Source organism: Microcaecilia unicolor, chromosome 8, assembly GCF_901765095.1.
Source record: "Microcaecilia unicolor chromosome 8, aMicUni1.1, whole genome shotgun sequence".
Taxonomy (NCBI): Eukaryota; Metazoa; Chordata; class Amphibia; order Gymnophiona; family Siphonopidae; genus Microcaecilia; species Microcaecilia unicolor.
The window spans coordinates 183,158,497-183,446,854 of record NC_044038.1 but is presented as its reverse complement, the minus strand read 5'-3'; the positions used below and the strand labels follow the sequence as shown (position 1 = coordinate 183,446,854).

At 43.2% G+C, this 288,358-nt stretch overlaps 2 protein-coding genes across 3 annotated transcripts; both read right to left on the bottom strand.

The window, feature by feature from the left end:
• Positions 1 to 47,399: 47,399 nt before the first annotated feature.
• On the bottom strand, positions 47,400 to 176,845 carry CPLX2 (complexin 2). 2 transcript variants are annotated; one of them, XM_030212466.1, is made up of 5 exons: positions 176,804 to 176,845; positions 163,939 to 163,993; positions 86,995 to 87,108; positions 60,969 to 61,144; positions 47,400 to 47,597 (listed from the first exon to the last, which is right to left on the bottom strand). In XM_030212466.1, the coding sequence occupies exons 3-5, from the start codon at positions 87,023 to 87,025 to the stop codon at positions 47,400 to 47,402; spliced, it is 405 nt and encodes a 134-aa protein (XP_030068326.1). In that variant the 5' UTR covers positions 87,026 to 87,108; positions 163,939 to 163,993; positions 176,804 to 176,845. The 2 variants fall into 2 exon arrangements, with proteins under 2 accessions (XP_030068326.1, XP_030068325.1); XM_030212465.1 differs by lacking the exon at positions 176,804 to 176,845 and having other exon boundaries at positions 163,939 to 164,004.
• A 45,141-nt stretch (positions 176,846 to 221,986) lies between these two features.
• On the bottom strand, positions 221,987 to 286,122 carry HRH2 (histamine receptor H2). Its single transcript, XM_030212516.1, is given in 4 exon segments — positions 221,987 to 222,982; positions 239,423 to 240,307; positions 240,309 to 241,176; positions 285,892 to 286,122. Coding segments are annotated over 3 exon segments (1,317 nt in total). The 5' UTR covers positions 240,545 to 241,176; positions 285,892 to 286,122; the 3' UTR covers positions 221,987 to 222,786.
• Between the last annotated feature and the right edge of the window lie 2,236 nt (positions 286,123 to 288,358).

Sequence of the window (288,358 nt, the reverse complement as noted above, 5' to 3'; positions counted from 1 at the left end):
CGCGGTTCCAGCAGTCCTGCTGGCCGCCTGCAGCTGAGGGCTCAACCCTCGGTGAACGGCGGTCGCCGCGGGTGAAGATTCAGGGTGCTCGGCTGTCCTCTGGGGCCTTGCGGGGCCTTAGGGAACCTGAGAGCTCACCAACAGAAACAGAACAGGACAACTGCACTGTGTACCCCTCAGTGTTCTTGTTGCAGAGGTTGCTGCTAGGGTTTTGGGAATGTTTGAAAAAGTTGGGACAGGACTGGAGGATTATATTAACCCCTTTGCCACTAGAATGGACACATGGGTTTGTATACCTACGATCTCTCCTTAATGCTGGGGACTGGACACTGTGATTTGTTTATGGTTGGATTAGCAACTCAGCTGTGATAAACTTTACTATTCATAGTGACAGTAACAGTGAAGAATGCATTAACAGAGCAGTCACTAAAGCATGGTGTGATAGTTGGGAAGGAGGCTATAACCCTAAACAGCAGTACTGCATCAGAGCTACAAGAAACAGGAAGGTCATCATTGTGATGGCTTTGGGGCAGGTCAGCAACAGATATGAGAAGAGGACTGAGAAGTCAGATGAAAGATATTGGTGGGGTGGGGTGGGGTGGGGTGAGGGTGAGGGTGGGGGTGGGAGGGGAGTTGGTTCTGGGTTACATTTGGGAATTTTATGTGTACATTTACCAAAATGGAATAGAGGAGTAGCCTAATGGCTAGAGCAGCACAATGGGAACCAGAAAACACAGGTTCATATCCCACAGCAGCTCCTTATAACTGTGGGCAAGTCACTCAATCCTCTGTTGCCTGGGTTGCAAAATCTATGCTTCCACCTATCCAGCATAGATTTTGCAACCCACAAATCTTTTTTTTTTGTCTCTGGATTATCCTTCAATCTGTTTTCAATAAAAGAAAATCTTTATCAAGAGTATTTTGCAATGATCACAAAGTAAGCCCATTTATCACCTACATAAATATAATACACCAACCCAATGCCATGAACTAGTATTGGTGACACTGTGGAAGCTTGAGAAACACCACAAATAGAAAGCCTTCGGGATTCTAGATTTTAAATCTGCACACCCATTAGCCGATACCCATTCATTTTCCCAATGTGTGGCGGTAGAAAGCAACTCTTAAGTTTAGCTCTGATTAAGCTTCACAATGGAAAAAAGGACAGGTGAGGGGTGGGAGTGGAATGGGGTAGAAGACATATTGGAGAGACTCCAGAATAGTGTGATGAGTTCAATAAACTATTGATGGATAGTTGAATTAAAATCATTAATCACTTACAGACTTGCCATTTATTTACTTTTCACAGCCTGCAGGTCTGAGGTTGGAGGGCTGTGGGAGGGAGATTTGGTTGGTTCTCTTTGCTTTGACTTTGAGAGACCGTGAGCTTTTGCCAAGTTCATTCTTCATCATCTGCATAATGTGACCCTTATTAGGATCTGCACAGTGGCTGACAGCTTGTTATTAAATGTACATTCTGGAACCTTGCCAATGGCCACCACTAGAAACGAAGCATTGATGGCATTGATGGAACGGGGGAGGGTGATGGATGGGAGAAGATCAGTCACAGAAGGCTTCAAGGAAAAGGTGGTAAAGCCGCAAAATAGCAAATTGATTGACAGCCCTTTCTGCCTTGGTGGCATTCTTGGTAATATACACACACACTACTGTCTCTGGTTTTAAGAACTTGTGTGTTTGTAGGATTTTCTTGAGACATGAACATGGCTTCCAATCCTTGCCTGCATTACCTCTTGTCTGCAGTCTCTGGCTTTCTAACTATCCTGGAACACTGAGTGAGTATGATGAGATAGCGGACGAGCCCGAGGGAGTGATCTTTATTACTGTATCCAGCATGGAGGCACATCCTTTCTACTGCAGGAACATTGCTGTACCCTCAGCCCTGTATGTAAGCCTGGTGTTTGGGGGCTACTAGAATGGCCCAGACTGTACAAGCTACAGCTTTTCCATACAGACAGGCCTCAGAAATCTGACTGTACTTTCTCATACAGACAAGGAGAGAAAATTGAGTTTGAACTGAACATGGAGAGGTAGGTCAATATTCACCTGGGGTGGTGAGGGCTTTTTTTTTTTTTTACACTAGTCTCCATGGAGACTTTCCTTAATTGGAGTAATTCTTCATTTAAGGGCAAACTACCTTTCCATAAGCAGGAGCTGCTGGCAAATCTTCTCTCTTCATATTTTATTAAGAAAGTAAACTGAATGAATGCTGGGCAAGAACAAGCCAGTAGGTTCTCTGAACTTTCAAGGAGGGGATACAAAAGAAAAAGACTGGGAGGGGTGCTGGGAGGTCCCCTCCTCAACTGAGGAGAGGAAAGAACACTAAAGCCTCAGGTGGGCTTGATCCCCAGGAGCTTATCCTGCAGTCCATAAGGGAAGGGGATCCTATTCAAATTAACATAGATGTGATCCTGGGAACTCACCTGTAGAGCCCAGAAAGGAGTGAGTGAGAGGCGTGCCAGAAACTCTCCCTCCCCAAAACCCTTCATCTACTTGTTTATTTATTTATTTTATTTATTTGTTACATTTGTATCTCACATTTTCCCACCTATTTGCAGGCTCAATGTGGCTTACATAGTACCAGAGAGGCGTTTGCAGACTCCGGTGTGAACAAATACAAAGTGATGTTGTGGTAAGATAAAGTTCATACGGCACAGCCACATTAGGGCATCGTATAACGGAAGAGTTGTGTTATGTCCATTACATACTTTAGTTTTGTTGTGTTGCAGAGATCAGGCATTTATGTTGGACCGGTAGGGTATGCCTTTTTAAACAGGTTAGTTTTTAGTGTTTTCTGGAAGTTTAGGTGATCGTACATAGTTTTCAAGGCTTTTGGTAATGCGTTCCATAGTTGTGTGCTTATGTAGGAAAAACTGGATGCATAGGTTGATTTGCATTTGAGTCCTTTGCAGCTTGGGTAGTGCAGATTTAGGTACGTTCGTGTTGATTCGGATGTGTTTCTAGTTGGTAGGTCGATCAAGGCTTTCATGTATCCCGGGGCTTCACCGTAGATGATTTTGTGAACCAGAGTGCAGATTTTGAAAGCAATGCGTTCTTTGATTGGGAGCCAGTGTAGTTTTTCACGGAGGGGTTTTGTGCTTTCAAATCGCGTTTTTCTGAAGACAAGCCTAGCTGCCGTATTTTGAAGTTTCTTTAAGGTTTGTTCTTTACATCCCCCATAAATTCCATTGCAGTTTATGTAGCCCCAGATAAGACTGGGGGGTCCCTAAATTTGGTACCAGCACTTCTATTTGGCAGACTGACCCCTAGAGGTACACTGGATAAATGATATTGGTCTGCTTCTTTTAAGAGCAAGTTAGTTGTCCTTGGGGTTTGGTTTGTGTTACCCGCTTTGATTCCTGAGTGGATATAAGTAGGATATAAGTACCAGAATAGAATAGAAGGAGGGTAGAAGCTGGATGCAGGTGGGGGAGAGAAGGTGGGCAGAAGCTGGATGGAAAAGGGGAGAAGGAGGTCAGATAGTGCATGGAAAGTGGGAAGAGCATATGTGGTGTCAGTGGCTGAAACATGCCACCGATTCGTTCTGGAGCTCAGGCCTCAGTCAGTGGACCTCTTCAGCTGACAGGGCTCGGGCATTCCTGCTAGCAAAGGTAGGACTCAATACCATTGGTGATGGGGGTGGGGGGGGGAGGGGGAGACGAGAGGAAATGTGTAGCCTACAGGCACTATGACCTGAGAAAGTTTGGGAACCACTGCCCTAGAGTCTACAGAAATGATTTTTCCGGCTCTGCTTTATAATCATCCATTACCTAATTCAACCAATCACTTTTTCAGTCATTAGGAATCTTAATATCCAAGGTAACAGAATTCATTTTCTGTGCAATTTCCCAGTCTCCAGACATAATAAACCAATGTTTGCATAACTGAGCTGCAATCCTCTAATTTAATGGTGCTACCGCTGCCACGCTTTCTCTCTGACAGGAAGTCAAATTTCTGATTCCTTTGCTCAACATTTTGATTCTAAGTTTTCAGGGACTGGGGGCATGTTAACTCAGTGAAGAGACACTATTTTAGTTATTAAGGAAACACAAAAGAGCTGCAGAATCTTTGTAAAGAAACTCAGAGCATAAGAGCACTGGACCGGTTTGGATAACTTTTTAAAAGAAAAGTCCATAAGCCATTATTAAGATGGACTTGGGGAAAATCCTCTGCTTATTTCTAGGGTAAGCAGCATAAAGTGTATTGTACTATTTTGGGATCTTGACAGGTACTTGTGACTTGGATTGGACTGTCGGAAACAGGTTACTGGGCTTGATGGTCTTTTGGTCTGTCCCAGTATGGCAACACTTATGTTCGTATGTAAAACCGAGCAGTGCTGAAGGGTAGTACAGCTTATTACATCAGCTCACAGGTCTTTTCCTTCCTTCCACACACACAACAGCAGGGAAAATCTGCAAGGGGAGGACCATGTCCTGCAGAGCTGAGCAGACAAATCAGTTCTGCGCTTTCCAAGCGTGAAGAGAGGCAGATGTGTGTGCAGAGAATACAAAAGCAGCGCAGAGCCCTGAAGCCGCTTTCACCATGCAGGTGGCACAGGAGAGGCGCTGGGAGCTGTTTGTCAAAGCAAGCTCTCCTGTCACTGAGCGCCCACAGCTTCCAGCATTTAATGCTTCACAAATTACTTGTTATTTTGACATGTCAAACAAAAGCATTAAAGCATCCAAATAAGAACCTTTGATAGCTGTCAGCAGGTGGCAAGAAAGTACTATTTTGTACTGGTGAGGGAGTGGCAGGTACTATGCCATATCCTGCCCCTAGAGAACGTACAAATGCTTGGCACAGAAAAGCACTTCCTAATACCAGCTGCACTACAAGTCCCACAATGCCTTAGAAGGTGAGTTAAAGGCAGAAGTCGGCCTGTCTCTCATCTTTCCTTTCACCTGCTGGGGAGCAAATCACCTCCCATTATCTGCTCAGATCAGGGAAAGTAGAAAGAGAGCAGCTCAGATAGACCATTAAAATACAAATCCACCTCATAACAAATGAAATTATAAATTAATGCTGAAGAGGATTTCACTGGAAAACATTCCAATGTGGTATATATCATTCAGTGTAAGAAATGTAACGAAGGATGCTATATTGGAGAAACAGGCCAGATGCTTAAGACAAGATTCAATCTACACAGACATCACATGAAAATAGCTGGTGCCAGTCAGGCCCCCACCCCTGTGGGCCAACACTTCACTAGACCAGAACACTGCACCAGTGATTTCACAGTAAGAATACTGAAAGGTAATTTTAAAACAATACAGGAACGTAAGACCTTTGAAATAAGAATGATTGAATATTTTGACACCCAACAAACAGGACTTAATAAGGATCTGGGTTTTCTAACTCATTATAAAACATAAAGCTGTTATTCTCTGTTTATTTCTCTGTTTAGTACCCTCCTCTCACCTACCAACACCCATTCTGTTAGAATATCAATGAAATGCTTTGATGTCCCCATGCATACCCCCACCCTCCCACTCTGTCAGACAGTCAAAGTAATGCTTTGATGTTTCTCTCATATATACTATCTGCTACCTCATTTGCTTATTTCTGATCTGAGGAAGAAGGGCAACCTTCGAAAGCTAATCAAGAAATGTATTAAGTTATGTCCAATAAAAAAGGTATCAACTTATTTTCTTTTCCATGTTTTATTTTGTTTGATTTCTACTGGAAAACATTAATGAGTTCCAAGGACAGATTCATGACTTAGCCTTCCTTTGGTATCTGCTACCCAGCACTCTGCAGATGGAGGGTAATGGAATGGTTTAGCACAAAGGTCAGCTGTGGAATGGACATCTGAACTGAATGAGCTGGGGTGTTGCCAGGATGTGGCAGGGATAGGAGCTGACTCCATTGTCCCTCTCACATGTCCTTTCATATTGACTGTTGAGTAGTACAGCAGTTCTTGATAATATCAGGTCTCCTGTCATCAGAATCAGCACCGGTGCTGGAGGTCTCTTTCCCCTCCAGTATCAAGGTGGATATAAAGACCAGGTGCTGGTTTCTCTCTCTCTCCCTCCCAGAGCCAGTGTATCATCGCTCAAATGCAAGTATTTCCTGTTCTATGATTATCACATTGCAAACATATCTCCTGGATAGAGCCACTGCTTCTCTCCTCTGAAGGCAATGTTGGGAAACTGGTTCCCATTCTAAATGCACCTGGAAATCGGTGCAGGAATTGGGTAGGTTCTGTTACTCTTTCCTCACTCCTGTGCTTGTCATTCACAGAAGAAGAGGACAGATTGAGCCAGTCTGGATTTTACTTCAATTGAAAGCAATGCAAGTAAAACCCAGACTGCTTCATGGTGCAGTGGCCAGAGGAGCAAAAAGCCAGTGAGAAGACCACTTCCATGGGCTTAGTATTTATAGTCTTTCAGCTTCCCTCCAAAGGGGTGTTCTGTTCCTAACAGGTGACATTTGTATCCCCCTCTACACAATGATGGAAAGCATTGGAGTAATACAAGAGATACCGGATGAGCATTGCTCAGCCCTCTCTAAGGGTTCTCTTATAACATGTATAACTTAGACTTCTTTTCAAGGTAGAGAAGTTTCTAAGGGGCTCATTTTCAAAGCACAGATTTACAAAGTTCCAAAGGTTACTATGGAACTTGGTAACTCTAAGTGCTTTGAAAATGTGCCTCAATCTGTGGCAACAGTATCATATCCTGCTCTCTTAAAGAATGACCCTCTTAGTTTATTAAAGCACAAAATTTGTTGGAAGAAAATCAACAGTGTAGTTATATAGCAATATCCATGGTTCTAGAGTTGAAAGATGTACCATCCTTGAACAACTAAAGTGAGGTTTTCTAGGAGAGAAAGAGAGATCTGCAGAAAGGAGAGTTGCATGGGGTGTACACTTACTGTCCCCTGGAGTCAAACCCATTCAGAGCTTTGTACATGATCTCTCATTACAGAACAGATGAAAGGTCAAACTTGAATTGAGTGAGCTCCATGGAGATTAGCACTGCTGCTGCTTTGGCACATTTTCAGACTTGCTGAGCGGAAAAGAATCTCTCAGACCAGCAAATAGGGGATTTTTTTCACTCTGGTGAAAATTCAGTCTTCAGTCAATAAAGCAAACAAACAGCAAAGACTAAAGCCTGCATAAAAAGTTGAGAGCAAGCTGGTGTTCCAGGGGCAGCAGGATCGTGTGAACTGTCTTACATTTTCCCAAATGTCCTCCATGCCTAAGACGCTTAAGAACATTAGCCATACTGAGTCAGATCAATGGTCCATCTAGCCCAGTATCCTGCTTCCAGCAGTGGCCAATCCAGGTCACAAGTACCTGGCAGAAACCCAATTAATAGCAACGTTCCATGCAGAACCCCAAAGAGTAACAAGATTCTGGAATCCCAAAGATTAGCAACATTCCATTCTATCAATCCTAGGGCAAGCAGTGGCTTCCCCTGTGTCCATCTCGATAACAGACTAGCAGATCTAGTCTTGTGGAAATGCTTAATTTTGAGCCATAGTCCTGAACTCCTTTTCTGTTTATCCCCTATTCAGCAGCCTTAGCACAGCAGATTTTGTAGTCCTAGTACTGGTAGCAGACAAGGTCTTGAGTCAGTATGTGTCATGTGTGCATGGCTTTTTTTGAGGGGGTACTGAGTACCAGCACCTTTTCAATTGTCTGTTAAAATTGACCCATGGACCCAAAGTTTTAATGAAAGAGCTCAGGCTCTACACACCAATTCTGCCTTGTCATAGATTTTGTGACTGGTTGCAGGGGACCTGGCTATTGTGGGGTGGGTCCCTCAGTGATCACCCCACTCCTGAAGAGTGGCCTAGCATTTGAGTACCGGCACCTTTTGGTAGAATAAACGCACTGCATGTGTGTCACTTTGTAGATCAATGGAAAGCCACTAAGACTGAGCAGGTCACACCAGCTGCAAAGAGAACTGCTGGGGCTTTGAAGTGCAGGAGCTTTCACACAGCCATCCTGGCCTCCCTCACCCAATCTGTGTAGTTTCAGCCCAGGCTGATAGCTGTGTCCTCTCAGGCTCCAGCAGGCCTAAGAGATATTTAGAAAGGATGAAGATTGCTAATGACGTCTTCACTTTCTGATACACTTGGGTTAATTAAAAAGCCCACCTCACCAGCATGCTTCTCTCCACCCATCATAACCCTGACAGCACAGTTTCCTTCCAATCATCTGCTCTCCCAACGGCCTCCATCACAGCACTACTTGGCCTCTGCCTCTGTTCAATTTTCACTTCCCCTTAATAGAAGGTCACAAGCAATCAGTTCAGCCTGATTTGCCTGTTCACTCTCTGCCTCCTCCTTTCATCCTTCTGGTTTCTGGTGAGGTGGTTAGTGTTGTAAGGGGGGTTGGGAGGGGATAATGGAGGAATGCTGCTTCTGCTCTGTAATTAGCCATGACTGGGATTTAGTTCTGCTGTAACTCTCCAGTGTCAGCTCTCTGTAATCAAATTATCTATCAAAACTTACTCATTCCACAAAGCAAGTATTAAATAGCAAAAGGAAAACTGCCTCAAATATCTTGTCTTTATAGCACTTGAGTCTAGTAGGCTGTTGTGGGATCCAACATAATACCTATGGAAAAAAGAGCAGGATGTGTCATGTGTTCTTCCTTCCAGTTTACCAAGCTGCTCTGCCCCCATGTACCCTCAGTCCATGACCCGTGCTTGTTAAAGAGATGCCTTTACTTATAGAGTAAGATAATAAGTTGCCAGTCAGTTCTTGTGGCTCCCCTGGTAAATGGGAACGGCTTAAAACACAGGAGCGAGACAGGGAAATACAAACAAGCCGTGAAAGAGCTGCAGAGACAGATCCCTCTTAGTAAAATGGAGACCTCTATTTCTAGATCCCTATCACATTCCCTGCCTAATATTTTCTTGACAAATGGCTTTCTTGGTGATTGCTTTCCTATTGGTGGCATGGAGGAGTGGCCTAGTGGATAGAGCACCAGTCTTGCAATCCAGAGGTGGCCAGATCAAATCCCACTGCTGCTCCTTGTGATCTTGGGCAAGTCACTTAACCCTCAATTGCCTCAGGTACAAACTTAGATTGTGAGCCCTCCTGCAACAGAGAAACGTCCAGCGTACCTGAATGTAACTCACCTTGAGCTACTACTGAGAAAGGTGTGAGCAAAATCTACATAAATAAATATTAGGGAATAGATTTGGCTGCAAGTCAGACTGTGCACTGCAGGTCAGTTTGAGATCATCAGAGCTGCAGTCCATTAAGAAAGGAGGTATGGAGTCCTGGGGCTTAAATTTTAAGAGTTTCATTTTGTTTATTGACCACCTTTCAAAATGAAACAACGGGGCAGTATCTGAGGCCAAAAGTCAAGGTAGACTAAAACAGTTAAAACCCAGAGCTAAAAGGCCACTGAAAGAGAAGGAAAAGACACCATAAGGAGAGACTCAACACCCACACTCAATCCATCTCTGTATTACTGGGCAACCCATGCTCAACCCCCAGTAACTGTGCAGTTAGGCCCCTGGTAGCTTTCTGCATTGGCCCCTGAGGTTTCAAAATATTGTCATTTTAGTCTCCCCTACAGGTTTATATCTGAATATTTTCAAAACACCAAGCTGTTAAGAGGACAGAACTTTGATGGGGGAGGGGAAGGACATTACAGTTTGAGTTATGAGCCCATTATAAACCATAAAGCTGTATGTCTCTGTTGATCACCCTCCCCTCACCTATCCACACCCATCCTGTTAGAATATCAATGATATGCTTTGATGTCCCCATGCATACTTCCTACCCACCCCCCTCCTCCCACCCTGTCAGACTGTCATAGTAATGCTTGAATGTTTTCACTTATATACACTGTCAGCTAGCACATTTGCTTATTTCCGATCTGAGGAAGAAGGGCAACCTTCGAAAGCTAATCAAGAAATGTATTAAGTTATGTCCAATAAAAAAGGTATCATCTTATTTTCTTTTCCATGTTTTATTTTGTTTGATTTCTATTGATAGTTATGAGATAGAAAGAGAAGGCCCGAGCCCACTGGAAGCAGCACCAGTTGTCCCTCTGCAGTTCCTCAGGTTCAGAGAAGGAGTAAAGTGCATCCCAACTTCTTGCCCTCAACATTCAAAGCAATAGAAAGTGCAAACCAGGGAGATAAAATCAGAAAATTAGGAGATGATGTGATATGTCCCTCTGAGCCTCCTTCCCTCATCATTCACTTCCATGGGCTACACAGGCATCACCCCTTCAAACCTCACAAAACTGTGATTTGTTTGTTAGTTCACAGGCATTCATGGAAGAAATATTGCCAATGCAAGCATTGGCTTTACAGCTTTGGATAATGTTATCGGGCAGGCCTGGGGAGTAGGAGCAGCTGATGAGGAGATTTGAGTGCTCAGATTCACTCGCTAGCTGTCATTGTGCCAACGGGATATATGAGATGTCTTATAAAGGACTATTTTCTGTCCTGTACAGCACAGCAGCCATCGAACTTAAGACTGGACCAATTAGGATAAGCTAAGACAGCTTTATTTTGGTGACTATGGACCGATGTGGGTCTTGAGCCTAATTACACTCCTACTATTTCTCATGCTTTCTCTCTTCCCCAAGTTTTCTTTGCTGACAGATTTTCTGAGTTTTCTTATCACTGCTTCACTGTTTCATAATTAATTCCATTTTTTTCCCATTAGCTTTGCTGGCTGTGGATTCCAGATAAATACCATGATTTTCTGGCTCTGCCATGAGGGACTAACCCTCACTTTGCCCCTGGAACATTCAGCTAATTACTCTTCAACAGGAACGACAGAGGAATCATTGGGTTCCACGAGGCTCTTCAGTGCAGAGCTGTACTCACAAGATATGGATTTCTGTCTAAAGGCTTCCTTCTACTCATAGGAATGGAAGGCTGTGATGCCACCTGCTGGCACAGATGGTGGGGTGGGATCTCTGCCTCATGTGGTATCCCTCACACATCTTGTTGGAAATCCTGTGTGTCTGGGGATCTGATCAGCCTGAAAATGTCTTCTATTTGCATTTCTTTAGCATTCTAAGTGCTTCACATACAGTTACAAGTAGGTCACTGAAGCAACAGGAGCTAAAAAAAGAACCCGGAACCCCTTCTTCCTACTTACTTCCCATCACAGATAATTTTACCTGGACTCTGCTCTTTAGCCCATCTGATAGTCAGGAATGACATTCTCAGTAATAATTTTGCTTTTTGATGGGCTCTTAAATCTTATTCTTACGTCAAGATTTTCTGGAATTATTTATTTCCTTGAGCTAACTGAACATGTTGTTATTTTTTATGGCTTTTCTTCTTATCCTGTTTTTAAAATTATGTTTTGATTTGTTATGTAGTCCTACAAATGATGCACTGGTTTCTACCACACATTTTATAATCTGTCTTTTTAATCAGTTTGACAGCAGGTCTGTTGAAATTGTAAGCTTCTCCCATGAAATCAAAAACGTTGATCCCTGCCATTTGTGTTTCAATATCGGAGACAAGCTTCTAGTCAGAAGATATTGTGGTTGATGTATTTGGACAAATATATGATACAATCCTGGATTATATAGCAACATGAGTAATATAGTAAATGACGACAGGAAAAGAGCTGTATGGTCTTTTGACCCAGCAAAATGGCTGGAGTTGTACCTGCCGCTCTGTGCAGTTAACTCTGTGCCCTCTTTAAAGTGTGAAGGTCATTTAAGCTTCGCTTTGATTCCCTCCCTTTTAATATAGGGAACCTCTGTGTTTATCCCACATGTTTTTTCAATTCTGACACTACCTGGAATTTCTTCCCAGGAGAAACAAACACAAACATGGTTATGTTGGGTTTTAATGGTTATTTGTATAGAAATTATTTAGGTCTCTTTGGGTATGATTTTGATTACTAGTAAATACCTTTCATTTTCTTCACCTTCTCCACCTTCCTTTGGTTTGATCAGGATGATCCAGCTGGGAACAGGGTAACTTAAAACCATTATGGAAGGAAGAGCATAGAAACATAAGAACAGCATCCAGGGCCTGAAATTCAGCTGGCAGTGATCAGCATTTTCTTGACCACCACTTTTAAACCTGAAAATTCAATGCCATGTCCAAGCTTCAGTATTGAATTTCCAGGCAACCGCATAAAGACTTTTATGTGGTTCTATTTATGTGTTTATGAATATCAGCATTTAACTGGCCAAGAGCCAACTCTACTGCTGGAACACCCTCAAATAGCCAGTTTTCAGTTTGACACTAACCACTAATTTTCAGCAGCACTAATCGGTTAAATGCCACTGAAAATTAGTGGTTAGCTCCAGTGCGCTTCTTCTAGCAAAATAGGTGCTGGTACTCAAATGTCAGGCCACCCTTCAGGGATGAGGTGATCACTGAGGGACTCACCCCACAATAGCCAGGCCCCCTGCAACCAGTCACAGAATCTATGACAAGGCAGAATTGGTGTGTAGAGCCTGAGCTCTTTCATTAAAACTTGGGAACCATGGGCCAATTTCAGCACACAATTGAAAAGGTGCCGGTACTCAGTACCCCCAAGTACCCCCTCAAAAAAAGCCCTGGTTAGCTCTGAACAGGCAAATTTAACCAGGCAGGAGCCATTTCTGGCCGGTGAAATCGCTTTGAATATCGACCCAGCAGTCTCTGATAATGAGGGCAGAAACCTGGCAGATCCCAGAATGTAGATCTTTTTCCTGTTGTTCATTTCGAGGGATGAACAATGGCTGTCCTAAGCCTACCTGGCTAATAATTGTTTATGGACGTTTCCTCCAGGAACTTAACCAATCTTCTTTTGAATCCTACTGTATTGATCATCTTGACCACATCCTCTGGCAACAGATTTCACAGCTTGATTACTCTCTGCATGACGAGAAAACTTTCTACGATTTGCTTTCAATCTACTGGTAATTAGCTTCATGGAGTGTCCTCCTGGTTTTGTTCTGTTCCCTATTAAAACAAATTGTAGAAAGAAGCTGCAACAGGAGCCCAGAAGCCTCCACCTCAAGCAAGGTCAGAGTTTCCAGATAATGTAATCTCTACTAATAAGGCAAGAAAACCTGATACACACCAGTATAACATTCGAAATAAGATGTACTCAAGTGACTGAGCAGTGCTGAGGGGGAATAATTCAGAGACAAGAGGTACCATCTATCTACAGTCTTGAAAATACCACTTAGGCCTTATCATTCTTATTCCTCTGTAGAATTATTAATGGCCCTTTTGTTTTTGTCTGCACAGGGCCCAGAGGATGATTCACTGTTTTGTTGTCTGTGCTCTACTCATTTTTCACGTGTGCCAGTGTGATGCCTGCATGAGTTTTTGATGAATATCCTTTTTTTAAAATTAATTAATCAATTAATTAATTGATCATTCTTTCTCATTTCATATCCTTTGCTTCTCAAAAGCTCATTATGTCCTAACAAGTTTTCTGGTTAGCAGGCTTCATATCACCACTAACTGGATAACTCCATGGACCATCCTTGCGCCATCCAGATAGCGCAGGACAGTCTGCAATGACTTTCAGCATGAGCGATATCTGCATAATCACTGACTGGCCCTGGTGAGCAACACTTATCTGGTAACAAGTGCTGCTACTCTACTACTACGAACCATTTCTCGAGCGCTACAAGACGTACGCAATCTCGGATAAAGAGCTTTGAACATTAGGCTGCAAGTGCTTTATACCTCTGTCCCAGTTCTGTACAATTTTCCAGTCTCACAAAACCCTCACATTTTGAAAGACCCAAAAGTCAGAAAAGACTTTGATACTGTTGGCCAAAGTGTTGCAGGATTGTTTCTCTTAGAGAAATATCAAGAATCTAGAAGTCCAATCTACAGAATCTATGGAACTCAATGCAAACTGGAAGGTAACCATAAAAGCCATTTTCATGTATAAAACACTCATTTACAGACATACATGGGTTCTTAGATCATGCTTAAAAGTATGTGTGATGTAAGCTGGTGTGAACTTGTACAGTAAGCATGCTCAAGGCAGACTTTGGGTGGAACATGGATAGAGTGTGGGTGTATGGGTTTATGGATGTATGTTATATGAGTATATGGGTTTATGTATGTATATTATGAGTGGTTTATGGGTATATGAGTTTATGGGTGAATGTTATATGAGTGTATATTATATGGGCATATGTTATATGAGTGTGTGAATTTATAGGTGTATGTTATATAGGTGTATGTGTTTATGGGTATATGTTATATGGGTGTATAGGTTTATAGGTGTATATTATATGGCTTTATGGGTTTATAGGTATATGCTATATGGGTGTATGAGTTTATAGGTGTATGGTTTTGGGTGTATGCTATATGGGTGTATGGGTTTATGGATTTATATTATAGGTATATGGGTTTTTAGGTATATATTATGAGTGTATGGGTGTATGTTATGTTATATGAGTTTATGGGCATATGCTATATGAGTGTATAAGTTTATAGGTGTATGTGTTTATGGGTTTATGGGTATATGTGTGTTATGTTATATGGGTATATGAGTCTATCGGTATCTGTCATATTGGTATATAGGTTTATATTATATGGCTTTATAGGTATATATTATATGGGTGTATGGATTTTGGGTATATGCTATATGAGTGTATGGGTTTATGGATGTATGTTATAGGTCTATGGATTTTGTGGTGTATGAGTTTATGGGTATATAGGTTTATTGGTATATGTTTTATGGGTGTATGGGTTTATGGATGTACTACTACTACTATTTGACATTTCTAAAGCACTACTAGGGTTACGCAGCGCTGTACAATTTAACATAGAAGGACAGTCCCTGCTCAAGGAGCTTACAATCTAAAGGACAAATGTACAGTCAGTCAAATGGGGGCAGTCTAGATTTCCTGAAAGGTATAAAGGTTAGGTGCCGAAAGCAACATTGAAGAGGTGGGCTTTGAGCAAAGATTTGAAGATGGGTAGGGAGGGGGCTTGGCATAAGGGCTCAGGAAGTTTATTCCAAGCATAGGATGAGGCGAGGCAGAATGAGCGGAGCCTGGAGTTGGCGGTGGTGGAGAAGGGTACTGAGAGGAGGGATTTGTCCTGTGAGCGGAGGTTACGGGCGGGAACGTAAGGGGAAATGAGGGTAGAGAGGTAATGTTATAGGTGTACAGTGGTGGAAATAAGTATTTGATCCCTTGCTGATTTTGTAAGTTTGCCCACTGACAAAGACATGAGCAGCCCATAATTGAAGGGTAGGTTATTGGTAACAGTGAGAGATAGCACATCACAAATTAAATCCGGAAAATCACATTGTGGAAAGTATATGAATTTATTTGCATTCTGCAGAGGGAAATAAGTATTTGATCCCCCACCAACCAGTAAGAGATCTGGCCCCTACAGACCAGGTAGATGCTCCAAATCAACTCGTTACCTGCATGACAGACAGCTGTCGGCAATGGTCACCTGTATGAAAGACACCTGTCCACAGACTCAGTGAATCAGTCAGACTCTAACCTCTACAAAATGGCCAAGAGCAAGGAGCTGTCTAAGGATGTCAGGGACAAGATCATACACCTGCACAAGGCTGGAATGGGCTACAAAACCATCAGTAAGACGCTGGGCGAGAAGGAGACAACTGTTGGTGCCATAGTAAGAAAATGGAAGAAGTACAAAATGACTGTCAATCGACAAAGATCTGGGGCTCCACGCAAAATCTCACCTCGTGGGGTATCCTTGATCATGAGGAAGGTTAGAAATCAGCCTACAACTACAAGGGGGGAACTTGTCAATGATCTCAAGGCAGCTGGGACCACTGTCACCACGAAAACCATTGGTAACACATTACGACATAACGGATTGCAATCCTGCAGTGCCCGCAAGGTCCCCCTGCTCCGGAAGGCACATGTGACGGCCCGTCTGAAGTTTGCCAGTGAACACCTGGATGATGCCGAGAGTGATTGGGAGAAGGTGCTGTGGTCAGATGAGACAAAAATTGAGCTCTTTGGCATGAACTCAACTCGCCGTGTTTGGAGGAAGAGAAATGCTGCCTATGACCCAAAGAACACCGTCCCCACTGTCAAGCATGGAGGTGGAAATGTTATGTTTTGGGGGTGTTTCTCTGCTAAGGGCACAGGACTACTTCACCGCATCAATGGGAGAATGGATGGGGCCATGTACCGTACAATTCTGAGTGACAACCTCCTTCCCTCCGCCAGGGCCTTAAAAATGGGTCATGGCTGGGTCTTCCAGCACGACAATGACCCAAAACATACAGCCAAGGCAACAAAGGAGTGGCTCAGGAAGAAGCACATTAGGGTCATGGAGTGGCCTAGCCAGTCACCAGACCTTAATCCCATTGAAAACTTATGGAGGGAGCTGAAGCTGCGAGTTGCCAAGCGACAGCCCAGAACTCTTAATGATTTAGAGATGATCTGCAAAGAGGAGTGGACCAAAATTCCTCCTGACATGTGTGCAAACCTCATCATCAACTACAGAAGACGTCTGACCGCTGTGCTTGCCAACAAGGGTTTTGCCACCAAGTATTAGGTCTTGTTTGCCAGAGGGATTAAATACTTATTTCCCTCTGCAGAATGCAAATAAATTCATATACTTTCCACAATGTGATTTTCTGGATTTAATTTGTGATGTGCTATCTCTCACTGTTACCAATAACCTACCCTTCAATTATGGGCTGCTCATGTCTTTGTCAGTGGGCAAACTTACAAAATCAGCAAGGGATCAAATACTTATTTCCACCACTGTATGTGTTTTTGGGTATATGAGTTTATGGGTGTACAGGTTTATTGGTATATGTTTTATGGGTGTATGTTATATGGGTTTATGGGTATGTGGGTTTATGGGTAAATGTTATATGAGTTTATGGATATGTTATATGAATTTATAAATTTATGGGTGTATGTTATAAGCAGGGGTGTGCTGGTAAATTGTTAACAGGGGGCTCTCTCTCGCCAGCAAAGTAAAAGAGAATTCAGGAGGGGCCCAAGCCCACATTTTGGGATCCATTTGTTAAAGTATCCATGGAGAACCGGCTCCCAAAATTCTTAAAAACTTAACAAACGGCTCTCGAGAGCCTGTGAGAGCCTGCTCCAGCACACCACTGGTTATAAGGGTGTATGAGCCTACGTGTGTTTTAGAGTATATGAGTCTATGAGTCTATAGATGTATGTTATGTGGGGTATATAGGTTTATAGGTGTATATTATATGGCTGAATGGGTTTATAGGTATATATGAGTAGACTGGATGGACCGTACAGGTCTTTATCTGCCGCTGAGGCAGTGGGCAAAAGAAATTGATTAATTCTGAGAAATCATATTAAGTGTTAATTCTGCTTAAAAATCTGGTGTTTAAAAGTTTGGTTTAGTTCTGCAAGTGATGGAGGAATGTCATCTGGTTTAGATTATTTAGAAATTTTACGTTTGCCAGGCTAAAGGTTAGAAAGGTCAGTGAGAAATGAAACTCTGTCCCTTGTGATTGATGGATTGCTAAATGCTGGCACATCTGTATACTATTATGAATGAACAAAGCATGAGCCAGACATGCTGTAGTTTAAAAGATTAAGCTGAAATACTATTTAGAAGTTCTTGATATGTACAGTGGGGGAAATAAGTATTTGATCCCTTGCTGATTTTGTAAGTTTGCCCACTGACAAAGACATGAGCAGCCCATAATTGAAGGGTAGGTTATTGGTAACAGTGAGAGATAGCACATCACAAATTAAATCCGGAAAATCACATTGTGGAAAGTATATGAATTTATTTGCATTCTGCAGAGGGAAATAAGTATTTGATCCCCCACCAACCAGTAAGAGATCTGGCCCCTACAGACCAGGTAGATGCTCCAAATCAACTCGTTACCTGCATGACAGACAGCTGTCGGCAATGGTCACCTGTATGAAAGACACCTGTCCACAGACTCAGTGAATCAGTCAGACTCTAACCTCTACAAAATGGCCAAGAGCAAGGAGCTGTCTAAGGATGTCAGGGACAAGATCATACACCTGCACAAGGCTGGAATGGGCTACAAAACCATCAGTAAGACGCTGGGCGAGAAGGAGACAACTGTTGGTGCCATAGTAAGAAAATGGAAGAAGTACAAAATGACTGTCAATCGACAAAGATCTGGGGCTCCACGCAAAATCTCACCTCGTGGGGTATCCTTGATCATGAGGAAGGTTAGAAATCAGCCTACAACTACAAGGGGGGAACTTGTCAATGATCTCAAGGCAGCTGGGACCACTGTCACCACGAAAACCATTGGTAACACATTACGACATAACGGATTGCAATCCTGCAGTGCCCGCAAGGTCCCCCTGCTCCGGAAGGCACATGTGACGGCCCGTCTGAAGTTTGCCAGTGAACACCTGGATGATGCCGAGAGTGATTGGGAGAAGGTGCTGTAGTCAGATGAGACAAAAATTGAGCTCTTTGGCATGAACTCAACTCGCCGTGTTTGGAGGAAGAGAAATGCTGCCTATGACCCAAAGAACACCGTCCCCACTGTCAAGCATGGAGGTGGAAATGTTATGTTTTGGGGGTGTTTCTCTGCTAAGGGCACAGGACTACTTCACCGCATCAATGGGAGAATGGATGGGGCCATGTACCGTACAATTCTGAGTGACAACCTCCTTCCCTCCGCCAGGGCCTTAAAAATGGGTCGTGGCTGGGTCTTCCAGCACGACAATGACCCAAAACATACAGCCAAGGCAACAAAGGAGTGGCTCAGGAAGAAGCACATTAGGGTCATGGAGTGGCCTAGCCAGTCACCAGACCTTAATCCCATTGAAAACTTATGGAGGGAGCTGAAGCTGCGAGTTGCCAAGCGACAGCCCAGAACTCTTAATGATTTAGAGATGATCTGCAAAGAGGAGTGGACCAAAATTCCTCCTGACATGTGTGCAAACCTCATCATCAACTACAGAAGACGTCTGACCGCTGTGCTTGCCAACAAGGGTTTTGCCACCAAGTATTAGGTCTTGTTTGCCAGAGGGATTAAATACTTATTTCCCTCTGCAGAATGCAAATAAATTCATATACTTTCCACAATGTGATTTTCCGGATTTAATTTGTGATGTGCTATCTCTCACTGTTACCAATAACCTACCCTTCAATTATGGGCTGCTCATGTCTTTGTCAGTGGGCAAACTTACAAAATCAGCAAGGGATCAAATACTTATTTCCCCCACTGTAGATTTGTTATAAGGAATACTGATTCTGTGTATTTTAGAATATGTGTATTTTGTGTAGTTAATATGTGGAATACCTTTTTAAATCTAATGTTTGTTCAACTCTTTGCCTTACGTTCTGAGTAAGATTGTAGTGAAAAGGTCAGCATATGGTTTGACTTAGCTACAGTCCTAGCTGGTTCAGTGTATGAAGCTAAGAGGTCAGAGAAGTCAGCTCTCTTCTCCTTGATTGATTAGCTAAGTATAGGAATGGTCTTGAAAGTAATAACAAACTATAGCTGTATGCTATTAAGTAAGACTGGCCCTTGACCCCTTAATGAATGCCAGAGTCCAGTTAGCAGTTTAAGCTATGGCTGGGATTATGTGAATAATAATAAAATGTAAGAGATGGGAGCCACAATGTCTAGCATGAGAGGCTCCAGGTCATAGGTCAGTTTGAGAAATATCAAACCTATGTAACTGATATTTTTAAAGTAATGATTGGCTGAGGCAAGGTAACCAATCTATTCTTTACCATCTGGAGAGTAAGGGGGGCTAGAGGTTAGCACTGTATTTAAGTGGGAGCAGAAGCAGCTTACGTCAGAAAGAGAGCTGAAGGAACAGACAGAAGAAGGAGAGCTGAAGGAAGACAGCAGCAGAAGAGAAGCAGCTGAGACAGAAGCCATAACATCCAGAGAGCTGAGAGAGAGAGAAGAGAGCTAGAACTGATGTCCTGCTTTGTTTGCTGGCAAATAAAGAAGATTTCTCCCTCATTCTGGTGTGTGCTGCTTGACTCCTGAAGTACCACAGATTCTGCTAACAATAGGGGTAATTCATGCATCCATTCCTGCAACACCGCCATCTACTATGTTACTATATTACTATGTAAATCTGCTTTTACAATTTGAAGGGGCCTCACTCTCAAACACCCCCTCCTGAACCTAATCCCTAAGCAGCCAAGATCCAACTCCACAAATCCACATCAAGATCAATAAGTATCCCTCCAAGCTGTAAAGACCCTCACTCTGCCAGTGAAGACTCCCCTACTCCAGTTCCCATCCCTGGAACATATTGGGAGCTGCTGATGGGTGGTCCAGTGGAGAGCAGGAGCTGCATCATTTGCCCGGTTTCAAAATAATGCCTATGAGCCCTAGTGGTAGATGTGGTACTACCACTTGGAGTAAAGCTGCCAAATAAGGGTTATAGGTGTCATTTTAACTTGGGCATAAAACAGACCAGCAGCAACTGATTCCCACTGTACCACCATGGGTAGCTCCAAGTAGGTGCTGGTGGTGGGATTGGGGTTTAGGGGGTGTTCACTGATAAAGGAGGGTTCTGATTGACCTTTATTTGGATTTGTGGAATTCCTTATTGTTGATGATTTGGGTTCAGGGGTTCTTTATTGATGCTGTTGTGGGTTATAGGGGTAGAATTGACTGCTTCAGGGGATGGTTTTGGAAGTGGGGCTTACATGCTTTGGGGGTGGGTTTGGGGAGGTCTGGACCAGCACAGAAAGGGTCAGGGATTGAAGTGCATTGATGTTGGCAGCAGCAATTGTAAAAATGTTCTTTCATGCACATTTGGGGGAGGGGGTGCTGCACACTCTTTTTAAAATTGCCACTCCATGTGAACTCCTGCACATCCTTACAGTATTTTTCAAAAGGCTGTACTTTTGCAGAATACAAGGGAAATTGTGAATGCCATGACCTGGATGTCTCAATTCTCATCTCAAACTTCTTAATAAAATAGATGCCTTCCTGCCCTTTTAACCTAGGTGCCCTGTTATAGATTTATCCTCATATTGTTTTTTGTAAAATGTCAAGGATGTGACTCTTTTAATCAACCTCATTGTAACAAGTTTTAGATGCTTCTAGCAAAAATGATTTTTCTTAGATTAGTTCCTAGAGTAAAAAAAAGAAAATCTCCTGGTAATTCTAATGGAATTCACAGCACTTAATGTGCAACCAGTGATTTAAGATTACTAGATGTGCCTGTAGCATTTCAGAGGCTGATGGATGTTGTTTCTATTTTCCCCCACCCTCTGCTGCAGGGTCCCTTGAAGGAGGTAAGTTAAATCACATAGAAATTTTGAGTAAAAATACAGCATCAAAGAAGCCTCAGATATTCAGCCCCCTACCTTCCTTCATTTTTTGTTGTCTTTTAGCTACACTTCAAAACACAGCTTTTTGCTGTTAATTCAAGGTCTGCTATTATGTTTGTGAAATTACCTGGAACTCATGCAGACCCTGAAATGCCTATGAAATGATTGCTCTTTTCTTGTACCAGAAGAATTCTGAAAACAAAGGTTTTCATTTCTGCAACCTTTGCATGACCTCCTCAAAGCCTGAGATGTGAATTCTCACTGCTGAGTTTCTGTTTCTAGGACCTGCTGTTCTGGAAAGCTAGAATTAAAAAGAAGAGAAAGAAGGCAGAGACAGGAGATTGATAATTATATAAAAAGAAGCAAATTCAGTGGAAAAATGGAACAATAACAGAGAGAGAAAGAGACCACAACAAATGTCCCCCTGTTATAAGACAAGAGAGTGGATGTGGTCTGCTTCTATCACTGACTCACTGACCTCTGGTAAGTCTCTTCTCTGGTTATTTTACAAGCATTCACACAATGCCTTTAAATTCTGAAAGAGTTGTACCGGGGGGGGGGGGGGGGGTTAAAATGTGCCCCCTCACCTCGGGCTCTGGACCCCCCTCCCGCCGAAGTCTGGCTACGCCCCTGGTGGGGAGGGCAGAGAGAAGGAATGGTCTGGGCAGGACAATAATATAGATGTGTATTCCATATTTCATATCTGCAGTGGGAAATCTGGATGTTGGGATTTAGACCTGCTCCAAGACGTAACTAAGTGTTTGCTGTAGGAGCAGGTACTAACTCTCAACGTCACTGGCCCTTCAAAGGCAGTCTACCCCTTCCCCATCACATTCCTACCTCAATGCCAGCCTCCCTCCTTCTCACACAACATTCAACAACCGCACCCCTGTTATCACCAGACCCCTTTCCACAAACCCCCCTGATATCACTTGATCCCCAACAGTCTTACATACCACCCCATCACCCAACCCTAACGGCCTTTCATTACCTTCCCTCCTGACATCACCTGACCCCCAATAGGTTTCACCAGTCAACCCTTCTAGAAGGCCCCCACATGTGGGCATGAACTGGACATGTGGCTACCTTCCACAGAGATCTCCTCCCCCAAGGCCTGAAGGACCTTTAAAATAGGTGCTGGGCCACATAAATAAGTTAAATAGCATTGGTCCCAGCACAGATCCCTGTGGCACTCCACTATTCACCCTCCTCCATTGAGAGAAATTGCCATTTAACCCTAACTAGATTAATTTGTACCTGCTCTATCATTGCCTCTTTTCCTCTCCACTGATGAACATAGCCACTGGCCTGGCTTTCTTCTGAAGCTGCAGGAAGAGTCATAAGAAAAAGAGAACTGAGTCTGCTCCATTTGGTGTGTTGTCAGTAAATATGGGACATCATTAAGCATGGACACATGGGGCGCATGCCCCGATTCTATTAGTGAGTACTCTGAATCACTTCAGGCACTTCCTGCACCCCACAGAACTGTCTGGAGCCTGTGCACGGAGAGATCAGGGAGGGAAGGAGCAGAGCAGATAAACTGCAGCAATTTGTTTATCCCAGGACTCAGCTGAGAGCACAATGGTGCAGGAGAATGAAAACACACTGAAGAACTAGTTAGAAAGCTCCAGAAGCCTCGATTTCCTGATCATTTGCCATCTGCTAATGGCAAATCTCAGCAGAAAGAACCTTCTGCTTCCTGCTCCAGGAAACAGGAGAGGATGGGATGAGGAGGAAGTACAGAGCAATGTAACTCTCTGCTGTCCTGTCCTGTGTAGAGAGTGGGAGTGGAGAGGGTCGACTTGGAGCAGAAAGAAGCAGAACTGAAGGAGGAAAAGCTGCACTGCTCCCTGATCTGGCCTCTCCCCTCCTATGGGTGTAAAAAGCTAGTGAGAGCCATTGATAAACAACTGGAGCAGATCTTGGAGGAATCTGCTGTATCCCAGTGCAGTGTGTTTGTGTGTGTGGTTGGTGCAGAGTGTAAGGACTGGAGATTCTCTAGTTTTAAGGATTATTCTTAGCTTTTACAGCTTTCTTATTTTAAGCACCTTACAATGCTTCTGGTAAGGAGATAGTTTGGAGTTTCCGTGAATGAGAAGCACAATCCTACTAGGCGCATTTTTGACCAGGCATAAAATACATTTTTTTTGCATCATTCATTAAGTTGCTCATTACATTTTTTTGCAAGCACATGCTGAAATTTGTTTAAATGGTGGGGTAACCACGTTAGCCCACTTTATCCTATAGGTTAAAATGGTGGGGTAGCCATGTCAGTCCACTTTATCCTATAGGTTAAAATGGTGGAGTAGCCATGTCAGTCCACTTAATTCTGTAGGTTAAAATGGTGGGGTAGCCTCGTTAGTTCACATTACTCTGTAGGTTTAAAGCACAGAAAGGATTGTGGTTGTGTTAATATTTATTTCCTCTAGCTATACAAACCCTTCAGAAAGCATGCATCAAAGTGGTTTACAATTTAAAGCAGAGAATTTGGAAGGTTACCTTCCTAGTGCTACATGCTCCAAGCAGATCACTCATTGTCAGTGGAGAGTTAAAGAAAAGGAGGGGATCAGTCTGAGAGTGGTAATGGGGCTGGAGTACCATAGCTTGAATGTATGCAGAAGTGCTGCATTGTCCCGCTAAGAAAAGCAGATAATTTCTTAATTCTTGCCACTCTGATTGCAGTAATTGAAATGTTATTTTAATTTCATTGCATGAAGGACTGCACCCTTTCAGGCTATGATTTCCTATTATCCCTCATTCTCCCTCTCCTCTGCCTTCATCAGCACTGTAATTGCAGGTTCTGCATTCCCTCCCCCTGCCAGCCAATCAGTCCTTCTTCTTTTGTCTACCAGATGAATTGGACGCTGAGTGCTCAAAGTAATTTTGCTTTTTGTCCACCCAGCTGAGATGGGGTTTTTTTTTTTGTCAGTTTGCAGTTGAACAGAAAGCAATGACTGTGGATTCCAGTGGTCACAACCAGCAGGTATCTCATGCCAGAAGATTGTGCTCCTTCTCCGAGCTCCTTTCTTGCGTGAACTAAAAGATTCGGAGGATCTGAAGGCGATGAAACAGTGTGACAAGGTGGTGGCCTTAGCTAGAAGGTTGCTAGGTTGTATAGAGAGGGGTGTGACCAGCAGAAGAAAGGAGGTGTTGATGCCCCTGTATAAGTTGTTGGTGAGGCCCCACCTGGAGTATTGTGTTCAGTTTTGGAGGCTGTATCTTGCTAAGGATGTAAAAAGAATTGAAGCGGTGCAAAGAAAAGCTACAAAAATAGTATGGGATTTGCATTATAAGACTTATGAGGAGAGACTTGCTGACCTGAACATGTATACCCTGGAGGAAAGGAGAAACAGGGGTGATATGATGCAGACATTCAAATATTTGAAAGGTATTAATCCGCAAACGAACCTTTTCCGGAGATGGGAAGGTGGTAGAACTAGAGGACATGAAATGAGATTGAAGGGGGGCAGACTCAAGAAAAATGTCAGGAAGTACTTTTTCATGGAGAGAGTGGTGGATGCTTGGAATGCCCTCCCGCGGGAGGTGGTGGAGATGAAACCGGCAATGGAATTCAAAAATGCATGGGATAAACATAAAGGAATCCTGTTCAGAAGGAATGGTTCCTCAGAAGCTTAGCAGAGATTGGGCGGCACAGCCGGTGGTGGGAGACACGGCTAGTGCTGGGAAGACTTCTACGGTCGGTGCCCTGTGTCCTGAAAATGGCAGATACAAATCAAAGTCAGGTACACACATAAAGTAGCACATATGAGTTTATCTTGTTGGGCAGACTAGATGGACCGTACAGGTCTTTCTCTGTCGTCATCTACTATGTTCAGGGCTTTTTTTGAGGGGGTACTTGGGGGTACTGAGTACCGGCACCTTTTCCATTGTCTGCTAAAATTGACCCAAGGACCCCAAGTTTTAATGAAAGAGCTCAGGCTCTACGTACCAATTCTGCCTTGTCATAGATTCTGTGACTAGTTGCAGGGGGCCTGGCTTTTGTGGGGTGGGTCCCTTAGTGATAACCCCACCCCTGAAGAGGTGGCCTGGCATTTGAGTACCGGCACCTTTTTCACTAGAAAAACTGCACTGACTATGTTACTATGTTCATACGTCCGGATCTCTCAATAACTTGTATCTCATGAAGCGAAGAGATGAATTTATGTCATGCATGACAAGCTGAGCTGGCCATGACTTTCCTGCTCAAGAAACAGGAACTACAGGGTCAAAGGTGGAGTGATAGTAAAGTGTTCTAGATGACCTGGAGCCAATGGGTCACCTGCCGTGGACAGTACAGATGGCAGAAAGAAAACCATGCACCAAATACTTGGCTTTCTCCAGTTAGGCTAAGTGTGACAGAGGCCTCATAACCGGATAAAGCGATAAGCCCATGTTATTGCATCATCCAGCCTGTGAAAGAGTTTGCATTGGCGTCAGAGAACAGAAGAGAGAAAGGAATTATTTTCTCTGTTCTCATTGCTCACACTGCCTATGATAGGCAAAGAATCGATTTATGGAAACAGCATATAGAGTTGTAGCAACTACCCCCAAAAGTGTGAAAAGGTTCATCCTGGGTGACTTAATTCCTGACCATGAGGAAGAAAATGTATTGCTTCTTAATCTCCTTTTCCAAACCTTGGACTTCATTGAAATAAAAACATTGAAAAAGAAAGAGAAGAGAACATGGAACTGTTCCACATCTTGTACCTGATGCCTAAGATCCTTGTTCCTTATGTTCTGGAAAATACTGGACTCAGAGCCAGATGCACTAAAGTTGTCGGTAATTCCCGTTCCCTATCGATTCCATAGCAAATCGGTAGGGAACGGGAATGCATCAACGATAGGGAATGCAAATGAGCTACTCGTTGTAGCTCAGTTGCATTCACTATTTTCCTCGGTTGCCAGTCGGAGAATCAGGACATCCCTTTCGATTATGCACCTCTTCCTGGTCTCTTCAGCCAATCAAAGCGGATTTAGCTGGCTGTTGTCAGCGAAATGCGCTCTGATTGGCTGAAGAGACCAGGAAGAGGTGCATAATCGAAAGGGACGTCCTGATTCTCCGGCAACCAGGAAAATAGAAAAGTTTTGCTGTGGAGGGGTAAGTGGCGCGGCAAAGACAAAATAGAAGGGGGGAAAAAACGGCAGAGCGAAAAACGGCGAAAAAAAAGACGTCTCTCACAAGTGCAGGGAGAGTACTTACATAAAGGACGCCCCTCACATGCGCTCCCTGCTTTTTTTTTTTTCTTTTTTACCTTTTTTGGGGGGCCCTTTTCCTTTCCGATTCCCTCACAGGAGCCCTAACAAGAGGTGTAGACATCCCGTTAGGGTTCCTACGGTAAAGGAATCTGAAAAACGGTAGTGCATCTCATTATAATGGGCTACAACGGTAGTGCAGCTCTTTATAATAGCTTTTGAATAATTTGCATTCCGTTTTCGTTGCCTGCTACCGCGGCAGGGAAAATGCCCTTAGTGCATGCCCCCGGTAAACTACTTGCCTTTTAAACTGGCTGGAACCAGTTTAAAACGCAAGTTGTGGGCTCGTTAGGTTTAGTGCATCTGGCCCTCAGTTTGAAAGGTTCCCTGAGGAAGCTGATAGGGGTTGTCTGGTCCAGGTGCCTGCTTGACTCTTCCAGTCAGAGTTTGTCTATCACCTCTTTGATTAGATTTATTGAATTTTATATCCCTCTTCATGCCAGTTCATGGTGTCTTTTTCTAGCACTGTTACCTCCTTGGCTGGAAGACAGAGAAAGCCAAGGATTCATTACTAGGAGACCCCCCTCCACACTTTCCATTTCAACACTTTTCTCTTCATTAACTCTGGAACACATGGCAACTCATTTAATTACAAATTAAACAGATCAGAGGATTCTAATTATTTACTTTGTGCTCATAAAGAGACCTCAGCTCACAAGAAATCCCAGAGAAGGAAATTATCTGTTCTTTTTCTTTTCATTTTGAGCCAACACATTTTCTTTCCATCAGGATATTTGACAAACTGGCAGTGTCAAGGGGAAGAGAAAGAAAAGAACCGGCCTATGGGATCCCGGGCTCACGCTCCCAGCTTTGCCTAGGCTGCTTATGGAAAGGCTCCATGATGGCCTTCGCTAAACTAACAAGGGCCATGCTGGATCAGAAAAATGGTCCATTGAGTGTAGCAATCCTTCCTCCGACAGAGACTAATCTGGATTATCTGCAACTACCTGATGGATCCCAATAGGAAGTCCATTAGAGGTGTATGAGGGAACATTTTGGGGGTTATTTTTGTTTTTTGTTAATTAGGTTTGCCAACTAGATCCAGATTCGCCAGCTAGAGAGCAGAGGTAGTAGTGGGAGGGAAACAAGGGGTAGCAAAGGGAGGGGGCAGGAAAGAAGGGGAGGAGCAAGGGAGGAGGAGAGAGGAACTCGAACTGCACAGGAAGTCCTTTTGAGTGGCCTAGTGGTTAGGGTGGTGGACTTTGGTCCTGGGGAACTGAGTTCAATTCCCACTTCAGGCACAGGCAGCTCCTTGTGACTCTGGGCAAGTCACTTAACCCTCCATTGCTCCAGGTACAAATAAGTACCTGTATACAATATGTAAGCCGCATTGAGCCTGCCATGAGTGGGAAAGCACAAGGTACAAATGTAACAAAAAAAACAAAAACAACAACAAAAAAAAACATGGTTGATCCAGTCCTGGGCTTTCCCCATTGCTTGCAGGGACTTATGATTCTGATTTCCCCATTGGATTCCCTAAGAAAATCAAGGCCACAAGACCCTGCATGCATTAGGGTAAGACCAGGACAGGATCAACTCTGTTGGACGAATCTGAATCTAGTTGGCAACGCTATTGTTAATGTGCACTAAATAGTGAAATATAGAAACACAGAAAAATGAAAGTAGGTAAAGACCATATGGCCTATCCAGTCTATCCAAGCTCTCTTGAATTCAGATACTGTTTTCATCTCCACTACTCCCACTGGGAGGCCAATCCATGGATTCACCATCCTTTCTGTAAGAAGTATTTCCTCAAGTTACTTCTGATTCTATCCCCTTTCACCTTCATCCTATGCTTCTTCATTCCAGAGCTTCCTTTCAGTTGAAAGAGACTCGTCTCTTGCAGAAGTGTAGCCAGGTTGAAGGCACTGGGGGAGTGGAGAGTGGAGTTCTGATGGCGCTGATGCGTGTTTTAAACATGACAGATCGCATAAAAAGTAGGCACCGTCACCATCAGACGTCCATTTGGGGGAGCGGCCACTCCCCTGCTGCCCCCTAGCTATGCCATCGGCCTCCTGTGCATTTATGCCACATAGGTATTTAAATGTCTTGAAGGGGAGAGGTGAAGGGGAACCACCTCATGCCCACCTTAAACTATGCCAATGAATCTTGCACAGCAAGTTACCCGTTGTGTTGACTCTGCTGAGAGATTAGATGTAGGCACTGAGGTACATGCTGCTTTGTCTCAGTAGAAAGAAGTGATCGGTCACAATTTTTTACTTAAAGCATTGGCTAGAGTGAAGACATTACAGTGTTCCCTAGGATCCAGACCCTTCTTTTTCACTTACAGGTGCTAAATCTTTTATAACAGGCAGGTTATGTATGCTTGATAATGTGTCTCTGAGACTCTAACTGATAAGTTCTCCTATGCCTCTGAAAATATCAATCACATATCAAATATTGAAGAAAGGTAGGATTGATAGCCACAATTTCAATTGTTATTCTCCTTTTTCAAATCTGCTATGTTTGGGTAAAATATTGCAGAAGGTGGTGCTGGAATAGTTGTAACAAATATCAATAACTGTCTTTATATTCAATTTCCATTGCCATAAAAATGCTACAATCTAAACTGAAAATTCAGGCAATTCCAAATCATATACAAAATGGAGTCAATATTCAAAGCAATTTAACTGGGCAGGAGAGGCTGGCACAGGACTGTCTGCTAATATTCTGCGGCACTGAACTGAATATCAGATCTAGTCGTTAAAGCTGTAGCTGGCTTTTCTATGGGTGGTCCAGTCTGGGGGAGGGGCATTTATACAGTTAAATGCCAATTTAAGCAGAGAAATTGAAGCGCAGAAAACACAGCCCTATCTGTGTCCAGTTTCACTTAGACGGTTACGTGCTGGATATTGCAATTATCCACGGAAGGGATAGCCGACTGCATAAACCTGGATATTCAGTGGCTGTGCCCAGACATGGCCGGCATTGAATATCCAACATAATGGTAACTTGCTTTTGCCCCTTGTGGCTGAGGAAAATGGCTCCCGCCTGCTTAAATCACTTGGAGTATTGGCTGGATTATTTATAAAGGCTCTTCTCTCATAAAATGTCACCTCACAGCATAATCCCCCAAAACTCTAATGCATGTCCAATTTATATTTCCTATTCACCACTAATCAGGATGCACAAAAGTATTTGCCTCTTGATTTCAAAACCTTAAACTTCATGGGTTGTCCTCATAGCCAGTCATGAATGTGTTTCTGCTCTTTTTTCCCCAGATATTTAAAAATGTCTCCTCCTTGCAATAAAATCTCTTCTAGCATGTGAGACGTTTTTTAGCCAGAGCAATACTAATGGGACAGACGCTTCTGAGTATTTAAACTGCTGCTCAACATAGTAACATAGTAGATGACGGCAGAAAAAGACCTGCACAGTCCATCCAGTCTGCCCAACAAGATAAACTCATATGTGCTACTTTTTGTGTGTACCTTACCTTGATTTGTATCTGTCATTTTCATGGCACAGACCGTATAAGTCTGCCCAGCACTATCCCTGCCTCCCAACCACCGGCTCTGGCACAGACCGTATAAGTCTGCCCAGCACTATCCCCGCCTCCCAACCAGTCCCGCCTCCCACCACCTGCTCTGCCACCCAATCTTGGCTAAGCTTCTGAGGATCCATTCCCTCGGAACAGGATTCCTTTATGTTTATCCCATGCATGTTTGAATTCCGTTACCATTTTCCTCTCCACCACCTCCCGTGGGAGAGCATTCCAAGCATCCACCACTCTCCGTGAAAAAATACTTCCTGACATTTTTCTTGAGTCTGCCCCCCTTCAATCTCATATCATGCCCTCTAGTTCTACCACCTTCCCATCTCCGGAAAAGGTTCGTTTGCGGATTAATACCTTTCAGATATTTGAATGTCTGTATTATATCACCCGTTTCTCCTTTCCTCCAGGGTATACATGTTCAGGTCCGCAAGTCTCTCCTTATATGTCTTGTAATGCAAATCCCATACCATTCTCCTAGCTTTTCTTTGCACCACTTTAATTCTTTTTACATCCTTAGCAAGATACGGCCTCCAGAATTGAACACAATACTCCAGGTGTGGCCTCACCAACGACTTATACAGGAGCATTAAAACCTCTTTTCTTCTGCTGGTCACTCCCCTCTCTATACAGCCTAGCAACCTTCTACTTACAGCCACTGCCTTGTCACACTTCAGATCCTCAGATACTATCACCCCAAGATCCCTCTCCCCGTCGGTACCTATCAGACTATCACCCCAAAACTCTAATGCATGTCCAATTTATATTTCCTATTCACCACTAATCAGGATGCACAAAAGTATTTGCCTCTTGATTTCAAAACCTTAAACTTCATGGGTTGTCCTCATAGCCAGTCATGAATGTGTTTCTGCTCTTTTTTCCCCAGATATTTAAAAATGTCTCCTCCTTGCAATAAAATCTCTTCTAGCATGTGAGACGTTTTTCAGCCAGAGCAATACTAATGGGACAGACGCTTCTGAGTATTTAAACTGCTGCTCAACATAGTAACATAGTAGATGACGGCAGAAAAAGACCTGCACAGTCCATCCAGTCTGCCCAACAAGATAAACTCATATGTGCTACTTTTTGTGTGTACCTTACCTTGATTTGTATCTGTCATTTTCAGGGCACAGACCGTATAAGTCTGCCCAGCACTATCCCTGCCTCCCAACCACCGGCTCTGGCACAGACCGTATAAGTCTGCCCAGCACTATCCCCGCCTCCCAACCAGTCCCGCCTCCCACCACCTGCTCTGCCACCCAATCTTGGCTAAGCTTCTGAGGATCCATTCCCTCGGAACAGGATTCCTTTATGTTTATCCCATGCATGTTTGAATTCCGTTACCATTTTCCTCTCCACCACCTCCCGTGGGAGAGCATTCCAAGCATCCACCACTCTCCGTGAAAAAATACTTCCTGACATTTTTCTTGAGTCTGCCCCCCTTCAATCTCATATCATGCCCTCTAGTTCTACCACCTTCACATCTCCGGAAAAGGTTCGTTTGCGGATTAATACCTTTCAGATATTTGAATGTCTGTATTATATCACCCGTTTCTCCTTTCCTCCAGGGTATACATGTTCAGGTCCGCAAGTCTCTCCTTATATGTCTTGTAATGCAAATCCCATACCATTCTCCTAGCTTTTCTTTGCACCACTTTAATTCTTTTTACATCCTTAGCAAGATACGGCCTCCAGAATTGAACACAATACTCCAGGTGTGGCCTCACCAATGACTTATACAGGAGCATTAAAACCTCTTTTCTTCTGCTGGTCACTCCCCTCTCTATACAGCCTAGCAACCTTCTACTTACAGCCACTGCCTTGTCACACTTCAGATCCTCAGATACTATCACCCCAAGATCCCTCTCCCCGTCGGTACCTATCAGACTATCACCGCCTAACACATATGTCTCCTGTGGATTTCTACTCCCTAAGTGCATCACTTTGCATTTCTTTGCATTGAATTTTAATTGCCAAACCTTAGACCATTCTTCTAGCTTCTGCAGATCCTTTTTCATGTTTTCCACTCTCTCCCGGGTGTCCACTCTGTTACAAATCTTAGTATCATCTGCAAAAAGGCAAACTTTACTTTCTAACCCTTCAGCAATGTCACTCACAAATATATTGAACAGAATCGGTCCCAGCACCGATCCCTGAGGCACTCCACTACTCACCTTTCCCTCCTCCGAGCAAATTCCATTTACCACCACCCTCTGGCGTCTGTCCGTCAACCAGTTCCTAATCCAGTTCACCACTTGGGGTCCTACCTTCAGCCTGTCCAGTTTGTTCAAGAGCCTCCTGTGGGGAACCGTGTCAAAAGCTTTGCTGAAATCTAGGTAGATTACATCTATAGCACATCCCTGATTTAATTCTCCAGTCACCCAGTCAAAGAATTCAATGAGATTCGTTTGGCATGATTTACCTTTGGTAAAACCATGTTGTCTCGGATCTTGCAACTTATTGGCTTCCAGGAAATTCACTATCCTTTCCTTCAGCATCGCTTCCATTACTTTTCCAATAATTGAAGTGAGGCTTACCGGCCTGTAGTTTCCAGCTTCTTCCCTTATGCAACATGTCACTTATGAAATTATCCCCAGTGTCTATCCTTTATAGACCCATCTGGTTTTGGCACCAGGACAATCTGAGAACACCACTGATTCCTTGTTTATTCTCATTTATAGCACTTCCTGTAATTCCTTTTTAACTGCTCCCCATTTGTCTACAGGAATCCTGTAGTTACTCTGTAACCAGCAAGCCAGGGTATGTTATCATTTTATGCTGAGATGTCTGGTGCTTCCACTTTTTTGTAATTTTACTGACCCATATGGACACTGAGGTTCTCTCTGCTTTGCAATTTACAGATCTGGGGTATGGTGGATTCATTCTTCTATTTTTGCTGTGTTCTTGGGGCATCTTGCAAGCACTTGTACATGACACCTCCAATGTGCTGAGACATAGGTATTACATAATCAGTTAGAATGCTTTCTGCAATCTTTTGCTCTTCTAAGACCTTCCTAACAGCATCTAAAATTCTCCAGAGTCATGTGGGTTTAGGACTGGGCTGTAAGGACACAAATTCTTTGCACATAATGCTCACTGATCCCTGCTTTCCACAGATTCATGTTCGCTCCACTCCCGTGAAAATCCCCAAATAACAGTTCTCATTATTGAATCAAATCAGTGGGGTGGGGAAACCAAGGGATTACCCCTGAGGTGAACAGTCCCAAGTGGAGTAATCTTCAGGGAAGTAGTGGGGTAACATTGACAATCCCCATATACACAGGTTATTAGAATCCCCCTTGTCTATTAATTCCTCTCAGTTCAAGGTTTTGATTCTTGCGGAGTCTATTAAGGTCTCGTACATTTCATCATGTAGTTCCCTTATGTAACTGAGACTACATGAGAGAACTGCATGGCTAGAACACCCTTGTGGAGATGGGTATGTCACAGAGATTTAGCTAGTTTTATGGCAGATATCAAAGTTACCTTGGGATGTTGAGCTATGCTGTGCTATGGGTGACTTATATTCTGCAATATCTCCATTTGGATTCACTGTGGATTACAATCAAGGAAAAGAAGCACCATAGTCAGGGGGAATTATATTACAAAAAAAAGCAGAAAAACATAGCAGACAGAAATCATACCTAAATTAGCAGATAAAAAAAATCGTACCTAAATTAATCAATACCAATGGCAGAAAACATATAAACTTTCAGGCAGTTCCTAAATAAGAGATAAGGGAGCCCCCTCCTGATTTAGTGGGTGGGGCAGATAACATTGGCTGAGCAAACTGGAGCCAGCCAGATATTGGTAGGGATGTAGGTTAGAATATGGGAAAATAGCTGGGGGGGGGGGGAGGGAGTCAATATAGGGAGGGGCAAAAGAGGGACAAAGTATTGTTACTAGTTATTGTATTTGGATGGAATGTAAAGTGGCTATGTGGAACTCTGGGGAATTGGGAAATGGGGGATGGAGTGGTGGGTTTCTGGGATTGGAATGTTGGTTTTCTTTTGTTCAGGCAGGAAGGAGGCAGATCGAGGGAGGGAGTGGGTGGTAGAGTGTGGTTGGTGGGAGTGTGTTTGTCCCACCCTGCCCATCCCTTAGAAGGGTGGAAAGATAAAGTAGGTAGGGTGGTAGGAGTATGATGATTATAAAACTGGGTAAGAAAGTTAAGAGGAGGGGAGGTGAAAGGATGGGTGAGGTCACAGCTAAGTTGGCAGGAAAGAAGGGAATGAGACAGTATGAGGAGTTGTTTACATGTTCAATATCTTTGGCTCAGTGAAGACCTTATTAAGTTGTTTGCTCATGTACAGTATGTTACCACTATGAGTTTGTGGTGCATGCTCCTGCGACACCGCGGAGTAAGCCTTGGGGTATTTGAAATGTAAAATGTGACAGAGGGTGTGGCTAGTTCAATACCGACTAGCTGTGAGGAGTGGGTAAATTGAAAGTTAAATTTTGGTATTATATAAAAAGTTTAAATTTGTGTGATTTAAATAAAGTTGTGGCCAATGTTTTTGCCACATAACTGAAGTTGATTAAATTATTATATATACTGTTGATGTGTTATAAGAATGATGAAAGGTTGTGCGAGTGCTAATGTTATACAAAGTCAATCTTATAAAATTTGGCAGTCCATTCTAAACCATAGTGACTAAATATTTGGAAGAATTCAAATATTTTTTTTAGCTTAACTTCTCTGTACCTTGGAAATGATATAGTGAAAGGTGAGCCAAATGAAAGGACTTGCTAGATCATAGTAAAATACAATGATTTGTTGTTCCAACTGCGTTTTGGCCAGCAAGGAATTTAAAAATAAAACATACAATCTTAAAACGTATATGAGAGGATTTACCCCTGAAACTATTTCTCCTTTAAATAGAATTTATTGTATTTCTTATAAGACCAGGACCATGAGTGCAACCAGGAGCACAAGGATGTAGAGAAAAACTGGACTTAATCTTTCTGATTTATTAGAGCAATTTATTACAGAGCTATAAGAGCATTCTACTCTGATTATTTTTGTATTTGAGCAGGATTTAAATGCAGTATTAAAAGCATATTTTTGTTGCTCACAAGGTCAGGCTTTGTTAATAGACCCTGATCTAGAGAAATCAAGTTGGATGTGCACCAGGAAAAGAATTTTCAGTTGTGTTGCTCTGAACACATTGCTGTTTTGTCTTCATCTAGGTTGAAATATCTTCTATTTTGCCTCAAAAGGCCTGTTTATTTATTTAAATACTGCAGGATCAGTCGCTAGGGGTGGTTGGAGTTGTTTGAAGAATTCGAGGTGTTTAGTTTTATTGTGAATGTTACCTTTATTGGTATTTACTCTGTTATTGTTATGTATTGTAATGCAGTGTGTCCTCACCATTCCTTACACCCCAACACGCATTGTATGCTCATTAAATGATCTCCATTTCATTTTGCTAGGTCCCAAGTTAGCCAAACAAGAACAGGCCAGGCATTGAACTTTTTTCTTTCTAGCCCCGTCCCATTATTGATTTGCTGTGAACTCTCCCTATCCAAGTTCAAATCACTCATTAAAACATGATTGTTTTCTCAGGCATTTGACGTTCCCTCTGATGTTTCTTGATATTGATATTTGTGTCATAGCTTAAGTATCTTAGATGCTTGTCTCACTTTACGGCTTGCTAGTTCTTCTCTATCCTGCGTGATTGTGTTTTAACATCTTAGATATTGGCCTTGTTTTACGGCTTACCAGTTTTCTTCTGCATCTAGCATGATTGTCTTTTCTGTCCTATCACTGATTGTAGTTCCTTTCTTTCTTTTTTTTTTCTAGTCTCTGTATTTTACTTTGAATTACATACTGCCTTGTTCTGCCAGTAGGTATTGGGCGGTATAGCAAATATAAACCATAATCCCTCTTGAGCTGCTTTTATTTTTTAAAGAAAGCATGCCATCATGTCATCAAATGCAATAAAGAAATCAACCTACCTTTGTTGACTTTCTGTGGATGAGACAGCTGCACTTTTTTTTGTCCTGGTGGTTCTTTTTGCAGCTCTGTATATCCTGCATTAGCAGTAGGGTTGCTGAGGTGTCTGTAGCTCCTGCTGGGATAGGTGGAGGAGCTAATAAGGCTCAGGAACACATTACACCAATTTTACTGACCTTTGGAAGATTACATTACTAATGGGGCAGACACTTCTGAGTATTTAAACTGCTGCTCAACATGTCATTTATGAAATTATCCCCAGTGTCTATGCTGTATAGACCCATCTGGTTTTGGTACCAGGACAATCTGAGACCACCACTGATTCCTTGTTTATTCTCATTTGTAGCACTTCCTGTAATTCCTTTTTAACTGCTCCCCATTGTCTACAGGAATCCTGTAGTTACTCTGTAACCAGCAAGCCAGGGTATGTTATCATTTTATGCTGAGATGTCTGGTGCTTCCACTTTTTTGCAATTTTACTGACCCATATGGACACTGAGGTTTCTCTCTGCTTTGCAATTTCCAGATCTGGGGAATGGTGGCTTCATTCTTCTACTTTTACTGTGTTCTCTGGGCATCTTGCAAGCACTTGTACAAGACACCTCCAATGTGCTGAGACATAGGTATTACATAATCAGCTAGAATTCTTTCTGCAATCTTTTGCTCTTCTAAGACCTTCCTAACAACATCTAAAATTCTCCAGAGTCATGTGAGTTTAGGACTGGGCTGTAACGACACAAATTCTTTGCACATAATGCTCACTGATCCCTGCTTTCCACAGATTCATGTTCGCTCCACTCTCGTGAAAATCCCCAAATAACAGTTCTCATTATTGAATCAAATCAGTGGGGTGGGGAAACCAAGGGATTACCCCTGAGGTGAACAGTCCCAAGTGGAGTAATCTTCAGGGAAGTAGTGGGGTAACATTGACAATCCCCATATACACAGGTTATTAGAATCCCCCTTGTCTATTAATTCCTCTCAGTTCAAGGTTTTGATTCTTGCGGAGTCTACTAAGGTCTTGTACATTTCTTCATGTAGTTCCCTTATGTAACTGAGACTACATAAGAGAATTGCATGGCTAGAACACCCTTGTGGAGATGGGTATGTCACAGAGACTTAGCTAGTTCTATGGCAGATATCAAAGTTACCTTGGGATGTTGAGCTATGCTGTGCTATGGGTGATTTATATTCTGCAATATCTCCATTTGGATTCACTGTGGATTACAATCAAGGAAAAGAAGCACCATAGTCAGGGGGAATTATATTACAAAAAAAAGCAGAAAAACATAGCAGACAGAAATCATACCTAAATTAGCAGACAAAAAAAAAATCATACCTAAATTAATCAATACCAATGGCAGAAAACATATAAATTTTAAGGCAGTTCCTAAATAGGAGATAAGGGAGCCCCTCCCAATTTAGTGGGTGGGGCAGATAACATTGGCTGAGCAACCTGGAGCCAGCCAGATATTGGTAGGGATGTAGGTTAGAATATGGGAAAATAGCTGGGGGAGAGGGAGTCAATATAGGGAGGGGCAAAAGAGGGACAAAGTATTGTTACTAGTTATTGTGAGTATGGATGGAGTGTAAAGTGGCTATGTGGAAATCTGGGGAATTGGGAAATGGGGGGTGGAGTGGTGGGTTTCTGACCTTTGGAAGATTACATTGGTTTTTATAGGTCTTCATGGGTCCTGCTTATTTGCCCAAATTCCTGGTGCAGGATTCACCAGCAAGAACTCTTTGTTATTATCAGCCAGCCTGGCTTTCTACTTGTTCTCTTTCTTCAGCAAGATCAGCAGTTACCAGGGACACAGGGGCAATGGTATAACCAAGCGCTAGAAATGAAGCTCCAGATTTATGCATATGGAGAACTGTTCTATAACACACACATAAGTGGTTTTCTAGAATTCTAGTGTTAAGTCAGCAGAAACTGGGCTGCAGTTATGCACACCTACTTAAGCTGTGTCATCAGCTGACATAAACGTGCATCCAAATGTGTCTCTTTAGCAGGTAACCTAAGTTACACATGAAAATGTTGGAAATGGCCATACTCCGCCCATGAGCCTCCCCATTGCTTTGCCAAGTCATTAAACACTGATGCATGTGATGTCACGGTTATACACATAACTTACATGTGCACTCAGGGTTTAAATGCAGCTTTCAAGTGATCAAATGGGGGGGGGGGGGGTGTTGTTTTGATGTCTCAGGTCTTCCTTACACAATTTCCCGCCTCTTGACCTTTGCTACAACTCTTGTTAAGAACGTGAGAGCAGAGCTTTTTATTCAGTCTTTCCTCCATTAGTTGTAGAAGGAACTGCCTAATGCTGACTGTCCTATGTGCTATGGCGTGCCAGAAGTCTGACAGATGTTTGCTTGACATTTTTATTTAACCAGGGGTGATGAGATATGAGGATAATGATCGGTTGAGAAGCTGATCATCTGAATCCCCTCCTTTCAGATTCAATAGGTAGGGTCAGAGAGTAGAATGGATTGGCAGAATTGGAGAATTCCTCTTGTTCAAACAAGGGCTGCATGATGAAGATGTTGGGTTGATAGTAAGGTATCCATATTAACTATTGTTAAGTGATGATATTGTATGGACTTGTGTTATTGTAATTTGCTTTGTAGGTCATTAAATGTAAGAAATCAAATAAAACAGTAGATAATAAATTGTATCAGTCCTTTCAGACCTTACCAGACTTGGCAATGAAGTAGAATTTTAGTTCTGATGCCAATTTTGATGGTTCTGTGAATTCTTTCTGGAATCCCGGCAATACAAAACTGTTCATAACAAATAAAAAAACTACACAATCATAGCAAAAAATATATATCTGCACCAGTTGTTGAGAATTCTTTTTTTTTTTTTACTTTTTGTCTCTTAGCTTTAAAATGTTACAAACATCAGGAGAACAAGCAATGGCTTTTTAGTAAATACAAGATTTTTTTTTTTTTTTTACTATACACACTTTTTGTATCACTGTGTTGGGTTTTTAGACAATGATTCAGAATACAAGACAAATACAACTCTTTATTAAATTGTTTTTCTTTCAAGGACTAGTAAGATGGATGGTCACCATAGGTCTGAATGATACAAAGCTGTTGCCCTGTGCTGGAGAGGTTCCCCCATTCCCTGAAAGCTGATATCTTCATTGCAAGGTTGGTGATGCCTCAGTGCCGCCAGGATGGTTGGAAGGATCCTAAGGTTTCCCACACTATCTGTGATTGTAGAACTGTGTACACAGAACATTAGAGGCAACGTTTCATATTCCCCTTGTATCATACATGACTAAAGTTACAGAAACTTAAACCAAAGTAATATGAAATGAAGCACTGGGTACAGAGCTATAGTTTTCCAGTTTGCAAGGATGTATCTTCTTTGACATTGAGGTCAGGTGATTGAGCCTGACCTGTTCCCATTTTCACTTTCTTGTGGACCTGGAGAGTTTCAAACACAAACCCTTGGCATGTCTGTGCTGCCAGCTAAAATGTAGTCCTGTTTTATTGTGATGCACAGTTCATATTTGGAAAGAGCTCAGAGATGATCTTTATGATGGACCTAGTGCATAAAGAAGTTGAGGCCTCTCTACTACTGTCAAGATGCAGCTCTTGTCAATACAAAAAACAAAGTAGAACATCTTACCTACTCCCCCTTAGCCTACTATTTTGACTGGGCCATCACTACAGGTTATAGAGATCCAGTAGAAAAAGTAAAGGAAACCCAAAAGTGGACTTTCCTCTGTGAAGCCACTTTGGACTTACATAGCCCTTTGTCCCATATCCTTTCAACAGGCTACATGCACGCTGCGAGAAATAACACACGAGAATTACGCACGGTGCAAAGAAACCACAGCTAAGCTTCAGGGCTCAAAATCCCTTTGGCTATATTCATGTGTTTTGCACTAAAGGTCATGATGCACAGATACAAGGAAAGCATGTGATGTATTTGCCTCTATTAGTATATATAATTAATTTAATAAACTTCCCACAATCCTCTTTCCTTCATATCCTACTCCAGGCTCATCACTCAACATACAGTAGGTTTTCATTATAACATATAGTGACCATCCAGTTTGGTAATTCTAGACAAGTTTAGTTGATGGAATGGAACAATGTATGGAAGGAGAGGGCTCAAAGTGGACTTAGCCTGTTACAGAGACAACCATTGATAACAATTGTAAAACACAGAAACCGTGGTCAACAGAGTGGCTAAGAATCCCCAACACATACTGTATGAGCACACAGAAAAGATCCTTTATGGCATGAAACAGAATATCTAACCCACCCCTTTGTACACAGAGTTCACAATCTTTTATCTCTTCTGTTTTATCCTTCTTTTTCTAAAGTATTGCAGTCTAACTGATATGGCTTTAACTATTGAAAAAGGACAGGGTGTTAATGGAACAGATTTGCTCTCTTGACAAATGAAGAAATGGTGAAACATGAATCCATCAATTGTAGCATTCAATGTGTCTTTATGAAAATAGAAATGGTGAATTGATGGAACCAGATAGGAAAGAGCCAGGAGTTTCTCAACGCCAGAATGAGGGGAGGATTAATAAGAATGTGCTTTTAAATGTGGCACCAAGAACAGAACCGAGCAGAACTTTTCTAGGAAAAGAGAAGGTGCCACTTTCTGTTGTACTTTTATGTATATAGATGGAATGATCTTAATATTTTTGTTGTTCTAATGCTTTCCTTTTAATGAAAATGTCACCTTAGAAAAAAAAATTGGTGAACTACAGACTTAACCTGAAAATCCAGGGACACAGCTTTTCAATGAATATTGGGTTTCCATGTAGGCAGCAGTCATGAAGATTGTTTAGGATGTCTTAATATGATTCAAGGCAGAAGAGAAATTTTGTGGGCCAAAATGGTGTCACTACAGGGAGAGAAATAGTGTTTCTTTAAGAAACATTGCTGACAGTGAAATCATTTGTCTCAGAAGTTGACAACATGTCTTGGGCCTTGTTAGATTAGGACACATATGGATCCTCATTGCAGATCATCAGACTGCTGTCTCCAAAGAAAGTCCAAAACCTCATTAAAGAACATTCCTTCTGAATTTAAGGCCATGAGCAATGTTTCACTGATGCCAATACAGAAACTTCAAAGAGGTGTTTGAAAACAGCACATCTCTTCTGATTATGCAAGAATGCCATTGCTGAAGCAAAACTGGGAGATTTTGCCCAGAGTAGTATGGAGCAGAAAGATGATAGACTTGTATCTTCATCTCTTTACTAGTTTCATTTCTTTGTACAATGTGCTTGAATTCTCATTCTGAGAGTCTGAACAGCAAACACATAACAGAATAAAGGACAAACCTGAAAAAAGTCTATGGCTTTACCTCCTGCGGGATCAATGTCATCATTCCTTCTCATTGACCACCAAATGAGCCCCAGGCCACAGATTCTGAAGGATTGTGACAATGGGAATGACTTGGGAATGGAAAGGGGGGGGGGGGGGGGAGGAAGTGATCTGACAAGCAGCAGCAGTCCCCCCCTCCCCCACAGCTATTTGGGAAAATGTCTGATAGCTGACAGATGGGATTAGAAATACAATCCAGCTGCTCTCACCACCTGCTTGTGAGAAGAAGGTTTCAGGGTAGTAAACCTACATGAATCTAAAAAGTGAATCTGTATAGAACATTTGCTTCACTATGGGAACTCTACAGATGTTTGCACATCTCTGACTACTGAGAGTGAAACTGTGCAGATGTGTGTGTTCAGTGAACCAAGAAACAGAGCTTGGAGTGCAACAAGATGATCTGCTCTCTAGCTGTGATCTCGATATTAAATGGTGCTATCTGCATATCTAGGGCTTCTTCTTAGCAGCACATCTGGAGTTGTGGTGGTGGTGTCAATACCTTGTTGTGGGTTTAGGGAAACTAAGTAAAATATTTCCCTTTTTTCATTCAAAGGCTGTGAGGAAGTGTTGGTTCGGGGAGCCTGTCCAAATGCTTCTACCAGTCAGGAGACATTAGCTTTACTGCCGTGTGCTGAGAATCTTTCTACAAACTTGCAAAATAGCTGTGTTCATTTTTAAGTTGAAATCTTCAACATTGTAGAAATACTTAAGAAAGGTACGTATTGTGCTAAGGCAGGATTCCTGAGCACACACTACACAGAATCTGCTGCTTTCATGTAGTGACCTGCCAAATTATGGTGACCTGTAACAAAGCCTTGTCTGTTTTAAGCTTTGCTTAAAACAAGCTGACGTCTTATCAGACTGAACGATCCTGTTGCCATATCTGTAGTAAAATCTCTTTTGCTCAGGTGTAATACAGAAATTAGTGCCCTGAAGGGCAGGAGGCCAGTGTAGCTGCATTGGCAGTCACTTCAGGTGAGGAATACCTTGCTAGTATTTCTTGATGTGAGAAGTCCCTGGATTACCTCAGGCTTAGCTCAGGGCTGTATGATTCCCCTGAGGACCCAGCCTGCCTTGTCTGCTGAGCCCATCCACTCCATGTAATACACCTTCTCCTGGACCTCCTGGTTGTAGCACTTCTAAGCCTATCTGGATGGTGCTGTTCAGACTTTCTCTGCTTTGTACATTAAAGTTTGGCAAGGTTGATGCCAAAGTAATCTGCCTTATTCTTCACCATCTTGCCTTCAAAAACATCAGCAAATTCCTCACCAGCAGAGAAATACAAGAACCCAATACCTGAGATTTTCCAATGAAGCTGAATGACTTACATGCAGCAAAGGAATGAAAATCACTGAGGAAAATCACTTTGGTCTGGTCAAAAAAAAAAAAAAAAAGAGACAGAATCCAAAATACTCAAACACTGAAGCTATTTTAGGCTGAAAGAGAGGTGCAGCTGATTGGTTTAAATAGCTACAGAAAGAGGCCACTAACGCAACTTGGAAAAAAGAGAAATGTGGCAGGAAGGAAGTGGCTGGTGGCAGAGCAGGAGGGGCATTGAAGAGCTGGATTAGCAAAGACCCTACAATCAATGCAATGCTCTTCCTCATTGTTGGGACAGACAGAGCTAGTAGGTTCCAAAAAGTGTAAAAAGACAGGGCTCAGGATTCAAAGGCACTTATCTAGCTAGGAGTGATTCCTGCCCAGATAAGAGCTAAATATTTCCTCGGACTCTCTAGAATGCTGCTGGGTTGATCCGGGTAGCAGCGATATTCAGTGCCACCACCCAGACAGCAAGAAACCTGTCCAAGGTGCTACCTGCATAAGCAGCTGAATATCACCGCCATGAGGACAGCGCCACCTGCGTACCGCTCTATCGGAAGAGTCGGCAGCAGCCACTGTTGGGAAACTGCCGCTAAATACCAAGCAGTCAGGGTTTTAAAAGCAATGCTGACCGCTGTGGACTCAACATCAGGGAAACAGATTTTAAGCATGAATTAGGCGTTACAGTAATAGGAATTCAGAATAGAAACATTGTCAAAACGGTTGGTCCATTTTCAGTTGTGGTTGGTCCAAAGGACAGTAAGCTAGACACTGAAACTTCTTTTTGTCAGTCAGACAGACTTATTGGAATGTGTAAGACATTAAATCCTAGCGCTATCTCCTCATTTATCTCCCTGCTTCTCCTTTTCCATCTGGAGGAGGCTTTCCAAGATGCTGTGTCCCCTGACAATGTTCCTGCTTTATATACTAACAGCATAGTCACCTCAGTTTCCACTACAGACTGTGTGAGATCAGAACTGTACGGAAATTAATCTCCTCAAACTGTCATATATATATATATATATATAAAAAGATGCTGGTTTACTCACCCAATGACTTCAGGAAATTAGATGTGCTAAAGTCATCTTAGAATGAAGATAAAAGGCAGAGAAGCGGTTTATCCATTTATAACCTATGTTGCTTTTAAAAAGCACAGTGAAATTTGTTTATTCTTTTAAACTCTGTATATCTTTGTATGAAAAAAGCTTAAGAAGTGAGCATCTTAGATTGTACTGAGTTCTATGAAACCTCAATGAGCTCACAGCATCTCACAGGAATATGTAAGTGAAAGGTGATCTGAACCTGACAAAAGTCTGCAGCCTTTCTCAGTCTTCATCAGCTAATCTCCTCCTCACCTCCAACTGCCAGAACCTCCAGATGAAAGTCCTATGCAAGCATGGACCCTTTCTTGAGGCTCTGCAGTTCAGTTCTCCTTTATGCTGTGTGTTGGTTGGCGGCACACAAGGACAGAATTTAGGCTTTGTCATCAGAAGGTGCCCACACAAGACTTCTGAATCAGCTGCAAATAAAGCCAAACTATATGAAGTTTTGACCCTGCAGTTGGTACTAGTGATTCTAAGTCAGGGGTGGGCTAATGGTTCCACAGAGCTACATTATCGATGTCTGCTTGTTCCACGGACCTAGGAGCAGTGGTAGTGGAATTGGGGTCTTCCTCAGAGCTCTGATAGTTAGGGAACATGGGATGCCCCTTTTGGGAATCCTGCCAGAGAGCAAGGAGGGTCCTCCTCAGATTTCCTGTTGGTGAATTAGGGGGAGGGGGCTGTGCAAAAAAAGTTTGAAACCTAATGGCCAATATTAATTATGCAGAAAGAGAAAGGAAAGCTACAACTGCCAGAACCCTTATGATTTAGTAAATCAGGGTCCTGCTTTGCAAATGTAGAGGCTGTGGTAGCTATTAATGTGCTCTTCATTGTCAACACAGCACCTTAGTGGTTAATGCTGCTGATGAGCAATGGGGCAAAGAATGGGTGAGAGCTGTGCCTTACAGATAATATGGAGGAGGTAGTTACCAAGGCATTAGCTATTAACACCATCTCAACAGGTGTAGCAAACCTGCAATGCAGTTAATACCGAAGAAATGTCATTTTCACAAGTTAACTGAACGAGAAACTGCTGGAAAGATCCCCAACAGTTAACATAGAGGTTTTACAGTTAGCGCATATAAATCTTGGCATGGTAATAGCAAATTATGCTTTCATAAATAGGACCCCTAAAATATATGGTTAGCTCTCTCAGTACTTTATCCATAACTCACAGTGGTGGGTTGGGGAAAAAAATCTCTTCCTAGGGCTGCAACATCTGGCTTAGTGACCTGGGACTGACTACGCCTTGGTTTCCCTCTCCCCTCCGTTCACAGCTATATTGCAAAACTCCATTTGTGATGCAACCTGATTGGAAATATTCAGTTGTACTACTGCACTCACCACCGTGAGGCAGCACTCACTTGTTGCTGCCACCACCCTGCCACAGTAGCTCCTAGTGTAGCCTGTCTTTGGCTGTTGATGTCACACAACACTGGGCCCTTGCTGAGGATGTTGGCAGAACCAGGAATGGTCTTGGTGGGCTGCTAGGAATGCAAATTTGAAAACGATGAATGGGCCATTTTAGTCTGTGGATCCATAACTTGCCCACCCAAGTTCTAGACCAACAATAATATCACAAATAGAGGAAGTATGACAAGGATTCAAGAAGTATATGTGAGCCTCTGACTAGCAAAGTCCCAATGACCGACATCCAATGTTGTCTGTTGGCCATTCCCTTCAGGATGATTCATCCTAGTAAGGAATGTACTAGAACAGCATTCTCAGCTCCAGTCCTGGAGGGCCACAAACAGGGCTAGTCTTTAGGGTAACTCTACTGGACAAAACATATATATATGCAAAGCACATCTGATCAATATTCTGACAACCAGAGCTGTTTGCAATCTTCCCTGAGAACCTGTGAGTTCGGAGGAGATGGATGGCTGACTCAGAGCTCAGAACAGCTGCAGGACTTTTACTTTCTGCAAAAAATTAAGGCAGTGTAAAACTGGAGTCTGAATCATGGCACAAAATGAAAGCACAATTATAGAAGCACAAAGAATATTGATAATAACAATAAAAAAAAAAAGAATTGAGCAGTTGTTTCATAAGAACAATACCCAGCAGGAGGTTTCAGGGGTCAGTGCTTCAGGAGTCACCTGTGGAAAAAAGCCAGGGCCAGCCCACCCAAATCATCCCTTTCTCCACTGCTGAAGATCCCTTCGCATGGCTTACAGGAAAAAGAGGCACAATGTTCAGATGTGCTAGTCACAGAGTCTACCACAGGAAACCTCTTGTGATAGCGAAGGATCTCGGAGCCAGTCCGTGCATGCTGTCAATCTGCTGGGAAGAGGGGCAGGAGACATAATACTGTCAATTAGCATCTTCTGCCACTTATGAGGAGGAATGAGCCCAATGTTGCCCTGTAGTGCTGTGCCCTCCTGAACCCTAAAGAATGGTACATTCTGGCCTGCAGTTAGAGAGGCTCTTAGTACCTTATTTAGTTTCCTCCTATATCCCTTAGACAATGTTAACTGTTTAAAGATGAAATTTATAATGTAGAGAAATTTGAGCTTTTCTCATGCTGGAGGGAGCTGAGTTCAATAACCCAGGAATGGAGCAGTGTTAGAAGATGCAGCCTGGTGTCTCCCTGGGACAGAAGGTCATCACTTAAGTTTCAGTATTGGTTGGGTCACATTCATGCATCTATAACATCATGGGGTTAATGTGTCACTTCAGGATAAGAGAGGTTGGGTAGCAATTAAATAAGATCAAATGTGTATCAGACTGGTGGAGTGGTCTTCTAATGAGCAGCTGCTAGGCTCAGGCAGTGGAGATCAGTGCCTGCCTCTCTTCTGGACACATCTCATCTGAGGGGCCCTGTGAAATTAGGATGCAGATCCCAGTTCAGTTCTCAGGTAGTATATGCAAAGATTAAATTGCCAATCTAGCAACTACTCCCCTCTTGCTGCTTGGGGGTGGGGTGGGGAGGTGAGAACCCACTGACAGTCTGATTCCATCCATTATGTGTCTTGGGAGTACACTATTCAATCCCTATTAATCTCCCCGCAGTAGCAGTCTACCTCCACATATCCAGTATAACTTGCACAAGCCTGCCAGTACCAGGGCACACCAGTGCAACAGAGACCAACCCTTCTGACTGTTGACTTGCAGATTCTGATGAGAGAAAAAGGAATTACATTTTCCCTGAAACACATGGAACTTCTGGGAGTGACAAGCTAAGAGGGAGTCCTGTGAAAAGAGTGAGTGTACAGAGTAAAGGGATGTTGTACATCTGTACTAAAAGTAACAGCTGGCCATTGAGTGAGCAATGCTTTTGATATCTTTATCACAAACAATGCTAATTCTATTGTGTATGGGACCACCTTCTGGGATCTAGAAGTAGTGACATGGTTCTATCTTAGTGTGACTCCATGAGCTTTCTCCTTGTGTTTTAGAAAACAAAAACCTGTCTTTTGAGGAATTCATAATGGGATGGATTGTGGACTTGGTCATAGCTTTACTAGGTTAGTTTTATGGAAGCTTCATGGGAAATGACCCATGGCTTTTGGATATATGACAAGTGGCAAACTGGCTCCGAGATCCTTAGTGACTTAAATGAAAAAACTATCAGCTAAAGCAGGAATCTGGTGTTTTTTCCTCATTGTCCAGGGATGAGAGAGAGATTTCATTTTGTTTGCCTTCCAATGTAGCTGAAGAAACGGTTTGGGCAGCATGGTGTCATGGCACCCTGGCCTCCACTACTTTTTGAACATGTCCTGCAGGGGTCCTGGCAGGTACTTGAGGACGGTATCCAGAATGCTCTCCTCTTCTTCCTCCTCCTCATCGCCACAGCCAGCTGGGATGGCTTTCTTAGGACGGGTTAAGCTGCCTTCACAGGGCTGCTCCATGGCGGCTTTCTCCTCTGCCTCTCTCTCTTCTTTCTTCTTCAGTCCATACTACATCCATAAAGAACCAGAGATACAAATGTCACATGCGGAAAGATCATGTCACACTGTAGAGGATTCCAGCAGCAGGAGATTTGAGCAGGGTTCTAATCCCAGCTCTGCCAATGACTCTGTGTGACCCTGGGAAAACTCATTTTTTTTCTCCCTGTGTCTCAGCTTACTCAGTGCTCATGATATGTTTTGGCAAGTTCCCTTAAGATGGGGAATCTTATTATCAGATGCTTGTGCCTGGGAGCTGAGAATATAGTAGTGACTCAGCTTGGCCTCAACTGATGTGGGAACTTGGCTGCTTTACATGTTCCCATTACAGAGCTTCTGCTCTCTTCATCTGCTCTTCTTTTTCATCTAAAGGACATGTGATAACATTCTCTTTTTGGAGCTGGGAGAGCCTCCCCACCCCTGGCCACCAGCTCATCAGGGTAGCAGTTTCTCAATACTCCTTCAAAACTCCTGTGATTTAGCACTAGCTTCGAATACCACAGGAAATGTCAGACCACTTTCTGATGATCATCTATCTATGACCCGCTGAGTGAAAAGGTAGCAAAAATGGGGTATGTGACTTATTTATACCAGAAGATAGAGAGAGATATCAACTGCTTAATCCTGCAAAACTTCAGCCTCATTTATGGACAGAATATCAATAAAAAAGAAATTAACCCTAGAAATCACATAGCCCACTTTAGGTACCTACAGTTTTTAGGCTGTAGGACAAGAAAAACATCAAAGTTGTGAACAAATTGCATAGTTCCATTCTACTGACCCTGTAGTGCACAAAACTTTCAAAAATGAAAGTTGCTCCTCCAAACTCCTATAGCCTTTCTCTGGTATTTGTAACTCAATGTTTGGTACCTTCTCACTCAGCAAGTCATATATTTAATGTAATCTAGTGGTTAGTAAAGAGCTAAACAGCAGAGGTGGATGCTGCTGCTGGGGCTGATACAAGGGTATTAGGTATTCTCAGCAATTCCTCAGTCTTATTCCCTCTCCCCCAATGGTTGCACAAGTCACAGTAATGGCTCCGGTACACCATCCCCCTCTCCACCCTTGAGTTCCAGCATTGTCTCCTCTCTTCCCCACAAGTCCTAACAGCCCACTGTCTATCTCCCTTTTCCCCTCCTTTCTCCCTCAGCTCAAGCCAGTCAAGGAAGCTTTCTCTCTACCTCCTCAGGTTCAGCAGACCCTCTCTATCCATTCATACCGGGCAACCCTTCTTTCTAAACCCTCCCCCAGCCCCAGCAACATTCCCTTTCTCTCCCCTCTTTCTCCATTCTGAAGCACCAACAACACCCAGATTTCCCTCTCTCTCCCTTCCACTGCCCAGTACCAGCATCCTTCTCTAGTCTCTCTTCCCCTGCCCCAGTATTACTGGTACTTATTCATCTGGAACCCCACTCCCACTTCCTCTGGCACAATGATAGCAAGCTGCATTCCAGCTCTTGCTTCTCACCTGAGACTGGCAGTGGATCAAGCCACAGTGCTCCCTGTGCCATACAGCTCAGGTGGTCTCCAGAATTAGGTACCATGCACACAAGGTGTCACCTGCATCTGCATGCACTCAGGGCTAGATGCACTAAACCTTAACGACCCTCTAACAACCCTTTAACGAAGGAAATTCCTAACCGTTGCATGCATTAAAGGCCTTTTTCCAACGAAGCAAGCAGCTAACGAAAACGGAGTAACTACCATTGTAATGTGGGCGATTCGGGATGCACTAACAATACCGATGATTACACCGAATCATCTCCCCGCTGCCCCCTGTACCAGAAAAATCAAAGCTGGTATGTTTAAACATGAAAAGTGAGAAAAAAAAAATAAAAACACCACAAACACGTGGCTCCCCGCTGCATCACTGAAAAAATAAACATACCTTAAAAAAGGATCAGGAGGGGGCAAAGGTGCTCGTCAGAAGCGTCCTGTATGGACGGCCTTGCCCCCCCCCCCCCCCAGATCACCGCTGTTCCCTGCTTCCGCCCTTCACTAAATTAAAAACTGAAAATAAAAAGCTAAACTTTACACCGAATCATTTACCGCAACATATTTAACGTGTGGTCAGAGCAGTCATAAAGGCCTGAGCTGTCATCTCCCCGCTGCCCCCTGTACCAGAAAAATCAAAGCTGGTATGTTTAAACATGAAAAGTGAGAAAAAAAAATAAAAACACCACAAACACTGGCTCCCCGCTTTCCCCTGCATTACTAAAAAAAATAAACATACCTTAAAAAAGGATCGGGAGGGGGCAAAGGCGCTCGTCAGACAGCCTTGCCCCCCCCCCCCAGATCGCCGCTGTTCCCCGCTTCCGCCCTTCACTAAATTAAAAACTGAAAATAAAAAGCTGAACTTTAGCAGCGCCGGGCCCCCCTCCCTTCCTGTGTTGATCTTCTTCTTTTCCCAACACTGCTCCGCCTCCTGCCATCCTCCGCCCCTTGCTCCGCCCCCCCCCAAGTTCATCGCCGCCGTTCCCCCCCTCCAAAGGACCCCCCTCCGCCTTACCGGCCGTGCAGCGCCTCTCACCTTTGTGTGAAGGCGCTGCACGAGATGAAACAACGGATCGTCGCTCCCTTCTGCCTCCACCGACGTCTCTCTCCTTCTTCCTGTGCACGCCCTCCTCTGACGTAGGAAACTTACGTCAGAGGAGGGCGTGCACAGGAAGAAGGAGAGAGACGTCGGTGGAGGCAGAAGGGAGCAACGATCCGTTGTTTCATCTCGTGCAGCGGAGGGGGGTCCTTTGGAGGGGGGGAACGGCGGCGACGAACTCGGGGGGGCGGAGCAAGGGGCGGAGGATGGCGGGAGGCAGAGCAGTGTTGGGAAAAGAAGAAGATCAACACAGGAAGGGAGGGGGGCCCGGCGCTGCTAAAGTTCAGCTTTTTATTTTCAGTTTTTAATTTAGTGAAGGGCGGAAGCGGGGAACAGCGGCGATCTGGGGGGGGGCAAGGCTGTCTGACGAGCGCCTTTGCCCCCTCCCGATCCTTTTTTAAGGTATGTTTATTTTTTTTAGTAATGCAGGGGAAAGCGGGGAGCCAGTGTTTGTGGTGTTTTTATTTTTTTTTCTCACTTTTCATGTTTAAACATACCAGCTTTGATTTTTCTGGTACAGGGGGCAGCGGGGAGATGACAGCTCAGGCCTTTATGACTGCTCTGACCACACGTTAAATATGTTGCGGTAAATGATTCGGTGTAAAGTTTAGCTTTTTATTTTCAGTTTTTAATTTAGTGAAGGGCGGAAGCAGGGAACAGCGGTGATCTGGGGGGGGGGGGGGCAAGGCCGTCCATACAGGACGCTTCTGACGAGCACCTTTGCCCCCTCCTGATCCTTTTTTAAGGTATGTTTATTTTTTCAGTGATGCAGCGGGGAGCCACGTGTTTGTGGGGGTTTGTTGTTGTTGTTTTGACGGTTCGTGGCATGCGCAGAGCAGCCAGCATAACGCTTGGCTGCTCTGCGCATGATTTAAGGGCCGATTACCGACTAGAATTACGAATCATTGATACATTGTACTTTTTAAATCCGCACCGAACTTGTGTGACTTGTTTTTTTTTGTGCATTGTTCGTTTTTTAAAATTCGGTTCGGACTTTAACGTTTGTAATTTTATTTACGTATGGTTGATGCATCTGGGCCTCAGTCTGGAGCTTTAGTTCCAGCCACAGGACAGTGTCACACAGAAGGGATGTGGGAGATGGCTTACAGACATCCTGCACTGTTTGGACTACACTGTAGGGTGAGGAAGAGCCTGCTATAGTTAGTCATGAAATTCACCTAGTGCTTCCTTTGGCACTGAAGGCCACCCGCAGCTGCTGAAGAAATAATGTTGGTTAGTGCTTATTACCCAACAGGAGGTGGGAGAGTCTAATTCAAAGGTTGAGTTAAAGATGTGGCTTGAATGGCGAGGCCCCTGAAACTGTCTTTAATATATAGAAAAGATTAGAAATGGGGGGGGGGGGGGGGGGGTGTATCCCAGGAGGAAAACAACATGAAGCAACTCAGGACACACTGGTTTGAAAGGAGGAAAGTCACACCTGCTTTAGCACCAGTGAGGGACCTGGCTTGTATTACTGTCTTTCCTATAGAATATGAGAGGGTGCAGGGATTTAACTCAATCCTCAAAGAGGCCAAGGTAAGGCCACAAAGAAAGAAGAGTGACTGAACTGGAGGGGAGGCCGGCAGTAGTTAATCTAAGTTAAAGAGGTTGATGCACCAAACTGTGAAAAGATTTGCCTGGTAAACCATGCAAAAACACCCAAACTGCACAAAAATGCTGAATCCATGCACAACTCCACTTGTCAAAATATTGCCAGGAAGTTAAGTTTTATGCCCAGGCTGCTAAGATTCTGAATTAACAAGCAGTTGTGATGCATTATCATGCCAAGAAACATATTCTTTCTGAATAAAGAAATCCCAGGCTGCCAAGACCTCTTTTGGCTGGACTCATATTGGAAAATGTGAAATGGAACTGTTCTGTAAAAAAAGCAAAGTTTAACAGAAATGGGTCACTAGCCCACAGGTTAGCACATCAGATTCTGCATTAGGTACAATACAGTTTTAATGATAATCTACCTCATGTTTTGCTGTGAAACAATCCCATCAGTGTGAAATTCCCCATCCAGTCTCAGTGTGTTTTAATTTTGTGGGCTTGATATTTTTGTTGAAGCAAAGGAGAGGAAATCTATTCCCATCAACCCCTCTCTTCATGTGAAGCCACAATGGCATCAGCTGTTAAAAGAGCTAAGAGGACCCTTCATGTCACCAAAACCCCAGACAAAAAGCCAATTCCCATGGAAAGTTATTTTACCTTTATTAAAAAAAAACCCTCAAAAAACAAACCAAGGAATGAGATTTCATAGTTTGAAAGTGACTTTGAAACCTTCTCATCTGGGGAGGATTCAGCATGTTTCTGAGCTGACAGGATATGAGAGAATTGCTGCATGTGGTGAAGATAAATGCCTTGGAGAATTATTTAATAAATGGACCTGGCCCTGCAGATCTGAGGAGATATCTATTCTTCTTGGCAATATTAAAGATCTCAGATAGTTTCCTTGAGCCTCGGCAATGCTTTGATATAATAACACTTCTGTCACCTACCCCAAAGCTACAGGCCACATGTGGTTTACATACAGCAGAGTTTTCAGACCTGAAGTGAGCTCAGCTCGTGATATACACAGATATGAAGATCCTGTGGATCTGGAGAGGTGGACCCAGCACCTTCATTTCACCAAATTACAGATTCTGGTTTACTCTATGGAACCTGCAAGATGTAGAACATTTTCCTTGGGAAGGGCTATCTGAAAATGGCTACCCTTGACTGGCTAAAAGTAGAAGCAGAATCCCACAGAGTTAAAGGAAGGCACAGCAGGCTGTTTTTTTTTGGGGGGGGGGGAGGGAGAAGAGGAATTATATAAGAGAATATGTAAATTTTACCAGCATGCGCAGCCTTTCCCTTTTAAAATTGTACAAATTTCCTGGATGTAAAGTACCTTATATCTGGGAGGGTTGTTTTGAAAACTGATTATTTATTAACATTTCACTCTTATGCTGCCAGTGTAAAAGATGCTAAACAGGAGAAGTTGAGACATTTGTCTCAAAAGGCTGGTCACACATCTAGCCCAGTATCCTGTTTTCCAAACAGTGGCCAAGCCAGGTCACAAGTACTTGGCAGAAACCCAAATCGTGGCAACACTTCATACTTGGCCACTGTTGGAAAAGGGTACTGGTCTAGATGGACCATTGGGCTGACCCAGTATGGCTATTCTTATGTTCTTATGCACAAACTGAGGAATTCCTGTGAGACTCTTTGTATAGGGACTTGGCTAAACAACTGGACAACTAATAAATCGGAGAATAGAAGAAACTAACCCCTGACCCCAGTCTGGCAGTCAATGAGAGAGAGAGAGAGAGAAGAAAAGGGACAAAGACAATGTTAAAAAGCTTAGGAGAGAACTCACATCTAGAGTTTCAAGGCCCACAATCAGCTGTCCTCCACTTGTCTTATGCTAATCAGACCCTTCCCGGTTTCTAAAGACAAACTGAGGCCCAGATGCACTAAACTTTAACGACCCTTTAATGAAGAATTTTCGAATCGTGGCATGCATTAAAGGCCATTTTCCGACCATGGTAGCAGAAAATGAAAACGGAATGCAGATGAGCAAATTGTGTAGAAACCCCATTGAAACGAGATGCATCAAAGTTTTCCGACTACCCTTATGCAGGAAAACTGCCGGAAAGCTAGGGACAGGTCTGTACCTGTCGTTAGGGCTGTCCGACTAAAAACTGTAATGTAAAAAACAAAATAAAAAGCGAGGGGGCGAAAACGCGCGTCAGGGGCGTCTTTTATTGACGCCCGAGGTCACTGCTGCTCTCCGCTCCCCCTGCATCAATATAAAAGTGAAAAAAAAAGATTCGGGAGGGGGCAAAGGCGTTCGTCAGGAGTGTCCTTTATGGACGGCCTTGCCCCCCCCCCCCCGCCCGTGGTCGCCGCTGCTGCTCCCCGCTTCCTCCACCAGCATTAAATAAAAAAAACAAAAATCAAAGCTTTAAGAGCCCCGGCCCCCCTCCCTTCCTGTCTCTCAACTCTTTCTTTCTCCACACAACCCCACCTCCTGCCATCCTCTGGCGTCAGACGGGGGGAGGGCGGGCCCAGGTCAGGGAAGACGAAGGAGAGAGACGTCCTGAAGACTGCAGCGATGGTCTTCTTGCCCGTGCAGCGCCTTCATAGAGGTGAGAGGTGCTGCACGGGCCCGGTAATGTGGGGGGGGGGGGGGGGGGCGGAGGATGGCGGGGTTGTGTGGAGAAAGAAAGAGTTGAGACAGGAAGGGAGGGGGGCCGGGGCTCTTAAAGCTTTGATTTTTGTTTTTTTTATTTAATGCTGGCAGAGGAAGCGGGGAGCAGCAGCGACCACGGGCGGGGGAGGGGGTGGGGAGGTGGGCAAGGCCGTCCATACAGGATGCTCCTGACGAGCGCCTTTGCCCCCTCCCGATCCACGTGTTTGTGTTTTGTTTTGTTTTCTTTTTGGTTTTTTGACATTTGTGTCATGCGCAGAGCAGCCAGCATAACGCTTGGCTGCTCTGCGCAAGCTTTAGGAGCCGATTACCGACGGAGATTACACCAGTTTGATGAATTGTTCTTTACAATACCGTACTGAACATTTGCGACTTGTTTTTTTGGTGCATTGTTCGTTTTTTAAAATTCGGTAACGGCTTTTACGTTTTTGCTTTTTTTACGTTTGGTTGATGCATCTGGGCCTGAATGTCACCACTTCTCTGAGTTTTCTCGGTATCTGGGGCTGAGCCCTTAGTTGTCCTTGGTGGTGGAAGTATTTCTGTAAGTAGGTCTGTGAGGATTTCACTGTCATTTCTGGCCCCTGTATATTTTTTGGGACACATTGCAGTCCCCTTCTCCTGTATATATGGAGCAAATTTATTTATTTTACAATGTGTGCCTTCTGCTTTTCTTTCTTCTTGCAAATTGCATGCTGCCTAAAATCGTTGCATTTTAATCGCAAAACAAGATCAGAAGCTAACCTGGCCCTTAGACTGCTTGTAGCTGGGTATCTTTGAGTTCTTGCCAGCCTTCTGGAGGGAAACTGATTCATTTACAGCCTTCCTTGGAGCTGCTGTCACAGCTTTGCTGTCAGAATAGGAGGCGTGCTCTAGCATCACTGAGATGACCTTCCTGCAACCTTGAAATGATGCAATGTGACTGTGGTTTGATCTTCCATTAGACAGAAATCGTTGAGACCTGCCAAGGAGCTCTCAGGCTGTTAAATATCTGTCAGTCTGCAATTGTCACCACTTTGAGATGTTAAGATTCATAAGACATGCTCCTATCTGTCTCCTTCCTGGCACTTCTGTGGGCTCCTACCCCCTCACACAGCCCTCGGGCAAAGTTAGCTTCATGCTTAGTAATTATGCTCCTGAGATCCCAGGTATTCAAGTGAAACCACGGCAAAAGGCATCTCAAAATATGGTTCTATTACATTCTGACCCAGATTTTCTGTGGTATGTTGATATTCTGGTTTGAGGGCTCTTACCTGCTTCCTCTTCCTTGTGCATTCTCACAGATGTTCCAGGTGATACTTGTATTTTGGGTTTTCTGTTCCTGCTGGGCTGTGAGAGGAGACCTGAAATGCACCATTCCCTCCCCAAGCCCCCTCCCCCCCCGGAAGTACTGGCATAACAGAGAATGGCAGCGTTTATTGTAATAGGGGACCTAGTTAATAAGGCCTTTTCACCATTCTGGGGTGGATTCAAGAAATGGCGCCAAAAGTCAGGCACTTAAAAAGATGGGTACTAAGCACCAATTCTGTAACAGCAATTGTGTGTGAAATTGTTTTGTAGACTAGGGAGTAAGTTGGCATGGGTAAGGGTGTGAGTTGCCATGCATAAGAGTGTGAGTTGGCATGTGTAAAGGAGTGAATTTGCATGTGAAATATGTAAGCTGGCTTATGTAAGGGTGTATGTTGGCACGTGCAAGGATGTGAGTTGGCATGTGTAAAGGTGGTGGACAGTCAGCAAGGTTGTGTAGATGGAGCATCTTCTTCCCTAGCCTTAAACATTCTGAGTTGCTGTGACTGTGCCAGGGAGAGTGGCAGGGAATTTGTCAAGTGCCCAAGGAATTCTAAAATGTTGGCAGAGACCTGGCAATTGCAGGCACATATTATGCATAGACTACAGCCCTTGCAGTTTATCTTCTCATCATCTCATGGGGATCTCATGACTGAGGCTTCAGAACAGGTCTTCATCCATTAATAGCCCACTTCTCAAGACATTCTATTATTATGAGGCCTTGGAAGGCAGAAGGGAAATAGTGAGTAAAATATTTGCACGGGCACAATTTACCTCATGAACCACAAATCAGTGGAACCCATGATGCATTGGTGCTAAACAAGGGTGTTCTCTCTCTCTAGTGTAATTTGGAGGTTTTCCTAATAGAAGAACTCAATATCTATGATGGAACCAAATGTCACAACATTGGCTAAAATCAGCTCACATTCTGGAGTTTTATAGAGTTGTGTGTGGTCCTATTATGTATTTCAGGAGGGATCCATCCTATATTTCCATTTAGCTCTCATAAAACATCACAAACTGGTTGGCTTTTCTCACTGGGAAGTCTTCACACCAGTCTTATTTACTCTTTTCCTCTAAGTCTCATCAGTTAAACAACCTAAGTGGCTTCACTACCTCCTTCTATCTAGTTCTAAAGAATCAAGGACCCATTCTAATAACATCTCCCAACATTCCTTCCTTTATCCTGCTCTAATTAGGGAACAACCATTCATGGCCTGTAATAGTTTCTTTGATGTGTCCAGAATTATCTCACCATGCACATATCCAATGATGTGGTTTCTTTGCTCACCAAAATTCCAGAATATAGCTCTCCCTTGCAGACTGCAAATCTATCCTATTTCTTGTATGGGAAAGGACAGCTGGGAGGACCAGAGGAAGTACATGATTAACAAAAATAAAGCCACAGCTCAGATTCTCTGGAGGAAGAAGTAGGGTTCAGCAAGTAGTTATGGTAGAGAATCTTCCAGAAGGGTTTACTTCAGTGAGGTACATTTGCAGAACATGCTTGTTGATGCTTTGATATTTATTTCCATGTACACCCTGTTCATACATCTAAACCTATATGAAGCTCCCTGCTCAGCTGTAACCCTGGATTTTGGGGACCCTGGCAAGCCCTCCTGTTGCATTACACACCATAGAAATCATTGAACAGAATGGGAACCTCATCTGCATATCATGGCTCCCATTGTATTCAAATGATTCCTGCAGTGTCAAAATTGCCCCCAGCCACGATGTCTAAGAGATTTTGAACATTTTGCCACTGCTCTTGAATTCCGCTGTCCCACTTCTGATATAATATGGAGTCCCTAGACTCCATCTGAGGCTTCCAATTTCTCCAAAAAGATTGGAATTAAGTTCTTGGTTTTCACCTTTTCCAAATAAAACTCAGTTTTGCGACATGAAATTACCATGGAAAATCCATCGGAAAAAAATGGACTTCAAATTTAAATGAAAGTCCCTGCTTCTTCACACGTTCTGATAAAAGACTAAGAGTCGCCTTCGGTGTACCCACTCTCCTTTTCTATGGTGCTATTTTAGACTATTTCAGCTCCAGCTTCTCATTTATTTCCCCTTTCTCTCTATTTATCTGCTGCTCTCTCACATTTTGTTTTTCCCTCTGGCACTTCTGTTGAAAAGCTATTCCACGCATCCCAAATATTTTCTAATATTATTTCTAACTTTACCATGTTTTGGCTTTGTACAATGACCTTTTCTTGTTCCACAATGTCACTTTCATTCTTAAAATATGTTTTGGAGTCTTAATCATTTATCTTTTCTTCTCCCTCAGGCTATGCCAGTGTTTTCAGCCTCACTTCCTAGGGCTCAGGCAGCACTATTTTGGTAAGTCTTCTTTGTAAGCTGGACTGCCCCCACAGTTTGCCTATGTTCTGTGGAGATGTGCCTCAAAAACTGGACACAATACTTCAGATGAGGTCTCACATCCATTTTTCTACTGATTTTGCCTATCTTCGTGGCACCTGGTAGCCCTCTGGTTCTCTCCACTCTCCAGTCGTGATATTTTCCCACCATGAGATCACACTGAGAATCTCTTTTCTGTCTGATGCAAATAAATATCTCAGCTCCAGGGATGTCAACTGAACTTGATTTATTTTATTTCTTTAAAAACAATAAATGAAATGAAAAACCAACCAACCAACCAATGAAAAAAAAAAATAAACATGAAAAACTGACCGATTTGCTTGGGTTCCGCCCCACCCCCTCATCCCTGTCAACATTGCTTAAGTTTAATTATCCCTATGACCTCAGTGCCAGCCCCCACTTTTGAATCTCCTCCCCCACCTACCTTACCTCAACTGTGGGTTTAAAGGGGACAGGAGTGATTTCAAACTGATCCTTCCTAACTGATACTGTTAGTAAAAATGATGCTGATTAAGCTAATCCTGACATTACTTGTGTGAGTGATTCGGCTGTACAGCTTGGTAGCGCTGACCTCAGGTTGTCCAGTTTCATTCTGAAAAATATTAACAGCACGGCAGGAGCGACTGGGGTTTACTCCTGCTCCATGGGCTTCTGGTGACACAAGGATGGGATAAGGCACATTTGGTGGAATGAGGGGATATGGGTGTAATATGTTTTGGCAAGGAGAGGAAGAGAATGAGCCTGGCTAGGGCTGGTGGCAGCTTTTGTTCTTAAATGAAACAAAAATGATTGACATTTCAGAGTTTTTGTTTCATTTTAAAAAACAAAGGAAATTAAATGAGAGATTGTAATGCAAGGTCTTGCTTTGCCTCCATATCATGTGAATCTTTCTTAGGTTTCTGCACTCCCGGGGTAACTTCTATAACACTGCACCCCACCCTCACCCCTCTAAGACTCCTGCAGCAGGGAGGGAGGATGGGCGGAACAGGTCTGCCTTCTGGCCTTGATCAACCTTTTCTGTATTACTCTCTGCAGCTGCTCTGCTGTTCTGGTTTACTCTTTATATATTCTGGTTCAAAGTACTCACTGTGGTTTTTTCTCAAGACCCCTATGAGCGCACCTATGTTTGTATCTCATTAGCGCTGAGCATTAGGGAGTTGTTCTGGCATGCTGTTCCTGCGCTATTTCTCTGGCGCTGTTCAGTACAGCGTTGGAATTTTGAGCATCTGCCTATGAGTTTGTAAACTGCTGAAGGTGTAAATAGAGCCACACTTAGATGCTTTTATTTTTGATCCCTGATATCTGTTGTGATTATATCTACTCCTTTAATGTCTGCACAGTTTCCTCGGGAACATTCAAAAGAGCACCGAAGCAGTCACAACTTGTATAGTGACTGCTCTGCTAACAAGCTCCTTCATGGTGCTCTGCATCTTTCAATATCATTTATATTTCTTTGCAAAAGAAAAGAAAAACATGTCCTGCTCAGTGGATTGAAAGTACCAAATAAAATAATAGCATCAGAATGTCCCTCACTCTCCTCTAAGCCCATCTCCCCATTACTATTTGTATAAAACATATGCACACATGCGTAAAAGTCTCCGCAAGCTATAAACAGCCCCTGCACATTATCCCTTTCCTTCAGTTGTGGGAACAGGAAAAGGCAGAGCAGTGAAGCCTCAGCCTGATGCACACTGCGCCAGTCATGCCCTGTATTTACAGAAAGCTTAATGCAGATAAAATGAGGATTTTCAGTACATTCTCCGATAGCCAGTGCCACTTGTTGACAATTCTGGCACATGTTCCATTGGCCATATGGCTTCCCCAGGCTAAAGGTTTTGTGCCACTTGGAAGTTCACAGGAACATTCCTGGCATAGTCCAGGACAGCAGCACTGAGCAAGGTCACATTGGATTGAACACAAGAGAGACCAGGAGGAACCCCTAAAGGCACTGAAGGTTAGGGAAGGGGAGACAGATATAATTAGAAACCTCATATGTACGGGCATCAGCTTAAAATCCTTCTTTTAGTTGAAGTATAAGGAGGTATATTCTATACCTTGGTGCATCGATTTAGGTACTAATTTTCTAATGATACCTAGGTGTGCCTGTCATTGCACAATACTAGCGCAAACCTGCATTGGTGCACTATAACTTAGGCATGATCCTTTATGCCATGTCAATAGCAGGTGTAAATGGTCGTGTCCTTAATGGATAGTATTCTATAAGTTACACATCACTTGGTGCCACGCCCAAGGTCCACCCATGCTTATGCCCATCATGAAGTTATGCACTGTAGCAATTAAGTGCTACTTTACAGAATACATCCTAGTGCATTCATATGTGGAACCACCAATTAAAGGTGATGCGTAGCTCTAGGCATGACTTTATGGAATTGCCCCATAAACCCAATGGTCAGCAGCTAATAGTAACTATCTGAGGTCCTGATAATACAACTGATTCTTCAGGACCAGCCTCCGCTAACTCATGGACCATGTGCTTATATTTCAAATATGGATGATTTCTGTGAACAGCATTGTTTTTAATAAAGATTTTCAGTTGTCTTTAAATTGGTTATCTGCACTGTTTGGCTTTCTTTGAGTTTAATTTATACCGTACTCTACATCCCTTTAACACTGCCCCTCCAGTGCTTATATGGTAAAGTGAGCTGATGGCATTTGAAAGCACTGACCATTTGTTCAGCACCTTTCCTCACCCCCTCAAACATACATGGCTATTCCACAGCTCCAATACTGGAATATGATTGCTATCAGCTAAGCTGCTGTAGGGCCTCCCGGATTGTGTGCAAAGGAAGGATGGTGAGAGGGGACTTTGTGTGAGTTTCCTTGCAAGTTTCTTTACTTCTGTGTGATGCCCCACTGCTGTGTGTCCCCCATGGCCACATGTAAGATGAGGAAAAGGGGAGAAGGGTACCTTGTCCCGGATTTGCTGTCGCACTTTTTCTCTCTCAGCCTCCATCCGAGCGTGCTTGGCCTTTCTCTCTTCTTCCTGTTGCCTGAGAGCTTCCTGTCGTTCTTCTTCCTTTTTCTGGGCATCGGGGTCCTTCTCTTCCTCTCCACCCAGCATTTTGCCCATGTCTTTAGTGGCACCTGTTAGAATATAAATATGTCATAATATAGATGTGTTGTAAAGAGAGATGGGGGAACAGCTGTAACTGAGAAGAGCTCTTGTCCAATATGCACAGCCAAAAAATAATTTTCATTTTCAGACACACATATTGGACGTGTGCAAAGTGGCATTTGGCGCGCATAGGTCATTACCACCCAGTTACCACATGAGACTTTACTGCTAGGTCAATGGCTGGTGGTAAGGTTGCAGGCCCAAAACGGACAGACAGCAAGTTTGATTTTGCCACCCGTCCATTTTCGGCAAAACTTTTTAAAAAGACATTTTTGACAGGTGCGCTGAAAAATGATTCTGCGCGCGCCCAGGTCTACATCTGTAATATGGCAAAATGTTAAAATAGCAATTTTCAGGCATATACTTCTAGAAAAACGCCACTGGGGTACATTAGCATGACTGTGTGTAGGGGTTCAGCAAGGCAGGGCTGGCGTATAATGGGCTTATTTGAATGTTCTCAGCAGAGTGTATAGCAATCTTTGTGGTTTGCTAAACCTGCTCTCTAATTGCTTGGAGCAGAATGCCATCTTCTAGAAATCTGCAGCTGTCCTTTGTGATGGATTTAGAGATCACTGAATCCTGTTCCCTCCTTTTGCTTTGGTGGAGTGTCCGAATGTGAGAGAGTGCACTGGAGGAGTGTGCTGCACACAGAAATGCTTCCGTTATCATTTGGCAGAGGGACTCACTGAGCTCCTCCACCTCCTACTTATCATTTCTATAGCACAACTAGACGTACACAGCACTGTACACTAAACACGTATGAGACAGCCCCTACTCGACAGAGCTTACAATCTATTCAGGACAGACAAACAGGACGAATAAGGGATTAGGGAATTACTTATGGTAGGAATGATAACAGACATGGGTACTGAACAAGTGAATAGGAGTTAGGAGTTAAAAGCAGCTTCAAGAAGGTGGACTTTAAGACGGCCAGAGTTGGAGCTTGATGTACTGACTCAGGAAGTCTATTTCAGGCATATCGTGCAGCAAGATGTGGAGGGGCATAATTGAAAGGGGTGCCCAAATTTTCCTGAGGACGTCCTCACAGAACGTCCCGGCAAAGGGGCGGGGAAACCTGTATTAACGAAACAAGATGGGTGTCCATCTTTCGTTTCAATAATACGGTCGGGGACGTCAAAATCGCAAAATTTAGGTTGACCTTAGAGATGGTTGTCCTTAGAGATGGTCGTCCCCGATTTTCACCGTTAATGGAAACCGAGGACACCCATCTCAGAAATGACCAAATCCAAGCCAGCATTTGTAGTGCACTGGTCCCCCTGACATGCCAGGACACCAACCGGGCACCCTAGGGGGTACTGCAGTGGCCTTCAGAAATTGCTCCCAGGTGCATAGCTCCCTTACCTTGTGTGCTGAGCCTCCCAACCCTCCCAAAACCCACCCCCCACAACTGTACACCACTACCATAGCCCTAAGGGGTGAAGGGGGGCACCTAAATGTGGGTACAGTGGGTTTCTGGTGGGTTTTGAAGGGCTCACATTTACCATCACAAGTGTAACAGGTGTGTGGGGGGGGGGGGGGGGGCTGGGTCTGCCTGCCTGAAGTGCACTGCACCCACTAAAACTGCTCCAGGGACCTGCATACTGCTGTCATGGAGCTTGGTATGACATTTGAGGCTGGCAAAAAATATTTTAAAAGTTTTTTTAGGGTGGGAGGGGGTTGATGACCACTGGGGGAGTAAGGGGAGGTCATCCCCGATTCCCTCCGGTGGTCATCTGGTCAGTTCGGGCACCTTTTTGAGGCTTGGTCATAACAAAAAATGGACCAAGTAAAGTCGCTCATCAGGGACGCCCTTCTTTTTTCTATTATCGGTTGAGGATGCCCATGTGTTAGGCACACCCCAGTCCCACCTTCGCTACACTTCCGACATGCCCCCATGAACTTTGGTCATCCCCATGACGGAGAGCAGTTGAGGATGCCCAAAATCGGCTTTTGATTATGCCGATTTGGACGACCCTGGGAAAAGGACGCCCATCTCCCGATCTGTGTCGAAAGATGGGCACCCTTCTCTTTTGAAAATAAGCCTGAAAGGGAACTGAATCTGGAGTTGGCAGTGGAGGATAAGGATACAGATAAATTTACCTGATGAATGGAGTTCCTGAGGAGACGGGTAGAGAGAGATAAGAGTGGAGAGGTACTGAGGAGCTGCAGAGTGAATGCACGTGTAAGTCAATAAGAGGAGTTGAACTGTTTGTGGAAATGGATAGGGAGCCAATGAAGTGACTTGAGGAGAGGGCTAATATGAGCATAGTGACACTGGTGAAATATAAGTTGTGCAGCAGAATTTTGAACAGATTGAAGGGGAGAGAGATGGCTTAGTGGGAGACTTGTGAGAAGCACGTTGCAGTAGTCTAAGCGTTGAGGTGATATGTGTGGATAAGGGTTTCGGTAATGTGCTCAGAAAGGAAGGGATGAATTTTGGTGATATTATAGAGAAAGAAATGTCAGGTTTTAGCAGTCTCTTGGATATGTGCAGAGAAAGAGAGAGAGGAGTCAAAGATGACTCCAAGGTTACAAGCTCCTCACCCTGAAGCCTTGTCTGTTTGATTTAAAGGGCCCATACAGGATGGTCAATCTGCCCCAATTCTAAATGCCACAAAACATGCCACAGATCATGAGGATAACAAAAAAAAAAAAAAAAAGGCCAGGGTAGTCCAAAGATAAGTGCAAAACCTCTTCCAGTTAAGATATCTGCTTTACTGAAAGTCCACAGTAAAGTCATAAAACCATAGCTATACACCCATAAAGTGCATATATCCGTGAACTGTAAGATAAAAGTCTCAATTCATGACTTTGTGGTGGACATTCAATAAAGCAGATATCTTCACTAGAAGCATTTCTGAGCTTATTTTTGGACTACCCTGGTCTTTTTTTTAGGAATACCACATACAAATAAATGCAGCACTGGTGCAGTAATGAAATGTCCTCCAATAACTCTATAATCCTCATCTCCTTGTTCATGGAGGTCAGAGCTGTAACAAAAAAGCTGGGATGGATAGGGAGGATAGTAGTGTATAACAGAGATGAAGGAAGAAAAAATGGAAGAGCTTGACGGACATAAAATTAGAGAGGTGTGTTTGCTATTTCTCTACAGGAAGGGCAATAACAAAAGCATTTTCCTCAAGTTTAACACTGCTTTACCCCTGGAGTGGGCTTTCATTATTGCCTGCACTTAGTTACCTCTCCCCTCTCCAATCGGTTCAAAACTCTGCTGCCCGTCTCGTCTTCCGCCAGGGTCGCTTTACTCATACTATCCCTCTCCTCAAGTCGCTTCACTGGCTCCCTATCCGTTTTCGCATCCTGTTCAAACTTCTTCTACTAACCTATAAATGTACTCACTCTGCTGCTCCCCAGTATTTCTCCATGTTCGTCCTTCCCTACACCCCTTCCCGTGCACTCCGCTCCATGGATAAATCCTTCTTATCTGTTCCCTTCTCCACTACTGCCAACTCCAGACTTCGCGCCTTCTGTCTCGCTGCACCCTACGCCTGGAATAAACTTCCTGAGCCCCTACGTCTTGCCCCATCCTTGGCCACCTTTAAATCTAGACTGAAAGCCCACCTCTTTAACATTGCTTTTGACTCGTAACCACGTGCCTCCACCTACCCTCCTCTCCTCCTTCCTGTACACATTAATTGATTTGATTACTTTATTTTTTGTCTATTAGAGTGTAAGCTCTTTGAGCAGAGACTGTCTTTCTTCTATGTTTGTGCAGTGCTGCGCACGCCTTGTAGCGCTATAGAAATGCTAAATAGTAGTAGTAGTAGCCTGTATACAGGTCAAACTTGTACAGTTGGGAGGAGCTCAGTGATCTGCTCCTTGGTGTCAGATATACAACTTTGGTTATCAGGGGAGAGAGTGTCAGCTGACAGAGATAAGGAGGGGCAGTACTGTGTGTATTTTAGATAAAGAGTAAGAATGGGGGAATGATGTTTTGGCTGGGAGCTTATTTTTCACGTGTGTTATTGGTTGTTTTTTTTTTTTTTTTTAATTTGTAACCCACTTCAGATTAATTGGTGAAGGTCAAACTCAAATTCTGGAAAATAAATACCAGCTTTCTATAGAATACTCAGAGTAGAAATACAAGGTTAAAAATACAATACAATGTTTATAAAACAAACATAAGGTAATATAGAAAGATACAACTAAATCCACTTGTAATAAATATAGGGGTCTTATTCAGAATGGTTTAAGTAGGCAGGAGAGGGGCTTGTCTGCTTTAACCACATGGAGTGGGCTGTCCCTGTATTTTCAGCAGCATTTAACTGCACAGTGCCGCTAAAATTCTGGTGAAAGCACTGTGGTACTGTCTGGTTAGTACTGGAGTAGTCTGGGGGTGAAACTGGACTATATAGTTCCCACATACCTAACTGGACAGTAGGGCTGCATTAAAAAACCCCCCAGTCCTATCTTTGCCTGGTCAGGCACATGTGGAAACCCCATTTGTGATTAATAATATCAATATATGAGGTATATAATAAACAAATTATTTAACTGTATCACTGACCACAGCCAGCAGGGTCATGAAGTTAGGTATTTAGCTTAGTCCAGGCTACATGGCAACTTTGAAATCCAGAAAAAATAGTGGCATAATTTCAACTGGGTGAGATGGATAAAGACTGGCACTGAGTAGTGCTGGCTTCGTATCCCGTGCTCTGTTAGGCTCTCATGATCAAAAGCAAACTCCGGCGCTAGAGGCTATTAATGCCATACTAGCGTCGGAGTTTGCTGCCGACCCATGATCAGAGCCCTCGAGCGCCTGAAACAACGCACTCGAGGGCTCTTAGCGCAAGTAGCAAGCAAATGCATGCTAAACAGGGCTTCTAGCGCAATTAGCTTGCAAATGCATGCTAATCAGCGCTTAACGCATTCATCCCCAATGATCAGCGTCCAGCGCGCCAAAGATTGGGTTGCTGGCTGCGGCAAAATCAACGCCAGCTCCGAGCTGGCGTTAGATTTTGCGGATCATTGGGGAGGAATGGTGACCCCTGTCCAGCATGCAGTTGCATGCTGGCAGGCCCCCGTTCCCCCCAAAAGCAAATGCGATCAGGGGGCTGGAGGTCCGGTGGACCTCCGCCCCCCCCCCAATGATCCCACCCCCTCCATGTTCAGGGAGGGCTGGAGATCCGGTGGGTCTCAAGCCCCCCCGAAACCCCCAGAAATCGAGAAGTGGCCACCTCCGGCCAAAGGCTCTCCCACCCTCCCACCCAGCGAAGGGGGGGGGGCTGGAGGTTCGGTGGGTCTCCAGCCCCCCAAACCCCCAGAAACCATTGAGTGGCTGCCTTCGGCCAAAGGTTCTCCCACCCTCCCATCCATCGACTGGGGGGTTGGGGGGCTGGAGGTCTGGTGGATCTCCAGCCCACCCCAACTCCTCCCCCCCAGCATTCTACTTCGAATACCTGGTGGTCCGTGGTGACAACACCCCCTCTTGGCCTCCCTCCAGGCCCCCCTACCTTTCGTTGGAGGAGGGACGCAGCATGCCTGCCTCCCTTCTCTTCCAGTCCACGCTGATGCAAAATGGCGATGCCCAGCACCAGGATGCAATGGGCGGTGCTGGGCGTCACCATTTTGCATTCCTTCCATATGAGGGAAGGCTAAAGAAGTTAGGATTCTTCAGCTTGGAAAAGAGATGGCTGAGGAGGTATATGACTGAGGTGTATAAAATCCTGAGTGGTGTAGAAGGGGTAAAATTGAATTGATTTTTCACTCTTCAAAAAGTACAAAGACTAGGGGGACACTCAATGAAATTATATGGAAATACCTTTAAAACAAACAGGAGGGAATAGTTAAGCTCTGGAACCCTTTTGCCAGAGGATGTGATAACAGCATATCTAGTTAAAAAAAAAAAAAAAGATTTGGACAAGTTCCCTGGGGAAATGTCCACAGTGTATTATTGAGATAGACATGGGGGAAAGCCATTACTCGCCGTGGGATTGGTAGCATGGAATGTTACTACTAATTGGGTTTCTGCCAGGTACTAGGACCTGGATTGGCTACTATTGGAAGCAGGATACTGGGCCAGTTGGACCATTGGTTGATCCAGTATGGCTATTCTTATGTTCTTATAAAATTCAATTGTAAACCTCTGGGGACAGAAAAATACCTGAATGTAACTTGCCTTGAGCCAAATTAAATCAAATAATAAATATGTTCTGATTTGTGGAGGTAATGCTACAGGTTTTATAAATTGAAGAGTTATGTTTCTGACTTTGCAAATTGTTTTTTTTCCTTCTTTTTAGCCACCATGGGGGCTACCATGATACAAATTTCCAGTATAGTTTTGATTAAGTTGCGGAGGAAGGTAATTGGATGTGAGAATCCCATTCATTTTTGGGATAATTATAAAGGTTATAAGGAAATGATATTTTCAAATATGATAGGTTTCAGAAATGTTTAATGGTTTAGCTGTTCATGTATCATTGGATGTGCTTTCTATAAGTGCATATAAGTAGACATTCACATGACAGACCCTTAAGAAAGATTTTCGCAAGTCGCGATGGTGAAGAGAAAAGCCGTAGAAGGTCCAGAGGAATTTTGACAAGTTTGAATGTGGTAATGTATCTGCTATCCTCTGTGCTCTATTTATATGAAGCCTTCTATTCTACCTAAAGCTTTTTGAGTTATAATGCTTTTTGTCTGTCTACACAATAACAACAAACAGTGTTATGCCCATATAATATCTATATCTTGTTTCTATTTCTCTGTATATGCTCTCAAACAGATCATATTTATTTACATACAACAATAGTTGAAGTCTCTACACTAACTGCTTATTTCTTTTTCATAATAATAAGTACCCTTTCCTGGATTACGTATTTCACAAGAATGGGTATCCCTTAGAATTTACCCAATATTGAATTTCCCTAATTCTCTAAATTTTTCTGTTCATAATGCTTTTCTGTTTCTCAAGCAATGTATAAGAATTACTGGCAACAAATTTAAATACCACATGAGCAAGCTTCTCTATCTAATGTCATTCCAGATCAGTGTATCATCTGCTGTATACCTACTGGTCACTTGTGCAAGGGCCAGGCCTATGCTGATTTTACAGATATGCAGATACCTGTCAAAGTTAAAAGGTACCTGCTTGTCTGCATAGATGCTTTCTAAAAATTTTTAACAAAATAATAATAATAAATAGAAGCTTATCCTTGCATCAAAGAGATTATTCCTATATTTGGCAATTCCTGCAAAATTACTACAGACCATGGTTTTAATTTTTGATGAGTTCCTAAAGTCTTTTTATTCCTGTACTAAGTATTTCACATCATACTATTTGTATTTACAAACCTACTAGCAATGGCCTAGTTGAGCACTACAATGCCGCTTGCCTTGTTAGCTCTTCAAGCCACCCCATCTGCCTTTTTAAAGCTAATCCTGATAACAACTTGCCTGCCAATATTCTGTTTATTATCATTACTTTTTCTGTCTTCGATTTTCACAGGAAATCTCAGTCAGAAGAGGGGAGGGTAATGATAGCCCTTCCCCTGCCACCGGTTATCCAAAAGCTCTCAAAGTTGGAGATTTGGTTCACCGGAAGTACTACATCCCTATTTACATAGAACCCTTCCAAATTAGTCAAGTTGCAAGACCACACATCCTGGGTCCACCTAACAGACATCTGCATCTACAAGGTTCCTGATTCAGTCCCTTTCAAGCCATCCCCACCAGCTCAGCAGTTACCACTGGTTCTGCAGCCTTCGCCACCACTTCAAGTTGATGGACTAAAAGAACATTTTCCAAGCATCTGACAACTACAGACATTATCACCTTACCTAAACGGAACATTGCCCATCAAAGAGAGCCTACTACTGCACATGCCATCTTTCCAGTGGAACCGTGTGATGCAAGTCCACCTACCCACAAGAGGACACTGTACTCCACCAACTGTATTGGGACTTGTACTTCTATTATTCCTAATTTTGGTTCCAGGACTAATCTATTATACATTTGAAAAGACTCACAGGTTTTTTCAGTATACATAGTAATAATCACAAAAATCCATCCTAGGTACCCCAACAGTTGATTTACTCTGTTTTAATTGACACCCTATATCTAATCATGACTTGCCCTTTTTAATTCTATTATTCCTGACAATACCAATCATCATTTGTTTTGTTTTATTATTTTCTTTTGACTTTACATTCCATACTTTTTGCATTACACCTGCCTAGCTATTAAATGGCTGGTGCTCACTCTAATGAGCCTCTGAACGGTACCTGTCCCATTCACCCCCTAAATTGGGATCCTGGAATGGATGATGATCCTAACTGAGACCCTTTAACTAGATTAAATATTTTCTGTTACCCTATATTTGATACATGGACTACCAGATCTAATAGGTCCATGTTTGATAACTTTGAAATTTTTCAGGGATGTGGACAAATTAAAATTAACAGATTACACATCCAACAATCAGACCCTCTAACAGAGAACCTGTATATTTTTGGTATGCCACTTATAGCATTGATTAAAGTGGGTGGCATCCTTGGTTTTTCATCCTCTATTGTCACTATCAAGAGGGGTACTTGATTAATTTAAAGCCAGAAATCATTGTTATACTTACATTCCCAGTAATACTGACACTGATAGGTTCCATTATAAAGGCATTACAAAACCTTTTTGTCTTAGCAGACAAAATTAGCTACTAAATTAGGTGTTGATACTGTTGTCTGGTGCATTATTCCCTATGTTCAGAGGTTTGTTTTAAGCCTCCTTGTTACTACTCTCAGTACAAGACACACTACATTTCCACCATAAAAGTCTGTGTAGGACCACTGCTGTTTATTTTACTCTTATTGCCTGTAACGCAAGTGTACCTCTTTTATTAAGGAAGATATTTATTCTGCTTATGCTGTTTAATTGAACTATCATATGTTTCTTTCTAGTTTGTTATATTTTGCTAATTTGTATAGACAGGTTTAGATTGTTTTCTCTCTATTTTTTAACTGTTGTACCTTTCATCACTATACCTCAAATAGTAACTAAGCAGACTGTTTTCTACTGTTGATGATTTCTTACTCATCAAGTGAAAGTGAAGCAGATCAATTCATTTAACACATATTTGCTTCATATTCTGTATAAAGGAACAAGAAGATTATGTTCCTATGTATGTTCCAAAAACACTATAACTCAACAGTGCCTTCATATATGATCTAGATACATTACACCTAGCAGTAAGATAATTACAAAACTATTATCCTGCCCATAATTATAAGACTACTGCAGGTTAAGCAGCAGGCCCTTCATATATAATGTAGGCCTATAACACCCATAGCTTACTTGTAATTATAATGCTCATGTTTGCAGTAGTTATTCATTATTTGGCCAATATTAATCCTTTTTAAATGCTAAAATGAAATATTTGTTCCCTATTAACACCAGTTTTAGCTATATTTACACATTCAAAGTTTGACTAATGATAAACTTTGATTGAAAGTTTTCTTTCCCCCGCCTTCCAACATCAGCTTTGTAATCATGATATATTAATCAATCACAATCATATGCACTTGACCTTATTGATTCCATTGTATGGTACCTAGACTTAATTGACTTCACATGTTTCCAAGTCTAGCTCCGCCCTAGAGGGGTGGGTGTAAGATAGTTAGGCCCCTTGGTTATGATAAAAGGGGAAACCTAATGCTGCATTTCATCCAGCATATAATTATGTATCCACATACTGACTCTTGCTATGGCCTTGTCCCTTATTGTGCCAGAGCACCCATGTCACCTCAATCCTATACATTCCCCCCCACAGAACTCTAAGAGCCCTCTGGAAAGGACGGCCACACCCACTAGTAGTCATGTGTGCCAGCCCCCTCTGAGGGGCCTGGCAAGAGGGGAATGAAGAGTTATGCTAGCCCTTGCTCTCAGTAAAATAGAGGCCAATGGCTCATAATAAGAGCTAGGCTTCTTAAAATCAGAATCATCTCTGATACAAAAGAGAGCTAGCTTGTAAAAATCAGAGGTCACCTTTGACACAGTTACATTTCACTGTGGCAAGTGCTGAACTGGCAAGGGTGGGGGCAATCTACTCTATAAACAATCCTGAGATTGGCACCTGCAAGACGTCATAAGCACGAGTTGCTATGGTTACGTAGAGATAGTGCTGGGTCAGCTGCACCCCGGGTGAGAACATCCAAAGGGGGGGCTACAGGAAGGTTTGGGAATATGTGAAGTCATTCTGATCAACTGATAAGGACTAGGAGCCCAGTTGAGACAGCTGGGGTCCATTGAAATGAATAGGACCAAAATTGTATATAAGCAGCAGTTTGAGGAGTATTAGTTCAGTCGAGACGAGACGAGACGAGACGAGATGAGATGAGAAGAAGAAGGAGACGAGAGGAGAAGACGAACAGAGAAGGGAGACTCCAGAAGGCTAGAGAGAGAGGATGTGCCATGATATGCGGTTCCATTATGTGAATGCTTAACCTACCTGTATTACCATTGGTAAGATTGTAATAAACTATCTTATTATATCTACTACATACTGGGTTCCTTTCTAATTACAAGAGTCCATACTGCCTGACGGTGTAAGCCTGTCATGAGCAGATTCAAGGTTGGGAAAGCTAGATATTTGGAGGGCATATGTAACTTTGCCCAGAGAGAGATGAGACGGGCCACTGCTTCCGCTGCTTGATTAGCAAAGGCAGATTCGGAGAAAATAAACAAAATGGAAAAACCTTACTTTACACATGGAATATGGCTTTTATAAAATTATATGGTTATTTACATCTGCATAAATATAAAGAAAAAAACAGCATGTACCTATACACATAGGTACTCCCAGTGGTGTAATTGGGGCAGAGCAGGGACAGTGCTGTAATATACATATATTTCTTTTCTGACAAAGAAGACAAAGCAGTTGTCTTCTATTTCTCACTGTGACACTACCTGTTTTCAAAACATGTGTGCTGGCCTCATTGTTTAGAGCTCAGAACGCCCACCTTTAATAACATACATCTTTAATGATGCACAAAAATCAATACATTCCAGGCTCTGAAGATGGTGCTGGCAGAGTGACATGTGTTACATGTTGCCAGCTGGGGTTAATTAAAAATCTGTGGTGCAATGCTGGCCAAAAACAAAGCATCTGCAGGCTAGGAGTGGCTTTGCAGACCATAGTTTGCCCAACCCTGCTCTGGCAGCTAAGATTTAATGCAAAAATGGCAGGGTCATGCTTTTGGGCTGCAAAGAAAGATCATATCTGTAGTTATATAAAGGCAATGACAGAAGCAAGAACAATACATGGATGAATTAGAAAAGGAATTGCCAGCAGGTAAAAAGGAGGTGGTAGTGCCTCAATTGGAATATGTGTGTAATTCTAGAGACCACACCTTCAAAAGATATAAACAGGATGGAGTCAGTCCAGAGGGCAGCTACTAAACATCATAAACCGTGTGGAAACAGATTTAAATATGTATGCTTTGGATAAAAAGATGGTAAAAGGGATACATGATAAAGACATAAATGCACAAGAGGTGGGCCCCTTTCTAAAGGATGGAGGCTCTTGAGCAAGGAGTCATAGGATGAGAATGAGAGGGGTAGACTCACGAGTAATCTACAGAAATATTTCTTTATAAGAAGGGTTGTGGATGCATAGAACAGCCTCCCAGTGGAGGTGGTGGAGTTGAGGACAGTAGCAGAATTCAAAGCATGGGATAAGCATAGAGGATTTCTGAGGGTGAAGAAGAGAATATAAAGATGAGCAGTTGACGTAGATGGGCAAACTTCATAGGACATATGGTTTTATCTGCCATTATTTTCTACCTTGCAGTTCAGGGACATCTATCTTCCTGCAATAGAGCTTACCATGCCTCTTCTGCATCAACTGATGCCCTAGTGGCCCATGGTCTGTCCTTCATAGGTACATAAGTAATGCCATACTGGGAAAAGACCAAAGGCCCATCAAGCCCAGCATCCTGTACCCGACAGCGGCCAATCCAGGTCAAGGGCACCTGGCAGCTTCCCAAACGTACAAACATTCTATACATGTTATTCCTGAAATTGTGGATTTTTCCCAAGTCCATTTAGTAGCGGTCTATGGACTTGTCCTTTAAGAAACCGTCCAAACCCTATTTAAACTCTGCCAAGCTAACCACCTTCACCACGTTCTCTGGCAACGAATTCCAGAGTTTAATTACTTGTTGGGTGAAGAAAAGTTTTCTCCTATCTGTTTTAAATTTACTACACTGTAGTTTCATCGCATGCCCCCTAGTCCTAGTATTTTTGGAAAGCGTGAACAGACGCTTCATATCCACCTGTTCCACTCCACTCATTATTTTATATACCTCTATCATGTCTCCCCTCAGCCGTCTCTTCTCCAAGCTGAAAAGCCCTAGCCTCCTTAGTCTTTCTTCATAGGGAAGTCGTCCCATCCCCGCTATCATTTTCGTCGCCCTTCGCTGCACCTTTTCCAATTCCACTATATCTTTCTTGAGATGCGGCGACCAGAATTGGACATAATACTCAAGGTGCGGTCGCACCATGGAATGATACAACGGCATTATAACGTCCTCACACCTGTTTTCTATACCTTTCTGTCATGGCTACACAATACATTAGACATCTAATTCTATAAATTTGAATGTCCAAATGTAGGCTTAGCATGCAAATTTGTGTGTGCAATATATAAAATAGCATCAGTTGCACACATAACTTAATATAATTGGCTGTTAATTGGAGTTAATTGGCACTAATTAGAATTTGCACATGAAAGTGCCCTTAGTCACTATTCTAGAAGCTATGCATGCAAATTCTATTGCACACAACTTCTAGGGGGTGTGGATGTGGGAGGGGCATGAGTGGGTCAGGGCTGAACCTAGCAGTTAAACACAAAGCTTATAGAATACTAGCAGGCATATTTTCAAAGCACTTTGGGAGGCTAAGTTCCATAGGTTTCTATGGAACTTTGGAAGGCTAAGTGCTTTGAAAATATGCCTCTATTAGTGTCTAACTGCCAACAGTTACACCAGCCTTTGAGAGGACGTAAGTGCTTTCTCCTAAAGTTGGGTGCAAATCTGCTGACTTGTGCTATTATTTGATAACGGAATTACATGTGGAACTGCCATATAGAATTTGCACTTAGCATACATCATCCTAGCACAGCTCTTTCTTTCATCTCCCCTAGATGACGAGAGACACAGTGAGAGCAGTGGGACTCATACAGCTAGGGTCTGAGTGAGAAAACGTTGTTCATGATCTCTTACAAGTACCTGCACAAACTTCATTTCTCAGTCACCATAAATAGACCCAAGGTCATAAGAGATGTTAACCCTGTCTTAGCTTTTAATGCTGGGACTTCATAGACATAATTTTCTTATTTATAAGAACTAACGGGCCCACAAACATGTGGACAAAGGGGAGCCGGTTGATACTGTGTATCTGGATTTTCAAAAAGCGTTTGACAAGGTACCTCGTGAAAGGCTACACAGGAAATTGGAGGGTCATGGGATAGGAGGAAATGTCCTATTCTGGATTAAAAACTGGTTGAAGAATAGGAAACAGAGAGTGGGGTTAAATGGGCAGTATTCACAATGGAGAAGGGTAGTTAGTGGGGTTCCTCAGGGGTCTGTGCTAGGACCGCTGCTTTTTAATATATTTATAAATGATTTAGAGATGGGAGTAACTAGCGAGGTAATTAAATTTTCTGATGACACAAAGTTATTCAAAGTCGTTAACTCGCGACAGGATTTTGAAAAATTACAGAAGGACCTTACGAGACTGGGAGACTGGGCGGCTAAATGGCAGATGACGTTTAATGTGAGCAAGTGCAAGGTGCATGTGGGAAAAAAGAACCCGAATTATAGCTACATCATGCAAGGTTCCACGTTAGGAGTTATGGACCAAGAAAGGGATCTGGGTGTCGTCGTCGATAATACACTGAAACCTTCTGCTCAGTGTGCTGCTGCGGCTAGGAAAGCGAATAGAATGTTGGGTATTATTAGGAAAGGTATGGAAAACAGGTGTGAGGATGTTATAATGCCGTTGTATCGCTCCATGGTGCGACCGCATCTTGAGTATTGTGTTCAATTCTGGTTGCCGCATCTCAAGAAAAATATTGTAGAATTGGAAAAGGTGCAGCGAAGGGTGACGAAAATGATAGCGGGGATGGGACGACTTCCCTATGAAGAAAGACTAAGGAGGCTAGGGCTTTTCAGCTTGGAGAAGAGACGGATGAGGGGAGACATGAGGTATATAAAATAATGAGTGGAGTGGAACAGGTAGATGTGAAGTGTCTGTTCACGTTTTCCTAAAATACTAGGACTAGGGGGCATGCGAAGAAACTACAGTGTAGTAAATTTAAAACAAATCAGAGAAAAGTTTTTTTCACCCAACGCATAAGTAAACCCTGGAATTCGTTGCCGGAGAACGTGGTGAAGGTGGTTAGCTTGGCAGAGTTTCAAAAGGGGTTAGACGGTTTCCTAAAGGACAAATCCATAAACCACTACTAAACGGACCTGGGAAAAATCCACAATTCCAGGAATAACATGTATAGAATGTTTGTACGTTTGGGAAGCTCGCCAGATGCCTTGGCCTGGATTGGCCACTGTCATGGACAGGATGCTGGGCTCGATGGACCCTTGGTCCAGTGTGGCATTACTTATGTACTTATTTACTAAAAGGCAATAGAATCTTGGTTTAGAGTGCCTTAATGTGGGGCTTTCCCATGTCCTAAACCCAGATTCAATGCAGCAGTATTTAGGGCTTAAACATTTGTTTTTGCAGATCCCATGCTATTTTTTTCATTACTGCATTGAACTTGCAAAAAATTAATGTGGGATCACTTGCCACTTCGTTTTTGGAGAGTGCTAAATGCTCCCACGTTAACTTAGTGTTAGCCAGTTAACACACACTCTATCTAGTTAATGCTTCTGCGCTCATTCTCTGCCCTCTATAATATTTTAAAAATATAGTTAATGCAACACATTGCAAATGCTAACAAGCAAAATGCTGCAAAACGCTTGAATGCATTTTCTAGTAGCCTGTTTTTCAGACACTAAGCATGTTTCAGAAAAAATGAGTTGGAAACTGCCTGCTACGAACATAGAAAAAACTGCATTTCCTGGGTTTCTCCTTTCATTTTTTCTTCCCATCTTGAGACATGGGGAAGAGGGTAATACATGCTTGTTAGTAAGTAGGTGGGATCTGTGGGGTCAATATACAGCCATTGGTGGCAGATGTTTTTGCTCACCATGGACAGCGTTATTCCCAGATATTTAAATCCAGGACCTGTGCGGGTTCCAGCTTTGAATATCCAGTTATTTTTAAGCCAGTTTAAGTCAATATTCATCAGGAATCACTTTTTTGGGGTCCCATTTATGCAGTAAACCTAGCTTCTTAAGGGCTGGATATCAGCACCTAAGCGGCCAAGTGCTGACTCCACCCCAGAGTTCCCCCCAACATAGCCGGCTTTGAGTCTGGCGCTAACCACAATATTTAGCAGCACTAAGCCGGTTAAGTGCAGCTGAATATTAGTGGCTATCCCCGACCAAGCGATTTAAATGGTCAGCACTCAGCTAAATCACTTTGACTATCAGGCTCTGTGTCTGGTGTATCTGAGTAAGTAGGTGGAGTGTAGTGTGTGACAGTGTGTGAGTGGATGGAGTTGTAGTATGTTCCTCCACTCCTGTCCCCTTCTAGATTGTCTGTGGTTCTCTCCCCAGTCCCTTTCCCTCTCTCATATTGCTCCCTACCCATCCTACACATTATGGCTTCTTCCATTAGTAGCTTCTCCTCCACATGCCGCTCGCTGCCTCGGACACTTCTCTTTCAGCAGGCTAGACCTGGTCACCCACTTTGTGTGATGCATTCTTCCCAGCATCCCTGAGATTCAGCAGGTGGGATTTGGGCTTCTACTCAACACTATAGTCTCTGGTGCACTCAATACCAGCTCCAACACAGAGCACTGAAAGCACAAACAAAAAGCAGCAAAGTGGACGATGGATGGCAGAAGATTCTTTATTGGTCAAGCAAATGACTCATCATAGACCGTGTTTGTGTCAGGAGTCAAATGTTATCTGATCAAATGAAAGTGCAACATGTCCTGTTGAGTTTGGCGGGAGAATCACTTGGTGATTTTCATGTAAGCTTGTTGGAATCCACAGATACTATTTGATCAAACAAAGCCTCCATCTTGAATGCTGTATGATTCTGCACAAACAGTTCTCAAGTGTGTGGATTTTAGTGCCTTTCCACAGAGTGAGCGATACATTGCACTTTCATTTGATCAGATAACATTTGACTCTTGACATAGGCTTTTGGGCCAGAACACTGTCCTTATTGAGTCATTTGCTTGATCAATAAAGGATCTTCTTCCATCCATTGTACACTGCACTGCTTTTTGTTTGTGCTTTCCGTGTTGTGGGGAGTGCATGCCCCTTTTTGTGTGAGCTGCTTTCCAACACAGAGTACAACATAAGAGATGAATGCACATGAAAAGTGAAGGAACTCGAAATCGGGACTGACTCAAGCTGTCCTTCAAGATGATGCCTCATTTGATAATCATACTGTAAAGGTTCTCCACACATATTTGCAGCTTAATTGTGTAATCCAGTGCAGAGACCTCAACTTTCAGTTTCACTGGGACAGCATTATTACCTTAGTCCAGTTCACTGTTTGGGGCCATGGTTAGGCTGTGAAGTTTCATCACTTCCCAATGATGTGCTGTCCCTTACAATTTGGGTAAAAGTCCTACTGGTCCATGCTCTTGTTGGAATGTAATTGTATTTTACATGCATTGCCTGTCACCTATTATTTCTCTGTGATTACTCTGTGACCTCTGATGTGAATTACTTAGAGAGGTCACACTGCTATGCAACTTCCTGTGGGGGTTAGATGCAGCACATGCAGCACATGGAGCACATGGAGCTCATGATCTCTCCTAACCTGAGAGGATCTATGGTGGTGTGAGCATCCATTACCATCTAAGCACATGGAAGGAGCTGATAATACAAATGTATAGTAATATGTATATATAAGCCTGTCTGATTATAATCTAACTACAAACTGTGAGTAAACAGATGTTTTGTTACTTCAACTTTAAAGTGACTCAGCAGTGAATTATTCAGGGGTGAATGAGAGAGAGATGAAGAAAGAAATTAACATTTCTAAAGCTGAAGCTGTGTGTACTAAAATCTGCTAATTATTTACTACAAATAATCCAACAAAAGGGTTATGGGCCCAGGGTCCAGGAATTGAAAAGAAGAGAAATATTACCAGGCAGAAAAAAAAGGCCACATTTTTCTCTTAAGTTTTAAAGGAAAGATTCAGTCTGTCTCTCTCTCCCCCCACACAGCAGACAGAAGGCTAAGAAAATGGCTGAGGGAAGAAATTCACCATTGTTCTATTCTCTCAAGGTGCCTAAATTAACTGAGTTTAATTATCGGCAGTGGGAATTAAGATTCATATGTCTCCTTCGAGCAAAAAGATTAAATATATGCTTAGATCAAGACAGAACAGCTGAAAATATGGCTGAATGGGACAATGCAAACTATTATGTGAAGTGCATGCTTTTGGAAGCTCTCTCAGAGAAACAAGCCATATTAGTGGAGGGAAAAGATACACCAAAGGACATTTTATATAAACTGAGAACTATGTATGCAACTACATATGCAAAGCAGCAACCAATTTGGTTAGCAGAGTTGAATGAAACCAAATTAAGGGATAAAAGTAAATGTAATGATCACATTATGCATCTTATGTCTTCATTTCAAAAGCTAGAACTTTCAGGAATTCCCATGTGTGATGCATTGAAAAGAGCATTTCTTTTTACCTCACTATCAAAGAAGTTTGATGTTTTTAGGTCTGTAAATGAGGCCATTGAAGGGCAATCTTTTGAACAGGCAACATCAAAACTAAGGCAGGAATGCATAATAAATGATTCTGAGGAGATGTGTTCTCAAAGCAAGTCAGAGAGAAATGAAACAAATTTCTTGGCAAAGAACAGAGGAAGGCGGAGCTATGGGAAAACTCCACCCAAGGGCAAGCTGATTTGCTACTCATGTGGAAAGGAGGGACATGTATCTAAATGGTGTAAGGAAACACAAAACACTCCCTCTAGCTCACCTAAGCCAATGGAACTAAAGAATTTTCAAACCAGGAAATGTATGAAGGACAAAGATAAACACAAGGGCTTTCTAATGGCAGAAAAATCTTTGACTATGGTAAATAATAATTCAAATGAAAGTACTTGGATTTTGGATTCAGGGAGCACATGCCATTTAACCAATTGTAAGAATTTCTTTCAGGAAATGTGTCCAGAGGAAGGTATTCTTAAAACTGCAAACGCAGGGACTGCTAAGATCCAAGCAAAAGGTATTGGATTCTTAAAATGCAAAGTGTCTAATGAAGTTAAAGAAATTCCTGTAAGTGATGTCTTGTATATTCCCCAAGCAGTTTGCAATATGCTTAGTGTATCTACATTAGATAAGAAGGGATTTGCGATTCATTTTGAAAACAGTAAGTGCACAATCTCTAAAAATGATGAAGTGTATGCTGAAGCTTTTATGCATAATGATGTTTATAAACTGAGCATTTCAGGTGAAGCCTCACATATGGCGCAAGTAAGGAAGAATGATGGTAAATGTAGTCTGGAAATCTGGCATCGCCGCCTGGGACATCGTGATTCTAAGGTGATCCAGGATCTTTACAGTAAGCAACTGGCCACCGGCATTCAGATAAGTGCAGATGCTGGTAAAATTGAGAAATGCATAGACTGTGTTACTCAAAAAGGTGTGAGACCCTCATTTCCTGCATACACAGGAAATAGGAGTAATAAAGTGCTGGACTTAATACACAGTGACTTATGTGGACCGTTTAATATCCCATCATTGGGAAATAACAGATTTGTGCTAATATTCTTGGATGATTTCTCTAGATATTGTGTGGCCTATTTGCTGAAAGAGAAAAGTCAAGTCACAGACATGCTGAAGAAATACGTAGCCATGGTGAGCAATAAATTTGAAAGAAAACCAAAGGTTCTTCAGACCGACAATGGTGGTGAGTTCACTTCACAAAGCATGCGCACATTTCTAGAACAAGAAGGCATTCAACATATCACAACAGTAGCTTATACACCAGAACAAAATTCTGTTGCAGAGAGAAAATTTAGGTCACTTGTGGAAATGACCAGGTGTATGCTGTCAGATAGCAATCTCCCTAAAAGACTATGGGGGGAAGCCATTCTCACAGCAGTGTACCTACAAAACAGAATGCCAACTAAAGGCGCTGAGCGCACACCACATGAGACATGGCATGGTAGGAAGCCAAACCTGTCACACATAAGAACATTTGGAAGTACAGCATATGCTCATATACCAAAGCAAAGAAGGCATAAGCTGGATTCCACAACAGAAAGGGGCATTTTAGTTGGCTATGCTCCAGGACACAAAGGATATAGAATTTTGAATCTGAAAACTGGCATTGTTGGCATAAGACATGTTACATATTTTGATGAAAACAAAAGGGTTGATAAAGGCTGGATTATCCCAGATGAGCCTTATCATCCAGAATATGAAACTAGAACCATAATAGACATGCCAGTGTATATAAATGCCATACCAAGGCAGATGTCTGAAAGCAACTCACCTGTATCTAACGAGGAACAGGCAGAGGAAGCAGACACAGAAAGGATCATTGAAGAAGACAGTACAGTTGGAGAAGGGGAATCAATTGGAGAAGGACTCTCAGATTTAGAGGATGCGGAAAGGTCAGACCAACCTGTTGTCAGACGCTCATTCAGGGAAAACAAAGGTGTTCCACCCCTAAGACTGTCTTACCTAACAAAGTCAGCAGAAGCTCAAGAGCCCTTAACATGGGATGAGATTGAGAAAATGCCAGCAGAAGAAGCTGCTGAATGGCATAAAGCTGCACAAGAAGAAATTGATGCATTGGATAAAAATAATACTTGGATTCTTACAAAATTACCTCCTGGCAAGAAAGCTATAGGATGCAAATGGGTATTCAAGTTAAAAAGGAATGCACAAGGAAAAGTGGAAAGGTATAAAGCCAGATTAGTGGCAAAGGGATATCTTCAAAATTATGGAGAAGATTTTGATGAAGTGTTTGCACCTGTAGTGAAACACACGACAATCAGAACACTTCTGAGCATTGCAGTCTCAAAAGGCATGCAAGTCAACCACATTGATGTGAAAACAGCATTCCTTCATGGAGATATAACTGAAGACTTGTACATGGAACAACCAACAGGTTTCATAAATACAAAACAAAGACAGCTAGTGTGTAAATTAAACAAAGGTCTTTATGGATTAAAGCAAAGTGCAAAATGTTGGAATGAAAAATTGCATGAAATATTGACAAATTTAGGATTTAAGCAAGGTGAAGCAGATAAATGCTTGTACACTAGGTGCAGAAATGGACAATATGCATACATTTTAGCTTTTGTTGATGATCTGCTCATTGCAAGCAAAAGTGAGCAAGAGTACAAGGACATTGTAAAGTGTTTAAACCAGAATGTTGAGATAAAAGAACTTGGTAATGTGTCATACTATCTTGGTATAGAAATTGAGAAACAAAATGATGGTTCTTATCTTCTAAGCCAGAAGCAGAAAATAAATGAGCTTATTGAAAGTTTAGGTATGCAAGATGCCCAAGTTGTAAGCACTCCCATGATCACTGATTTTCTGAAGGATGAAACAGTAAGAGAACCTTTACCAGATAACATCCAATATAGATCAGCCATAGGTAAGCTTTTATATCTAGCTACCACATACAGGGCTGATATAGCAAATGCAGTAGGAATTTTGAGCAGAAGGGTCAGCTCACCTACCAAATCAGATTGGACTGCAGTTAAAAGGATGGTAAGGTATTTAAAGGGTACCATTGATTGTAAATTAAAGATTTCAGCCAATAGTAATCCAAAACTAATATGTTACTGTGATTCAGATTGGGCAGGGGATCATTCTGATTATAAATCCACAAGTGGATATGTGTTTATGTATGGAAATGTACACATTTCATGGGCCAGTCATAAACAAAGTATTGTGAGTTTGTCTTCTACAGAAGCTGAATATGTGGCTGTATCGGAAGCGTGCAGAGAACTGATGTGGATTGAAAAACTTATGCTGGATTTTGGTATAGCTGAAAAGAGACCAATCCAGATAATGGAAGATAATCAGAGCTGCATCCGACTGTCACAGAATGACAAGGTTCAGTCACGCACCAAGCACATCGCAACGAAATACCACAACGTGCGAGAGTTGGCAAAAGAAGGGGTCATCAGTCTACACTATTGTCACACCAGTGAGATGACAGCTGACATCATGACCAAACCATTACCCAGAGAACGTTTTGTGAATCTGCGTATAAAGCTTGGACTTTGTATGAATAAATAATTGCATGACAGTTATGCATGAGAAGGGGTTTGTTGGAATGTAATTGTATTTTACATGCATTGCCTGTCACCTATTATTTCTCTGTGATTACTCTGTGACCTCTGATGTGAATTACTTAGAGAGGTCACACTGCTATGCAACTTCCTGTGGGGGTTAGATGCAGCACATGCAGCACATGGAGCACATGGAGCTCATGATCTCTCCTAACCTGAGAGGATCTATGGTGGTGTGAGCATCCATTACCATCTAAGCACATGGAAGGAGCTGATAATACAAATGTATAGTAATATGTATATATAAGCCTGTCTGATTATAATCTAACTACAAACTGTGAGTAAACAGATGTTTTGTTACTTCAACTTTAAAGTGACTCAGCAGTGAATTATTCAGGGGTGAATGAGAGAGAGATGAAGAAAGAAATTAACATTTCTAAAGCTGAAGCTGTGTGTACTAAAATCTGCTAATTATTTACTACAAATAATCCAACAGCTCTGGCTATTCTCCCTTGATTGAGCTCGATCTAGTGACATCAGGGAATGTAAAGAAATGGTCCAAGTCTCCATAATAACAACTGGCCAGTTCCCTGCAGACCTTGCAAAGATCCTTGTGAATATCTTCTGGATGGAAGCCCTTGGTGATCCATTTAGATGTTTTTACAGAGACCTAGAAACAGCAGCAGAATCTGCTCACTCAGCATGTCCCCTCTCAGAGCAGTTTGCTGACAGAGCTTTGCAGGCTGTCCATCTGGCTGAGGATTAATAATTCATGAGAGGAAAGGCCCTCAATGCGTTTTGTGGTGGTATACTGTGGGGCTCAAGGGTGAAGCGCAGTGTTCCCTCCAAGGAGCAAACTGCTGCATGCAAAATGTTTTTCAAGTGAGCGCTGAAAATAGCCCGCCAGCCAAAAAGGGGGGGGGGGGGGGGTGTCCCCGAGCTATCTGCAGGACAGATTTAGTTTTAATTATTAAAAAAAAATTATTTCATATAATTTCAATGCTAGTAAAAAGAAAAGAGGGATCTAGAGACAGTAACGGTAAGGGAAATATACAGAGGGAAAGATTCAGAGACAAGCATAAAGAGTGAATGATGGAAAAAGAATGAGACAGAGAGACAGGCAGGGAGTCCTGTGCTTTCTCTCCTCCTTGTGTCTCTCCCTCTGCCTTCTCACCTGCAACTGCCTCTCTCTGAATGTTCAACATCTGATGCTCATAACATGATATCTGTTTTAGTGGCCCTTACCAGGAGAAAAAAAATCTCTGCACGACTATAACATTTTTTATTTTATTTATTTGTTACATTTGTATCCCACCTTTTCCCACTTATTAGTAGGCTCAAAGTGGCTTACATAGTTCTGGAGAGGTGGTTACAGACTCCGGTGTGAACAAATACAGTATAGGGGTACTAATGCAATGACAAATACAGTAAAGAAGTATCGGTAAACAGGTTGGGGTGATTCAGACAAAATGTTAGGGTGTGATCATGTGTCGGGGTTGAAAACTCTCCGTTTCCTCATTAAAATGTCATATTTCATTATTCGGTGTTTATGTCAGATACTGTGGGGTATGCCTTCTTGAATAGGTGAGGTTTTAGGTTTTTTAGGAATTCTAGATGATTATTCGTAGATTTCTGTGAACAAAGGTACAAATCTTGAAGGCGATATGTTCCTTGATTGGTAGCCAGTGTAGGTTTTCCTGGAGGGGCTTTGCGCTTTCAAATTTAGATTTTCCATAGATAAGCCTGGCTGCCGTATTCTGAGCAGTCTGTAGTTTCCTTAGGATTTGTTCCCTGCAACCCGCATATACTCCATTGCAGTAATCGACATGTATTAATACCATTGTTTGAATCATGTTGCGAAAAGTTTCCCTCGGGAAGAATTGTTTTATCCGTTTGAGTTTCCAATTTTCTTTGTAATGGCAGTAGCTCGGTTCTTTAGCATTAGGTTGCTGTCAATAATAATGCTGAGGATTTTCAGGTTATCTGAGATTGGAAGAGTGTGTTCCGGGGTATGTATGGCTGTGGGGTAGTTTGTAAAATGTTGAGATGAAAGAATAAGGCAGTGTGTTTTTTCTTTATTGAGTTTTAGTTTGAATGTCATAGCCCAGGGATCCATTAGGCTTAGGCTGTTTTTTATTATATTGGTGATTACTGAAAGGTTCGATTTGAAAGGTATGTATATTGTGACATCATCCACATACAGAAAAGGGTTAAGGCCTAGATTGAAAAGAGATTTGGCTAAGGGGGTCATCATTAGGTTGAAAAGCATGGGTGAGAGAGGTGATCCCTGAGGTACTCTGCAGTCGGTTTTCCAGGGTGGAGAGATGTTGGAGTTTGACTTTACTTGATATGATCTTGTGGTTAGGAACCCCTTGATCCATTTGAGTATATTCCCTCTGATTCCTATCCTGTTGAGTATACTTAGTAGTATATTGTGGTCTACCATATTGAATGCGCTAGACATGTTGAATTGAAGACATGTTCTAGGGTGTCCCTATAACCAGCATCTACAAATGACACACTGATTACTACTCTACCTATGAAAAGTTATTCCGTTATTGTACTTCCTCTGTGTATATCCATATGCTGCACAAGCATACATGTTTAAAAATATATTTTTAAACATGTCGGCTTGTGCAGCATATGGATATAAAATAAAATAAAATATGGATATTTATAAAAATGCTACCAGAAACAAAGAACAACATGATGGATGCAGCAGCTCATAGGTTTGTTTGCTTTGTTTTGAGTGTATGGGGATAATGGCTGCATGGGGGAGGGGAAACAGATTGGCCTAATTGGCTTCAGCTTTTTGGCATTATCCCGTCTTCTGTCTTTATCCAATCTCCTTGGGTTCCTGCAGCTGGCAGCGATTCACAGTCAGAGGCCATTTCCGTGGCTTTTCTTTTGCCGTGTCCCGCCCTCTCTACTGCAACTTTCAGGAAGTTGCAGTAGAGAGAGCGGGACGCAGCAGGAGGAAGGCTATGGAGATAGCCTCTTACTGTGAATCATTGCCAGCTGCAGGATCCTGTAAGTGAGACCTGCAGGGAGGAAGACAGGAAGGGAGGAAAGGATTTTTTACTTTGAGAACAAAACTTTTTACTGTTTCCGTAGGGCGGTAAAAAGTTTTGTTCCTGCATCCCCTTAAGTGAGCGAACATTGATCTTAAGTAAGCGACACTCCTGATTTGTATGAGCGATTGCTCATGTGCTCACCTTAGAGAGATCACTGGTGAAGGGTAATAAAAATCTTTTATACTCACACCATTAGCTATCGGCAGTTTTGAGGCACTATGAAACTGGATTATTGAAGAACCTGTGTTGGCCACTAGAAGAAAGCACAGTCTCCAAGTCTGAAATCCACATTCAGCTACTCTCCCTATCCCTTTCCATCTCTATCCCATAGTTCTGTGTGGTGGGTGGGAGCTCATTTCCTTTCCCTTTTGTTTAAGTGCTGAGCTATCCTCACCTACTGCTTTGCTTTCTTTGAAACAACCATTGATGGCTTTATACAGTGCTGCTGGGTTTCACCTCAGAGGGGCGCTGCTGAGCACAGTCATGTGCTGGCTCATACAGTGTCTACAATATGGTATTGTACTGGTTCACAGACTGGAGCAGGAGTGGGTGACCACGGTCGTCAAGGGGCACAATCCAGTTGGCTTTAAAGATTTCCACAATGAAATGCATGATATTGGTTTGCATGTACTGCTTCCATTGTATGCAAATAGATCTCATGCATATTCATTGTGGAAATCTTGCAAACCTGACTGGGTTGTGGCCTTTGAGGACTGAGGTTGCCCACCCCTATGATAGAGGTTTATAAAATGGTGTCTGGAAGTGTTTCCTGGATTGGTAGGTTCACATGTTTTTAAATACATAGGGAAAGGTTACTTATCCTTTCAGACAGTACTAAGACTATGGAACACTGAGAAAGAATTTCATTCCATGCATAATCAAGCAGTGGAATTTGTTGCTGGAAGATGTGGTCAGGTAATCCTGCACAGCTGGGCTTGACTTGGGAAAGCCACTGCTCATTTCCTGGGAATAAGCAGCAAGGAACTGATCTCTTATGCTTATGTACTTATGATCTGCTGGAAAGGTCCTGATGGGCCGCTGAACTTGGATTTTTGGTGTGAGCTGGCATGACACTACTTATGCTTTTATGCAGGAGCTGTAGAAAATGCATCTGTTGAGTATGGATCATATGGTCATTGTTTTGTGTCTTCACAGCTTTGTATCATTCTCATATTGGTACAATTAAAGCGATCTCAACCAGAACAGAATCCAGATTTCTTGAATAATTACTTTTGAATGATCTTTGAGCATAACAATACTGATCCCTCCCGCCCATCCTGATCCTGATGGAAGAGTTTTGAGAGTGCAGAACATTGGCTCAGAGGTTTAGCAGTAATGGGACAGAGCGTGCAATGGGAGGATGCATGGAAGATGTACTTACCCCCCAAAGCTTGTTTCATCACAAAATCCATTCTCTGGCCCTGGTTAGTGGTTGCTCCTCAATGAAGAGATTTACATTCAGTGACTGTGGTGGGGTCTGCAGAGCAGGGATCACCTAGAGAGTAACAAACAGAGACATCTTACAGCCTGCTTATGTCTAACAGCTGACATTCGGATTTCAGTTGGAAGAAATAACTCAGTCTGGATGTGAAGTTGAAGTGGGTTTTAATGACTTTCACAAGACACAGTGAACTCACTCACTACTCTGCTTTTACCGCCTCTTCCCACACAGCTCGGCAGATTGTGGGTAGGAGAAGCTTCTCCTCAGTTTTTCATTGCTGAGTTTGGTGCTTGTGGGTCTGTGTTTATTTCTGGCCTCAGGTGAAGAGAGACAGGATATTTCGAAAGGGCTGCTTAGCAATGTTGATCCTTTGGGGAAGAGAAAGGAACTCAACCAGCAAAGCACAGGTTTGCTATGTACAGCTAATGCCATAATCCCATTAGGGCGCACAGAGAGAACTGCCAAGTTACCCAGTTCCAAGAGGGAGACTTTTTATCCAGTCCTGGTTTTAAACTTACATCCCAAAGCAGTGTGGCATTTGTAGTCCCTGATCGACCCATTGAAATCCAGACTGCAGGTTCCAAAATTCAACAAGATGAAGTTGTCAGAAATAAAATCTCCCTCCTGGAACTGGGTAACTTGGAAGCTCTGCACAGAATTCATATAGATAGTGGCAGAATGAGATTCCAGCTGACCCCTACTTGAAACCCCTTGGAACGGATCAACCCAAATGCTGGTCTGTAAGAAGGAGAGACCAGGTGGGAAGCATGAACTCACAGCCTCACCTCGGGCAGCAGTCAGCATTATCCCCTGATCTGTTCTACGTTGGAGCAAAAGGTATGAGGCTCACAAGCTTTAGAACTATCACAGTCACCCCATTTGGTTTATTTGGATGTGTCTTATGCAGGTCAGGGATCTAATAGCTTGTTAGCAGGGTGAGAGAGGGCTTTGGCTGTACACTTAATGCAATCAAACTCTCCCTTATCAGCACTTAAAGGCTGACTGACAGATAATTTGTAGGCTCATTAGCATCTGTAGTTTTCTCTTCTTTGCTGTCTATAAATACTCTGTAACTAAGCGAAGAGAAACCCGCTGTATCAGCAGTGAAACATGGCAAGGTTTGGGTATGGATACATTCTCGCTCAGAAGGTTCACAGTGGCACAGAATCACCCAATTATAAATGCAGAGCTCCCAATTTACCCAGTTCTAGGAGGGAGACTTTAGGCCAGTCCTGGATTTCTGACAACCTAATCCTGTTTCACTATGAAACCTGCAGTCTGGATTCAATGGGTAGAGCCAAGGACTACAAATCCCACACTGCTTTGGGATGCAAGTTTATAACCAGCACTGGCCAAAAGGTCTCCCTCCTGGAACTGGGTAACTTGGCAGCTCTGTGAATGGGCAGAGTCAGGTGCAAGGACCTTAGCCCAGGCTCAGTAACAGATCTGGGGATTAAGTCTTCTGACCTCTAGAAATATTTCTGATTACTGCATGAAAAGCCAGTGTTTCATTTCAGAGGACAGTAATAAAGCAACGCCAAGACAATCTAGTTCTTGGAGACAATTTGGGATAGCCCAGAGCCGATAGTATCATTCCCTTGGGATGTCACTTTACTCCATGTCATAAGAATAGAGCTAAACCCTGTTGCATGCATGGGTTTGCCATTCTGATTGCCTCATTGAGTTTCTCAATAAACTCAAAACTAAAAATCTATGACTGCAGTATGGATTAGCCTGGTCTTTATGACATGGAATCAGGTGTCAACCTTATCCTCTAGCCCAGGGGTTCTCAACCCAGTCCTTGGGACACACCCAGACAATCAAGTTTTCAAGATACCCACAATGAATATACATGAGATAGATTTGCATATAATGGAGGCAATACATGCAAACCTATCTCACGCATATTCATTGTGGGTATCTTGGAAACCAGACTGGCTTGATGTGTCCTGAGAACTGGGTTCAGCACTCTTGCTCTAACCCAGTGATTCCCAAACCTGTCCTGAGGGAACCCCAGCCAGTCAGGTTTTCAGGATGTCCACAAGGAATATGCATGAGACAGATTTGCATACCAAGGAGGTAGTGTGTGCAAATCGCTCTCATGAGTATTCATTGTAGATATCCTGAAAGCTTGACTGGCTGGGGTTCCCCCAGGGCAGATTTGGGAATCACTGCTCTGTCCACATGAATCCAGTACAGAAAACAACCTGTAATGTCACTAGCAGTGAGACAACTTGTCCCAGGTTGACAATGGTTTAACTAAGTTCAGCTCATGTCTCTTCAGAAACTTCCCTGGTAGTGCAGAATCTGAAAGTACAGAAAACAACCTGTAATGTCACTAGCAGTGAGACAACTTGTCCCAGGTTGACAATGGTTTAACTAAGTTCAGCTCATGTCTCTTCAGAAACTTCCCTGGTAGTGCAGAATCTGAAAGGACAGTTGGAAAACAAAGGGAAGGGAAGATTATTTTTGGATTTAGTTCACACTTTTTAGTTGTAACTCAAAGCACAAATGTAACTCAAGTTACATTTCAAAGTCTGAACTAAAATGGAAAACTGGAGATCAGAAAAGTGTGGTTTATTTCTCAGATAACATTTTCTTTGTTTACAATATTTTAACCTCATTCCTTTTACATTCTAAGCAGCTCACAAAGCACACAGGAAATAACAGTCTGACAAACATGTACATAATTCACTGCTACTTCCTCTCACACAACATTGTATCACAATCATAAAAACGCTACTGTAAATAAAGCAGTTTTAACCTGTCTCTGAAGTGACAGAACACCTAGATCCAATGTAATTCTGACAGGGAGTTTGTTCCACAATCTTGGACCTAACACTGAAAATGCCTAGTGACATACTAATAATGCTTGAGCCATTTATTTAGAACTAGGAAAAAAGGCCTGTTTCTGACACAAATGAAATGGGCGCTAGCAAGGTTTTCCTCGGAGTGTGTGTGTTTTACAGAGTGAGTGTGTGATACAGAAAGAGTGAATGTGTGAGTGTGTGTGACAGCGCGAGAGTGAATGTGTGAGTGTGTGTGCCAGAGAGAGTGAGACTGTGTGTGTGTGTGTGTGTGTGAGTGTGTGAGAATGAGAGTGTGTGCCAGGGGCCCCCTCCCTCCAAGTTTCAGGGTCCGCCCGCGCCCCCTCCCTCCCAGTTCCAGGGTCCGTCCGCCCCCCCTCCAAGTTCCAGTGTCCGCTGTCCCTCCCTCCCACCCACCCACCCAGTTTCAGGGTCACCCCCTCCCTCCATCCCACTTTCTGGGTCTGCCTGGCCCCCCTCCAAGTTCCAGGGTCTGGCCACCCACCCTCCAAGTTGCAGGGGCCACCCACCCAGTTCCTGGGTCGTGGGCCGCCTACGCAGTTCCTGGGTCGTTGCCCCCCCCCTCTCCCTCCCTCCCAGTTCCAGGGTAGTTGCCCCCTCTCTTTCCCACCCCTCCCCTCCCCTCCAGCCACCCACCTGCAATGTTGTGAAGCTGACTCCGTGGCTTCATTGAGGTTAAGGGTTCGTAATTTTCGTCAGGTTCGTCGCTCTGTAACCATCTCTGTCGGCCCTGCCCTCGCGCCTCTGATAGGTCCGCCGCCCTTGACGTCAAAACATGATGATGTCGAGGGCGGCGGACCTATCAGAGGCATGAGGGCGGGGCTGAGAGAGATGGTTACAGAGTGACGAACCTAATGATCCTTACGAACTCTTCACTTGAAGCCACGGAGTCAGCTTCAGAACGTTGAAGGTGCCTTTTATTATAGTAGAGATTAGCAGCAAATGCAATAGAGATGGTTTGAGAGAGTGAGCAGATGGGCAATTCATCAAAAGAGCCCCTAAACAAGGTGAGAGAAGTCCACACAAAACTTTGAACATCAAGTACTGGCAACCAATGCAACTTACACCAGACTGGGATAATGTGCACATAGGGGGAAATTGTATAATGCCACTGCAAATTAGGCATTGATAAAATTCAGCATCAAATGCTATTTCTGGAAAGGGCATTCCAGGATGAATGCCCAATTCCATGCTTAACTTTGGGTGTGAGGTCTCATACCAGCTGAAACCTGGTGTAAATCCTGGTGGGCAAATTGAGTGCAGATCCCCGCTGGTCTGTATCACTGTGTACATTTTTCATGAATGCCCTGACCTGGTCATGCTCCTCCCACAGTCATGCCTCTTTTTGAGTTGTGCACAATCCAGTTCAGGAACCCACTGTTACAGAATAGCACAGTGCCCAAATTATAATTAATTCCAGTTAAGTGCCTGCTGAGTCCAATAATTAAATCATTGGAGCCCATTAACTAATTATTTTGGGCACCGATCTGGGATCCACACCTTTATAGAATCATAGCATATTGTAGGGTTCATGTGGTATTGTCAGAAAACCACCAAGTAATGTCACTGTCCAAACTACTGTACAAAATTCTTCAGTGTCCAGTAATCTCTTGAGGTGTCAAAGAAGCCATAATTTGCCAGTGCCATTTAAAGGTCAACTGTACTTCTAAATAATTTCCACTTTGACAGTGGGAAGTTGACAAAATCTCACATCAAGCATCTGAGGTGAAGCAGTCCAGTATGACATGTGCAAAATCAATAATTCTGTCTTTCATAAATTCAGAACCAAATTGTTTTCAGTCAACCAAGTCTTCTTGTCTGTACAACTAGCTATCACAAGTAAGGGTCAATCCTAAAAGGCAGAAATATCAAGACGTCATCAGCATAAATATGGACGTGCACCCAGTCAGACTGTATGAGTCTACAAATGTTTAGAACAGCCTTGGGCTTGGCTATACTTACACAAGAGGAAACATCATGTAATGTACAAAGTGATCTGCAGCATGGGGAGTGGATGCCGCTGACAGCCGGGACTGTGTGGTGGGTCACAGGCATAGAATTTAACAAATGCTGCTTTGGGACTTTTTCAGGATGCTGATAGATTTGCCTCCTGCTTAGACAACTGCAGCCTGCTCTTTCACAGTCTCCCTCTGAGCCATCTTTTTTTTTTTTACTACAATACATTCATAATTCAGCTGCACAATTTATCTTCCTTCAGCATGGCTATTTAATGTCGCTCCTCAAATCACTACACTGGCTCCACATCTGATTCTCTTCCTCACTTCACAGTAACTTTACTGCTTTCTAAACCTGATTTCTCTCATGCACTGTCAATGTGGATATCCTGAAAACTGGTCTGGCTGTAGGGTCTCTGTTCAATGGGCAAGTCTCTCTTATTTGTGCTTTTTTCCTCCATCATCAGCTCTCAGCTCTGTGCTTTCAACCTTGGTATGCAAATCTATCTCATAGTAACATAGTAAGTGAAGGCAGATAAAGACCTGAATGGCCCATCCAGTCTGCCCAACAGTCACATTCATTATCCATTCATGATTACATCAACAATAAATGTGATATTATATACTTTATCACGAGTCTTTCTTTGGCATTTCTGGGATGTGGACCGTAGAAGTCCACCTGGCTCTGTCCTTATGTTCCACCTACTGGAGTTGCCATCAAAGCCCACTCCAGCCTATCCAAATCTGTCTTGTCATTTGTGGAACTAAGACTGTAAAACTTTGCCCAGCACTGTCCTCGGTTCCAGCTACTGAAGTTGCCATTGAAGCTCTTTCCAGCGTAACCTAAACTCGATTGTTATATACAGACACAGACCTACGAAGTCTGCCTGACATCTGCCTTTAGTTCTTTACAGTTGGAGTAGCCGTCCAAGTGTCACTCACACATCCACCCCTTGCAGCCATTTAAGGGTTTTTAAAAATGTATTTTTGTTTTCTACCATCTATTTTCTAAATAGAGTTCCTTTGTGTTCATCCCACGTCCATGCATATTTATTATGAATATCCTGAAAATCGAACTGGCTGGGTATACCCTGAGTACTAGGTTGAGAAACACTGCCCTACACTATACAACTAAAGAAGTTCCTTTGTGTTCCTGTCACCTGCTTGGCTCTGCTACTGCTGCCCTCTCCCCCTTATACTGCAACACTAGAGGACTTGCCCTGTATTCCTGTCACCTCCTGGGCTGTTCTCCCCTCTCCACTCTATTCTGTAACACTAGGGAGTTCCTCATGCTCCTGTAACCCCCTGTCATTTGTTCTTCTGCAACAGAGGTACAGCCCTGGCCTTCTGAGAACACTTCCACTTTATACTTCAAATCCTCTTGCTGAAACTCAGAAATGTACAGAAACATAAAAGCCAGTTCTGTGGGTGTCAGTGGGTGCTGGGCACCCCCCAGTATTGAGCAAGCTCCTTGATTTTGTCCAGGGAGCAGTCAATTGTGTTGTGTTTGATACTCCCTATTATTTTGAGATGTTGGTGCCCACACAATGCCGGAGAGCTCTTAGGAAAGCTACTTTTTAAAATCAGTTTATGTGAGTAAATTGACTATTTTAAAAGTGCTCACCAATGTGCAGGTAAAAATGGAGGAATTTCTGGGTGCAGGTTTAGGGCATAGTAGTGTTTTTTTCTTTCATTGGTTTCAGAAAAGAACTCAAAGAAATAGATTACATTACATTATCCTCAATCTTACATTCCACAAGTGGATCACAAAAAAAGCAAAAGCCTGCACATACAGCTGGGAAGGTACAAAAACAAACAACCAGAATCACACAATGAACCTTGTATCCTCATACCACATATTTCTTTAACAATATAATTTTAAGTTGCTTACAAAACAACAAATAATTTATTAAAGAACAAAGAAACGAGAGAAGAGAGTTCCATAATGAAGGAGCCTAGTAAGGAAGAGAAGATGAAAACTGTCTTATATACTTAACCAGTTTAATTGAAGGAAATAATAAAGAATCCTGTCCTCCATCATAAATGTCTGTGGGTATTAGTGAAAGAATTCCTGTAGTCTCTCTTGTGGGTAAAACACACCTGTGCACTTTGTAGGAATTATGGAGAGATTGGTGGTGGCCCTCCTGATGAATCTGAAATATTCTTAGAGAATAAACGGCTCCTTTGCTGTTTTCTTCTGAATCTCAGCCCCTTTACTGTCTTCTCCCAAACCTCTTATTCCTGGTCTAGCCCCAGTGGCAGTGCAGGGTGCTGGCTTACAGGAGACCTGGGCTCAGTTTTCAGGCTTCCCAGAGCTGGAGGCCCTGCAGACTCAGTGCTCACATCCCTCAGGAGGAGACTTCATAGGCAAACTGGGAGTTCCAGAGGGAATCATGATCTGTGATCCCTGACCAAAATCCACTGCTCAATGGGAGAGGCTGAGGTTTAAAAAATGTAGGCTCATTATTGATTTCTCCAACTGAACGAAGAGCAAAGAAGGAGAAGAAGGGAACAACCAGTCTAAAATTATCTTCTCTATTCGCTTACTCCTGCAGGAGATCCTCACATCATCTTATTCTGCTTGTGTCATCTTCAGTTGTTGCTATGGTAATCACTGTGATGTAATAGAGAAGTGTGATATCACAAAAGGATTCCAAGCACTGAGGCTTTATGACAGGAGATGGCATGAGCCTCTCTGGCCCATTCTGTGGGCTGGTCAGTGGGAGGAGCTTGCCACCATATTGTCTGACCCCAAACATTCGCAGATGCTATTAAAAACAATAGCAAACTTGTGAGGTTTGTGACTGCCTATATATAGGTTTTTTTTTTTTTAATTTGAAAGCTTCCCATATGTAACCCGAGGGTTTTTTTTTTAACCTCTGGGAGGTCCTGGGGCATGAGCCACAGTTCGCGGGTGCAGGTGCAGGTGCTCCAGAGCAGCAGACTTGTTTTTGAAGCCACAGGAGGCTCGATTTTTGTAGTGAGGCAGCTTTAAGAAAGGCCTCACCTTGGGTTACATATGGAAAGCTTTCACATAATTAAAAAAAGCTGTCAAATAAAAAAAAAACATAGGCAGTTAAAAACCTCACGTTTGCTATTGTTTTCAATAGTGTCTGTGAGTACCACAAAATATGGCAGCTGCTTGGGGGAGATGGCTTCAACTTTTTGACGTCATGCCGTCTCCTGTCATAAAACCTTCTTGGGCCATGCAACCTTGTTTCCATGTGATCTTTACTAGTAAAATATGGTTGGGAAATGTTACTATTTCCAAAGCAAACTATGAAGCCTCAGCAAGCATTTAAAGACAGGCCTTACATATGAAATGTTCACTTTACTTTGAATTTTTAACACGCTGAATTAGATCTCTTCAGATGTTAGGAGGGTAATCAGAAGATGTACATTCTCTTAATCAGGACCAACATTATGCATATGTATGCGCACATGCAGTGCAGTAGAAGGGATAGGCGAAGGAGACTGCAAGCAGCATCCTATAGGTTAGGCAGCCATGCACTGCATGCAGAAGTCAATAGCTGCAGAGCCACTCTGTCACTCCTTCCTCAGGAGCAACTGAGACCCTGGTGCAGCTTCCTTTTAAAATAATCCAGCTGTGACGTTTGTACTTGACAAACAGATCTATGCTGTTGCCATTGTTGACTATAGCTCTTTTACAAACCTTAGCAAAAAAAAAAAAAAATCTCTTTAGCTCCAGGCAACTCCAAGAAATGTTTTGTTTTATTTTTCTGGCTTCCATAGGAGCCAACATTTGAAAATGATTGGTTATCCCTGGAGACACAGAAGAACTTTCTTCAAGCCCCCATAGAACTATTACCAACACTTCAGTTCTTGACTCTTCATTATCCTATTACAATCTCTCCCTTCCCCCCCTCTCTTTTGTTCACTCTCTCCTGTTAATATTTAGCTTGTACTTATGACATTTTATTCATGATTTAAATCTATTAAACTTTGAAATCAATTTGTGGACATTGTTTCTAAATGAACGCTAATCTTTTCTCACTTATTTCTTGTAATGCTAAGGCCCTGATACATCAGAATCCTGAATACCAGTCAGGCCTGGTACAGACTGGGATGGCACCCATGGAAAAGGTTAATGTTTATGGACTGTGGTCCAGCAAAAGGCACATAGAAAGCAATTCTGAGGTAGGCATCACTTATGCATGTGAAAGGTACCATTAATTGACAGTTTGGCACCTTTGGGGTCCTTTTACTAAGGTGCACTGAAAAATGGCTTGCAGTAGTGTAGGCGTGGGTTTTTGGCGCTCACTGAGCCATTTTTCAGCACGCCTGTAAAAAAAGGCCTTTTTAAACTTTTTGCTGAAAATGTACATGCGGCAAAATCAAAATTGCCGTATGTCCATTTTGGGTCTGCGACCTTACTGCCAGCCATTGACCTAGCCGTAAAGTCTCACGCGGTAATGATATACATGCATCAAATACCACTTGGTGCACGCCAAAAACAAAATTACTGCAACAGCCACGCGGTAGCCGGGTGGTAACTCAATTTTGGCATGTGTTGGGTGCACATAGTGTAAAAGGGGCCCTTTTGTGCACTACAAGCTGTTCTATAAGTACCATTGCGTCTAACTGCAGGTGTATTATGTGAGCACAGCATGGTAAGGCCATGGACGTATCTCTAAGTTTATATTCGATGCACCTAACTTACATAGCAACTGACAAGGTGTAGGAAGGCCCTGGCTTATACTAGCCTTCAATGCTGGCTTATACTAGCCTTCTACAATGGAATCCTGGTGTCAAGATACCCTCATAGAATTGCCAGTAAGTACACGGCCTTGGGGTGAGTAAACCAAAGAATAGATTTCTACCACAGTCTCTTCAGGTAAAATTCCCAATGCCTTCCCGGTACTGTTTGCTATTAACAGACCTCATTATCCAGTAGGCAAGAAATGGGTCCAAGTTCTGGGAAAGTCTCCTCTTTCATTTCCTGAATAAGGAGTCTGCAGCCTGCAGGGGTCTGTGAATTGATGGGGGAGACAGGGCGTGACTCAGTGATCACTACATTTAGTGCTTCTATATACGACAGTTCTGCGGGGCCAAGAAGAAGCTTTTCCAGTGCCGGGGTGGAGGTGGGGATGGTGGTATGGAGCATTTAGGGTAAATGTGAGGGCTTTTATACCAGAAACTCTTCTTAGCATTCAGCCCTCAGTGGCTCCAGGTATATCTAGCTCAATAAAAGTGCCACACGCAGCAGAATGAACATTATATTGAGCCCAGGAACTGCAAGTCAGAAAACAGTCAAAAATACTCATAAGGAATTCATGAGGTACATTTACACAGCAATTTTCAACTCCCTTTTAGCCTATTCCTTCCCATGGAAAAATGCCTGTCATGTCACTCAATAAGATATTTATTTCATGGTCTCTGTATATTCTTTTACAAGGAGACAATTCCTGGCAAAAACGACATTCCACTTAAAAAAATGTCTTAGTGCTTTCCACCTTATTTCTTATACATAGGGTCAGATTTCCCACTAGGAAGAGTAGACACCTGCCTAAGGCACCAGTTCCTCTTTGTGGCTCTTTCTCTCAAGCATCACTCAACTTGAATGACAATGACATAAGGACATAAGAATAGGTATACTGGGTCAGAGCGATGGTCCATCTAGCCCACTATCCTGTTTCCAACAGTGGCCAATCCAGGTCACAAGTACCTGGCAGAAACCCAAATAATAGCAACATTGCATGCTACCAATTCCAGGGCAAGCAGTGGCTTCCCCATGTCTGTCTCAATAGCAGACTATGGACTTTTCCTCCAGGAATTTGTCCAAACCCTTTTTAAATCCAGATACGATAACTGCTGTTACTACATCCTCTGGCAATGAGTTCCAGAACTTAACTATTCATTGAGTGAAAAGATATTACCTATTTGTTTTAAAAGTATTTCCATGTAATTTCATTGAGTGTCCCCTAGTCTTTGTACATTTTGAAAGAGTGAAAAAACGATTCACTTTTACCCATTCTACACCACTCAGGATTTTAGAGACCTCAATCATATCCCCCCTCAGCCATCTCTTTTTCAAGCTGAAAAGTCCTAACCTCTTTAGCCTTTCCTCATATGGGAGGAGTTCCTTCACCTTTATCATTTTGGTTGGTCTTCTTTGAACCTTTTCTAATTCTGTTATATCTTTTTTTGAGATACACTGACCAGAATTTAAGGCAATACTCAAGGTAAGGTGAGGTTGTACCATGGCGCAATACAGAGGCATTGTAATATTCTTGGTCTTATTTACCATCCCTTTCCTAATAATTCCTAGTAACCTGTTTACTTTTTTGGTCATCACCATACACTGGGCAGAAGATTTCAGCATGGGTGTCTTTTTCTTGGGTGCCGACTCTCAGTGGACATACCTCCTTAAAGGTTCAGGACTAGAGCAGCAGCATCCGGAGCCTTGTAAAAAGGAATCAGCACCGTGGGGCAGTTCTGATGAAACGCTGCTACCACACCAAGCTGAACTGTTGAAAAGATGCTGTTGTGACTGTAGGAGGTGATGGTGCCCCTTTCACAAGTTCAAAGGACCCTCCACAGCCACTTCTGCATTCTTGCATGGAAAGCAGCCTTCTGTCAGTCTTTGCTCCTGTGTCTATGGGCAACTAAGAGTTAAATCTGATCTGCTTTTATAAGAATACTCTGTTCTATCAGTCCCTATTCAGAATATATAAAACTTCATTTTTATATGGTCCCATGAGGTGACCAGGATTCCTATTGAAGACTTATTCATTAGAATATGTTTCTCATGTTAGCAAAACAAGGAGATGAATTTGATACAATAACTGATTCCAGTTCACTGCTGGTACTCTCTTCCATTTCTCCCAGTCACAAACATGCCCTGCTGCTGTAAACAGGTCAAACATTATTTTTAAATAATAACCAGAAACAACAGCTCATCAGATTCCTTGATGATGGGTCTCTTTTACCAGCCCTTACATACAAGCAGTGATAGCCCCTACCAGTAGGGAAGAATCACAAAACTACAATACCTCCATGTTCATGTGCACGACACTCTACGCTCGAGGTACAGTCACCCAAGTGCCACCTTACAGTTATATACAAAGGCTGAACAAGACCGTTGCCCCCCGCATTAGAAATACTTATTGGTAAGCTGACCTTTACTCATTTGTGAACCTATTGACATTATTAACACATTTGTGTTTTGCATAATCTTTACATATGAAGATATAGAACCAACAGATCAACTTGTGGACAGAAAGGGCAGTATTAAAAGTCATTTTTGCATGGAAGCAGTATTTTATGCATGGAAATAGGAGTTTATAAAGCTGTGTGTTTGTAGCTTTTTCCAGATACTGCATGCTCTTGTTGGGGGAGGAATTTGTATTTATGGACATCTTTATGAAAATACATGAATATGCAAATACATTAGCCCACAAAACTTGTGCATGGTCAAGAGCTGGTGTAAATGTTGGTGCACAGGATCCCTGGGGTAATTTTCATTGTGGAAGCATATATGTTTATTTTGAAAATACACCAGTACTCAACAGGGCAAACCATGTGAGTGTACTATTCATGCATGCAACTCAATTATAAAGTAACTCCTTCTCCCCAAATTAGTTAATGCAATTCTAAACCAAGCAAAAGGAAAATAAAAACAGCAATGGTCTGATCAATCTCATTTCTATGCTAATTTCAGTAAGTACATTACATGCATCCATCTCTTCACAGGTTTGCTTTTTCCAGTGAAGCATTCTCAGTTACTTTGTTCATTCAGAACTCCAGCCATGACAAAGTCTTCTTGAAAAGCACTCTGGTTAAAAATATAGCAGGCAGCAACTGATTTTTAACCTGTAAGGTGAGGAGCGACCATCTTCCCCCCAAAAAACGAAGAAAAGGGAGCAACACTAATTATAGAGATGAATTGTTCAACTGTTAGTCAAGGGTCTTGCATAAACCTACAGCACCATTTCAAGTGGCTAGAGTTAGTCCAATAAAAATGGTATCATCTTATCTTCTTTTTTATGTTTTGTTTTATTTTTATTTATTACATGTAGATAGAGGAACCAATTAGCCAAATCCTCTCCAGCATGAGGACCTGGTTATTTTTTTTTTTTTGGGGGGGGAGCAAGGGCAGGATCTGGTTAGTATGATGGAGGTTCTATAAACAGTAATTTTCAGTTTTTGCACAAGATCAATATTTGTTTGGACATGCACAGAGTAAGAATCAAATTTTTAGAATCGATTGGTCTGAAGGTCCATATTTCATTTATTCATATATTGATGAGGGAGAGCTTTCAATCTCATATCAGATAATGGCATAATGTCTCATTTCTTTTGAAACAGCTCTTTGGAAAATGCCTTGATTAGATTTAGCAAAAAGTATGACCTGAATCAAAACAAACATATGCACACCATAATTCCCTGCACACACTACAGATGAGCATGCATGCAAGCTTTGACACGTACATTGCAACTAAATCCCAGATGTTTATATAGAAGAAAAGGAAAATAATAGTTGAGGTTATGTACTTGATACTAGGTTTCACATTAGGAGTCACAACCCAGGAAAAGGATCTAGGTGTCATCATGAACAAAAGGTTGAAATCTTCTGCTCGTGTGTGGTGGTGTCCAAAAAAAAATCAAACAATGTTGGGAATTATTATGAAAGTAATAGAGAATAAAACATATCCCAAAAAAGATGTAGCAGAATTAGAAAATGTACAGAGAAGGACGACCACAATGATAAAGAGGATGGAAAGGTTAAAGAGGTTAGGGCTCTTCAGCTTGGAGAAGAGATGACCAAGGAGAGATATGATGGATGCCTATAAAATCTTGAGTGGAGTGGAATGGGAAAGTACAAATTGCTCATTCAAGAAAATACAGACTAGAGGACACTCCATGAAGTTACAAAGTAATACACTGAAAACAAATAGGAGAATATTTTTTCCACTCTTAATGGATGATGGTGCTCCTTGAGTGGTTGTCTGATCAGGTAGACATGCGTATAAGATATTTCTGTCTTCCTACTTTTTACTCAAGTACCCCCCTCCCTCCATATGTAAAACATGTTTAGCACATGGAGACTATTTTGTAAAATTGTCTCTTTATACATGTACTACTGGAAAGGTATTGCTGCAGTACTGCTTCCTAATAGTATCTGACATTTTGTTATCAGAAGTAAGATAGATTGTTACTTGAACTCTCTTGTACTAGTAGAAATGTATCTCAAAATGGAAGTTGAAATTTGAGGAGATTCAAATGCTTCCTGGAAATTGTCCAGGAATTACTGCTTTAGGTGGTTAATCCAGTTTGAAACTGAACTTAAAATGGTGACATTATGAAGTGTTTTGTTTTCCCCCCTCACACATTTCAAGATGGCTGCTGAGTGAAAACCGAAAGTCCTAAGATGGAATGTTCGTTATTTTGATTGACAGTTTGCTCAGTAGGGATTGCTGGGTGTATAGATATGAGAGACAGTGATAAGTTAAAATTAAACAAAAATCTGGGTCATAAAGAAAGAGGTACACAGGTTACGGGTGTCTTAGGCAATCAGAAAGCCATCTCAGTCACTTTCATTTTCTAAATATCTATTTAGAAAAAGTAAAGTTCTGGCTTTAGAATAGATTGTTTGGGGTGGGGGTGGGGTGGGGTCAGTTCAGTGCCATGTCTTAGGTCATTTGTGTTAACAGATTTATAGTTATTTCCTTTAGATTTCTCTGATTTGTCCTATACCATTCCTGATTTTTTCTCCTTCTTTGTGGTCTAATTTAATGATTGTTTTTTCTGTTATTCCTCATATATGTTTCTTTTCTGTATTTCTGGTACAAGAGTTACCTTGTGATATATTGTGAAAATTAATAAATAATAATAATATACAAAGCAAAGTTCATTTCAAGAGCCTTCACAAAGTTGGTTTTAGTTGTTATGAAAAAAAAAAAAGTGTTAGAAGTGATATTTGTAGCAACGCTAATGCCTCTCCCCTGCACAAGAGTAGTAGTCAAACCGTACAGATAAAACAGGACTAGATATTTGCATTCATGTTGAAGTAAAATGGATAAAAAAGTCTGGTAGTCATGTTAGAGGAAGTTATCAAGGTGAGCTTTTACCACACCTTGATGTATCATAGACCTTCAGGTTGCTGACTACTGTGGCAAATGAATAATGATGCTTGTGAGCCACCTCGAAAGCAGCATTATTCCAGCAGCATCAGGCCTCAAATCCATGGCCTGATGCTCTTGGCCTGCATCATCTAGGTGCCGCGGTGCTCTCCCCCCAAATCCCTGATGCTCACCCACCCCCAATCAAGCCCCCCAATCTGGACCACCTCCAAAGCAAGTCCCCCAATCAACCACTCCCAATCAAGCTCCCCCATCTGGATCTCCTACAAATCAAGCCCCCCCAATCAAGCTCTTTACTAATGAAGCCCCCCAATCAAGACCACCCCCTGTGCAAGCCCCACTGTTGATGAGCAAGCCCCTCCACGCTCATGGTCCTATCTCATTCCTTGGTGGTTTAGTGGGTCCCCTTGCAGGAGCAATCCCCAGTCACTGCTGCCCTTCCAACACCAGCAGACAAAATGGCCCCCTAGAGGTAGTCTCGTGGTACTTTCACTAAGGGATATGAAACCCAGCATTAAAGCCCCTTAAGCCTTGATGAGGGGCTAATAAAACAAGTTATATTGCCCTAATGTAGCTTGATAACATTCCCTCTTACTCCACTTTAAGGTAATAAATATTTCTATATATTTCAAAAATAAGCCTGTTTCACTTTGTATAAAGCAGACCAAAAACAACCCAAAATACATCATTTTTTTGTTTATTTTTAAAGGTTTTACACATGGTATTTACAAATAACACATGTAACAAATGAAACAAAAAAAAAGATGAATTTGGGAAAGAAACCAAAAGAAAATAACTAAAGTACAGATCCTTAAACTGGACATCTGACTACTGTAGATTTCACTCAGTGAAACTTGAAATGGACTAAAATCCAGGCTTTATGGAGTAGCTTTTTGTCTTGCAGTTTTCAAATGATTTTATGAACTTGACACATTAATTCTATTGTTTATACATTCTGCCCCCTTTGGTACAACATTATGACCTCTTGAAGCAATACGTTACAATCGAAGTGATTGGTAAAGGAAGGGAAATACTGTGCATGGTAATTTCATATTTGTTAATTTCTCTTTCCTGTTATCTTCTCTCCACTCCTTGTATACAGTGAAGTTGTGTGTGGTGGTCATGTCATGCAAGTTTCCTTTTCAGAGTCATAGGACCATTGAATTTCTGCAGCTCCTGCCTGCTTAAACTGCTCTCAGTAGGCCAGCTGCCAATATGCATAACCAGACAGTGCAACTGAATGTCAGCTCTGACTGGCCATTTGAAAAGTTGACAGAAGGGCATTCTGGAGGCAGAGTTGGGGAGGAGTCGATACACTCCCTTCCCTCCCAAACCAGCCACTGATGAAGCCCCCTAAGACCAGGCCCCTCCCCAATCAAGATCCCCCTGAAACCAGGCCCCTCACTGCGCAAGATCCACCTACATTTCTGGTGGTCCAATGGAGGAGTTATCCTGAGCAGCAGTGATTCCGTCTTGCTCTTGACCCTAGTGGCTGTCACCAACTCTAATGGTACTCTTGTAAAGTTAACTCTAGAGGTCAGGTTGGAAATCTCAACAGCTGAATAAGTAATCAATGGAAGTCCAAAAAGAGGCAACTTATGTCTCCTGTTGCAACACTGTTGAAAGACACCAGTGAACAAGTTCCAAAAGTCAGATCTGCTAAGTATAAGGAGACCTATCTTCAAAGTGATTTGCAGACTGTAATGGTATTTGATAATTCTAAATGCAGGGAATAATATTTACTTGAGACCCCAGATGCAGGCATATGTTTATGCTGAAACACAGCTATGTCGGGTCATATAATTGATACTGGTAATAAAGAATACTTGGTAAAAGGTAGGTCTTTCTTTTTTTAAAGAAATGGCCATGTGGCAAGTGAAGCACTTGCTGTGCGGCCATTTGGGGGGAGAGCCTTACTGCCACCCATTGAGGTGGTGGTAAGAGCTGCCACTCTAACCTGGCGGTAACCGGGCAGCACGCAGCACTGCCCGATTATTACCAGGTACACACTAACGCTACAAAAATAAATTAATATATTTTTGTAGCTCAAGATATGATGGTGCACTGGGGGTATGAACTACCGCCAGGCTGCTGCATTAGCCTGGTGGTAGTTCCTTTTTAGTGAGCAGTAAGCCTGCATTGGGCTTACCACCATTTTGTAAAAATGAAGAAATCAAATGGGAGTGTTATCCTAAAGCAAAATGCAGGAGAAGACAAGGCAACTGGAATCTGCAGATGGGATTACATGTTTATTGATTAACAGTAGTGTGACCAGAAGTGGGGGTAGGGTGATGACATGGTGCCATCCACCAGAAACGTACACACAGGTAAGGCAGCCTCAGTCTGCAGCAGCTTCTGGGAATGGTTTATATGCACATCTTCCTGTCACCAATAGTCTCTTTTCTGCACTCTTCGGTGTGTACCACACACACAGCTTCAGTACACTCAGATTCCACAATTGGAAACCTGGTGGTCAGAGCCCAGCATTTGATGCATACATCTTGTAGATATATATGAGAACAACTGTCACGTATTTTGAAATATACCCCTGAGAACATGCTAAATGAAAGTTTACACAAGCTGTATCCTACACAAAACATTTCCATGAACAGAATAAAGAATTATGAAGTCATGCAACAACACTTCAATTGGCATCAGTGATCCCCTATATCTGATCCTTTCCTACCTTGTCTTCTCTCTCACAGACAAATACATAATATTCTTGATATTGTCTGTCTTTGTACGTTTGATGTTAGCTGCCATGGGGGTATGCACAACTGCTATAGCATTTGCTAATTACACAGTGCATATGCATGGTCGGTTAGAGTAACTTGTGCAGTGGCCACAGGAGGCGGGGCCATTTTATGGGCATGGGCTTTTGTCATATGCATCATCCATTTCTTTTCTTCACTTCTTCCTGGTAATTTGTGGCAACTTTGCTAGATGCCAAGACTATAAGGGGTCAATGGGGCTGCTGAGTTCAGTCATGCAGAGCCACAACATGACACCATGACATGAGAAGACTGGTTGTGGAAATAAATGTAGGGCTTCTGGGAAGCACTAGAAGCAGATTTAAATTTGGATCTTAAATATATTATTTGCTTTTTCTAAATCTGAGCTAAAGGCATGTTACAGTCAGGTGCTCAAGTTACTTCCCTATGCAAGTGGACTTACAATGTAAGCTGCACCTTAGACAACGCAGGGTGAACTCACTTACCCAAAGTCACAAGAAGGATCAATGGGTAAAGCAGGAACTGAGCCTCAGATTCTCAGCCTGCTTCTCTGGTCATTAGGTTGTTGGTGTAGTGGTGATATTCAGGCCTCTGTCTGGAGAAGGTGATGAACAAGGTATCAAGTCACTTTCAACTGCATAAATGGTAAGCATAAGTATAAAAGTATTGCCATACTGGGAAAGACCAAAGGTCCATCAAGCCCAGCACCCTGTTTCCAACAGTGGCCAATCCAGGTCACAAATACCTGACAAGATCCCCCAAATAGGAAGCCATCCAAACCTTTTAAAAACTACGCTAAGCTAACCGCCTTTACCACATTCTCTGGCAACGAATTCCAGAGTTTAATTACATGTTGAGTGAAGAAAAATGTTCTCAGATTCATTTTAAATTTACTACATTGTAGCTTCATCGCATGCCCCCTAGTCCTAGTATTTTTGGAAAGCGTAAACAGACGCTTCACATCTACCCGTTCAACTCCACTCATTATTTTATAGACCTCTATCATATCTCCCCTCAGCCGCCTTTTCTTCAAGCTGAAGAGCCCTAGCCACTTTAGCTTTTCCTCATAGGGAAGTCGTCCCATCCCCTTTATCATCTTCATTGTCCTTCTCTGCACCTTTTCTAATTCCACTATATCTTTTTTGAGATGCGGCGACCAGAATTGAACACAATATTCGAGGTGCGGTCGCACAATGGAGCGATACAAATGCATTATAACATCCTTATTTTTGCTTTCCATTCCTTTCCTAATAATACCTAACATTCTATTTGCTTTCTTAGCTGCAGCAGCACACTGAGCAGAGGGTTTCAACGTATCATCAACGACAACACCTAGATCCCGTTCATGGTCCGTGACTCCTAACGTGGAACCTTGCATGACGTAGCTATAATTCGGGTTCCTCTTTCCCACATGCATCACTTTGCACTTGCTCACATTAAATGTCATCTGCCATTTACATGCCCAGTCTCCCAATCTCGTAAGGTCCTCTTATAATTTTTCACAATCCTCCCGTGATTTAACAACTTTGAATAACTTTGTGTCATCAGCAAATTTAATTACCTCACTAGTTACTCCCATCTCTAGGTCATTTATAAATATGTTAAAAAGCAGCGGTCCCAGCACAGACCCCTGAGGAACCCCACTAACTACACTTCTCCATTGAGAATACTGACCATTTAACCCTACTCTCTGTTTTCTATCTTTTAACCAGTTTTTAATCCACAATAGAACACTACCTCCTATCCCATGACTCTCCAATTTCCTCTGGAGTCTTTCATGGGGTACTCTGTCAAACTCCTTTTGAAAATCCATATACACAATGAGGCATATTTTCAAAGCACTTAGCCTTCCAAAGTTCCATAGGTTTCTATGGAACTTTGGAAGGCTAAGTGCTTTGAAAATATGCCTCAATATCAACCAGCTCACCTTTATCCACATGTTTGTTCACCCCTTCAAAGAAATGTAGTAGATTGGTGAGGCAAGATTTCCCTTCACTAAATCCATGTTGACGTGGAGGGGCATAATCGAACGGGGTGCCAAAGTTTTCCTGAGGATGTCCTTGCAGCACGGCCCGGCGAAGGGGCGGGGAAACCCATATTATCGAAATAAGATGGGCGTCCATCTTTCATTTCGATAATACGGTCGGGGATGCCCAAATCTCAGCATTTAGGTCGACCTTAGAGATGGTCTTCCTCGATTTTTGGCGATAATGGAAACCGAGGACACCCATCTCAGAAACGACCAAATCCAAGCCATTTGGTCAAGGAAGGAGCCAGCATTCGTAGTGCACTGGTCCCCCTCACATACCAGGACACCAACAGGGCACCCTAGGGGGCACTGCAGTGGACTTCAGAAAAAGCTCTCAGGTGCATAGCTCCCTTACCTTGGGTGCTGAGCCCCTCCAAACCCACTACCTACAACTGTACAACACTACCATAGCCCTTAGGGATGAAAGGGGGCACCTAGATGTGGGTACAGTGGGTTTGTGGTGGATTTTGGAGGGCTCACATTTACTACCACAAATGTAACAGGTAGGGGGGGATGGGCCTGCGTCTGCCTGCCTGAAGTGCACTGCAGTATCCACTAAAACTGTTCCAGGGACCTACATACTGCTGTCATGGAGCTGGGTATGATATTTGAGGCTGGCATAGAGGCTGGAAAAATATTTTAAAATTTTTTTAGGGTGGGAGGGGGTTAGTGACCACTGGGGGTGTAAGGGGAGATCATCCCTGATTCCCTCCGGTGGTCATCTAGTCAGTTCGGGCACCTTTTTGAGGCTTGGTCGTAACAAAAAATGGACCAAGTGAAGTCGCCCAAGTGCTGGGTATGATATTTGAGGCTGGCATAGAGGCTGGAAAAATATTTTAAAATTTTTTTTAGGGTGGGAGGGGGTTAGTGACCACTGGGGGTGTAAGGGGAGATCATCCCTGATTCCCTCCGGTGGTCATCTGGTCAGTTCGGGCACCTTTTTGAGGCTTGGTCGTAACAAAAAATGGACCAAGTGAAGTCGCCCAAGTGCTCGTCAGGGATGCCCTTCTTTTTCCATTATCGGTCGAGGATGCCCATGTGTTAGGCACGCCCCAGTCCCACCTTCGCTACACTTCCAACACGCCCCTGTGAACTTTGGTCATTCCCACGACGGAAAGCAGTTGAGGATACCTGAAATTGGCTTTGTGGAGGAGTGGCCTAGTGGTTAGGGTGGTGGACTTTGGTCCTGGGGAACTGAGGAACTGAGTTCGATTCCTGGCACAGGCAGCTCCTTGTGACTCTGGGCAAGTCACCTAACCCTCCATTGCCTGCCGCATTGAGCCTGCCATGAGTGGGAAAGCGCGGGGTACAAATGTAACTAAAAAAAAAAAATTGGCTTTCGATTATGCCGATTTGGGCGACCCTGGGAGAAGGATGCCCATCTCCCGATTTGTGTCGAAAGATGGGCGCCCTTCTCTTTCAAAAATAAGCCTGTTTGTCTCATTAATCCATGCTTTTGAATATGCTCTGTAATTTTGTTGTTAATAATAGTCTCTACCATTTTGCCCGGCACCGACGTCAGACTCACCAGTCTATAATTTCCAGGATCTCCTCTGGAACCTTTTTTTAAAAATCGGCATTACATTGGCCACCCTCCAATCTTCCGGTACCACGCTCGATTTTAAGGATAAATTACATATTACTAATAATAGCTCCACAAGCTCATTTTTCAGTTCTATCAGTGCTCTGGGATGAATACCATCCGGTCCAGGAGATTTGCTACTCTTCAGTTTGTAGAACTGCCCCCTTACATCCTCCAGGTTTACAGAGAATTCATTAAGTTTCTCCGACTCGTCAGCTTTGAATACCATTTCTGGCACCGGTATCCCATCTAAATCTTCCTTGGTGAAGACCGAAGCAAAGAATTCATTTAATCTCTCTGCTACGGCTTTGTCTTCTCTGATTACCCCTTTTACTCCTCGGTCATCTAGCGGTCCAACCGATTCTTTTGCTGGCTTCCTGCTTTTAATATACTTAAACATTTTTTTACTATGTGTTTTTGCCTCCAACACAATCTTTTTTTCGAAGTCCCTCTTAGCCTTCTTTATCAGCACTTTGCATTTGACTTGACATTCCTTATGTTGTTTCTTATTATTTTCAGTCGGTTCCTTCTTCCATTTTCGGAAGGATTTTCTTTGAGCTCTAATAGCTTCCTTCACCGAATCCTACTGCTTTGGCCTTTGCAGTGCTGGAATAGGATTGGGCTGGGGAATGGGAACTGAGAGTGTTAGAATTATGCTGACAGAAGAGAAAAGAAAAGGTTGGACAGGAGGTTGACAGTGCTGGTCAGGCTGGAGAGGGTGATAAGATTGCTGGGGTTAGGCTGAGGAGGGGAGATAGAATGTATTGGGATTTCACTGGGGAATGAGTGCATTGAGCACCTGCAATCTAAAATATATGCCACTGAATTTTCAACAGCTCTGGCTTGTCACATAGCAATTAAGATCTGAAGAAGGGACCTGTAGGATCTAGATAGCTCATTGATTACCAAATCATTTTTCTTGGTTACTATAATCTCTCACAACCTACGAAACCTCAAGTGGAGGAGTAGCTTAATGGTTAGAGCAGGGGTTTGAGCCTACTGCAGTTCCTCATGACCTTGGGAAGTCACTTAACTCTTCATTGTCATAGGTGCAAGCTTAGATTGTAAGACCTCCAAGGACAGGGGGAATGCTTTTATAACTGAATGTAATTTACTTTGAGTTACAACTGAAAAAGGCCTGAGCCTAAATCCTAATAAATTTAAAAAAAAAATAGAATGTGGTACAAATTCTTTTAACAGTTGTGGACTTCTATCACTTTATTTTGGAGTGCTAGGTTTCCATTAGCACCTTTTCTTTCTGTCTTCACTGAAACAGAAAAACAAAGATTTGAACATATCAGCAGAATGTTAGGATGGAGCCTTAGCTATTCTCCTGAATTTGTAGGAGAGTGGTGGGATTCAGTCTTGGGGGAGGGGGTAGAGCATCTCAGAAAGACCAGCTAATGACAGATCTAGTAAAGTCAGATCTAGCCAAAGGCCAGCTGTAACTGGCTAGCAAAGGAGACATCTCTTAGAAATTCCAATGGATGGGTTCTGCTAATAGAAGCGGCAATTTCTGGGGCAGCAAGCTATAACACTAGAAGGACTTATCTTGCTGGAGAACTTGAACGCTTTCAGGTTGTTTTACCATATATATCAAGTATCTTTATAAGAAGATGCATTTCTTCTGTAATGTTGCAGTATATATAGTCCTAGATTATATCCATCTATAGGGCATATTTACCTGCATCTACAAGCCATTCACAGCTTATTCACTTCATATATTGCCTATCAAAAACATGCTATTTAGTGTGTGTGTGATATATATATATATATATATATATATATATATATATATGTGTGTGTGTGAGATATATATATATATATATATCTCACACACACACACACACACACATATATATATATATATATATATATATATATATATATATATATATATATATAAAGAATTTACATTTGGATCTGATCATAATTGATTATGAGAGGAAGCCTGACGTACTAAGCTGGACATATTATCCAAGAGGAGTAACAGAGCAGGGATATGGATTTGATTCTATTGTGCTCAGTGTTACTTTAAAATAAATCCCCTTTTCTAGAACAAAGGGCACTTTCTCTTATTTATCAAGGGTGAGGACCGAGTTTCGTGTCTTGCTTCTTTTTGGGGTGAATCCTCTAGGCAGCCGGTGATAGAAAATAAACGCAGCAGCCGATTAGCTTCCAGAAGCCGGGTCAAAAGGAGCTGTCCTTTCAGCACCAAAGCTCCTCCGTTCAATGTTCACAGCATGGTTACAAAGCCACTTTCAACACAATCACTGAGAAGCTAACATCTAATTGCAGCAAAGAAGGAAATCACTAACCTGGATGGCCCAGAAGACTGTTTAGCAAAGGGAGTGAATTTTTCTCAAGCTCTAATGCGGGGTCCTCAGCTCTCTAATTCATTACAAGGCAGCAAAGTGAAAGTCTGTCGTCCTGTTCCAGCTGCAGACTACAAACACAACCAGTTCCTCCTCTGCCACAGAGCTCTCCTCCCCCCTCCTCCTCCTCCCCCTTCCTTCTCCCCTCTAGCGCGCTTTTTTCTCAAATGGAGATTTCCAAATCGTCCTTCTTGCAACTGATGGATGGAGCCAGATTGCCAGTTCTTACTTAGATTTTTAAGGTCCTGCAGAAATACATCTCTTGGGCAGCAGGGATCCTAGAATATTCTGCTTTTATGTACAGTGTACACACTTCTTCCAGGGTTGATTGTGTATGTGTATATATAGTATGTATATGTGATTTGGTGTGGCAGAGAGAATGGAAAGAACTGAAAGGGTAGAGAGTCCAGGAAAGGTTTAGAAGGATCAAGGGTACTGGCATACAGGTCCCCTTCTCCCAAGATCAGGTATCCAACATCTAACCTTCCTGCAAAGTTCCTAATGAGATACTTCATTATTTCTGTCATCTCTACTCTCTAATATTAATCATGCTTGACTGCTAGAAAAATAACAGCAAGGGCTTCTTAGATTTTTCCCCACTAAGGCTACAGGAGTTCATAAATTAGTCATGGAAATGTCAAAGCCTTAATGACTTGAGCTGTTCAGACTGTTTAGCTCTGTCTTTCACCACTAAACTAATAATTCATTATTTCTTTCCATATTTATTCTGTAATAAAAATGTACTTTGAGTTTTATATTAAAATGTATTTTATTTTGTGCGTGTATGTGTGTTTGTGTGTACTGTGACTTTTCTCCACTTGTAAGCACAAAGGACTAGATTCTATATATCATGCCTAAAAATTTGGTGCCAAAATGAAATTCACTTAAGCATATTCTATAAAGTATGCCTTAATTTAGGTGTACTTTATAGAATAAGCCAAAATTTCTGTGTGGTTAACAGAATACACCAAGCACTGCTCCTTGTGGCTAAATTCAGTCACAGCCAATTGTGCCAAGTAAAACCTGGTGTAAATCCTGACACCTAAATTCTACAACAATGTACAGATTTTAAATATGCCCATGACCTGCCATTGGTCATGCCCCCTTTTCAACTATGTGACTTACAATTTACACACACCACATATCAGAACCTTGGGGAACACCACTTTCAGAAACCCAATTAGAACAAAAGTGACCAGATAACTTTAACTGATCCACTTCCCAGGAAGCCTTGAAACTAATTGAGAACATTCCCACCAATACCTAATGAGTTAATTTATCTTCTCTTTCTCTAATATCAACTTGTGTTTTGCTATATCATCTTTCAGTGATGCCTTCTTGGCACAGGGAATGTGCAGAGAAGGACAATTCTTATATTTAATGTCAGATAACCAAGGAATTTAAAAAAGACAAAAAAGGGACCAAACAAAGGATGGAAGAATTTCCTTCATAGCCACATGGAAGACAATTTTCAAATGCAACCAAAAAGGAGGAAGTCCAAAACTCTACAAAAGGAAACTAAAGCTGAGCAAGCAATGGAGTATAACACCACACTAAAGGGTGTGCCAACAACGGTCAGTCTTTATTGGAAAGGATCTGACACTGGTGCCTGGATCAGGCTCATGTGGCAGGAGAATCTCACAACACATTGCTATTGCTTTTTATTATGATAAACTGTTTGGTTGACTTTTTTGAAGTTTTGGTTTATACAGTCAGGCTTATTTTCGAAAGAGAAGGGAACCCATCTTCTGACACAAATCGGGATGATAGGCATCCTTCTCCCCGGGTCGCCCAAATCATGCTTTCCATCGCGAGGATGACCAAAGTTCACGGGGGTGTGTCAGCAGCGTAGCGAAGGCGGGACTGGGGCATGCTTAAGAGATGGGCGTCCTCGGTCGATAATGGAAAAAAGAAGGGCGTCCCTGATGAGCACTTGGCCGACTTTACTTGGTCCATATTTTCTTGCAACCAAGCCTCAAAGAGGTGCTCAAACTGACCAGATGACCACCAGAGGGAATCAGGGATGACCTCCCCTTACTCCCCCAGTGGTCACCAACCCCCTCCCACCCTAAAAAATACTAAAAAGATTTTTTTGCCAGCCTCTATGCCAGCCTCAAATGTCATACCCAGCTCCATGACAGCAGTATGCAGGTCCCTGGAGCAGTTTTAGTGGGTGCAGTGCACTTCAGGTAGGCGGACACAGGCCCATCCCCCCTTCCTGTTACACTTGTGGTGGTAAATGTGACCCCTTCAAAACCCACCACAAATCCACTGTACCCACATGTAGGTGCCCCCTTCACCCCTTGGGGCTATGGTAGTTGTGTACAGTTGTGGGGAGTGGGGTTTTTTTTGGGGGGGTTGGGGGGTCTCAGCACCCAAAGTAAGGGAGCTATGCACCTGGGAACAATTTTTGAAGTCCACTGCAGTGCCCCCTAGGGTGCCCGGTTGGTGTCCTGGCATGTCAGGGGGACCAGCGAACTACAAATGCTGGCTCCTCCCATGACCAAATGGCTTGGATTTGGTCATTTCTGAGATGGGCGTCCTCGGTTTCCATTATCGTCGAAAACCAGGGACGACCATCTCCAAGGTCGACCTAAATGTTGAGATTTGGGCGTCCCCGACCATATTATTGAAACGAAAGATGGACACCCATCTTGTTTCGATAATATGGGTTTCCCTGTCCCTTCACGGAGCTGTCCTGCGAGGACGGCCCCAGGAAAACTTGGGCGCCCCATTCGATTATGCCCCTCAGTGTGTTCTGACATGCTTTTTTTTTCCATTTTGCATTGCTGTATGCAATAGGCGCTTCATTTCAATACACCCATCAGAACTAGCATTGATTCCTGATGCAGGCCTTGTGGCAAAAACATGGCACCCATGTTGGGTCCTTTCCAGTAAAGGCTGATCTTTATTTGCACACCTTTCCTATGATGTTTTTACTCCACTCCTTGCTCATCTTTGGACAATTTCAAAGTCATTTAACTTTTGAAAATAGCAACTGAAATAGCTAATTAATGATTTTTGTTGGTTTTAGTTTTTATATTGATATTTCCTATATTTTTATTTTGGTTTGAATGTATTTTGCAGGTCTTTTTTTAAATACTTCTGCTGTTTCAATATTTCATATGTTTTACTGTATGTCATCCAGAGTTCCTTGAAGATTGGATGATTAATAAATCTAAATAGATACATACTTTTATCCACAAATTAGACTGTCTGGAAGTGACCTCCTTAGTCAGGCTAATTTATGTTTTTCGCCTTCCAGAGCATGCATACCTTAAGCCATATTTAAGGATTCATTTCCAGGTTCTAGCAAATTTCAAATCCATATACATTGTTTTCCAGGTACTGTTTTCATGCAGAAATAGCAGGTACAAAATTTGGGGGACTTTACACCTTTGGACCTTTTAGACAACTTTCAAAAGGAAAATCCCTTTGAAAGATAACTACAAGGTCCAGGACTACAAAGGACTTGTGGATGTTGTAGCTATGCTGCCTTTCTTGTCCCCACAATTAACCTTCCCTGATTTATTCTGCTAGCAGTGATGAAGAATGTGCAATTCTGAAAATTAATTGTATGTGTGTGTGTGTGTGTGTGGGGGGGGGGGGGGGGTAATATTTATCCTATGAGAAAAGTAGTTGAAGCTGGGGAGGGTGATGAGTACAGAGGAAAGAATTGGTGATTAGAAAAGTGGGTAAAAGTCAGGGGAATAGGAGGCTACAGAATAAATGAAACAGGTGGAGAACAGGAGACCAGGGAAGTATAAGTAGGAAATTGAAAGCTGGTAAAAAGTGAATTGGTGAAAAGAGGAAGACTGAAAAGGAGAGAAGGAAGAATGAAATCTAGCCATTGAATTATGATTATATCATGTGCTAAATAACCCTTGAGCTCTTCAATGTACACACACACACACCTCTTCAAGGTATATATATGTACCTTGTAGCATCCTAAGACACTTTATAAGAATAACTGAAAGAAGAGAATGTGAAATTGAACTGCATAGGAAAGTGAATTAAAAAGGTTAGCAAACCAGAACAATGGACATATAGGTTTCAGGACAGTCAAGTTGTAAAAAGAGTGATTTAGCTGACAATGGAAGAGATTAAGACTGGGGGTGTCCTGAATATCAGGAGTCATTGATTTCACTGTTGGGGAGCAGGACAAAAGAAACTGTTAATGTGACAGGAAGAAGTGTGTAGGAGGGTAAAAAATGATGTGCAGAGGTAAGGAGGCAGCAGACAATGAAGCATTGGAAAGGACAATCCAGATATCTGAAGATATTGCAGAACACAATGAAGCCAGCGGAGGAAAGCAAGGAAAGAAACATGAATTGCATGTAGCTTTGCTATAGAGTGCTGAAGAATCTGTACAAGATGTGAGCATATCAAGAGAGAAATGGGTGAAGAGTAAAGCTCAGAATCTGAGAAGAACCATTGTGTCAGGAAAGAAATCTACTAGGTAAGCATGGAATGCATGGAGGAACTGGGAATAAGAGTTTAGTTTTAGAAGTATTACAGTTCAATAAAGCAAGAGAATATTCAAGCAGGCAAAAGGGTAGGGCAGACAAAAAACAGACCAGTGGGGCACCATACCATCACTACCACAAGCATAGTACAGTGGCATAGTGTGACCAGCATGGAGAGGGACAAAACCTGAGCCATTTATGCCTAGAAACAGCCCTGGTAGGGTGAGAAAAAGACATTCTGGGTGTCATCAGCAAATGAGTGATGAAACTACACAAGAGAGCAGAGGAATGACCCCAGGTCAAAAGTCTTGGCAAAGAAAAGGAAAGGACCACTGATAGAATGAAAGGATGGGTTGGCAAGGATCTAAAAAAAAAAAAGATAAAATAAATAACTCCATTAGCTGTACAGACAAATCTAGAGTGGACAGGAGATTTGGATAACTAACAGTACCAAAGGCAGCTAAGAAATGAAACAGAGAAACCTGAATATTATATGATATAAGGGCATAGATTCAGTGGCACACAAAAGCCTGAAAAGGGCCATAGGATTTGTGGACAGAAGGAAGGAAGAAGTCTGCTCCAAGGAGCTCAGGATAAGGCACTAAGCACTCTGGAGATGAAGCAAGAGAAGAGGACAAGGACAGGTTTCTAATATCCTCTTGTGGAGGTGCTGGAAACTGGATTTAACATTTGGGTTAGTGGAATGAATAACTTCGCAAAAACCTACACAATCTTTTTCTTAATCTTCTTCTGACTCTGGTGCTTTTTCCATGACATAACATTATTTTGTCTGAGAATCTAAAACAATTTGGATGGAATTGAAACATCAAATACAGCAAATATGTTGATAGCTGCAAGCTCGTTTACATGTTGAGCAGCTGCGTCGCCAAATGCCAACTAATTAGCATCTAAAAATCTTGCTGAAAGAGATCAAATACTTTAGAAATATGAAGGAAAGGTTAGTGGATAACCTTTGCACTGTTTTGAAAAGGGAAAATATGTTTATTTAAGTGGTTGCTAAGTAACTCTGAATAGGAGAGAGAGGAGAGAGAAGCGATGTAGATGTACATGTGTGTGTGTGTGTGTGTGTGTATATACATGTATGCATGTGTGCGTGTGGGTGAGAGAGAGTGGGTGTGTGAAAGCTGTACCATTTGTTACTGTAATGCACTCTGCAGTTTACAAGGAATCAAAAAGCTGAGAGACAGCTGTGATGTTGTCTTTACTTTTTAGGCTTCTCTGCAATTTTATGTGAACATACAAACATAAGAACATAAGCGTTGCCAATCCGGGACAGACCGAAGGTCCATTAAGCCCAGTATCCTGTTTCCAACAGTGGCCAGTCCAAGTACCTGGCAAGATCCCAAAAGAGTAAACCAGATTATGTGAAGTCAACAATTCTTTTGCTTTGTACAATATCCTTGCTATAATTTTCCTTATTTTAGGAAGATTCTGATTAAGTTTTAGACTGTCTTTATTCCCAAGCTTAAGGAGAATCATGAAAGGTTCAGCTCCAATGCTTGGCAGGTAGGCCAGGGAGAGGTAGGAAAGGTTAGAAATTAAGGGGCAGCAAGGAGGACTGTCAGTTGTATAAGAGTCAATGAGTGTCTCCCTCCTTCATACACATTAACTAGAGTAACAATACAATTATAGTCCATCTTCCTACCCTAGCATTGTGATTACCAGCTTCCTCCCTACCTAGCATCTATTCCCCTCCCTATCCTTAGTTGATTAATGAATTAACAGAGCAGCCATATCTAATTACTTAATTAAGTTATTTATTGGAGCTTATATCCCAAATAATTCAAATGTTATTTATTCAGCTCTATGTGTCTTATAATAATTAAGACTAGAAATATGTACAATATATTTTCACAAGTATGAAGAAAACATAAACAGTGAGATTTTGAAAAGAGCGAACAAATAAAGGTATTATAACATTTGTTGTTTAGTTCATTGTCTAACAATGCAAGAATTTGTTAAAAAGGAATGACTTGAGAAATTTGCGAAATATTAGATAGTTGGTAATCCTTTTTATCTCACTAGGGAAGGTGTTCTACCATTTTGAACCTGTATGTGAGAAATTTCTGTTCAATATAGATTTATATCTGATGTTTTTATGGCTAGCAAAATGTAGTATGAGATCATTTCTGGACCTAGTAGAGGTATTGAAGGTAGGCAAATCTATCTGCTTCATCATGTAATCTGGGCTCGTGCCGTAGATGATTGTACATGTTTTTTTAATTATTATTTATTGATTTATATTATACAAAACAAGCAAACAAATACTTGTCAAGAAATTAAACTTTGGCATCCATATTATAATATAGAAAGTAAAATTTAAAGTAATATCACAGCTAGTTTACTAAAGTCCACAATTATGAGATTCAAGATAGATGAATATGGATATAATTTAAAGAAATTATACGAGGAAACTTAAACTGTCAGTGCTTCTATACAATACCCCCATTTAGTTTAATAAGAGCTATATTCCATTACCCCCAAAAGTCCCTTTAGCTGCCAAAAAAGTAGAGAGTTGTGAAGGTTCAAAGAATACATACTTATTTGTCTGATATTTTATTGCCTGATATTTTATTACACATTTACAGGGGTATTTGAGGAAAAAGGTTCCACCTAACTGGAGTACACTTGGTCTCATCAGTAGGAACCTCTGTCTGCGCTTTTGCGTTTCTTTTGTAACATCAGGGAAGAGTTGAACCTTCAGTCCGAGAAAGCTCTTCTCTCTATTCTGAAAGAATAATCTCATTTACCAGTAGCTATCAATAGAGCTATCAATGTAGATGGAATTATTGAATCACTATCTGAGGCTTCCAATATCATCGAGACATCCAGATCTGGTTTATTCTGAGATATTTGATTTTTTGAAGGTAAATAATATATTTGTGTAAATGGGGGAATTATTTCCTCTGAAACTCCTAATCGCTCCTTAATATATTTTCGTAGCATTTCTCTTGGTAGTATCCCAAATTGTTTAGGAAAGTTCAAATATCTGATATTATTATTCCTTGTCACATTTTCCAAAAATTCTGTTCTCCTTCTAAGTGTTGTTAAGTCTTTTATCATTGTCTCTTGGTATAAATGTAAATCTTTTAATTCTTTTTCCATTTCCTTATGTTGGTTCAATAAAGACTCCACCTTGATATCAGTGTCTTGTACCCGTCGATCTAGACTAGCTATATCTTGGGTAAATTGTTTTATTTGTGGGTTTAGGGATTTCCCCAAATCCAAAATCAAACTCCAAAGAGTATCAAGTGTCACCTCCTTAGGTTTTTCAATTATAGGAAAATTTACCTCTGTTACAGCAGATAAAGAAAGTTGTATTTGTGTTTCTCCACAAGTCTAAAGAGAATCCACGCGTGTGGAGAACTCAATAGATCCCACGGAGCATAAAATGAAAATAAAAAAGGTGGGAATATGAGCCAGGCTATCCAAAAACTGGAACCAAACCGAAGTTTTGAAATAAAATGTATTTAATAATTTCCAAATAAATGATAATAAAACAATATCACATAAACAATGACTCGACACAACGTTATGTTTCAGCCCACCGGCCTACATCAGGAGTCTTATGACTGAGATCACCTATGAAGTGAAATCATGGGTTGACGTTATAAACAAAATCTCAGATCACAAAATACAAATCCTGTGCACAACAGCTCAAGAAAGGTCTTAAAAAAGACCATTGCAGAACCACTCCGTCTTACACTCTGCGGAGAAACGATTGAAGTGTGTCAAGTTGTTGTTTATGTGATATTGTTTTATCATTTATTTGGAAATTATTAAATACATTTTATTTCAAAACTTCAGTTTGGTTCCAGTTTTTGGATAGCCTGGCTCATATTCCCACCTTTTTTATTTTCTCCACAAGTCTCCACTTGTTTAGAACCAGGCACACCCATTAAAGGGGGGCCGACCACAACCGGGCTGAAGGCCAGCGAAGACAGAAGTGTGGGGGAGGGTACATGGAGGGACAGCTAGAGAGCAGAGGTAGTAGTGGGAGGGAAACAAGGGGTAGCAAGGGGAGGGGCAGGAAAGAAGGGGAGGAGCAAGGGAGGAGGAGAGAGGAATTCGAACTGCACAGGAAGCCCTTTTGAATTTGGAGGCAGGAGAAGAGCAACCCTGGGCAGTTTACAGGCACATGTTTTGTGTCTGCCCTGGGCAGAGCTTGTGCAGAGTACAGCCAAAGAAGCTCTTACAGCAGAGCACGATATTCCAGCGAATTGAGAACAATTTTTATGGTATGTAGACATTTAAAACTTTGTGTGGCTGCAAGGCATTTTAGCTTTCTCCTGCCAACCCCCGTTTAGCTTTTCCAGGATGGCCGGCCATCTCGAGTTAGCCACCTATCTCACGGGATTACGCGCACTAGGCTAGAGTACCACATACGCTGCCCATGGCGCATGGCAGATGGGTTTGCCACAGCGCGGTTGCCGTTTTTGGCCGGTCATGCAGTGCTCACAATCCGCAGTGCATAGCATCATTTTTTCTCTTCTCCTGCCTCAGCGGCACACTGCACGTTAAGATGCGGTGATGGCTGGCCAATAATACTTGGCCGACAGTTACGCGCTATACGGCAACGGACCTTCGAGCCCCGTTGTGGCCGGCCACGCCGTTATCTAATTCGATAAATTAATGCGGTATAAGCCGTCCATGCCATTACGGCGATGGACCTTAAGCCCTGTTATGGCCGGCCACACCGGATTTTCGATGTAATGCGGCAAAAATGAGTGCGGTATAAGTCGCCCATGCTGTATAAGCCGCCCAGGCCACGCAGAGCTATACAAGCCCCATTGTGGTCGGCAACGCCGTGTTATCTAATTCGGTAAAATTTAGTGCGGTATAAGTCGCCCATGTTGTATAAGCCGCCCATGTCATGCAGCACTATGGCCATGCCGTGTTTTCTACTCGGTCGACTACGCTTCATCCTAAACGTTACTTATCAGTGCCATGTCTATATGATTGGCCTGCCATGCGATATTTGAGATGCAGGTTTTTGCAGAAATGTCCACATTGCGATCCTCGCTAGTCAGGGTCTTTTCTTGCGGGCCACTTAGGGGGAGTCCAAAATTGGCGGGACATGCACTTCGCTACGCATTGTAATTGCCCGCCCATACAGTCGGCCATTAGCCTACAGAGGCACATAAGGCAGCGGTGAATTTCGACAAGGCGGCCATTTGCATGAGTGCCAATTGTAAAAACGGCGGCCACTTTCAATACGCCGCCCATTTCGACTAGCAGTAAAATTTGGAAAAGGCGGCCAGTTTTACGGTGCTAAAATTCACTAGAACGGACATTCCAAATACAAATTTAACCGCAGCAGCCACCTTGGATATCGCACGCATGTGTCTTTGACACACTGCATAGGCTGGAACAATTGATATCATATCGTTGGTGCCAGCATAGCGGGACACATCGGACAAACAGATTGGTTACAGTATGCTACTCTCAGCTGCCGTTAGGACCAGGTCTATGGGGGGAAGGGTTGGTACAACAGTGTTAGTCCTAGAGGGCCATGTGCACTTAGAGGCCATTTTGACTAGAGTGGCCACGTGGACTAAAGCAGCTAATTTGAAAATGGTGGCCATTTTGATATAAGGACCACCGGTCTTCCTGATTTATCTGCCGGGTTTAAAGGGGCCCGGCCAGTTTAATTTTAGTGGCCCATTTTGCATACGGCGGCCGTTTTGACTACCAGGCTAAATTTGAATGTAACGGCCATCACCCGTGGGGCTTTAAGCCGGCCATTTAAGGAAGGGCGCACTGCGCAGACAGCATGCAGCCGGATATGTAGCTGTGAGCAAGGAGGGTACAGTTTACACAGGCGCCATAGGATGCACGCAGCGATTGGGGAAGCTGGCGTCACCACAATCAGTTATTATGAGGTCATTTTGCTTTAAATTGTCTATTCTTTTAGTCGCTCCATTGCAGTAATGTCATTGTAGTGTGCGAAGCAGACATATGCACCAGCAAGGCCAGCCAAGCGGCCCACCAAAACTCCGCCAGCTAAGAAGCGGAGTGCTGCAGCCCCAGAACTTAGAAGTCACAGTGGACCTACACCACAAGCACAGACGGTGCGGGGGCCTGCAAGGGAGGTAGCAGCACTGCAGACTCCACCTCCATAGTTGCAGGGCTACCGCCAGTACCGGCAAGGGGTAAGTCTAATGACAGCACCACACTCCTTCCAGCGCAGACGCATGACATAACTAGATATGCAGTACAGGACGATGAGAACGGGTAATGGAGCCCAATATGGCAGGACAGAATGCAGTTGTGGCACTGGTCAGTGCACAGGGGACCAGTCAGGATGTGGGAGTACTTAATCACAGGAGTGATGCATTAGGTACCGTTCTCACAATACAGGTGGATCGATATCTTCTCCCTCCTTGTGTGGGAGTTGCAAGAGGAGGGTACCGTAGGCAGGGATAGCGTAACAGATAAGAAGCCCAAGATATTCGGGTCCTTCATGGACTGGTGGTAGGCTGTTCACATACTCAGGACACTCAGCTGTTCACATACTCAGGACACTCACTATAGTGAAGGAAACGGAAAGGGACCCGGACTTCGTGTGGGATATGGAATATAATTTTAAAAGCGCATGAGATATTTAGGGGACGGGCATGGCTTAACTAAGATATTAAATTTACAAGAAAGCAGTGCAGACAATCCATTCATATCGGGTCAGCACCAGTGGTAGTCCTTTCAGGCAATGCCGTCAGGACAAAGGCAGGACGGAGGCAGCGAACATTGCACCTAGCACCCGACACGCCCGCGCGGGCAGGCATGCTGCAGGGCAAGGCAGGCTTCGCAGAGACAGGGAACAGCAATCTAGTAACACGGGACAGGGTACTGAGGGAGCTAGCGCTCCCCCCATCAAGCTTAAGAGACAGGAGACAGCAACCTATTAACTCAGGACAGGGTCCGGAAGCCAGCAAGCTTCAAGGTTAGTTCATTACCCTGACAGAATGGGTGTATCACCACAGGTTTCCAATCGGGTTGCATGATTCCATATTAGAGGCCAACACCACAGTGACAACACTACCCCAACAATGCATCCTCGATTCACATGCATACCCCAACAATACATCCTCGACTCACAGGCATCGACAGATAGCTGCAGGCAAGATTACCAAAGAACTATTGCTAGGCTGCATAGCGGGGCGGTTTGAGGACCCGCCCTTCAAGGCAACAACAGTGTCTCCGCTAGGCATAATACCAAGGAAGGAGCTGGGGAAAGGTAGGCCCAGTCGTAACTTGTCCCGCCACATAGGAACATCAGTAAATGACTACATTGACCATAGCAGCTGTACAGTACAATATGCATCGGTAGAGAACGCCATTCAAATAATTCGGCGGCAAGGCAACTAGGCACATTGGGCTAAGGTGGACGGAGATTCGGCTTTTCGCCCCTTGCCTTTACACCCACAGCCCTTTCCTTTGTTAGGTGTCAGGTTCCAGGAGAGGTTTTATTGTGATAAAGGTGTCCCCATGTGTGGCCACATCTAATGCGCATACTTCAAACAGCTTAGCATGTTTGTGCACGGGGTAGTGGAGCAACTAGCCCCCGCTAGGTCTCTGGTCCTTTATCTGGAGGACTTCCTGTTCAAAGGCCGGGAATCACAAGAGTGGACGGACGTGTTACAGGTCTTTATCCACTTGGCACAGAACTTGGACATCCCATTAGCCGTCGAAAAACAGTAGGCTCACGGCGAATCCTTACGTTGTAGGTATTGAATTGGAACTAGATGTTCCAGACTGCCGACTGACAAAATTGATAAGCTTGCCAGAGCGGCGAATACGAGGTGGCACTGTAAAAAAGCAAGGCTGAAGCAGGTACAGGAACTCCTGGGTCCAGTAGGCTTCGCAATAAGGGTGATTCCCAATAGCTTTAGCAACATCGGGTACAAACAAAGCGCATTTTCATCTCAGACATACACAGGACATCAAGTGAGATTTAGCAAGTTCTTGGCCCATGGGATTTCATTCTGGCACGATTCACCCACTCTCACGGAAGCCCTGCATTTTCTTTACAGATGCGGCAGATTTACTTCCAGGGAGCGTGGTGCGCAGCAAGCTCGAGTTCCAGCAGGGACCACGTAGGATATCATGTTTCCTGGGGGGGGGGACCTGGCATATCTAACAAGCCAATTGTAATTCCCTCAGACAATATGGCAGTAGTTGTCCGCCATGCACTTCCCACAAGTTATGTGCGCAGACAGATAGTTCCGCAGTGATTACAGCTAAACATATACCAGGCAGGGAGAATGGTTATAGTGGATGCTCTTTCTCGTTTTTAGAGCGTAGACCTGGAAATGGGACCCAATGCTGCGATAGTTAACAGACACCTCACGGACAAGATACACAACCGCACATATAGTCAACACTTAGAAGAGAAGGGTGGTGCTGATATATTCCCTGCCCCCGGCATGTATGAAGGGAATTAGCAGAAACCAGGTCTCAATCATGTTCGCAGCCATCAGTTTTCTCGCCAAAGCGGTGGCTGTCCAAAATCCATCTAGGTCATATGTTGTCACGAGACTGATGAGAGGATGGGGCAGCCGGGAGTACCCTACTCAAGTAAAAGAAAACCCAGTACCGGCAGGGAAATGGGCCGTCTCTTCGCATCATTAGAGGAGATAAGTAACACTGAGTTTGAGGGCCGTCGAGTCAAATGCGCATTCTCATTAGCTTTGCATGGTGCTCTGCGAGTCAGTAAGTTGGTGGCTACGTACAAGCATGCCCACCAGGGCATGTCCCTCTTAATACGTGATGCGGCCATTACAGCCGCGGCAACTGACCTACTTATTTGCAAATCAAAAATGGATCGGAACGGACATACCCTGTCCTGAACCTTCAAGCCGACTTAAAACAAAGACCAAACACCAGCCTGCTGATTCATACACTATGTACAGTACTCACTCATTTAGGATTAGGGCAGCTACGGCAGTGGCAGCGCTAGGAGTGTCCATAGAGGCCATCAAAAGACTGGGCCGATGGCGACCTAATGTATACAAGCGCTACATCAGACCCGTCTAGTGTATACAAGCGGTACATTGGACCCATTAAGGCATCCACAGCAAAGTGATAATGGTTGCTTGCACTGTGCTAACATGTCGCTTCCCATTATATTTTATTACAGGTATCCATATCCAGAATGAGCTGCAGCGGATTTGGATATGCGGTCACTCATCACTCGTATGTACATTTGGCACAGGGAAAGGCGGTGGGCACATAGAAGGGCAGAAGTGAGACCGAACAGTGAGAGCCTGGGTTGTCAGGGCGATAGAGGAGCCAGGGCGATAGAGTAGCCATAACAGGGTACAGGTAAGGGAGGGATGCTTCAGGCATTCATGTGTACACTAAAACGAGGTGTCGTTGCCGTGGCCTGTGGCGTTAGACTACAATGTTTACGCACAGCCAGCAATGGGTACACAGCAGCTTGACACATAACAGTTACAAGTTTGGGGTAACTACTGCTGCAGAAAGAGTTGTGTGGAAAGTTATCAAGTTGATGCAAATGGTAGGCTTGCATGTGAGCAGCCTTGTTATAAGGAAACAACGTGTATAAACAGCTTGTCTCCTGGCTTCGGCGGCCGGGAGGCCTAGAACGTCATTTTGTAAATGTGGTAGGTGCCTCCTTCAACAGGAGACAACAAGTGACGTCGGGTGCTTGGAAAACAGCACAGGGGGCCACAGAGGCTTGGTACGGCTTGGCCTGTGGCCCAGAATATGCAACTACGTGTAGAAGCTGTATACCTGGGTAGAAATGCATGCTGGCATAATGATTATTAGAAGATGTAATGTAATTTGTTTAAGCTGTAACAATTTTGATGTTCCTGGCTGCGGCCAAAATAAATCCAATTCTATCGAAGATACGGCTTGTAGTGTGGTATTGAAGGGGGCGGGGTTGATACGTCTGAGTGTGTGCCGAATGCCCGAGTTGTGGCATAATGGCAGATGCTTCTTCCTACCTCTGGTTGCCCAGTTCTTCTATAGGGCCTGCACCTTCTGTGGTTCTTACTTCCTCCTTTCCCCCTTCATCCGCACCATTTCTCGGTTGCGGTACAGGGGATTCCTGCATTGGAGTACTGGTTCCAGAGGGTTGTGGGAGAGGTGCTCTTCCATCGGGGCTGAGCAACAGCTCCTACCCTGGGATCGCTGAGGGGTCTCCATTCACACCTGGGCGGTCAAGCGGGTTCTCTCCCAATGTCGTGGGTATCTGGGCTCTCTGAAGGTAATTCTGTATAGTAGACTGAGTTAATGAGGAGTTCTGTCATGGAGGGGCAGCGGAGGATGGGCAGCCCCTTCTCTTCAGCATCACAAAGTTCAGAGCATCCTCAGAAGCATCCGGCACTGGCAGCGGCCATCTTGAATCTCTAATGTACATGTTTTAAAGATGATTCTGGCTTTGATTGGTAGCCAATGTAATTTAGATAATAGTGGGGATGCCCTATCGAATTTTGAAGCTTTGCATATGAGTCTAGCGGCAGTATTTAGGGTTTTTTGATGAGGGATTCCTTATTCCCTAAATAGACCGAGTCAGTGGCGTAGCCAAGGGTGGGCCTGGGTGGGCCCAGGCCCACCCACTTTGGGCTCAGGCCCACCCAGTAGCAGCACACCTATGATGTGGCTGACAGGGATCCCCAAGCCCCACCAGTCGAAAACTCCCAACAACTGTTCCTCCTGCATACGTTGTAAATAGCAGATCTTTGCCTGCAGCCAGCAGCGACTGTTACATACTGCTCACACCGGCCCCACAGCCTTCCCTCTGATGTATTCCCACCTATGTGGAAACAGGAAGTTGTATCGGAGGGAAGGCTGTGGGGCCAACATGAGCAGTGTGTATTTGTTGCTGCTCGCTGAACGTGAAAATCTGCTATTTAAAAGGTATACGGGGGAGGGGGAATGTTTGAGAGACCATATGGCATGCAGGCGAGAGAGGGAGAGACCAAATCATTTGTGGGACAAGGTGGAGTTCTTCTGCCCACCCATCTTGGGCCCAGGCCCACCCAAAATTGGATGTCTGGCTACGCCCCTGGACCGAGTTGCAGTTATCCAATTGTGAAATGACTAATGTTTGCACAAGGGAATGAAAAGTCGACAACGGGAAGAAAGATTTGATTCTTTTTAGCATCCATAAAGTTCTAAAGGTTTTGGTTACTATGGAATTAACTTGATCTTCACATCATAGGAATTGATTGATCAAGCATCCAGCCCCCTTCTGGCTTCTGCCCTTTTCTCCTTTCTTTATCATCTGATAGAATGGTCTCCATCAGCAGCTCAGATTGGTTCCTCTTTTGGTTCATTCACAGGATATCCTCTGCAAGTTTCTTATTATTATTATTTACAGATTCAGATATGGTGTTTAGAGCCTCACGACCACCAGGCAGATGTGTGAGTGGACATGTAATGAAGGCCGGACCATCTCTCTTCAGTAGTCAGTCAGCCATCTGTGCTAAGATTGCAAGCATTTTAAAAAGTTGTCAGCTGACACTGCCAACTGTCCAGGTACTGATTTTGTGATGCATCAGATCAGCCGTCAGGACATGCTACCCGTAAGCTTCAAAAATGCTGAAGGTGCACCACTAAGAACATGGAAGGAAAATGGGTGATAATTTCAGTTGGTTTTGTGTCATTTCAGATGGGAAACCATACAGAACAAAATATAAAACATGACAGGAATTTTTCTATTTTAAATGACTTGCACATTCTTAGAAGCTAGAGGTGAGAATTTAGAAGCCTTATCTAATCGAGGTGATGAAATATGAATGGAAAAGCTTTAACACTTCATTTAATATCCCTCTGCAGTCTCCAAGATGTTAGTTGGCTTCCTTAACTATGCCTTAAAACTGTGTTAGAAAATAATTCCAATGTGAACCATAGACAAAAAAGTCTGTCACAGTGGGAGGTAAGTATTCCGAATGAACTGTCTGCATGCCCTTTTCCTGGACGAGTTTCAGCCCTACAGTCTAAACCTAGTGACATTTTTCACAACTTTCATGAAAAGATTTTTCAGTTTTCCAGTGTCTCAAGAGACAAGGCCAGCATCTTTTATTGTAAACCATTCTGAATGTCTTTGCTCAGAGAGTAGTATGCACATTTTTATGCATGAATAAATTAGCTGTGCTTAGAGGGCGATTTAAAATAGCCTGTGATGCTTGCAGGACCATTTCTACCTTCCACCTACTGGTTATTGTTTGTATGGTACTGCAAACCTTTTTTTTTTTTTTCAAAAGGAAACCCTGCCTAGAGTTTCCCTTTGAAAGCTGGGCCAGCCATGTGAAAAGGGTGCCATTCTCAGCAGGTTCAAATGTACATGTGGAAAGCGCCACATGGACTTTTCTTCTCATGACCCAACCCCTTCCGCTTCTCTACCTTTATTCCAACATGAGCAGAAGAATCCACACTGAGACCAGTGCATTACAAAGGGGAGAGGGGGAGTGACAATTTTTAGTGAGGGCTTTTCTGCATGAGACATTTCCACAGATTGGAAGTGTTTCCAGCCATCAGAAAATTGCCCATCCTGAGTTCAGATGAAAGTATGTATATATTGCAAGGCCAGTATTAGATGTGCATGGGCCCAGTGCAGAAATCTGGGAGGGGTGCCAAAGCCTGTTAGCAAGTTGTACTTCCTACAGCTTCAAGATGGACTGGAGCCCCCTGTGGTATGGGAACCAGAGGCAACTGCCCTGGTGGTACCCCAGGAACACAGGATCTGGCACAGGGCATCAGTATACACACTTTTACCCAGAGCTGTATGGTGATTCTAAGGGTAATGGTGGGGCAGGATGTATTGTTGAAGGTGAAAAGTGCACATCTGTTTAGTTGAAAAATATACCCACACCAAAATCAGGTGCAAACGTGTGTAAAAACTTTTCTCTTTGGCAATTTTCAATTAAAAGTGCCCCCAGATTCTGCAGCCATGTGGGTAATATGAGAATTGCTACCTTCATGTCAAAAGTCTGCACATAATGTTCTTAACACTCTCCACAGTTATAATGGATATCCAATTATATTTTTGTACAAAATCTTTACAGACCATATAAGGTCCATGCAGACATAAAGGGCTTGGTGTGACCTTTGAGCTCATGCTCACCATCTCTAGAGAATTCTTGCTTGTCAAATTAAAGCCTGTAAAAAATTCAGTTTGAATAGCATTTTCAGTAAAATTCTCTGCAAAGTTCTGATGGTCATGAATAGGGTGTTTAAATTTGGGGGCTGTGAAACACAGCTACCCTCCAAAGCATTCTCATGTCCTGTTTCATCCCCAGTGGTCCTGTCTCCAGATGTCTTCCAGGTAGGGCCATGTGGTGAGCAGGTGTGTGTTAAGTAACTCCACATATCCAGAAAATTGTCCCGCAGCCAACTGCGGTCTGAGTTTTTGATGCACTTTCATGTGCTAATCCCTCCACACCTTGGAGGTTTCTCAGAAGTTTGTGTTGGTCATTATAAGGGCAGTATCTGATTCTTGCCATCTCATTGGCTGACTGTGCCATCCCTTTTACTGGCAGTGGCCAATCAGAGGGCAGCTAGAGCAGGGCTCGACAAAGTTTCTTAGGATCTAGCAGCTGGCCTTGAAACCAGGGCTGTGGAGCTGGAGTTGGAAGCAATTTGGTAAAAATGTACCAATTCCAGCTTCAAAATAAAAACTTACATTATAATATATGGTAAATTTATCATTTCATACTTATATATCTTTGTCCTGGGTCCTCTCTCTCCTGTTCAGTATCTCCCCTCTGTGGTCCTCTCTGTCCTGTTCAGTATCTCCCCTCTGTGGCCCTGTGTCTAGCTTTGCCCTTTTGTGTTCTTGTCTCTATGCCATGTGCAGCATTGCTTCTCTATGTCTCTGTCCCACCCGGGAGCCAGCATCTCTCAAACTCTCTCCCCTAACCTCCCCTCTCCCCCATAATCTGGTTCCTCCACCCTCCAACACATGTCTGACACCTAGTGTAGCCCAACTCCTTCCTTCTCCCTCCCTCCTACCCACAAATTTTCTGTGGATACAGTATTTCTTTCTCCCCCCCCCCTCCCAGGTCCTGTAAACTTTCTGGTCTTCACCAGCAATTAACGCAGGCTGCCTCCCAGCCCTGAGGCCTTCCTTTAGCCATAGTTTGCTGACAGGAAGTTACCATTGAAGGAGGGTGAGATGACACAAGGAAAGCCCCTGAGCTGGCTGAAGTCTGCCTGCATTAACCAACAGTGAAGACAAGCATGTTTGCAGGACTCAGGTAGGGGGGGGGGGGGGTGCTGCAAACTTGCAAAGAAATGTTGGACCCACTTAGAGTTTGAGGGTAGGAGGAGGGAGGGAGAAAGAAAGACAATGAGACAGAATGAATGGGAGGGAGGGAGGGAGGGAGGGAGCTGAAGAGACAGAGAGTGAATGAGAGGGAGATAGAGAGCCAAAATACTGTACATGTGTGGAGAGGGAGGGAGGGAGGGAGGTGGAGAGATAGAAAAATGCTGGACCTGAGGAGGGAAGGAGAGAGACAGGCAGAGAAGATGAGGGGACCTAATGATTAGTACAGTGTCCTGAGAACCCAGGGAACTGGGTTCAATTCCCACTGCAGTTTCATGTGACCCTGGGCAAGTCACTTTAACTCTCTATTGCCCCAGGTACAAACAAAAACAAAAACACAACAAAACCCCACAAAACCTTAGATTGTGAGCCCCCCTAGAAATAATACCTGTATATTTAATATGTAAACTGCTTTGATAGTACCACAGAAAGGCGGTATATCAAATACCTTCTCCTTAAGATGTAGCTATGGCTGCTGGAGGTGGCTGAGCCCATCCATTCAACCCAGCCTACCCCAAGCAGCTTCAGCCTCTCCCCATCGCTCACTCATTCACCCACATACTCCAACAGACAAACCTTTAGCTTCTTTCCATTGCCCATCCAACCTAACAGCAAGATCTCAATCTTTCCCCCCCCTTGAGAGGCAGCCTCTGTCAGCCTCTTTCACCCTCACACCAAGCATCTTCACCCCCATCCCAAGTGTTAGCCTCTCTGAACCCCTAACTTCTCCCGCCAATCCCTCATGACCCCCTCTCCCCACAGTAGTTTTGCCCATGACTCCACATCCCACACAGTGGTCTCTCATGAACCCCTGTCTCTCACCCCCCCTTACAACCAAAGAGGCTCTTCAAAACCAGGTTGGAGACTTTTCCTTTGCAGGTTGCTCTGCCCATGCTGTTTCTCCCTTGGGCCTGCTTCTACTTTGCCTTTTGGGCCGACACTCTTGCTGCTCCTCTCTCCCTGCTACCACGAAACCTCCGCTGCAGACACTAGCGCTGCCACTGGTTCTTTCTATTGCTGCTACTGAAAATAAATCCACCGCTGTAGACACCAACATTGCTGGTACTCCAGTCATTCCTCTCCTGCTCCGTGAGGGCTGCAGACCCTCCTCAGCACTGCTGACACCGAAGGCTTGCACTGGGTGAGGAGAGGCTGCTTGTCTTGCTGGCCAATGAGATGCTTCTTTCATTCCCAGGCACAAGGAAAGTGGTATCTCAGGGGCTGGCAAGAAGAGGTGGCTAGCCTGCCTTGCTGAACAGGTATGTTTTCTGCCAGGTCTGATTTTTTTTAGTTGCCATAGCGACCTGGTGCCTGGGATTTGTCAAGCTCTGAGCTCGAGGAATGTTTTGTGACATCATAAAGCCGCCGGCCTGACGCTTCAGTGAATTCAGAGCCACGAGGTGGAACTGACGCCTTCGCTGCTTATAAACAGTCACGGAATATCGATTCGAATCTTACTTTTTCTTTTCCTGAGTTATCCATTTGGCAACTGTAATAAGATTCCATGTCCTGTGCTGAATTGTAATTATACACCCAGGTGCATTCGACAGCCGGTGGCCTCATGCCAAACAAAACACCAAGTTATGCGTAATTACCACGCACTGCAGAGTCTGCCAGGCCTTCCTGTTTAAACACTCCAAGGCCTGGTGTGTTATGCAGCTACACATTCATGAAACCCCCAGATATTGCACTGACTGTACACTGTATATTTCTGCCAGCAAGTGGAACGGGTGGATGTGAATGCTTGTTTCCTCTTTTCACAGATAGTAGGACTAAGGGGCAAACAATGAAGCTACTAAGTATTAAATTTAAAACAAATCAGAGAAAATATTTCTTCACTCAGTAGGTAATTAAACTCTGGAATTTGTTACCAGAGAATGTGGTAAAAGCAGTTAACTTAGCAGGGTTTAAAAAAAGGTTTGGCTAATTTTTTTTAAAAGAAAAGTCCATAAGCCATTTTTAAGATGGACTTGGGAAAATCCACTGCTTATTTCTAGGATAAGCAGCATAAAATATGTTTTACTCTTCTGGGATCTTGCCAGGTACTTGGGACCTAGATTGGCCACTGTTGGAAACAGGATACTGGGCTTGATGGACCTGTACCTGTATGGAAACGCTTGAGTTCATATGTTAAAAGTTTGTTACCTACAAATAACACCTCTGGGGAGAGAAGTTAGATTCTAGGACGTACTTATGAAGCTCCAGCATGTGGTTCTGACAGCTAGTGCACATATTTTCCTCTTTTTTTATTGAGGCACTAACAGTAGTTAATGCATAAATGGCTTGTCCAGTGCGTGTAGGTAAAAGAAGCAGATAATGTCATTTCATGCACGGTTTTGGCTGCAGAAAGCAGATGTATTCCCAGGGACCAGAGACAGGTCGGGTTTGCATGTGTGTATACATTTGCATTTTCAAACATATGCAGATACATTATTTCAAGTATTTTATGTGTACTTGTGCTGGAAATTTCAGTGGGATAAATTTCAGAGAGAAAGTATGTGTGTGATGTCCCTTTAAAAGCTGGTGTACATTTAGGGCTAGAGTTGAGGAAGTGCAGCTGTTATAAGTTTTAAACATTGTAACCTGCCTAGGTTATAGATGAGCCATAAGCTAGAAACAGAAATAAACAAATACCCAGAGCCTCCATTTTATGCAATAGGATCTGGTTACTATTAATGCTTGTAGTCATGTTTGTGTACAGTAATTTGTCAGCACTCGCTGTTAAATGAGATTCATATCTTCTGTAAGAGGCAGTTATGTTAAACATGCAGTTTTCAGAAAATTTTCAAAATATGTATTTTTATCTACTGAAGCAGTGTAAATTCAGAATCAAGGGCTCGCAGTCTGAGTTTGTAGCTGTGGGCAATGGAGGCTCAGGAGGAGCAGCAGTGGGATCTGAACTGGACTCGAGGTGGTTCTCAGCCTGCTGCTCAGCCCATTATGCTACCCCTCCAGTACACTTTGAAAATTTATATGCACACATTTCTACCTGCTGGGCAGCACACACACATTTTCTGTGCTTTTTTCACACACAAAACTAGGTATGTGAACACTAGACAAGTCAATGACTTCTTCCACATCAATGCCTGTCTTTATTGAATGAAAATGAGCAGAGAAAACAAAACTTTGCGCTTTATCGTTTGCCAATAAGAGTCTGGACTCTTTTGAAAGAGTGAACTATCCACCAAGTTCTATATATGATGCTCAAAATCGCAGGTAGAAATTTGGGCTCCCAATTTAATTGAATAACAAGCCAATTAGCGTAGATAATTGGGCCCTAATGATCAATTATTGGCACTAATTGGGATTAATTTAAATTTATGCGCATATATTTAGGTGTCGGGATCCGCACCTACATTTTACACGTGGATCCAAAAAGGGGGCGTGGCCATTGGAGGTTCAGGGGTGATTCAGGGGCATTCAAGCAAATTTATACACACTGTTAAAGAATAAGGGGATCTGCGCCTAATTTAGATGCAAGGATTTATACCAGGGTTCAGTTGATGTAAGTCCTTTGATCCCGGTGCTCAGGGCTGGTCTTAGGAGTGGTCGCACAGGGCCTCGCGCCTCCAGGGGCCCTGTGGCGCTTCCTGTCGCTCCCTGCCATATTGTCGCTCAGCTGCTTTCCTTCCAGCCGCCCTGCGCTAAAAAAATTACAGTGGCGGCAGCAAAAAAGCAGGCTCGCCTCTAGCCTTTAAGCCTTCCCCTTCTCTCTCAGCATGCACTGATGCAATTTCCTCTTTCCTGTTTCCACGAAGGCGGCACAGTGCACGCTGAGAAAGAAGGGAAAGCTTAAAGGCTAGAGGCAAGCCTGCTTTTTTGCTGCCGCTGCTGCAACGTTTTAAATGCAGGGCGGCTGGAAGGAAAGCAGCTGAGGAAAACTGAGGGCACAGATGGGGCTGGGACCTCAGAAACTCAGGGGCTGAAAAGGGGGGTAAGTTAAGTTGGGGGTTGGGGCGGGCGAGTCACTGGACATGGAGGGAAGGGCAGAGGAGAATCGCTGGACGTAGATGGGAAGGGAGGTCAGGGGACAGAGGAGAATCACTGGATGTGGATGAGAAGGGAGGACAGGGGGCAAAGGAGAATCACTGGACATATATGGGAGGGGAGGGCAGAGGTGAATTGCCGGACATGGATGGGTAGGGAGGGCAGGGGAGAGAGGAGAGTTGCTATGGATGGATGGAGGGGAGGGCAGGAGAAATGCTGGACATGGATGGAAGTGAGTGAAGACAAGAAGGGGATGCACATGGATGGAGGGGAGAGGAGAAGTTCTGGACACGGATGAAGGAGCGGGGAGAGTTGAAATGCTGGATATGGATGGAGGAGAGGGAAGAGACAGGACGTGAGATGAAGTGAGATGAACATAGATGGAGGGGAGGAGAGAGAGGAGAAATGCTGGACATGGATGGAGGAGAGGGAAGAGAGAGGAAGGAGATGCATACTGACGGAGATGAGGGAAAGGGAAAAGAGGAGAAAAACTGCACATGGCTGGAGAAAATAGGCAAAAGCTGTATCCACTCTATACCTCCTCCAGTCAAGTCCACGGAGGACCCAGCTTTTACCTATGGATGTAGGGCAAGAAATGAAGAAGAAAGGAGGAAAGTAAAGAAATAAATGGAAAGGAAGCCCTGGAAGTGGAGTTAAGGGAGCAGATAGAGAGCAGCAGAATCAGAGACTGGGACCAACATGATCAGAAAAACAAAGTCACAAGACAACAAAAGTAGAAAAAAATCATTTTATTTTCATTTTAGTGTTTGGAATATGTCCAATTTGAGAATTTACATCTGCTGTCTTATTTTGCAATGTATAGCAATGTTCTGTTTTTCTGGTATTGTGCTGCATGCAGAGTCTGTATGCTAATTTGGTTTGTGTCATTTTGGGTATACTGGAGCTGTAACAGCTTACAGAAATTATTTATAATGAAAAAAAACCCAAGTTATTCTTTTTCTCCTGTACTGCTGTAATATTTTCAATGATTACTGTTTATATGCACCATGGCTGGTAAGCAGGTGTGGCTAAATGTGCCAACATTGTCCAGTTCAGCACACTATTAGCAGCCAAGTTCATACAAAGTTAATTATGTTCAGTGGAAAATAAATCTGTTGGCTCAGGCTGCTTGCTATCTGAATAGTCAATCACTGTTTCATTATTGCTACCAAGTATTACATATTAAGAGGATTCATTTTAATTAATTTATCTAGTCCTTACGTGCACATGGTTTTGCTTTTTAAACCCAAAGGTTTCCTAGTATATCATTTTTCATGTTTGAAATAGATTTTGTATACAAGTTTGCTTGATTTGTCTTTATTTGAAATAAAAGAAAATGTTTAAAACATATCTTGTCAACAAAGGGCGGGGCTGGGTGGGAGCGGGGCTGATGGGACTGGGGAGACCCCAGCGAACTGGTCTGCACAGGGCCCCGCAGTTGCTAAGACCAGCCCTGCCGGTGCTAAATGTATTGCATAAATGGCACCTCACTTTGGGTCCTTTTACTAAGCTGCAGGAAAAAGGGTTCCGTGCCAGCGGCAGGGGTCATTTTTCCCCGCATGCCAGGGCTCTTTTTATCACAGCAGGTAAAACGTCCCCAGACTGAGGTGGCGATAAGTGCTCCCACAGTAACCCAGCGGTAAGCAGGCAGGCATGCGGCGATGCCCAATTACTGCTGGGTTACTGCCACACAAGCCATTTCCAGGGGTTTTCTTTTTCCCCAGGAAATGGTGTGCATTCAGGTTGGAACTACCACCGGCGGCCGTATGTAGCATTCGGTAAACTCATGTTGGGCTTACTGACTCTTTGTAAAAGACCCCCTTTGAGCGCTGTTCATAGAATGGTGCTTAGTGCATTTTTGGTACTCGTTATAGAATTTGACCCACTGCCCTTGTGAAAACTATTACGCGTGCTCAAAGCATTGCAGGCGGGTGCATAGCATAGTATGTGCACTTTCAGAGTGCAGCCTCTATCAAAAGAATGCACTCTTAATGACTTTGCTCCCATGAGCAAACATTTTCTGCTGCCCCTCCCTAGTGAACAGTAACCCAAACCCAAGTTAGCCCCCCAGGCTTACCTCTGCTCAGCCAGATATACTTGCATGTAACTGTACAATTTAATCAAAAGCTGTTTCTGTGCCAAAATCCCTGCTTTACTTGTGGAAGAGCCTTTGGAAATTACCCTGTATGTGTAGAACCTTTGTAACAAAACTACAATTGTCATTGCCAAGGATGAGCGGATATCTAGCATTTTGTTCTCTGTGCCCCTTGCCAGGGACTCCCAGGCTCCATCCTGACATGTAAAATCAGTAGGAGAATAACAAGCCCTTCTGCTGTATGAACAACCTTCCTGAAACCACACAGGCTCAATTAATGGTTTAGCAATAAAAGTGTGACTTCACTCTGCTGCCAACACCCTATTTGCCAATGAGTTCCAGTTTTGTGACTTCTGTAAAAGCAGTTAGTGTAGCTGGGTTTTTAAAAAAATGGAACAGGTAGACCTGGGGGTAAGCAGCACAGAGTTTTGCTACTCTTTGGGATTCTGGTCTGGTCATTGTTAGAAAACAGGATGCTGGGCTAGAGGGACCTTCGGTTTGACCTGGTATGGCATTTCTTATGTAAAGTTCTCCTATCACTGAAGCACAATAGCAAAGCACAGAAGCATTTGTGCTCTAATCCTGGCCTACACAGTCACTAGTAGGGCCTCTCTCAAGTACTAAGGCCTTGGATACTCTTGTGAGAGATGCTTCTTATTCTGTATTCAGCCACCGTCATATGATCGATACCCAAAGACTTGCACTTCCACTCCAGTGTGAAGGGTGCCGAGAATTGATACACAGGAGGGCTCATCACTTCAAGGTGTAATTCTGGCATAGGCTCAACCTGGAGCAGGTTTAACCCATTGGCTCCAGACATTTGTGAATTATTGAAAGGTATAAACCACAGAAAGCCTGACATTTTGCAGAGCTGGTGAGTCAAAGTAGGCAGGAGCAGTGTCCAAGCACTCAGCTTAAACTCTTAATGAGATGAAAGAGAGGAGGAAGACAGCAGAGAAAGTGAGAGAGGGCGAACGGACGGAACCTGGTAATGCAAAAGTGTAAACTTCCTAAATTTCACTGTGGAAAGGCTGAGGATTTTAGTCATTGCTTTGTGAAAGTCTGTGCTTAGGTTCATTTGTGGCATAATTACATTGATCTACAGAATATTGAGCAGGTTTACCCCCTAATCATCTTCACTGCTCTGGACAGAACCCTCATCCCCCAGCCCTGGGCACTTTCCCTTTGCTGCTTTGTTTCTTTCTCTCATCCCTGAATTAGGCAACAGGAGAAAGAAAACACAGATTATAGCCCTGGTCAGGTTGCTACTTGGAGCAACGGAGCTTTGCTTTTCATTTTGCATTCTCATGAACTCATGAAGACTCCCTTTTGGAGGAGTAGCCTAAATTTCTGTGATGAAATAGTGTACACGGGGAGTGATGGAAAAGAAGGAAAGACATCGGACAGTTCTATGTCTATCACTGAGAGCCTCTCCCCCCCCCAGATGGGTACAGATATTGTTTAATAATCGTGGATGCTGTCATTGAGGGTAATGTGGCCGTGTGCTGAAGTGTACAAATCAATGCTGTGGAACATGTGTCTTCACTGCAGGGAGTGTTCAAGTGAATTTCCTTTTTCATTGCTTTATTTGTTTTGGTTTATTAAATTGCAGTGTTTGCTGTTTCAGTCTCTTGAAATACCCTTTTTAGTATTGGCTTATACATTGCACTGAATAAATGATAAAGAAATGGAAATAGCAAATATACATTTTCCATCAACAAGCAGAAGTGGGACCAGGACAGAACTGCTTGTTCAGAACCCAGAACTGAGCATGCAGAGGTCTCCTCTTCTCAGCAAAATGAATGTGAAAGAAAGCTCTCCATTGTTTTGTTGTTTCTGATGTTGTTTTCATTGTGTTAGCCTTCCGTCCTTCTCTTGGGAAGAAAGAGACAGCATTCTCATAATCAGGATGCTTTCTGTGCCCGGAATGCAGCAGGAAAATGCAAAATTTTAACATGCAATGCTAAATATTTGTTGTGCGTTGGTCCTGACCATAGCTAGAAGGTCTGCAAACATTGTGCTTGAATGTCATCAAGAGCATGAAGAGACCATCTAAATCACCTAAGAGAACATTTGGATGCAGAGAAGAAATTGCTTCTGTAAAAAATTCTAACTGAAAGACATTGTGTGCACAGAAATTGCCTATTCCAGTTCAGACCAGTTGAGAATCTTCCATGGAGAAACCATCAACCTGTAGGTGTAGTGACCCTAGGAGGTCAGTCACTCAAAAGGTAGATGCTCTTGATGGTATCCAGTCTCACAGCACAGCTGCTTCTAGAGTGCCTGCAGATGCAGAAGACGCTGCATTGACTCCAGCCAAAGTGCTGATGAAGCGTAAGTAGAATAGTGCAGGTTCGTCTATCATTAAGAGAGGCGCTTGGATTCACTCTGTGCACAGAAGCATCAGTATAGTGCCAGTAACCCTGCTCTTGAGCTGCCTGACATTGGAAAAGATCGCTTCAACACAGACCATCCTACCACCGCACAATCCTCAGTGCAATGGCCCAAACCCAACACACTGATGTTGGTCATAGTAGTGGAAGAGTCTTCCTCATCAACATCTTCCCACCTTCCATGCTACAAATTCCAGGGCAAGCAGTGGTTTCCCCCATGTCAGTCTCAATAACATACTATGGAGTTTTCCTCCAGGAACTTGTCCAAGCCTTTTTAAACCCAGATACACTAACCAGTGTTAATACATCCTCAGGAAGCGAGTTCCAGAGTTTAACAATTCTTTGAGTGACAAAAATTTCCTCCTATTTGTTTTAAAAGTGTTTACTTCCCAAATCCTAGTAAAATTTCATAGTACAATTCTGGAGCAAAATAAAGAGAGACAGGGTAGGAAAATGATAGATGTTACCAAGTTGGGCACTTCAGTTTCCTTTTCATTTGTTGTCTTTACAAGGTCACAGTCCGGTCAGTTGCATTTGCTTGTCTGACTGGGAGTCTGTTTTGACAGAAATGTTAGATTTTCCAGGGTGATACAGAGTGTGTGCATTACAGAATCTCCTTTCATCAGCAGCACACTGCAGTCAATCAGTGTGCCCAGCTCAGCACTGCTGAGGGTTTGTCCTCCATACAAATGCATCCCATCAGTGACAACACTTATCAGAAGAAACATCTTTTTGTTTTAGTTTAGCAGTTTCCTTTTGCTCCTTTGGGTTTCCAACTTCAATTAGAACCTCCCATCTAATCCAGCCATAGAAATAACCTTCCTTAATCAGGGGCTACACACCATGGCTCATTCTGGAACAGATAATGTGCACACCCTGAGTCTGGCCCCCAAGTGCTGCTGTTATGCAATGGCTATGCCTCCCTCTCACCCCTAGCAGGGGGCTCTGAATGTCATCTCTGGGCATGGCCAGACCCAGCTGGACCTAGAAATCAAACGGAATCAGCAGAGAGCTGGAATTTTATTTTTTCTTGGTGAAGATACAATTTCAGAATTATTTTGCACAAGCCAGACTTGACAGGAACTCTGATGAATGTTCAGCCCTGGTGTTACCTGTCATCTTATCTCCAGATCTGAGCCATAAACAGGGACCCTGACATCACAATTTTGGAGGTGGCAGCAGCACACGGGCGGCTGTGCAGCATCTCTCCCAGTACAAGGGAGTCAGGCACTGCCACCGGATTTTATTATGATAATTATTGTTGTTATTAGAACCATTTCAGTGGGAAATTACAGGCTGCTGGTGCTCAGGCAGAGGGGGCAGAGGATCCCTTTGTGTGCAGAAGGCATACCCACTGTTTCTTAATCCTTAGGCACTAATTGACTCTTTCCTCCTCTCCTCAGTACTGTCCAAGACGCTGGAGCTATCTCAACAGGCTGTGAGTGTCCCTCCTCTAACTCCTCTTCTGTGCCTTCCATTCAGGCCACGGCCTGGAGGACAGCAGGCTCTACATTTGTTTAGGATAGAGGGAACAGATTGATGAGCCCTGAACAGACAAACCTGACAAGACCTGACAAGAGCACTATTGTCGCGTAAGAAATTATTTACAAACAAGAGCTTAACGGTGAAATTCCAGATCTGTCCTACTTTCTAGATGTCATCCATTTTGTCTTTGTCCTTTACCTATGTATGGGTGACATATATATATATCATATGACATAAGGGCATCATTTCCTGTCCCTGTGAGTCACAACAATCCTGTGAAATTGTGATCGGCACAAAAAAACAGTTAGGCATCGTTTGTAGAATAGTGCTAGCACTGGGAACTGCGTCTATATTTAAGCGTGACCATTTACACCAATGAAATCTTGGAGTAAATCCCATTTATTCTACAACAACGCATGCAAATTAAAGGAACGACCTGACCTGACCCTGACCCTCTTGTGACTACACCCCTTCTTTGGACCTGTGATTAAATTCACATGCGTAAATTTTAATTAAATCCAATTAGCTTGTGCCTTTAAGAGACATGCACAGTGAAGGACTGAATTCCATACTCTGGCAACTTTTCATCAAGGTTCATGAATATTTATAATCCTATAGAAAACACTACTGATGCATGAAAACAATCATAAGGTACAGTATGGAAGAGCTCAGGATCCATGCAGAAAAGGGCAGGAAGCAGCTGTCAGTCAGCACTGATGAGATCTGGGGGGGGGGGGGGGGGGAATGAGGAATCAGTTACATTGAGCTGATGGGCTCTAGGGTCCATGCAGGAGGGGCAGACTACAGTCATAAAGCACTGATAAGTGTCATACATAGTTCAGAGCACCTGAAAGCCAACTGGTTTTGCAGAAAAAAATTATTTTCGGGTTTAGATCACTCTTACAAGACCAAGATAAAAACAATAAAATGTTTAAAGAATAAATAAATGGTCTCCGGGAGATCTGAAGGTGACACAGGTCTCATTCCCTGCTCTGGAGGTGACAAGACTGAAACCACCATGTTCATGTCTGAGGCAGTCATTCCTGGGAAGCTGTTCATGCAAGGTGTTGTAACATGTAAAGAAAGCAGGAAAATTAAATCAGCATCACTAGAACACTCTCTGATTACGTTCTGCTTTTGTTAGTGGAAGGGCAATCAGCTCATTCTCTTTGGAAATTAGGGAGAGTTATATAACATTCAGCATCTCAAAGGTGCACTTTAGACTTCGCATGGGGTAAGACTATCAGACATCCTGCATCCCAGCTATTAGCCTTTATTTATTCAAAATCATTTATAACCCTGCCGTTCTCTCCAGCTCTCGGCATAAATGTCAGCTCTCAGCTCTCAACCTTTCAGAACAATTTATACACAAATCACTCTTTCTTGAGTCCTTCTAACAACCAAAAGCCTTTAATTTCTCTAGGAATTTATGGAGGCAGATACGGAATCTGGGGTCAGCAGCAGCTCAGAGGGAGTCTGAACTTTGCAGAGAACATCTTTCATCCAGAAGGACTGTATTCCCTGGGACCAACACTCCTTTGTTGGACTAGAGCAGGCATGGATGGGGATCATGGGAAATCTGTGGCAATCTGCAGAATTGATGACAAAAGATCCATTTATATCAGGGATGAGGTGGGGATAGATCCAATCTGACTGGGGATGGGGACACCTCTAGTAAGCCCAGTGCACTGTAACAGTACTTCCACTCCTACAGCACAGGGGAATAAAGACCACTCAAGGCAGAGTTAACATAAGAATATAAAAGTTGCCATACTGGGACAGACCGAAGGTCCATCAAATCCAGCATCCTGTTTCCAACAGTAGTCAATCCAGGCTACAAGTACCTGGCAAGCTCCCAAAACAGTATAATACATTTTATGCTGCTTATCCTAGAAATAAGCAGTGGATTTTCCCCAAGTCCATCTTAATAATGGCTTATGGACTTTTCTTTTAGGAAGTTATCCAAACCTTTTTTAAATCCCGCTAAGATAACTGTTTTTACTACATTCTCTGGCAGCGAATTCCAGAGTTTAATTACACATTGAATGAAGAAATATTTTCTCCAATTTGTTCTAAATTTACTACTTTGTAGCTTCATCGCATGCCCCCTAGTCCTAGTATTTTTGGAAAGAGTAAACAAGCGATTCACGTCTACCCATTCAGGGCCGTGCCGATGCGGTAAGCGGGGTAAGCGCCGCAGGGGGGCGCTATCCTCTGGGGGGCGCCGCTGCTGCTTGCTTACCCTGCCCTCCCGCTCCCATGTAGGAACTGCCCGCCCTCTTCTCCCCCCCAAGATCCCGTTCCTTTTTTTTTTTCTTTTAAATTTACCTTCCTCCGGCAGCGCAGTGTCAGTGAAGGAGGCGGCACTCCCAGTCCCGACGTCTCTAGCCTTCCCTTGTTCGCTGCTCACTGCCCCGCCTTCTTCTGACGTCAAGGATGACGTCAGAAGAAGGTGGGCCAGTGAGCAGCGAACAAGGGAAGGCTAGAGACGTCGGGACTGGGAGCGCCACCTCCTTCACTGACGCTGCGCTGCCGGAGGAAGGTAAATTTAAAAGAAAAAAAAAAGGAACGGGATCTTGGGGGGGGGGGAGAAGAGGGCGGGCAGTTCCTACATGGGAGCGGGAGGGCAGGGGAGAGAGGGGAATCGCTGCCTTGGAGCCAGGCAGGTGCAGGGGGGGGGGCGGCGCCAACTGGTAGTCTGCAGGGGGGCGCCAGAGACCCTTGGCACGGCCCTGTACCCATTCCACTCCACTCATTATTTTATAGACCTCTATCATATCTCCCCTGAGCCATCTTTTCTCCATGATGCAGAGCCCTAGCCACTTTAGCCTTTCTTCATAGGGAAGTCATCGCATCCCCTTTTAACATTATGGAAGGAAAATTGGCAAAACGTGTAAAACTCCAGCAATTACACATTGCAGACTGTTCTGAAGCGGATATCTTCCAGGTAAATGTCTATTCTAAAGCAGGCTAAGACATTCAGCCAAATGGATGGGAGTGGGGAGCATGAGAAGCTAGTGGTATCTCTTATTATGAACAAGCCCCACTACACAGCATCTGGCAGTTCAGCACACATACTGGTGGATAACAGACTCGACAACAAGTACATAAGTATTGCCACACTGGAACAGGAGAGCTTCCATAGCCATGGGGGAGAGGGTGCCTCCACTTTTGCGTCAGCTCACTCAATCAGCAGCAGTAGCACAGATCACATGCGCAGAGAAAGGGAACCTGGGTGAAATGTTTGGCCAGAATGCAACTGCTTATGAGCAAGCAATGCAGCTGTTAGCAGAAGTTCAAAGAAGACCTGACTGATTCGACCAAAGGCAGCAGATGGAGCCAGATCTTATTAGAAAGGATGTTTGTAGGTGCGTTCAAAAAAAGAAGTTCAATATAGTGGAGGAGTGGCCTAGTGGTTAGAGGTCCGGTCTTGAAATCCAGAGGTGGCGGGTTCAAATCCCACTGCTGCTCCTTGTGATCTTGGGCAGGCCACTTAATCCTCTATTGCCTCAGGTACAAACTTAGATTGTGAGCCCTCCTGGGATAGAGAAATATTCAGTGTGCCTGAATGTAACTCACCTTGAGCTACTACTGAAAAAGGTGTGAGCAAAATACAAATAAATAAATAAATATACATTTGCTGTGGAGAAAAGTCCCCCTGACATGAAATGTGATGACCAGTGTATGGCAGTTAGAGGTTTGATTGATCACCCTCATCAATGCCTTCAAATAACTCTAGGAAAGAAATGCTCTTTCCTCCCCAGAGTCCAAACTAATTTCTTCCCAGATCAGTCCTGTTGATTTTGGTCTGCTTGCAATTCCCTGTTTTAGTGACTCCTCAGTGGAACTTCTCAGCTCTGTTATCTCCACTCTAAAAGCTGTGAGCTGTTCCCCCAGCACCTTAGAATCTCGTGCTCAGCCTATAAACATGATCATTTGTACCTGTCATCAGTCCGACGGGGGTTGAACTTTAAAAGTGCAGCTTTTCTGGCCTTTCAGGAATCTATAGCAAGTACCGGCTTCATGTAACATTTACAATGAAAAAATCAAGAAGAGCGCATTGTTGGGTTGCTCATAATCTGATGCTGAGGAGGACCTTCTGTCTGTCCAGACAAGCCTCAGAGATTCTGCTGGACTAGTGACATTGTAAGCTAAATGCAGTTCTGAAATGAATGACCTGGATACCAGGATATCAGCCAGCAATTCAGAGCAGGTGCTGAGCTCCAAGTCCCATCTATGCATCAGAACTTAGCTGCAGACCTATCTCCTCCTAGAAGACAGCCTATAGAACATGCTATGGGTAGACTGTAGTCATGTATCCAACAGGGGCATTAGCTGCTACTTACTGTGACTTTCAGAGTCCTCTGCTTACACTGTCTTCTGCTCACTCCCTCCCACTTCTTCTCTCTCTTCCTGATTCTGTGTTTTCTCTACGAAGTAGTAATGTGCCTTTTGTCAGGTTCATGTCACCCTCCTCTCTTGTAATTCTTACTTGCTACGAACAATGACTAGGAGAGCTTGGGTGGCTTCAGTTAGAAACATAGTTGATCAATCTGGGAGCCACAGGGCCACACCTTCACACACAGGACAGAAAGAAAAGTGCGTGCAGAACACAACACTCCCTCATATGTGCCAAGGCAGACAGGAGGTCCCCTAGATATTCATGGCACATGTTCTTACAACTGACAGCTAGACTCTGTGGGTAAACATTGATCAGAGAGCCTTAGCTGAATGGATACCTATGAACAGATGAGCCCAGGTGATTAATTCTACATAATGTTGGGAGAGTGGTCCCATCTTGGTAACGACTTATCCTAATGTGTTTGGCTTATGCCCAGTGTTTCATTCAACAAAGAGTTTTCATAGACACAAAGTGTGAGAAGAAAACCCAGTGAAGAAGGGCGAATGTGTTAAGTTTACAGACTTTGACTAACCTGGAAATGAAGCCCAAGTTCATTCTCACTTCCTGCCCAGCTCATCTATTCTAGAAGATTTAGGGGTGGATGGGGAGAGGGGGGCACTGACTTCCTTTTCTCTTTTCCATTTTCATGGATGGCTAGGGGCAGAAAGTATTTCCATCATGGCAATGGTTCGGAGGACTAATGAGGAGTAATGAGGAGCCCGCAGTTAAACCTCTTTCCTAATTAACCTGCCCACAGAGTATCACTCACTAATAACCTTTTAAAAATCTGATTAACTCTGAGCCACTTGGACAAGTGGTAAATATTCATCATGCAGTCTGCAGACTGAAAACCCATGAGGAGGAAGGAACACTTCGAATTTGCCTCATTTAATCCAGATGGGAAAGTTTATTGCAGTCAGTATACAATATATATATATATATATATATATATATATATATATATATATATATATATATATATATATATATATATATATATATATAAGGTTTACTTTGAACACATATAGCCAAAGCAACATGCTATGAATGCATGATTTGGTTGAACACATGAGAAATTAAACCTTTGATATGTACGAGTAATTCGCTTTGCATCACTGAGCTGGGAGGGGGTGGGTTACACCTAGGAAAAGGTCACAGAAAAACTTTGGTGTCTGCTCAGTCTTTCCCTTTCTCTCCATCAGAAAGTGACAAACATCCCAACAGCTGGAGGAAAGCTTGGGAACTTTCCTTTGCACAGACTGATGCAAATCCCCATCTGGTGCAGAAGATGGCCACAGCATAACAGCGTCGGATTCCAATTCTACTCTGTGCACAAAAAAACAATCTTCTTGATTTTCTTCCTTCTTGGGCCACCCTCTCACCCAAATCACATCTAGAGTTTTCTCAGCAGAGGAGGAGAGGAGGAGGCAAAACCCCCCACAGCATGTGATGCTGTAACATACACAGACACCGGTGAATCCCTGCCAAGCTTGACTGCTTCCACTGGCAAGAGTTTTCACTTTTCCAGCTTTGATATTTCTTCATTGCAGACCCAGCTAATGTCATTTGGAACAGGAAGAAAAGTTGATGAAGGGAAGATGCAGTTGAACATTGGCCAAGGTTACAATGAAAATGAGGGAGAGAGAGCAGTTAGGTGGTTCACTGTTAGTTCTTGTTCTGCCCTTTGGCAGGCCTCTAGCTGGATGCCTAAACTGGGTCTCCCACTTCCTGGTTTGAACTGGGGCTGTGAATGCTGCAGGGGTGATATTTAGAGGAGCCCCGGGTGGGGTGGGGAGGGGGAAGAAAGGAAGGAGCTGTTGTCATTGCTTAAGGGTGACACTCAGTGGCCAGATTCAGGTTCCATGACGGCAAGTTTCCAGCCGGAGCTGACTCGATATATTGAGGGGAGCAGGAAAATCACTGGATCACTGTGAATGAAGGCTCACAGTGCCAGATCCCAGAGCTGGATTAAATAGAGTTGGAAAGCCAGAAAGAAATGAGCAGGGTCTTCACCTCTCCCATTCCCTGAAAAGAATAAGATAGGAATGAGGTAAAGATAGAATGAGGAAGAGAAAAAGTGACAAATTGTAGAAACAGATATGACCTGCTATACTGAGTCTAAAGGTCTATCACGCCCAACATCCTGTTTCCAACAGAGCAGCTGGAGTTTGCTGTTTCATTTTTGCCCCTCTGCCGCATTGGAGTAATGCATTCAGTTTTGTAGGCCATATATCAGTAAGCTCATAAAAAGACTTGAAACTATTCAAAGGAAGGTAAGAAATGTGGTAAGGGGTTTGTGCCAGAAGATGTATGAGAAGAGATTTGAAGACCTGAATATGTGTATCCTAGAGAAAAGGAGGCATGGGGAGATATGGTACAGATGTTTAAATACTAAGGCATTAATATATATATATACTAGCTCTACCCGGCCACGCGTTGCTGTGGCTCAGTCTGGTTAAATGGAAAAGAAAGAAAAGAGGAAGTGCACGTTTCTAATATGTTTAATTTCACAATGCTTGTGGGTATACAATATTTTTTGTTGTGCCATTGTGCGTGCAGAGATAGAGATTGTCTGGTTTGCCGACTGTAGAACATGCAACATATAACTGTCCATGTGAGAAGCAATCCGTGTATAGATGTAAACAGGTGAATTCTAAAGATTGGCCCTGAGCTTTGTTGATGGTGATTGCAAACGCCAATCGAATTGGGAATTGCAATCTGTTAAATTGAAATGGCATATCTGTTGGAATCATAGGAATGAGGACATATTCACCTTTGAAAGGTCCTGTCAAGATTGTTGTTTGTATGACATTGCTCATTAATTTTTTTACTGCAAGCCGCGTGCGGTTGCAAAGCTTTGGCTGGTTGATATTTTGCAACATGATAATTGGCACGCCGATTTTCAATTGCAGTACGTGCGGTAGCATCCCTGGCAGATCGAGTGAATTGAAAAAGTCTGTTGGATAATTAAGCGCTTCATCTGCTTCCAGAACAGTGTTGACGGACTTGTATGTGAGTGGCTCACTTGGAATGTTAGACTGAATAATTTTGTTCAGTTCGTAGACATCTTTGCTCTTGGCCCAAAGAATAGCTCGTTCACTCAGCGAATCGTGATTCTTATAATTGGTTTGAATATTGGGAAATACTTTTTCAACCAATTGTTCTTTTGAGGTCACTAAATGAAATTCGTCCTGAGGTCAGATCAACTGGCACCTTTCCATTCCCAATTTTCAGCAATTGATGTGAGAATATCTGAGCTGATTGATCGTTTTGCAGCTGGACACGCATATTTGTAGTTAAGTTTAACGTCTTTACGTGTTGCCACAAAGTAGAGTATTTTAGGCAAGCATTTATTTCGTCCGCTGGTGTCGATCGAGGAACTACAGGTAATGTTTGCCTGAAATCTCCTGCAAGCAATATTAATGTGTTCCCAAATGGTCTGATATTTCCACACAAATCTTGCAATGATCGATCAAGAGCCTCGAGCAATGTTTTTTGCTGTGCTGTTTCCTCAGCACGTATTTGAGCCATTCTTTGTCTGTTTCGCTTGTTCGCTGATGCCCGTTCTTCCTCAGATTGATTTGCAATTGTAGGTATATAAAACATGCGTGTATTCGAATGCAACGTTGTGTCAAAATTTCAATGTAATCGGTGAAGAATTTTCGGAGATTTAAGCCGCTCTCAGCCTGTCGCGTTGATTCTGTTGAGAAAGAAGCAGATCTGAAGCTGCAGAATGCGATGCCGTGCTCGCAACCGTGCATCATCAAGTCTGGCTGCATGTTGTTCTGCTGCTTCCTCAGCACGTATTTGAGCCATTCTTTGTATGTTTCGTTCATTCGCTGATGGCCGTTCTTCCTCAGTTTGATTTGCAATTACTCGTCGCACTGCTTCCGCTCTGCGAGTACGACAGCTGTGACATCTATATAATAGTAGGTATATTAAAAACATGCGCGTAATTTCAAATCAATCAGTGAAGAACTTTCAGAGATTTAAGCCACTCTCAGCCTGTCGTATTGATTCTGTTGAGAATGAAGCAGATCTGCGCGCATTCGAATGCAACGTTGTGTCCAAATTTGAAAGCAATCGGTAAAGAACTTTCAGAGATTTAAGATTTTGAACAAACATTTACATTTTTATTTATATAAATAAAAAAATAATTTTCAGAGACAGGAAAGTGGTAAAACATAGAAGACATGAATTGAGGTTGTAAGAAGGTAAACTTAAGATTAACATCAAGCAATAGTTTTGCATGAAAAGGGTGGTGGATGCCTGGAATGCCCTCCAGTTGGAAGTGATAGGGACAAAAACAATGAAGGAATTAAAAAATGCATGGGATAAACATAGGATCACTAGAAAGGATGCAACGAAAAGCAAAACTATAAACAAAGTGTAGAGGGTGTAAAGTCAACCGCGAAAGGCAATGGCAAACCATCCCTCTACTAGTCTGCAAGAAACTGTCACACAAGTGGCGGTCCCCATAAGTCGTTCTTGACTTGGTACTTGCGTACTGGGGACTACCATTACCTTTTTGTTGAGGGATGTTCAACTTTAGCTACCTTACTGGGCAGACAAGATGAACCACACTGGTCTTTATCTGCTGTCATTTATAAATGTGAAAGCTTCAGCCAACTTGGAGTGTAGAAGACATGATTCAGGAATTGAACTGAGAACCCATCACTTTGCAGTCCACTACATTGAGCCTGAGACACTAAAGCAGCTGTATCTCTAATTTTTTTACCATCCATCCTACATTACTTTATTTTCGTATGGCATTGTGCTTCATTTCATCTTGAGTAGAGAGGTGTGGTAGCCGTGTTAGTCCACTTTTAAAGGTAATCAATAGAAATATTAAGTTATGTCCAATAAAAAAGGTATCATCTTATTTTCTTTTCCATGTTTTATTTCTATTGATTGCTTCATTTCAGAATCAGGACTACAAGGACCAGAATACCTTGGGTGCAGATTGAAGCCTGATCAGAGCATGCAGCATAAATATCACCACTGCTCAGCTGAAATTTAGATAGAACAGATTTTAAACTAGAACCTGGGGAAAGCCAACAGTCGCTCAAGAGCACATGGTTCGGAATGAAGTATCTTTTAAGGATATCAACGAAAGAGTAGTTAAAAAAACCCATCACAGAAGTTGTGATAAATGCAAAAGTAGACCAGGTGCCTTTAAATAAAGAGCAAACAGACTTGAAAGATTGAAAATTATCACTGTCAACTGCTGAGCAAGCTGTTAAGAGAAACAAAAAACATTGCTTGAAATATTTGTATACAAGTGCTAGAAACCTACAAAACAATATGGGAGAGTTAGAATATATTGCACTAATTGAAAAGACAAATATAATAGGCATCCCTGAGACCTGGTGGAAGGAAGATAATCAGTGGGACACTGGTGTAATGAAAGAGGAAAAGGATGTACAAATCATATTGCAGTGATAGACTGGATCAAATTAATAGAGGGGTAACATTATATGTTAAATAGGGCTTTCAGTCAAACAGAATAAACCTTCTGCAGGAAATCAAATACACATAAGGATAGTGATAGGGCTGTATTATCGTCCACCTGGACAGGATGAACAGACAGATGTAGAAATGTTAGCAGAAATTAGGGAGACTAAGAAATGAGGAAGCACAACAAATGATGGGCGAGTTCAATTATTCCAATATTGACTGAATAAATGCAATGTCAGGACATGATACAGATGTAAAGTTCCTGGATAAAAGAAATGACTGTTTTATGGAGTAGCTGGTTCAGGAATGAACAAGGGGGAGGGGGGAAGTTCTAGATCTAGTCCTTAGTGAATCACAAGATTTGGTGCAAGATATAAGAATGTTGGGGCCACTTGGTAACAGTGATCATAACAATGACTGCATTTGATTTAATAACTGGAGTACAAATATTAAATCTATTGCATTAGCATTTAACTTTCAAAATGGAGACTATGATAAAATGAGGAAAATGGTCAAAAAATAAAACAAACTTAGAGAAGCAGCTACAAAGGCCAAAAGTTTACATCAGATCTAGACATTGTTCAAAACTACCGTCCTGGAAGCCCAGACCAGATATATTCCATGTATTTAAAAGGCAGAAGGAGGGCCAACTGATAGCTGGCATGATTAAAAAGTGAGGTGAAGAGAGGCCATTAGAGCTACAGGAGAAAAATCCAACTGAAGATAATTGGAAACAGCATAAGGAATGGCAAGTCAAATGCAAAGTGCTGATAAGGAAGGCAAAGAAAGACTGAAAAGAAGTTTGCCTTAGAGGCAAAAAACACATAATAATAACATTTTCTTTTGGTACAGTGGAGGGGGGGGGGGATTCTTTGGTATGGGAAGGTTAGATTATTTCTTTGTGTGTGGGATAAAGAACTGATTGTATTTTGTACAAGTTGTTGAAGAGTTATTGTATTACCTGCTGGTTTTGATCAATAAAAATAGATATAAACTTTTAAAACGTTTTAAAGTTTTGAAGCAAGAAACCAGTAAGAGAATCAGTTGGGCCATTTCATGTTCAAGGGGGAAAAGGGCATTCAGGGAAGACAAGGCTGTAGAACAAAGACTAAATAAATTTTTTGCTTCAGTCTCAGGAAGATGTGGAGGAGATACCTGTGCTAGAAATAGCATTTAATGCTGATGAGTTAAAAGAACTGAAATAAATCTCTTTGAACTTGAAAGATGTACTATGGCAAATTGAGAGACTAAAGAATAGCAAATCACCTGGATCAGATGGTATTAACCCCGAGTACTGAGAGAACTAAAAAAATGAAATTGCAGATCTATCATTAGTAATTCTTTAATATCAAGCAATGTACCTGAAGACTGGCCAATGTAATGCCAATTTTTAAAAAGGGTTCCAGGGGTGACCAAGGAGGCAATCCATGAATTTATGATACCGGAGGGGGGAGGGGCTCAGGAAGTATGAGAATAGGACTATGAGGCTATTGCATTAGGGAGAGATCACATTGGGAGCAGCAAGTCTGAAACTGATGAACCTATAACAGGGGCGTTGGGAGGGGCTCAGCGACAGTCAGTATAAGATACATGGGGATACTGAGTGTGCAATGTATAAAAACAGCATACAGTGAATCTTGAGAACAATTTTAAGTCTGTAAACATGATAACTCTTGTATACATGATTCCCCCTTCTTCCTCTGCAGTCTAGGTACAAAGGAAATAATAGGAGCAGATATACCTTGTAGTCACCTAGGAAACCATTCATTCCAAAAGTGCCTTGAGGAACAGAGATTAACCCGAAGCCTTCACTAGTCTGTGATGACTAATAAAAGAGTGTCTCAAGCACCATCTTCCTACCTACAGGGACTAAAAGAGAAGTCTGTCTATACACTAGAACATCAATCCTTCCAGAACCAGCCTGAAATTTTCTCATTCCCCAAATCTGGACTCCATACGAAGTGATGCAAGTTGAATCTTATCAGATAACTCCTGATCATGTTTCTTCTGTTCCTAAAAATGATCTCATATAGTTAGCAGAAAACCCCCAGAGTCTAAATTAAAACTCAGTAATTATTCACAGGGAAAATTCTCTGTGTCTGGATGTGTCCTACAACAGGATGGACCTGCAGAAGGGTTGTATCCCTCTCAGGATTGTTTTTCAACATGATGCTCTTGTGATGGGAATTCCTTGGATGTGGTGTTTTCATTAAACTGACTCATGCTGTCCAGAGATAACTCACCGGGACAGAATTCCAGGAATATTGGGCACAGCAGAAAGTCAGAAAATGCCCTACATCTTCAGGAGTCATGACTGGACTTCACAGAGTTTGACTCTGAACTCCTAGTCACCATGGGGCCCTTTAACTAAGCCGTGTAGGTGCCTACGCGTGCCTGACACATGCCAATTCAGAACTACTGCCTGGCTACTGAATGCCCCGGGCGGTAATTTCATTTTTTATGTGCTTTCAGTACATGCGCCGGAAAATATATGGTGCTAACTGGGTGGTAATCAGCATTGTACGTGTGCTGACAATTACCGCCTCATTAATGTGTGAGACCTTACTGTTAAGTGAATGGGTGGCGATAAGGTCTCAGGCCCAAAATGGACGCACATCAATTTCCGGCCAAAAAAGGCCTTTTTTTGTAGCTGTGTCCATTTTTTAGTGCACCTTAGTAAAAGGACCCCCATGGGAGGAATTTTATGGCTGGTCACATTAGTGAAAATAAGTTCAGTTTTCACTACCTGAACTCTGTTGCAATTTGAAAGTGAAAAAAGTGAAAAACTCCCCAGGAAAAATGTGTGCACACTTATACACCCGTTATTTGGGGCGCACAGTTGTTCAGGGTTACAATATTCAAATAGGCTTTGGTTGTAGGACTCGGATAGTTTGCCTACTGACTAGTCCGTTCCCTCCGTAGCTGTTGTTCCTGGAAGTTTGTGTGTGATCTCAGTACTTGCTTCTGTCCTATTTAGAGTTAGCATTCCTTTCTGATTTTATGCATTTTATGTAAATCACCAGATTAGGTGATCTATCAAGTTTTTATTAAAGAGAGCATAAACATATCTGTAAGGTATAAGTGCCTTTGGCAGCGCCTCCTATTCATAGAGCAGGGAACTGAATGTGCAAAAGGACTGCACAGGAGTAACTTTAATCACATATTAGACAGGGTTGATGGTCTGTGTCTGGCTGGAGGAAGGCAGGCATGTGCTAAGTCCTTTCTGTCTCACAGGGAGCTGCTTCTGACTGATACTTCAGGTGCCCACATTATCCGCATACAGAACACCACGTGAGAGCTGCACAAGCACAATGCATCCATCTCTGAGGAAGTCACGTATGTAAGGAATTCTCTGTTTCTGTGCACTGAAATGTAAAATCTTAAGCAAGGCTGTGTTTGTGCAGCTCGCTAGGGGGAGAAGCCATCATGGGCATAATGCCAAGTTCCAGCATCATAGTGATGGAGGAAAAGGAATATTGTTTCAACACAGCCTAAACCACCAGGTTCACACCTTTCTCAAAATCACCCAGGCTGATTCTGTCTCTTCAGCAAGTGTTACTCTATACTACCTGCCTTGGAAATGCTCTGGAAGAAAGGCAGGAGACAGGGGGATATGATGGAGGCATTTAAATATCTCTGTGGCATAAATGTACTGGAGGTGAGTCTCTTTCAATTGAAAGAAAACTCAGGCATGAAGGGACATAGGATGAAGTTAGAAGGAATAATCTAAGGAATTAATTTTTTATGGAAAAGGTGGTGGATTCATGGAATGGCCTCCCATTGTAGGCGGTGGAGACAAAGACTATATCTGAATTGACGCAATCGTAAGACACGTGGGATCTCTTAGGGAGAGGAAGAGAGAGTAGATATTATGGATGAGCCACATGATATTTATCTGCTATCATGTTTCTATGTTTCTAAGAAAGAGGCCGATGCAGATGGCTACTGTGAACCTTAACTGCTCGGTTACCGCAGGTTGCATGTGCGCGTTACTGGCTCAGCGATGCAGAGAAAGGTTGAACGTGAATGTTAACTCCACTGAAGTCACGGCCACACAGTGCATTGTAATGAATGATATTGAGGCCATTAAATATTCTGCGTTAATGCCAGTGGCATAGCCAAGGGTGACCCACTTTGGGCTCAGGCTCACCCAGTAGCAGCACACCTATGATGTGGCTGGCAGAGATCCCCAAGCCCCACCAGCCGAAAACTCCCAACAACTGACCTTCCTGCGTACCTTGTAAATAGCAGATCTTCATCTGCAGCAAGTGATACATTCTGCTCGCACCGGCCCCACAGCCTTCCCTCTGACGTATTCCTGCCTGTGTGGAAACAGCAAGTTGCATCAGTGGGAAGGATGCGAGGCCAACATGAGCAGCGTGTATTAGTTGCTGCTTGCTGCTGCTGAAAATCTGCTATTTAAAAGGTATGCAGCAGAGGGGGGATGTTTGAGAGATCATATGGCATGCTGGTGAGAGAAGGAGATACCAAATCACCTGTAGGATGGGGCAGGGTTCTTCTGCCCACCCATCTTGGGCCCAGGCCCACCCAAAATTGCGTGTCTGGCTACGCCCCTGGTTAATGCACAGAAGGAAACAGTGTTTGACGTGCATAATATGATAATTTTTTTGACAGGGCCAAGGACAATGTAGAAGGGGTTGCTCGAGAGGACTTTATGCCGCTTTTGCACGTAAATATCAGCCTTGCAAAAATGTTCTGACCAACAGCCGCAGATGTGTGCTGTGTTTTCTTCTAACATGTACATAAGAAGCTACATGTATTGCTCAATCCTTGGGTACATGTGCCTGGCAGACTTCCTTCAGTTAGCGTGCTCATTCTCTGTCAGCAGGTAACTGGCACCTATGACTGGTTTAAATCAGGAGAACACGTTGACAAGGACATTTTTGTAAAATATGCTTCTATTCCCATTTCGCTAATACATGCCTAGTTTCTTGGACTGCCTCCTTTAAATCTATGTGCCTGCGGCATCAACAGCAAGCAGCCCTGTAAAATCAGCATCTACACATGAAATAGTGGCATTGTAAAACTGGCATTTAACATGTAAATGCCGCATGACCCCTTCTACAATGACCTTCACAGTCTTTGTTTCTGTACAAAGAAAACAGCAGCAGCAGTAGGAGGCACGAAGGCAGCAATGCAGAAGAGGATGTCTGGGACTGCGGATATAGCAATGGTGCTGCCTAGGATGGATGGAAAGGAAGCTCCTTCATCCTCCCGCACACTTCCAGGGGGCTCAGCTCTGCGCAGAATCTGCTCCTGCATTGTTCAGGTGCAGATATAGATCTGTGTGGGAAGACGTGTGCTATTGAAAAGTCATTTGAATATTTATTCATTTTTCTGCCTGCTTTGCATGGGAGCTGTAAATCACTCTTTGCTATTCCTGGTATATGGTGCAATGCTTAAGCAATGTTAATGAACCCAGGTGCACTGAATTTTTCTAAAAAGGAAAGGGAAGGCAGCGGGACTCCAACTGGCGAGGCAGATACCTCTGTGATAGACACCACATATTCAGTCTTGGCTAAGAATGTGATGTGATGAGTTAGCTGAGGCCCCTTTTTGTCCCTATGGCTGACACTGAGAACTGCTGAATACAGGAGAGTAGCGTCCTGCCACCTGCCCTGTTTACAAATTGGGTTTTAACTATTGCTTAAACTATGCTCACACTACAACTGTTTTGAAGTGGTTTAATCAGATTTATTCTAGCATCTTTCACAGTAAGCTTCGAAGAAGTTATAATGATTAATTAAACAATAACAACTAAAGTCAAGGGATAAAAAGGCACAAGAACACTTAACATAAGCCTCATTCGTCTTGCTGCAGTTGTCTCTTACGTGGGAGGCAGTGGGTTAGAATAGTGAGAGATGGTGAACGCCTGTAGGTTTGTGTTCTAATCAGCAGGGGGGACTCTCCTGTCTCACTATCCTGACTGCAGGTGTCAAGAAATGTGCACTTTTTCCTGCATCTCTGGGATCTTAATTCAAATTTATGATTTACATTTTTGAAGCCATTCTGTATTGGCATGTGTGTCCCTCATATTTATTCATTACTGCCTGCAAGCTATTGAAATGGTATACATTCAGGTACAGTGGGTATTTTTAGTCCCTGGAGGGGGCTCACGATCTGAGTGTGTACCTGAGGCAACGGAGGGTTAAGTGACTTTTCCAAGATCATAAGAAGCTGCAATGGGATATGAGTCTGGTTCTCAGCCCACTGTTCTGATCATTAGGCTACTCCTCCAATATATACAAATTTGCAGGAAATAAAAGCACCATCGAGAAGACAGTCCAACCTTTATCCGTTGTCTTCTTAAGCACATTTGTTTTCTCAGGCATTTTCTTAATCCTGATCTTCCCAGGAGGTCAAGTCATTGGCAAATAACTGGTGTCTCGGTTTCCCTACCCACCTTGATCTTTTCTATTCCTTTTCTGTTCTAATCTGCTCTGTCCTATTTGATATTGGCATTCCTTTCATTTTTCTGTGGTTTTAATTTTTTGTACACCACTTTGATTGGTTGTGAAAGGTGGTATATCAAGTCTCCAATAAATGTAAACATAAACATTCAGAGTAGTTGGAGCATGAGTTTGGAGGTTGGACAAGATGGATCACGATTTTGAATCTCTCTTTGTATAGGTGACATTTGCCAAGTCCTTTCTTTGTCTCATGGTGGGTTTGAACTCAGTGGGAATTCCTTGGATTGGGGGAGATTTTCCAAGGGGTGGTAAGAAGGTGAGGTTGGAAGAAGTACACATAAATGAGATTTCAAATCTATGTGAGTATTTTTCAGCAAATATTTGTCCACAGACAGATCAAGTGCTGCTGAGTCCATGGCAAGGAAACGACTTACATTCCCTGCAGAGTATAAGTTTTCAAATGGAAACTTCATGGGTATTGCGTACTTTCAGATCTGAAAGCTATCCAGGGACTTTGAGAATTACACCCAAGAGAAGAAATTTCAAAAGCATTTAATCAGGTAAATTGGCTGCCTGGAAATTGATAGGTACCAAGACAAAACCAAGGAAAAGGAGGACATGAGCAAATAATGGGGGGGTGGGGTGGGGAGGATAGCAGTATGGAACAGAGAATGGGAGGGAGAAGAGCACAAAACAGAGAGAAGGAAAGGAGCAGAGAATGGGGAGAGAAGAAGAGGAACATAGGGGAAAGGAAGTGAGGAACAGGGAATGGGGGAGAGAAGGAGAGAAGAAGAGAAGCAGGGAATTGGGGATGAGAGAACTAGGGAATGAGGAAGAGGAGGAGAGGGGCAAGGAAGAGAAGGAGAACAGCAGGAAATGGTGTAAGAGGAACAAGGAATGGGAGAGCTTGAAGAGAGGAGCAGGGAATGGGGGAAGAGAAGGAGAGGAACAGGGAAGGGGGAGGAGGAGAGGAGCAGAGAATGGGGGAAGAAGAGTAGAGGAGCAGGAAATGGGGAGGGGGAGGAGAGGAGCAGGGAATGGGAGAGGTTGAAGAGAGGACCAGGGAATGAGGGAAGAGAAGGAGAGGAGTATGGAATGAGGAAGGGGGAGGAGGAGAGCACAGAATGGGGGAAGAGAAGGAGAGGACCAGGGAATGGGGAGGAGGAAAGGAGCAGAGAATGAAGGAAGAAAAGGAGAGGACCAGGGAATAGGGGAAGAGAAGGAGAGGAGCAGGGAATGGGGAAGGGGGATGAGGAGAGAAGCAGACAATGGGGAAAGAAGAGGAGAGAAGCAGATAATGGGGAAAGAAAAGGAGAGGAGCAGACAATGGGGAGACATTGATCAGGGAATAGGGGAAGAGGAGGGGAGGAGCAGGGAATGGGGAAAGCACAAGAGAGAAGCAGGAAATGGAGTGTCAGAACTATTTCTTAAAATTCAGTGACAATGCAATACTATAGATATGAGGAGATAGGGAAGAAACAAAGACCATGCCACATCCATCAACAGAGGAGGTGTATGTGTGGGGGAGGGGATTAATTTCACAAGAATAACCATAGGGAATAGGGTTTCAAGATATATTTGGGGGAATGCCTAACAAAAATAAAAAGTTCTAAGGGAAGATCTGAATTTCTTAAAAGAAGATTCAATTCTAATTTCCAAGGGCAAGATCTTGAGCTGGAGTTAGTACACTGAAGTAGGAACTGCTTGTGAGATGATAATCAGAAGGTTTTGTTGGGAGGAGTAAAGAGGCCTTATTGGTGAAGAGACCAGAGAGAAATAGAGGGAGACCAGCATATTAAACTGGTGGGAAAATATTTGATCTAATAATTGGAGGCAGTGCAATGGAGGGGTAACAAGGCAAACTTTCATCTTTCCAAGGAGTAACATTGTTTTGTTCTTTGCTCTTTGACCCAGGTACTGGTTTGTACCTGCCTGCTGCTGTGACCCCCCCCCCCCCCCGCTCCGCTCCAGGCATTGACTTTCTCTTGCATAGCAGCTCACTATCATGCAGTTAGATGAGGTGGAAGGAAGATGCAGTGGAGACAGAGAAGCTCTATCATAGAATAAAGGAAGAACAAAGCCTCGGTTTCTGTTTTCTTGAATGTGCCAGGTAAGAGAGTCTTTCTAACTTAACAGATTTTCCTGCTGTTTTACAGTGTGTAATGGTGTGAAAGCAGAAAGCTGAATGCTCAGGTATTCTGCAGGACCTTTAAGCACAAGGATGCAGAGTGTAGAAGTTTCTCTCCCATTCTGTTCCTGTTTGCATGACAAGTCAGATTGGCTGCATTTGTACTATGCATTCAAGACACGCACATACAGTGTGTTTGCAGAAAACTGAATGAAATCATTTTTTCTTTTATGTATCATAATAAAATGAAACCTCTTGAGAAACAGACACAAGTGTGTCAGTGAGTGATGCAAAGCAACACTCTTGCAGGAAGACTGCATTAATGGTGTCACTGAACCTTGGACGCTAAAGAGTTGTTCAGCAGCAGGAAGAGTCTGGCGGTAATGAGTGTGTAAATTCTGTAGCTGCAGGTGAATGATCACGCACAAAGTCTAATTCCATTAATGATTCTTCCCACCGCCTGAGCCTCGGAAGATGTGGGTTTCGTTTTGCATTGATCTCCATTAAAAAAAAAACTTTTTTCTTTTTCTCTCTCTCATTCCAAGATCAATTAACCAATAACCAAGATTTTGTTGCAGGACTGTCTGTGAAGTGTAAATAGCTAAGAAAGACACCAGAAAAATCATAAAGAGATTTTATGAAAAGTGCGGAGCTCCCCTGTACACCCACCCCCTAATTCTATAAATGTTCGCAGAATTATATACTTAGCGTGCAAATTTGCACACACAAGTTGTAGGATAGTGTAAGTTGTGCGTGTAACTTATTATATTAGGTGCTACGTGTCATGAACTACCAATTAATAGTTATGGGGTCATTTTAGTAAGGGGCACTAATGGATTAATGTGTACTAAATGATAAGAAGCCCATTATAATCCTATGGGTGTCTTATCATTTAGCACATGCTAAATCAGTTAGCACACCTTAGTCAAAGGACCCCTATAATTGGTGTTAATAGGTGCTAATTAGCACTAATTTGTAGTTATGTTTATGTTTATTTGCATTTCTGAAAAAACACTTTTTTTTACAAAGCGATGTACAATAAAATTAAAAAGTGAAAAGAATTCCATAAAAATGTGCAGAATTGTCTGGAAAATGTTCGAAAATAGATGGGGGCTATGGATACGGTTGGACCCCAATCATAACCTGGGGATCCACTAGCTCACGCAATCCTACTGGATACTACCTATTCAAACTTTTTCTCTGCGCCTTCTTCTTTCCTATTAAAAAAATGGCGTTCCTTCCTCTCTGTTTTTTAATCTTAATCACTGTATATGTTATCCAATGAGGAAAGGTGGTACATTAATAAACCATAACCATTTTCAAGTTTGTTGTGAATTTCACTTGAGAGCAGCTAGTTTTATAAAAACCAAGCTGATGTGAGTGTAATGCCAAACTTGACTCAGAATGAGATTGTAGTTATAAGAAAACAATCTTCTCAATGAATTTAGATAGAAATGGAAAATTAGAGATGAGGTGATAGTTACTGGTACTGAAGGATCAGACTAAGTTTTCTTAAGAACTAGTCAAACTATGGCCGTTTTGAGGAAGTCTGGGACAACTACTACTACTACTTATCACTTCTATAGCGCTACAAGGCATACGCAGCGCTGTACACCATACATGAAAAGACAGACCCTGCTCAAACAGACAGAACAACTAAGAGGTAAGGGAATTAAAGAGGCAATTCCCTCAGTCAGGCTCCAGAGAACAAGATGGTAGAACTGCCATTATTCGGTATTTTGTAAACTGTGTGTGCAAAATCTATCATGTGCAACTGCAAGGGGCATGAGTGGATCAGGCGAATGCCTAGTAATAATGCAGTCTGTAGAATACTAGCACCTAACTGCTTATGACTGGGCATCAGCATTTACACCAGCCAATTTAAAAGACTTGACACCCTGAACACACATGCTCAATAATGTTTATGGTTTTTTTTTTAGGATTTTGTTCTCATTGTGTATAGAAGAAATCGGAAGACAACAAATATCTAAGTTTGGAAAAAAGGTCCCCCAACTCCCCCAGAGGGAAGCACTTTATGCATCTAAAACTGTGGAGTTCACAATCAGATACTAGAGAGACAATGAGCTGTAGCCTGATGGTCAATGCATTGGGCTGAGAACCTGAAGAACTGGGTTTGATTTCCTCCCCAGCTCCTTGAGACCCTGAACACGCCACTTAACCCTCCACTGCCCCAGGTACAAAAACTTAGATTGTGAGCCCAGTAGGGACAGAGAAAGCACCTTCATAGAATATATGTAAAGTGCTTTAGTTGTACCACAGAACGGTGATATATCAAATCCGTGACTCTCTCCCTTAACATAACCACTTTAAGGGCACCGAACTGTAAGAACCAATCATGCACATTAATGTACAGAATGTACACACATGAATGATGTCATATGTTGGCATTTACTTGTTTATGTGCTCGGCTCTATTCTATGATATTGGTGCACTAGTCACTTGGGACTAGATTCTACACAAGGCGCCTGAAAATTCCATGCGGAAAAAAAACGCCTAGGCGTATTCTGTAAAGTATGTTTACATTTTACAGAATAGGCTTAAATTTCCATGAGGTACATAGAAATACCCCAAGCGCCTCTACACGCAACCAAATTTAGTCATGGCCATTTATTTACTTGACGTAAATCCTGATGCTTAAATTAGGCCCAGGGCGGGTGTATTCTATAACGACACACACAGATTTCAGAAATGCCTATGCTCTGCCCATGGCCACATCCCCTTTTCAACTGTACGACTTAGAATTTAAGAGCACCATGTTACAGAATATGCATTAGTGAGTTCTGCGCATAAATCTTAATTAATGCCAATTAGTGCTGATAATGGCTTGTTAACATCCAACTGACTGCACTGATTAGCTGGTTAACCAATTAAGTTACACGCATTGTTATGAAATACATTTCAATTTCTGCATGGAAATTAAGGTGCGATATATAGAATCCAGAAAATGGGCTGTACCGGTGGGTGGACCATGAGTATGCCCATGCACACCTTACTGAATAGTATGAGCTGCGCAAATTACATGGCATACTTCGGCACGCCAGCTTATGTCTGCCAGTGACCTGGTGAAAGCAGTTGTGCCTAAGCTTCAGAGCACCAAAGTGGGTTAGAGCTGCTGTTCTATCATGGGTTAAGGTGCATCTTAACGCCTTCATAGAACTGGCATTAAGCACACTTCTTTGCCATGCCTACATTTAGGTGAACTTTCATCCAGAATTGCCCCCTTTATGTTGTATGGTAGACAAGGCTGGTGTGTAGGAATGGCCTGGCTGTTCGTTAAAACAATAGCCCAACTTGATACCTAGCAAGAGATTGTACTGAGAAACTCATTGCTTTCCAACACCATGTTCTGCAGTTGAGAAGAGCAACTTTGTGCAATTATGGCTGTAGTGGTATATTGGGATATGGCAGCTAGTATTTTCTTTAATAAGAAAAAGGAGACATTGGTGTGTTTACTTCAAAGGAAATACAGAAGGGCCTGGCATGGTAATATGAACTGTACTGCCTGCAAAAGATACACATCAGGAGGTGCAGATATTCATGGAGGGAGTCTGACCTTGTGGACTGGCTGAAGATATGATTTGGAAGAAAATGAGGCCTAATGGACTGACTGAGGCCTGACAGCATGACTGCAAGTTTTGGGTGTTATGACTAAGCTTTTTATATATTTACTTTTTAATGTACAACTTCTTGAATTTTTAAACAAAAAACAGCAATAAACATGATATTCACAACCATAAATCTCAAAAGAAAAGAAGTACAGCTGCAAAAGAGAAAAATAAGAAAACCAGAAATGCACTTTAAAGAAATTAAATTTAGCTAACTGTACAAATCCCCATAAGGAAGAGGAGCAAGACAAACCATGAAAATAAATTTAAAAAGGAAGGAAGGAAGGAAGGAAGGACAATATTCTCTCATACATAAATAAGCCTAAAATACAGGCCTTGTGTACCGGTAAGTCAGGCATCTAAGACTCATTCCTCAGCCTACCTCTCCTGGCAGCCTCCTGTCCTTGGATAAATGCCTCCAATCGGATAGTAGATCCCCAAACTGAAAAATATGTCCAATTTATAAGGACCCTTCAAGAAATATTGACCCTAGGATGATAAGACAAAAAATCTGTCCTGGTCTTCTATGTCTTGACAGAAATCTTATGGCTATTAAAAAGCTGCCCAGAATCTCCAGCAATGGAGCCAAACAAGATTAGCAGTGAATAGATGCAACATCAGTAATTGGGAAGCAAAGCCAGTGCCGGGCAGACTTCTACAGTCTGTGCCCTGAAAATGGCAAGGACAAATCAAGATTAAGTAGTATCATATTATACCTTATATCATGAGTTTAACCTGTTGGGTAGACCGGATGGACCGTACGGGTCTTTATCTGCCCTCATCTACTACGTTACTCTGCAAGTATCAGCATCCTATCATGTCATGGCCAAAGAGAAGGGAGCCATTGGGGTAGTCCTGGTATAAGTCTCTTCTACTGAAGTCTTCAACTGTGCAGTTGGATTCAAATGAGTAAGAAAATAGAAAATTTCCCTTCCTCCTGACAACCTCTTTACAAAGCCAAGAATGTAGTAGGCTGTGAGACCACTGGCAGAGAGAGGGGCTTTAATGCTACACAGCAAGAAAATAATTTTTCAACATTTCATTTTGTGAAATTAGGTTAGAGAAAGAGAAATTCAGAAAACAATTTATGGTAGCACAAAGTCTTTCAGGCTAATTTTCAGGGAAAGATTCCCTGTTGAGTCTCTACCTTTTGATCTTGTACATACACAAACTCTCTCTAGCTCATCAGTCATGGCAAATTTCCCAGTTACCTCTCTTGAAAATTTATATAGTTGTACTCAGCACACAGATAGAGCTCTTTGCCATCAGCCACCACTGAGGCTTCCTTTGATGGATTAAACACTGCCATAGGTCCTCCAAATTGACCTGGGAATAATACAACTTTTAACTCCGAAAATCTACCATTTGATTCTACAGTAGAAGAACCACTTAGGGTAAACCAGCTCCACTATCCTCCCTAAAATATATATTCACAGCTATGGAGACTTCTATCCTTATTCTGGCTTCCAGCCTGCTGCACAATATCCTAAGCAGATAGGGATTAAGGCACTCGCCATGAGGGGGAAGGGCTAGAGGAACTGGACTTAAGGATATTACATCACTGGTAGTAGTACCCACTATTCCATTGGATGATGGAGAGATGAAACAACTCCTGGAGGTTCACCTCAGTCCTTACAAAAGTGTTCATTGTGCCAGTAATTATCACTCCCTTATTTTCCATAAGACCTAAAGAGGCTCATTATCAAAGCACAAAGATTTACAAAGTTACATAGGTTACTATATAACTTGGTAAATCTATGTGCTTTGAAAATGGGCACCTTACTCTTCCCTATCTGCTTCACCATCGCAAACTCACCATTGGTTGAGAAAGTTCTCCTAGTTCTCTCAGCTCTCCTTAGAACTCACACTTTCTACCTAATGCAAATGCAATGTGGTCTGTGTTCTGATTGTCAATTCTGAGCCCATAAGGACACTCAGACTTTAAGCCTGTACCAAAACGGAGGCAAGCAGAATGATCTGATGGCATCTCTATCAATTCCTGGCAGCCAAGCCATGGTGGAACGACATGCATTGAGGGACAGCAGTTGTCAGAGAGCAAATTTACATGCATAAATTGCTATTCACTGGTAAATGCAGTGAAAATGATCCTTCTTACAGGTGTGTTATCAACCAGTTAGAGAGCTGTGCCTAACCACTCATTAATAACTAATCACATAGCTTAAACAACCATAATTACCAGCTAGTGTACCAGTAAAGCAACCATTTCACCAGGTAAACAATGATAAAGCCAAATAACCAGCGAGTCCTACCTCCCCACATAACTGCTGGAAATGTTTTTCTCAGTGCTCTTGGCACCTTTCGATCTGATGCAGCTTAAGCAAACTAGTGAGATGCCACATGTGAATCTTCACACATCAGACCTGAACAAAAACATCTCCTTATCGTGCTCACAGCTTTAGCCTTGGAGCTCCTCCAGCACCTCTGGGAAAATATCCCATGGAAATTACAAAGCAGAAAACTGTTCCATACACTTACTGTTTTGTGCGTCTTGTCTGTGTTCTAATGAAAAGCCTGGCTGGAGCTGAGCATGCTGTGGACAAATCCTATAAGAAGTATGAGAAGAAAAAAAAAATCACTTTCTGCTTAGAATCATCTCCTTTCTGTCCCTGAGAAGTGTATGTGTGTGTGTGTATGTTTGTGTGTGTGTGTGTGTGTGTGTGGGGGGGGGGGGGGGTATGAAGACTTTTGTTTTACACATATGTAACAAAATTTACACATAAATATTAAGCCAAGGTAGTGAGCATTTTGCTGACCATGGCTGGTGTTATTCCACATGCAGATTTCGGCATTCAATATCTGCTTTACGCAGCATTGGCTAAGTCAATATTCAGAATTCAACCGACTATGGGTTGCTACATAAAGACAGGACTCACTTTTATGTCCTATTTATGCAGCTGAATATCAGCATTTCAGCAGCCAAGTGCAGAATCTGACAATAGCCGGCTTTCACTTTGGTGCTAACTGCAACAATAATCAGTTAAGGGCCACTGAAAATTAGCAGATCATTCTGAAGAAATGATTTAAGTGGTCAGCAGCCATTTATGGCCAGCTAAATGATTTTGAATATTGACCAGATATATTTATGTATACTGTTATAGGATTAAACCTAAGTGCGCATCTTAAGATGTCTTCGTGTAACACAATAGCGCATAGGCAGAATTTTGGTGCAAATATACTATTATTCCAATCATTTAGTGCAAATACGTTAGCGTGTTCTTTGTAGAATTAATCCCCATAATGTTTCTTCTAAAATGATCCCACTCTTAAACATATATGTAATGACAGGCACGCACACTTTGCTATGTGATGCAGATTTAGGCATGTTTGGGAACGGAGTTTTGGCAGTGCATGAGTGGAGTTGTGGTTTGTAAAATAAAAATGTGCACGTGAACGATTGCATCTTTTCTTGAGCTGGTGGAAATGTATTTTACCTGCAACTCCTGCAGGACTTGTGCTAGAATTTTATAAACACATATAAGTCTTTATTAAACAGGCCCATTCGGCTTCCCCAGATAGGTGACCAGTTGCAAATTTACCTTCTCAAACAAAGCTTTGAAATCACACATGTGACACCAGTAAGTTTTCCATGGGGTCCAAAGTCACTATTACACTAGAGTTTGTGAAATTTTGCACTGTTGAATCTTGATCTCATTATGACATGCCTGGCTAAACCTGTGACCAAGTTATTTATTAACCCGCTTTTTCTTTCACATGTGGGCATCCAGCTCAGTTGGAACTTGTCCCTGTTATGGTTGCCACCCTTTTTAACCCTCCTCTCCCCCCCACCCCCCAAGCTTTATGCTGCTCTTTGCCGGTCAGTAGGAGTCACTGTTGCATAATGGCTGAGATTCCCTCCACCCTTAGATGCTTTAAAGTAACACTCTCTGGTCATTTCTGTACTACCAGATTCTGTACTATGCTGTAAACCTGCCTCCTTTCTAATCTTTGTCCCTCAGGCACATTCTGCTCTTTTAACTGAATTTCTCTGTTGCCTGGAAAGTAAATGTTCTGTCTTCTTAATATAGAACAACTGGCTTTTAGTTTGCCATGTACACTTCTACCTGTTTCTCCCTAAATAGTGTCTAATAATATGCTTCTTGCTGTTGATTCGTGCACAAATCTCAACAGGAACCAGCTTAAGCCACTGACACTGCCGCATGTTAAAAAGAATTACTGTCATGCAGACCTCACAGGCACCAGAAAGGGAACCTCATTGGTACTGGATGTATCAGAATCCATGAAGGAAGCTGAACAGGCAGGGAGGGACATATCACAACAGCTTTTATCCCCCCTCCTCCATCACCTTCTCCTGTAGTCTATCAGGTTGCTTTCCAGGGTGCTGATTTGATTCTGTACCAAGCAGGTCCCCCTTACTCTGCCTTCTGATCTGTCCGGGTGCCATCTGTATTCCTGCAGACAGTGTTGGCACTTGGCATTGGTGTAGCCAGAGCTGAATTTATATTGCACTGCCCACATGCTGCTCAGCTCTCCTTCTGCAGATGTAGGACTTTACCTTCCATTTCAAATTCTTTCCATTGGATTAAACACCTGCTGAAGTAAGTGAAATGCCAAATGCTTTGTAACAACCACAAAACTTTATTTCTTTTTCTTTTTTTTTTGTCGCTTGTTTTTGTGCCAGCGTCATCCAGAAAAGAGACACAGCAGTATTCACACCTCCGCTGTACTTCCCAAGAAACTGCACATATTCTGTCCTCGCCCACACTCATCCCTCCAGCTCTCCTTCACTGCTGCAAACTGTAGGCAAGGGGCACAGATAACCCCCCCCCTTGAGGCAGATTGTCAGTGGGAGGATTTCACAACAGACAAGCCTGCTCTTTACAGATTTACATTTTGCTTGGCACAAAGTGTCCTTTACCACCACTACTAGTTCATGTACGAATTAAGATTTTTGTGTCTCTCTTTAGTGTGAAACTGTCCACTGGATTACGTAATAGTTGCACACTTTTACATGCCTGCGGAATGCTTAGATGAGTAACAACTTGATTTAAGCAATATATTCAGTAAGCTGAGAGGAACAAGGTCACTATGAATCCAAAGACCTTCAAGTATCTTTTGGAAGTCTTAATGCAAAAAGCACATGGCTCAGTCCTGTAAAAATCCCAGACAAATGCTGCCTAAGAAACATTCTGAGAGACACTGTATGAAAGACCTAAGTAGTACTACTTGAGAGCTACTGTATGAGAGGGGCTGATTGAGGGGTTCTAGCTGAGAGAGAAAGAGTGCTCAGAATAATGCTGCCTAAGAAATACTGAGAGGGGCTGCCTGGCTAGTGCCACCTGAAAGACGCAGTCTGAGAAGGGATGCTTGACTAGTGCCACCTGAAAGATGATATCTTAGAGGAGCTGCCCAAGGGATGCTGCCTGAGAGGGACTGATCTAGTGGTCCGTGGCTGCTCCTGGAGAAGGACTTGTCTTCAGTTCCTCAGCCAATTCCCAGGTAAGCTGGAGATTCTGTGTCAGAAATATTCACAGCCCCTGGTGATGGGAATTATCATCTTTCAGTGTTAATACTGGATAGGCAGGCTCAGGACTATAACTATAGGGTTCTAGAAGAAGCCCTAGAGCTCATGGCTCTGGTCAAGGGATAGAGCAATAAAAACAATGTGAAAGAATATAATAGAGAGGCAAAATGCACTGGGTAGTTGTGGTTGAAGGCTCATGGCACCGCAGTCCATAGAGAGCAATTCCAATGAAGTCGATGGAGCAAACTGGAAGGAAAGAAATCTAAGCCATCATGACTGACAGCTCGTCATTCTGTTTCAACTGATGATGCTTTGTATGAATTTCCCTATCAACATTTCCCCCCCCTTATGATTTGATAAACTTCTATCACAAACAACAAAGCACAGGAATGTGTGGGTACAACTATCAAATAAACTAATATAAACCACTCACTGAGTGGGGTCCTATGAACCTTAGAGATAATGCAACTCCACTTGTGTTATACAATGCATTCAACTACACAAATAATGGAGAAAAAGACCTCAGTCAGAAATGCTGGAGACTTTGGATAATACAACTAGAGAGTGGCCACCCTAAGATCATTAGACATGATCACTCCCAAGACCTGCTCTTACATAGAAGTACTTCACCCCCTATACTGTACAGATCCCTTTGGGTTTTACAGCCCAAAATGCATGACCCTGCATTTTTTAGCATTAAATCTAGCTACTAAATTCTGAACTATTCTTCAAGCTTCACTAGGTTCTCTCCTCTACCCTATTGTAAAAGAAAGAAGCAAACCTTACCAGATAGCCCTTCATTGCTTAGAAAAAATGTTTAAAAGAGTTGGGCAATGACACCCCACTGGTAATATCCCTTTCCTCAGAGTGAACTCTGCTTATCACTACCTCTCAACCAGTTTCTAACCCAGTCAGTCAGTTTAGGGCTGACACCGAGGGCGCTCACTTTATTTATGTCGTCTATGTGAGCCTGAGAACTCCAGAATACTGTGGGGCTCATTTTCAAAGCACTTTGACTTACAAAGTTCCATAGTAACCTATGGAACTTTGCAAACTTAAGTGCTTTGAAAATGCACCTGCATGAGACACATGCTGTGCCTACATATGCCACTTTATTTTCTGTCAGAGACTCTAGAGAACAGCAGAGATGAAGTGACCCTGCATAATTTTTACTTTTGATGTGTTTGATGGCTCAGGTACAGTGTTTTACCTCTGCACTTTGTTACTAAAGTTGTGGCCTGAATTTTGCCATACTATCACAAGTGTCACTGTGAATTATAATATGGGAAACATGGTGAAGGAGAAAGCATGAGATTGAGGGGGAAATTTGGGGAGAGTCTCCCTATCATATGAATTAGTAAAGACCACTCTGAGAACTGAGAGATAGACAGAGAATGAGTAACCTGGTGGTCTACTAACAACATCTGAGTCTTTATCTCTAAATGAGGGTCTTGGTTTTGTTTTCACATGTAACACCCTCAGTTTGACAGAGAAAAAAGGGATTCTGTGGAACCTGTGCTGCTCCTCCCCAATGTAAGCTGGTTAATAATTTGAAATCTTCATATTTTTGAGTTATGGACTTTCAAGAATAATTTCTATCTTAACTTTGATCTGGTAATTATTCCTTAAATTACCAAGAGTTGCCATTAAGGCTGCAGAGTACTATCTCCATACTCAGAGAATCCTCAATTTCCAAGTTGTGTTTCCTTCCTAATATCCACTTTGGAATATCATAAATCCTTATTGGGTCAAAATGCAGGCAAGGCAGTCAGTGTTCTTATTTAAATGCTGGCTGCCATGGCTGAATTAAATCACTGTTGTCTGGCTAGTGGCCAGCACTGAGTATCTTGATAGGATGGTCATTATCTGGACAAAGGCAATACTTGCACTTTTACCTGATTGGCTAATAGGACAGCCTTTTTCCTGTCCTAATTTTACCTGGATAGTTATATGGTTAGTGGACTAAATATTGTTGCTAAGAACATAAGAATAGCCATGCTGGGTCAGATCGAAGGTCCATCCAGCCCAGTATCATGTTTTCAACAGTGTTCAATCCAGGTTACAAGTACCCGGCAGAAACTCAAATAGTAGCAACATTCCTTGCCACCAATCCCAGGGCAAACAGTGGCTTCCCCATGTTTATCTCGATAGTAGACTATGGACTTTTCCTCCAGGAACCTGTCCAAACCTTTTTAAAACTCAGATATGCGAACTGCTGTTTCCATATCCTCCGGCAATGAGTTCCAGAGCTTAACTATTCAATGAGTGAAAATATTTCCTCCTATTTGTTTATTTTAGCTGACTCACCATAGGATTTGCTATAATTTGGGGCAGAGGGAAGTTCAGCCATTTTTTTTGCACCAGTCTCCCATTCAGTATCTTTTTTCTGTCCAAAAATATATAGAATAAGCAACTTCTATATGCATCAAATTGAATGAGGCAATATTTCAGCAGAACGGAAAACAATTTTAAAAAAATTCTTGGAAGGCCAAGTTTGCAGTGGTGCTGTCCATCTGCTCTTTGAGGCATCATTTTACAAACTAATAATACTTTAATATTATTTGATTACTTGGATACTGGGCTAGATGGACCATCAGTCTGATCCAGTATGGCATATACTTAAGAGCACAAGGTGATGGTCATTCTAAAAGCACATAATGTTGGATTGGATCATTTCACTTGCTGGGCAAGGTTATCTGTTTAAAAATGTTTATATTTGTTTACAGATATGAAATGTATCTTCTTTTATAATAAATTCTGATGAATTGGTTCAGAAGTGGATAGAAGTAGAAAGATTGCGGATGTCTTAAAAGGAGCTTTGTTCAAACAAAAGGTGACAAAACCCTCTAGGAGAGCATCAACACTGGATCTAGTACTCATGAATGGAGAACGTGTGTCTAATTTCTGGGTTGCTGTCCACTTGATGTGGTTTGATAGACATGCTAAGGTGGATTCCAGTAACATTAAACTCAAAAGTCCTGGATTTCAAACATGCAGATTTCAGCAAAATGGAGAAGGGAAAGGAGGGGAACTGCCTTTCTGTAGTTAAATACCTGAAGGAGTAGCTGGTAGGGTGGGAGGAGATAAGGGAAGTTGAAAATTTGTGGACTAAATTGAAAAGGGCTTTAAAAAGGGCAATAGATCTTTATGTAAGGAAAGTAAATAAAAGAAAGAACACAAAAAGTATACCAGATAAAAGTGAGAGAGACAAAGAGAGAAATCAGGACTGCAAAAGCACAAGCAGAAGTAAACTGTCTAAGGATGTAAAGTGAGATGACAAGACTTTTTTTCAGGTACATTGGGCAGAAGAAGGCCAGAGGTGGAATTACAAGACTTAAAGATTGAGGAATGATGTGTGGAGAGTGATGTGGAAAAAGCAGCAATGCTGAACAAATTCTTCTGTTCAGTATTCATAGAAGAAAATCCTGGAGAAGGACCCCAATGATTGATAAAAGACATGTGGGAATGGAGCAGATACTATACCATTCAAAAAAGAAAGTATTTATGAACAACTTGCAAAACTACTACCACTACTACTACTATTTATCATTTCTAAAGCGCTACTAGATGTACGCAGCGCTGTACACTTGAACATGAAGAGACGGTCCCTGCTCGACAGAGCTTACAATCTAATTAGGACAGACAGACAAAACAAACAAGAGATAAGGGAATATTAAAGTGAGGATGATAAAATAAGGGTTTGGAACAAAGTGAATAAGGGTTAGGAGTTAAAAGCAGCATCAAAAAGGTGGGCTTTTATCTTAGAGTTGAATACGGCCAGAGATGGAGCTTGACGTACCGGCTCAGGAAGTCTATTCCAGGCATATGGTGCAGCAAGATAAAAGGAATGGAGTCTGGAGTTAGCAGTGGAGGTGAAGGGTGCAGATAAGAGAGATTTACCCAGTGAATGGAGTTCCCGGGGAGGAATGTAGGGAGAGATGAGAGTGGAGAGGTACTGAGGAGCTGCAGAGTGAATGCACTTATAGGTCAATAAGAGGAGTTTGAACTGTATGCGGAAACGGATAGGAAGCCAGTGAAGTGTCTTGAGGAGAGGGCTAATATGAGCATAATGACACTGGTGGAATATTAGTCGTGCAGCAACATTTTGAACAGATTGAAGAGGAGAGAGATGGCTAAGTGGGAGACCTGTAAGAAGCAAGTTGCAATAGTTTAAGCGAGAAGTGATAAGAGTGTGGATGAAGGTTCTGGTAGTGTGCTCAGAAAGGAAAGGGCGAATTTTGCTGATATTATAGAGAAAGAAACAACAGGTTTTATCAGTCTGCTGAAAATGTGCAGAGAAGGAGAGGGAGGAGTCGAAGATGACCCCAAGGTTACGAGCTGATGAGACAGGAAAGATGAGAGTGTTATCCACAGAAATAGAGAATGGGGGAGGAGGACAGGTTGGTTTAGGGGGAAAGATGAGAAGCTCAGTCTTGGTCATGCTTAGTTTCAGATGGCGCTGAGACATCCAGGCAGCAATGTCAGACAGGCAGGCTGATACTTTGGCCTGGATTCCTGCTGAGATTTCTGGTGTGGAGAGGTAGATCTGGGAGTCATCAGCATAAAGATGATACTGAAAACCATGGGATGAGATCAGAGTACCAAGGGAAGAAGTATAGATGGAGAAAAAAAGAGGTCCCAGGACAGATCCTTGAGGTACACCAACTGACAGTGGGATAGAAGTAGAGGAGGATCCACTAGAGTATACGCTAAAGGTACGCTGGGAGACATAAGAAGAAAACCAGGAAAGAAGAGAGTCCTGAAAACCAAGTAAGGACAGCGTACCAAAGAGTGGGCTGTGATCAAAAGTGGACAAAGTGATGGAACCGGATGGGATAAATCCTAGGATACTGAGAGAGACCTGAGAGGCTCTGGTGGGTCCTTGGAGATGGGAGAGGTTTCATGGGCCTGAAGAAAGGCTGATATGGTCTCTCTTCATAAAATTGGTTAACAGAGAATAGGTGGGAAACTACAGGCTGGTAAGCCTTATCTCAGTGGAGGAAAAAGACATGAAAATGCTGCTGAAGGAAAGGATAGTGAACTTTCTAGAATCTAATGGGTTGCAAGCTCCAAGGCAACATGGTTTTAGCAAAGGAAGACCATGTCAATTAAATCTGATTGACTCTTTGAATGTGTGACCAGAGAAGTAGATCAAGGGCATGCATTGGATGTGGTCTACTTAGATTTCAGCAAAGCCTTTGATACTGTTCCTCATAAGAGACTTATAAGTAAACTGAGTGCCCTGGGCTTGGGTCTCAATGTGGTGAACAGGGTCAGAAATTGGCTGACTGACAGATAACAGAGGATGGTTGTAAATGGAACTCACCTGGAAGAAAGAAAGATGAGTAGTATTTATTTATTTATTGCATTTGTATCCCACGTTTTCCCACCTCTTTGCAGGCTCAATGTGGCTTACAATACATCATGGATAATGGAAGTAAGAAGAGAATAGATATTTGGTATAACAGAAGGATTTTGGGTTGCATGGTAATAGAATACATGATTGTAAGATAACAGTAGGCATTATTAAACATTTCTGGATATATGTGGGGAGTTTCCCATGTGTTGATCTCTGTGGTATATCTTGTCAAAGAGATGGGTCTTCAGTTGTTTTCAGAAGTTAGTCAGTTCATAGATGGCTTTTAGGTTGCATGGCAATGCATTCTAGAATTGTGTGCTCATATAGGAGAAGGTGGATGCATGCATTAATTTGTATTTTAGACCTTTACAGTTGGGGAAATGGAGATTAAGGAATGTGTGAGATGATTTTTTAGCATTCCTAGGTGGTAGGTCTATCAGGTCTGACATGTAGGCTGGGGCATCACCATGGATGATTTTGTGAACTAGGGTACATACTTTAAACGTGATACGTTCTTTGAGTGGGAGACAGTGTAGCTTCTCTTGTAGGGGTTTTGCACTTTCGTATTTTGGTTTTCCGAATATGAGTCTGGCTGCCGTGTTCTGGGCTGTTTGGAGTTTTTTGAGTATATGCTCTTTGCAGCCTGCGTAGAGTGAGTTGCAGTAGTCTAGATGACTGAGTACTAATGCTGTACCAGATTACGGAAGACGGTCCTCGGGAAGAATGGTCTTACTCTTTTTAATTTCCACATTGAATGGAACATCCTTTTGGTTGTGTTTTTCGCGTGATTTTCAAGTGTTAAATTCTGATCAATGGTAACTCCAAGGATTTTTAGGGTTTCCGAGATTGGTAGGTTTAGTTTTGGTGTATTGATGGTGGTAAATTTGTTCATATTGTATTGAGAGATGAGTATTACACATTGGGATAAATCCTGAGACTAAGTCCATTCAATGTGTTTGTGAGCAATATGGCTGAAAGGAGAGGAGGAAAAGTTTGCCTTTTTGCAGATGACACAAAGATTTGCAACACTCTGGATGGAGTAGACAACATGAGAAGTGGTTTACAAAAATTAGACGTGTGGGCTAAAACTTGGCAGTTCAGCTTTAATGCAAAGAAATGCAGAATGATGCCTCTTGGGTGTAGAAATCCAAAGGTACTCTATACAATAGGAGAAGAGAAGCTGATGTGCAGGAGAGGGACCTTAGGGTTTTGGTGGCTGAGGAACTCAAGGTGGAGAAACAAGTTGACAAAGCAGTTGCCAAAGCCAGAAGGATGCTAGCCTGCATAGAGAGAGACATAATCAGCAGAAAAGAGGAGGTGGTAATGGCCCTGTAAAAATAATTAGTGAGGCCTCACTTGGAGTACTCTGTTCAGTTTTGGAGCTGTTTTTAGCTAAGGATATTAAAAAAGTGGCCCAGAAGAAGATGACCAAAAAGGTGTGAGTCATTGCAGCTGTCCGGGTTGTGCCACATCCAGGTAATGGGAACCAATGTTTCAGCCATCAAGCTGTGGCTTTCTTAAAGGTGTGCCAATTAATTTTCTTGCATCATTTTCCCTCAAAATATAAACTTGTTGGCCAATGAAGTTTCCTCATTTTTCCCACCAAAATATGAATGTGTCCAATGAACCTTCCTGCCTCAATTTCCTGCCTTCCAGAGTTTAAGCATCTCCAATGAAGCACTCACCTGAATCCTCAGCTAAGCATATTTTGAGAACCCACTATATAAAGACAACCCTGCAGAATTTTTCAGCACACTCTGAAGAAAGCCACAGCATGATGGCTGAGACATGAGTTCCACTCACCAGGATGCAGCATGACCTGGACAACTGCAAAGATCATGACGTCAACAGTGGAAGCTGCAACCAGAAAATGTATGAAAAGAAACTTGAAGATCTGAATATGTAGAGGAGAGGAGGGATAGGGGAGATATGATGCAGACATTTAAATACTTGAAAGGTATTAATGAACAAACAAATCTTTTTCAAAGATGGAGATGGTATAGAACTAGAGGAGATAAAATGAACCTGCAATGAGGTAAATTACATAAGTACATAAGTATTGCCATACTGGGAAAGACCAAAGGTCTATCAAGCCCAGCATCCTCTTTCCAACAGTGGCCAATCCAGGTCCCAAATACCTGGCAAGATCCCAAAAAGTACAAAACATTCTATACTGCTTATCCCAGAAATAGTGGATTTTCCTCGTCAATTTAATAATGGTCTATGGACTTTTCCTTTAGGAAGCCGTCCAAACCTTTTTTAAACTCCGCTAAGCTAACCGCCTTGATCACATTCTCTGGCAATGAATTCCACAGTTTAATTTAAAAGCAACATCAGGAAATACTTTTTCACCAAAAAGTTGGTAGATGTCTGGAACAACCTCCCGATAGAAGTCGTTGGGCCATAAACAGTGACAGAATTTAAAAAGAAAAGGGGGTAGGAAATTTTGCAAGAGGACGGAATCAGAGCAAAACAAATGACATGGAAGGGTGTAATCTGCATGGAGTGGCAGGTACAATCCTAAAGAAGGGATAGAGGAGGTCACCAGCATGTTCTGCACAGAGCAGCCTCCTTTGTAGGCCTTATCCTTAAAATTCTGTAAATGGTGCTTAAAATTGCACGTGCAGGTTTAGGCGCAACACCCAATTTACGCATGCAATTTAATTGAATAATGAGCCAAGGCACTGATAATTGGATTTAATAATCATTTCTCATCACTAATTGGCTTTAATTGAAATTTATGTGCACATTTTTAGTCAGGTGGATCCATGCATAAATTTTATGTGCTGCTCCAAAAAGGGGGTGTGGCTAATGAGGGCTCATGGGTGGATCAGGGACATTCCTAGAAGTTATGTGCACTGTCATAGAATAAAGGGGATCCTCATCTAATTTAGACATAAGGATTTACACCAGGGTTTACTCGCGGTAAATCCTCATATCTAGAGTTGGGCGCTAAGCATATTCTATAAACTTTTGTGTTGTTTACAGAACAATGATTAGTGTGGTATTTTTTCTCTGTGCTATTTAAAACATTTGCGCCTATATGTCATCTGTTAGTACGTTATTGTGTAAACTTTGCTTTGGTTTCAAATGTTATTTTAGACAAATGAGAAACACACTGCTGGCTCTTCTGATTTTGCAATCCAATTACCAAAACCTGTATGGGGGAGCCTTTTTCTGTGGTAATAGGAACAACCAAGGCAAAAGAAAAAAGGATGACTGTAGTGAGGTGGAAGGGTTGTGGGGAATTGATTTGATTTAAATACTGATATTGTAAACCACTTTGCTTTTTTACAAAGCCCTAGGACAAATTGTTAATAAAGTATGTGATAAGAATTACAGAGGAAAGAGGACAGCTATTTATTATAAAATAAAAATAAAATTAGAGCAAAAGGAAAACAAGTTGTTTCCAAAACAGGATGTAGTGACCTATGTTAGAAGCACTTGTTAAGAAAATAACATTTTCCCTTAGCATTTTTGAAATTATGGACAAGATGTCTACGTTTGAAGACAGATTCAGTCTGGAAGCTCAGTTTATTTAAAAGAAAACACAGATCACAAACTATTCTTTACGGAACCTGAAGCTTGTATTTGATCCGTAGGACCCACTCTGCAGATCCATTCATACATACATCAGACAAAGCCAGCGGGGGGGGGGGGGGGGGGGGGGGGGGGGGGGGGGGGGGGGGGGGGGGGGGCGGGGAGGATCTGAACTCCCGGCACGCCCAGAAGGTTAAAGCTACAGTAGCAGCTCATCTACTACCCCTGCTAAACTGCTCACTTCTGTTAAATAAAAGGCGCATTTCACTATTCCTACACAGACCAATAATAGCAAATATACAGACCCGTCGCAGGAACCACAATGGGAAACAGTTGCATAGCCAGTCTGCTATAAATAGATCTGGGAGTCAAACAGGAAATAGGAAGAAATTCCACAAGCACAACTGCAATCCCAGAATACTGACTTGCAGGGTCCTTCTCCTCATACGAGGAAATCCTAAATCCTAAAAAACACAGGTTGAGAAGAGAAATATATCTAGAGACTGACTTTTAGACTTCCGCGTGAGGAGGACCGGGGAATGGAAGGTTTGTACACAAATAAACAATCCCCCGGGAGCTGGCTATGTTTTACCAGCGGCAACATAAATGCAGGATCCGCAATGCACCTTCCGTAGGGCTAAAGGGAGTGGGGGGGGGGGGGGGGGGGGGGGGGGTATATTAATGGAGATTCAGGGCAGGCTCTCTACCGTTTGGGGCTGAGGGATCAGAGGAGCTGTTCAGCAACATGGTGCTGAAAGAGGCAGCTTCCTGGGACTGGATAGAGGTACAGATCCTTCCTAGCCCTACTCCGTCTTTCTTTCTCAAATACATAATCTGAGAACCAGCAGCTTCTCAAAGGATGGCTGCTGCTACAGCAAGGCCTAGAAGGCTGCTTCAACTCAGACCTACCGCAGCCTTAGATCGAGGAAGCGAAAACGATGTAAATAAGCCGTACCGACCTTGCAAACGTATTGTAGGCTGCAATGGAAGATCTTCTGGCGTTGAGTAGTTCCAAGGATGCCTCCCTCTCCTCCCCCCTCTCTGCCGCTGTCTCTCACCCACTCTGTGTTTCTCCTAGTTCAGTTCCACCAGAGAAAGGTTGCTAAAAATAGCTCACTCACGCTTGCATGCAAAACTAGACCTTCTTATACACTGCCTGGACTAGTACATCACTTTCCCAGTAAGATTTTTTTTTTTAAATTTTAATCCTTGCAGTATAAGCACCGAGAACAGTAAATAAAACAAGCCCACATAAGGGGAAGGGAAAAAAATGGGAAATTGGCACATAATCCACACCTGGCAAAAGTTCTTGTCCATGTTACAATAATCCCACCATTTGCTTTGCCTCCTTATCTAACAATGATCTTTCAGTTGTACTGGATTTAAAACACACAATTAACTTCACACAGGGGTCCTTTTACTAAGGTGTGCTGAAAAATGGCCTGCAGTAGTGTAGACGCATGTTTTGCGCGTGTGCAGAATCATTTTTCAGCACACCTGCAAAAAATGCCTTTTTAAAAATTTTTGCCTAAAATGGGCGTGTGGCAAAATGAAAATTGCCACGCGTACATTTGGGTCTGAGACCTTACCGCCAGCCATTGACCTAGTGGTAAAGTCTCAAGAAGTAACCGGGCGGTAATGACCTTTGCACATCAAATGCCACGTGGTGTGTGCCCAATATGCGTGTCTGAAAATAAAAATTATTTTTCAGACATGCGTATCGGATGCACGCCAAAAATGAAATTACCGCAAAAGCCATGCGGTACCTGGGTAGTAACTCCATTTTGGCGCACGTACACACTTATGTGGCTTAGTAAAAGGGCCCCACAATTAGAACTAGAAAACGTCTCCTGAAATGCAGGATTTTTTTGTCTGTAATCCGCTTAGAATCTTAATGAAACTTAGCGGACTATAAAAACCAAATAGCATAGCTTAGCAATATCAACACTGACAAAACCTGTCTCTCTCATTCTCTTGCTCTTTCCCTCATCCAAAGAGATCCACAGCATCTTTGTGGGAGCTGTTCTAATGCCACACACAAAAGAAATTACAGTCTGTAACATTGCATAGATGGGATCTACATTAAAGAGATTGCTTTCCTAAACAACTGGTATCTATCTGCAAAAAACCTTGGAAAATGAAAGGATAGGCAAAGAAACCGCAGGGAAGGACATACATGAGAAAGTCACAAGGAAGTAATAAACAGAAAATTCAACAGGAAAAGTTAGATTCTGCTAAATGAGAAGGAAAAAAAAAACCCCTCTCAAAGTATTTTAAATGTTGGTTTCTGTAATCCTTAATATAGAAAATGCTGCCTGCATTCTTTATTCTTCCTACTAACTCTGGGGTAGTTACCAAAGTACCAAAAACACAAAACAAAAAAAACTCTTTCAAAACCAACCGACTGAAAGCCTAAAATTGCTTTAACCTATGAAACATGAAATAGATTAATAATGACAAATCATCCTGACACTTGAGAACACAGAGAAATAAGCAATTTTAAGAGAACACAATGGACTTCTAGACATATACAACTGGACTCAGTAAATGGTGCTCAGATTTGGTGCTGGAATAAATCAGTGCCCAGTACTATTCTATAACAGATCAAGGCCCTTATTTCTTACTAAGCTGTGTTAGGCACCGAAACACATCTAACGCAACACTAGATGCAACTCAGGCATCCTGCAGTCGTGCCATTTTATCATGTACTAATCCACACACTTAAAACTTTTCTTTTTTTTGGGAGGGGCCTTCCTGCGCAAATCAGTGAGCTACATTACCATGAGGTAACTGGTCAGCGCAGGATTACTGGATGAAATCTTACTGTCTATACAATGAGTGAGGGTAAGTTCTTATGTAGCAATTTTTTAAATGGCTGTACTAATGCTAAAATCTGCACAAGGGTGCGATAACTCCATTTTTTGCTGAAGCTTAGCAAAAGAGCTTTTAATTTTGGTAGCAGAGTTAGAATTTCTTAAGATGGTGGGACTGGGTTTGATGTTGTCCTTGTCTCTACTAGATGTAAGTTTTATAACTAATGGATTCTGCATCTGATGAAGTGGACTCTTCTGGAAAGTTCACATCTCAATAAATTGGTTAGTCTCTAAGGAGCCAGTAGCCTTTGTCATTTTTTTTGGATTCTGGTCAATGAAATGACTGACCTCTGGGTAGTGGGGATGATGAGCTCAATTAAGATTTTTGCTTTGCTGTTATATTTCTTGTGTTAGTCTTTATTTTTTATTTACATGATGTTATGCTTTTCCAGGGTTTTATATTCTATATGCATACTGACCTTTTACATTGCTTTGGGTGGCTGAGGTTAGGGAAGAAGGTATAAAACTGTTGAAAACTAAAAAAGAAGTCAGTTTGAAGCAGTAGTGTAAGGACAAGAACCTGGGCTCATATTTATCGGACAGATAGAAAAGTCATTTCAGTGAAGGAAAAACAGATAACTGGCAAAATGAAACACCAAGAGTCGGGGCAAAAACCCATAAAGGGAAAATGGGTCTTCTCTGTTGAATGTAGATCAAGATAATGACATAGAATGAGCGTTACAAGAAAATGGGGGCTCGGGGGAGGGAGGGGAACCAGAGACCCCTCAGGCAGCTACCCAGTGGTTACTCAGTGCCAAGATAGGACTGACTCCTCCCAAATTCTGCTTCTGGAATGTCCCTCTCCTGCCTGGGCTCAACTTAGCTGGTTAGTATTGATTTTCAGTGGCACTGTACTACTACTAATCATTTCTCTAGTGCTACCAGACATGCAGCGCTGTCCACATTATATACAGGTACTTTTCTCTGTCCCTAGAGAGCTCACAATCTAAGTTTTGTACCTGGGGCAATGGAGGGTTAGGTGACTTGCCCATGGTCACAAGGAGCTGCAGTGGGAATTGAACCCAGGTTGCCAGGATCAAAGCCCAATGCACTAACCATTAGGCCACCGACCAGCCCACTGAGCATGATTTAAGTGGGCAGGAGCCTTCTTCCAGCTTAGATCACTTTGAATATCGACCCCAAATAATAACTGTTTTGCTGGGCTCAAGCTATACTTTGGAAGAATACCTGGATAACTCCTAAGTGTCTGGGTCAAGCTTGAATTCTCCAGTGAAACCAGGCATCTATCATCAAACTTCCAAGTGAATTACACATAATAAAATCAGATAACACAAAACAACAGAAATCAAACTGTGCACTTACCAAATATCACATTCTTCTCCTAAACAGTAAAATTACAACCAACTAAAAACTCCTGCCATAGAGAAAATCCAAGATCGCATAGCAGATAAAGGAACTGAACTCACTGAAGGACATTCCAAAGGACCCCGGGCTTCTAGAATCCCACAAACTGTTCATAAAGAGTTCCAGATCAAACAAAGCATCTTGAACTAACTTCACAGGACGCCAATGTGAATCAATTAAGAATGAGGCAATGTGCTCCTTTGTTGAAAAGCCCCTAATTAACCTGCCTGCCACATTCTGCATTAACTGCAAATATTTAAGAACTGTTTTCAGTAATTCTAAATAGATCACATTACAATAATCCCTAGCTGAAAAAAAAAAGTGTTTGAAGGACAGAATGAAAATCACCAGGGGAAAGTCTAGGTTTCAACTTTTGCAACTGCAGCCTGACAAATAAATATCTCAACAGTCCCTTTACCTCTGCTTTTAAATTCAAGGCTAAGACTAAACCAGATACCTCCCCCCCCCCCCCCCCCCCCCCCCCCCAGTCCCGCCTATGCTGTCTGAGCAGCATTTAAATCAGCAGATACCTCCCCCCCCCCCCCCCCGCACCAGTCCCGCCTATGCTGTCTGAGCAGCATTTAAGTCAGCAGGCGTGCTTTAGCCACTAATGCTGGACCTCTCAGGCATACTCAGTTCAGCGGCTGAACTGAACACTTGGCTGAAGTATGTTACTGACTTGAACACTGCTCTGGCAATAGAGACGTCTTCAGCTGGCGTCCCCAGGCCATTAAAGCAGAGGGGGCCTGGAGCCCCCAATGTCCCCCGGCCCCTCCCCATGGCTATCCCATTGTGGTAGTACTTTGTTAGTGATATGGCATTTAAGAAATCAAAGTAAATACATAATCTTTGAGTTGATTATTTATAATGTTTCTGTACATGTGGTTGTGAGACCTGAGCAGGAATAGAGCATGGCCAGAGAGAAGAACACAGCTGGACAACAGGGTAGAATGCAAAACTAAATATTTATTTACAGAAACAAGACCTCTCGGGCCTGTTTCTTATCACAGGGCCAGAGGCATAGAATAGAGAAAAACCCATAGAGATTGTCAAACAGCGGTAAGCCATCTCTGGGCGGTCTCAAACACAGCCCTCTGCTGTGGGGTTACTATGGCCAGACACAGCCTTCAGGTTTGTCTTAACTTGTCAGGTCTGGCTCTAGCCAGACCTCCAGCAAACTTACAAAGTTTAAGCAGTTAGCAGCAATTGCCTACCTCAGCTCAACCATAGCATGGATATGACTTCTGTCAGGACATATTCTAGGCTCTTAACTATCCTCGGTGCATCGTGGGGCCACCCCTTCCTGTTCAGGCAGCCTACCCTACCCTACCCTACCCACAATGCACTAGTCTCTGTCTAGCTCTGCAGTTCAGCCTCTGACCAGCAGGTTTTGCGCCCTCTGTTGTCAGGTGGCTGAGCTGAACTTCCCAGCCAGGGTATATCTAGGGACGTCTGCCTCACAATGATAATATTTCATGTAATGTTGATTCACATGCCTAAAAGTCACTTTGGCCAACCTTTGAAAGCCACAGAGAATGAAAGGGTTGCTTATTTCTCCATGAAATCCTACAGTAACATGTCTCTGTACTCCTGAATCTGAAGGAACAGTTTCCAATGCTGTTACACCTTATATTCTCTGATTTCAATCTATAGAGACTGCATCGCTCTGTTCTGAGATCAGTGTATCCTTTTCTGTAAGGGTTTCATCTTACTCGTTTCGGCAGTACACCCAGAACAACAGTTCATTGCAGATCAGAGAAACATTGGTTGAACTTTTGAAAGGTTTGAACTTGTACAAGACTGGAATGCAGGTTAGAGCTCATCTCTTCTGATGTATAAGATAGTTGATGAAACTGCTTCAGATTTCTGCTTTCCAGCTGTGGCTACCGAATTCAGACTTTTTTTTTTTCCATTTTGCATAGTTTGACTGTTACTAATACAACTTCTGCTTGATCACTGGGGTCTGAACTTGAGATGCTATAGAAATTCTATTTTTCATTTCCATTTATTAAGAGTTTGGCTGTTAGTTTTCAATGTACAACACACAAAAAAGAGGTTGTTTATGAATCTCTGGCAAATAATACCACAGACAGCTTGTTACAATAGATAGTGACAGCTCAGAAGAGGAGCAGGGATTCTGCAGGCAGGAATGAGGTACAGTGGCAGAGCTGTATGAGGGATCTCAGCACAGGAACAGCAGGAGATGTTGCATAGCAGGTGAAGATCTGTTGCAGAGTTCTGCCTTGTGTAAATTTTACAAACAAAAGAAAAGCCATGCTCCACTAAGCTGAATATTGGCAGTGCCTAGGCAACTTCCAGCCCTGCCTTGGCTTCCCCTCCCACTGGAATTACCCGAATAGTGCCAAGGTGTGTAATGAAGACTTTAATGCCCCGAAATGCCATGTGTGACCCTGGCAAGTAAGAGCCACTCGTACCTGGATAAGAGCCACTGAATATCGGGGCCTGTGTCTCTGTGAAGATTTGAAAGTGACCGAACATTTCTTCTATGTGCTGCATTTTTATTGTGCTGATTTGCTCATCTAGGACTTTGGTAACCTTTATTTTCTAGCTCAGCATGCAGTGTATTTCTGTGAGTGATCCAACATACATTGGGGCCATTCCACATCCCAGAATCCAGGCTCCAAATACTACAGCTAATGAAGCCTCTGAAGGTGACCTCAGGTTTGCAGGACGTGCTCTTTGTTAAGTGGGTTATGTCACCATCAGATGTTTCATGGAGAATTTCACCGGACACTCATCAGGCCATGTTCAAGTGTAGTGCCAGCCAAGCTAGACACAAAAGAAGCAAAAGACTTCCTTTAAGGTGAGCACAGGAGTTAACGACTCTGCTGCATCTTCAGAGGTCCACATTTTTAATTCACGTAAACGGAAACCCTGCGTGCTGAAACCTGGACTAGGAATGTCTAGTGTGTGTATACATGACACAGCTAAGGGTGAAAGGGGGTTAGCCTGTGGGGGATGTGAGAACTCATTGGCAGAAATCTACAGCCACTCATCGAAAGGGTTGGTCAAGATTTCATGTGAGCACTTTCAGAATGCACGTCATTTGCAAGCAAGATCTACTGAACAGGTCTTGGACAATGGTTTCTGGAGTTCCTGGACCTTTTCAGCTCTTTAATCTTTTTATTTACTCGTTGTCTGAGCATTTCTTGTACAGAACTCTGAAATCCAGGCTTCCCTCTGCAAGCAGTTGAAATATTAATGTTAATTAGGGAACAGGCATGTACTGGTAGCGAGTGGGTTATGCACACAATGAAAGATGATAATATCATTTAGGATTACTGAATTTGCTAATCAGATGACACATTGAACCTTATTAAACTGCTGGCAAAAACTCTAATCATTCATTATTCATGCAAGCGCATTTCTTACAGTAGCTGAAGGGACTGGAAAGATGAAAAGACTTTTTTCATGGTTGTTTCCATTTCCCATGATTCTCGTTTTCTGTCATTCTTGGTGAGCATCCAAACCAGTCTTTGTGTCTGGACTTTTGGCTGCTCCTTTTCAATAAAGGCCCCACCGGTTGGGCTTTGAACACAGCTTTATTGCAGGAAAGTTTCTAAAAGTTGGTGAAAACACTCTGGGGCCCTTTTACTAAGCTGTGTTAGGTATTAAAACATGACAAATGTTGGATGCACTAAAGCCACCTGTATGTACTAAGTATTTGGTAATTATTTTTTTTTTGTTGGGGGGGGGGGGGGGGGTGTCAGGGGCAGAGAATGGGCCTGGATGCACTAATCAGCTAGTGAGTATGCCCCTTAATGCCACAGACTTAAAGATCTCAATATGTCTACTTTGGAAGTAAGGCTGAGAGGGGAGATATGATACAGACATTTAAATACTTATGTGGCATAAAAGCACAGGAGGTGAGTCTCTTTCAATTGAAATAAAGCTCTGGAATAAGGGGGCAAAGGATGAAGGTGAAAGGGGATAGACTTCTTCAAGGAAAGGGTGATGAATTTGTGGAATGGCCTGGCCTCCCAGTGGAACTGGTGAAGGCAAAACAGGTTCTGAATTCAAGAGAGCTTGGGACAAGTGCTTAGGATCTCTGAGGGAGAGTAGACAGCCTGGATGGGCAGACTGGACTTACATGCCTACATTTTTCCATGTTTCCTTGTTTCCTTGCTGTTGTTTCTTAGAGCTTGGAAGGCTGTCAGGACCTATTGCTTCGCTTTGGCTGCAGCTGCTATTTGATGCTCCTCAGAACCTACTGCCCTAAGCAACTGCCTAGTCTTGCCTAATGATTTGGCCAACCCTGCCTCTGCTTCTGGTTTTGTGCCACAGGGAATGTTTAAAAGCCAATTCTGACTTCTTCTAGTGACATGGTTTCACTGAAAACAGACACGGAGAAAGGCCGAAGCCACTACATACCTAGTTCAGCCTGTAGTAACCAGTCCAAATGAGGCAAACCCCAGAGCTTTCAAGTTACCCAGTTCCAGGGGGAAGATTTCAGGCCACTCTGAAAACCTCATCCTATGCATTGTGGCACCTGCAGTTGAATCAGGGACTACAAATCCCACGCTGCTTTGGGATGTAAGTTTAAAACCAGGACTAGCCAAAAAGTCTCCCTCCTGGACCTGGGTATCTTGGCAGCTCTGGAAGAACCCAAAGGTTTAGTTTGAGTCTTTAGCTGGGGCTTCCTTACTTTCTGACTTCAGTTTGGCCCCAATGCTCAGAAGCAAATGCCGTCACTTGAGGTCCTTAGCGCCAGACTAGCGCGCGAATTCGCTGGCGCTAAATGCTCAGAGGACAGCAAGTGCAGCAGAGATTAGTGCAAGTAGTATTAGGTAATTTTCTATTCAGCACAATGCTCAGCACCTTGAACAAGGCTGCTCTTACTACCACCGGGAACCTTATGCCAGCTCGGAGCTGGCATTAGGTAACCCAGCAAGCAATGAAGCAGCCCAGGCCAGGGAGAAGAGATTCAACCTCGTTCTGGTTGTTGTGATGGGGGTGTTCATCCTCTTTTTCTCCTTTTAGGCAAGCAGGGTTCTCTTTTTTGCTTTGTGATTAGAGCAGAGCTGCCAAGTTGCCCATTCCAGGAGGGAGACTTTTTGGCCAGTCCTGATTTTAAACTTATATCCCAAAGCAGTGTAGTATTTGAAGTCCATGATTCTATCCATTGAAATCAGTGCTGCAGATCCCATAATGCACTGGATGAAGTTGGCAGAAATCCAGGACTGGCCAAAAAGTCTCCCTCCTGGAATGGGTAACTTGGCAGCTCTGTTAGAGCCCATAATAATTAAATTGGGTGTCAAATCTTTCTGCCATGGCCAGGACCTCTACCTTTCCAAAATGTTTTCAGAGAAGAAAACCTTTTTTGATGCTGTTGGCATTTCTTCCTCCTCCTTCCCTCCCCTTCTCTGGCGCCTGCAAGTCTTCAGTGCATATCATTTGCATGCTATTAGCTTTGAGCATGAGGATGTTATAATGCCTTTCTGTCATTCCATGGTGCAACCACACCTTGAATATTGTGTGCAATTCTGGCCATTGCATCTCAAAAAAGATATAGTGGAATTAGAAAAGGTACAGCGAAGGGTGATGAAAATGATAAAGGGGATGGGACAACTTCCTTATGAGGAAAGGCTAAAGTGGCTAGGGCTCTTCAGCTTGAAAAAAAGATGGTTTAAGGGAGATATGATAGAGGTCTATAAAATAATGAGTGTGGAGTGGAATGGGTAGATGTGAGTTGGCTGTTTACTCTTTTCAAAAATACTAGTATTAGGGGGCACACAATGAACCTACAAAGTAGTAAATTTAAAACAATCAGAGAAAATATTTCTTCACTCAATGTGTAATTAAACTCTGGAATGTGTTGCCAGACAATGTGGTAAATGCAGTTAGCTTAGCGGGGTTTAAAAAAGGTTTGGATAGCTTCCTAAAAGAAAAGTCCTTAAGCCACATTAACTGTTCTGACCACAAGCAAGCTCTATCTGGAAGATGACTGCTGAGGCGTACATGGTCCCGTGTAAGAGTCTGTGAGGTCTAAAACCAGGGCTCGCATTCCTGGCTTAACACATTCCAAAAAGTAATGAAACTAAATACCCCACCTTTGTCTCTCAAGCACCTCTCCTGATCAAAAGCAGCACCTCCCCTTTGAGAGCTCAACATCTGAAAGGCTAGCCAAATTAACACACAAGATCAGATCACCAGACCCCACACTAAAGAACAAAGTCCTATCACGCAACCAATTACCAGAACACGGTTTCATTAATAACCACAGGAACAGAAACCAAAATGAATACCCCCAAACTACTCCTAATAACCTATTGCCTAACAGTGATCCACCTAACACTAACCACCCCACTTGCAGAATGTAACAGTATACCCATACTACACAACCGTCAAAGACGGATCAGACACACCACATCTTATCATATTGGCATCAACCTGAACAAAGTGAGGACACTAACAGGTGAACAACCTCAACAGAAGTGAAAGAAGGGTCCAAATAAACTCACCCCAACAAAAAAATGACAACTATTAAAAGTCCACATAATACCAAACACAGAAGCCCCATCCCAAACAATCCAAGTGGGTTATACCAACGCCAGATCTGCAGTAAATAAAACAGCAATACTAACCGACTGGATCATGTCAGAAAACCTTGACCTACTCTTCATTACTGAAACCTGGATCCATGATCAAAATGACCCTATAATCCTAGACATGTGCCCTCCAGGATACAAAATCATACACTGGTCCAGAACACAAAAAAGAGGCGGAGGCATAGCACTAATCTATCGATCCCAGTTTACCACCGACACCATCGCTGAGTCTATAACACCTCAACTAGAAATTGCCTCAATCATAATCCACAACAAAACATTACATGATCACCTGAACTGTGTCCTGTTTTACAGACCTCCAGGAAATTGGAATGATAGCCAGACCAACTTCATGGACTTCATCCCAAACACATGTGTAACCAACTCAAATATATTAATATTAGGGGACATCAACCTTCACCTAGAAGACCCAAACTCTATCAACGCTAGGGAATGCAAGGAATTCCTAAGCTCATGCGATCTCAAATGGCCACGAATGCAAGTAACCCATGCAAAAGGGCACACACTTGATCTCATCTCACACAAATTTTCAACAGACCAGAACTTAATGATAACTGATACCAAATGGACAGAAACACCCTGGACCGATCACTACAAACTAAACTTGTCCATACACTGGCAGAAGAAGGGCTTACAACGAACACTAGAACACACAACCTACAGCACAAGAGGTCAAGTAGACCCAAAGACATTCTGGTAACTGATATACAATAACGACTGGTCAACACAAACGGACTCCATACACTACCTCATAGAATGGGATAAAAGATGCAAAAATATACTAGATGAAATAGCACCCCTACGAACAAGAACCTCACGCAAACACAACTCGATACTTTGGTTCAGCGATGAACTGAAAAAGTTAAAAACACACTCCAGGAAACTTGAACGAGCATGGAGAAAAACAAAAAACGAGCATACACTTAACACATGGAAGAAAACACAATGGAAATACAAATACGCAATCAGGCAGGCCAAACGATCATACTACAAAACCAAAATAGGGACAGACTACAAAGACACAAAGAAACTATACCAACTGGTGAACAAACTCCTAGACACCAACTCAGTTACTACAACGAGTACAGACATCCCACATGCAGACAAACTGGCTAAATATTTCTACAAAAAAATTCTAAACCTACGCAACACACTACTTCAGGACACCGCTGACATCAAAAACTTCCTCAGTGAACTGGACCCTACCAATGGAGAATAACTGGCCGACCGGACCTGGTCAAACTTCGACCTCCTTACCGTCGAAAAAGTTACCCAGGCGATAAGCAGATTCTCCAACACTCACTGCAACCTAGATACCTGTCCCAATTACCTAATGAAGTCCGCCCCTAACCGCTTCATAGGAGACCTCACATCCCACCTAAACTACATGCTTCAGCAAGGACTCTTCCCTACGGAAAAAGGCAACATCCTACTCACCCCAATACCAAAAGATACCGAGAAGAAAACAAATGAAATCACTAACTACCGGCCAGTAGCATCGATCCCAATGGCAGTCAAACTGATGGAAAGCATGGTAACCAACTTACGGATTACATAAACAAATTCTCAATATTACACTAATCACAGTCAGGTTTCCGCCCCCTCCACAGCACTGAAACAGTTCTCATCACTCTCTTAGCCAAATTCAAGCAGGAAATAGCAACAGGCAAAAACATCCTCCTCCTCCAATTCGATATGTCTAGTGCATTCGACATGGTAAACCATAATATATTAATAAGACTATTAGACAAGTTCAGGATTGGTGGAAACATAATTAACTGGATTATAGGCTTCCTAACCACAAGAACATACCAAGTAAAATCAAACTCAAACATATCACCACCATGGAAGGCATACTGTGGAGTACCACAAGGGTCACCATTATCACCGATATTCTTCAACCTTATGATGACCCCACTAGCCAAGTCCCTATCCAACCAAGGCCTTAACTCTTCCATATATGCAGACGATGTCATAATATACATTCCGTACAATACCAATCTAACAGAAATCACTAATGAAATCAAGCTCAGCTTGAACATCATGGACTCTTGGGCAAATGCATTTCAATTAAAACTCAATAAAGAAAAAACTCATTGTCTCATCCTCTCATCTCAACACAAAGCCGACAACCCTACAAGTATCAACACACCAGAACACATCCTCCCTATCTCAGACAGCTTGAAAATCCTTGGCGTTACAATAGACTGCAACCTAACACTTGAGAGCCAAGTGGCATCCACACAGCGGCGTAGCAAGGGTGGAGCGGTGGGGGTGGTCCACCCTGGGTGCATGCTGCTGGAGGGTGCAGAGAGCAGCCATGCACCTGTCAGCTCCACTGGATCCCTGCTTCCTCTGCCCCGGAACAGGTTACTTCCTGTTCCAGGGCAGAGAGAGCAGGGAGCCAGTGGAGCCGACAGGCGCGCAGCTGCTCTCTGCACCCTCCAGCAGCCAAGAATGCACCCGGGGGGGGGGGGGGGGGCTTGATGCACCGGGGGCAGGGGGTGTCGTGCTGCACCCTGGGGGGATGGACGCCGCTACACCTGGGGGGGGGGGGTGTGCGCAGCGGCGATCCGCCCCGGGTGGCAGCCGACCTAGGATCACCACTGCATCCACAACAAAGAAAATGTTCCACTCAATTTGGAAACTGAAACGCCTGAAACAATTCTTCCTGAGGGAAACATTCTGCAACCTAATACAATCAATGGTACTAAGCCACGTAGACTACTGCAACGGAATTTATGTAAGATGCAAAGAACAAACCCTAAAGAAACTCCAGACTGCTCAAAACACGGCAGCTAGGCTGATATTTGGAAAAACGCAATTTGAAAGCGCAAGACTCCTTCGTGAAAAACTACATTGGCTCCCAATCAAAGAACGCATCGCCTTCAAAATCTGTACCCTGGTTCACAAAATTATCTATGGTGAAGCCCCGGGATACATTATAGACCTGATCGTCTTACCATCTAGAAACACATCAGAATCAACACGATCTTATCTAAATCTCCATTACCCAAGCTGCAAAGGACTCAAATACAAAACAACTTACGCTTCCAGCTTTTCCTACATAAGCACACAACTGTGGACTGCATTACCTAAAGCCAACATTCGACCACCTAAAGTTCCGGAAATCACTAAAAACCAACCTGTTCAAAAAGGCATACCCCATCGATCCAACTTAAATGACTGACCACAACAACACAACATAACGATAGTACGTAATGGACAAAACCCAATTCTCCCATTAGATGATTCCCTAATGTGGCTGTGCCACATGAACTCTATCTTATCACAACATCACTATGTATTTGTTCTCACCGGAATCAGCAATCGCCTCTCTGGAACTATGTAAGCCACATTGAGCCTACAAATAGGTGGGAAAATGTGGGATACAAATGCAACAAATAAATAAATAATAAACTTGCCAGTCTAGTCTGCTTTCCCTCCTGTCCTAATGCCAGCTCCAAGCTGGTGTAGGGTTTAAGGCAGTAGGGCGCCGTTGTTCAGTGCACTGTTTTTCTGAGCAAGGGGCAGTTTCGGCAAAAGAACGCATCAGCATACATTAGCATGCATTAACATGCTACTTGCATTGATAGGCTATGTGCTTATTTGTTTGTTCACTGTAGGTTTTGAACTTTAAGTGCAGGTAAATGTGGCCTCTAGCACCTGCATTTACCTCTGAGCTTTGAGGCCCTAGAGTGAAGCAGAATCCCAGGAATATCCCTCTATTTCCAACAGTTGCTAAAGTACCTCAGTCATTTATGGCCCCTATTCACATTCTCTTCCTAGCCCTGTCCCTTCCTAATCTTTTCCCTCACCCCCTACCTCTCTCTACTACAGGAACTCACTGCCCATCCATCGACTTCATCACCTCACCTTCTCTCCTACCCTCTTCCTCCCTCTTGGCTTTTAATCTCCGTCTCTTTCTTCCCTCCATTTTGCCTTCCCCATTCCACCTAAATACCTCTCGCCTTCTACGCCTGCGTGGCCACACCTCTCCTACTCTCCTCCGCTCTCTTTTACTCCTTCTCTTACTCTCAGCCGGTGACAACAATCCCAATCCTGGCCCTCCTCACCAACTATTATCCCAACTCTACAGATCTCACCGCGACCTCTCTAACCTCATCTCTATTCCTCTACTCCCCTCTTCTTCTCTGCCCTTCTCTTGCGCCCTATGGAATGCCCACTCTATCTGTAACAAACTCCCCTATATCCAGGACCTCTTTATCTCACGTCACCTCCATCTGCTCGCCATAACAGAAACCTGGCTCTGCCCTGATGACTCTGCTTCAGTCGCAGCCCTCTGCCATGGTGGTTATCTTTTTTCATATACTCCTCGCCCTACTGGTCGCGGGGGCGGTGTTGGACTACTTCTCTCTCCCTCCTCCAGATTTCAACCCCTTCTTCCACCTCAATCTCACTGTTTTTCCTCCTTTGAAGTCCACTCTATCCGCCTTTTCTCTCCTCTGCCTCTTCGAATAGCGGTCATTTATCGTCCCCCTGATAAGTCCCTTTCATCCTTTCTCAGTGACTTTGATGCCTGGCTTGCCTTCTTCCATGATCCTTCCTCCCCCTCTCTCATCCTTGGTGACTTTAATATTCCTGCTAATGATCCTTCCAACTCTTATATTTCCAAGTTACTCGCTTTAACATCCTCCTTTAATCTCCAACTATGCTCCACCTCCCCCACTCATCAAAATGGTCACTGTCTTGATCTCATCTTCTCCTCCAACTGTTCACCCTCTAGTTTCCTTGCCTCTGATCTTCCCCTCTCTGATCACCATCTTATAACTTTCACACTTAAATCTCCTCCCTCCCAGTCCCGTCCTATTATATCTAATTTATCTAGGAATCTTCACGATATTGACCCTTCATCTCTATCCTTCCATGTTTCAAACCTCCTCTCTACTGTGGCACCATCCACGTCTGTCAACAAGGCTGTTTCTTCTTATAACAATACTTTATCCTCTGCCTTAGACACTCTTGCACCTTTGATGACCCGCCCTATAAGGCGCACAAAACCCCAACCTTGGCTGACTTCTAATATCCGCTACCTACATTCCTGTACCCGCTCCGCCGAACGCCTCTGGCGGAAATCTCGGGCCCTTGCTGATTTCTTACACTTTAAGTTCATGCTGACCTCCTTCCAATCTGCTCTTTTACGCGCCAAACAGGATTATTATATCCAACTGACCAACTCTCTTGGCTCTAACCCTCGACTTCTCTTCACCACATTGAACTCTCTCCTCAAGGTGCCCCCTCCCCCAACTCCCCCTTCATTATCTCCTCAGACCCTTGCTGAATTCTTTCACAACAAGGTTCAAAAGATAAACCTTGAATTCTCTACCTCGCCACCTCTCCCTCCACTAGTCCGTTCCCCTCTCTCTCCTTCCCCTCATTCTTTTTCCTCCTTTCCTGAAGTTACTATTGAGGAAACTACACTTCTCCTTTCTTCCTCAAAATGTACCACCTGTTCCTCTGATCCCATTCCCACCCACCTTCTTAATGCCATCTCACCTGCTCTTATTCCTTTTATCTGTCACATTCTCAACCTCTCACTTTCCACTGCAACTGTCCCTACTGCCTTTAAACATGCTGTGGTCACACCTCTCCTTAAGAAGCCTTCACTCGACCCTACTTGTCCCTCTAATTACCGACCCATCTCCCTCCTCCCTTTTCTCTCCAAATTACTTGAGCGTGCTGTTCACCACTGCTGCCTTGATTTTCTCTCCTCACATGCTATTCTTGACCCACTACAATCTGGTTTTCGCCCTCTCCACTCAACCGAAACTGTGCTTACTAAAGTCTCCAATGACCTATTACTGGCTAAATCCAGAGGTCTCTATTCCATCCTCATTCTTCTTGATCTTTCCGCTGCTTTTGACACTGTCCATCACAGCATACTCCTTGATATCCTGTCCTCACTTGGATTCCAGGGCTCTGTCCTTTCCTGGTTCTCTTCCTACCTCTCCCTCCGCACCTTTAGTGTTCACTCTGGTGGATCCTCTTCTACTTCTATCCCTCTGCCTGTCGGCGTACCTCAGGGTTCTGTTCTTGGTCCCCTCCTCTTTTCTATCTACACTTCTTCCCTTGGTTCATTAATCTCATCCCATGGCTTTTCCTACCATCTCTATGCTGATGACTCCCAAATCTACCTTTCTACCCCTGACATCTCACCTTGCATCCAAACCAAAGTTTCAGCGTGCTTGTCTGACATTGCTATCTGGATGTCTCAACGCCACCTGTAATTAAACATGACCAAAACCGAACTTCTCATTTCCCCCCCCAAACCCACCTCCCCACTCCCCCCGTTTTCTATTTCTGTTGATGGCTCTCTCATTCTCCCTATCTCCTCGGCTCGAAACCTTGGGGTCATCTTTGACTCTTCTCTCTCCTTCTCTGCTCACATCCAGCAGACCGCCAAGACCTGTCGTTTCTTTCTTTACAACATCCGTAAAATCCGCCCCTTTCTTTCTGAGCACTCTACCAAAACCCTCATCCACACCCTTGTCACCTCTCGTTTAGACTACTGCAATCTGCTTCTTGCTAGCCTCCCACTTAGTCACCTCTCCCCTCTCCAATTGGTTCAAAACTCTGCTGCCCATCTTGTCTTTCGCCAGGGTCGCTTTACTCATACTACTCCTCTCCTCAAGTTGCTTCACTGGCTCCCTATCCGTTTTCGCATCCTGTTCAAACTTCTTCTACTAACCTATAAATGTACTCACTCTGCTGCTCCCCAGTATCTCTCCACACTCGTCCTTCCCTACACCCCTTCCCGGGCACTCCGCTCCATGGATAAATCCTTCATATCTGTTCCCTTCTCCACTACTGCCAACTCCAGACTTCGCGCCTTCTGTCTCGCTGCACCCTACGCCTGGAATAAACTTCCTGAGCCCCTACGTCTTGCTCCTTCCTTGGCCACCTTTAAATCTAGACTGAAAGCCCACCTCTTTAACATTGCTTTTGACTCGTAACCACTTGTAACCACCTGCCTCCACCTACCCTCCTCCTTCCTGTACACAATAATTGATTTGATTTGCTTACTTTATTTCTTGTCTATTAGATTGTAAGCTCTTTGAGCAGGGACTGTCTTTCTTCTATGTTTGTGCAGCGCTGCGTATGCCTTGTAGCGCTATAGAAATGCTAAATAGTAGTAGTAGTAGTAACAAGGAAAATTCAGGCAGAACTTACACACATCATCCATGTCCGGAGGCTTCTCTTGTCTGATAATGTCACACATATCCTATATAATAAAATGCACCTCCAACATTCTGAAGCTGACTGCATGGCTGAGGCATTCCTGCTCTCTGTATCCATCTCCTGAATTGACATCACATACTTCCGGGTTCGTCACAAGCAGAAGTGACCAACCACACAAGGTTTCTCGGCTTCAGAATGTTGGAGGTGCATTCTATTAAATAGGATTGGTCAGTTCCTTGAAGCACAGCCAGAGCTCAGCGTCCTGCACAAGAACGCTCAGACACCAGAGAGAGGGAGGGAGGGGGGCCTGACACCAGAGAGGGGGGGGGAGGTATCTCTGTCACACACACACTCTCTCTCTGTCACAGACAGTCAATGTCTTTCTCTCTCTCACACACTGCCTCTCACACACTCTATGTCTCACACTGTATCACATTCACTCTCTATGTGTCACACAGTCACTCACACACTCTCTTGTACACTCAGTCTCACAGAAAGTCTGTGTCTCACAAACACTCTCTCTCTCGCACACACTGTATCTGTGTGAAACACACACTCTCTCTCACACTGTGTCAAACATTCGCGCTTGCACACACTCTCATTCTCACACACACACTCTCTCACAGACACACTCGCACCCAGACTCACTCTCTCTCTCTCACACATACACTCGCACATTCACTCTCTCTCTCACACACAATCACCCTCACATACACTCTCTCAAAAATACACACTCCGAGGAAAACCTTGCTAGCGCCCGTTTCATTTGTATCAGAAACGGGCCTTTTTTACTAGTATATTCATAATGAGGTAAGTAGGGTGGTTGTGACACTGAGGACAATGTGCCCAATAACAGCACAGGCACAGCTTTAGCTTTTGCCCCAGGTCTATGGGTGTCACCTTTTCTGTCTCTGCATCATCACATGGAATAGCCAGAGGGTGTCTTCTGTGAATGCACTGATATCGCTCTACATCTGTGGTGTTCCATGAGGTGGTTTCTCTCTGATACAGTTATGGCAAGAAGCCTCTGCTAGATGCTTCTTTTCAATGGTAGTAGAGGGAGTTACATGTCACTCCTTCATTTCTCAGACCTTGTTTTCCTGGTACTTACACCAGTCAGTGAAAATACAAAATGTATAAATATTTACCTTGCAGCTGAGAATCTAATTGTGGCAGTGAATCAAATTCTCACAGCCTGAAGCATGTGTTCATTCTAAAAACAAAGATTTGGTAACAGGAGGTAGACTGAAGTTTATCACTTTGTGTCAAAGCACTGAAGCTTCCTGTTAAAAAGGGGATAAGCAGAGCACAAACAAAAGAAGCCATGAGAAGGGTGAGGTGGCAGGTTTTCTTCCAGCACTATATGGCCAGGAGGAATTGAAGGTCTGCATCCCAGCTGCACTTGTGCCATCAGAAGGACAGGGGGTCCCAACTCTCTGAATATCAACCAGAGCCTACCCGTGTATAAGAACTGAAGCTAATAAAACCTGTGTCCAGTTGCACCGGAAACTTTCAGCTTATGTACTAAGCATTCCCTCCCCCCCCCCAATTGCCCTAACACTATTTGCTGTGCTAAAGGCACCCAAGTGGAGAGCTTTAATTGAAGCAACCTAAAAGATGCCAGTGGGACACTGCACAGGTTGGTACTCACCAGTAGAGGACACCCTGAAGGCTGCACACTGGTCTTTACCACCATTCTTCAAGGCAAACTAAAGTAGACCAAATGAGGAAAAGCAAAAGATACAGACATATAGCCAGTGGGAAAACAGCAATTTCTTTTAGTTCAAATCATTTTTATTGACATTTCAATGAATGAAACAAAACATTTTTAAATGATCAGAGCAAGACACAAATAGGAAAAATGTATTTAAGCCCCCTTCCAGGGCTGCGCCTGCCAAGCATTTTAAGCAGTAAGGAAAATCCAGGTACAGTCAAGATCAGGGCCTGAAGTGTACACAGACATTCCCTGAATAAAGAATCTTCACCCCAAACTGACTTCCAAAACCAAGGGAAATATACTTGAATCCCCAGTAAAGGTGTAATCCAGGTTTTGTAGGTTGCCAAAACTTCAGTTCAAACCCACTACACAGCAATAACATAAACTGAAAATCAGACAGGAGATGTTTAGTAAATTCCTAAAGTCTCTAACCTGTAGGGCAGATACATAATCACCAGCAGAGGATCACCCGCCCTCTCCTCTCGTAGATCAATCCTTCAGCTTCTTGAGAAGCTTCACTGGACCTTCTTCTTTTCCTTCCAGGGTAGTTTTTTTTCACATTAGTCCCTGGAAACTTTGAGCTGCTCCTTAGCTTACATTTCATCCATCATTTCACTTCTGAGGGGAGTAGAAATGCAAAACTTCCATGCCTTGCTTAGACATCAGAGACCTCTAGTGGCTTGATTAAAGTATTCGACTTGACCTGTTTGTAACCCTGCAATTTCTAGAATGGGGTGGAGGTGGTTGGGGGGGGGGGGGAGGGGAGGGCTCTCCTAGCCAGCAGGTAATGATAAAGTGAGACATCTTTTGGAGGAGAATGAGCATAGTATAAATCCCCAACCCCATTTCACCACACTGCAAGGGACAAAACTCTTTGGCTAGCCCAGCTTTAGTTAGCAGAAGCAGTAGAAAAGTAGCTTGAAGAGAGCGCGGTTACTTAAGCCTCTGTCTGAACTTCCTGATGGTACGTTCTGGTTAACTGCATCAACACATTCCTGCAACTAGAGAGAAGGGACAAGAAATGAAGCAGCTCTGGAGTACAAGAGAGCATTTTACTAAGCCGCGTAGGTGCCTGCATGCGCCCAATGCATGTCAGTTTGGAGTTACCTTCCAGCTACTGTGAGGCCCTTGCAGTAATTTCATTTTTGACGTGTGTCTGCTACGCACACCAGAAAAATAATTTTTATTTTCTGGTGCGCGGCAGAAACCAGGTGGCAATCGTCCTTCTGTGTGCATAGATGATTACTGCATGGTTAGCGTGTGAGACCTTACTGCTAAGTCAATGGCTGGCAGTAAGGTCTCAGACCCAAAATGGACCCGTGCCATTTTTTATTTTGACACACATCCATTTTTGGCAAAAATAAAAAAAAGGCCTTTTTTACAGGCACGCTGAAAAATGGACCTGCGCGCGCCCAAAACATGCAACCTACACTACTGCAGCCCATTTTTCAGCGCATCTTAGTAAAAAGGCCCCTTGGTGTTTCTGAAAACATTTTGAGCTTACACTCAGAGAGAATTAAGGACCCCTGATGAAGGCACTTGCCGAAACATGGCTGTGTTGGGTCATCACTACATTTTTAACCTGAGTGTGGTTCCAGTGATATCTTTATTCCCATGGTCTGCTCTGCTTTATATCTTCTCTTTCCTTCTTTAAAGCATCTGATCAAACATGAAGAACATTGTACTTTACTTCCTCGTTTACAAAATTACTCCCTGCATGTAAGTTTCTCTTTGACTGCAACAATGTTCCAGACGTGATATTGTTTTATAGTCAATGCTGTGAACTGTTTTCTTTTGATGTTTAGGTGACCTTTTCTGTGTAGAGAAACCTGCAGTAGATCAAGATACATCCACAACCTTTACTGTTACAAGTACTTCACCGCCATAAAGAAATTTCTCTTTCCTTCTGCTCTGCTGCAAGGAGAGGGATTACGCAGGTCTCTTCATCCCATTGAAAGTAATTACTACAGCTTTATTTAACTTCCACCCACTTACCTCTGTAAAAGTGAGGCAGACTTATAAGAAAACAGATTAGGCTGTCAGTAGGAAGGGACAGGAATCCAAGCTTCCCCATGTCCTCTTCTCCAATCTCTTGTAATCACTTTAACCCTTTTGCATTTTTCTCTGTCTCCAGTGACCAGCACAATTGTAGACACCACTTGTATATTTTAACAGAAAACAGTTTTCTCAAAATACTTGCTGAATAGCTTTTGCTATCCAAAGGTGCATTATTAGAACCGGAAAAAAAATTGAATTAATAAAGTAAAGAGCGTGTTACCTTGCTTAGTCATTTTATTGAAAGGTCATTTTGTGAAATTATGTCAACCTGTCTGCAAACAAAAATGCTTTTACTGTTAATAACATGGAAATAAGTGGCTGCTGCCAGCTTCTGCTAATTCAATGGTCAATTACATCCATCCATACTTTTCCAGGTTTTCATTAGTACTTTTTCTTCAGGTTTTTCCCTCTGGAGTAAGGAGGCTCCAGCTTGATGTGTTACCAGAGTTTTGACTCTGCTTAACCTTTCTAGCACAGTAACAGAAGAGAAGGTGCCTGCTCCACAGAGCTTACAATCTAGTCAAGACCAAGATACATAACATTTGCAATACATTTACCACAGACATAGTTTGGGGAGGGGCATGAGGTGGTGGCACCCCCAACACACATCCTCCAGGTGCTGGTACTGATTTTGCTCTCCTCTCCCATCACTAATGTGATGTCTGATGTCCTTATTCCTTACTCCTTACAACACCGATAAAATGTATCTTTCTACTATCTAATTTATGAAACTGAAAAAAACTGCCCAGATGAAAATTTGCATGTCTGGAAAGTGTGTTTCTTTCTGCAGTGTGTGAAATAACAGCAATTCAAGCCTTTAATGCTGAATGAACAGTGATGATTGCTAGTGACAGAACCTCGCTCAAGGGCTGACCCACAGCAACTCGGCCCCTTGTCTTCATTTTGGGGCCTCTTATGCAGGGGCGTAGCCAGACAACAGATTTTAGGTGGGCCTAGGCAAGAAGTGGGTAGGCCCCAAGTGTTCTCCCCTTCACCTACCACCCAAAAAAATATAGCTGGTGGGAAAACGCTTCTTTCCACCTTGGCAGTCTGCAGCAGGCATGCGCTAAAAACTGAGCATGCGCAGGTGCCGGTATCGTGGAGAATAGTGTTTTCATTACCATCAGGGGGAAGTCTTCAGCTGGCGGAGCTTGGGATCCCCACCAGCTACCGCTAAACGTGTGCTACTGTTGGGTGGGCCTGAACCCAAATTGTGTGGGCCCCAGCCCACCCAGGCCCACCTGTGGCTACGCCACTGCTCTTATGCCTGGTGAGAAGTGGTTCTCCCATATGGGAAGATTAATCTGGCGCTGTGCCTGCTCTGCCTGAGTCCCATCTCACTCTTTTGTCCAGATCCTTCTTATAAAGACAATTCCTTCTCATCAACTCAATGGGCCAATATCAAAACATGTAACTCAGATGAGTTACGTTCCGGTACAGTAGGTATTTCTCTGTACCTGAGGTAATGGAGGGTTAAGTGACTTGCCCAAGATCACAAGGAGCAGCAGCACGATTTGAACTTGGCTTCCCTGCTGCCCCAAATTAGGCTGTAGAGGACAGAAAAGCCTCCCAAGTCCATCCTTTCTCTTCTTGCAAACACAATTTTCCTCTTACGCTTCCAGCTTTTTAATTCTCATTTTAACTGCACCATGTTGGATCTGCATGACGGCTTTCATAAGAACAGGATTTAAATGTTAACCTTCTGATGCAGGAGCACAGGGGGCTGGAGCAGGAGGTATGAGCTGCACATTTCACGGAACTCCAGAAAAATTGCTACCCCTGTTAATCCTCAGCCTGAAAGCAGAGGGTCGATGAAGCAGGCCGGCCAATTCCCTCAGAGTACAGACTGCAGTAGGGTCTGCCAGGCCACAATGTCAGGGCTCAGTACAGTATCATTAGGGGCAACAATACAGAGGGACCTGAGGGAAAATAGAACTCTGGACGAGACTGGAAGAAGAGCCACAGGTCTGGAAACTGAGAAAGTAAACTCTTCTATCAATAAAGTATTTGTCTGAAAGGTGCAACCAGCCTTTTGTGGATATCCCAAGAACCAGACTGGCTAGGGAATGCCCTATAAAAGGCTTGAATTCAGCATGCTGTGGGGATGCCTGTAGGCTACGGCAGAGTTTCAGTAATCTAGATGCTTGCTTTGGATCAGCCAGCTATTAGTTTAGTGTGCAAACAGTGCTGAGTGTAGACAACCAGCCAACAGCAGCACAGAAGTTAATGATATAAGACATTTATCTATATTTCTCCACAATCACACAGTGGTGCCCCAATCTTTAATTGTTACTTGGTAGGGAGGAGAAAGCTAATTATCCATCACTAAGAGATTGTCTTCCCTATGGGTAACCTCACATTTCAGCCTCTCTGGCTTCGGCTAAATTAGTAATAATTTGTGTGGTTATGAAGTGGAACTCAGCATTTACAGTGCACTAAAAGGTCGAATGGCATTGCCCACTGTACAGCAGCTTAGAAAAGCAATGATCAGTGGAAAAGGACAGATTCATTTCTGAATGACACAGTCATATAACTGGCAGGAGAAGGGCCTGAGCTGCCCAGGATCAAGCACCTTTGTGTGCAAACACCAGCCTGGGCATCTTGCCACACAGGTGTGAAAGAGACATCCCTCCATTCTGCTTATCCCACATTTAATTCCACATATCAACTGAGATCAGGCATCAGAGCAGTCAGCCCTTCCCATCACTACAGCAGGAAGTGAGAGAAGTTTTGTTCTAAAAGAATATCAATAGAAATCAAACAAAATAAAACATGGAAAAGAAAATAAGATGATACCTTTTTTATTGGACATAACTTAATACATTGTTCATTAATACATTGTTCATTAACACTGTTCTAAAAGGAGAAAGCACCAAGTATAATTACAGTTGTCCCGCTGTACAGATGTTTGAAACTTCAGCTAGAAATCTAGCAGTTTTCCAGATAGCTGTCTTCTGTACTCTGGGTCTTTTACTGGCATAGAGGCAGCAATTGTTCCCTGCAGACTTCACTTACCTAGGAACCAAATGGTGGAACTTACCACCCAAAATAAGATATAACACAGGAATATACTAGATTCTGCAAAATCCTCAAATCGTTCCTATTCAAACAAAACAAAGAACAACTATATCTCAAACAACTAATTATTATCTGAATTAGTTATTACTCTATGTACCATCAATCTTCTCTTTGCATCCTGTACAATTTCTCATTCATAATAGATTTTCGAAATGTTAAACATCCATAGCTATCCCAGTATGTTTATGATCTTGTATTGTAAATTTGGATTCTTACAACAAATTACTTTCATATGCATTATTCTTTGTTATGTATCCTATACTGTTTATTGTAAGCCACATTGAACTCAAACTTATTTGGGATGATGTGGGATCTAAATGTCACAAATAAGTAAGTAAGTAAGTAAGTGTGAGATCATCTACTACTACTACTATTTAACATTTCTAAAGCGCTACCAGGGTTACACAGCGCTGTACAATTTAACAAAGAAGGACAGTCCCTGCTCAAAGGAGCTTACAATCTAAAGGGCAAAAAGTGCATTCAGACAAATTGGGGCAGGCTAGATTTCCTGGATAGAGATACAATAGTTAGGTGCCGAAAGCGACATTGAAGAGGTGGGCTTTGAGCAAGGATTTGAAGATGGGCAGGGAGGGGACTTGGCGTATGGGCTCAGGGAGTTTATTCCAAGCATAGGGTGAGGCGAGGCAGAAAGGACGGAGCCTGGAGTTGGCAGTGGTGGAGAAGGGTACTGAGAGGAGGGATTTGTCCTGTGAGCGGAGGTTACGGGTAGGAGCTTAAGGGGAGATGAGGGTAGAGAGGTAATGAGGGGCTGCAGATTGAGTGCATTCGTAGGTTAGTAGGAGAAGCTTGAACTGTATGCGGTACCTGATCGGAAGCCAGTGAAGTGACTTGAGGAGAGGGGTGATATGAGCAAATCGGTCTAGGTGGAAGATAAGATGGGCAGCAGAGTTCTGAACGGATTGAAGGGGGGATAGATGGTGGGAGGCCAGTGAGGAGTAGGTTGCAGTAGTCAAGGTGAGAGGTGATGAGAGAGTGGATGAGAGTTCGGGTGGTGTGCTTGGAGAGGAAGGGGCGAATTTTGCTGTTATAGAGAAAGAAGCGACAGGTCTTGGCTGTCTGCTGGATATGGGCAGAGAAGGAGAGGGAGGAGTCGAAGATGACTCTGAGGTTGCGGGCAGATGGGACGGGGAGGATGAGGGTGTTGTCGACTGAAATAGAGAGTTGAGGGAGAGGAGAAGTGGGTTTGGGTGGAAAGCTCGGTCTTGGCCATGTTCAGTTTCAGGTGGCGGTTGGACATCCAGGCAGCAATGTCCGATACTTTGGCCTGGGTTTCTGCAGTGATGTCTGGTGTGGAGAGACAAAGCTGGGTGTTGTCAGCATAAAGATGATATTGGAAACCATGAGATGAGATCAACGAGCCCAGGGAAGAGGTGTAGATTGAAAAAAGAAGGGGTCCAAGGACAGATCCCTGAGGAACTCCAACAGAGAGCGGGATGGGGGTGGAGGAAGATCCATGAGAATGTACTCTGAAGGTGCGGTGGGAGAGATAAGAGGAGAACCAGGAGAGGACAGAGCCCTGGAACCCAAATGAGGATAGTGCAGCAAGAAGTAAATTATGATTAGCGGCGGATAGGTCAAGGAGGATGAGGATGGAGTAGTGACCATTGGTTTTGGCAAGGAACAGGTAATTACAGACTTTAGTGAGTGCCGTTTCTGTTGAGTGTAGAGCGAAAACCGGATTGAAGCAGATTGAGGATGGCATGAGAGGAGAGAAAATCAAGGCAGTGGCTGTGAACGGCGCATTCAAGTATCTTGGAGAGGAAGGATAGGAGGGAGATGGTGCGGTAGTTGGAAGGACAGGTAGGGTCTACTGATGGTTTTTTGAGAACTGGTGTGACTACAGCATGCTTGAAGGTGTCAGGAACATTTGCAGTGGAGAGAGAGAGGTTGAGGATATGACAGATGGGGGGGGGGGGGGTGACAGTAGGAGAGATGGTGTTTAGTAAATTGGTGGGGATGGGATCAGAGGAACAGGTGGTGCATTTCAAGGAGGAAAGAAGGTGGGCGGTTTCTTCCTCGGTGATATCAGGAAAAGAGGAGAAGGAGGCCTGGGTTGGTTGGTTGAGGGAGTGGGTTAAAGGGTGAGGAGGAGGAGGTGGCTTGGTAGTGAATTTGAGGTTAATCTTCTGCACCTTGTCGCGGAAGTAGTCAGCCAGTGATTGAGGAGAGAGTGAGGGGGGGTGGGAGCGGAGGGCACTTTGAGGAGAGAGTTAAGGGTGGCGAAGAGACGACGAGGGTTGGAGCCGAGAGAATTAGTCAATTGGGTGTAATGGTTCTATGTGGCAAGGAATAGGGAGGACTGGAAGGAGGATAGCATGAATTTGTAGTGAATGAAGTCGGTATGTGTGCGAGATTTCCTCCAGAGGCATTCAGCAGATCAGGCGCAGGAGTGAAGGTAACGGATGCAAGGGGTCAGCCAGGGCTGGGGATTAGTACGTCTTGTGGGACGGGAGATGGATGGTGCAAGGGTGTCCAGAGCAGAGGAAAGAGTGGCATTGTAAGCAGAGACAGCCTTGTCGACAGACTCGGAGGATATGATGGAAGGGAGGAGATTAGAGATACTAGAGGATAAGGTGGGAGGGTCGACAGCCTGGAGATTCCTGAAACTAGTGGTTAGTGTTGGGCGGGACTGAGGGGGAGGGTGATGAAGTGTGAAGGTGATCAGGTGATGATCTGAGATAGGAAGAGCAGAGGTGCAGAAATTGGAGGGTGAGCAGGTAGAGGAGAGGACGAGGTCAAGACATCCACTTATGAATTCTCAATCCTGAAATCTCACCACACTCATACCTTTAATCACAGAAAATGTATACCATATGTTTTTCGTTATTTATATACTATATATTGTCCTCAGACCCTCTAGTTTCCCATTGTTTTCCTTCCAATGTTTCAATGTTCTTTTCCATTGATATATTCCTTAACGATACTTTGATTTTGTCTCGTATAACTCTTCACAATGTAATCCATAACCGAATTGTAACAAACTGCATTTCCATCATTCATAATGTATTGTAAGCCACACTGAGCCCGCAAAAAGGTGGGAAAATGTGGGATACAAATGCAATAAATAAATAAATAAATAAGACAATGGCCAGTTTGGTGAGTTGGGGTGGTGGAGCTCAGCTGGAGGTTGAAGAAGGATGTCAGAGTGAGGAACTGAGAAGCGTAAGAGTCGGATGGGTCATCAGCATGTATGTTAAAGTCTCCAAGAATGAGGGACGGAGATGAGGGTTCAAGAAAAACGGAGAGCCAGGCATCGAAGTCGGTAAGGAAGGAAGGGAGGGACTTATCAGGGGGGCGGTAAATGACTGCAACTCTGAGTGGCAGTGGGTAGAATAGACAGATGGAGTGAACTTCAAAGGTTGAGAAGCAGTGAGACTGCGGTAGGTGGAGGGGTTGATAACTACAGGAGGGCGAAAGTAGAAACCCGACTCCTCCTCCGCGGCCAATTGGGATAACCTTCATGGCACAGGGCCGCGACTGAGGCAGAGTCGTCGGGGGTGAGCCAGGTTTCAGTTAGGGCGAGCAGTTGAAGGGAACGGGAGATGAAGAGATCATGGGTGAAGGAAAGTTTGTTGCAGACTGAGCGGGCATTCCACAGGGCACATGAGAAGGGGAGGGAAGAGGGGGGAGGAGGGAAATAGAGATGAGATTAGAGACATCCCGGAATCGTTTGCATGGATAGGAGGAGGGGGATAGGAGAGATGGTGTGATGGACAAGGACAGGTGTGGGGGACCTGCATTCACTGTATCAAGGTACTTTATGTAGAGGTGAGAATTTATCCAGTTGCTGGAGAGACTTTTTGACTGGTTCTGGTTTTAATCTTTCATTCAAATGCTGTTTGGTATTTGCAGTTCCTGATTTCACCCATTCAACTGAGTGCTACAGTTCCCATGCAACAGGATGGGAGTGGCCTAAAATCTCCCTCCTGGAACTGGGTAACTTGAAAGCTCTATGTAGTGAGACATGATATTTTTAAAATTTGTGTTCTACAGTCATATGTACACATGCTCTCCCCTTACTCCCCAGTCCTCTCAGCACCAGTACAAAGAACAACTTTCTTTACAGAGGCAGATTTGGTAATGCAGTTGCACCCTCCAGTCTCCCTGCTCTGCTCTGGCTTTCTTGCAGCATATTCCAGAGTAATTTGTTGCCAGAGAATGTGGTAAAAGCAGTTGGCTTAGCAGGGTTGTAAAAAGGTTAGGATACTTTCTTGAATGAAAAGTCCACAAGCCATTATTAAAATGGACTTGGGAAAATCCACTGCTTATTTCTAGGAGAAGTAGCATAAAATCTGTTTTACTGTTCTGGGATGTTGCCAGGTACTTGTGACCTGGATTGGCCACTGCTGGAAACAGGATACTGGGCTTGGTGGACTTTTGGTTTGTCCCAGTATGGCAATGCACACAGTGGAGGCAGTATATGCAGATCTATTCATGCATATTCATTTTGAATAGTGTGGAAATCAGACCAGTTGGATCAAGGCCAGTTTAACCATTAGGCAGATTAGAAGCTGCCTGTGGTGGTAAAGAGCAACTGTGGTTGAAACAAAAGAAAATTTTCTGACAGGTGCACAAACTCTAAGAAGGCACAGCTTGCACCTTTATCCCTGGAGGGGTAATTTTCACACAGGCCACGTTTCCAGGTAAATGACTTCTGCAAACTGTTCTTTCTGTATACAGACATGAAACACTCTTTAATATTTCAAAGCAGGACATCCAATTATGTGTTTTTATAGAATTGTTCTGGGAGGGGAGGTATTCAGGACTGCTGAGTTTAATTAGCAAAACCTCACAGGCTGATGTAATAAACCATGCTAGTCACAGGGCACTGGTTAATTCTACTGTAGCACGGCTTCTCATGAGCTCAGATGATTTCCTACATAGCAAGGATCAGAGCAGACACAATCAGCACAAAACTGGAAAGGAACTGCAATTAGCATGTAAATATATACGTACAGAATTATCTCCAACACAGCAAAATGCGCTGAAGCTTCCCAACAGAGCTGAAATTTTAATTCACTGCTGAGGGTTTTCCTTTACTTCTGGAGGTGAATACATGTTTTAAGTTCTGGTTTGACTTCAGTGCAAGTTGAACCATCAGCACTGAATCTCAAGTTGGGAATCCAGAGGGCTAAAGTTAACTGTGGCCAGAGCATCCTGGAGGAAGGTACCTTCCCCTCCACTGTCAAGATGGTGATGGAGGAAGAGGATGCTGTGAGACGTTTCCCTGGGACTAGGTACATTTTATTGGTTCACAGGAGAGGCCCCAGCTATGGGGGGGGGGGGGTTCTCTGGTCAAAAGTCTGACTGTGCTGTGTCTGGGGGAGGGGAGGGTTAATGAACCAGTCCCCTTTGAGGTTCAGGCTTCCATACCAGCAGTGAAAGAAGGAAAAATGATTTCTGCTCAGTGCAGAAAACTATGCAATGTAGCTGTGGTTTAATTATTTATTTTTGCGCTGCAGTAATTTGCATAACATTAGGTTACTGTACTGGGAGTAAAATTTGTTTTAGTACCTGTTTTAGGAAGCTGCAATGAACCTCAGCACACAGTTGTAATGGATGTCTTATTACATCAGTCTCTCTATGTGGGGGCCAAAGACCTGAAAAATAAAGTACAGGAGGGTGTGTGGGTGGGGGCTGTAAGGCTAGTTACCTAGAACAGACAATACCTGTGCACTGGTCCTGGGCTACCTGTGTGCTGAGTATTGAACTAAGAGGTGCTGTTGTAAGGTACAGCTGGACAGGGGACAACACCTTTCCTTCCAGTGTGATACCCTTCACTCACACCGAAGTGCTCATTCCTTACTCAGCCCTTCACTCACACTCTCTGAAGTGCTCATTCCTTACTCAGCTCCTCACTCACAATGTAACACCCCTCACTTACACTCTCCAAAGTGCCCTCATTCCTTACACTCAGCCCCTCACTCACACCTTCCAAAGTGCCCTCATTCCTTATACTCAGCCCCTCACTCACTCCCTCCAAAGTGGCCTCATTCATTACACTCAACCCCTCACTCACACCCTCCAATGTGGCCTCATTTGTTACACAGCCCCTCACTCACACTCTCCAAAGTGACCTCATTCCTTACACTCAGACCCTCACTCACACCCTCCAAAGTGCACTCATTCCTTACACTCAGTCCCTCACTCACACCCTCCAATGTGGCCTCATTCCTTACGCTCAGTCCCTCACTCACACCCCTCCAAGTGCCCTCATTCCTTACACTCAGCCCCTAACTCACACCCTCCAAAGTGGCCTCATTTGTTACACTCAGCCCCTCACTCACTCTCCAAAGTGACCTCATTCCTTACACTCAGTCCCTCACACCCTCCAAAGTGCCCTCATTCCTTACACAGCCCGTCACTCACACCCTCCAAAGTGCCCTCATTTCTTACACAGCCCCCTCACTCACACTCTCCAAAGTGCCTTCATTCCTTACACAGCCCCTCACTCACACCCTCCAAAGTGCTGTCATTCCTTACACTCAGCCCCTCACTCACTCCCTCCAAAGTGGCCTCATTCATTGCACTCAACCCCTCACTCACACCCTCCAATGTGGCCTCATTTGTTACACTCAGCCCCTCACTCACAGTCTCCAAAGTGACCTCATTCCTTACATTCAGTCCCTCACTCACACCCTCCAAAGTGCACTCATTCCTTACACTCAGTCCCTCACTCACACCCTCCAATGTGGCCTCATTCATTACACTCAGCCCCTCACTCACACCCTCCAAAGTGCCCTCATTCCTTACACTCAGCCCCTAACTCACACCCTCCAAAGTGGCCTCATTTGTTACACTCAGCCCCTCACTCACACTCTCCAAAGTGACCTCATTCCTTACACTCAGTCCCTCACACCCTCCAAAGTGCCCTCATTCCTTACACTCAGCCCCTCACTCACACCCTCCAAAGTGCCCTCATTTCTTACACAGCCCCTCACTCACACTCTCCAAAGTGCCTTCATTCCTTACACAGCCCCTCACTCACACCCTCCAAAGTGCTGTCATTCCTTACACTCAGCCCCACTCTCACAATGTAATACTCCTCACTCACACTCTCATTCTCTACATTCAGCCCCTTTGCTTTTCCTGCTCATCCTGGATGGGATTTCAAGCAATGGACCAGTCACTGGCTTTGGGTGGAATTAGAAAGGTGTCTGAGGTGTCTCATATACTGGCATTGGTGACTGCAGCTGAGGTTAAGCAAGAGAGGAAGATACAAAATGGTGAGGAAACAAATCCAAGATCAACCTCTCCTTTGTGTTTCCCTAAGCCTGGAAACAATGTATCAGTTTATCTTTGGGAGAAGTGAATTAGCAGGGCTCACAGACGGTTTAATTCAGGAGAATCAGAAGCCGTAGTTTGGGTTTTTGAAGATGTCCCTTCTGAATATGTGTGACAGATTTTTGTACGCGCTGCCCATCTATTTCGTGCGCCATCCCCTGGCTTAGGAGCACTGGTTGCAGTCCCCTTCCAGCTCAAGGCATTACTGTTACTTTCCACAGCGACTGCTTTGTTTTCCTCTTAATCCCTGCCCTGATCTTTCTGCTGAAGAGTTGGCTGCATTGGGGACTGAAAAACAAACAGCAGCACAGCTGAAGGCAAACACTGTACGATAACCCATTCCAGGTCCTGGCAAAGCGCTGGATCAAACATTCCCTCTGGTATGAAATACAAAGGGCACCTTGAAGGATATTGGACTAGAGAAGGGGAGAACAGACCATTTTCTCGGGAATATATCTATAGGACCCCAGACCTGATCCCAGTCTGCAGAATCGGACACACTCAGCTCTTTAACTGTACTCATAATCTCATTCTGTTCATAGTCCTGGGGGCTGCAGCAGAGTTGTGTGGGATGGATGTATCTTTATTGTTCTTCCATCTTGCTATTATTGTAGGTAGAAACACAGGGACTTGCACGATGGATATGAAACAAATCTTAACAATATACAAAGGAAAAGAAACACATTTTCCAGTGAAAAGGAGACTTTAGAACACATGGGACCTATGGGGGTGTGTGTGTCCAAGGAGCCTACTTTGAGAAGTAGCAGAAAGTGTTTCCCTTTGCATGGAAATAGAGCAATCTCCATGAGGGTGGGATGCAAAACCAGTAACAGAGCTGAAGAAGGTCTGACTGGGATCCTTAACTGTAAGCAAAGAGGTGATGGACTGGGTGTAGCAACACTTGTTACTTCTTTTAAACTTGCTCCCTTCTTAACTGGGAGAGGCAGCAGAGGTTCAGAGACCGGGGTGGGGAGCCATGTGCAGGACAATCCTTTTCAAGGAGTTTAGAATAAAGTAACGTTGTAGATGACAGCAGATGAGGAGTGGCCTAGTGGTTAGGGTGGTGGACTTTGGTCCTGAGGAACTGAGTTTGATTCCCACTTCAGGCACAGGCAGCTCTTTGTGACTCTGGGCAAGTCACTTAACCCTCCATTGCCCCAGGTACAAATAAGTACCTGTATACAATATGTAAGCCGCATTGAGCCTGCCATGAGTGGGAAAGTGCGGGGTACAAATGTAACAAAAAGAAATGGCCCATTCACTCTGCCCAAGAAGGTGGTTGCTGGAGGCAGCCACTAAGCACAAAGCCCCCTATCTAAACTATTCACCTATCACATGACCTTGGGATTGACCACTGTTGGAAACAGGATGCTGGGCTTGATGAACCTTTGGTCTGTTCCAGTATGGCAATACTTATGCTCTTATGTTAGGAGGCAAGACAGAAGTCATGAATGAGTGGAAAGGGTGGTGAGGGTCTATTGGGGGTCTCATTGGGAATCCTTTCTGGGGTCAGGGAGTGGGGGATTGGAGATTGGGAGGTCCCTTAGAATATCACAGATACTGGGGGGTAGAGGCAACCCAGAGGGATGCAGAGTGCCTTTAAATGTCTCTCTTTCTGTCCGTGCATGAGCTGACATTGAGCACTTAACTGGCAAGGTTAACTTCATAAATAGGACCACACAAAAATCAGTCCTATCTTTTTGTGGCAACCTGATTAAGTGATGAATATTGGACTTAACTGGTTAATCATTTGCCAGCTCTGAAAAAATGAATGTTCAGTTCTGAAGTGCAGACATGACTTTGCACTGAATATCGGGGTTTAACCACAAGTGGCAGTTAGCAAAACTCTGAATATTACCTCCTTGGTGGTTTTTCTAGAACATAAGAGTAGCCACATTGGGTCAGACCAATAGTCCATCTAGCCCAGTATCCTGTTTTCCAAACGGTGGCCAATCCAGGTCACAAGCACCTGGCAGAAACCCAGTTAGTAACAACATTCCATGTAGAATTCCAAAGAATATCAAGATTCCGGAATCCCAAATAGTAGCAACATTCCATGCTACCAATCCCAGGGCTTCCCCATGTCTGTCTCAATAGCAGGCTATGGACTTTTCCTCCAGGAACTTGTTCACCTTTTTAAAACCCAGATACGCTAACCGCTGTTACTACATCCTCCAGCAAAGAGTTCCAGAGCTTAACTATTCTTTGAGTGAAAAAATATTTCCTCCTATTTGTTTGAAAAGTATTTCCATGTAAATTCCTCCAGTGTCCCTTAGTCTTTGTACTTTTGGAATGAGTAAAAAAATCGATTCACTTCTATACGTTCTACACCACTCAGGATTTTATAGACCTCAATCATGTCTCCCCTCATCCGTCTCTTTTCCAAGCTGAAGAGACCTAACCTCATTAGCCTTTCGGGAATCTGAGTCTTATGCACAATGCAGGGACACACAGTAACACACATTTCTTGCCCACGTTTCTCCTGGGTTTGCTTTGAACCTGAAACATCAGTGGTAGCTCTCTGGCCCCTAGTGGCTGAATATATGAGATTGCCACTAACTCAGCAGCCCAAAAGATTCAAAGCAAATTGAGAGCTGCCTCGTAAAGCACAGACGCAAGATTCCTTCTTCTGAACACGCCGGTGTCTGGTCCTTACATGATGCATATGGTCTTTTACAAGGAACAAAGTAGTGGTGAAGAAGCCTTGTTGGTAGGCTGTAAACCAGGGAAGTCCATGTTTAAAGTATGTTTTAGTGAAAATATTAAGTGGCAATTGCCGAGTAGCTTCTCCAACCCAGGTATGGTGAGCCCTCGAGCTGTGATCTGATGAAGAAGGGCTACCTTCGAAAGCTAATCAAAAAATGCATTAAGTTAGTCCAATAAAAAAGGTATTGTCTTATTTTCTTTTCTATATTTTGTTTTATTTTATTTCTACTGATGACCTTCATAGAGGCAGAAACAGTATCTGTGAACCACACCTGTCTCCGGGAGTCCCAGCACTGATGTCCACAGTCCCTGAAGAAGCTCATGATGAGGTCTTGAGCCAGGGCTGCCCGGTTCCCCCTTGCTTCTAACTCATTGCCCCAGTCCCTCTTTCTTCTTCTCTCACTCTTCCAACAGAGGCAGTAAAAGAAAAGAAAAGAAAAGTTGAGGGTAATTTGTGTTGCCACAAGAAAAGAAACTGGCAAAGAAAGTTCACCAACGTAAGCCACGAAAGCTAACGTTCTGCTCTTCAGGCCACAAGCTTAGAAAACCACGTGTTAAGTGTCCTGGTCCTGTGTACACATCATTGTATCTGGGTTTATTAGCATTAGATTTAAGGGAAAAGTGAGCTGCTATCTTGACATGTCTTTGATGTACTTTTCTGGAGTGCTAAACTCTTCTATGCTAGGGCGGTCGTTTCTGCGCAGGAAATTGTGCACAGAACCCGCGCTAAGCCTCCTGTGCCTCTTGGACTGGAAATAACAGCAAAAGCACAAAAGCCATAGAGATATGAAGAATCAGAGATATTCAAATAATGCATTTGAAACTGAAGCGATTCTATATGGAAATGGAAACAGCAATTTAAAACACCATCAAGCAAAGCCTAACCAGAAAATATGAATTTGCAACTCACCATGAGCTCAAATTTGGAAAGCTAGAAATGAAAGCCTGATATATTTGTGGCTTCCATGCATAGTGCTTACATGGTGAACATGTTCTGTCATGATTCACTTATGTCTTTACATGCTGCACGTACTCTATCAGGGCTCCCATGTTCTATGCTGCAGATTCACTGTAATAGGGATCTGAAGGCTCTTTTGGGAGGGGGCCAAAAAGAAGTATACAGAGGGTCAGATTGAATGTGAGGAGGAAACAGATCAGGCCACTTCTGCTGGTCACCTGTCTTGCCTTCAGGAGAGAGTTTTGAAGGAGGGAATTCCTGCCCTGACAATGACCCCTTTCCCTAAGTGTGACACAGTGGTGCATATCACCTTCCGTCATGGTGAAATGTGCCCTGGTAGGGGGCCGGGTGTGTATCAGGTGTACATGTGGGGAGGGTATATCTGTGGGAAAGTGGGGGTTGCTTGAGTTGGGGGATGGGGTTGTTGACTGGTTTGTGTATGGTTGTTGGGGGCGTCTCCCCTTCCTTCCTTCTTTCTAATTTATTGCTCTCCATTTCATTCTCCCAGGTTCTTTCCCCCTTCACCTTCCCCTTCTCCCTTGCTGTTCCCTTTTCCTCTCCTCCTGCTGGTCCCTGCATGCTTTCTGGTGGTGGAGCCTAAGCACCTCACCAATGAGCCACTTCTTCTGTGGCTTGGCCTGGCCTGGATCCTTCTGTATAGCTCCAGTGGTGGGGCCTGTCTTCCCCACTACTCCATGGCTCACTGCTCCTTCAGTGTGGTTCTGCTTTATTCCACAGCCATCTGTTTTTGCATTCACAAACAAACTTGCATAGGGCTAGAAGGACAGACAGACAGACAGACTGACCCTCAACAATGAACACTCATTCTTTTAGTGAACTCACCTACAAGAGAGGCAGAATTAATCTTAAAGGAAAAATCCTTTTGCTCTTTGCATTAGCCACACTCATAACACAATAATTAAACATTTCAGTTGGAATTTGAGAAGTCAGTGACTGTTATTGAAGGCCGGAAACTGTTTCCTGTTTTATTTTAGTACCAGGTCAAGTTTTCATCACTGGAATTCACCTCACTAACAGTCTGGGTCTCGATAGGTGTTAACGTTTTTATTTCTCATTCTTTATTTCAAGCTGCTTGGTTTCAAAATCTGGTTATTAATATTATAACTTTTGCTTTATTTTTAAAAATGAAGGTTTTGGATATAACCTTGAATAGCAATTTAACATTTGACAAACACATAGCTTTGCTTGCTAAAATATATTTTTTTCTATGTTTAAGACAGCTATGGAGAATCCACAATTGTTTCGAATGCTCTCAATTTAAACTTTTAACTCAAGCTTTAATTCTTAGTCAGTTGGATTGATGCAACTCGCTGTATACGGGTTGTAGTGTTTCTCTTTTAAAGAAATTGCAGTCATTACAAAATACAGCAGTTAGATTAGTTTATTCAGGTGGGAAATATGATAGAGCAACCCCTCTTTTGATAAAAGCACATTGGCTGCCTGTCCAAGCCAGGATTATGTTTAAATTATGTCTAGTGGCATTTAAAATCTTCTATGGTTTCTGCACCTCTATGTATGTATTTTTCGTTATGTGTCCCATGAAGAATATGCTAGAAAAATTAAGAGAACCTATGTGAGAGTCATTGCTGAAGGGTTAGAAGGAAAGGTTTGCCTTTTTGTGGATGACACAAAGGTAGCCAATAGTGTAGATACCCTGGAGGGAGTAGAAACCATGAGAAAGGATCTCCAAAAGTTGGAAGAATGGTCAAGGGTCTGGCAGTTGAAATTTAATACCAAGAAGTGCAGAGTGATGCACTTGGGGTGCAGAAATACAAAAGAGCTGTATCAGGTAGGAGGGGAGAGATTGGTAAGCTCGGCTCAGGAGAGGGACCTCGGGGTGATGGTGTCTGAAGAACTCAAGGTGACGAAACAGTGTGACAAAGTGGTGGCCGTGGCCAGAAGGATGCTAGGCTGCGTAGAGAGAGGCATAACTAACAGAAGAAGGGGGGTGCAGAGTTAAAAAATGAATGGGACAAATACAAAGGAATCCTGTTTAGAAGGAAAGGATCCAAAGAAGCTTAGCGGAGATTAGGTAGGAAAGCCAGTACAGAGCAGACTTCCACAGTCTGTGCCCTGATCGAGGATGAATAGATTTGGATGGGCTGGGTGGAGTTTTTCAGGGGCTTTTACAACAACTTCAGAAATTTTAGAACAAGGCCAGTGCCAGTCTATATCCTAAAAATGGAAAGGATAAATCAAGTTCAGGAATACATATGGTGAATCACATCATACATATGCAATGAGTTTATCTTGTTGAGCAGACTGGATGGATCTTATAGGTCTTCATCTGCCGTCATCTACTATGTTACTGTGATGCTGCATTTTCCATGATCTAGAGGTGTTCAGTATTTGAGTATTTTTTTTAATTATCTTCTACTTACTTGATAACAAATGCTTGAAATGGACATCCAAAGGATCTTATGTATTCAAATGTCTATTTGGATTTTAGGAAACAATTGAAAATGTGGCTTTTTAATCAATATCTAAGTTGTAGTGTCTAAGAATTCTAAGCTGTGCATTTTTCTTGTAATTCTCTGGGCTATTCCGAGTTCTCGTTTTTGTAATCCACATTGAACGGACCAGGTATATGAGGACTATAAGCACATATGTAATGTAATGTAACTTTTGCTTCCTTTGATTATTGAAACTTGCATAACACATGATCGCTAATAGCTAAAATCTAAAAGCTTAGATGGGAAGTAAAACACCTGTTACCTTGGGCTGAGTTACTAGGATTTCTACCAGATAAAGATGGGACTGGTCAGAGGCTCTTCTTCGCTATCAGGCTGGCAGATACCACATCTCTACGTCTATCAGTGCAGACTTTTGGCCTTTCTGAGGAAGGGAAATATTCAGACAGCCAATTAACATGGGTAAAATGATTTTTAATTGAGTAGATCAGTCCGAAAAACATCCTGTGAGGACAGTTTGATCACCCAGAGCATCCAAGAAATTTTTCAAAGTTAACACCTTGCAGATTTTGGATGGTATACCCATTTTCAACCTACAATTTGAAAAGTGATTTCATTCGAAAACACAATGATTGGATTAAATTTGCCCTCCTCTGGTAAAAGTATGTTGCTAGAGAAGAAATTAAACCCAGCATGGATGAAGTGTGCACTTTTACTATGTGAGCACCAGAGGGCACACTTGTATAGCAGATGATTTCTGTGAACTTCACCATGTGCTGAAAGATGGGATCATCATTTTGTGAGGAGTAATATTCTGTACCTAAGTGTCATACTTTGACAGGTAACGTGGAGGGGAATAATCAAACGGCGCTGGCAAAATACATGACCGGCGATGTATTTTGGCGGTGCTGCAAACAGCTGGCCAGACCCATATTTTCGAAAAAGATGGCCGGCCATCTTTTGTTTCGATAATACGGTTCCAGCCAGCCAAATGCTTTGGATTTGGCCGGGGTTTGAGATGGCCGGCTTCGTTTTTTAGCGATAATGGAAAGTTATGTTGGCCATCTCAAACCCCGGCCAAATCCAAGGCATTTGGCCATGGGAGGAGCCAGCATTTTAGTGCACTGGCCCCCCTGACATGGCAGGACACCAACTGGGCTCCCTAGGGGTCACTGCGGTGGACTTCAGAAAAGCTTCCACCAAGTGCATAGCTCCCTTACTTTGGGAGCTGAGCCCCCCAAACCCACTACCCACAAATGTACTGCACCCACTAAAACTGCTCCAGGGACCTCCATACAGCCTCTAGGACTTATTGCTGCTGTATAACTTTGGCACACCAGTTGACACCTGAAGACTAATCTCTTTGAAAAAGTCCTTTATTTGAATAACCACGTTTACTCACAGTTAACTGCAGATCAGAGGTTGTGCCCCACTGGCAAAGAGTCCCCTGGTACTAAGATTACCAGTAGGTCAGAGCTGGCACAATGGTGTACAATGCCCTCTTTCAGCACCATTCAAGGTAAGAACTACGTTCTCTAACGTGGGTAACACAGGAAAGGGAACTAAAACTGGCTTACAAAAATGGCCACTACCGCATGGACTACAACAGGAAACAAAACAGGACACACTCTGACCCAGTAAGTAGGGGGAAAGCACCAGGGGAGTAGAGCCTACCAACTACCAATACCTACACCCACCACAATGCATTGCTGATGTGACTCTGTAGTGCAAATAACAGAAAACGTGTCACACTCACCCCAGAGCCACATCACATGCAGGAAAAGGCTGTCGGAGGACAGAACACATTCTGCTGTCATGGAGGTGGGTACGGCATTTGAGGCTGGCATAAAGGCTGGAAAAACAGTGTTTAAAGTGGGGTTTTTTTGGTGGGAGGGGGTTGGTGACCACTGGGGGAGTACGGGGAGGTCATCTCCGCTTCCTTCCGGTGGTCATGTGGTCGGTTTGGGCACCTTTTTGAGGCTTGGTCATGAAAATAAAAGGACCAAGTAAACCCGGCGAAATACTGCTTAACGCCATATTTTTTTTCCATTATCGGCAAAAGCCGGCTATCTGGTAGCCACACCCATACCCGCCCATGTCCCGCCTTTGCTTCACCGCCGACACGCCCCTTTGAACTTTTGCCGGGGAGGCGATGGGAAAGCGGTGATGCTGTCAAAAAAAGCAGCTTTCGATTATACCGATTTCGCCACTTTTCCGAGATCGCCGGCCATCTCCCAATTTGTGTCAGGAAATGGCCAGCGATCACTTTCGATTATGAGCTGGATAGTAACATAGTAGATGACGGCAGATAAAGACCTGTACAGTCCATCCAGTCTGCCCAACAACATAACTCTAATCACTGCTTAGCTTGTTTGGTTCCATGTCTTCCAAACAGGATTCCTTTGTGCTTATCCCACACATTTTAAAATTCCTTTACCCATTTCATCTCTACCACCTCCAGCGGGAGGGCATTCCGGGTACCACCCAAACTTTCAAAACAACTTGCAGAATTATTGTTAGTAATATGCATGCTATCTTTAAAATCAAGCATGATACTGGAAGATTGGAGGGTGGCCAATGTAATGCTGATTTTCAAAAAAGGTTCCAGAGGTGATCTGAGAAATTATAGACCGGTGAGCCTGATGTTGGTGCCGGGCAAAATGGTAGAGACTATTATAAAAGAGAGGAGTTGACTACCAGGGTGGAGAAACAGGGTCCGCTACAGACAGTATAAGTCAAAGGAAGGGGAATACCATGGTTGACAAGACTCTTCCAAGAGACCAAGGAGACAAGATGAAAGTCATACAGTTTATAACCAGATACAGACTCCTGAGGCAGGCAACTTTTCCAAAACACAGTGCTTTGTTGAGCCAAACCACTATACAGAATAAAAGTGTGTCTTCTTTCATCTCGTCTCCTTGGTCTCTTGGAAGAGTCTTTTCAATCATGCTACTCTCTAGAGACTATTATAAAGAACAAAATTACAGAGCATATTCAAAAGCATGGATTAATGAGACAAAGCTAACATGGATTTAGTGAAGAGAAATCTTGCTTCACCAATCTATTACATTTCTTTGAAGGGGAGAACAAACGTGTGGATAAAAATGAGTCAGTCTATATTTTGTATCTGGATTTTTAGAGACATTTGACTAAGTACCTCATGAAAGACTCCAGAGGAAATTGGAGAGTCATGGGATAAGAGATAGTGTTTTATTGTGGATTAAAAACTGGGTAAAAGATAGAAAACAGAGAGTAGGGTTAAATGGTCAGTATTCTCAATGGGGAAGGGTAGCTAGTGGGGTTCCCCAGGGGTCTGTGCTAGGACCACTGCTTTTAAACATATTTATAAATGATCTAGAGATGGGAATAACTAGTGAGACAATTAAATTGCTGATGACACAAAGTTATTCAAAGTTGTTCAATCACAAGAGGATTGTGAAAAATTACAAGAGTATCTTACAAGACTGGGCATCCAAATGGCAGATGACATGTAATTTGAGCTAGTGCAAAGTGATGCATGTGCGAAAGAGGTAGCCAAACTATAGTTACGTGATGCAAGGTTCCACATTAGGAGTCACCGACCAGGAGAAGGATCTAGGTGCTATCATTGATGGTACATTGAAACCTCTGCTCAATGTTCAGCAGCAGCTAAGAAAGAAAGGAATGGAAAGCAAAAATGAGGATGTTATAATGCCTTTGTTTCACTCCATGGTGTGACTGCACCTTGAATACTGTGTGCAATTCTGGTTACTGCATCTGAAAAGAGATGTGCCGAGGGGCATTTTTGAACGGGGACAACCATCTCTAAGGGCGCCCAACTCTAAGGACAGTGCCGCAAAGGGGCGGGGCAATGCGTATTATCGAAACAAGATGGACGTCCATCTTTCGTTTTGATAATACGGTCGGGGACGCCCAAATCTTGACATTTAGGTCGACCTTAGAGATGGTCGTCCTTGGTTTTCGGCGATAATGGAAACCAAAGACATTTATCTCAAAAACGTCCAAATCCAAGCCCTTTGGTCGTGGGAGGAGCCAGCATTTGGAGTGCACTGGTCCCCCTCACATGCCAGGACACCAATCAGGCATCCCAGGGGGTACTGCAGTGGACTTCAGAAATTGCTTCCAGGTGCCTAGCTCCCTTACCTTGGGTGCTGAGCCCCCAAACCCCCCCCAGGTCCGCCTGCCTGAAGTACACTGCACCCACTACAACTGCTCCAGGGACCTGTATACTGCTGCGATGGACCTGAGTATGGCATTTGAGGCTGGCATAGAGGCTGGCAAAAAAGTATTTTTAAACTTGTTTTTTATGGTGGGAGGGGGTTAGTGACCACTGGAGGAGTAAGGGGAGGTCATCCCCAATTCCCTCTGGTGGTCATCTGGTCAGTTGGGGCAACTTTTTGAGGCTTGGTCATGAAAAACAATGGACCAAGTAAAGTCGGCCAAGTGCTCGTCAGAGATGCCCTTCTTTTTTCTATTATCGGCCGAGGACGACCATCTCCTAATCACGCCCCAGTCCTGCCTTCGCTACCCTGCCGACACGCCCCTGTGAACTTTGGTTGTCTCCGCGACGGAAAGCAGTCGAGGCTGTAAAAAAAAAAAATCGACTTTCGATTATGCCGATTTGGATGACCTTGCGAGAAGGACGCCCATCTCCCGATTTGTGTCGAAAGATGGGCGTCCTCTTTCAAAAATAAGCATGATATTGGAATTAGAAGAGGTACAGAGAAAGGTGATGAAAATGGTAAAGATTAAAGTGACTAGGACTCTTCAGCTTGGATAAAGATGGCTGAAGGGAGATATGCTACAGGTCTATAAAATAATGAGGGGAGTGGAACAGGTAGAGGTGAATCACTTTTTTACTCTTTCCAAAAATACTAGGACTAGGGGGCACACAATGAAGCTATAAAGTAGTAAATTTAGAACAAATCAGAGAAAATATTTCTTTACTCAATGTGTAATTAAACTCTGGAATTCGTTGCCAGATAATGTGGTAAAAGCAGTTAGCTTAGCAGGATTTTAAAAAGGTTTGGCTAGCATCCTAAAAGAAAAGTCTATAAACCATTAGTAAAATGGACTTAGGGAAAATCCATTGCTTATTTCTAGGATAAGCAGCATAAAATTTTGGGATCTTGCCAGGTACTTGTAACCTGGATTGGCCACTGTTGGAAACAGGATACCGGACTTGATGAACCTTTGATCTGTCCCAGTATGGCAACACTTATGTTCTTAATTTTGGGGGAGTTCATTTGTGAGAATTTCCTTGGACACTCTGGCGGAGGGATTATTAAAATATGTCCTCTCCCAGAACAATTTTTAAAAGTTTCCCAAGGCAGTGAAGTTACCTTGCCAACCACAAATAGATCAAAACCTGATTTAAGAATGATTAAGAAGAGGTAAATTTAAACCTAAAGAGGAGAGATTGGTCATTGCAGTGTAGGACAGTGGACAATGGAGAAGGTCACAGCAGGTAGAGGAAAAACTAATACATTCAGGATCTGTAACACTGAACTGGGAACAGTTACACATCTCATTGCTGTGTGTGATGTGATGTGTGGATGTTAAAACTCCTGCACACAGAACAGCACTGGGTTAGGAAAGCACTGGGATCAGGACCAATTTTTAAAGAGGGTTTCAGTGGTAAGCCTGACATCAGCGAACTGCAAAAAGCTATTCTAAAGAAGGCAATTACTGACCATCTAGATACACCTTAATGGGAATGAGTCAGCATGGGTTTAGCAAAGGAAATCGTGCCTTACCAATTTATTAGATGCTTTGAAGGTGCAAACAAACACGTGGATAAAGGTAAGCCAGCTGAAGCAGGGAATTAAAGAGTCATGGGATAAAAGGCAATGTCCTACTGTGGATTTGGAATGGGGGCTAAGACAGAGAGAGTAGGATTAAATGATCAGTTTTCCCAAATGGAAAACAGTCAATAGTGCAATGTGCCAGGAGTCTGTACTGAGACTTCTATGTTTAACATATTCAGGAATGAGCTGGATAAAGGAGCAAAGAATGAGGTGATCATATTTGCAAATGACACAAAATTATTTAAAGCTATGAAAACAGCAAAGGAATTGCAGAAGGATATTATGAGACCAGGACACTGGGCGTCTTAATGGAAGATGATATTTAATGGTCTAGGAGGCAGGACACTCCATGAAGCTAATGACCAGCAGATTGAAAACAAATCATAGAAAGGTCTTTTTAAAATTCACACAGTGTACAATTAAACTGTGGAATCTATTGCAAGAGGATGTGGTCAAGTAGACTAACATAGAGGTTTGGACAAGTTCCTGGAGGAAAAGTCCATAAAAAATTATTAGACAGGTAGACTTGGAAGAGCCATTGCACATTCCTGGAAATGAGCTATGAGAAATAGATCTACTTTTTGGGATCTGCCAGGTACTTGTGGCCTGGACTGACCACAGTCAGAGATGTCAAAAAGTCAGTAAAAGAAACTGTCAAAAGAAATACAACCTGGAATGGCAACTCCAGGAGGGCCAGCAGACATTGTGGTGAAAGAGGAAAACACAAGGATGGAATTACTAATTGAGGTGTATGTAGAAAGCCACTATTCTGAACATTGTATGAGAATGAAAAGATCCCCACATATCAGGAAATGCAACAGAAAGGAAGAAAATGTGGCAGAAAGATACAGAGATTGTTCAAACTATATTGGGTGCCACTGGTTTGATTACAAAGAACTTCCAAGTACACCTGTGAATATTAAACCCTAAGACTCCAAAAGGAAACTCTTTTGTCACGATGCAAGAATTAAGAGAAGTTTTAGCAATACATTTGAGAGTTTGAGATCGCTAACATTTTGCCATTCATCATTTCATTCATCAACTGTTTGCATTCATAGTTTTTTCTTAAATAATATATGGGTTAAACTTCATAGTTCTCTTCTTTGATGGAAATGCTGGACTACTCATTATATGCATTTTTTCATGTAAATTTTAGTTAAATACTTAAAAAGACATAAAACCTACAAAATTCCTCATGCTCAGCCTCACCATTGTGTTAATCTGAATCTGTATGTGTTTTGTAGGTCTGTACTGCTCAGCATTCAAGCTCCTACTGTCTTTCTGTAGCTCGAGATGCTATAGATGGCATCTTGCATATGAAGCTTCATGGCTGCAGTTCTGGCCTCCATCCTATAGAGGCTGTAAGGAGCCTGCTTAGGACAGATTATGCTACAATTCAGTGCTCACATCTCCTGGTTCACTGTTGTGTCTAAATGGGTCCTTGATATTATCAAAATTTAATTTTGGAGAGAAATAAATGCAGTAAACCAGACTAGACTGTGACCTTGATCTCAGTCAGGTCTCAGTCAAGGAGCATGACAATGGGCTGTGTTTGGTATAATGAACCCTAAATGTTCACTATGGCTTATTTTATACAGTCTGTGTAGACCCCTAGCTATTAGCTTTAGCACCATGGTATAACAATATATTCAGGGCGTCTGTTTTAAGCTGTTATATAAAAGTTTGTGTTTAATTTGTATGTGTTTTCTAGTTTTATGTAGACACGCTGTTTGCTGGGGTTTTCCTCTCACTCTGCCATCCCTACCACTCTCTCAAATTATGCCCACGCTGCCCAATATATCTTCTTACCCCCCTGCTTTGCCACTCACAGTTGGGAATAGCTGTGCAGTGAGGTAGAAATTGGAGAGCCTGTTGTCTGAAAAGAATGTGGGTAGCCGGGGCTGCTCCAGTGGTTCAATGACTGCTCTGTGGAGGGAGCTCAATTCTATTTCCAACTCAGGTCTTCTTTCACCCAGAGGTGGGGTTCAGGATGTTACTGCCACGTTCAGAGCCTGTGGACAGGAAGTGAGTCCCAAGCAATAAATTTAAGACCCATGATTAGAGGGTTCTGGAAACAGACCTGGTGGATGGCCACAGTTGAGGTCTGTCACTGCATGATTTGACTACAGACAGTTGGGAGGGGTTTTTAAGAGGGGAAATATTCTTAGGTAGTTGTAAATGAAGGATGATGAGGCTAAATCCCAGCTCTGGTTCTGATTGATCTAGAAGCCTAAACGATCAGGTGGGACCTGCTGGGAGAAAAACAAACCTTGTGTAGCTGAGGCAGTGCAGAAGAGCTTTGAAGGCAGAGTAGAGGGGTCTGAGGATATTGAGAGAGTAAAGGAGCGGTGTGTTATGTGTGTGTGTTTATTTGATACACAGATTTCATTAAACAGAAGCCCTAAATATAATCATACCTGAGCTGCTGCTTCAAATAATATGAAATAACCAGATATTGTACACACAAGGCAGTGACGTTTTGCTGGAAAGAGAGGAGGTGACTTAAGAATGTGATTCTAGAAAGTATTGCACCTTTCACATTCAAAATCATTGAAATACCGTACATGGTAAGCAAGTGTTCTATTTGGGTGGACTCAGACCATATCCCTGTCTGTTCCTTGTGTTCGTCTTTCAGTGCTGACGGGGAAAATACATGTGCCTCGAGAACATATTTCCTTCTGAGTGGACAGCAGAATCTACTGGCCAGCTAGTGGCTTCCATGAGTAATCCATGACTCTTAGAAGGGGTCTTCAAACAAGAAGAGAATCAACCCAGCACCAGTGAATCCAGTCTGATAGCTGGAACTGTCTGTGCCTGGTCTCGGGACTGTTTTGGCAAGTTACAGAGTGTGACTCAAGAGACACCGGCGTTAGAAACATCCTCAGGAGCCTGAGGTTGAAGTGCTGCGCTCTGGAACTCTTTGTCTTCCAACACTGGTTCTTCACACATCGGGATCCACACAGTCTGCTTTGGAAGGAACTTTACCAGGCAGAGCCCACTCCAGCAGGTGAGGAGGTTGATACACTTTCTGCATGGTCCAGCATGGTCTCTGTAAGGAGCAAAAGCAGAGATTAGCATGTTAAGAGATCTTCAGTCCTTCGCACTCTACAGCAGTGAGAACGCTGGCTGATTTCTGGCAAAACATACAGTCCTGTTTTTATGCTGGTTATCAGAAGAACTCAGGGACAATGCCAAGACTGAATCTGCCAGCTGGTGGCCTTAGCTCCCATGTAAGCCTATCCCCCTCAGCTCTGCGCTGTCTTATGACTTTGGATGCTGTAGGATGTTAACCGTACACGTATTGCAGTACAGACAGAGCGAGGCAACGCTTACATTATAAGAGGTTCTCAGGACAATATGTTAACTTTTTAGATAGTGCCTATGAGGTTTGTTTTCATAGGTTCCTTATGATAACCATTTATTAAATTTGCACTGTTTCTCTAACTGCTCATTGTGGAAGTGCAGCAGTATCACATGTCTGACTGGCTGGAAAGCTCCTTCCTAAAAGAACGCTGTCAGATACAAGTCTGGTATTGCAGAGCCGAAGACCCATCACAGCTCATAATTAACCCTTTGTACATGGCTTTCTTACTCTTTCTGTATTTTGCTATAAGGTCATTAAACCTCTTTGTAAGAGCCCTGAAAGCAGCTGAGGAGACAATGCAGCGCTCTTGGTCACTGTTCATGGCTTTTAGGCCCCATTGATACAAAATATGAAAAACCTTTAGTCAGTAGACCCCTTTGCAAAAGAAACACAGAAAATGACATGTGGCTTACCCAGTCTACCCATCTGTATCATCTACTAAGCTCTGCTATCCCTTCCTCTCCCTTACAGATCCTGTGCCTGTCCCCTGCTTTCTTGAATTCAGATACAGTCTTCACCTCCAGCACCTCCACTGAGAGGCTGTTCCACACATCTACGGTCCTCTCTGTAAAGAAGTATTTCCTTGCACTACTTCTGAGTCCATCCCCCTTTCACCTTCATCTTATGCCCCCTTGCTCCAGAACGTCCTTTCAGTTGAAAGAGACTCGCCTTCTGTGCATTTATACCATAGAGAGTACTTCCAAGTTCATTTCATACTTTTATACCCTGCTCTACTGCTTTGCCATCTAGGTGATTTACATTCTCAATGAATATAATAAACAGAACAGAGGGAAACTCTCTGAATAACACATCACAGTGAAGGACAGGGGGCAAAACTACAATATTTGATAGACAAGCAAGGGGGGGGGGGGATACACACAAGGGGACTCTAATACCCTGCAGGATTCTCATAGGCTAACACTTTATGTATATGCAAAGTTCCATAGGTTACTATGCAACTTTGTAAGTCTAAGTGCTTTGAAAATATGCCTTATAGAGTTTCCCACAGAAGATCAGCTGGCCACAGAAATTTCACCTCGATCCCTTCCCTTGCCCATGAGAAGGACAGAAACAGATCCTCAAAAAAATACAGAATAAGGGACCATAATTAGAAACAGAATTGTGCAGAACTGGAAACTCTTAGAAGCTGCAACGCCAGAACAAGAGAAACAGAAATGCATTTCCTTTTGTACTGTGCAAAATGCAAATGGGTTTATAATCAAAAAGGACAAGTTTTTTTTTTAAATGTCCTTGAACTACTACTAAAAAGGTGTGAGGTTAACTAACTAAGGGGTCCTTTTACTAAAGCTTAGCATATGCTAATGGATCACCACTGACCGACCTACCCTAGACCACCAGGGCAACATTTGAATAGGTCCGAGTGGGGGTGGGTGGGTAGGTAGTGGGAGGCTTTCGGGAGGGAGGTTTTTCTGGAGGACAGCTGACTTTTGCAGGAGAATAGAGTGCCTGCGCAGTCGGAAAAAAAGTTCTGTTCTCCTTGAATACATAAGAGGAGGGGGCTTTGGTATGTGAGCTGGACAACAGGGCCAAATATGTGCGACTTGGTATATCTGCATTACATCCTGTGCTTCAGTTATTCGTTCAGCAAGGTACTTCATAACCAAAATCAAGTTATTGGGCCTTAATAAGACAGAGGATCTATGGTCATCCTCTGCTTGGTACGTAAAATCAAGTCAGGAGCACAGGAAGTGGATGTCCTTCCCCTAATCTAATTACATTTCTGCATTTGCTCTCTGTGGTTATTCAGCAGCACCACCAACACACTTAACTTCCTTATTGATTCTCCAGCTTTGGGGTCCAGGCTGCTAGTGACATTCACATTCTAGATACAATGTAGATCTTTCATTATTATGTCCTGACACACATCAATGCAAAGTAACTCTGAGTGTGTGCTCATAGTAACATAGTAACGGCAGATGAGGAGTAGCATGATCCATCCAGACTGCCCAGCAGGGTGGCTGGAGTCATGTAAGCTGCTCTGTGCAGAACACACAGGTTACCTCCTCTATGCCTTTATTTTGCATTGTACCTGCCTCTAGGTCATTTGTTTTGCTTTGATCCCATCCTCTTGCTAGATAGAGTCCCTTTGCGTTTCTCCCTTGCCTGGAACACAGATGTATTATGGAACTGCTAGGTTTTTAGTTTGTGTTTCAAGTGCCTGATTAGTTGTTCTTGTTGTCTTGTCAAGATCACTTCTTGAGAATGACATATACATATTTTTGTTTAATAAAAGAAATATAGTAGGATCGAAGAAATTATTTTAGTGGGTCAGGAAAACAGGCCCAGAGAAGTAATCAGCAGTCCTCGACCATCTGCAACTGACCAACCCTCCCCACCTTTGGCTTCCTTGGGCAGAGAGTCCTGAACAGAATCCAGATGGAAGGCAGGTTACTATTCCTTCCATGAAAATCGTATGAAAAAGTCATGTTTGGCTTTGATGTATGTAATGGACATAAGAGGTCAGTGACTGACTTGTTGGAAGAGGTTGAAGCAGCTGGGCTGGGAGGTAAGGCATGGTATGAAGGCATAGACAGATGGTACCCTCCAATGATGTGGCTTGGGTGGATAATTTTATTGACAGCATTGGGCTGCTGTAGATCTTGTAAGGTCACATCTGCAGTTCACTGGTTACAAATCCTTTTTGCATACATTGTTATTATATAATAGAAATGCCACTTGGAAGTGATGCTACTTGGATTATCATAGGTATTGGAGAGAATTCTGTAGGATTAGAGCAGTGAACCACCTGGAAGGATTTATATTACTCCCATCCATATCCATATGAAACTGGAGAGAATGAGCAACCTTCTGTAGGGTCAGAGGACTGGGCCACCTGGAAGGCTCTATATTACTCCCACCAGTATCAACATGGTTACTGGAGAGAATGTGCAAAGTGCTATGTGACCCGTAGGTGTAAAGTAGAACATGCAGCATTTAGCATGTGCTAAGCTTTAGTCTAAAGAGCTCTTTAGAATATAAGCTCTCTGGGGACAGGGAAATATCTAGTCTACCTGAATGGAAATCACCTTAAGCTACTACTGAAAAGCTCATGAGCTAACTTAAAAAACAAACAAACAAACAAACAACCTTGGGTCTTCTCTCGCAGCCTGATTGAACATTGGATTCTTTTTAGTAGGTTTGTTTTTCATTCAGTGGTATAAAATCTGTACTGCTCAAATCACTATTTAATGTTGAAATTTATAATAGACCATCCATTTACGAGGAAAGGAAATTAGCTTGTACAAATGAAAATAACAAGCATCAAGAAGCACTGAAGACCTATATTCTAATATAGTAAAAGCAGTTAGCTTAATGGGGTTTAAAAAAGGTTTGGAAAGCTTCCTAAAAGAAAAGTGCATAAGCCATTATTAAAATGGACTTGGGGAAAATCCACTGCTTATTTCTAGGATAAACACCATTGTAATAAAACGTGCTGACAAAGGAGGCGCTGTAGTAGTGCAGGGACAGGTGCAAATATGTTCAAGAGATTGATTCACAACTATCAGATATAACATCTTATCGTATGGTGTCCAAAGATTTCATCAACTTGAACAAGGTTTCCTCACGATGAAAGAACACCAGTTCCTGAACAACAAGACCCCGGTGTTACCGGTGCTGTATGCATTCCCCAAGGTGCATAAGGATTTAATTAATCCGCCTGAAAGACCGATTATGTCTTCCAGAGGATCACTCCTGGAACCACTATCTTTGTACGTAGACACATTTTTACAGGTCTTTGTATCTGAAAGCAGGTCGTACATTAAAGACACAACAAACTTTCTGAATATAATGCAAGATTTTCAATTGCCAGAGTCTCCCATCCTAATGGTGACATTAGACATAAAGTCATTATATACAATGATACCCCAAGATGAACTACTTCATGTTGTTAAGGGCAAGTTAGATTCATGTCCCAGATCACATGATGTCCCCTCTCAATTCCTTCATAAACTCACTGAGATTGCATTATATAACAACTTTTTTGGGTTTCAAGGGAGAATATTTCTGCAAACATCTGGAGTAGCGATGGGCACTACATTTGCACCAACAGTAGCCAACATATTTATGGCGGATTTTGAGGACACATGGCTGAAAACATCTCCATTTTGTGCAAGAATTCTCCTATGGAGAAGGCACATCGACGATGTGTTCATTTTATGGAATGGCTGCATTGATGATCTGAGAGTATTTTTGGTTTGGTTACATTAAATTTTTCAGACTCATGTATCCATTTTCTGGATGTAGAAGTTTGTGTATCGCAAGGAATATTCCACACAAGAGTATTTACGAAACTGACAGACAAAAACACCATATTAGAATACAGCAGTTGCCATCCAAAAACTCTTAAAGACAGCCTTCCTTTCTCACAGCTGTTGCGATATAAACGCATCTGCTCTGAAGATGCAGATTTTAAATCTCAAGCCAAGAACTTCAGCGAGAAATTAATACATAGGAAATATCCACAGAAGACCTTGAGACAGGCATATACCCAAGCTAAATTTAACAATAGAGATCTATTGTTATGAGAGAAACAGCAAGATATAATATCAGACCCTACACTAACATTCATCATGAGATTTGTGCCAGGAGGCGAGGAAGTGGCTTACATCATCCGCAAACATTGGGATGTAATGCAATCACACCCGTTGTTTGCCAATTACAGACTGAGAACTGCATTCTCGCATGATAAAAACTTGAAGGAAATATTAAGTCCTGCAGTACTAAGAGATGGGGACTTGCTACCTACAATCGCCATTAAGGGACATGTGACATGTGATAGATCTAATTGTACTTCGACAATAGTAGGTAACAGCTTTGTGCATGAGGGGAGAACGTATTATTTAAGACATAACACTACTTGTCGCACTCCATATGTGGTATATTACATCGTTTGCCCATGCAACAAGGTGTATATAGGTAAAACCAGTAGATCTTTAAATGCCAGAATGATGGAACATCGCTCCCGTATTACAGCACAACAATTAGGTGCCCCGTTGGTCCAGCATTGCGTGCAGTACAACCACACAGCAGATGTTTTGAAATGCATGGTGATCGATCATGTGACCTTGAGCACCAGGGGAGGAGATAGAAACAGAAAGTTGTTACACAACAAGAGACGTTCTGGATATACCACCTAAATACCATGGAACCAAAGGGTTTGAACACTTATGTTCACTGGGGCTGTTTTATGTGATACCCCGCTTGTCGCCCAGACACGACTAATAATACAGACCGGATATTAGAGATCAGTGGGCAGGAACTGCATATAAAAGACCGCCATTTTAAACTGACAAAAAGACGCCAAAATACATTGAAGGCAGTTACACTGTGAGCTACTAGTTTGATTGAGATTGATATCTTTGAATAGCAGTTGGGAGATATCAAGGAGTTTGATTTTTGTCTTCCCAGGCCCGGATTGCACTTGCAATTGAACCCTTGAAAAAGCCGTCATAGCGAAACAGGCACCTGTCGGGGGGCAAGACCTGTACCTGGGATGAGAGTTGTACCTGGACTGGACAACACAGGACAGTAACAACAGCAGATAAGTCAACATGGCCAGGCTGGATGTAGATTACACAGCCGATAGGGCCGTTATTAAGAATTGTTTCCGGCTGCACTATTTGATGTGTAATAGAAGTATGTATAACCACAGCGGAGAAGTAGAAAAGTGATTGTGACTCCGTGGTTGACCGTAAATAAGCTAATATCGATTAACCATACTTCAAGAAAAACATATAAAAACAAAAAATATATATATAAACATTGAAGCCTAGGTAGGAGGGAGGCTGTCAATGATTAAATTTGTCACCAATAAAAAAGAATGTACAACGATTGGTGTTAAAGACTATTATGGTGACTGTATGAGACTCTCCCTTGAACAGCTAAGAGTATTTCATGGCACATTAAGACACCATATATATACTTCGGAGATCCTCTCTACTGATTGTAGTATTGAATGTTTCTAGGATAAGCAGCATAAAATGTATTGTACTTTTTTTTGGATCTTGCCAGGTACTTGCAACCTAGATTTGCCACTGGTGGAAACAGAATGCTGGGCTTGGACCTTTAGTCTGTCCCAGTATGGCAATACTTATGTACTCTGTAAGACATAGATTTCTACCGTCTTCCTACTCTACCCAGCAGCCCCAGCCGGCTCTCCAATCAAAGCAAACTAGAGAAAATATTTCTTCACTCATTTTTCATTCTTTTCCTAATAAGTGCTAATGATATATTTGTTCTCTTAGCTGCCGCTGCACACCGAACAGAGGATTTCAATGACACATAGACCCTGGTCTGTGATTCCTAATGTGAAACCTTGCATCATGTATCTATAGTTTGGGTTCCTCTTTCCTCCATGCATTTACTTTTGTATCTGACTAGTTCTTAACAGTGCATTTCACCATCTTGCCTGAAACATCCTCTTTATCTTCTCCTCTACACTGAGTTAGTGTAACATTACTGCAGATTTCACAAGTTCACAGATTCTGCATCCATTTCACAATAAATTTCTGCCTGGATTTGTCCAACCACTTCTCTGCAATAGAAGACAGATTGCTTCCCAACAGGAGAAAAATGCTTTTCTCCAGTGATTGCAAATTCACTTCAGGATCCAAACAGGCTTCCAGGTGCAATTTTGGAAGGCTCCCTGTTGGCTCAGGCAATAGCGAGGAAGTTGCATGTGGAAAGCAGGCCCTTTGTGAGATTAGCTGTTAGCGTCATGGAGGTAGATTGTGAGATTAAAGTCTGCCTTTTTCCAGTCTGATCATGTACAAGGTGTCATTACTTTCTCAAATTGTAGACCATTTATTCTCTTTTCATCTGGACAGATTTGTAGATTCTGCTGCTGTTTGCAGGCTTTAATTGTTGTCACTCCCTGTTTGGCTCCTGGAATAGCACATGGAGAAACTGCCCCTTCCATGCTGATAATAACCTTCCTCAATCACAACCCAAAGCCTGTTTATTGCTTTGTCAGAGCTGTGCACATTTCAAAAATAATTTTGCTGTTTTAGCAATGACAGTATAAATCACACAATTGTACACCAAATTTGCATTTCTAAAGGATAGCATACAACGCAGATCTACAGAAACATTAGGGAAGTGCAGCCATTCAAGCCTTTGAGCACAATATTGCAAAGGCAGCATGTCAGGGTGGTAATAAAAAGCCATCGCCCGGTCTTCTCCCTTTTGGGGTTGTTCAAGCAGAATATCCCATCTCAGCACACTCTAATGCTAGAACCCTCTTGACACAGAGTTGAAATCACTCCACAGAGCCTAAGTTTTGTCATTAATGGTATTAACTATTTGATAATATCAGCTGGAAAAAGAATTAAAGAGTTAAACAGCCCAAAGTCATGTTTAATGAGTTTTATCGCCGTGGGAACTGCAGAAAAAACACAGGGTCCCCTATTCAGTTACTGGTGATCAGCATTTTCCTCAGAAATTCAAGGCCAGGCCAGTTTCTGAGTATACAGAAACACAGGAGGTATAACGGGACCAATTTGGAAAGATCCAGCAATAGGAAGGTCATTTAAATCTAGAAATAATACGTCTTGCAACAGTATGAATGTTGTCTGCGGGATTGAATGTCTGTGCAAATAGGTGGGAAAATGTGGGATACAAATGCAACAAATAAATAAATATACGTTGGCCATAGTAGCTGTCCAGTTAGAGTGAGATTAAACGAGCACAAGTCTCGTATAATCACTGAGAATCTATAAGCACCTTTAGCAGCACATTGGCGTGACTGTCACCATCATTGGCAAGAAATACGATGGTGAGTAATAGAAGTTATCCAAGAAAGGTGGGAGGGTGGTTATTTAGAACGTTTATTGAACTATCGAGAGCAATTCTGGATTTACACTTTGCAACCAGTAGCTCCGAAAGGATTAAATGCAGAATTGGAGTGGCTCATGCTACTTTGAATCCCTTGATTCTGATTGGTGGATTTCTGTATCAGCTGTTCTTTATAATTGGACTTTGAAACATGCCAGTGGCCCACCGCCATCATGACGACATTTGAGAGCACGATCGACATGTGTGGTTTGGCAAAATCATTGGTGAGAATGGCATATATATATTTTTTTACTAATGAATAAGATACAATCAGTGCTGACTTGAAACTAAGACTGTTTTTTTTAATCACTCAGGGGGGTTGATCCTTGATACAGCCAGTCGGTGAAACATGACTCGTGTCAGATTATTTGAACCCCCAAAGCCAACACTGCAAGCTAAAAGACTATTTCTTTCATAAGTTTAAACTTTGAAACACTTTGATATATGAATATGTTTTGGAGTCTTCACACAATGAAAAATAGTAATATTTTGGACCAGTGACGATTTGCGAGATATACACAGATGGTAAATGAAAATAACAAATTCCGACTGTACTGAGATCCTAATAAAAATAACATAAAATTATTTAAGAATCTTATTTTTGGAAGGTTTGATATACAAGCCTAGGTGATAATTTGATACTGATTATTCAGCTGTAGCTTGTGAAACAGTGATTTCTATAAGATTAAGCCTCGATTTGTATCAACTGAGCAATCAATTATTGGCATTAAATGTCAACATTTTGGATATGTGCCACATCTTATTAAGTCAGGTGCAAGATCTGCGCTCATCCTCTATAGAGTAGTGCTCCTTGCTGGCTTTTTCAGCATACAAATTTGGGTGTCATTTACTGAATCTACCTCTATATCTTTTTTGAGATACAGCAACCAGAATTGAAGGCAATACTGAAGGTGAGGTCGTACCAGGGAGCGATACAGAGGCATTATAATATTTTCTATCTTTTTCCTAATAATTCCTAGCATTCTGTTTGCAAGAGTAGGAAGTGGGGTGGGTGTGTGCGCCCAATAAGAAAAATTGTTTCCTTCAGCACCAAGCCTTTTATTTTAATGCTACTGAACTCCCCTCCCCCCCATTACAAAGCTGCAAGGGAATGCCAATACAGTCCATTCACTTTTGAATGATCGGCATTACCGCACCTTCAGCCACATGTGTGGCTTTGTAAAATGTGTGTGTGTGTGTGTGTGTGTGTGTGGGGGGGGGGGGTTCAAGATAAACCCCTCGATATTCAGCATTATTTAACCAGTCAGAATGGCTGCTGACTAGTTAAATAGCACTTAACTGGCTATCCGCTGATATTCAGCAGGTGATAATCAGCTATCCCCTGCTGAATATCCCCATTTAGTAGCTAGCATATAGCTGGTTATATCACTCAATATAACCGGCTCTCCGGCGATTTTTAAAGCCAGTTTAGTGGCCATATTTGGCCGCATGAAAACATGGGATATCTTTGGCCAGTTTAAAGAGAATCGCTGGTTATCTTTAAACCAGCCATAAATAAGCTGGATATTCAATGCAGTCACTGGAAATGGCCCAGCATTGAATGAACAGGCTCAGCGCCGACCGCGGGAGTTAACTGGTCTAACTCCTGTGCCTGACTATCCACCTCATAGACTTTAACATCAGACCAAGTATGGAACACAGAACCCCTTACTTCCAAAACATAAGCAACCAAACCAGAAATAAATAGTTAGGAGGCAAACAGGGGTGACATGATACAGATGTTCAAATATTTGAACGGTATTAATCTGCAAACAAACCGTTTCTGGAGACAGGAAAGCGGTAGAACTAGAGGACATGAATTCAGGCTGAAGGGGGGCAGACTCAACAGCGGCTAGGGCTCTTCAGCTTGGAGAAAAGGCAGCTGAGGGGAGATATGGTAGAGGTCTATAAAATAGTGAGTGAACAGGTAGATGTGAAGCGTCTGTTTACGCTTTCCAAAAATACTAGGACTAGGGGGCATGCGATGAAGCTACAATGTAGTAAATTTAAAACAAATTGGAGAAAATGTTTCTTCACTCAACATGTAATTTAACTCTGGAATTCGTTGCCAGAGAATGTGGTAAAGGTGGTTAACTTAGCGGAGTTCTAAACAGTTTGGACGGCTTCCTAAAGGAAAAGTCCATAGACCATTATTAAATGGACTTGGGGAGAATCCACTATTTCAGGGATAAGCAGTATAAAATGTTTTGTACATTTTTGGGATCTTGCCAGGTACTTGTGACCTGGATTGGCTACTGATGGAAACAGGATGCTGGGCTTGATGGACCTTTGGTCTTTCCCAGTATGGCAATACTTATGTACTTATGTATGTACTTATGTAATGTCAGAAAGTACTTTTTCACAGATAGGGTGATGGATACATGGAATGCCCTCCCACAGGAGGTGGTGGAGATGAAAACAGTAATGGAATTCAAAAATGCATGGGATAAACACAAAGGAATCCTGTTCAGAAGGAATGGATCCACACAAGCTTAGCGGAGATTGGGTGGCAGACTTCTATGGTCTGTGCCTTGAAAATGACAAGGACAAATCAAGGTCAGGTAAACATATAAGGTAGCTCATACAATGAGTTTATCTTGTTGGGCAAACTGGATCGACCGTACCGGTCTTTATCTGCTGTCATCTACTATGTATGTTGTTAACCCTTCCCTTGTGGATTCAGAGTCCTTCATAAGTTTCTCTTTTCCCAACAATAATTTTTCTCTTTACCAACCCCCCCATCCCCCACCGTTGATGACTGCCTAATAGTTAACTAGCCCTGGACAGAAGCCAGTGTTTGCAAAACTGGCCAAGTCTCCTGCATTGAGTTGAAATTGCCTTTGGAAAAACAGGAAACTCCAGCTCAGCACCCATGAAGAGGTACTGACTCTGCATTACAGCACAGCAAGTGGGTTCATGCTTCCTGGGCCCAACATGAACTCAGTAGCAGGAGACTACCAACTAGAAACTTTCTAAGCCCAGTCCTCATAATGCCCTCCAGAGAACCCTCACGTCAGTGGGTGATTACAATAATATCACCCGTTTATTTGCACAAAGGCATACAGAGAAAGTCGGTGCTATCAGGTGGAAACTTTGAGTGAAGCTTATCTGCCTCAGAGCTGAAAGGTAGATTAGAGCTGAAAGGTGGATAAAGTCATGCCTGTAAGAAGAAGTAAGAAATCAGGAGACCCATTCTGCTGTTTCTTTAATTTTTTTTTTTGTTTTGTTACATTTGTAACCCCGCGCATTCCCACTCATGGCAGGCTCAATGTGGCAGGCAATGGAGGTAAGTGACTTGCCAGAGTCACAAGGAGCTGCCTGTGCCTGAAGTGGGAATTGAACTCAGTTCCTCAGGACCAAAGTCCACCACCCTAACCACTAGGTCATTCCTGTATGGCAAACTAATTTGGGAAGGAGAAAGCAGATTCTCGGGATGCTCAGCCTTACCAGCCAGGCAGTCCATACACCACTTCCATCTATGGCAGAGTGGATGGAAGTTTAAGAGAACAGGGGTAATATCTTTCACTGTACCAAGTTAAAACAGTAAAGATATCTGTTAATGCGTGTGGCCATCTGCCTGTTCAAGGGTGACATCTTACTGAACTGTGCTAATAACAATCAGAATATCATCAGCCTACCCTGAGTAAGAAGGTGTGAGTAGGAGAGAAGGATAGCCAATGTTTGAATTAACTTTTCTGTCTGTGCTTCATCGCTTGAGAGTTGCAGTAAAGTTGCAGTAGTTTTTTAAGTTACTTCATGGTGTGGTCTGGATTTTTGTGCGAGTGGAAGTCTGATGCCTTGCTTGCCCAGCCCTCCAGCCTTAAGGCTGGCCCTGGCCCCACCAAATAAATTCTTTGTTTCCCATCTCCCACCATCCCGGTCAGTGACTAGGCAGTTGCCTAGCTCACCTATACAACAAGGGGGCTAAACAAAGAAAACGTTGCAATTGCTGATTACACTGCAAAAACTGTATCTGCTAAATGATGTAACCTGGGAGTCTAACACAAAAAGTGTTGACTCCTGACCCCTGTCACAGTGTTAAATGTAAACATATATTCTGCATCCACAGAAGCCCCTCCCTCTTCGCCTAACGGTGGGTGAAGAGCAGAACTTGGAATTTCCCCATAGAACCAGCTGCACTAAACAAACAACAACACAAACAAAATCTCATTTACATCATTGTAAACAACTGTTACCTAATAAGGGGGTACGTTTCTCTGTAAAGACCGACAATTAATGTATATAATTTAAACTGTGATCGAGCGATTATTGGTAGCATATCCTGCTTATTTTCAAAAGGAGAAAAACGCCATGTTCGGGAGATGGGCGTCCCGTGGGTGGCCAAATCGGTATAATCGAAAGCCGATTTTGGTCGTCTTCAACTGCACTCCATCGCGGGAATGAATAAAGTTGACGTGGGCGTGTCGGAGGCGTGGTGAAGGCGGGACTGGGGCGTGGTTATCGGCCGAGCAGAGATGGGCGCGCTCGGCCGATAATGGAAAAAAGAAAGGCGTTTTTTAGCGAGATTTAGGACACTTTTTTGGACCCTTTTTTCTCACGAACAGGTCCCAAAAAAGTGCCCCAACTGACCAGGATGACCACCGGAGGGAATCGGGAATCACCTCCCCTGACTCCCCCAGTGGTCACTAACCCCCTCCCACCAAAAAAAACCCACTTGCAAAAACCTTATTTCCCAGCCTCATGCCACCCCTCAAATTCCGTACCCACATCCATGACAGCAGAATGTGTTTGGATCCTCTCACAGCCTTTCCCTGGGTCAGATGTGGCTCTTGGGTGCACTGCAGGGTCACATCAGCATTGCATTATGGTGGGTGTAGGGTATTGGGCTCCGTTGGTGACCACTGGGGGAGTACGGGGAGGTCATCTCCCATTCCCTCTGGTGGTCATCTGGTCAGTTGGGGCACCTTTTTGAGACTTGGTCGTGAAATAAAAGGACCAAGTAAACCTGGCGAAATACTTCATTAACGCCGCTTTTTTTTTCCTTTAATCCGCGAAAGCCAGCCCATCTGGTAGCCACGCCCATGCTCGCCCATGTCCCGCCTTTGCTATGCCGCCGACACGCCCCCCTTGACTTTCGACAGCTCGCAATGGGAAAGCGGCGATGGTGTCAAAAAAGCAGCTTTCGATTATACCGATTTCGCCCACTTTTTGAGAGATCGCCGGCCATCTCCCAATTTATTGTTGAAAGATTGCCAGCAATCACTTTTGAAAATAAGCCCGTAAGTAACATAACATAGTCGATGACGGCAGGATAAAGATCTGTATGATCCATTCCAGTCTGCCCAATCAGATACCATATGTAATGAGTTTGGTGTGATACTTCAAATGGATACCTGATCTTGTTTTGTCTTTGCCATTTTCAGGGCTATAAACCATAGAAGTCTGACCTGGTACTGTCCTTGTTCTAAATTTCTGAAGTTGTCGAAGCTCGTTGTAAAGCTCCACTGCAGCTCATCCAAATCTATTCAGCCACAATCAGGGCACAGACCTAAGAAGTCTTGCCCAGCCCTGGCTTCCCAATTAGTGGTGGTTGCTACCTAATCTCTTTGGATCCATTTCCTGCCCTATGTCCATCCTTGACATTGGTCCTCATACTTTCAGTTTCATCCATTAATTTTCTGCCTTTCTACCCAGTGGCATAGCCACAGGTGAACAGGGACCACCCACTTTGGGCTCCAAGCCCATACAGCAGTACCACACCCTTGCTGTGCCTGGTGGAGATCTGCAAGCCCCAGCCAACTGGAGAGTCCCCAGCAGGAATCACGCATCATGCTCACACCGGCCCTTCCCTCTGACACAACTTCCTGTTTCATATAGATGAGGACCATATTACAAGGAAGGTTCTGGGCCAGTGTGAACAGCGTATATGAACTGCTGCTCATTTGCCAGCAACCTCCAAAATGAAGTTTACAAAATGTACATCAGGGATGGGGATTAGAGATGCGGGATCACCAGTGAGGGAGAGGAGAGGAGGGAAAGATGCTGGTTCATGGTGGAGGATGGGGGGAAATGGAGAGAAAATGTAAGTCCCCCATTTTGGGTTCGACCCCCCAATAAATGGCCATCTGGCTATAATCACTTTCTACCAACTTAGATTTATCCCTCATCCCCCACCCCCCCAGCTGATGTAAGGGTCCTCAGTACTGGAATGGGTTGTGATGGAAATTGAATCAAGAACATAAGAAAGCCATACTGAAGTCAGCACAAGGTCCATCAAGCCCAGTATCATGTCTCTGACAGTGACAGTGGCCCGCCTTGCACCCTCCATTAACTTGTAACCCTTTGCCCCTCTTCCAACAATTATAAGCACCCCAACACCCATCCCAGAATAATGTGGGTAAATAGATTATTTGAAAACTGCCCACCCTCTTTGCTGGTAGGAGTACTCCATGTTTTTGGGTTTTTTTTTTTTTAAAGTTTATGTGGTTATCCCCTAGACAGCTGCCTAGTCCAGTCTAATGGTTGGGCCAGCCCTGCCAGTCTGGATCATAAGTACAGAGCAGATTCCCCAAATTAGATCTATTTCTCATAGCTGATTTCCAGGGATGTGCAATGGCTCTCCCAAGTCTACCCATCTACTAATTTTTATGTACTTTTCCTCCAGGAACTTGTCCACACCTCTTTTAAATTCTAAAATGTTAGCAAACTTAACCACATCCTCTGGCAACAGATTCCTCAGGTTAATGATGGGCTATGTGAAAAACACTTCTAATGATTTGTTTTCATTCTGCTGCTCATTAGTTTCATGGATAACCTCTTGTTTTGTGTTGTTTAAAGGGCCGAACAATTGTTTCTTTATTTAACTGTTCCATCCCACTCATGATTTTATAAACTTCTCTCATACACCCTCTCAGTAATTTCTTCCCCAGGCTAAAGATCTCTAACCTGCTGCCTATTCTTCTTAGGGAAGGTGATTTATCCCTTGTATCATTTTTGTCGCCCTTCTCTGAACTTTTAGCCAGTTTGTAATCCGTAAAAGGACTTTGTCAAAGACCTTCTGAAAATCCAAACACAGTACATCAACCGACTCACCATATCTACTCATTTATTTAAATCTTCAAGAAAATCTAATAAATTGGTAGAGTAAGATTTGCCTTTGCTAAACCCATGGTGACTCATTCCTATTAAGCCGTGTTTATCCACATGGTCAGTAATTTTGTTTTTTAGTACAGGTTCACTGGATCACCTTGGGGCTATTTTAAAAATTGGTGTTACATTGGCCACCCTCCACTCTTCAGGTATTGTGGCTGTTCTGAGTTATAATGGGAATTGAGGGAGGGCTTGTTGCTTGTTCCTGAAAAATCATGTGTACTACAAATAGAACAAGTGATTTAATTGTGCTATTATTACACCATTAATATAAAAAGTAAGAAAACATTTTTTTAAATAGGAAAAGCCAGAGTGAAGCTTCAAGTATAGAAGCCTGAGCTTCTAGAATATACTGGAACACATATTAGGTTGTTAAGACATCCAGGTGGTGATGTGCTCAGTCCCCCTGAATTTTACAAAAGGCTCTGCCAAATGTGAATCTATTGTAAAATACGGAAAAGGATGTGCAGGACTGCACTAGCATTTGTTGGCTTTTACGGGGGAAGCAGCAGCTTTATGTAGGGTGGGACCATTTTACAAACATAAACGTATAAATACTGCCAATTAGTGAAACGGGGGAGTAAAGAGAATTAGGGGGAAGTTACTAACATGGACTGCTGTTAAGTCAGGTTATTTTACTACAGATCAGGTTATTTTAGCACAAAGTTTCATTGCATAAAATGGGACCCTGTGATGAAATAACCTGACTTAACAGTAGCCCACGTTGATAATTTCCCCCTTAATCCCTTGTGTAAACTCCTGCGGAAACAAGCTCTTTTGAGGAAATCTGCTTATCCTGCAAGCAGGTAGAGAACCCAACAGTGGCATTTTTTGACTATACATATGTCCTTCATTCTAAAATGTGGAAAACACCTTTTTCCAGTAGTAGCTCAAGGTGAGTTACATTCAGGTACACTGGGTACTTTATATACATTTTCAGCCCTCCCAAACCATACCTTTGCCATGCCTTTGAAACCTCTGCATTCTGGGGTCTCCACATATAAACAGCAGCTTTGTGAAATTGTCTTTTTCACATATATGCAGTCTACACAAATACCATTATTTACACATGGAGATCCTTTTAAACTGACCTAAATCTTCTCCTCTCATCAAAAGCAAGGACAGTTTGTGAATGGTAATAATCTCCACATTATCCATTACCTTTTTATGGCTGCTCCTATGTAGGGCTTCTCATTCCCATTCCTAATTTCAGATGTCAGTGGTTTTCCCTCATGTGGGTTTTGCGTTTCCTGATGTGTCCTGTCTGCTGAACGCCGGGTATGAACAGGGGTCAAAGGAAGCTCTTGGCTGATTGGCCCAACCCTCCGACAGTGTAGCAAGCGCTGGTATGCTGTCCGGAAGTCCCGGTTCAGAGCCGCATACAATATAGGGTTCAAGGCTGAGTTGGCATATCCTAACCACAACACAATCAAGAAAGCTGTTTCATCCACTTCTATGTCAGTCACTCCTTTATATGTAAACACAGTGAAATAGGGAAACCAGCAGATAATGAAGGCTCCCATTACTGCTGCCAGGGTTACTGTGGCCTTATGCTCTTTGACAGTGGGAAGCGATGGGCTTACAGCATTGGAGCAATTTGCATGATTTATACGTTTGGCCTGCTCCCGAGCTATTTTAAATATCCTATAATACATAATACACATAATGATTAAAGGGAAGTAAAAGGTAAGCAATCCATCCACCAGAACATACTCTTTATTCAGCTCAAACTTGCATTCTTTCCTTTTATCGTCTTCACCCTGATTTTGCACAGTCATGTCTTTTGTGTTCCATCCCAGGTGAATGGGAAGAAAGGACACCATGAGAGAGACTACCCATATAATGCCCATTGCTATGGCAACTCGACAAGGGGTGACCAACATTGAATAACGCAAGGGAGCTGTAACTCCATAGTAACGATCCAAGCTAATCATGAAGAGATTGAGAATGGAGGCTGTGCAGAGCATGACATCAAGACTGGTATAGATGTTGCAGAAGGTGATGCCAAAAGGCCATTCTTCATAAAGTAAATTTATGGCTGATGAAAGGAAGCACGAGGAGGCCTAACAGCAGATCCGTAATGGCCAAAGAGACAATGAAACAGTTGGTCAGGCTCCGGAGCCTGCGGTCAAAGCCAACAGCTAAGCAGACTATCACATTGCCACAAATAGTGATGATGATGAGGAATCCAAGGATCAACCCAATCAAAACATTGTATAAAACTGGCCTCCAGCATGGCACAACTGTATTATTGAGACCCTCATCCATGTTCGAAGAGCACATTGCTTCAAGTCTTCAAAGATTCTTCCACTGCTTCCTACGTTCAGCCTCAGGAGCACAGATGGTTTAATCTCCAGGTAAAAGGCGGTTTAATCTCCAGATATCCCGCCTGGGCTAGGTGTCATATGATGTGAGAGAGTTCCATCTCACGCAGATAAGGAAAAATGTCAATGGTATGGAGAGTTCACTACTTAAATCCTTTTTTGACCTTTTCAGTAATAATTCAATCACAAATCTCTTGTTTCTTGAAATAAATATATATTTGTTTTTAACTCAATTTATACTTTAGATATTGGTGATGTTCACATTTTTCTTTGAAAACACTGACGTACAGTATTTCTTCCAGCTCCAAAACGTTAGCTACTTAATGCTTTCAGTGTAGTTCACAGTGTTACTCTCATAAAGTCTCGCTGGCTTCTGAGAACTTTCCAACTCTTTAGTCTTTCACATTTTCCTCCTCTCTGTGGAGGTAACAGAGTCTGGGTATAGTCTATGGCAGGTCATCCGTAGCTGTCTGCAGGCAAGTAAGTGGCCTGCGGAAGGCAGCTGTGGTTCTTCTGCATGATTCTCTATGGCCTCCACCTTCTGCCCATGAATGCAAAGTGGATGTGGAGAATGTGAAGACAAGTTAGCCTCTGTAAGAGAAAAACATCAAGGTCAGGCTGAGTCTCTGTGTGCTGATAAAATGGTCACCTGTTTAACTCAGTGTGTACTTAATCTTAGCTATTGAGGAAGAATTCTTTCCCCCTTCTCTCGTCAATGAAAGGACACAACAGATTTTTTTTCCTGTGCATATATTATTACTTACTAGTAAAAAAGGCCCGTTTCTGACACAAATGAAACGGGCACTAGCAAGGTTTTCCTTGGAGTGTGTATGTTTGAGAGAGAGAGAGAGAGAGAGAGAGAGAGTGTGTGTGTGAGAGATGGAGTGTGTGTGTCAGAGAGAGAATGAGAGAGACAGAGACAGTGTGTGTGTGTGTTTGTGTGAGAGAGAGAGTGTGTGAGAGACAGAGTGTCTGTGTGTGTGAGACTGTGTGTGTGTGACAGAGAGATAGAGTGTGATAGACAGGGAGTGTGTCAGAGAGAGAGTGTATGTGAGAGACAGTGAGTGAGTGAGTGTGAGCCCCCGCCTCTCTGGTCTCAGGACCCCTCCCCATCTTCCTCTCCCCTGCCCCCCCCCCGCAGTCACCCATGTCCAGCGACCCTCCCCCCGGCGCATCAAATCCCCTCGCCACCCGCAGCTGCTGCTTTTCCTGTTGAGCAGCAGCGGCCGCTACAAAAAGATAAAAAGCGATAAATGTTTTTAAACCCAGCCCAAATCATCCGCAAGTGCCCGAGTCTTAAAACACAGTCTCTGCAGCTGCTCCTCCTCTCGCCTGTCATGTCGCTGTGCTCCTCCAGGGTCTTACTCCAAGGGCAGTGACGTGGAAGCGAGAGGAGGAGCGGCTGCAGAGACTGCGTTTTAAGTCTCGGGCAATTGGCGAATGATTTGGGCTGGTTTAAAAATATTTATGTTTTTTTTTCTTTTGTAGCGGCCGCTGATGCTCAACAGAAGCAGCATCGGCTGGATAGCATTACCAGTGGCAGCTGCGGGTGGCGAAGGGGTTGATGTGCCGGAGGGGGGGGTGTTGATGTGCTTCGGGTGGGGGGAGGGGGTGTTTGATGTGCTTGGGGGGGCGCTTGGGTGATGTGCCGAGGGGGGGGGGGTTCTGTGGTGCCACGCTTGTACTTTTTTGATGCGCCGCTCCCTGCCACTTGCTCTGAAGTGGCAGGGAGCGGCGCACTGACAGCTGATTCCCAGGCAGGGGAAAGAGTAGGGAAACATGCTCTGCGTGTTTCCCTACTCCTCCCCCTGCCTGGGAATCAGCTGTCAGTGACGTCATCTTGGCTACGGAGCCTTGCTCAGCAACTCCAGGAGCCACAGACACAGGCAGTCCCACATAGAACGTTGGTGGTGAGAATTATTATATAGGATTATTTATTGGAAAGAGTGAGCAGAAATAAGACTCCAGATCTTACTCATCACATTTTATACAGTAGTAAAATAGTATTAGGAGTTTGGTTGTTTTAGACCCCTTTTTACTAAGGCTTGCTCACGTGTTTAGCATGCGCTAAAATTGGGCATGCACTAAATGTTAGAGACACCAATGCATTCCTATGGGCATCTCTAACATTTAACGCATGCCCAGTTTTAGCGTGCGCTGAAAATGTGAGCGTGCCTTAGTAAAAGAGCCCCTTAGTGATTTCATGTGTACAGTGCGAGGCATCACTGTGTTGCTGCTGCCCAACATAGAAGGACATGACCTAGACTGGCACTGCTGCCAAAACCTTCCCAGCATCAGACCCAAGGCAATGGAAGAGTAAAGGCTCCTTTTAGTACGTGCTAAAAATGAGCAGACGCTAAATGCTACAGACACCCATAGGAATATATGAATGTCTCTAGCATTTAGTGCATGCCAAAAACGCTAATGAGCCTTTGTAAAACACCCCCTAAGTAACTTGTCTAAGGCCATAAGGAGCTGCTGTAGAGATTTGAACCTGGATCTCCAGGTTCCCAGCCAATTACTAACCATTGCCAAGTTTACTAATATTTATTATCCCACCCATCGTACAGGGGCATGTGGGTGCCTTACAGCCTAAAAATTGTTAAAGAGGAAAGAGGAGGGGGAGCACAAATGCAGTTAGTGGGGAATGAGGGTCAAACTACAATTCTGATAGCATAGCAAAGGGGCAGTACAAAAAAGGAGGGGAGCTGAGTCATTTGGCATCAATTCCAAGACAGTGAAAGATACTACTTGAGATCTTGTCTGCTTCCTGCAGTGAATGTCTAATTCACATGTTGACTCTGGGGTCCATGCAGATAGGCTCATGGTACAGCCAGTGTGCTACTTCTACCACGAGCTGAAAAGCAAACCATGCAGAAAGCTAATGATTTGCAAATTTATGTGTGCAGAACTTGGGCTTCTGTGCACATGTCTGAAGAAAACAAAGGTTTCCAGCATACATCTACATAGTAACATAGTAGATGACAGCAGAGAAAGACCTGTACGGTCCATCCAGTCTGCCCAAAAAGATAAACTCATATGTGCTACTTATATGTATACCTGACCAGGGCACAGACCATAGAAGTCTGCCCAGCACTAGCCCCGCCTCCCAACCACTAGCCCCACCTCCCAACCACCGGTGTTGCCACCCAATCTCTGCTAAGATTGGGTGGGCATCTGTGGCTGATGTGCAATTGTCAAAAAAAACAACAAGGCAGTCGGTCCGCCAAATCCAATACGGAAGATAAAACAATGAGGTAGACCTTGTAAAAAAGCAATGTCTTTACTAATAGATTAAAAGCTACCAGATATTCAACATAAAATGCCCAACATGACCATGTTTCACCAGTATAAAATGGCTGCATCAGGAGCAGTGGGTCACCAGCTGCTATAAAGTTTTATAAAGTTTTACATTCTGCTGACTTAAAAAACACAATTCAAAATGCATTAAATAGGAGGTTGTTTCACTGATCTAGAAAACAGGCTCTGTGCTTTCGATGTGAAAAAAGAATTACTGAAATATTCAAACAATTAAGAATAAGGAACCAAAAAGTCTTGATTGCATTAGTCCTCACACTTTGACTAAACACTTAGTGGAAGTCTCTTTCTGGCAGGAACAGCCATGAGACATTTAACACATGTCCACACACCGGGATGGTGCAGTTTCTGCCCTTCTCCCTTGCAGAATAGCTCAAGCTGTTTCACATTGGCTAGGGCTCCTCTGTGGGCTACACTCTTCAGATCTTGCCAGAGAGTTTCCTCTTGGATTTGGCTGAGCCACTGTATGTTGCATTTGCTTTGTGATTAGAATCATTATCTTCCTGTAAAGTGAATCTATTCCCCAGTCCCCAGGTGTTTGGCAAAGTAAGTCAGTTTCCCTCCAGAATCTTCTGTGCGCTGCACCATCCCTATTCCCCTCAGTCTTTACAAGTCTCTGTCCCCCCCCCCCCCCCCCCCCCGCTGCAAAGCATTTCCGCAATGAAATATTGCCACCAGCTGCCTTCACTGTAGGCTGCTGTTTAGCAGGTTGATATGCTGTGTTTGTTTTGAAGTCCACATATGAGACCACAAACCTCTTCCATATGCATGCAGTGACCTCTAGTATTTTATCTTTAGTGGTTCTTGCAAAGCATCATCTGGCTTTACTTCAGCTGCCAGCCTCTCCCCCATAGAGGCTATGTTGGTAGCATCATCTTGAAATTGTTGAACAATCCACATTTTCTAAAGTGCTAGTGACAGACCTCTATAACTCATTTAAAGTAAACTTAGGTCTGACAATGACCCTCCTCGGCAGTTCTTTATTGAGGTTGAGGGGATTGGCCTGATGGAGACAATTTCTTGGTGGTGCCAAACTGTTTTTTGCTTTGCAATGATGAACCTGATCATGTCCCAAGGGGTATTAATTAAAACACGCTGAAATGTTCTTATATCCTTCTCCCTACTTGTGTCTTTGAATAACTTTTATTGCAGAGTTTGCTTAGTAGATTCTTGTCCAGCATGTTTAGACCTTTGCTTCGCATTCACTTCATTCAACTGAAACAGCTTGATTCTCCATCCAGGAGTATTCTTATTATTTCAAAGATTTCTAATCCACATCTTTCTCTGGTAAGTGAACATTTTAAAAATGACCTGAGTGAAATCACCAACAAGATCAACCAGAGTCTCCAAATTATGCACTCTTGGGCGGATGCATTCCAGCTAAAAACGTAAAGCAGAAAAAACACAACGTCTGGTACTCACTTCACAACATAACACAAACAACTTCACCACCATAACCATACATATTGTTCTCTTCCCGTCTCACAAAACTTGAAAATTCTTGGAGTTAACATTGATCGAACCTCACACTCGATACTCACATGAAGAATACGACGAAAAAGATGTTCTTTTCCATGTGTAAACTCAAAAGAGTAAAACATTACTTCCCGAGATACATCTTCCGTACCCTAGTACAGTCAATGGTAATAAGTCACTTGGACTACTGCAACACACTATACGCTGGCTGCAAAGAACAGACTATCAAAAAACTCCAAACAGCCCAGAATACCGCCGCCAGACTCATATTTGGAAAAACTAAATATGAAAGTGCAAAACCCTTAAGAGAGAAACTTCACTGGCTCCCACTCAAGGAACGCATCGCGTTCAAGATATGCACGATTGTACACAAAATCATCCACGCAGACGCCCCAACTTACATGCTAAACCTCGTGGACCTGCCTCCCAGAAACGCCAAAAGATCAGCCCGCAAATTCCTCAATCTGCACTTCCCCAGCTGTAAAGTGCTAAAATACAAGCTGCTACATGCCACCACCTTCTCCTACATGAGTACGCAACTGTGGAACGCACTACCTAATGATTTGAAAACAATTGACGAAATAACCAATTTTTGCAAATCTCTGAAGACTTATCTCTTCAATAAGGCCTACAAAGAAAATCCATAGCCTCAATAAACCACTTTGCCAACCCAACCCAGTTAAGAATGTCTACCTTCTAAACTCTCCCACCTAACTCTTTTCTTTTCCCTACTTAATCTTGTTACATCACTAACTGTATCTGATATCCTGGAATGACAATACCATTACAAGACTCTGTAAGTCACATTGAGCCTGCAAATAGGTGGGAAAATGTGGGATACAAATGCAATAAATAAATAAATAATTTTGTTTTCTGCTTTGGGAACAGCGGTTAGCGTAAAAATGGTTTGGACAAATTCCTGGAGGAAAAGTCTATAGTCTGCTATTGAGACAGACATAGGCTTGTCATGGGATTTATAGTAGGGAGGGTTGCCATGATTTGGGTTTCTGCCAGGTACTTGTGACCTGGCTTGGCCACTGTTTGGAAAACAGGATACTGGGCTAGATGGACTATTGGTCTGATCCAGTATGGCTACTCTTATGTTCTTATGTTCAACAGCTACTATTCAGGCCAAAGTACAAGACACATCCATAATTATAATTCAAATACTATAAAAACAGAGTACAAACAAGACTCATATAAATACTTTGCCCAGATAAAAGAAGTATTAAGAACAACAATCAAAGCAGAAATTTGCATTGGCTTCCGATAGATTACAGGGTACAGTATAAGATGAAATGCTCGCTGAAACAAAACAGTCTTCAAAACTTTTTTAAATTCATTCAAATGTCTTAAGTCCCTAATCTCTTGAGGTAGGGAATTTCATAACATCAGTCCTGAAATGTGAAAAATTGAATTCTTATACTCATCGAGATAAATGTTCTTAAATGATGGAACATCAAGTACAATAGAAAATGAAGACCTCAAAGAATGTGACGGTTGGTGCAAAAGCAAGCTGCCTGTGATCACAGGAGCAAATTTTATTCATTATCACTTTGAATACTAATAGCAAAATGTTATATTGTACCCTGTAATCTACTGGAAGCCAATGCAAATAAATAAGTGAAGGGGTAATATATTTAAATCGTCTTAACCCTAAAAGAACACGAGCTCAGTTAGTCACACCGTGTACTAATGGGCTCACCGTGTACTAATGGATGAAACTGAAAGAAGCCAAGAGAGAGGTACGTCTGGCGAAGGCGCAAGCGGAAGAACAAATGGCTAGAAATGTAGGGAGGGGCGACAAAAACTTCTTCAGGTATATTAGTGAAAGGAGAAAGACTATAAAGGGAATTGTGAGACTAAAAGATACAACAAAACGCTATGTAGAAAATGATGAAGAAAAAGCCAATTTGCTAAATAGATACTTTTGTTCTGTTTTCACTGAAGAAAACCCTGGGGAAGGACCAAGAGGAACTGGCAAAAGTACACCTGAGAATGAGGTGGATAGAGCACCGTTCACAGAAGAGAGTGTGTATCAACAACTTGGAAAGCTAAAGGTGGACAAAGCCATGGGACCGGACGGGATCCACCCCAGAATACTGAGGGAGCTCAGAGAGGTTCTGGCGGGTCCTCTTAAAGACTTGTTTAATAAATCCTTGGAGAAGGGAGAGGTTCCGAGGGATTGGAGAACGGAGGAGGTGGTCCCTCTTCACAAAAGTGGTGATAGGGAAGAAGCTGGAAACTACAGGCCGGTAAGCCTCACTTCGGTTATTGGAAAAGTAATGGAAGCCATGCTGAAGGAAAGGATAGTGAATTTCCTGGAAGCCAATAAGTTGCAAGATCCAAGACAACATGGTTTCACCAAAGGGAAATCGTGCCAAACGAATCTCATTGAATTCTTTGACTGGGTGACAGGAGAATTAAATCAAGGACGTGCTATGGACGTAATCTACTTAGATTTCAGCAAGGCTTCTGACACGGTTCCCCACAGGAGGCTCTTAAATAAACTAGGCGGCCTGAAGATAGGACCCGAAGTGGTGAACTGGATTAGGAACTGGTTGACGGGCAGACGCCAGAGGGTGGTGGTGAATGGAGTTCGCTCGGAGGAGGGAAAGGTGAGTAGTGGAGTGCCTCAGGGATCAGTGCTGGGGCCGATTCTGTTCAATATATTTGTGAGTGACATTGCCGAAGGATTACAAGGTAAATTTGCCTTTTTGCGGATGACACCAAGATTTCCAACAGAGTGGACACCCCGGAGGGAGTGGAAAACATGAAAAAAGATCTGAAGAAGCTAGAAGAATGGTCTAACGTTTGGCAATTAAAATTCATTGCGAAGAAATGCAAAGTGATGCACTTAAGGAGTAGAAATCCAAGGGAGATGTATGTGTTAGGCGGGGAGAGTCTGATAGGCACGGACGGGGAGAGGGATCTTGGGGTGATAGTATCTGAGGACCTGAAGGCGACGAAACAGTGTGACAAGGCGGTGGCCGTAGATAGAACATTGCTAGGCTGTATAGAGAGAGGAGTGACCAGCAGAAGAAAGGAGGTTTTAATGCCCCTGTATAAGACGTTGGTGAGGCCCCACCTGGAGTATTGTGTTCAGTTTTGGAGGCCGTATCTTGCGAAGGATGTTAAAAAAATGGAAGCGGTGCAAAGAAAAGCTACGAGGATGGTATGGGATTTGCGTTCCAAGACGTATGAAGAGAGGCTTGCTGACCTGAACATGTACACCCTGGAGGAAAGGAGGAACAGGGGTGATATGATACAGACGTTCAAATATTTGAAAGGTATTAATCCGCAAACGAATCTTTTCCGGAGATGGGAAGGCGGTAGAACGAGAGGACATGAAATGAGATTGAAGGGGGGCAGACTCAGGAAAGATGTCAGGAAGTATTTTTTCACAGAGAGAGTGGTGGACGCTTGGAATGCCCTCTCGCGGGAGGTGGTGGAGATGAAAACGGTAACGGAGTTCAAACATGCGTGGGATATGCATAAAGGAATCCTGTGCAGAAGGAATGGATCCTCAGAAGCTTAGCTGAAATTGGGTGGCGGAGCAGGTGGGGGGAAGAGGGGTGGGTGGTTGGGAGGCTAGGATAGGGGAGGGCAGACTTATACGGTCTGTACCAGAGCCGGTGATGGGAGGCGGGACTGGTGGTTGGGAGGCGGGAAATACTGCTGGGCAGACTTATATGGTCTGTGCCCTGAAAAGGACAGGTACAAATTCAAGGTAAGGTATACACATATGAGTTTGTCTTGGGCAGACTGGATGGACCATGCAGGTCTTTTTCTGCTGTCATCTACTATGTTACTATGTAAGTGAAGGGGTAATATATTTAAATTGTCTTAACCCTAAAAGAACACGAGCTCAGTTAGTCACACCGTGTACTAATGGGCTCTTTTTAACATTGTGGCCTTGTTAAGATAATTTTAGGAATCAGAGTTAATCTGAGTTTGCTATGAGAAACAGTGCGAAGATTGTTTTGGGGTTTCTTTTTCTTAATTCATTTTTGCAGATTTCTACAACTGTTCTTTCACATTGAAAGCACAGAGTACATTCTATACATCAATGAAACAAACTCCTATTTCATTAATGGGCAGCTGAATGCATAAAATGTACAAGGGAGTGAAGGCTTTTACATGGCACTAAATTTACACTGAGAATTAGCTTTCAATTAGCCTGATCTATTGAATTAGACTAGACTCTGAGAGTTCACCAGTAATGGCCAAGCACTGAATGTGTTGTAACCAGCCAGAAGGCTATCCACTGATATTAGTGGCATTTAACTGGTTAGTGCCACTACTGATTTTCAGACAATTTTTCACAATCCTGGTGTTGTCTAGAATTGATTTTTTGCAATTCTTTATATTTGGGGGATTTCATCTGCCCATGTCCAGGCTCTGCAAATTGCTCGGTTGATATCAGGGGTAGGTCCGACCAGCACGTATTACACCTGTATTGAAAAGATGACATTGGTTGTCAATCATGCACAGGTGCTTGATTGATGTGTTGAAAGGGTCTGTGCCCAGTCTGTCAAGTCTTTGTGTGATCCATCAGTTAACGTGTGCCACGATGTGAAGACTCGGGATTGCAGGTTTTCTGGGGCTGCTCCTGTTCTATGGAATGGGCTTCCTAGTTATTTACAGTGTTGTGAAAGTGAAGAACAGTTTTTAAAATGATTGAAAACCCATTGCTTTGTTTTTGGAAGAGTAAATTTCTGCATTTCTTTACTGCTTTGCTTGTGCCTCTCTGGACAGATAGGGTCTTTGGGGAGTAATGATTTAAAACTTGTCTTGATTGTTTATTTGTAACATGGGATATAAATTTTAAAATAAATAATAAAAAAGGTGAAAGATGGCTAATTTTTTTAATTTATTTTTTTTTTGGGGGGGGGGGGGGTGGTCTGGGGCTGAGTCAGCACTTAACTGCCTATGTTAAGCAGCCAACTGGACTGCATAAAACTCAGTCCTATCTTTATATGGTTTTCTTTAAAAGGTTAAGTGCTAAATATCAAATTTAATTGCATAAGAGATGTCCAGCAGTATAAACCCAGATATTTGGACATGGCCCAGAATTGAATATCCAGGAATAACATTGGTGACCATCACCATCAGCTCAATATCAACCCCATCAATGCTCTTCATTATTCTGGCCTCCTCAGGTGAAGAAGCCCAAGTATTGGAGATGTTCAGTTTTCTTTAATGGGGTCTATCTGAACTTTAGGGTTAAAAATGAATCACCACGTAACATTTAAAACGCAGGTTGGGGTCACTGTGGCCGTGACATTTTACAGACTATGGCTGATGTGACGCTTTATTAACCAGCCCTGATGACTTTCATCGTGTTACAATAACTAGAGTTCAGTGTGCTTGACAGATGTTTAAATTTCACCCAAACAATCCCTGTACTGTGTATGTGTGTTGGGGGTTGGGGAGTTAGAAAACGGAGCCTACCCGCAGCTGCTTCCAAGCCTTCTAAGGAGGATTTCCTGTCTTTCTAGAATAATTGCTCAGGGGGTCCTTAATCTGAATTTATACACTGATGCTGATCATTGTACCAGACTTTATCTGGGCCTGCTAGTTGGCCAGTTAAGATACAAAACAAAAATGTCATGAAAAAGCCTAAAATTAGGTGAAAGAAGGAGGAAGTCTCAGAAAACTTGGCCTTATTTAGCTTAGTCAAATTATGGCTGAATGATTTGACTAAGCTCAGTAACAATAACATCAGTGGTGCTCTTCTGCACAATTGAGAGACTGTCACATCAAGGTTTTTTCAGCTGCCGCCGAGCATTGAATGTGACAGTGTTCTGTGTTTCATGGAGCGACTGCTTTATTCACAATTTAACTGTAAAAAAATTGTGCTGCAGTGCACATCAATTATTTTGCAGTTAAACATGTGTTGGACACACTGGGAGGAGTCTATGATTATGCTAAGCCACTTTTAAAAGAATGGGCCTTTTTGGCAAAGACTGCGTGCTCTTTCGAAGGAGTGAGCGCTATTTTCTGCAAATGAAAACACATGAACTGTCCTGAGTTTTTTTCCCCTGCTCATTTTCAATTGATAACAACTTGCAATGACATGGGGTAAGTAGTTCACAGCACAGTCCACCCAAAAAGAAAGAAATTGCCCACGAGGTACGTGGGCACAAAGTGGAAAAGTACCTGCAAACTTTGCAACTACTATTGCTGCATGGGACAAACATTGCACACACAGGAAAATCTAAGTGTATGTGTACTGTTCTCTCCGCTGACCTAACCCAACCTTATGACCCTCTCTTTTCCCCCAGCTACAGCCCACACGTTCGTTCCACCGAGGCATTCTAACCAGCTAAATCTATTAGAAAATCAGCCTCTGAACACAAACTCCTGCAGATGATCTTTACAGGAACTTAAGTGCACAGCAGGACCCATACACAGTTGAGAGAATAAGAACCTCTTGCCCTGTCGAGGTTATGGGTCTTCAGAGGCTGGTCTATAAATACAACTCTAAAACTCTCATGTTATGTGCTGACCTCAAGTTGCATTCTCCATTAACCAGTCATCTTGTTTTCACATAGATTAATGACGGTACAATCCTTTGCTTCCGACAGTGCTGCCATTTCTGAGGCTTTTAGGACAGCAATTGGATGCAAAAGGATTAGCCTTGCATTCAAGCTTTTAGCCAAGAACACAGAGAGAATGAAAAAAGAAGGAAGGAGAAAAATTGATAATGGGAAATAAAGAAGAGAGGGAGGGACCACTAGACTTGGAAAGGAGTAATATGAACTGGTAAGTAGTGGTAGTAGTATCTGTCTGTCTGTCTCTCTCTTCATTTATCTCTCTGTTCATTTATCTCTCTCTCTCTCTCCCTCTTCATTTATCTCTCTCCATTTATCTTTTTCTCTCTTTCTCTCCCTCTCTCTCCCCATTTCTCTCTCTCTTTCTCTCCCCCATTTCTTTCTTCCTCTATCTTTTTTTTCTCTCTCTCTCACTATCCCTCTCTCTCTCCCCCCATTTCTCTCTCTCTCTCCTCCCCCCCTATTTACCCCCCCCCCCCCCGCGCTCTCTTTCCATTCTCAGCTGTTTACTGAACATTTGACATTAGGGTTGTCATGTGTGAAAAATGGCCCCTGGTATTTCTTACATAAGTGGATGCACAAATGGCATCCAACACGTGTACATAGCTGTGTGTGCCATTCTGAAGAAAAGGCAAATAATTAGAGACTCTCCGAGATGACTAAGGCTTGGAAAATAGACTCATACAGGTTGTGACTATTAAGTTTCTCTACATGACATTTTAGTCATGTTCCCTTGTGCAGGGCTTGAAAAATAATCTCTGCACTTGTTTTTATTTATAAATATGTATAAACCACATTCCTGTAAAAACAATTACCCCTTAATTCTATCAATGTTGCCGAAAATTATGTGCCTAATTTTCATGCAGAATTTAATTGAATAGTGCCAGTTGCTAGGTCACGGTCTGAGTTGGAGAAAGACACTATTTAGGTAAGTATTTCTAAATGTGGATAAATATTGAAATTTAATAAAACATTTATATTTATTTATTTGTTTGTTACATTTGTATCCCACATTTCCCCACCTATTTACAGGCTCAATGTGGCTTACATAGTACCGTAAAGGTGATCACTAAGTCCGGTAGGGGAAACAAATATAATTTGATATTAGGGTCGGGTAGGTTGGTATATTCAGGTACATTGGGGTCAAGGATAGGAAGGAATATATAGTGTCCAATACAATCTATGGTTTTGCTGTGTTGCAGAGTTGAGGCATTTAAGTTAGGTCGGTGGGGAATGCCTTTCTGAACAGGTAGGTCTTTAATGATCTCCTGAAGTTTAGATGGTCGTAGATTGTTTTCACAGTCTTTGGCAGTGCATTCCACAATTGTGTGCCTATGTAGAAGAAGTTGGATGCGTAGGCTAATTTGTATCTGAGTCCTTTGCAGCTTGGGTAGTGGAGATTCAAGTAGGTACGTGATGCTCTGGTTCTGTTTCTGGTTGGGAGATCTATCAGGTTGGTCATATATCCTGGGACTTCGCCGTAGATAATCTTGTGGACCAAGGTGCAGATTTTGAAAGTGATATGTTCCTTGATTGGGAGCCAATGCAGTTTTTCTCAGAGGGGTTTGGCACTTTTGAATCGTGTTTTACCGAATATCAGCCTGGCTGCTGTGTTTTGGGCTATCTGGAGTTTCTTTGTGAGTTGTTCTTTACATCCTGCATAAATTCCATTGCAGTAATCTGCGTGGTTCATTACCATTGATTGTATCAGGTTGCGGAATATTTCCCTCGGGAAGAAAGGTTTTATACGTTTAAGTTTCCACATTGAATAAAACATTTTCTTTATAGTGAAGTTTACTTGGCTCTGAAGTGTAAGATTGCGATCAATTGTAACGCCTAGTATTTTGAGGCTATCTGAAATAGGGAGGGTGTGGTCTGGGGTGTTTAAGGTTGTGGGTTTATAATTATTGTGTTGGGATGAAAGGATGAGGCAGTGTGGTTTTTCAGTGTTCAGTTCCAATTGAAATGAATTTGCCTATGAGTCCATGATATTCAAACCTCGCCACATCCACTATTCAGTGCAAAGTAACATAATATAACATAAGATATCAATACTTACATAGCACCTGTATCAATAGCTTTAGGTAGTTTACAATTGAAAAATTATATACAATTATTAAATAAAACAAAGGGGTCCTTTTACTATAGCTTAGCATGTGCTAATGGATATTAGCATGAGCCAAATGCTGCATGTCCTATTTTTTACCTGTGCATATATGTGTAGAAACACAGTCATAAATATGTAAGCATACATATAGTTTTACTGGAGGAAAATGCCTCTAGAAGCACAACACCATTATAATTTTAATGTTTGGACTATGGCTTCATCATCATTGGCAGTTAAAAACCTCCTTATTTTTAAGTGTTTTTAAAATGTTTAAAATGTTTTCAATTTTTACATTTCTTCGGACTGTCGTACATTTCTCAACAACTTTTTACTTAGCTTAAGAAGACGCTCAGCCATTTAAACATTTAAAACATTTAAAAAAACACTTAAAAATAAGGAGGTTTTTAACTGCCAATGATGATGAAGCCCTAGCCCTCACCTTAAAATTATAATGGTGTTGTGCTTCTAGAGGCGTTTTCCTCCAGTAAAACTATATGCATGCTTACATGTTTATGACTGTGTTTCTACACATATATGCACAGTATTATTGTGAAACCAGTTCCCTAATATTATTTTTAGTTCATTCCTATTTTATACCTGTGGCCATGTGACACTTAACACATGCTAATATCCATTAGCATGCACTAATGTTTTCAAGTAGTTAATTAATCAAGAGGATTCTCCTAAATATTTAACAAATAACTGTTTTAAGTATCTTCCAGAGTCTCAAGTAACTGTGTTCTGAGCATAGTAGAACAGGTAACGCATTGCAACATTCAGAGGCAATGTCTTTAAATGACCTCTTAACTTACTGTCTTTAGTCTAAAATCAGTAACTGCTGGAAACTCAACTTTACTATTTTGAGTAGATCAAATAGATCAAAAACACGTCTTTAACTTCAGATAAGAGGATAAATAGCCCGGGTTAAATCCGTGCAAACTTTTATCAGATGTACAAAGCAGTTTAAACTCCAGTCTGGTTGCAATTGGAAGCCAATGAAGTTGTTTCAATACAGGAATAAGTCTATTAGACTAAGGGTGGAAAGCCATCAATATGGTCTACTGTTAAGTCAAATTATTTTAGCACTGAGTCTCATTGCACAAAATGGGACCCTGTGCTACAATAACCTGATGTGGCAAAATAACCTGACTTACCAGTAGCCCATGTTGATAACTTCCCCCTTAGTCTTAAATAAAATAAATTTTGAAGCATTTGAATCCTTGTCAGGATATTCCTAGGAAGCTCCAAATCCAAGATGTTACAATAGTCCAACAAGACAGAATAGTAGCCTGACTTATTTTTTGCAAATCATCTGGAGAAAAAGAGGTTATGAATAGAATGAAACATCTGTGGATTTTACCCCAAATCTTCTCATTACCCAGCACTGAATTTCTGCACAATGTACTAGGGCAATATGAGAGTGGAGTCCAATGATTTTTACTTGTGCTGTTTGAGGAACTGAGTCCAATGCAGGTCTGTTAAAAGCCTAGGCACCAACACTGCAAAATGATTGTGGCAACCAAACATAGTACAAATCACCCCTCCCTGGACAATGAAGGATCTTGCTCAATATTGGGGTACTCAGCACCCACAGAGCTGGCTGCTATGGTTAGAAGAGACATTGTGAATTCTACTTCTGATGTTTATCTGCAGAACTAAAGCCCAGTGCACTGTGATGTCACTTGCACTGTCTACTGGAGTGCTTGAATGCACCACAGGTTCACACCTGTGCAATTAACCTGTGGTTTTTTTTTTTTTCATTTATATAAAAAAAACAGCCTAAAGTTCAATATCAGGGCTCTCTGAGAGTTGATTGTGCTCACAGCCAGCATCCGCATATATCTTCCCAAGGAGAGTCAGATTCTTTGGGTTCTAGTGAACTAAATGCATCCTTGTGTGCAGAAACAAAGGTCCTGGCAGTGTGCCACCTCTGCTGCTGATGGATCACTCTGCATGCAGACCCCTTGCTGCTCCCTTCTGCTTCTCTGATAGCACAATAGAACATTTGCTGACAGAGAAGCAGAATTGAAAGAATGTAATTCATCTGCATGGCACATCAGCACATACAGACACCAAAGAAACAAAAATGTGAAGTATCACTACATATACTCACACAGGCTCTTGCTGTGAGACTTTAATCCTGGCTAATTACAGTAAATAATAAAACACATAAGTAGCACTTATAAAGCCATTGAAAAAAAGCACTTCCTAGGGGCAGTGCAGCTGGGCTACTCAATCAGAACATTAGGTTAACATGCCCTGTCCCTCCTGTCCTGTGTATTTTGCTGGGAAGTGACAACTGGACTAGTCCACTGTCTGAGGAGGGGATTTCTATACTCTGTTTTCTTTCTGCTTTTTATGGAAAATGCTTACACAGTCCAAAATCTGAATCAGCCTGGGTCACGATAAGCAGAACACAAGTGTCTGTGTTGGCTCAATTGAATCATGCTTATGATACTAATGAAATGGTCTGCAGTGTGTGGAACTATTTGCATTTTCCTCAAAGATCTCTTGCCTCAGGTGGCATTTCCTTACTAAAAAAAATATTTCACTGGCAGCAGCTATTAATCCACAGAACCTGTTCTCTGAGTGGCTTCTTGTAAAAGCCTTTCAGTTACTTGCTGTGTGTGCACTGTAAAATGTTAAAACGGAAAAACACTACCTCCTACACCATCCAATATTTGGGGAAGGAAATGTACTCAAGATAATTCCTAAAAATGGGGTCTGGTCATAAAGGATGAAATGTGTTCAAACAGATTCAAAAACAAGGCACAGCAGGAATGTGCAAGAGGGAACTCGACTGAATATAGAAGGGTTTTCATCTTATTTCACTTTGAGGCAGGATTGAGTAGCCTCTCCTCTGTGAAAGATCAGTGAGAACAGGAACTGAACAGAAAGTAACATGTAGTCCTTTTGGAACAGGCTGCCAAAATGTGGTTTCCTAGGCAATTCTGAGAAGAATAGGTGCCAATCAAACCTGAATTCCAGGAAAGTAACCCAATAGAACTGAAAACTCTGAGACCAGGGAGGAATTTTCCTCCATCACGGAGGACCACAACAAGGAGCATGTATAACTATAGGAGGTGGGTTACCCCACTCTGGGGCCCCCATGAGTGTTGGCTCCCTGCTGTAGGAGATAAGGGGAGAAAGAATAAGCATAGGGTTGCCAGTCTGGTCTACAGTTGTCCTGGGGTAAAACTGAAAGGAAAGAGGCCTGCTATCAAAAGACTGAATGAATCAGTGATTTCCAGTCTGATCCGTAGCTGTCCTCCGAGGTGCAGAGAAAGGCATTTTCGATATGACGTCTAAGTCCAACTTTGGACATTTTGCTCAAAACATCCAGAATCCAAATAGCAAATGTCTATCCCCCCCCCCCCCCCCCCCACACACACACAAAATGGCCATATGCTGGAAGTTTTTGTGCCCAGTGTGTTTTTATTTTGTGACCATTTTTGAAAAAAAATGTCCAAGTGAAAAACGCACAAAATCAAGCCATTGGGATGTAGGAGGAACCAGCATTCTTAGTAGACTGGCCACACAGACATCCCAGCAGAGCAGTGGCGCACCCTAGGGGGGCACTGCAATAGACTTCACCTAAAAGATCCCAGATACACATCTCACCATTGCTGCCTTATATTATACAGTGAGCCTTCCAAAACCCACCAAAATCCTACTGTACCTAACTACACACCACTATAATAGCCCTTATGGCTGAAGGTGTCACCTATATGTGGGTACAGTAGGTTTTTGGTGGATTTTGGAGGGCTCACATTTTCCACAAGTGTAACAGAGAGGATTATGGGCCTGGGTCCCCTTCTTCATCATGCACTGCAATGACCACTAGGTTACTCCAGGGCAATAAACCAAATTGAGTTTTTAAAAAGAATGTTGATTGATACAACAGCGATGAATCCGTACAAAAATAAACTCTGAGTCAAAGGGTGATCCTAAGACACCAAACCTGAGTTTATTTCTATACCGCATCTTCACTGTTGTATCCATCAACAGTCTTTTTAAAGACGTGATTTGGTTTATTTCTTCTTTGCACTCCAGTGCAATCTCACACCTGATCTACAACTGTACAAAGACTCCTGAGGCAGGCATTGTTGTCGAAACTCGGTGCCATGTTGAGTCCTATTTTATTACAAAATAAAGAACTTTTCTCTTCATCTCGTATCCCTGGCTTTTTGGAAGAATTGTGTTGATCACACTATTCCCCTTTTGTTATATGTGCTGCTGAGAATGCAACACAACTTTAAACCAATAGTTATATCCTTACATTTTAAATAGCGGCTGTGCTTCTTTTGTGCAGATCTATATAGGGGGCCTAACTTTAATTGTGAATTATGCACATTAATGTATAGAACAGACACACGTACACAAGTGAATGGTGTCACGAGTTGGCATTTGCTTGTTTATGTGCTCGGTTCTATTCTATAAAATTGGTGCACTGGTCACATGGTGCATAACAGCAAATGGGATGTACCATTGGGCAGAGCATGGGCATGTCCCTATTGGTTTGCGCATTTGTCAGCCTCTACTTTTGCTGTTTTGCCATGTCTCAGATGTGCACATTTTACGGCACACTTCGGCATGCCAGCTTATACCTGCCAGTGACCTGGTGAAAGCAGTTGTGCCTAAGCTTCAGAGCACCAAAGTGGGTTAGAGCTGCTGTTCTATCATGGGTTAAGGTGCATCTTAATGCCTTCATAGAACTGGCTCTAAGTGCGATTCTTTGCAACGCCTACATCTGTGACCCACTTCTCAGAATTTCCCTCTAGTCATTTTCATAGTATCTGACTAGGAAGAACCCAGTAGTTCTAATTCTGCTCTTCAGAGTTACAGTAGGTTAAGCTGTCCGAGGGTGTAGAAGTCAGGTGATTTACTTCTCTGCTGATGGGACACATTAAATGTTCCTGTTTAGTATGTTGTATTCTTTTTTTTTTTCTTTTTCTGTTTTCAAAATGGTTATTGCCTGATTTTACTGTATTGATACAAGAGAGGGCGATATATCAAATTTATATAAAAGAACTGAATGAAATGGTTACAAACCACTCTGCTTCTATTTTCACAACTGATTGAACAAATAAAGCATCTCAAGTGATGAGCTCCACAGTTGTTGACTTCAGTTCTCGCTTAACTCCAATAGTGCCAAAACATTAACGCAGCAATGTTAGTATTCACACAATGACAACAGTAGCTGAGACCTGCACCTTAGCATGGGCGAGTTCAGAATTTCTGGGCTGGCAAAGGGGAAGGGTCGCACTGTAATCACAGGTCCAGGCAAAGATGTGCATTCATTAGTGCTCGTTTGGTTAATTACCATCCTTTAAAAAATAAAGTGCACATAAAATCAATTTAATGCATGTTAACCTAAAAATAAACCCAAATAAAGTCAATTAGCGCAGATTCTAAAGTTGTAAAGCACATTAAGCATTTAAAAAAATTAAAATGAATATGTGAAATAAACTGAAAAAGTCCAAAGCAAAAAAATAGTCTCAGGATTGTGATTGCTCACTGTCTATTAGACGACATCAATAGAGCAGCTACCTGGGGACCGTGTCTCCAAATAGCTTAGTTTTGAGCATGCCATGACTACTGGCAAATTTTGGATGAGCGTATGGGTAAAAAGAGTGGGCACAATGTACTCTCTGAAGCCTGTCCCCTTCCTGGCACCCCAACCCAACTTAAAGTATTAAATACCTAAACTGCAGGGATCTCTAAGCCCCCCCCCCCCCCCCCCCGCAGTGCAGCTCAGCAGTGAGCATGTGTGCTGGCACTTGGTGGCTCAGAAAAGCTGGGGAGGAATCCTCTCATGGAAAGCTGGAAGCTATATTCCTTCATTTAGCATCAACCTCCCTCTGACCTTACTCCCAGGTTGTCTTTGATGTATCCGAGAACTGTACATTTAACTAAGTCACACTCAAGGCTCCTCTTTTCCTGACTTCCCTCTACTAATCATTTCCATAGTGCTACTATTTAATTATTAGGATTTATTTACCACCTTTTTACTAGACATATGCACATGATATACACATGATATACAGGTACTTTCTCTGTCCCTGGAGGGCTCACAATCTAAGTTTTTGTACCTGGGGCAATGGAGAGTTAACTGACTTGCACAAGATCACAAGAAGCTGCAGTGGGAATTGAACCCAGGTTGTCAGGATCAAAGCCCAGTTCACTAACCAATAGGCCACTCCTCAGGCATCATCTCCATTCTCTCAGGAGTTGTTCTGGGAAGATCTTCATAGTTTTATTTAACGGTTTATCTCACTTTTCAGTGCTGCACAGCAATACCCCTTTCCTGGAAGCCTCTGAGCTTTTAAAACTAAGTCTGAATTAAGTCCTTCCAAGCAGCCTGTCAGGTGCGATGCTCCAGAGATTTCAGTTGGATATAATTCAAAAATGAAGACCTTCTTACCAGTAGTGGGAAGCCTGAGATTCTGAGCACAGAGGAAGCTATAGGACTGTTAGGGCGAGAAGAACGGAATATATGAAAGGGGTAGAGCAGAATATAAGAAGGTAGTGATGTGGAACATGGTAAGATAGAGGAAGGTGGGGAAAAGAGAAATACAGAAACGATTCGTGCACCTCCCAGTCCATCCCAAGAGAGGCTTTTGAGTCTTCCAATTTCCTGCACAGATGAAATAATAAATGCAAAAAGTGCTGGAAAGGAACAGAGTTACGCAAAGGAAGCTGATAAGCTGAGTAAATAATTTGCTGATTTGGAAGCTTTTCACGACTGGGACTGAGTTCCTCAATCATTTTCATCTGGAACATGCTGTAATTATTAGGCAGGATGTGGTGAACGTTGCCAGCGGTTACTTGTGCTATGGCTCCCGAGTGGGTATCTTGGGAATAATCCCTGTAATAGATTCCAATCATGGTCTGATTTTAAGATTGGGAAACAAGATGGCAGTGCTGGGAGATGTCATTATGATGCAGGGCTTCTCAACCCACTAAGCCAGTCTGGTTTTCAAGATACACACAATGAATATGCATGAAAGAAAGTTTCATGCACTGCCTCCATTGTATGCAAATTTCTCTCATTTATATTCACTGTAGGTGTCCTGAAACCTGACTAGCTTGGTGTGTCTTGAGGATGGGTTGAGAACTCCGGTTATAATGCCATGTGTCATCCTGTGATTTTATTATTGCAATCAGTTGCAATCTGATTTCAGACAACGTTGAAATCTAATATGCAAACAAGAATGTTATGGAAGAGTATAGGTATGGATCATTTGGAAGGCCAAGTGATATGTATGTAGTTTTCATAGAAACACAGAGTCTGAGAGCAGATAAGCACCAGAAGGTGCATCCAGTCTGTCCAACTTGAGCCCTGGTGCACCCTCACAGGCCTCAGCTGACCTCTTGCCATCAATGGATACTCAGCTCATTCTTTCATGAATTTGATTACCATTTTTGTCTCCACTACCTCTATAGTGAGAATATTCTATTCATTCACTATCCTTCATGTGACGGGCTCCTGAGTCATCCTCTGTAGAGACTCATATTGTGGCCTCTTCTTCAAAATTTATAGCTGGATTTCAAAGACTAGACACTTTTCTTGCATAAATGTAAAATACTGTGTTGGGATTCATATGTAACTAATTCCTCTAAACACTGGTTCTTATCAGGAAACAGTGTTTAATTTCTGTGATGACCTATACGTGGTTGAAACACATGTTCAGGTCTTTGTAGAGAGTGTGAACCATTTAGTAATCATCAAGTCAAATCAGAAAGAAAAACTCTTGTTTCTGAGGTTCCTTCCATCTCCTGTAAGATACTAACTAGCCCCCTCTTCTCCCACCTTCAATCAGGATAAGCATGAGAAGGAAAAAACTTTGTGAATCACTTCAGTTTCTTCTGAGTTTGAAAAATGCTGGTGCCGCCAAGTCTTGAGAAATTTTGCAGATAGTTAAGGTGCATCAGCTGGAAGTCTTGCTTGCACTGTGTAGAAGCGCCAAGGAGCTACTATACTAAAACTTTGTGCGGTAAATTGTTCACACTTTCTCACATCTCCCCAGGACTAAAGCACTATCAAACCTGCTTTTAAAAAAGGACGAGTATTGTATGTACTCTGAAGAAGGATGAAGGTTTGAAAGAAAGGGTTGCTTTGGAGCATGTAGGGGGAGTTGAGGCTAAATACAAATTGACCTTCTATGAGGTTTAGATGTACCGAAAGTTCCATCATAAATCTAGTGTGATCTTTGATTTGTCCATACTGCATTAGGCCAAATTCTATAGAAAAACCACTCAGAAAGGCTATTAGACGGCTATAGGAATGATCTGCAGGCACTGGCGAGGAAGTACGATGGGATTCCTCAAACATTAATGTTTGCCAATAAATGCATTTTGTCAGCAATTTGTCACAAAGTATTAGTGAAATCCTAGAAAAGAAAGTTAGAAGTTTCTGAAATGGGGAGCTGGATGCTCTGAGAGTCATCTATTATACAGTAAGAAGGGAAGGAGGCCAGATTCATGTAGTAAAATATACTTTGTTCAATCCCAAAAGTTATTCCATTAACTTTTCCCAGTGCATTGCAAATCCCACTGACCTCAGAGGTTAGCTGTGGAGGGGCAGGGTTATTTCAAATAACCTATAAATAGAAATCAAATTTCTTTAGTAATGGCTGATTTGGGGAGGGAAGTGTTGAGCAGTCCATAGTGGAATACACTGTCTACAAAGGACAAAAGTCTTATACAGTCCCCCCCCCCCCCCCCCCCCCCCACCGCTTCACAGTGGTGGCAACTTTGCAACCATATTAGCTAATATTACAGATGTCAATGGGATAGAAAATTTATGGCCAACAGAACATTTTTCAGCGATGCACATTAACATGTCAATTTATCTCAATATTTTGAGTACTTTTTGCATTTAGCTGATCTTTTCAGCCTATGTTACTCTTCTCACTTCTCTCATTTTTCTGAGCTTAAATTAATAGCGTTTAAAACAGTTCAATGATACGTGCCACATCAGAACTAAGGACTGTGATAAACTCAGCCATATACAATTATATTCAGTGAATCATAGATAATAAGAACATAAGAATAGTCATACTGGGCAAGCAGTGGCTTCCCCGTGTCCATCTCAATAACAGACTATGGACTTTTTCTCCAGAAACTTTTAAACCCACCAGATATGCTAACTGTTGTTACTACATCCTCTGGCAAAGAGTTCCAGAGCTTAACTATTTGTTGAGTGAAAAAATATTTCCTCGTATTTGTTTTAAAAATATTTCCATGTATCTTCATTGAGTGTCCCCTGGTTTTTGTACTTTTTGAGAGTGAAAAATCAGACCACATAAGTAGCAGACCTATGTTTGACACTATAATCTTAACCAACCAGCACTGAATATTGACTTGGCTGGTTAAGTTAAACTGATCAAACTCCCCCCCCCCCCCTCTAGATATTCAATGCCAGTCACCAGAAACAGGCCGGCATTGAATATCCAGGCTCAGCACCAATCACGGGATTTAGCTGCCTGCCTCCTGTGGGCTGAGTATCGGCTGGCAAGAATATTAGCAATTCCAGTCTGACCTTATGACCTTTCTCCAAGATTGTTATTGTTATTTTGAATTATGTATGGGGGGTTTTGTATGCTGCCCTGTATTAGAGTGGATTAAAAATAATAAATTTCTATTGCATTTAAATTTTCAGAGGGTTAGAAGCTTAAAACTGAGAGTTAGAGTCTAAATTGTCTCAGTTGAAAACTTGACTAGGATTGAGTTTTCACTAGGCTCCTGAATTTAGAAGTTTATGAAGCAGACTCTCCTAGGGATTGGAAAAAGGATCCTTGGCTGCGTTATGAGAAGAGAGCACAGGAAAGAGGAATTAGTTCACATTTAAAAATCACATTGGGTTCATTAATTGCAATGAGGAGTTAATTCTATAAGGAGATACTGGTGTTCAAATCGTTTGTGCACATATGTTATGTTCTTGCCCCCAATTTAACATACATAGAGGGGCATAATCGACCAGAAACGCCTATCTCCATGGGCGTTAATCTCCGAGAACGGGTCCGTGAAGGGGCGGAGTGAACCGTATTTTAAAAAAAAATAGACGCCCATGCTTTATTCGCCAAGGTGTGAGCTGGGCGTTTTTGCTTTTCACCGATAATGGAAAATGAAATCGCCCAGCTCAAAAACGAATAAATGCAAGGCATTTGTTCGTGGGAGGGGCCAGGATTCATAGTGCACTGGTCCCCCTCACATGCCAGGACACCAACCGGGCACCCTAGGGGGCACTTTTACAAAAACAAAAAAAAAGGTAAAAGAGCTCCCAGGTGCATAGCACCCTTCCCTTGGGTGTTGAGCCCCCCAAATCCCCCTCAAAACCCACTGCCCACAAGTCTACACCAGTACTATAGCCCTAAGCGGTGAAGGGGGGCACCTACATGTGGGTACAGGGGGTTGGGGGGGGTTGGACGACTAGTAGCATTAAGCAGCACAATTGTAACAGGTAGGGGGGGATGGGCCTGGGTCCACCTGCCTGACGTCCACTGCACCCCCTAACAACTGTTCCAGGGACCTGCATACTGCTGCTTGGGAGGAGGGTATGACATTTGAAGGTGAAAGTAAAAAGTTGTGAAACATCATTTGTTGTGGTGGGAGGGGGTTAGTGACCACTGGGGGAGTCAGGGGAGGTCATCCCCGACTCCCTCTGGGGGTCATCTGGTCATTTAGGGCACTTTTTGGGGCCTTATTCGTCAAAAAACAGGGTCCAGGAAAAGTGCCCTAAATTCTAGCTACAAACGCATCCATTATCGGCGAAGGGTGCCCATCTCTGTTCGGGTGATAACCACGCCCCAGTTCCGCCTTCACCACGCCTCCGACACTCCCCCGTCAACTTTGTCCGCATCCGCGACGGAGTGCAGTTGAAAGCGTCCAAAGTTCGGCTTTCGATTATGCCGCTTTATTTGTTTTTGTGAGAAGAACGCCCATCTCCCGATTTAGGTCGGAACTTGGGCGTTATTCTCGTTCGATTATAAGCTGGATAGTAACATAGTAGATGACGGCAGAAAAAGACCTGCACGGTCCATCCAGTCTGCCCAACAAGATAACTCATATTTGCTGCTTTTTGTGTATACCCTACTTTGATTTGTACCTATGCTTTTCAGGGCACAGACCGTATAAGTCTGCCCCGCACTATCCCCGCCTCCCAACCACCAGCCCCACCTCCCAACCACCGGCTCTGGCACAGGCACAGACCGTATAAGTCTGCCCAGCACTATCCTCACCTCCCCAGCCCTGCCTCCCAACCCCGGCTCTGGCACAGACCGTACAAGTCTGTCCAGCACTATCCCCGCCTCCCAACCACCAGTCCCGCTTCCCACCACCGGCTCTGGCACAGACCGTATAAGTCTGCCCAGCCCTATCCCCGCCTCCCAACCACCAGCCCCGCCTCCCGATCTTGACTAAGCTCCTGAGGATCCATTCCTTCGGCACAGGATTCCTTTATGCTTATCCCACGCATGTTTGAATTCCGTTACTGTTTCATTTCCACCACCTCCCGCGGGAGGGCATTCCAAGCATCCACTACTCTCTCCGTGAAAAAATACTTCCTGACATTTTTCTTGAGTCTGCCCCCCTTCAATCTCATTTCATGTCCTCTCGTTCTACCACCTTCCCATCTCCGGAAAAGATTCGTTTGCGGATTAATACCTTTCAATATTTGAACGTCTGTATCATATCACCCCTGTTTCTCCTTTCCTCCAGAGTATACATGTTTAGTTCAGCAAGTCTCTCCTCATACGTCTTGTAACGCAAATCCCATACCATTCTCGTAGCTTTTCTTTGCACCGCTTCAATTCTTTTTACATCCTTAACAAGATACGGCCTCCAAAACTGAACACAATACTCCAGGTGGGGCCTCACCAACGACTTATACAGGGGCATCAACACCCCCTTTCTTCTGCTGGTCACACCTCTCTTTATACAGCCTAACAACCTTCTAGCTACTGCCACTGCCTTGTCACACTGTTTCGTCGCCTTCAAATCCTCAGATACTATCACCCCAAGATCCCTCTCTCCGCCCGTACCTATCAGACTCTCCCCGCCTAACACATACGTCTCCCGTGGATTTCTACTTCCTAAGTGCATCACTTTGCATTTCTTTGCATTGAATTTTAATTGTGAAACCTTAGACCATTCTTCTAGCTTCCGTATGTCCTTTTTCATGTTTTCCACTCCCTCCGGGGTGTCCACTCTGTTACAAATCTTAGTATCATCCGCAAATAGGCAAACTTTACCTTCTAACCCTTCGGCAATGTCACTCACAAATATATTGAACAGAATCAGCCCCAGCACCGATCTTTGAGGCACTCCACTACTTACCTTTCGCTCCTCCGAGCGAATTCCATTCACCACCACCCTCTGGCGTCTGTCCGTCAACCAGTTCCTAATCCAGTTCACCACTTCGGGTCCTATCTTCAGCCCCTCCAGTTTATTTAAGAGCCTCCTGTGGGGAACCGTGTCAAAAGCTTTGCTGAAATCTAAGTAGATTACGTCCATAGCTCGTCCCTGATTCAATTCTCCTGTCACCCAATCAAAGAACTCAATGAGGTTCATTTGGCACGATTTCCCTTTGGTAAATCCATGCTGTCTCGGATCTTGCAACTTATGGAGGAAGGGAATTGTGTTGTGCCCTTGAACCACAAATCCCTGTAATAGGCTCTTTCAGAGCACATGTCCCGTTCCCTGTGTCTTATGGGACTTTTTCTATTGGCTTGCCTTGTTCTCTGTGCATGCTGGGCAAGTTGACCCCCTTTCTCTCTCCATTGGATCTGGAGAGTTAGTCTGCAGCATATCTCCTCTGTGAACTGATATGCTGTATTCTGTTGTATGATCTCTTCAAGCTACTGTGACTCTATCAAGCTTTCAACAGTGTAAAAGTATAAACAGCATCACTACTCAGTGTGTCGCTGCCATTCTCCCAGCTTCTCTGGCATTGAGAGAGAGCTGGTTGAGAACAAACTCCCAGTTTGCAAGGCAAAAACTCATGTCCAGCACAGCTGAACTGTAAGTTATGTTTCCTTGTTTGATTACAGCATTGAAGAAGATTTGGGTTTAAGAGTTCTGAGTCTTCACATAGTGATGTTCTATGGTTTAGACTGCAACCAGTCACCTAGTGAGGGGGCAGAATATGTTGACACATTATGCATATAAATTACCAGAATCACTTGGTATTCCCAGCTGCAGCAACTTAATTAATAATGATTATTAAGTATTATTACAATTCCTGCTAAATGACATTCCAAAGAACCCTTTCAGAACAGAAACAGGACCTTCAGAAGAAAGAACACAAATGGAGATAAGGCAACCCTGGAGGAAGCAGAGAGGATTAGGCTGGACTTTTCATTAAGATTTGGACAGGTATAATCTATGTATAGTTATTTTGAAGTCTGATACTGTATTTGTATGTTTTTGTTCATAGCTTGAACTCTACAGCTAACAATAGATTAAAAGAAATATTGTGAATTTGATTTCTCCTGTAGTATGACATCTATTACTAAGGTAAAAGGATCCCTTGAATGAATGACAAAGGCCGGTGCCAGAGAATTATGTTTCAGATTTTTCTTCCGTAATTTAATTTAGCTCAGTTTGGCAGAGGCATCTGTATCTACTGTGACCCTCTTAAAGGCCTATCTGAAATGTCGATCTCTCTCCATGTGCCGCGGCCTGCGCATGGGTACATTTCTGGCATCTGGATAGATGTGTTCCATTGAGAAACGTGTGTGCTTTGCATTAAGAAACACAGTGAAGAAAATACTTTAAAACTATATGGAGGCTGCTGTGCTGAAAGTTCAAGAAGCTTCTCTGCCCAACAAAACAATGGGACAGTGATCCTCCTGTGCTTGAATATTAACTACATTATGCTGTACTCATACTAGAGTAATTTTATTGGTGAGGCTGTTCCTGAAATATGCTCAAGGGGGCGCCACAATTTAGTTGTCTAGATGCAGCGCTAATTCTATAACAGCAGCATCTGGGAACCAAGATTCTGTTATTGAGTTTTTATTTTTATTTATTTACAAAGTCTTGATATACTGCTGATGGCTAACATAGTAGCTTCTATGTGATTTACAAATTAATTAAAAAGCGCAATAGATAAGGAGAGAGAAGACAGATGGAAAAGAAGGGGAAAATTAAGGTATCACATTAAAGATTTTGTTGAAAAGCAATGTTTTAATGGAAGTTTTGAAAGTGGTGTAAGATGCCCCCTGTCTAATGTGCTGTGCAACAGAGTTTTATGACCAAAATAACCATTCCCTGAAATATATCCAGGTGATAGTACCTCTGTATAAGACTCTGCTGAGACCTCATTTAGATTACTATGTACAATTCTGGAGATAACATCTTCAAAAGATATAAACAGGATGGACTCAGCCCAGGGGTTGGTTACTAAAATGATCAGTGGGGACTTGCTTTAATTAGTTCACTATTGCACATTTAGCGTGGATTCATGAAAGCTTGGGACAAGCACAGAGGATCGCTGAGGGAGAGCAAAGGATCTCAACTGAAAGGAAGCTGTGGAATGAGGGGGAGGCTGAAGATGAAAGAGGGTAAGACTCAGGATTAATCTAAAGCCGTATGACTATACGGAGAAGACAGTATCGGAATTATGGGAGAGGAAGGAGTTATAGAGCTTAGTAATATTGTATGGGTGCCAGACTGGATGGACCATGTTTTATATTCTCTGTTTCTGTGAAGCACATTAAAAAGCAGGTGAAATTTTGTTAAAAGTAGTACTTTAGCTGCTTAATCACTGCTCTGAAATTTCAAGCCAGGCAGAATGAATAGGATGAATTCATTTCTGTCCTTCCTCTTCTGCAGATCCCCCAGGGAATTTCTGTTCTTATGATAAGTGTGTAACCAGGTTAAAACTGCAATACAGAAAGTCCTCATTTTCAAATTGATCACAAGCATAATGGCATCTGTCTCAAGCTCTGCGAGTAACAATAGCTTCCACATGTTTTCAGGGGTCCTTTTACTGGCCTGCGGTAGTGTGGGTGCATGTTTTGGGCACATGCTGGGCCATTTTTACCGCTGCTGGGGAAAAGGGCTGGGAAATGGCCGTGTGCTGAAATTAAAACTAGTGCGCCCCTATTTATGGCCTGAGCCCTTACTGCCACTCAATGACTTAGCAGTAAAGGCTCAAGCGCTACCTGTGCGGTAACCACATGGTGCGCATCAACTGCTGATTATCGCCGGGAACGCCCCTGTGGTAGAAAATAGAAAATTATTTTCTACCATGGGATTCGGCACATGCCAAACTCAAAATTATCACCAGGCGCACACGCTAGCCCGGCGGTAGTTCCGATTTGGCGTACGGTACTCACACATTAGCCCTCCCGCACCTTAGTAAAACAGCCCCCTACAGAATGAAGTAGAGGGGCAAGAGCCTGAAATGCAGGGGAACCGGGTTCAAATGCCATTGCAGCTCCTTGTAATTTTGGACAAGTCACTTAACTCTCCATTGTCCCAGATTGTGAGCCCTGCAAGAACAGAACATACACCCACCATGGCATTAGCTTTTGGGCATTCAGGTGGTATATAAGAAATGAAAAAAATGTAGAAGTGTTACATGCTTCTCATGTATTTGTGAATATTCTCCTCAAGGTAACCCCTGGGTAATTGCACTGACTCTGATCTCTAGTCTTGAGTGATCTTATGGGTAAAACAGAGGGAAACAGGTTTATAGCCACACCTGAATCAGAGACTATCTTGCCTTTTTAAAGCTGTTTACCAGCTTTGCAGATTTCTTTCCCAAGGCACTACAGCTAACATCCTATCACTAATAGCTATTAACTTCTGGAGTCACTGAGATAAGATTTCTCCTCAGGGTCCCCTTATCTTGTTCCACTTTCAATTGCAAAGCCCAGATTGGAGAAACATTGTTATAACAGCATGAAGTACTGAACATTTTCTCACAGGTGCAAAATGGGGAAATCCCTTAATATTGCTACTTTACATGCTTTAGGTTTGCCAATCATGCAATATACCCAGGGAGCTTAAGCCCCCAGCTCTGTGGGGCCTGTAGGTGCTTCAGCACCCTCAATATTGAGAAGTGCCTTCACATCCCCACTTCTCTGGGGCAATTACCCATTGGAATACTGTCTGAGAATGTGCCAGGACTCGGTTCCCCTCATGTGATATTGGGACTAGCATTTTCTGGTTAATAAGGAGCTGGCATAGCTCCCGTCTCCAGCAGTACTCCTACCTCCTAGCCCTCGGCAGCTGAGAAGGCACCAAGATTTCATAAATTAGACCATGTTCTACCATCTAACCACTTCCCAAATCAAATTCTGAAAATAGAGGACCTGGCAGAAGGCATGCAGTCAGCCTGTACCAGCAGAGATAATAGGATGAAACATGGCAGGTTGGCTCTTCTGAAGAAGATTTAGGCAAATAGCACATTTGCTTTGATTATAAAAAGAGCCCCTGGTCCTGAAGGTGATTCCTCATAAGCCCCAGAGACCCATTGACTACAGCTGCCAGTACTAGAAGATGTGGTCTGCAAAGGTGTGAGTATACAGCATAATAGAACTGCTTATCAGAGACAGGGATAATACTGAGGGGAGGAAGACCCCCCCCCCCCCAAGAATGTTGTATCAAGGCAAATGAAAATGTGCTGATGAATTCAGAACACATCAGGAGGATAGTCTTCAGTGGCATAGCCAGAAGGCAATTTTTGGGTGGGCCAAAAGGTTGGATGGATGGGCACTAGAGAAACACCTGCTACCTGATATGCCCTGCCCATGCCCCTACTCCTACCGCACACCTACCCCACTCCCAATAACTTCAATGGGAGTAGCAGTGCTAGCCTCAGTGGCTGCAGGCCACATTGAGAGCTAGGGGAAATATAAGAGGGTGCACTCTTCATCCTTCACTGAGCCATGGTCCACCAACACACATTCGCTTCCCCCAAATATGCCCTAAACATTACAGTGGGGCCCTAAAATATCAATACATCAAGAAAACTGAACAAACCAAAGTACTATAGAATACTACGTAGAAAATTGATGCTAACAGAATACGTTGGTCACACACACATAACACAAATGCCAAATACAGAATAAGTGACCACAAACCATAAACAAATTAAATCAAAATCCCAAGAAGCCAGACCTTGCATTTAGCACAGCACAGAGAAATACAAAGAGATGCATTTTCTCCTATACTGTGCAAAATCACATGCAAGAGACAGTGTCAGAGGAGGGACAACTATGGCAACTGCGTTTGGCCCCCTAGCCAGAAAGAACCCCAGGCCAGCTGGAAACTGAAGAAGGTGCAGCCTGTTAGTAAGCTTTGGAGTCCCCTCCTAAATAACTGCCTTGGGCACCAGCCATATTCTAACACCAGCTCTGGCAGGATGTACATTTCAAATCTGACATATTCTAGTCACAAAATAGAAAAATAAAATTATTTTTTCTACCTTTTGTTGTCTGCTCATTTTATTTTTCCAAGTCATGTTTTTGTTTTTTTACATTTGTACCCCGCGCTTTCCCACTCATGGCAGGCTCAATGCGGCTTACATAGGGCAATGGAGGGTTAAGTAACTTGCCCAGAGTCACAAGGTCCCAGGCTCTGGTTTCTACATCCTTCTGTCTTCTCTTAACTCACTCACCAAGGTCTCACGTCCATTTGATATTTCTACTCCACACTATCCATGGAAGAAAATCTCTGTACCTCTATCTTCCTCCATGTTTAGTATTCTTTCTCTGTGTCCCTATATTTCTCTGTCCAGCTTCTCCCCTCTCTTTGTCCCCAGTGCCATTATATCTCTACCCTCTCTGACCCTACCCCATCCAGCTTCTCTCCTTCTCACTCCCTCCCCTTTCCAGCATCTGGTTTGGTTGCTTGATTCCCTGTCTGTCCACCCACCCACCCACCCACCCCGCCCTCCCTTCCTCCCTGCCCTCCCTTCCTCCCTCACGCTGTAAGTTTAGTATTTGTTCCCTTTTCCTTCATCTCCTTGGTCTGGTACCTCTGTTTCCCTTCCCCTCCCTCCTTGTGCTATACCAGCAGTTCTCTCCCTTCCCTCCAGTTCTCCTCCCCCTCTTCCTCCCACATCCAGCAGCTCTCTCCCTTCCATCCAGATCCCCTCCTCCTCTTCCTCCCACATTCCAGCAGCTCTTTCTCTCCAGCCCCCTCCTCCTCTGCCCACATCCAGCAGCTCTCTCCCTTCCACCCAGATCCCCTCCTCCTCTTCCTCCAGCAGCTCTCTCCCTTCCATCCATTCCCTTCCTCCTCTCCCTCCAATGCCCAGCAGCTTTCTCCTTTCCATCCAGATCCCCTCCTCCTTTTCCTCCCACCTCCTGCAACTCTCTCCCTTCCATTCAGATTTATTTATTTTATTTATTTATTGCATTTGTATCCCACATTTTCCCACCTTTTTGCGGGTTCAGTGTGGCTTAGATCCCCTCCCTCCTCTTCCTCCCACATCCAGTAGCTCTTTCCCTTCCCTCCAATCTCCTTCCTTCCACAAGTCTGACTCCGGCAAAACTATCCCTTCCCTCCAGCCCCCCCCCCCCCCCCGTCCTCTCCCCAAAGGTCTAGCACTTACTTTAGTTCTGCCCTCCAGGCCCGGTCATCCAACATCCTTTGTTCGCTGTCGCTGCCTTTTCTCCCGTGGCTCCGGGTATGGCCATCTGGGAGGCAGCGTTCAGCATTGCCTGCGTGCCTGCCTGCCCTGAAATAATTTTTCTCCCCAGGCTCTGCTGCATCGATCCCTGCATTCTCTTTTTCACACGTCGCGCAACGCTGCCATTCACTTAGGCAGCTCCGTTTCCCCCTGCTGCGTCCATCTGGCCCTACATAAACAGGAAGTGCATCAGAGAGGGCTAGATGGATGCGGCAGGGGGGAGCGGAGCTGCCTGTGTAAATGCCAGCGCTGCGCGACTGGCAAAAAAGAGAATGCAGGGACCGATGCAGTGGAGCCTAGGGAGAAGAATTATTTCAGGGCAGGCAGGCAACGCTGAACGCTGCCTCCTGGACGGCTGTACCCGAAGCCGCGGGAGAAAAGGCAGCGACAGCGAGCGAAGGATGTTGGATGGGCGGGCCTGCAGGGAAAGTTGCTGGGCCTGGGCCCGTCCAGGCTTGCCCGTGGCCACGCCCCTGATAGTCTTAAAGGAGTGTGCATCGGGCTTAATCTTGGCTCAACTGCCAAGTTTGTCACTTTACAATCTCTCAACTGCTAGTTTTTCAGTTCATTTGTTAATTTATAAATCACCTCCCCAGGTCACAATGGACTTGCCCAAAGCAGTATATCAAATTTTGAAACATCAAATACAATCACTAAAATCTAACTAATATGAAGACAGCAAGCAAAACCTAAGATTCATTCAGCTTTTCCTTTAAAGCGTCTGATTTTTGATGAAAGGGTATTAGTTATCCTAGATCATTTTCAGCTTTGCCGCCTCCCATTTAACATCAACACTCTCCCCTTGAGATTTTGCTGAACTGAACAACCATGAATACCCAAGCACCACCCTTCCCAGAACAATCCTACTGAAAATGGACATCAAGTGAATAGGCTATTTTGAAAACTGGCCATTCTCTGTGCAGGTAAAAGTGGTTCTTTCAAGGTCTATTGTTCTGCTTTGCATGCAGTGACTCCTTGCCATATCCCCCCCACCCCTGACACTGATCAGTTTGTCTAATGGTTAAGGCAACCCTGCCTGTACCTGGCAAACTTTCCAATGGAGTGTTAGAGGTTTATTCAGACTCTCTCATCACCTTCTCATGTTTACTTTAGATGACAATGTCATGGCCATTTTTTGAATTTAGAGCTTTTTGGAGGCTGCAAGCTCTTTTAATGTAAATTGCAAATCAAATGTTGCACTCCAGGAGTGAAACAGTCTTTCACTGAGGCTGGTGCACTAAAGGGTTTTTCCAATTTTGTGCATGAGAATAAAGGGTAACAAACAAAAGAGTAATTTAAGGTGATAACCTTTATATTGGATTTAACTTAATACATTTTTTGATAAAAATGAGTAATACATTCAACCCACTGTTGGCAGCTTTCCATCTCTCTCTGTCGATTTACGTTTCTTTGGTAAGAAAGTGCTGCTGCTGCTTTGCTATTTTTTTTTTCATTACAGAAAGATCATGAAACTGATGTGGTTACCTGCTCTTCATGATATCTCTTTCTGTGTGTTTGTGGGATTCTACATTTATGGATTATGTCTGTTTTCCTGGTTGATTATGGTATCAGTTATTGGGGTTTCAGATGATTAAATGTTTTAAAAAGAGATTTATTTTTGTTACATTTGTACCCTGTGCTTTCCCACTCATGGCAGGCAATGGAGGGTTAAGTGACTTGCCCAGAGTCACAAGGAGCTGCCTGTGCTGAGAATTGAACGCAGTTCCTCAGGACCAAAGTCCACCACCCTAACCACTAGGCCACTCCTCCACTGAAGTGGCTAACCTAGGGACCCTTTACTAAGCAGTGCGGGTAGTGTGCACTGAATCGACACTACTGCAGGGCTAGCGCGGATGCTCTGCAGTACTTTTGAAGTTGGCATGCGCTGTTTCCCGCAGTAGAAAAGAATTTTATATTTTCTACTGCGGGGGGGGGGGGCTTTTCCAGTGGTAATTGGCAGCGTGGTCACATTGGCGCTCATTGCATTAGTACCGCACGAGTGGCGTGTGAGCCCATACTGCTAGATCAATAGGTTGTGGTAAGGGCTCAGGCAGTAGTACATAGCCATGTGCTACTTTGAATTTTTTTTTTTTATTTGAAAGAAGTCTTTATTGTTCAATGAAACATAACATAGCATAACATACATTGCACAAACATCAAATAAGTACTTCTCTATTGTAAGTACAAAGAGTCTAGTAATAGTTTCTTCACTGTGGTGAGTAACAGTTTCATCATTCAGATATTAACATCACATAACTTCAAATTTTGTTGTTTATTCCATTTTTCCCCCTTCCCTTCCCCCCTGATCTAACAATCCCCCCCCCACTACCCACCCTCCCTCCAAAAGGACACAGCTGACCTTTAACAATCATAGTACACTCTGATAATCAACATGCTAAACTGATAGGTCTTCAGAGGGAACATTGTTCCAAACCAATTTCCATTTTCCCATCTGATTTTTGCGCTCAGCCATCAATCTCTCCATTTCACTTACATACCTCAGTTTGCGAAGCCATTTTGTTATTGTGGGAACCCCCTCCCTTCGCCAATGTGAGGCTATGACCACCCTTGCCGTTCCCACTACATGTTTCGCCAGGATCTGTTTACATGCTGTTAAGCCTGCAATCCGAGCAGAGAACAGAAACACCTCAGGAGCCCATGGGATTGTACCTCCCAACCATTTCTGCATCCTAAAGTGGACCGCTCTCCAAAATGCACGGATTTTGATATATCCCCACCATATATGCCCCATTGTGCCCCTGTGGCCACACCTCCGCCAGCACATACCCGAGGAAGACGGAAATATCCTCTGTAAACGAGCAGGTGTAAGGTACCACCTATATAATACTTTCACTGCGTTCTCCTGCAGGGGTACATGTGTCGACACTCTCACCACACTTCTTTCTATTCTCTCCCATTCAAGCTCTTCCAGGCACTTACCCAGTTCCTTTTCCCATCTATTCCTGTGCTCCTCACTACTACTTGTTTGCTTACTTATGATGAGGTATAGGTGACTGATCAGGCCTCGAGAGGTAGCAAACTTCTCGCACACCTCCTCCAGCTCCAGCGTTTGACGCTTCATCACTTTTCGTACCGCTTTAGTCTGGAGAAAATGCGCTAATTGACGATATGCAAATTCACCCCCCTCAACCCCTGGATATCTATCCTTCAAGGCCTGAAAAGACAGCAATGAGTCCCCGTCAAACATTTGACCCCAATTTCTCACCCCTGTCTCATACCATTTAGTAAATATCCCCTTAGTGGTACCTGGTAGGAATAGAGGATTAAAGGCTATAGGAGTGTCTTGGGTCAATATGCACTGTCTCTTAGGGAATAAGCTGTCCCAGTAATAAAGTGTTGTAGTTATAGAGGGGCAGGCTCGCTCCTCCAGAATTCTGAAAGACTTTGGTAACCTCATAATTGCACTTAGCGGCTTCTCGCCCAAGGAATGTTGTTCTATATGCACCCACTGACGGTCAGGATAATCCTGATGCCATTCGAGTGCCGCTTTCCCTTGTGCTGCTCTATAGTACCAAGCAAGATTGGGCACCCCCAGCCCCCCCCTCCTCCGCTCCTTGTATAACAGGGACCTCGCCAACCTAGGGTGCTTTCCGGCCCAGACGAACCGCACCAATTTATCTTGTAAAGACGCTATAAATCGCCTGGGCATCATCACAGGCAGCACCTGGAAAAGATAGAGTAAGCGGGGTAGTATATTCATTTTAAGAATAGCTATTCGCCCAAACCAGGATATTCCCAATTCTCCCCAGCGCTCTAGGTCCTCCGCAATAGTCTTACCCAAACCCTTATAATTGGCATTAAAGAGTTCCGAATAATCCCCAGTCAAGTTGACTCCTAAATACCTGATTTGTTTATGAGCCCATCGGAATGGAGAGGAGATCTTTAGGGTTTCCACCACGACCTCAGGAAGAGTCACATTCAGGGCCTCTGATTTGGCCATGTTAACTTTAAACCCTGATACGGCAGAGTATTCCGCTATTATGCTCTCAAGATGTGGAAAGGTGGTTAGAGGCCGTGTTATCAGCATCAGTACATCGTCAGCGAATAAGGCTATTTTATGGGTTCTATCTGCTATTCTGACTCCAGAGATATTAGGATCCGAGCGCACTCGAGCTGCAAAGGGCTCCATCACCATAGCAAACAACAAGGGTGACAGAGGGCACCCCTGTCTAGTGCCTCTGTACAACGTAAACATCTCGGAGTTTCCACCATTGACCCGGACACAAGCCCTTGGGGATTCATAAAAAGCCTGAATCCACCTCCTAAACTGCATTCCAAACCCCATAGTTTCCAATACCTTATGCAAAAAGGGCCAGTGAACCCGGTCAAAGGCTTTCTCCGCGTCGAGGCTTAAAATACAGAGCGGCTTCTGATTTCGCTTAGCTAGATACATGATGTCCACCACTCTCCTAATATTGTCCATCGCTTTCCTGTATGAGACAAAGCCCGTCTGGTCAGGGTGAACAAGCACTGGGAGAATAGGGGCCAGCCGGTTTGCCAGCACCTTGGCCAGGATTTTTACATCAGCATTTAAGACCGATATAGGTCGATAGGATCCACATTCGCACTTATCTTTTCCTGGTTTAGGTAATACTGCTATCCATGCCTCCATCATGGACATCGGCAGAGGCCCCCCTCTCCCCACCTGATTAAACAGATCTGCTAGAAGGGGAGCTAATTCTGGGGCGAATTTCTTGTAAAATTCGTTGGGCAGGCCGTCCAACCCAGGTGATTTACTCGATGGCAGGCTACGAATGGCCTCCTGAATTTCCTTGGGGGTTACCGGTTCATCTAAAAAAGCCTGCTGATGATGGCTCAAGGAGGACAACTCACTGCCTTGTAAATATTGGTCTACCAAGTCCAGGGAGGGGTTAAGTTCTTGGGCATACAGTTCTTGGTAGAATTCCCTAAACCGCTTACGTATGTGTTCAGATTTATCTAGATCCCTCCCACCTACTTCACGTATCTTTAAAATAGTCCGCTCAGCTTTTTGCCGGCGCATTCTAATGGCTAGAAGGCCGCCTTATTGGCAAATTCATACGAGCTCACTCTTATCTTTGCTTGTAACAAACCAAGTTGTTCTGAATAGATAGTGTCGAGTAGCTCACGCTGTGCAGTAAGCTCCCGCAAGACTCGTGCAGATCCGCTAGCCTTATGTTGAGCCTCTAACCGGCGAATGCCCTCCGTACAACGCGCTATCTGTGCCTTACGGATCTTGGATTGTTTGCTAGCCAATTGCAGAAAGTAACCCCGGGACACGGCCTTCATAGCATCCCACACCGTACTAAGCGGGGGCCCTGATTCCAGATTGAACTCAAGATATTCGTGTAGCATTTTTTTATAGCCTTCCACCGCTTCCCCTACCTGTAATAGGCCTACATTTAATGACCATCTTTTATCCTTATGCTCTGCTCTGATGTTTGGCAAAGTTGCCCACACTGGGGCATGGTCCGAAATGGTTATGCTACCTATCCCCGCTGCAGGTCCCCACTCCACTAGTGTGGCATCTAGAAAAATATAATCGATACGGGAATAGGAGTTGTGAACTGGTGAGTAGAATGTGTAATCTCGCTCCCTCTGGTGTTTCACCCTCCACAAGTCCAATGTGCCTAGTGAGGATGCTAGAGATCTCAATGCCGCTGAGTCCTTCTGTCCCTCAGCTCTAGGGACTCCTGTACGATCTAGTTTCGAGTCCATCACAGCATTGAAATCCCCACCAATGACAAGGGAGCCCCGTGCAAAAGTGGCCAAAGAATTTTTAACTCTCTCAAGGAAGTGTGCCTGACCAGTATTTGGTGCATATATAGATGCAATTGTTAGGTCCACTTGGGCAATTCTAATATGTAAAAAAATATAACGTCCCCCCGGATCCCTCTTTACCTTAATCACCTGTGCCCCAACTGCTCCATGGATTAATATCACTACTCCCCCCTTTTTAGATTCTGCTGCTGTGGCGTGGTACACCACTGGATACTCTGAATGGGAGAGAAGTCTTTCATGTCTACCTCTCAGATGTGTTTCCTGCAGGAGAGCCACATGTGGCCTAAGCTGTTTCAATTCTTTATAAAACGTCTGTCGTTTCTGTGGCATATTTAGCCCCTTTACATTATAGGATATTATCTTTAAATCTGTGCCCATCACTGGTTAATTAATCAGGGTTAGCCTGTAACATCTTTCCACGACCCCTCTGTACCACATCAGCTTTGTTCTCAGCCCTGTCCTCCCCTTCCCCTTCCAGTATCCCCATCTCCCACCCGCGCCTTCCCCTGAAAGCCCCCCTCCCCCCATCCCAGTCATTCTCACCACCTGAGAGGCCTATGACCCTCAAGTGGGAATCGAGGAAGTTACCCAGCTCCCACACAGTCCCCGGCCCCAAATCCAACCCCCCCCCTCCACTCTTAACAGATCTAAACAATCACTGATTCCCCCTCCTCCCCCACCTTGAACCCCCATCCAGGTTCCTTATACTTCAATATACATCCTATTCATATCAATACCGATTCATTTCTTCACATAAGTCTTAAGGATATGGCTAGAGGCCGATCCATCACAGGCCTCTCAGTCCACAGGTCAGAACCGGCGCTCACGGCAGCCCTCCACTCTCCAGATCTTTGAAAACACAGTCTCTGCTTTCCCATCGAACCTACGCGGTCCAGCTCAACGATTCTGCTTGCTTCTCTTGGGTGATTCTGGAACTCTTTGCCACCGTTGAAGCTTCGCCCTTGTGGCGGGCGCCACCACTCCAGGAGGGGCTTTTGCAGGCACGAGGTCAGCAGCGTACAAGGCCTCCCATGCCTCCTGTAGGGTTTGCACCCGGTGCTTAATGCCCTTCAATGTAAAATTCAGAGAAAAAGGAAATCCCCATCTATACTGTGTCTGATGTTTGTTCAGGATCTCCAGCGCTGGTCTCATCTGCCGTCTTAACTGGAGGGTGTATTGCGACAGGTCTTGATAAACCTGGATCTGAGCTCCTCCATACTCCAGGGTCTTTTTCTTTCTGGCCGATGCCAAGACTCTTTCCTTGGTCTCATATTTATGGAACTTCACGATGATATCACGAGACTGTTGCTCCTTTCGCGCCCCCAGTGCTCTGTGTGCTCTGTCCAACTCGCACCGGAGTTCTCCGTCCTCGGGGCCCAGCAAGGTGGAACAAAGAGTTTGCACTATCTCCGCTACATTTTCAATTTCGCCGCCCTCAGGGACTCCACGGAAGCGAAGATTATTCCGCCGTCCCCGATTCTCAATGTCATCTAATTTGTACTCCAGGTGCGCATTTTTATGTTCCATCTCTTGTAGCAGAGTTGCATGTTTATGTAAAGTTTCGGTGTGTTCATCTATTTTCAGTTCTGCCTCCTCCATTCGGCCCCCCAGCTCCCTAAGGTCGGCACTGAGCGTGTCCATCCGCTCCAATATTTCATCTTTGGATTGTTTAATCTCCATCTGAATATTGGAGAGAAACTTGCGGAGTTCGCCGGTCATACCTTTTTTTGGAGGAGGGGCTCGCGCTTCAGACATGGATAGCGCTGAATCCGAGTCCGACGGGGAGGCGCGCTCAGGAGATTTGCGGTGCTTTGCGGCCTTACTCGCCATGCTTTTCTCCGCTTTTTCCGCTTCTTTTTTTCGCGTAGAAACGGTTTTACTCATGTTGTCAGCTGTTTAGAAGAGGAATCCGCTAGTTTTTACTATGCCTTTCTCTCGTTAGATCGCTTTTCTTCCCGATATTTCAGTGGTGGGTGAGGGAGCTAAGAAGCTAGGCGACCATGCTTCCCTGTGACGTCACTTCCTCCTTCGTGCTACTTTGAATTTTAACGCTCAGCCATTTACTACCCCATTGAAAAAATGTGTTTTTTTCCCAGCTGCGGTACAATTGCCCAGCATAAGTATATTGTATATTTATTGAGGGTTGTATTGAATATTTGTAGTTGGTTACATGTGATAATGTCATATTTCCCTAGATTCTATATAGCGCGTGTATAAATCTAGTCAATTCTGAATTTATGCATGCAATTTAATTACTTAACAAAACAATCAGCGTTTGTAATTGCACTTAACAAGCAATTACTGATACTAATTGGCATTAGTTAGAATTCACGTGCAGAACTTGCTAGGTGTATTCTGTAAAGTGGTGCATGTAAATTGTAATGCACACTGTCAAAAAAGGGCATGGCCATGGGTGTGGAATGGGTGGACCATGGGTGTTCCGAAAGTCGACACACATGGTTCTAGAAAACACCCTCTCTGTGTCTATGTTTGGCGTAAATGAACGTGCCTAAAGTTAGATGCAGGCATGGCCGCTAGGCGTATTCTATAACCCAGCTAGGCGTGTTCTATAAACTGTGCTTAAATCTAGGCGCAGTTTACAGAATATGCCCAGGTGGAATATTTTCTGTGCCGATTTTTCAGGCACCATATATAGAGTCGAGTCCATTATGCATTTTAAATTGCTTTTCGCCAAAAATAGTAGATTGTGTGGAATATGAATTTTTCAAAAGAAATACTTAAATGAATAAAAGTATAGCTTTAAAAAGGAAAATTCAGAAGACCCCATCAATGGGGCAATATCTTATTTAAGATATCTATAAATGGATTTTTTTATTGAAAAATATATGAAATTAGTTCCTAATTTTGGCTGAACTATCACTCTTAGAATTCCTTTTTGATATCATCTACCCCTGAGCCAGCAGCACACAGGAGTCAATGTTCTGTCCTGCAGTGCTTAGATCTGTTTAAAACCAAAGGGGTCCTTTAAAGGGCCCTGCAGTAGCAGCAGGGGCAGTTTTTCCCACCTACCAGGGCCTTGTTTGCTGCAGTGGGTAAAAAACCCTAATAAATGGCCATATGGTACGCTTACTCTTACTACGTGGCCATGTGGTGCGGGGGGGGGGGGGGGGGGAGCACTTACTGCCACTTATTAAGGTGATGGTAAGGGCTCCCATGGTAACCCAGCGGTAACTGGGCAGCATGTGGCGATGCCCGATTACTGCCGGATAAGTGCCGCAGAATAAAATAAATTTTTTTTTACAGCACACTGCAAATGGCACATGCTGGAGGCAGAACTACCGCCAGTGGCCATGTTGGGCCAGTGGTAGTTGTGGGTTAGCTTGCGGTAAGCCCGCGTTCTGCTTACCAATGCTTTGTAAAAGGGCCCCTAAATAAATCTATGGGATGGAATGTTGCTCAGGGTAAAAGGTTTCTTTGGAAGTCATTCAGTTCACATCTGTCCACCAATATGGCTGACAATGAAATTGAGCCTGGTTACACTGGAGGTTCAGGGAAATTAAGCCAAGGCCGAGGGAAGTCCTGCCTCTGGAGGTCACAAGGTCTGTCTAAGCAAAGTTATTATTTTCTTTTATGTTTAAAATTTTTTTAATTTCTTATACACTGCCTGCAAGAGCAAAGCTATCGAAGCGTGTACATTCAGGTTTTCTCATGATAATAAAATATTTGTCAATGTTTGCTTAATGGAAATATTTTGAAAGCTACAAAATGAAGAAGTTGGCTGATTTGTGTTTTACATCTTTTCTATTACATATTTCCTGCCTCAAGGTCATTAGTTAATTCATGTCATCTAATCAGATGTCTTGTACGTTTTTCACTGCATACATCAGTATCCCCGGGATTCGATATATGGCATCCAATCCAAGAGGTGCGTCCAACTGAATCAGCTAGCCAGCCAATTATAGGGTGCTAATTGTCACCAGTTTGAATTTGTGCGCACATCATGATACACGGTATTTTATAATGCTATGCGCTCAAATCCCGTAGCCGTAACCCAACGGGGGTGTAGCCATGTGATTTGCATGGGCAGGTCAGGGGTGTTCCTTCAATTTGTGTGCAGTGTTAAATTACCGGGGATGTGCGCTCAAATTGAGCACCAGGAATTACACCTGGTTTTAAACAGGCATACGTGCTGGTGCCAAAATCGGCACTCGATGCGATTCTCTAATGGGCGTTAATGGGATAAACATAAAGGAATTCTGTTCAGAAGGAATGGATCCTCAGAAGCTTAGCAGAGATTGGGTGGCAACACTGGTGGTTAGGAGGTGGGGCTAGTGGTTGGGAGGTGGGGCTAGTGCTGGGCAGACTTCTACGGTTTGTGCCCTGAAAATGGCAGATACAAATTAAGGTCAGGTATACACATAAAGTAGCGCATATGAGTTTATCTTGTTGGGCAGACTGGATGAACCGTACAGGTCTTTCTCTGCTGTCATCTACTATATTACTATCCTGCTTATAATCGAAAGAGAAAAACGCCTATATTGTGACCCAAATCGGGAGATAGACGTTTATCTCCCAAAAACGAATAAAGCGGTATAATCAAAAGCCGAATTTGGACGTTTTCAACTGCACTCCGTCGTGGATGCGGACAACGTTGATGGGGGCGTGTCGAAGGCGTGGTGAAGGCAGAACTGGGGCGTGGTTATCTGCCGATCAGAGATGGGCGCCTTTCGCCGATAATGGAAAAAAAATATGCATTTTTAGCGAGAATTTAGGGCACTTTTCCTGGACCCTGTTTTTCCATGAATAAGGCCCCAAAAAGTGCCCTAAATGACCAGATGACCACTGGAGGGAATCGGGGATGACCTCCCCTGACTCCCCCAGTGGTCACGAACCCCCTCCCACCACAAAATATGCCGTTTCACAACTTTTTATTTTCACCCTCAAATGTCATACCCACCTCCCTGGCAGCAGTATGCAGGTCACTGGAGCAGTGGACTTCAGACAGGTGGACCCAGGCTCATCCCCCCCCCCACCTGTTACACTTGTGCTGGTAAATGGGAGCCATCCAAACCGCCCCCCAAACCCACTGTACCCACGTGTAGGTGCCCCCCTTCACCCCTTAGGGCTATAGTAATGGTGTAGACTTGTGGGCAGTGGGTTTTGAGGGGGATTTTGGGGGCTCAACACCCAAGGGAAGGGTGCTATGCACCTGGGAGCTGTTTTACCTTTTTTTTTTTGTGTAAAAGTGCCCCCTAGGGTGCCCGGTTGGTGTCCTGGCATGTGAGGTGGACCGGTGCAGTACGAATCCTGGCCCCTCCCACGAATAAATGTCTTGGAGTTATTCGTTTTTGAGCTGGGAGTTTTCGGTTTCCATTATCGCTGAAAAACAAAAATGCCCAGCTCAAAAAAAGATAAACGTCCATGTTTTTTCAAAAATACGATTCGGTCCGCCCCTTCACGGACCCGTTCTCGGAGATAAACGCCCATGGAGATAGGCGTTTCTGTTCGATTATGCCCCTCTATGTTACTATGTTTATCTTTCAGAGCCCATTAGAGAAGAACATTGTGCGTCAATTTTTTGTGGCAACAATTTTTCAGCGCCGTTTACTGAATCTAGTCCTATCCCCCTAATTCTATACAAGTTGACAAAAATTGCGTGTGTCCAATTAAATAACAAGCAAATTAGCACCAATAATTGGCTTGTTAACAAGAAATGATTGCTAGTAATTAGATTTAATTGGAGTTTACATGCATAAATTTTGGTGCAGGATCCTAAATTTTACATGTGAGTAACAAAAGGGGGTGCAGAAATGGGAGGTTCATGGGTGGGATGGGGCATTCCTAGAATTTATGCACATGGTCACAGAATACGAGGATATGCACATAATTTAGGTGCATACATTGCCCCATGTTTCAGTTGGTACAAATGGCTGCACCTAAAGTTAGGCGCGATTCCTGGGCATAAGCGCTATTCTATAAACCATGCCTAACTTTAAGAATGACCTAGAATAGCGATTTTTTTGGTGCCATATATAGAATTCACCCCTCCCCCCATGTGTATCTATATTTATGTACAGTGAGAAAACCATTATGATCCGATGTAGAAACAGGTTGAAAAAGTAACGTCTGGGACTTTCTACAATAAACTGTCGTAAAGTAAAAGTCCCAGAGAGTGTAGGGTAATAATTGCTGGTATAAAATAAAGCATCTACGAAGGGAAAGATTTTGATGTCAGCACGGTGCGTTTTTGCTTGTTCTTTCTGTTTTTGACAACAATCAGACATTTGCTGCAATGTAAACTTTCAAAAAATGCATGTGATAGAAGACCGACCCAAAGCCAGCTTCCTACCACTGCTGAAGAGTTTTCTACAGATCTCATGTGTCTGGTTGGGAAAGAATGAAGCAAAGGTGAAACACTGTGAATGCCGCACACAGTGAAAGGAGCATAAGCACTGTAAACAGCCTAAACACCATGGCTAGTGTTGCAGTACAAACTTATACACTATAGTGCCTGTTCGTGGGGGGGGGGGGGGGGGGGGAGAGGGATGCCAGTAAGACTTCAGGATATCCACAATGAGCAGGCATGAGATAAATTTGCACACAAAGGAAACAGCTACTCCATCTCATTAATATTGATTGTAGATATCCTGAAAATCTTTCTGGCTAAGGGTTCCTCAATTCAGGTGTGGGAGCTACTATGCTACAGTGTCTCTTACAGGCCAATAGAGCTAGATGCAGGTCTTTTTTGAGGGGGAACTTGGGGGTACTGAGTTCCGGCACCTTTTCCACTGTCTGCTAAAATTGACGTGTCGTCCACAGGTTTTAATGAAAGAGCTCAAGCTCTACACACCAATTTTGCCTTTTCATAGATTCTGTTACTGGTTGCAGGGGGCCTGGCTATTGTGAGGTGGGTCCCTCAGTGTTTACCCCACCCCTGAAGGGTGGCCTGGCATTTGAGTACCAGCACCTTTTTTGCTAGAAAAAAACACACTGGTTAGATGTATATACAGAAATCCATTCTAATTAGTCAGGCAGATGCATGTAATTCCCAGGTATGTTCTGACTTCTTTTGTTGTATCCCACTTAGAAACGAACAGGCTTAGGTGGATAACAAATTCTGTTGTTATTATTATTATAGCACATCACCAACTGGAGAAAGATGAGGCACAGCAGCAGCCAGTCTGTATTCCTGAACAATCACAGACCAGCATTTCCTTTTGCACCGAGCTGCTCTTTAATCTTTCTCTACAAGCCTCTTCTGCAGCATCTTATGGTTCTCAAGCACCCGTCCCTGGTCCTGGCATAAAGTTTCTGGTGGTTAACACACCTAGTGCTAAGGACTGCACTCCATTACTACAGACAGAGCAGCTCTGATATTCTCATCATCCAACCTGCTATAAAGTTCTGCTCTCTAACAATCCACACTCACTCCCTTGGACTGTCCTTTTCTTCCTTACCTGAGAGCCTGGGAGCAGCACACAGGGACTCGCAGCATGGTGAGGCGTCAGACACTCCTGCAGCCCAGAAAACTCCTTAGAAAGCACCCAGCGAAACGGAGCTGTGTCTCTGCTTGGTGTCACACATGCACATGCACACACGGTCTGGATCTAAAATGACTCAGGAGGAGTGGGCGGGCACAGAAAGCCTCTAACTTTCTTCAGATGCAACTAGAGTACTATATCCAGTATCAAAAAAGTGAGAAACAGAACTCCTAACTTTCCAGATCCTAAGCTGAGGGACAATATACACCGTTTCCTGGCCCTCAGCATATTTATCAGCAGAGCACGTGCACTGGCATAAGACTCCCATTAGTGTGTTCGTGCTGGGAAGATGTGCCAGAGGACAGCCTTCATGTTAGGAATACCTACTAGGGCTGGGCATCCGGAACATTCTTGTTTCATGTCTTTTCCTGTATCATTTCTGGGAATGTTCACTTTATTTCTGTTCATTTGGTCATTTTTCATCATGGGATCAAAGTCATTGAGTGCGCACTTGTTTGAAACAGGGAGCTATGTGCTCTTTCTGAAATAGTGCACACTGGTTTGCGCATGTGCAATCGGTGTTGTTTTTGCAAGCACTGCATTATTAGCAGTACATGATAAAGCATAAATTTTCGTGTTTCTTCCACTCATTTTTGTTTGATAATGACATGCAATGACAAGGGATATTCCCATCACATTGCATAGGAATGCCCGTCCTTAGTGCAAGCAGAATCTGTGTGTGTGTGTGTGTGTGTGCGTGCGTGCGCTCCCTTGTGAGCCTGATTCTTCATGGTAAATCCTTTAGCTACAGGGTTCATATCTTTCCATGTTTTGGTAATTGAAGAAAACTGCTAGGGAAATCCCCGAAATATGAGTAGGAAACATGAATCTGGAGCGGAGGAGCAGCCTATTGATTAGAGCAGTGGCTGTCGAGTTCAAATCCCACTGCAGCTCCTCGTGATCTTGGGCAAGTCACTTAACCTTCCATTGCCTCAGGTACAAAGTTAGAGGTCTTTTTACTAAGCTGCAGAAAAAGTCATCTGCTCTGTCCCCAGCATAGGTCTTTCCTGCATGCTAAGGTCACTTTTAGCACTGTCGGTAAATGGTGAATTTCCGATTTCTGTAATAATAGCCATGTGATCATTTCCCCGTCTGAGTATTTACCAACCCCTAAGGGCTTACATTCTAATCGTGCACTAATCAGTTAGCACACTGCAATGTCCATGTAGTATAGCAGTGCCCACTCTCTGCCCCAAGAACGCACATGCAAAAACTACCACGGGATGCCCGAGTGTGCCCCGTGGCGGTGCATTTTATCCTGCGGTAAAGCACAAGTTAGTGCTTACTGAAGCTTAGTAAAAGGGCCCCTTACATTGTGAACCCTCCAGGGATAGGGAAATTACCTGGTGTACCTGAATGTGAGCTACAACTGAAAAGGTGGAAGCTAAATCTAACCTTAAATCAATAACAATAGCTTGATAAATTTACCCCCCCCCCCCCTTTTTACAAAGCCATGCTAGTAGCTGTCGGTGTGGTAATGCCAACGCAACCCATTCAAAGTGAATGGGCTGTGTCAGTATTACCACACAGCAGCCACTGGGATGGGGGGAGGGGGGGTTAGTTAGTTGTACTCACAAAAATAATAGTAATTAATTTAGTATTATTTTTGTGAGCACATCTAATTAAATTTACCACGCTATTGTTAAGATAGAGTTTGGCTCTTGTTATTATCTCCTGATTTATATTGTTTTAAATCTAAATGTAATAAATACATTCTTAGGAGCTTCTCATCAGAGTCCTATGTTCTTGGAAACTCAGATCCAGTCAGGGTTTCTGGAAAAAAGCCTCCTATTTGTAAGAGATATACAAGAACATTTACAGGTTGATATTCAATGTTTTGCTGACCCGTGTCTGGGCTCTGACATTGATTTTACAGTTTTATGGAGCTGGTAAAGCCATAGCTGGTTAAATGTGACATTCAGCAGTTAACCGGCTCTGGGGCACCCACATAAAGGACCTCCTTTATCAAGCCACATTAGCAGTTCCCATGCGGCAATGCCGACAAAGCCCATTCCAAGTGAACGCTAGTGCGGCTTGATTAAAGAGGTTCAAAGGTAGGACTGATTTCTATGTTGTCCTATTTATATAGTGACCTTGGCCAGTTAAGTGCTGAATATTGACGCTTAAGTGGCCAAGAGCCAGCTCCACCCCTGGAATTCCCCCCAAATAGCTGGTTTTGCTTTAAACACTAACCGGTCATTTTCAATGGCACTAACCGTTACCTTTGAACAGGCGATTTAACTGGCCAGGAGTCATTTCTGGCCAGTTAAATCACATTGAATATCAACCCCTAATGAAGGCATTTCTACACACACACACACACACACACACACACACACACACACACACACACAAACTACACACATATATACACATACACACA

Coding starts and splice junctions, on each gene's coding strand:
- CPLX2 (XM_030212466.1), bottom strand. CDS start 87,025: ATGGATTTTGTGATGAAACAAGCTTTGGGGG. Junction 61,145..86,994: donor GATGAAACAAGCTTTGGGGG/GTAAGTACATCT, acceptor ATATTCTAACAG/GTGCCACTAAAGACATGGGC. Junction 47,598..60,968: donor GACAGCAAATCCGGGACAAG/GTACCCTTCTCC, acceptor TTATGGATGTAG/TATGGACTGAAGAAGAAAGA.